This window comes from Lepidochelys kempii, chromosome 13 (genome assembly GCF_965140285.1).
Source record: "Lepidochelys kempii isolate rLepKem1 chromosome 13, rLepKem1.hap1, whole genome shotgun sequence".
Taxonomy (NCBI): domain Eukaryota; kingdom Metazoa; phylum Chordata; order Testudines; family Cheloniidae; genus Lepidochelys; species Lepidochelys kempii.
Window position 1 is genome coordinate 5665080 of NC_136392.1, and position 235822 is coordinate 5900901.

Genomic DNA, 235822 nt, shown 5'->3' on the forward strand with positions numbered 1-235822 from the left:
GCTTTCAAAAGTACTCACCCCACAACTCCTCTTGTGACACCTTATGGCCAAGATTGTCAAGAGATCAGCACCCAACATGCAGAGAGCCCTTTTAAGGATCTTGCCCTAAATCTCTGGCAGAAAGACTCTGAAGCCAGGGTCTACTCTAGAACAAACACCAACAGGGGCACACGAACCAGTGCTGAGCAAGGGTCAGCTGCCACGGCAAGCATAAAGCAGACAAACTTTAGGTAACCTTGATCAGAACCTTACTGAAAGAATGCTGAGCACTGAACACAGTTTGTCCTTGGCTACACATGGGCCTAAACCACATTCAGTGCGAGTTTAGCTGCACCTGGTGTCAGCAAGGAGTCCGACTTTGTAGTGTGGGACAAAGCTTCAGTGAAGACAGGACATTTCTTAGGCAGCTTGTTCTTCACCTGAACGTTATTTTCTTGTGTGTGTTAACTCATTACAGCTAATTTTTTTAGCTTTTGCAGAAGATTCTTGAAGAGTTAGTTATTGCTTCCAAATCACTTTGTTTCACCTCATTTCAATATTTTGTTAGTTTCAAAATTCAGCAATGGAAAAAAGTTTAATAGCAGAAAAGTGAGGGGCATATCTTATCCACCAGTTTTATGACAGAGTAACTCCATAGACTTTACTCCTAATTTACTCTGGTTTAAGTGAAAATAGAATCAGATCCTCATGTTAAGAAAGTCTCTCTTATTTTAGTTTAGGTGGCTGCTATCATTTTGTTGTCCACCAGAGACTGCTGTTGTAGGACAAACCCAAACACACACACACACTTATAGTTGTGGTATTCTGTTGGTGAAATCTTGGCCCTCTTCAGTGGCAAAACCCTCATTAAATTGATCACTATGGAATCGGGATTTCCTTCTGCACAATCTTTATACAAAACACAGAACAGGCTTATTACAATGAAAAAGAAAAACAGCCTTTAATAAACATGGAAAACCACCAAAATATTGTGACACACAAGACATGCTCCTAAACTCTTTTGCCTTTATACCACTGATACAATAAGTATACTTTCAGTTTTGAATGATGACTGGTCAAGTTACCATTATTAGTTTCATCAGCCAAAATAACTGTTTTCAAAGCAAGCTGTAACTTTAATATTACAGCCGGTCAAAATGTTTAGAACTTCAAATTTTCAGCAAACTTTTTGGCAAAATTTCAAATTTTGATGAAAAAATAGGACAATGCTTCAATAACAACAACAAAAGCACAAAAATCTCATCCCTTTTTTGACCAACATAGAACCAGCTAAAAAGGTTTCAAAATTCAATTTTTTTTTACATGTTTTGCATTCAAAATTTGAATATCAACAAAGGACATTTTTTGTGAAACTCTATGAAAGTTACTTCCTATTTCTGCTCACCTGTGTGTGTGTGTGTGTATGTGTGTGTGTATTATATCCTGTTTCTGTTGTGTGGGTGGGAGATCTTTATATGTTAAATAAACATGGTGGGGGAGTTCGATAGAATTTCACTTTATACACTATTATACAATATAAAAATACCCTAATCAGAGAGAGCCTTTGTCCCCAAACATATTTTATAAAGTGTATAAGCTTGTGTTAACAGAATTGAACACACAATCACATACACACTGGCTTATCTGTAATGGCCAAAGTCAACAGGAAGAACATTACTCCAGTGTTCCTGTTTGAAAAAAGAAAAACAGGTCTTGAGCCAAGGGAGGAGGAGGAGCAGGTACAGAGTGCTGCCAACAAAGAATAACTGTGTCTGAAACTCCATTGGCCTCAACTGGCTCATATCCAGATTGAGGTAAATGGGCCTTTTTGGAGGGAACTTCCAATGTCATAATTTAGTATGCTGGCTGATCTTTACCATGGTGTGAAATCCCCACTGCATACTAAGTCCTACCAACCTGTAACTCTGTGGCAGGATGCTTAGTTGCACTCAAAGATGCAGTTTGTTAGCTCCTGGACAGATCATTTTTAAAATTTAATGTCATATTTAGCTGTTTTTAGCAGGCAGCTGATGCTTGTTCTAATCGCAACCCCATCAAACTCACTTTGACTGTGTTACAGCAAACGATACCTACCTTTCCGTGTGTTCCTGCATTCTGCTTCACAGTCCTTTGGTTTAGGAGGAGGTGTTCAGTCCAATCTGTGTCTTTGGATCATGATTGAAAGTGTGTGGAGAAAGGTGTGTTTTGAAAGGTACCAGGCCATGGAGGATGGTACAAATGGTCTGGGCTCTGAGCAGTCAGGACAGAATGTATATCCAGTTGATGCTGATTCTGTGAAACTCAAGTTCTCTATTTGTGAATCTGAAGAAGCAGGTAGAATCCTGAACTGTGTGCAGGGGTTGACCCTGGGACCTGGTCCTTTAACAGCACCCATAGAGCCTTATGATTTTAGATCCAGAGCATCCCAATCCTTGCAGACAAAGCCTCCAGGGATGTCACAACAGAAGCAGAACATTTCTGAAAAGAATGTTCTTAAAAATTTCCTTGATAAATCTGCAGCTATTCTTAGAGTACCATCTCTTGTGTTCCAAACATTGGCGAGGTGTGGCTGGCTCACTTTGGTGAATTCAGCTGTGTTTATGAAAGCTCATCAAAAAACAAGAGGCCTTCTCTTCACTTGATTCATCATCATTTCTATTGAACTGGTTCATCCACTGTAAATTGTAATAAATATATGAGGGTTTGTATGCTACTCTCTGATCAAGCACAGCCAACTTCTCAGAAACCTCTTTATGCATTATTAAGAGTGCTTTCTTCCTTCCGGAGGTGGGAAAGCCTTCCTACCGTGACGTCTGGGTGCTGAAGATCTTGGGATGCTGTGAAGAAATTAACAAATCTGAGTACAGGAATCACCAGACCGAAGAAAATCATTTCTGTGATTGAAATGACAACAGCGGAACAGGGCTGGGGGGTGCGGAGATAGAGAAAGAAGGAGGAGAGCTTTGGTCAACCTCACATCTGGAGGAAGATGCTGTATAGCCTCTTTGTGTCCTTCAACAGAGCGGAACTTGTTGTAGCCCTGGGCTTGAGATGAAGGAATGGAAAAGGAAGTAACACTGAACATGTTCAAAGCTGGAGTTCTGACAAAGAGTCCATTGTGCAAGCAAGGTGGCTGAATTAATATAACCTTGTCTGTGTTTCAAGGCCTTTTCATAGCATTTATGAACTCTTTTGAGTTAACGAGAGAATAAGAGTCGGGACTCATTCAAAGAGAAGTGACCTCATATCCCCCATACCACACACACACGTATACCCTCACTGCTGTATTAATGTAAAAATGTTAGAACTCACATGTTTGTTTTAACAAATGCCCCACAGCTGAATTTCCTGAGTGAACAAGAGTAGCTGAATCTTTGCTCACGTAGTCTGAAAATCAAGACAGACTCGGTGATAAACCATTTCAAATAACCTGAGATTTATATTATAGTTTTTATCCTCCCACCAATACTGGTGTTTTCGTGGCAATGAACATTGAAACATCCCTCTGAAGGGATCTGCTTGTGGTATCATGTGATACTACCACCCCAGTCATCGTATAGTTCTCTTGTGTTATAAATATGCCATCTCTGCCAAGGAAGAGAAAAACAAGTAGAAGATACGCTCATATCTTCTTAGTTTGTGTTACCTGTATTCCTACATCACTTTTTTGTGGGCGGGAGCGGGGAGGAATAGGATTAAAGTGTGTATCATAATGTAGTTACATAAAGGGGCAGAGTTAAGGTTGCACAGGCATCCTTAATTTAGGTATTTCCTAACTTTGAAATGCTTGGCTTTGCAACCCTAAGTGTTCATTATACATTTTTATCTGTAATTTTTATATGTGCTGCTCCAAACCCAGAAACCCATTACCGTATATTCTCTTCTGACATGCACTGTCAGCTCCATTTTATTGTTAAAGTTCTAGGTACTTATGGATAAAATTCACCATTGCGCAGAAAGCTGACTCAACATCTAAGCCTTAAAATCGGATTTACGTGAGACTTAAGTGGTGCCTCACTATACCCAAGCTGCACAGAACAGAGTTCCACTGAGACCAGATCACAAGGTCTTTCCACCTTCATCCTTTTCCTTTCCTCTCCTCCTGAGAAAGTTCTATACAATGACAAAGAAGGTTCAGAACAGAAGGGTTCTTTCAGCTTTAATGTTGCCAGCAAACACTGTAATATAGCCGCATTAGGCTGAAATCTTCATAGCTAATGTCACTGTCATCTACAATTGGAAGAGGGTTAAAAGTGCAATGAAGAGCCCATCTGGGTTATGTACAATGACTTTCAGAATTCCATTACAGAACCACTGACAGGAGCTTCACTAAAAGTAATCAGATCTGATCAGGGAAATTTCAGCCACTTGGCTGTTGGAAGCTTACTGGCCTTAACTGGCAGTGTGGCAGAATGAGCCTTCCATTGTCCCCGCTCTGAGAGAATTTGGGTGAGGAGAGGGGAAGGTGATATTCCTTGCAAACTGTGGGCTGGAATCCAGAACACAGAAATAATTCCACACACACACATGCAAAGAGTCGGCCTTCTATACCCAGGCACACTCAAACACATGCACAAAGAATTAGCATTCTTGGATAGAGCTCGGTGAAACGTTTCAATGAAACTTTTTTTGGTGTAAAATTCAGACTTGATGATTTTGAAAACCGTTGAGGAATTGGTGTTTTCACTGAATTATTTCAGGCAATAAAAAACCTAAAAAAATGTTAACAAAATTAGTCTGTCTTAAACAGGAGGCATTTATTAAAGAAAACAGTTGTAACTACAGGTACAGGTTGCCACATGACATAAAGTCCCAACTTTGTCTCCCTTATTTACTAGGGAGCACACATTACTTGGAACTCTGTACAGCACAAAGAGACATCTAGTCGCTAAATAATATATTGCAAGTAAAAATAATAAGATCAATCATCAGTGTGTTTTAACCAGGACCTAGGTAATCACAGCCATAAGGAAAGAAGAAGGAGCTGATACTTTTCCCCACACTGACTGACAGTCAAGAAAGTTTGGGTTCATTTCAGGAGATGGATGAAGGTTCAGGCTGACTCTGATTTTTCCAAACTGTTTCACTGAGACAATTTCACAAGCAATAATGCAAAATGATGGTGGCAGTGAAAAAGGAGAAAACCGGACTTTACCAGCAACTTCAGTTATTCCATATTCTCCACTTGAAGATGGGCATGTGGATTTATGTATATAATTCTGCTGGCACATCTGTAAGGAAACCCTTTATGCCTCCAGGGCATTGTCATGGTCTTGTGAAAGAGAATTCTGCTGGTGACATGAAGTATCAGCTTGAAGCTTCTTGTGGCTTTTATGAATGAGTGGTTTGGTTTCATTACAGTTTTGCTTCAATGGCCGAACACCCATGTGGCAGTTCAATACAAGACAGGACACGGCTTTAGGCAAGCAAGCAGGCTGGTCTGCTGATGGGATTACCCCTGTCAGCTTTTCCACCTCTTTTATTTCTCTCCCCCCTGCGCATCACATACCCCAACCGACCGCAAAAGGCATCAACAAAGGAAATAATATAACTTTGATTAATATTCCTATTTACTAGCCTCTATCTACTACAATCTTTATTCTCAGGCCTTGAGTTTCGGCCGAGGAAGCTTCCCACGGCTGATGTCCTTATTTTGACTTCCCAGATGGTCCATGTTTTCATGGTCCATGTCCTTGGATAGAACAGAGCAATGTGTGCATTGCTCCTACACAACAGTCAGGGTGTGCCCTGACTGTTTCCAGGTGCATGAACGCTACATGAACCCTTCACACCCATGATATTCTGCCTCATGCTTCCAGCTACCCAACCTGCCAAGAAGAAATGTAAGACTCAAAGTTCCAAGTGGTGGTGTAGATATTACTATTTTTATCCTGGGGGTTTCCTGGCACAAGGTGTCCCATGACTGAGGAACATGCTTCTGAATGAGATTAGATGGACCATGTTCTTCAGTATCTTAGACTCGTTATAAAGCTCCCTTCTTGTGTCTAGCTTGCTTTTCCACAGTAAGGATGGTACAATCCTAACCAGTAGGAGATGGAGGGAGAAAAACAAAGCAGTCATTGGAATTTTTAATATTTTAATATTCAGTCTTATCATTTAAGGCACTCAGATACCATGGTGATGGTTGTGGTATATTGACATATATCTAAGGTGAGGAGAGAGATTTCTCATTCTGGAAAATAGACAACTAAATTGCGAGAGGGAGGACAGAAACGTGCTATCTTAAGGACAGAGCTGATTAAAGGGGGCAATTAGTGATAAAACATCACTTCAGACGTAGTTGGAAATAACTATTTTAAAATCAGTTTCTAATACAGGACATGGTCCTGCTATCTGCAGTTCAATGGACTATTGGAGGAGGAGGGTAAAGGTGAAGACTAGGCTCACTCAGGGGTCACAGAACCCACAGAACCAGAGAAGTTCTGGTTTTGAGTAAGCTTCCTCCAATAGCTGGTGGAACAAAGGAGTTATGTGTAGCTATGAGTTGATCTCCAGAGATTTAATTCACATGAATGCTGAAAAATTTGGCTGCTTCTCTGAAAATCATGGTGCTGCAAACGCCAGCTGCAGAGCTCACAAGAACTGTATTCCTGGCAAGGTTCTGCATAGCTGCTACGTCTGGCAAGGAGGAAATACTCTAGAATCTGCCTCTCTGGTGTTATTTTGGTCCTGCCGCATCCAGAAGCAGAGAAATAGGAAAATGGAAAATTATTCTTAAAGGTTAATGCCTTCAAACTGCAAAAAAAAGATTTGCTTCATATTTGGGGTCCAAGGTTTGGAGGCAGGGACCAGTTTGCGTATCCCTACTTCTGAGTAGTTTACCAGATTCTATGTAGACTAGAGTTGCTTTAACTCTTTCTCTCAGGTTGTCCTTAAAATGACTGCTCTTACAGGGAGCCCTGTATAACTGGAATCAATAGATGGCAGCACCTTCAAAGAGAGATCACAACTGCCGAAATGCTCTGCTCCGAAGAGCTGGAATCTAGCCTGTGTCTTCGCCTTTTCTAAGGTGTCACTGCCCCACTGGAACTTTAGGTGGCAGCAGAGAAGTGGTTTCTCATGTTTCTTTGTGAATCCTATTCTGATAGGATTTTTTTTTTATGTTTGGCTGGTAATGGCTGCTCTCTGATTAAGGCCCTCAGCAATGGTGAAAAACAGCTGTTTGTTATGGGTGGACAACACCATGTCATCCTTAAAAACCATTCACATGTGAAAGCCCTAACCACGTGGTCTACCTAAAGACAGGATTCAGTAAAAGCCCCAGGATATGTTCCACATCTGAAAAATCCTATGTGTGGGTGCATGCATGCACAGCTGTGTAGGTCTGATTGTGCGTACGGGGTTCACAGCTTCACACTGATTTCTGTGTCAGAGTAACCCAAAAGTTCGTGTAGAGTGCAGCACATTGTGAGGGAACTATGAACTTTGCTCCCAAATATGTGACACAAAAAGGAGAATTATGAGTAGTAATGTCCTGCTACATCAGTGCAGAAGCTCCCTTGAGTGTTGACAAGGTTGGTTTACTTGTTATGGACTTCAGCTGCTGGATAATGAAAGAAAGGTCCTGCATGACAGCCTACTGGATGTGATAGGCTGAGATGATATTTTTTGGAACTGCTTAATGGTTTTGCATACCCAGCTGCCAATAAAATGAACAGGAAATTAGTGGCCAAATGCCCTAGGTAACATAGCAAATCCCAGCCATATACAGCACGGATGGAGAAGAATGATGTAGTGTGACACAGGTAAGGTATAACTAGGAGTAACCGAATTCTGAAAATCAAAATTTAAGCTGAATGGTAGGAAACTTTTCTTGAAAATGAAAGCTATTCCGTGGTGAAATCATCTCCCAAGTATGTGGTAGAATCCCCATTGCTTTGAATATTTAATGCAAAACTATGCAAAGCTCTGTAAGTTATACAGGGAACTACATAGCACTGGCAGGAGAATAGACTAGCTGAAATTGGTTCCCCCCGCCCCCCCAACCCTAGCTGCCATAAACCTATAATTCTGTCAGCAATCAAGTGACAAGACGATGGTCCAAATCCGCCTGCAATTCCCACGGAAGTCAATGGAAGACGCAGATGATCAGCACCTCTTAGCACTTGGCCCCACGTGCATGTGTAATCACTTGGATGCCTTACCATCGTGAGGCCAAACACTTCTCCCACACAGGCAGTGACATGCTAATAACTGCAGCTCTTGAAATGTACTGCTGCTTTTCATAATATGTTTTTGTAGGGTTGGGAAGGCATCCAGAGCAGGTGTGTGTTGGAATCTGTCAGTCTCAAATTGCAAAATCATAAGCAGAGGAAATAACAAAGGGGGGTGGGGGCAGAATGGCATCAACTTTTCTGAATCTCAGACAAAAAAAGTTGGGTTGAAAGTTTGTCAATTATAATTTTATCCAAGCTGCTTTCCCCTACGCCCTTAATATTAACAACATGCCCACAAAGTCTCCTCTGATATTCAGCTGTGTTTACAAAGCTCATCAAAAAACAAGAGGCCTTCTCTTCACTTGATTCATCATCATTTAGAATCAGCTGCCAGGAGCCACTAGGGAATTAGAGTTTGATTTCTGTTGTTTGGCTCTTACTGGTGATTCTAAATGGTGATCTATGAAGCAGTTTGATTTTTATTAGCAGCATGGTGAGCCATTCCACCTGGGGATGCTGTGCATCAGAACCCAGGTTTCTTTAGAGTAAGGAAAAGAAACAGTCTCAAATCTGAAGCCTTATTTGCCCTCCAACTATGGGATCCCCCTCTCCAGGTCTGATTTCTCAGAGGTGATGATAGAGCAAATTAGAAAAATTCCAAAGAATCATTCTTTTGTCGGAATGTGCCTGTTTGTCGAAATTGAAATGTTTTGTTCAGGAGGTTTGATTTCAATGAAGTTCTGACAGAATCCTGCCTACCAGGCTGGTTTTGAAACTTCCCTAGTTTCCTGACAGCTCACCCACCTGGTAGGCTGACAGGGAGCCAAGAGCCAGGCAGCTCCACCCCAGTCTGGGCTCCAAGGTCTTCCAGGGTCCATGGCTTGGTTGGGGGGAAGGAAGCTCTCCAGGCAGGCTGCCCCAGAACTGGGGCTGTGTACCCTTTCATGGAAAATTTCAGAATTTTTGGTTTTCATTCCAAAGCAGAATGAAACCAAATTTTGAAATATCTTAATTCTCCATGAACCAGACTGAATGACCTTTCTCCACTCTGTTCTAGGGCTGGCTGCTAATAGCTCTCATTGACTTCAGGTGGAAATGTGAGTACTCTGCGCTTCTGCAAACCCGCTCCTCCGTGATTCTGCTCTTCCAGCCAACAGCATCTACTTGGGCACGATCTGGCCTTGGATGTTTCCACACCATGAGCCCTATTTACTGCAGAATATTACTCTGAACCACAGGGATAATATTCCATCATTTCCATCAGTCGCCACATACTTCCTGTCTCCTCTCTTCTCCTGTCTTCTTTCCTTCCAGGCTCTCTCCTTGCTCACCCAATTCCCCATCACACTCAGCATGCTGTAAAGCAGTGGGCACCCACCTGTCTGGTAACCAGCACAGAGGGGAACTGAGTTTTGAAATACAAATTCAGGTCCTGCCCTTTTATCCTTCTCTTTCAGGTGAACTGATGGATTAAGGAGACTTCCCTGGAGTGAGGCTAGCATAGACTGTTCTTCCCAGATTGAGGAACTCGACTTCCTGTCTGGTACTTACCAAGACTCCATTTTTCCCAGACTAGAAGAAGACCTCCCCGACTTTAACACACAACCTCTCTTATTCTCCAACTGAGCAAGTACCTTCTTTGTCTGAGAGCATCAACAATAATAATTAGCAAATATATTTCCCCTTTAGACTGACACAGGGCTCCCAGAATTCCCCTCCCCACTGCAATGGACTCTACGTGCTTGTGCATAACCAACTACCCATGAATTTTACATGGCCTCTGATATTGAACAAGTTTGTCAGAGGGGATTCACAGCCCAGAAAACATCCTCTTCCCTCTAGCTCCCTTGCCTTCCAGCAAGAGTCCACTCCTCTACCTCTGCAGGTAATAGAAGCGCTAGTGGCCAAAGGCCCTGCGACAAAGGGGAGTGTTACCTTTCTGACCGCTTTGGTAAAGTCAAAGGCATTAACCACACTTACGATATCAAAGTAACTTGAATTCATTTCGGTGACATGGCATTTTATTGCAAGAAGAGTCTAGATCCTGGTCTAGGCACAATGCTGCTCCTCTGGGGCAGAGCACATTCTGAATCTGTAAATGAGCCAAAACCATGGGGAGGAAATGGCAATTTTTGTTGATCCCTGCAGCTAAACGGATGTTAAACATAGTCCTGTGGGAAAAGTCAGATATTTGCATAGACTGCTCTCTCCACCTCTCCTCACCTGTTGCTCCCCAGATCTCGGGAGTACTGACATTTAGTAGTACACAATGTTGGCTTTGAGTGCTGGTATTTTCACCTTATTGCCTGGACTAAACTGGCACATTTCACAGTAATATGCAAAACCAAGTTCCTATGCAACTAGGCCCCATTTGCCCATACATGAGCTCTACCGCCCCCACGACACAATGTTCCATCTTAACAGTACCCTGCAGGTAGAGCAGGAGGTTCTGTACTAATATTGGCCCTGATCCTGCAAAGATTTCTGCTGGTGCTTAACTTTATGCACTGAATGATCCCCCCCGTTACGATCGTTTCCCAATAGGGGACACTATAGTATGGTTATGTCTAGGAACTTAGATAACTCTACTTCAGGAAGGCTTGATGAGCAATAGCCCTACATTGGAGGAAGGAATGAAGCCTGAATGTTGTCCTGTCTTGGCTCTCTCTTTATTCTCACACACACACGCCACTGACTTTACCACATGAACTCTGGGTATCCCGTTCACAGCATGAGTTCTGTCCTAACACAGTGAAGCTCTATGCCAGTGGCGGCCCTGCCTTCCAAGCAAGTGGGGCTCCCACATCCCAAGCAGAACCACCCTAAAGTGAGGTCTGCATGGACCTTCCAACTTCTGATCAAGAAGTCCCATAGCAGTGCCTCCTCCTAAGCCTCATGCTCAGGGGTAACTGTGCTTTTAAGGGCCAACATTTCAGCATTTCTCATAAAAACTCAGATGTGTCTGATCAACAGAAACTCCCCTGACGTTTCTTTCCCTTGTTTCCTTCCCAAAAAAACCCACAACTGTCTGCTGAACTGCATAGCACGTTAACAGAAATAAAAAGGATAAGAGAAGCAAGGAAGGAGGGGGAAAGACAAGCCCATCTTGATGCCTTTGAGTCACTCAGACGAAGTTCATTTCTCCTTGTCTGTACAAGGCTGGACTTTTTGCATTTTCATGGTAAATTTGTTTACCGAACCGCTGTTGAAATTCTGGAAGCAGAGAAAATGCATTTGCTCCATAACCTTTCGGGATCTGACAAGTCCTATAAAATCTATTAAAGCCTTTAATGAAATCCCCGCTCAGAGCCAGCTCCCGTGAATGAACGAGGAATCAGAATTTAAATTAAAATGTTGTTTTTGTAATGTGTGTGCTTTAGCCTGGGCAGGAATTAAAGGCACAGCTCATGGGTTTGGTTTTCCTTTGGGTTGGTGCTTGCTACAGAATGTCTGTCACAACCCAGAGTGGGGAGATCTGGGTTCCTCTTCCCTTGCTGCCCACAGTTAGAATATGGCTGGGTTTCCTGGCCTATGGGTAGTGTTGAACCACAAGCACAAAATCCTGTAGGTCAAATCCTTTCAATTAGGAAAATAAAAATCTGTTAATTGTCAACACGGACCATGAAATTGGATGCAGTGCTCTTGTTAGCAAATAGAGGACGTATTGTGTCCAATTTCCTATTTCTTCACACTGCAAATGCATCAGGTTTACGAGGTGTCATTTGCACTGGCTCCCAGAAGTAGCTGGCTGGGTTAGGCAGGAAATAAACTGCCCTCTGTGAAGTAGCCTGTGCACCCTGGGGTCTCAGGAAAGCATCCTGCATGCTTCTCAAGGCTTCCCCTGGGACAGAGGGCCATTGCACTACAGCCAGCACAGGGCAGTGGTTTCCGATGTGACTGGGCCCAGAGTTATTAGAACTACAGAAGCACAGTGAAGTAAATCCAGCATAAAGAGCCTGATTCAAATCCCATCAGCGTCAACAGCAGCCTTTGCACTGGTTTCCAATGGACTTGGATTAGGCTCAAAGATAACAAAGAAAACAACTTCCATTGTCCCTCACAACATGAAAATATTACAACACAGCGCACGCTAAAGCAGGAAAACAAGCCAAACACCTTTGAACACCATCACCCTTGTTGATGCTCCAGGGGTAATTCAGCCTAGACTGAAGGAGAGCATTTTCCAAAATCGCAGGCAGATAAAAGAAAAGCCCCTGCTTTTCTCCACCATTGTATCTTGCCCTCTCAGGGTTCTCTCTTGGAGCGATCGTCGCTCCCAGCATCTGTCACACTGGGGCACAAGGCCAGAGAGGTGATGCTTTAAGTTAAGATCTCTATATAATAGGCACTAACCTCCATCTCTATAAGAGTATAATAGTAAGAGTATAATAACCTCCATCTCTATAACCTGCTCACATGCAGTCCAAAGGAAATGTGCAGCTAAGCCCCTGCTCGTGGCTTCATACCTTAATTAAGACTGTTATTTGGAGCTGGAGAAATTCAGTTGATTATTAAAAGTTAGAGCTGGTAGGAAAGTTGTTGTCACTTGTTTTTTAACATAATTGCCTCTTTGACTAAATAGAAAACCCTTCTTTTGCATCAATATTGTCCGTGTTTTTATTGAAAATTGGGGGGGGGATCAGTTTGGGCTTTTTTAATATGAAAACATGAAAAATTAACTTCACAGAAAATAAAGTGGATTTTCCTGCCAGCTCTATTAAAAATATAAACACTCGTGTCAATAAATTTATTTTCCACCTTAATCTGTGTTCAGATGAGTGCATCTTTTCAAAGCACTTCACACCTTTTAAACAGTGTTCATAATCTTCCCATTTTAAAGAGTAGGAAACAGAGAAAGAGAGGTTAAGTGACTCACCCAAGGTTATAAAGAAGTCACTGTCAAAACCGAGATTATACAGCACTGTCTGCATACAGACTTGAGGGGTACTTTAGGAATACAAATATTTTTTTATTGGAATTAAAGTGTTGCTACCTGTGATCTGCTCACTGGACTATGCCTATCTCTAACGTACAGTAGCTAACCTATTAAAGTGACCCTGATTTGTTAATTACTGTTATTATCAATTTGTATTATGGTAGCATCTAGAAGCCGTGACTGAAATTGAGTCCCCATTGTGCTAGGCACTGTATAAACACGGAGTAAGAGACAGTTCCTTCCCTGATGACCTTACTATCTAAATAGATTGAATTGGTTCTAAAACTTGACCCCACCGAAACATTTATTTTTGAGCCTACATTGGAAGTGTGGGCTCATAAATTCTGCCTGCAGCATTTGCATGTGCACCTATTGTACAAACACATTGTGTTTCGGAGTGCAATTTGGGCGATTACTGCACATGAGAATGCATGCTTATGGCCCTGGAGCTGCAACGCGCTTTCAGCACAGGAGTCGTCCCACTGACTTCAATAGGATGACTTGTGCTTGAAGGTCTGCACGTGCTTGAGGGACTTGTTGGCTTTAGATCTATGTGGGGAAAAAACTTGATTTGCATATGCAAATGCAGGGTTTATGGGTGCGGTGAGCCTGCCAACACCTGAATGTTTGGTCTTTTCTGTTTAAAAAAACAAAAGACCCCAAGATGAAACACAAATCTCGGAAGAAAAGAAAAAAAAGGCCAACCCAGTCTTTGATTGCTGTCTCTTAAACTGGGCAATCCCTCATCTCTGCATATGTGTGGTTGCAAACAGGAATGTAATACCTCACACCCTCCCTTCATCTCCCCTGCTGGTTCCATTCTTATCTGCATTCTTATCCTCTTCTTTGAAGGAATCTTGCCTATTTCTGCCCCCTGTTGGCACAGGAGGAAAGAGGAGGCAGGAAAATCAGTGGCAGGGCATTATATGATAACTGCTATTGTTTTCCACTTAGTTTGGTAGCTGGGGTTTCAGCACTGGTACAGCCTAATTGGGGTACCATCTGAATAAGAGGGCTAAGGTTACAAATGCAGCTTTGGTATCCCCACAAACTGAACTTGCAATTTGTACAAACAGACATTTGCACGAGCAAAAGGTACGTGGACCCATTTTGCACGCTCAGCAGTGGGGTTTTGAGCATAAGTTTCTTGATGACATGAACTCTCCAGGAGACCATTTTTCACTTAGCTCATGAGCTCTTTGGGGGCAGGGGTTGGCATGTTGTTCTGTGTTGGTACAGCACCTCGCTTTTGCTGGTCCTGGGCCAGGACTAGGACTTCTAGGTGCTACGGTAATACAGATAATAATAGCAGAAGAAGAAGAAAAGAGGAGCCTCCGACTTGTGAGCACAAGTTGCACCCACATTTTTGTGCAATTCAGCCGTGTGCACAAATCTGAGCAATACTATCTCCTCACGGTTTCCAGCAAAAATTTTCAAAGGCCATGACGTCTGCGTTTGGTTTTCTACAGGGCTCTCCTGTCTCCAGTACATTTTGCTTTTTTTCTACCAAATTACCCAGAGTGCCTGCCCGCTCCCGGTATCTCCTCCCAGGGAGCTCATGTTTATCTGGAACGAGGAAAACGTCTATTCCCTTTTTCCTCTGAGGTATCAAGGCTGCCAGAGCCCAAGCTAACTGCAATCTCTTCCTTGCTTGCGTGTCAGGAGCTACATTGCTGTGTCTGAGGGCTCGTCTTCACCAACAACGCTACAGCAGTGCGGCTTTAGTGAAGACATGGCTTCTCCTGTCAGCGTAGTTATCCCACCTCCCTGAGAAGCAGGAGCTGGGTCGACGGGAGAAGCCCTCCTGTTGTGGCCAGAGAGGCTGTGAAAGGCACCTGTGTCTGTCCTGCTCTGCCTCATTTGTGGGGTTTCCGCAGGAGGTGACTTCTTTTACAGATTGTAACATTTTCCCCCTTTTCAGGGGTTATTTTTACACAGGGGCCACCCTTGGCACCTCCACTGCTGCTTTGATTCCCAGCGGACTTGAGTACTCTAAGGCCGTTTGTCCTTAGCCATCTCTATTTCCCACGGTAGCATTTAAACTAAGAGACCCACTCCCATCGCTCTTGCAACTGAGACATAGTGAAGGATTTTTGTTGCACAGAAAGGTTTTCGGGTGGCCTGGTGTCTCAGGATCCTGAGCTTGAGTTGGAGGGTGATTTAGCTTCTTGTCTCTTTCCTTTTCATCCGCTCCCTTCCGTTCCCCCTGGGGTTTTCATACTGAACAGTTGGGCTTATGTTGCAAATCAAAGCTTCTGCTGTTTGATAGCTGTAGCTTTAGTTCCAGGACAAGAGAGTGATTTAGGAATCCTGTGCCTTCCTTTTAGGGAAAAAGGCATCCACGTTCTCCCTTTCTCTCCCTGTCTGTCTCGCTTTTTCTCAGACACACACACAAATTCTTACTCTCTCTCATCCTTTGAAATCCTCCCATGGCTAGTGCTACATAAGCGCCGATCACAAAGCACCCAGTTGTCTCCAGTTAGGAGGCAGTGTGATCTAGTGCATGGGTTCTCAGCCAGGAGTCTGGGTCCCCCCTGGGGGAGCACAAACAGGTTTCAGGGGGTCCGCCAAAATAAACAGGGCTTCAGCCCCAGGCAGGGCTCGGAGAGGGAGAGCCACCTCCACCCTCTGACTCACCTCAGCGAGCCACCCAGCCTGTGTCACCTCTGGTTGGGGGGCCGCAGTTTAGAGATCACTGGGCAAAAAAAGATTGAGAGCCACTGATCTGCTGGCACAGGGCATAGGGTCGGGTGCCTGGATACCTGTGTTCTGTTCCCCGCTGTGACACTGAACAGCTGTGTGGCCTTGGTCAAGGCTGTTCACCTCTATGCCTCTCCTTCGCCTTCCTCTTCTTAGTCCCTCTTGCCTACTTCAACTGCAAAGACTTGTCCACATGCCTGTTTAGGGCGCAGCAAGCTGGGGTGGGGATTTATCCCGCAGGAGCCTGCCGCGGACGCTCTGTGTGGACCCTGCTGGTGTGCCCTAACAGTTCAGTTATTAGCTGGTTCAACGTGGGATGCAGTGCACAGGCACGTCGGCTCCGGCACGGTGCTATTCCTCAGCAGAATGTGGTGCCCTGGAGTGTGGATTGGGTTGGGAGCAAGGGCAGAATGGGCCCCTCACCCATCCTAGCACCCTTAGCACCAGCCTACAGAGCTGGCTGGGTCAGAGGGGGAATATACAGCGACACCGCCCTTTCCAACTGTGATGAAGCTGCCCCTTGAGAAATTCTGGCCAAGTCTCCCAAAGTTCCTTGTAGGGTCCCTGCTGCAAGGCAGCCCCCCCGCTCCCCCTCCCCCCGCTTGCCTCCCACAATGAAGGCCTGCACTTTAAAGGCACAATCTAGCTCTCTATTACATGTACGGTAGCTTCCCATCTCCGAGAGTAAAACACAAGCTCTGGCCCAGGGCACTTGAAGTGCTAATTTGCTTGCAAAGCTCGCTGTGTCAACTTGCCCTGAGTTGTTGGCGCTGCTCAGGGAAGCTTCTTATGCAAGGAAGTCTGAATGGGAAGCTAACTTCCCTTCATCTGTTGCTTTGCCTTCACGAATACTAAGTGCCACCCCAGTCGGAGGCGCTGAAAGGGAAGAATGGCTGAATGCAAACAGTCTCTGAGCTAGCCTAGGGATGCAGCTGGATGTTTGACACATTTGGTCTCAGTCGGCTTGGGCCGGAGGAAGGAGGGAGGAAAACCTGCACTGAGCAACAGCTGCTTAGTCAGGGAAGACCCCCCTCCCCACCTCCTATCCAGCCTGGCAGCGGAGCATAGTTAGGGCAGTTGCAGAGGGAGCCAGACAAGAATGTTTCAACTTCCTGAACAGAAGGAAGGTGCAGAGCCTTGAGTCTGAAAGGAGAGGGTGAAAAAAACCCATCAGGGGATGAAAAAAATGGCTAAAAAATAAGCCATTTAGGGCCCGATCGGCTGGTGTACAAGGATGCAGCTTTGTGGAGATCAGGAGAGATGCGCTGATTCACACAGTCTGAGGATTGCACCTTTATCTCTGTAATACTCACAAATCCCCTACCGTAGCAGAAGAGGGACATCCACAGGCAGAAAATAAGTAACAATGCAGGTGACGGTTCAGAAAACAAGCTGAAAATACACTCAAATGTGCATTATTTAGTAGACGTTTCTGGGGATCGAGAGCAGACATTACTTTTTTGGAACCGAGTGATACAAGCATATTTGCAGAGCGCCAACAACTGTGTCAGAAACACATGGCAACACCAACTCATTTCATTGCTGATAAATTTCCCTATGGTTATTTATTAGTGTTGTTATATTGAGAGGAAGGATTGCCCAGTGGTTAGAATGCTCACCCGAGACTCAGGAGAACTGAGGTTGAGTCCCTGCTCTGCTACAGACTTCCTATGTGAGCTTGGGCAAGTCACTTAATCTCTTTGTGCCTAAAGTCCCTATCTGTAAAATAGGAATCAGAGCATTTCCCTACCTCCCAGGGGAGGCACTCAGGTGCTATGTAAATGGGAGCCATAACAGTACCTTAGCTAAAGTCCAGTGGTACCTAGGAAACCTGATCAGTGGCCAGTTATGCGAATTGCTGCAAAGGCAAGCAACAAAGAAGACAGCACCTGTCCCAGGTTGTTTTTCACAGGCAGTTGTTTGTGTTCAGAAGGCCTGTGTATAGTTTGCAAGCTGAAAACCTCGGCAGTTCAGTGGAACTCACCAATGGCGGAACGGATTTTTCTCAGACCTCCACTTTGGGCTGAGACCAGACAGGGAAAGTATCCTTACAGAAGGAGAGTGTCTTCAAAAGCGAGGGGAAACCTTGGCGGTTACAAAAGCTGTTTTACAACCTTAACTGCTGTTGCCATGGTGCAGAATTAATCTGCAGTAGTGTGATAGGTACAAAGGGCCAAACGCTCTTTTTAGACACTTAGATCTGTATTTCCAAGAAGCCTCCTTAATTCCACCACATGTGCAGCTTTCTACAAACCCTCACATGCAGAAATATTCAATGTTTGCAGGGGTGCTCTTCGGAGGGTCAACAACTGGACATGCCAACCAATATTGGGCTGGGCTCACTCCTTCTCTCATTGAATTCAGTGATAGAACTCCCATGCACGCAGGCTAGAGCCCTTTGTGACCGCAGCTAGGAAGCCCATGGGAAACGGGACCCTCACCTGCCTTCTGATAAGAGTGGGGCAAGATTTAGCCACACACATACTATTAAAGTTAATGGGAGATTAACGCAACTCTTACAATGGATGGGTTAAACGGCACTTGTGCAATAATGACTGCAACTCAGCTGCGAAGAGTTTAGGTCAAGCAACTACAGCAGCCATGTCCTCAGAGGGCAGCTCAGCGGCTCTAGCCTTTCCCTGCAGAGGACCTGGCCTTTGAATCCTGACTCCACCGGTACTGAGTGATGATGCGCGTGTGCGGTCTCGTCTCCTGCAGGCCATTCGTGCACAGCACAAAGGCCCACCATACAATTCAGTAGCTTCAAATGGGGTTGCCAGTCTCCAATCAAGAGAGGCCAGTGGCTGGGAAAGCAGGGGATGGCACAGGTCAGGACTAAGGTGCACTGGGAGAGCTTGGGGGAAGTTTCCTTGATACTTGACCATTGAAGTCCTAGCTCTAGTCGAGGTTGTGGCCCCTCCATTCACCCACAAAGGATGAGTTTATTGCCATTGTGCATCTCTGACTCTCTCCTACGTTTTCTTCCTCTCTGTTCCATTCGAAATATGCCGTCTGGGTTAAAATGTTAATGAAATTAAACCGTTGTCTGCCTTAAGCCACTGCACACATTCACAGTCCGGGCTAAGGACCTGCTGCAGATGGCGGGGGCTCTCCCAGGAGCTGGGAGCTGTTCTGCTCTGCAAGTGTTGGAAGCACCATCACAGCCCTTGGGTTTTCACTGGGAGGGGGCGGGGGGAAAGGAGGGCTTGCACTGGGCTACTGAAAAAGTTATTCACTGCCTTTCACATCTTGCAGAGTGCAACAAGATTATCTGCCTCCTTCAGTAAGCCAAGGCAAGACAGAAGTTTTGCAGCCCCCTGTCCTGCTCTCTGGGCCATATGGTGTGATACTAATCTGCCGAGCTACTGTTCAAGCAGGGTTACTCCTTTAATTAGATCAGCTTAGAGAGAACCAGGCCTGTTCTTCAGCCAGAGCCCTCTGCATGTTAATGCCAGACTCAGGCAGTTTAACAGCACTCCCCAGGAGGGGACGGTATCAATGTACTGGCCAACGGGAGGAGGTTAGTGCTAGAGAGTGTCTGAGAGGGTAATGAGAAGTGATTTTAATGAGGCAGAGGGACTGTTCCAAATTTCCTTTTAAAATAGATACCAGGATCTTTCTTTGGGCTTTGAGGCAGAGTATTTAACTTGACTGGACCTTGGCTACATTAGAAAAGAGGACCATAAAAGGGATGATTTTGGTTTGCTTTCCCAGTCACTTGAACTTCACACTATGGGAGATGTTTCCTGGCTGCCTTAGCAGCTAAGTCCTCATAGAGAGATTTTATTCCGAAACCCTTTGCAGACTGTTAGCAATCTCTCCTTCGCCACTTGCAGAGCCACACTTGGGAGATTTCCTGTGTTATCTCCCATTGTAGGTGGGATCCTGGCTATGTATCCAGCTCTGTGTGCACAAAAGAAATGGCTGCAGGCCTCAGATCTGCTTATTCTGTTCACTGACATTCAAAAGCCTTCTTTAAAGTACCACTTTTTCTGCAGCCGACAGGCTGGCTTATAGAGCATGTGGCTTACGCAATGGTGTGATATTCTCTTATGAAGTCTGTAGGTCTATTTCAAAGAGGACAGGGAACACCTAAGAAGCTGAGGGACTCTTAAAAGAGGAGACCAAGTGTACGTTCTATACTACAGCAACAGCCCCAGTGCAGGAATCTATGGTTGAATCAAAATATCACTGGGACATGAAACGGTACAAGTATCCCATGATACCTACTTCTGCAGCATGGCCAACCTCACACATTCAGAAATCATGGGTCAGGCCTCAGGAAATCACGAGCTTGGCTTTGAAATCATGCACTTCTTCCAATAGCAAATATTGGGTTCTTTTCCTTTGCTTTCTGGCTTCTCACAAAATCACTTGGCTCCAGGAGCACAGGGATTGAAGAATACACTAAATATCCCAAGACTCATGATAAAATCATAAGCGTTGGCAACACCGCTTGGGCTCCCTAATAACCAACCCACCTGGGAGTGAGTACCCCAGCCTGGGAGAGGCCACTGAGTTGTTAGACTTCATTCCTGGAAGGACCAGCTCTGTATCTAAGTAGTAGTGGGAATGGTGGGAAAAGGCATGGCAGTGCCCACGGCGTTGTAGCCTAAGTTGAGAGCTGTCTGTATTGAGCTGCACACAAGGAGATGTTTGCAGTGCACATCAAGAAGTTTTACTGGTCTCACAACACCCAGGAACTATGGTGTATATTTCTGAGCACCACCTACTGGCTCTTTATCTCTTTACTATTTACATATGCAGTATACACTCACATCTCTTTTATGGAGTGCTTTTGTAACAGGTTGCTTGGCCAACCTGCATGTGCCTTTAAATAAATCCAGGTTCAAAAGTACCAGCAATTACTGAACCTCTTTGCCCAGTCTCTCCAGATAAAGAGGCCCTTACTCATCAACATAAGTACAGCTCCTGATACATCACCTCTCAATTTATTTTTCTGAGTCTGCCTGAAATTAAACTGGTATACCTTAAACATTGCCTGGCTGGAAAAGTGGAGTGCAGCAGGAAAAGCAACTGTCAGGAGAAAGTAAGAAGGAGTAGGGCAAAGCAGGAGGTGATGTGCTATTGAAAAATGGCAAAATGTAACACGCAATAGACATTGCAAGACTAAAGTGTTATCTCCACCCAATATCTGCTGGTTGCAGCTAGGGGCATGTTTTTGTTTCCTGATTGTAGGGTTGGTTCTATGCCAGCTCCAGCATAGTTTAGTACAGTCTTAGGACACATCTAAAAACTCTGGCTTTGGCCTGGTATATACAGCTCAACACATTAAACCTGTGAGTACCTACCTGCTGGAAAAATGTCCAGTAACTTTAAAACTACTCAATATTGGAGGCCTTCTTAGGACTTTGAGAGGGACCAAAAGCTGCCCCAGTGTGATAAAATATTCCCCGATCACCCTAGGAAATCCTGATCTGCTAACGAAAGATCCAGTCACTTTAACTTTGTCCTCGGATACGATTGGAAGTCTTCAAAGGACATCATGGGACGCTGGATGTTCATATGAAAGATGAATGCTGATCTCACTAAATAATTGCTTACTTTTCTAATAGGAGATGCTAGGAAGTAGGGGCAACATGCAGTCATTATTAGACTTCCCAGCACCAGCGCTGCATGCCAAGCCGCCAGTCCATAAAGTTCTGCAGCTGTATGCAAATACCTCTAATCAATACAATCTGACTGATAACTCTGCTGCACCAGCTGAACCCTGGCTTAAGAAGAGGTATATTGGTCCTCCTTCAGGACTACACTACTTCTGTTACTGGGCAGTCCCATGACAATACCTCATGACCCGATTGACCCACACAATAGATTACCAGGCTGAATTGTGACCTCTGTAATTCCAGCGTGGAAAAAGGAAGTGTCACACCCACAACTGAGCACAGTCAGAGAAGGTGCTGCACAAATAACTATCTTATTGGCACCAGTTGATGCAGACGAGCTCATTTTCATTTGTGTGAGGTGCATTTATTGCAGTCCCATTTAAATTAGGGGCATATTTAATGTCCTCATTACCACTCCTCTTGGAGCCTGAAATTCCTTGGGTTTCTGTGAAGTGGAAAGTGACGTCAGAATCTTGTCTATGATCTTCTTTTTGGTACTTATTTTACATGGCATGTTTTATTCAAAGATCTCAAAGCACTTTACAAAAACGAAGTAATTAGACCTCACAATTCTTAGGTATTAACCCCATTTTGCAGATGGGTAAACTGAGGCACAGAGCAGCTACCAAACATGCTCAATAGCATCCAGTGAACTTTTATGCTGCAGTCCACATAGTCACACAGTGAAGCAGAATCAGTCACAGTAACCAGGAGTCCTGCTGGCTGGTCAATGATCTAAAAACTAGACCCACATTCCGCAGATACTCTATCTACAGATTATTATTTATTATCGTATTGTGGCAGCACATAGGAACCTCAGTCGTGGACCAGGGTCCCATTGTGCTGGGTGCTGTACAAAAATAGAACAAAAATACAGTCCCTGCCTGAAAGATTTTACAGTCTAAGTACAGATATTAGATAGATATTAGTAGATCCAGAAGATTTCATGTCCTTAAGCTGCCAGAAGCACATAGCTTTGTTTTCCAGCTCTCCCCCCTGACAGCACAGTAAGTGACAACTTTGTTCTGTGGAGGGCAGTCAAAATGCATCAGCCGATATGTGCATTGTCTAAGAATCGTATAATTCCAAAGGTTTTTGACAGATCAGGATTTGAATATGGTTTTTGTGTGAAGGTTATTACTAGAACTGGTCAGAAAACAATAAAAAATAGTGATTTTTTTTAAATATACTTTTTGGGGTTTTAAAAGTACTGATGAAAATTTTCAAAAAAAACAAACTAACTACAAGAGCTATGGTTTGTCCAAAAAATGAAAAAGAAATGGACTGTATTTTGCTCAAAATATTTTGGTGGGGTTTTTTTCTATGTAAAATTCAAATTTTTGACAAAAAATTCATAGAAACATTTGAAATTTGAAAAATGTCAACCACTTCTGGCGATTAGCAAATATACAGCAAGCAAATGTCATTGACCCACAGCAGCATCTGAAAAGAAACCAGTGGAGTTATTTAAAAGAGTCAATGGACTAAAAAATGGGGGCAAAGTTTCTGCAATATAACAATATATGTGCCAATTTACCTGGCTAATCTAGCTTCATTTAGTTCAGTGGTTCTCAGGCAGCAGTTCTGATTTCAGCACACTGTCCATTAGTGTTTTAGGAAGAGCAGTGATTGAGGAATTCATTTAAATGTTGGTTCCTTACAACTAGATTTAAGCTAATGAGCAAATCTCTTCAGAGCATTGAGTCAGTGGCATATATTTAAACCAACAGCTGCTCAAAGAATACATTTGTTTTCTACAGCTTCCCTTTTAATTTACTATTGGTAGCGGTGCCCATGTGGAAAAGATCTAGACCCTAATTCAGCATTATTTTCTAAAAGTGGCACCCTTACATTTATAGATAGGAGAAACACTAGCCATGATGCAATGCTTCCCTGAAAAGAGAGGTGTTTTTACATCGAAACGGCTAACTCATGTTAGCAATTTCTAAACTTTTTTCAAAGCATTTTCTTTTTTCCAAAACATTTTTGAGTCAAAAAATTCATGGAAACTAACCCTTTCTGGCAAAATGGTTTGGTTTAGACAAACCAACATTTTCTCATGGAAAAATGTTTCGTTGAAAAATTCCCCACCAGTTCTGAGACCACCCTGGAGAGCTGTATAGTGTAACCAGTGAGCAGGGCAGTGGGGAAAACTGTCTCTGAAATATTCTATTGTTGTTTGTGGTGGCGTTGTCTCCCTGTGGGTCCCAGGATATGAAAGAGACAAGGTGGGTGAGGTAATACCTTTTAGTGGACCAAGTTTGTTGGTGAAAGAGACAAGCTTTTGAACTCTCCAGACCCGAAGAGAAGCTCTGTGGAGCTCGAAAGCTTCTCTTGTTCACCAATAGATGTTGGTCCAATAAAAAACCCACCTTGTCTCTCTGAAATCTTTGTTCTTCAGGCGATTGAACATCCTTAATAAAAGCCCATCAGGGACTCTAAAGCCCATCTCCTGGAGTCATGAACATCCTTTGATCAAGATGGTTGTATAACTATGCACCCTGGGCCAGACTCCCCTCCTCCCTCACGTTGCACCCTCTGCCCCGTGCAACTTCAATCAAAGGCAGTCAAATCATTCTCCCTACTCTGAATCCTGCTCTCCATCTTGCTAACTTCCAGAGGATCTCTCCTTAGGACCCTCCTCCTCAGATGATTTCTAAGCAAATATTAAGAAAAGGAGATGGGGCGGGGTATGAGGAAGGAGGTAAGTTCCACATTGAAAATTATCCTCATTTGTCAAAAGTCACCGGGTTACAAAGCTAGTACTGTTGGTTGCTGTTTCTGTCTCTGATCATGCAGTAAGGAAAGCATCAAAAACTATCACAGCTTCCCTCCTCAACTGGAAATTTGTCCTTCAGCCAGTGGTTTAATGCTAAGGAGAAAATGGTCATTTGGAAGAGAGAGAGAAAAAATGTAGTGAATATATTTTTTAACGTCACGGCCTTTTATTTGCCTTCCCCTTGTATAGTCCAGCAATTTAAAGACAGATTCACATATTTCTTATGTGTTAACAATAAAACCTTCCATGGGGAGAGCAGAGTTTTTTTTAATGGGGGGAAGTTTGGAATACCTTTCCAATTTTACCCCAAAGTATAAACAAAGACCAGAGATATACAGACAAAGCTCCATAAGATATACACATATACATGCTATTTACCTGGGAGAAAGAAAATAAGTGAATAGATCTAAAAGATACATATAAGTAAAGCTGCAACATGGACTGCTACTGTACATTATACAAAGTGCATTAGTGATTAAATAAATTTTGATTGTTTCCTTCCAGGGAATATTTTGCTAAGGTCTGGGTGGGGGGGGAACGTGATCGTGAATTATGGGTGAGATTTCCAAAAACATAGGTTTTAAACAAGAACAAATGGATATAAACTGGCCACTAGGAAATTTAGACTAGAAATTAGACGAAGGTTTTTAACCATCAGAGGAGTGAAGTTTTGGAATAGCCTTCCAAGAGAAGCAGTGGGGGCAAAAGATCTATCTGGCTTTAAGATTTATGGAGGAGATGGTATGATGGGATAACATGGTTTTGGTAATTATTCATGGTAAATAGGCCCAATGGCCTGTGATGGGCTATTAGATGGGGTGAGATCCGAGTTACCCAGGAAAGAATTTTCTGTAGTATCTGGCTGATGAATCTTGCCCATATGCTCAGGGTTTAGCTGATCGCCATATTTGGGGTCGGGAAGGAATTTTCCTCCAGGGCAGATTGGAAGAGGCCCTGGAGGTTTTTCGCCTTCCTCTGTAGCATGGGGCACGGGTCACTTGCTGGAGGATTCTCTGCTCCTTGAAGTCTTTAAACTACGATTTGAGGACTTCAATAGCACAGATATAGGTGTGAGGTTTTTTTTGTAGGAGTGGTGGGTGAAATTCTGAGGTCTGCGTTGTGCAGGAGGTCAGACTAGATGATCATAATGGTCCCTTCTGACCTAAATATCTATGAATCTATGAACATGGAAAATGTGCATACATTTCCATGGAATACTTGTATGCATCACTATAGTTGCACATACAAATTATCTAAAGGCTTGCAAATAACTCAGATAATTTGTGTGTGCAATTGCCCTACATGGGTGCACAATTGTGGCACATACATGCAAAATTAGGCACACAATTGTGTTCATATTTTTAGGGCATAATTTCATGTTTGGTAACAAAAAGCTCAATTTCAGCAAACGCCAGGCTCAGTGAGATCATGTTGTCATCCTCAGATATGTTAGGCACACTGCAAGCTGCATATTTTGGGAATGTACATCAGCAATCAGTTCTGCAACATATGGACTGTGTGAGCTTTTGCATTGTCTATCATGGTTGTTGCATTTGCCTCCACAACAATTGCATTTCCCGAGCAAAAGTTTCAGCAGGCTTCCAGACAATGTGCTCATGCTCATGAACACCCATTCACGGAGTGCAAAACCTACATTTGTGCACAGAAAACAGGTAATTGCAAATCCAACTGTCCAATCTGTTTGCAAAAATCTAAGTCCTGATTAAATTTGTCCCCACTATCTAATACTTCCCTTTGCAAAGCAATGGGGGTACTCTGAGGAGGAAAGGCGTTCTGTAAAATCAGTTTTTCCTGATCATGAAAGGATGTTATATTTTTGTTTTGTTGGCGCTTACATAAAGAAGCAGAGAGCGGCAGTTCCATGAATGAGGAGTTCCCATTTATGAGGATGGCAAAATCTAGAGAGGTACTTTTCCAAAGGCAATAAACTTCCGGTACAGATAGCACTCAGGGTAATGTCTGGATTGAGTGCCTCGTGTCCAAATGGGTAGATCACAAGCTTAGTGTTGTTTGACTAAGTAAGATAATCAAGGCAGATATTTTTCCTATGCTCAGGATAAAAAAAGGAACCAATAGCACTGGCATAAGCCAAGCCTACAGCAGTCTTTTTCCTAACCACTAATGTGCCAGTCTGCAGTGCCCCTCCTAGTCTAGTGTTGGGCACACACAACTCTACCATTGCTGCCGGTCCTGAACTTGTGGCACCCCTGTTCTTCTAGTCTTGCATCCACCAGAGCATCTGAACCTTGGCCTGCCACACCAGCGGCAACTCCTGACATGAGCTTGTCCAGAGACTGGCTCTTACTGCTAGTCATCTTGGTAGTTATTAGTCACATGGACGACTCCCAGGTCATTTAGAACAATAAATTAGTGGAGAATTTCCACCTGCCATATTACTAAGGTAAACACCAAATTGAATTTTGTGTGTCTCCCACCAATGCACTTGTGACAGCCACCATCTAGGAATCACCAGTGCAGGGACCTCAAGCCCTAAAAGCATGAGCTGGTACAGCTTGAGTTAAAGGCTCCTTAACTGGGTCTGTAGCAGACTCATCTCCTCTGTGGATCATCACAGAGAGGATTCTATAAACACACTCACCGATGGGTTACACATACACTAGAGCTGGGTGAATACCAAATTTTTTGGTTCGCTGGCAGCTCCAAAAAACTGGGGAAACCCAAAAACATTTTTTTTTCCAAAATTTTCAATGACTCGAAACTTTTTTGAACAAATTAATCTCAGGTCAAATAAAACATTTTGCCTGATACAAATTGAAATGTTTTGGTTTGATTTCAAGCATTTTAAACAGTTTTGAATTTTTAGTAAAACAAGAGGAAAATTTGAAATGAAAAGTCATTTTGAACCAGAAAATCAAAATATTTCATTTAAAAATGTTGAAATGGCATGTTTGGATTTTTTCTGATTTTTTTTCCACCAAAACAAATGGGCAAGGCCAGCACAAATGCACAAAATGTGTCAGAGCTGCCGAATCTGCATTTTTCATTGAAGAAAAAAAGTTTTGGCCAAAATATTTTGCCCAGTTTGAGTGAGCACACTTGATTTTTCTCACTGTGAGCTCAGCCAATACTACGCAGCATAAAAAAGTAACACCAGCAAAAGCCAAGGCTGTCAACTCTTATGTTCGTATCCTAAGTCACGTGATATATGTTGTCTTCCTTATCACCTCAGCTCCTGGAGTCAAGTGATTTTGAGAGAATCTCCACTTTCATTTAAAAAAAGGAAGTTTCTCGCCCTTGTGGTTGAAAAGAAAAGCTCTAAAATGTCACCTGAATTTACCCAAAGGCTCAGAAAATGGGAGGTGAATCTAAAGACCCAAAAATGATTTTTTAAAACTTCTTGATTGCTGAGTCAGTCTTGTGATTTTTGACCACGTGGAACTGGCAATACTGATGCCATGCAAGTCCTCTGAATGCAGAAGTGAGAGCCTGGCTGACAGGGGGTCAGACCAGATAAAGTAACTCTCTTCTACGTTACACCTGTGCTTGAAAACTTTTTTTTTTTACTCAAATCTGTTTGTAGTTTCTTCCCCCCCCCCCCCCATTGTGCCACCCCACAAGGCCTTCTGAGAAAGAATGAAGGAAAGAAAGAAAGCCTTTCTGTTTTTAATCAACCTAATTAGTGGATCTTTAATGCAATTAGAGAGAAATTTTACTGCCCCCTTCCCTCCCCATATCAATTAAAGGCCCACTGTTGCAGGGTAAATTTCTAATCCATTTAGAGCTGACCCTTCCTCCATTCCCTCCCTTCTCCTTCTCCTCTCTGGCAGAGGGTTGCTTCCTTCTCCATTTTCTTTAGGAGTCTGTTCAAACAGCACATTGTGAAGAGTAAATAAATTACTCTCTGCCCTCTTGCCCTCTTTTCTATAGCAGCCGGCCCTGTTCCAAGCAGCTGCCTTTATTGTACATTCAGACATGGAGGGGGAGGGAAGGGAGACAAAGGCCCATGCTGCAGACCTGCACGCTCCCAGGTCAGGAGGGATCATGCTGAACATTCTTCCTTTCTTCGTTCCTTCTTTTCCTGCTATCGTTGTGTTGCTTCGCTTACGTTTGGGCCGCCCTGCATTTATTTATGTTTTTAACTCACGGCTGGAGTCCGTGGGCCTGGTTCTTCATTGCACCGCAGCCCCAGCTCAGAGTGATAGCATGTTTCGCTCCTTTCGTGTATGACTGGACATGGCTCAGAGAATCCATCCCCAACTCTAGTTCCTTGCCAACTGCCTTTCCCCTGTGGTCCCTCTACAGTTTGTGGCTCTAGACTTCTCTCCGTGTATCCAAATCTACTGTACACAGAGCGGTGGCCAGCCTGCGGAATATGTGGAGCTGGAGGCCAAGGCCATGACTTACATTATTCACTAGTTTTCATCCCGAAGGACAAAGTGATTTTTGCTTCAGAAAGGTCAAAGGCTGGAGAAATTGTGCAACTCCATGAAACTGAGCAAAGTCATAGACTATGTTTTTTCTTAATTCCATCCACTTTGTCAGGGGTTGTCACGCCAGCTGGATATTTTACCCAGGTTTCATAGATTTTATAGCCAAAAAGGACCATTGTGATCGTCTAGTTTGACCTCCTGCAGAACACAGGCTAGAGAATTTCACCCAGGGATTACTTCCTTGAGCCCAATAACTTGTGGCTGAATTAAAGCATGTTTACTTGTAGCCTCCTGAGATGCGTATAGTGCTCTAGCCTGGAGAATATATGGTACACTTATCTTTTCCTCCCTGCTGATGCACTATTGGCAAGACAGCGTGGGTGCAGAATGGGACCCGTAGTTCAGGGATCCAGCATACTCCTTCCAGCTCAGGTGATGTGACATGGAAAGAGAGAATCTGTAACAAGCTCTAGGCTGGGTGGTCCAGGCTTCCCAAGCTTAGTGCTAGCGGTGACAGAGAGATATCAGAACTGTCATTTGAAACAGATCGGAACGGAAAAACCAGATCAGAACCCGCCGCCCCAAACTTTCCTGAGCTAAAGTTCCTGTTTCAGATCCATCTCTTGCTTTGATAAAAGGAAGAGCATGACATTTACTTGATAGTTCCCGAGCATGGGAAAGAAACTAATCAGCAAATAGCCAGGGTCCCCAAATTTTTAAAACATATGAAAATAGGCTGACGTAGCAAACAATGTGACTGTTAATTTCATTTCTTCATCTGCTGCTTATATGCAGAAAGCCAAGCAAATAGCAGCAAGATGCAGCATCTGGGACCATTCCGTAAAATGGAACACCTGAGCTAACACAGAAAGAAGTGGCAGCAGAGGCTGGAGGCAAGCTAACCTGTTTGTTGACAAGCTCATTGGAAGGAAGGGAAAGAGACAGGAAACAGAGAATTGGTTGGTGGCTTTTCTATTATCCTTTTTCAGGTCAGTGCAAAAGGGCTTGTTTGTACAGGCAAAGGCAAACAAAGGGGAACTCAGGACTAAAGTGTCAGTGACAGGTGCTGGAAACATGTACTAGCAGCCTGGCTGCTTCAGGCTATAGAATCACCTGTAGAATAGCTCTGCTGGAGAAACAAGAGTAACCAAGGACAGCAGGTGAGTTAAGCCTTGCAAAGTTATCCTGCAACTGCTTATACCTCTGGTGCAAACACAGTTAGATTCATTGCTGCTTTTTCTAGGTTGGCAGGAGGATTTTCACATCTCTGATCTTCTCCCAGCCTGGCACAGAATTACAAGGTCCTTCTCTCATGGATCACTGAGCTCCTGCACTTTCATAATGAACCTGTGTTTAATGCTTGACTTCTCTGTGTCATGTTTAATTATGGCAGCTGTAACTTTCTCGTTGCTTGGCTTGAAATAATATCTAAGTGCTTCTGTGCTTCAGAGCCTCACTGTTCTTTTTTTCTCTAATTAGAGTTTCCTTAAAGCTGGTGTGAGTGCTTCTATAAACAATGATGTAGCTAGTTCCTGTGTATTTGTCCCAGTGCCTCAAATTTCAAGCAGACTGTAAATGAAAAAATATATCTCCAATCTACTCAGCATCTGAAATAACATGAATCAAAAATATATAAGGAATAGTATGCTAAAACTTTACCTGATATAAATCGGTGTTGGTGGAGCTATGCTGATTTACACCAGCTATGGATCTGGCCCCTAACTTTTATATGAAAAATTAAAATACCAGTGAGAATATTTTCTTCTGGGACTCCACCCAAACGTGGCAGCCCTGGTCAGGACAAAAACAACAAAACAAAACATCTCCATAGGAAAAGATGATATAAAGGTTACTCGGGAGACTATAGGGAGATGCTATTAAGTAATTGAAGTTACACACATCCAGTGACAATGCATATCATGTAGTGATGCAATCGTCCAACACAGTCCAGGACACTTGATGCATTTGTCAAGGACACTCTCAGTAGCATGGATTCCGTAGCTGGAGTACATCCTTGTAGCGAGAGGCATCTTCACAAATTCATTGATGCAGTTCAAAGCTGTCCCCTTCAAAAACAACGTGCTCCAGAACCCACTGGGACTGTCCATGTGCATGTCTGTGTTTGTGTGACATTCCCATGCATACAATTCAGGAGTAACAAGAAGACAAAAGAGTTTTCTAATATTCTGAAATAACTACAAAGGCCAAATGCAACCAGAAATGTTCTTTAGGGAATGATGGTAAAGATGCTGGAAAGCTGCTTTTTTTTTCTATTACTCAAATTTGGGTACATAAAAATGAGGGTTTATTTCATTAATCCTGGATTCTCAGAATTGTGTGCTCATATTTGCATATGCAAAAATGTCCATGCATCTCTGGGCATGCCAAGGCATGCGTGTATTTACTCTAATTCCACACACCACCATAATTAGTGCACACGCCGGTGATCAACGGAATGTGTAAATGGTCATTTGTCCATATGCTTACAGTGACTTCTTCACGCATAACTGAGAATGAATCCCCTTGCTTTGTTATCAGTAGGAAGGGACAACTTCTTCTCTTAGTTCCATGGGCCTTGCTGTCATTAAAGTCAATCAGAACTGAGTTCTGAATGGTTCAGTGTCTCTAAGGTTTAAGTGTTGATTATTCAAAGTCACAAACTTCAGATCCAGAACAAGGTGTAGGAAATGTGGGAATTGCCAGACTGGCTCAGACCTGAGGTGCATCGAATTCAGCATCCTGACCCCGAGTAGCAAGTCCCAGATGCTTTGGAGGAAGGTGCAAGAAACCCTGCAATAGATAGTTATGGGCTATTTTGCCCCTGTGAAAGTCTCACCTCAGTTAATTAGGGATCCGTTTAATCCCTGAAGCATGAGGGTTTATATCCCTTTAACACCCTTTTTATATGTAAGCATTAGCTATTACAACTAGGTAGTCTTGCCATCCACATAAATATGAAATCCTTTTTTTTTTTTTTTAAATCTTGCTCAGTTCTTGGTCTCCACAACATCCTGTGGCAGCAAGTCCCAGAATCTGGCTGCATGCTGTGTGAAAAAGTATTGCCTTTCCGCAATTCTGAATTTGTCTCCTTTCAGTTTCATTGAATGTGGATCCAAACTTTCCCATGCCAAATTCGGGGGTTGGGAGAAGCTGGGATCTCTTGGACCCTCCCTGAGGAGAAGGAAGTGTGCCAGTCTTATGGTACCAGGTGTAACCATCACAGGGCAGTCAGAGGGTTTGACCCACTGGAGTACTGGACTGACTGACTGGCTGGAAGCAAACAAGGGCTTATAAGGGCAGCAAGAGTAATTTTTAAAACCTGTTTTGACACTATTGTCCCCACCCTTGAGAAGAGGCACAACCCACAAGCCAATTTTTAAAACAAACGGGCTTTTATGGTTTTGCCAACTTGTGAGAGAAAGGGGCTTTGAGATAGCGGAGACCAAGCCACTTGTAAAAGCAAACACTCCCAGTCTCCGCGCATCTGCACTCCCAAAGGAAGAGAAGCAAATGTTCCCCTTTTTTCAGTTCATCTCCCTCTATTTTTTTTTCCTTTTAAATAGAGATTTTGTTCTGGTGAAAGTGGAGAGTCTGGTATCTCTTTCTTAACTGAAGTTTAGCTACCTATATAACCAAGGAAACTGCAGTGTGAACACATACCGCACTACTAACGACGGTAGCTACAACCTGCCAGGCTTCCTGTCTAGGAGTAAAAATTAATTCATCCAATGTAACTCCGAAACACAGCCCTTGGTCTCTAGGAACAATGGCTGTTGTTCTAAGCTTTAAAATTCTAGGTGGTGCTATTAATATGGGGCTTTTTTTCTCTACCTCTGAAAATATTTTAACCTGAACGGTGCATGAATACAGGAGAGACAGCAGAGGGGCGGCGTGTGTACTGTGCAAAGGTAATTCCCAGCTATTATTTTGCAAGGGGAGATCTAGGGTGATTTTAGCAAACACATTCTCCCTCTTGAACATCTTTTGTTTTTCCATGATGAGTCTTCCCAGTCTGACAAAGCAGTTCTCTGTATAATAACCTCAGATCATAGGAGGAACCATCAGAAACATCCAATACAGGGTAAAAAGAGGGGAAATCCCTTTATTATTTATTTATCTCACACACTTCCAAGGTGCCTGCCGCTGTAGGGTCTGAGCATCACCTAACACCAGCATAAATCAGATGGAAGTTGTATGTTACACTAGACAACAAACCAGTGATGGTTTTTAGTTATAAACTCAATCAACTATGAACAAATCTAAGTTTCGCTGGACTAGCGGGCTTTACTGCATTTTGTTATTTGAGAGACCTGAATTGTGGTCTAGCCATGAGCCGCTACGCCTTATGCTAACCTTCTCTTCTCGTCCCCAGTTCTAATAGAGTAGGGATCTATGTCATTTTACCCCAAAATTCAGCCCCTTGAGAATAAAAAGCTAGCAGGCACTAGGGGCCACATTCTGTCAAGAGCCCAGCACGTTGGGTGCACACTGGCTGCTGAGCAGTTTTGAAAACCTAGTCTCATTTGTGGATGCTGAAAGCTTAAAAATTTGGCCTCACACACAACTATGTATGGCCCTCCACGCCCCCTCTTCCCAAGAAGACAGGGGTGCGCTTTGTCTTGTAACTTACCTCAGTCTCCTCCACTCTTCCCTCCTTTTAGAAATGAACAATGGCAGGACATTATAATGCTGTGGGACTTTGGTCCCAACCACCAGACTGAAGAGGAAAAAACAGGGGAGGGCATTCTCTTGAAGGAAAGGGCCCATCGCTCCTTAAAAATTCAGTGGAATCAAATACCCTGTAAAACCAGTCAATGAGACCATAGCACATAATTATAAATACATGGTGGGGAGAGGATGTCAAGCGTGGGTGAAATAAACAAGAGTCTACAGCACCACCATAGTAGCCCCACCTTCCATGGGGCTACAGAAGAGAGCTTGTCTCTTTAAAAGGGCCTGGTTATAAAACTTCTGTATAGTGTTAAGAGGCTTTTCTCCTGAGAGGAGGGGATGGCAGGCACTGGGAGTCGCTGAATTGCAGTTTGAAGCATTTACAGCCCAGTCAATCCTAATTCATTATTAGCCATAATTGTTTCAAAGAAAGTGTCCACTGTTATGTAAAACACAGTCCCAGATGCTCCTAATGGTTCAGACTCTCTGATTGCTATAATTTGCAAAGCTTTTCCCTTTTCTTTCCCTCTGTAGTTATGTTCTGCCTTTTACAAGAGGGAGCAAGAGAAAAGCACGTCATTAGAGGAAAATAATAACGTTGTACCTGAAAGTCCATTAGTGAGGCACATATAAAAGTATGCATCTGGTCCTCACTGAATCCAGTGGGCTAGTCCTGATTCACACACGAACACACACTGGGTGCGGGGAGGGGAGAGGAGGTTCAGAGCGGGGGGAAGCGCATACACACACGCATGGCCAACACCACCAAGAAAGAAGAATGGTGCAGATTTGCTGAGGTTAAAAAAAAAAAAAAAAAACCTCAAAACCTGAGCTGTACAACATGAAATGGCAATAAACCCGTCTGGCCATTGGGAAATATAAATAACCAATGCCTCTAATAAATATACGCGGTCTCCCTGGCAATAGGAAATTGACCGTCAGCTGGTGTATAACAATTCTTAACTTGCAAATTTGACAGGGCACTGATTTTGTTGGGGTAGAGGTTTGGGGGTATTTGGTTTCTCTCTCTTTCTTTTGACCCACACAAATCCAACTCACCTCCTTCATGGGAGTATTTTCCTTGTTAGTGTACAGACACAACTGTACTGAGTGCACATAACACTCATCCTAACTCCATTTGCAATGCCCAGCATACAGAAAACAGGGCTTGAAGGTGATGATCCTTGCAAATAGTTTACCTTGCAAATAGTCTTTGACCTCCATTGCCATTTTTTAATGTAATGGGGTCAAGGTTGGAGCAGCTGTGGTGGGGACAGGCATTCATGACTCTCAGGGGCTAAGCTGACCACATCCACAGGGCTGCTTTAACTTACACTAGCTGGAATGATTCCCAAATGATTGGTCTACCAGTCAAGGAACGCCCCTTCCTGTCCCCCAACCTGCCACTTCCCTACCACAGAATACCCTTGTGCGGAGAGACAAGGAAGAATGGGAGCAGGTAACTTTGCCTGATCAAACAGATGGCATTGCTAGCATGGCACAAAGAAGACAAGCCAAGCCGAGGATCTGGTCCAGTATTTCTATTACATTAGTGTCCAGAGGCCCCAGTCATCACTGGGATGCCATTGTGCTAGGAGCTAATACTTATGTAGACATGGCCCCTGCCCCACAGAGCATACAGGACAGATTGTTTGGTTTGGCTGAGCCATGCTGGACATAGGGCCAGGAAGGGGAGGAGGTGGGGAAGTTGGCTTTACCTCGCCTTCCTTCCTTCCGGCTCCTGGGGAGAGGACAGACCTCAGCACCTCTAAAAATCAGGGACAAGGGGGTGGGTGATTCAGTTCTGTGTCTCCAAGAGGTTTCGCAGAGCCTGATCCAGGGCTTTTAGTGCCCCTCCATCCCTTTTACTCTGAGTAAAGAGGGTGGGGGAATGGCTGCCAGAATTATTTCCAGCTGTGATTTAAGGAAGCAAAGATGAGTCCAGTGACCTTTCAGCATATTTCTCCAGGCTGTCTTTGTACTAGGATGCTAGTGACTGAAGTTGTTGCTTTCTGACACCTATCTAATGGTCTATGTGAAATAGCCACAGAGCAGTTCCTAATGGATAAGTGCACACATTGCAAAAACTGCCATCACAGCTGGCATCTTTAGTCCAAGCAGGGAGATCAGGGATTGCATGGAAATTGGGACTGAACTGTCCTTTTCCCCAAAAGAGGTGATGCTCCTTTCTCTAGGTCATTGTTGGTAGAGTCAGACAGGACTGTAGGAAGTCAGACAGAGTCACATAGGAAAACGTGCCCTGCTACTTTCTATGCCAGGCCTGGCTTATGGATGAACTGAAGACTATGGTGTCCAGGGCTGTTTAGCCTGGCACCTTCCACTCTTCCCTTTGAAAAGATCTAATCTTTGGCAATTCTCTTCCTCAAAATATCTTAAAACACTTTTTAATTTAGAAAAAAAATGTCTGGAAAGTGTTGGATTCTCTAAACTCTGAGGATAAATGCACCATCCCCTGTGTCTGGCAGCTGTTACAAGTTCATAAGTTATCCTCGTGTGAACTATTCTCCTATTCATTGGTCTGGGATTTTTTTTTTAAAGGAGGCCAGATCAAGGAGGACCAAAACTGAAACACAAAGGCCAATGTCGAGAGTGAGACAGAACTAGGGAAGGGGCTCCATGAATTAAAGGTTTGCCCTTTCACCTCTGCTCTCCCGGTTCAAGTACAAAGTTAGCTCTGGAATAATACACAGGAAAGAGGGCAGTGATTTCAGCTCAGAGACCGCACTTCCCACCAAACTCCCCCTATCAACCCACCCCAGAGTCAGACTCTTCAGGGCTGTGGAAGGTTCTTTGTGCTGGAAACATTGAGAGGAATGATTTAGCAGGATGGCTGACTTATCTTTCACCTCCAGGGAGGGTGGTCCTAACAGGTCATGGTTGAGGTCATCAGACAAGCAGAATGTGACATTACTGTGTGTTTGGAAATCTCAGGAGTGGCATTTCAATGGATAGAAAGGCAAACCAAAGGTGGTTTGAAAGGTCCCATCTCCCTGGGTTTCCCTCCCTGAGGTAGTGGTTGGAAATCTGCTAACTTCCCTGAAAGTGGGACAAGGGAACTTCCACATCTTAGGAAGCGTTGTCCAATCATGATTAGAGCAGGTGGCAGGGAGTCGGGTATCCTGGGTTCTAATGCTAGCTGTACAGACATCTCATTTATATGGCCTTGGGAACATCCCTTAAATCCTCTGTACATTGTACGTATGCATTGATAAAATGGGTCTGACATTACTCACCCTACTTCATGGGGTGTTGTATATGAACGAATGGGTATAAAGCACTTTGAAATCTTAAGACAAAATACACTGTAGAGTGAAAATACTACGTACATGACTATAACAATGTCTCTTTAGGACTTAGAGGAACAGAACATTCTCCATTCAAGAGCAACCCAGCAGGATCATGGGGACAAGACAAGTAACTATGGAAATCAGGTGTGGCTGTGTTGTCGGGACTACTTCTTGTGTGTGATACTGGGATGTATCTCAGTACAGTGCATTTACTCCTTGCATTGTGGCATTGCAAAGTGGATGTCCTGCAAAGGGTGACCTCAGACTTCAGATGCAGATGACAGAAGGGATATGTGATGGGATGACCTTCATGGATGAAGATTTTTGTTAACATGCAAGGAGATGCACTTACAAATTAGAACAAATTAGAACAAGAAATTGTACAGAGCTGGCAGCTAGGAAGCTCAAAACCTGACCCGACCCCGCAGTGATCACATGCAAACCAAGACCTGTTTCTTGTTTGTTTGTTTTTTTTTTCCATCCCAATTAGCTCTTTTCATTCTTTCACCACAGAAATTGTTTGTGCCTTTAACAAACGGGCCACATTTGCAATGGCTTTTTGCACAATGCCACTTGGTTTATAGAACTGCATCCATGCATCCACTTCTTTCCTTTCCCCTGTTTCTGCAGAATAACTTAAAAGTCAGTGATTCCGACTGCAATTATAACCTAAAAGCACAAATAAAAGATAAGCTGGCATCTTACTGTTTCCCATTTACATCCATGTCACATGGGAGAAGGGTGGGGGGGCTGCTTTTAAAAAACATTGAATCTGAGAATCTCATACAACAAAAACAGAAAAATTATTACATCAGTTGAGGCAGTTCTGAGTTGCTGTCTGAGTTGCCAAAAAGAGCTCAGTGAGAAAACAGGTAACTGCTCTGGTTCAGAAAGAGGTGCTAAGAATTGACACCCAGGGTAATCAACCCTACCTATGATACAGAACAGTGCAATCACTGAATTCTGTGCAGTGACAAGATGCATGAGTGGTGTCTTATCATGCAACAGCATGTATGCATTAATCTGTATTAGTGTGAACTTTGCCATTGCATTATAAACACCGGTTACAAATTTCCAACCAAAATAGCGGGAGATCTTACGTCTAGTGCACAGCTGACGTCGTTACCCCTGAACGCAGGGCAAGCCTTCAAGCTACTAGTTCCTGCATACAGTTATCCAAGTTTGTCCTTGACTATGAGTGCTCCCTCTACCTGGAAGCCACATGTGGTCTTTAAGTGCCCTAACATTACCTTTCTTGTGAAGAACAAAGAGCCACACTGCTCTGTCATCTAAGATTTCCAGGAAAAGTTCCTTAGCTCCTGCTTTAGTAGGGTGAAATCACATCTCCCAGGCAGATTTGGGTTTCTCTGTCTTTAGTGCCAGTCAGGAAATGATTTATGTTCCCATGAAAATTTCTGACGAAAACAAACAAGTTTTGGTGTTCAGTGACTTTTCCCCCCTCAAATGTTTTTGCCTTTTCATCAACCCCTCTCCCCCTCCCAAATCTGGGGAGCTTAGCTGAAATATCATGGTTTCAGATGACCAAATAGTGAAAAATATGCAGTTTTCAGCCAAAATGTTATGGGGTTTGATTGTTGAAAACTAAACGTTTTTTAGTTTGGGTGCTTGGGAGCTTTTCTTGAAAAAACAAAAAAGTTGTCAAAGATGGATATTTTCCATGGAAATTTCCATATTGATGAAAAAGCCATTTTTAAAAAACAAGAACAAAAAATAAAACAGAAAAAACTCTGAAAGTAAAATTTTGATCAGCTCTATTGGTCCACTTTCTGTACTGTCCCTGCTCTGAGTTTTATGGATGGATTGATTTTAAAATGCAGGAATTCAAACTGCTCTCAGGAGTATCAATAGAAAAAAAATTGAGCTGGAGAGAAGTGGGGATGGTTACTGTCTGGGAAGAAAGTTGGTAGTTTGGGACGACATGAATTTAGCCTGCTGGGTGCACTCCTCTTTCAGCAGTGTAATGTGGCTCAAATTCATTCCCATTGTAACGTCACTGAAGCTACTGGAATTAGATTAGGGATGAATAGGGCCCACTAAGTTTTGACTGGGACAGATGACCATTCCTGGACTCAGGCTGCTGGCTTGGCGGTCCAGTGGTTTGATCTGGTCTGACAAACCTGATGTTCCTGTGTGTCTCTTGAAACTTGAAAGAGGAAGTACATAAGGCAGAGAGAAACCACTGGCTGGTTAAATGTTCCCAATGCAGGACAAAATCTATATAAAACTTCATATACATGATCAAATCTACTGCATATTTATGGAATGTGGACTCAAAACCCTCCATTTCATACTTGGTATGAAACTAGCTCTGTAACTGTCTCAAAACTGTTATGTTATTATTTCTGTCTGAATTCACAATGTTTTAAATGTATGACCCAGAAGCTGGAGGTGTTATGTTATGGTCATTGTCATGACCCAAGTGCAGGAAGAAACTCTGAGTGACATCTTTGAAAGACATTTATGATCTAAGAGCAAGATGGACTCCTTAACGAGTGCAACTAGACCTGAGCCAAAACCCAGGATCCAAACCAACCTGAAACATTCTGGGAGCCTGGAGACTAGTCTGGATTCAGATCAGAATTTCACAGTCAGCCCTTACAACGAACGCCCCACGGTTTGTCTTTTTCTCTTCTCTAGCATTTTGCATCTCAGAATCTCTCAAAGCACTTAACAGTTAATGTTTTAAGCCTCACAACTCCCCTCTGGGGTAGGCATTATTGTCCCTGTTTTGCAGATGAAGAAACTGACTCGGCAAGTGGTTACATGAATTGCCCAAGGTCAGTCTGCATGGCTGTTACGGAGCAGGTGTACAACCTGGGTCTGCCAAGTCCCAGCTCCATCCTTTAACCATAAGACCTCTTTCTTCTCCCCAGAGGCCTTCACTCTGCCATTGACTGAGACGATCGGAAACAGAACCTGGTGGCAGGAGATGTCACTTTGCTCTTCCGCTAACTTAAGGACAACTCTCAGCATGTCTCAAATTCGCAGCACTTGCCAGTACTGAATGGGATGGAGAAAGCCAGGTTTCAGCCTTCCCATCCCTGCTCAGGCTGGGGAAACAAAGCAGCTGCATGGCAGGTTCTCTGGCAATCTGTGAACAAAGTCCTTTCCCCTAGCACGTCTCCCCCCAACTCCCAGCCCAGGCAGCATGTGATTTGCATACAGATGCTTAGGAAATCCTCACCCCTGCTGAAGTTGATTGGAGGGGCTTGGGTGTGGGAGTGGGGCACGAGGGGATAGAAAGGAGGGGAGGCTGGCCAATGTGTGACCACCTAAAATCTCTGTCTAGTAGTCGCAAGCCAGTCTGTTGACTCCCAGAGCCCAGGTGGCGGGACAATGGCCATTCAGAAAGGGCTATTATTGTCCTTGGAGTTTTAGTCTCTTCCCCCTCCCCCAAGCTCCTTGCTTCAAGAGCAGAGTGGTGGCTGAGCCCTACAGGAACACATGGCGAAGCATTCACTGCTAGCTGCCCTTGAGCACTTGTCTTGTTCTTTTTTGGCAGGGCTGGGGAGGGGAAGTTGGAGCTTTTGTCTGACTGTTTGCACTCAAATATCCCCCTCCTCTCAGTTAAATGTGGGGGCTTCTAATTTCTACGGGTGTGGGGACTAAGGATTTGATTTGATCCCGTACAAAGACATGCACAGTCTGTCTACTTTTTTCCACAGCTTTCATCCTCCTCTTTGTGCTCTTATCTCTCTTCTTCCCTCATGCTTGTGTGCTTTCTCTTCTTCACTCTCCCGCTTTTCCACCCCACCGCTTTCTTCCCTCATCTTGTCATCTTTCCATCCTTTTCTCTTTCTCCATTCCACTTGGTTTTTCTCAAAGGGTTGGATTTTACGTTAAGGCAACTATTTGATCATCTTCACAAATGATCCCAAAGCACTGATTAGTGCCCTACTGATGCCTATGTGGCTGTGTAAATGTATCTGGGTGGTATCTGTCTGTATCCAAATGACACAAGCTCTGTTCTTTCCCACCCTTGCCCTTGATCTGTACTCTGCCCTACAAAACCCATCCCCATATTGTGCCCTAAGATGAGCTTGGCAAAAATGCCAAGACAATATGTCCATGAACTTTGTCTGAATTTTTAAATGAACTCCATTGTTCTATCCCTCTTTTGCATTTGCCTCCAATGAGTATTCCAGCAACTGAGTTCATGCTCAAAAACATAGGGGGGAAGTGCAATCCGAGACCAAATTATAAAATTCACGTTCACAAATACTCATATCAGAGTGGCTGAACGCTCATCCAATCAGCAAACAGAAAAGATATCATGTGACACAACTTAACAAGAAAGCTCACATTTTGATTCTTAGCAATCAACGTATATATAAAAAATATTGAAAGGATATCCATCAGATACACTTGAATAATGAATAAATGAAGGGAAATGGTGACTGGCTCATGGGTATTCCTTGAGCAGGAGAAAAGGATACATTTGTCAAATACATTATTTGCACAGCTGTACCCCCTAGCATTTTGCAACATTAAGGAAACTGATCTCGTATATGCATTAAACAGGAGAAATGCTAAATTCATCACATTCTATGAATCCCAGTTGTATTCTCTTGTCTTTGCTGCTGGAATTCAAATCCCAGTTGGCATACAGGAAAAGCACAAGCACCGGAATTGACTCTGCTGGTTTTGAATGGCGTTCAGTGAGGTAAGACAAAGGAACCACAAACATTCTGTGTTAACGAAGAGCTCAGCAAAAACAAACCATGTGCATTTAAAAAAAACCACAACAACGTCAGTGGAAATGACTTTGCTCAGGCAGTGTCCTTGTAGTTGCTGCTGTTATTATTGTTATCAAATATCATGCATGACATCCCAAATGTGTAGCCTTGGCAAACAGTAAATTGAATTCCCTCATCACGTGTACTCTTAAGAGGTGCTTGTCATGCATATAGCCTTGGCATAAATTAACTGAATATGTCATGCAATTGTTACACTGTTCCATAGGCTCTTCTGAGTTGACCCATTCAACAGCTGTTTATTTGCATCAATTCCCCTTTGCAAGTGTAACATGGTGCACTCTAGATCTGAGCAGATGTGTTTGGAGTAGGTTGTTTCTCTCCTCTTTCAATCAAGGTGTATTGCTTCCTCCTCCAAAAATTCAGTCTGTTACAAGAAGGGTTGATCCAGACAGAATGATAGTTATTTTCAGGGAACCCTTAAATGTTTCCAGTCACTATTTAGGTAATCAGTGGCCATATTTTAAGCCTTGGAGTAACCAGTAACTTTCCTCTAATGTGTCTTTTAATGTTATATGCGAGAAGATCTGCACTCAACAAAAAACACTGAATGAGATGGAATATCTAAAAGAGACTTTCCTGAATTAATACCTGCTTCGAGTCCAATAGCTGTGGGTGAGCTAGAAAGTCCTATGGCCTCTATTATGTAGGAAATCAGACTACATGATCACAGGAGTCCCTTATGGCCTTAAAAATCTATGGATCTATGAATAAACTTAGCAACATCATTGCTTTGAGTTCCTCCATTGGGTGAAAGGCATTTTTGGTATCCTTATCAGTAACGTACTATAGTATATTTTGCCTCCTTCTCATAATGCTACACCAGAGATGAAGCGGGGCCATCTTTCCTTCTTTGGCAGGATGGACAGGATGACAAGGAGCCACAGATTAAGTACTTAGAAATCTGAATGACCAAAACGGTATCCACAAATTATTGTGAAACAAAACTGCACCCACAATTATCTGCCCTTATAATTTGTGGGAGCAAAAATAAAGGTCTGTGACTAAAAACCTGGCCGAAGGCAAAGCAAGTAACTCCTTTGTTTCAAAAATTCAGTATTTCAAATTTTTGCTTTGAAATAGTTTACAGTGATGGAGAGTTCCACCTCCAAAGTCAGCAATTATTTGGACTGTAAATTGTCTGATACACCATGCAAGGCTGTACTCATCTATCAGATCTCCTATCCAATGGCACTGACGCATTTTACAAACATGAGTGAATTACAAAAGATGACGGATTGGACCCCCCTTTTGGAATGCCACTGGATGTGCGGGGGTCTCACTGAGTCGGCCTGTCCCATCAACTCTGCGCTGCTGTGACCGGCTCTCAAGCCCCTTTCCAGCACAGACACAGGTAGGGATACGGCCAGCTGCAGAATCCCACAGAGTCTGCAATCTACTCCGTGTGGAAGGACTCAGCTAGGGGATTGCCCAGCGCTCCTGTGAACATGCTCTTTTAGACCATGCGTGTACGTACGCATCTGTGATCATGTGCATGCATATGAAAGAGAGGGTCACTGTATGATTACGTATGAGGCGCATGTTAGTAATGCGTGTACCATACCTCTCAACCTGGCAAGATCCAAACACAGGACACAATGTGTGACCAAAATGAGGGATGCACAAAAATCATTAATGCTGGATGCTCAAAAATGTTGTGGGATTTGCTCTGTTAGCATAACCAATTCTTTCCGTAACCTCATTTTCACGATTCTTGATTTCTGATATAAAAATTTTCAGAGATGAAAGTGAGGAGAGCCCCCACAAAAAGTGCTAACTTTTAGAACAAAATGAATGGCATATCTCAAAATGAAGGGACCGGTTGGAAGGGCTGGTATGTACAAATGTGGCTATGCCAGATCAGAAGAAGACTTGAGGCTAGATGAAAACAGAGCAGGGCAAGTTCTACAGGACCTTCAATTCTAGAACCCCTGAAGTTCTAAAGAGTTCTAGAACCTGTCTTCCCTATTGACTTTCTACACGAATAAACAAATGAAACAAATGCTTTGTGTATCTTCCCCCAGACACCTGATAGAGACACAGGAAAAAGCATTTTACAAATATTATTGAAGCCAAGAAGTCCTATGGTGCTGAGGGACAGATTTATATGTGGGATGGGGGGGGAGTTAAAAAAAACCTCAAACAACTGAGCATAGGTTTCAGAGTAGCAGCCGTGTTAGTCTGTATTCGCAAAAAGAAAAGGAGGACTTGTGGCACCTTAGCGACTAACCAATTTATTTGAGCATGAGCTTTCGTGAGCTACAGCTCACTTCATCGGATGCATTCAGTGGAAAATACAGTGAGGAGATTTATATACCTGAGCACAATTATTCTGGCTAGATCTGACTTTTTTTTTTTTTTTTGCTTTAAATTTCACTTCCTCTGTGGCTGGGAGGCAGAGAGAGACTACAACTTCAGAGAAGATTGCTCTGATCCCTGATTCAAATTATTAAAGGGAAAATGTGCTTCCCCGTGCCCCCGTCCTGCTTCTCCATTTGTGCACGAAACCTCCAGGAGTGAAGAATGCCTGGAGGTGGGGGTAGCTGCTTCAGTCTGACCAAAGTCCAAAGAATGCCGTGGTTGGGGTCCTAGATTCCTGACCTCCCACTTCTCCGGGCCTTTTTCTATAAGGAATTTGTGTATTCATTACAGCAATTGATTTTTTTGTCTCCCCCCCCCCCCACACACACACCCCTTCATCCTCCCCTTTTGCGCTTCTTGGGATTTATACCCCACACAATCAGCACTTTGGGTTCATTTGCTTTTGTTTCCTATTAATTGCTCACTACTTTGCACCACCTGGCTCCTCCCCCTTTTGAAAATAAATTTTAAAAAGAGAAAGAGGGAGAGAATGCTTGGGCCCGCTGTCATTTCTGACATTCACCCCAGTGACAGCTGGACCCTGCAAGACTGGGGCCTGTAGCACACAAAGCCTATTAGCTGTGGCCACTCACTTAATGAAGCCTGAAGCCTGGAAGGAAAATCTCCTCCCAGAAGTGTGGCAGGGTCTTTTGTTATTCTAAGCAGGCTGCTGTTTGTGGAGTCCTGCCATTGCCTTTTTCCTCCTGCCAGCTAGGCCTCTCTATTTACTCAGGAAACAAAAGCCAAGCCATGTCATCATGCAGTGAAGAAAATACACACAGATACTTGCATTCACATGCATGCACTCAGGGACATCTCTCTCTCTCTCTCTCTCGCACACACCTACAAACAGAGCCCTCTTCCATGCACACACACATGGCCCTGCATAGTTTTTAGTGCATACATACACATACACACTCGTGGAAGCATTGTCTAGTGGTTAAAGCACAGGACTTGCATTCAGGGGATCTCGGTTCTGTTCTTAGCTTTGCTTTTCTTGCTGTGTGGCTTCCTAGCTACTGTAGGCTACAGCTGGGCAAAATTTTTGGGATGGAACTATTTTTCGGCAAAAAATGCAGATTCAGTAACAGCAAAATGCGTTGCAAAGTTTTGTTGGCTTTGCTGAATGATTTTGGCTGAAAAAGCAAACCTATTCTAGAAGGTTGAAATGTTTCAACTTTTCAGGTCGAAACAACTTTGTATTTCAAAATTTCCCCTTCAATTCAATTTTTAACGATGCAAAAACATAAAAAAACCTGCTCAAAATTGAAAATTTTCATTTCAGGTTGAACAAAACCAACCCAAAACATTTTTTTTTTTTTGCTAACTTTTCGATTTTCCAAAAATTCCGACAAATTTCATTTTCGGGGTGACCTGAAATAATTTTTTTTTAATGTTTTTTGAACTACCAGTGAACCAAAATAAATAAAATCCATTATTTGAACATCTCTGTGCGCTCAGATTATGGACCTCTAATAATGGGGATTATAGCAGTTCCAAAAAAGTCAGATTCACTAGCCTTCATAAAACTCAACACACATGCATAGATGAGGGAGATGAGAAATAGCTTCTGTTTGTTTTGTGAGTAGTTGCAGGCAAAAATTGATATTTTCACTAAGGAAGAACAAACTGATTATGATAAAAGGAGACAGAACCAGAACTGGTGGAAAATTTTTCTGCCATTTTCCCACCAGAATCGAAACTTTCCACAGAATGTGTCAGTTTCAGTGAAATTTTGTTTTAAAAAAATCAAAATGAAACATGTTGATGACATCAAAAAGTTCTGTTTCAACATTATCAGAATGGAACATTTAGCGTGTTTTTTTTTGTTTTGAAGTAATTTTTCATGTTGAATTTTATTTCCTATTATATTAAAATTATAGTATAAAGAAGCCAAAATCTAAATGAAACGTTTCTAAGTGATTTTCTTAATTGTATTTCATGGGAAATTTTGAAATTCTTTGGGTTTGTTCCAATTTTCCAAATTTCAAAATCATAGAATTTCCCACGAAATGGACATTCTGGTCTGACACCGCTCTAATCCAAAGCCAGACTTTCACCCCCAACCCAATCCATATTGATAGACGTGGCAGGGTCCAAGCCTTAACGTTCAGATCTGGCTCTTCAGCTGAATTTCTTCAAGGTTTGAGGACATCTGAATTTGGGCCTGTCTTTATCTTTTGAGGGGAAAATAAATTTGAGTTCATTCTCCTTTTAGAATCTTGGTTGTTTAATTAAACTGTCTTCCTGAATGTCTCTGTTCCAGCCAGACCCAGAAACAGAAAGACTTAGACAGCAACAGGGAGAAGATTCTCATAGAATTTTTGACTAGGGCCTAAATCAGAAAGAACTGAAAATCTTGGGAGATAGCTTTGTGGTCCTGAGTCTGGTGAGAAAGTTCTAGACCCAACAGTGTTAGACTTGAATACAAAGATGGATTGAACTGGGCCAGTTTGTAACACGCTGCTCCATCTTTTGAAGGATGCTCCAGAATCTAACTTTTGATTTTTAAAAAAGGAATTGTCGAGCCCTTAGGGTTGTGAAGATAACCTGCCAACTTTAACCAATGCAGGAAAGTCTGCCGGCAGCCTAAAACAATAGGCATGAATTTACCCATCACGAGGATGTTAACACTGAAGCCTAATGACAATTTAAATGCCAATACCATTAACTGTTTCACTGCTGATTGAATCACACAAGAAAGAAGAAGAATGAGCTTATTGTGTAGATTTTCACAATTTGCCATGAGCGGCATGTTTGGTTTGATGATTCAAGTGGGCAGAGCTTGATTTGTGGGTGGGATTTAGGAGAATACCTTAACATGTTTGTTTTCCCTATTTGACCCTTGATTACAAACTCCAACGTGCTTCAGATAAGCAGCTGAAATTTTGGATGCTTCCCCTAAATCAGTGCTTCCCCTCCATGCTTTTTTAAATTCTCCCATTGCCAGTTTTTATGAGAATTCATGCATTTCAAATAGGGCAATCTTTTCTTCTTTCTGCTGGTGAACAAAGCTTCTTGCGAGAGAGAGAGAGAGAAAAGAAGCTGTTGTGTGTTTTGCAATAATCACAACAAAATAATTCCTCCCACCCCTCCTAGACTGCAAATCAGTTGTTTCAGAAATGTGACAAACTTCACGTCTTCATGAGCCCAAGATTAATTCTGTTCCCATTTTCCCCATGCATTAAAGCCAACTTCCTGGCTGAAATGCCTCTCTCTCTGACCTTTAATTCCACCATGTTATAAAACTGTTTGCAGGTGGGTCCTACTCTTGGATGATCCCAAAAATATCCAGAAGGTAGGAAAGCTGGGGTTTCAAATGGGCTGTTTCATAACAAAGGGAGGGAAAAGTTCTAACTCTAGTCTGTATTTTAGAGGGTTTTTTTTTCCAGTCCTGTATTTCTAAAGGGCCTTTTCTCTGTATGCTCTGTGAATGAGAAGACATAACCCTGTCTTTCTTGGGAAATATACAAAGATATTTAATCATGAAGGCGCACTATAAGCAAATCCTGTCCACCCCTCCAGCTTCTGCTGCTGACTCTATAACACAAGAGGCAGAGTATCAGGAATCCTGCACCTGCCCAAATTCTTCTTATGTCTTTGTTTCTCTTAGCCTTCTGCCCTGGCTTCTGGTGAGGGTAGGCGACAAGGGGGAGTCAGACAGAAGAGAACGTGATGTTGATATGATGTTGCCAAGTGCTTGCCTTCATGTAAATGATGATGCTCCTTTTGGCCCGTTTGACTTTCAGGCCATTCTAAGGGAGGACGGAGGAGGAGGTTGACCTTTCTAGCTCCCGCTGGCTTTGTTTCAACTACTTCGAGTGTTAAGACTTTGTTCAAGCTCCCTTATTCACTGTCAAAACTTTTGTTAGACAGAGTGAAGACCACCTGTCTTGCAATAGTCTAGATGAGCTTGCGGGGGATGGTGATCGTGTCTGTTTTGGAACTCAACATTCCCCCTGTTTACGGGCAGCTCCAGCTTTAGAAAATGTGTTGGCAAGATAGATTGGTGGTCAGCCTGTCGGTGCCTGGGCAATGGTTGGGGTTGTTATTTGCATAATGCCAACCTTAGGTGCTTTGCAGACCACCCCAAAGAGCTTACCACCTAAACTGAGAGCTTCCTCCCTAAAACATAATACCCATGAAAACCAGTCAGCCACATTCATATACCATTCACTAACATTCTCTTGAAAGCCACCCATGGGGCCCACTGAAGCCAATGGAGAACCTTCCCACTGAATTTCATGGCCTTTGGATAAGGCCCATTTTGGAAATAAGAGCCTAGCCTCTTCACCTTGGTCCATGGGAGTTCTGTGGAGATTTTGGACTAGACTTTGATATGGAGAAATCCATAGAACTGAGTCTTCCCTTTGGTATAAATGTCTCTCTTTATAAGTGGATAAATTGTGGTTTTCTTCAATAAGAAACGCAGGGGCTAGAAGGCAGGGCACAAGGATTTCTCAGTTGCTGTGGCCTCTTCATCTCAGTGTCCTTCTAATATCTGCTCATCAGATTTCCATTTATAGGCTCTTTTAATGCTCTAATGTTCATATCTCTGATATTCAGCTGGGGAGCCCATCCCCGTGTAAAAGCCATAAGTAAGGGCTGGGCAAACAGTTCAGTGAACTAGTGCAAACTAGTGGCTCACCTGGCAAGCTACCAAAGAGGCAGGAGCCTAAAAGCCGGTGGAGCACTGGGAGCGCAGGCTCTGCAGCAGCCTTCCTGGAACAGCTAGATTCCCGTGGAATCTTTCCGTTTCGATGAATCTGCATTTTCCATTGGAAAATTGCCAACAGCTCTCGTTCATAGTGCAACCAGGCCAAGATTTTCTAAAATGGCTTCAGAAAGTTAGCCCTCTAAATTCATAGGTAGACACCTATATAAGAAGCCAGATATTTTTTTTAAGTGCTGAGCAACTAACTACTCCTGCTGAAGTTGATGGGAGCTGCTCAGCCCATCTGGAAATTACTTACTTACTTAGGTGCCTGACGGTGATTTAGGCATCTATATTTCATCTGCCCTTTAAGGAATGGGAATGCTTAGATTGATGCAGATGGCTGCTGCCTCCATCTTGTTTCCAGGAAGATTATTCAGTGATGACAATCTCCTGAGTGATTATTTCCTAGATGCAGGGTACATGGACACTGCGAGTACTGTATCCAACATCATGACTGAAAATCTATATCTTGCAGCAATGCCAGGTGGGCTTTTTGGATGCATGAGCAATGCAGGATTTTTCCCTTGTGGGGGAGGAACATATTTGTGTAGCATACGAAACGAGACGTGCAAAATTTACAAAAGTAAAAAAACCCTGCTGTGAAACTAAATATAGTACAGTGCTATGTAACCTACCTCTGGTTAATCAAAGTTAAATTCATTGTAATGCAACATGTATTGTCTAACTGCATGTCAGATTTCCATGCTTCTGAATCTTTTGCATGGTTCTAAATCTGCTAGACATGGGACTGATGTGTCTCTCTTGAAAACAGAATTTCAGCCACACTGATTTAACAGTAGGATTATTTTTCCCTTAAACAATTGGATGAAATTAAATGTTTTTTTGTTTTCGGTAACATTTTTTGTTGGACAGTTGGTGGGATGGAAGAGGAGGGGTTTGGCACCCACAAACATGTTGATTTTCAGTTTTCTAATCAACCCACCCCCCCCCAATTTTTTTTATTTTACAAAACTGGACTTCTGTTGAGGAAAACAATGTTGAATAAAAAAAAAAAAGTTTTGATGAAAAAATTCCAGCGAGCATTACTTAGCACGTTGTGCTTTAGGGTTCATATGTGAATGTTCAGTCAATACACAGTATGCGGGACGGTTCTGATGTGCAGTGAAATCTTAAAAGAAAGGACACTGATCTTTCCACATTATGTCTGCCAACCATTAGGGCCCCAAAGTTTCCTATTTCCCAGTTTCTCTTCCTGCTGCAGTCTCTACCATGCCATGATTTTAGTAACATTTTGAGGCATCACTTATGTTTCTAATATAACTAGAGTTGTACAATATATGTATATATAATTTTGATCTATGAAATTGATCTAATAATGCATCTGGACACAGGGGGATGTTACACTGGTACAACTCCCATTGGAATCAATGAGTCTGAAATTCTTATTAATATTCATTATTTAAATAATGGTACTGTTCAAGGGCACCAATCAGGATCGGACCTCCGCAGCGCGAGGTCCCATACAAACATATAGGAAGCCACAGTCCCTGTCTTGGCATCAATGAGAACAGAATTTGTCCCTGAGATAGTTTATAGACACGTGTTCTATATTTGATCACATATTAGGGGAAAATGCTTTATCCTTTATGAGCCAATAAATACTAGTTTATTAAGTGCTCTCGTTATGGTTTATATGCCATAAGGAACACTAGCATTTGGCTTATTCCTGGAAACACCTAACACTCTGCGTTAAAAGCCCCTGCAGTTTGAACTCCTCGGAGGCTGCTGTTAATAGGTTAATGAGACCCTCATCTGACTGAGTTAGAGTGCCTGGCTTTCTAAGATAAAACTATCCAGTGACATTGGGAGGCTGGGCCTCTTTATGACTGAGCGCCATTCATCTGAGTACACAAGAGCTCGCAAATTTAATAAGCAGAATCCATTTCAGTCCTCTGGCCTGCCATGGCAACAGAAGAGAGGGGGCTTCAGCCTCCATTGCTCAGGCATCATTATCTCCCAGGGCCATCTGCTCTACAGAAGCACAATCCCAAACTCATTTAAATAGAGCCAGCCTGAAATATGACGCCTTTTCCCAATCTCTCCCCCGTTTGCATGCACACACACCCCACACAAACACATACACAGAATAAGATGTGAAATTTAAAGGAGGGTGAAAAAAGAGAGCTGAGATTACAAAAATAATGAATTGGGAGGGAGAAGAAAAGGGGGAGGGAATCCCTCCTTTAGCTGCCATTTCCAGAGAGCAAGGGGTTGTAATAAATGTCTTTTTCAAATCATCTTCCTGGAAGAAATATCTCATAAACAATGATTCATCATCTCCTCAGAACTCAGCCTCCCTGGAACAATTAGGTGGTGAAGAAAAACTAGCCCAGTTAATTCTGTTCTTTCCCTGTTTTATGACTGATAGCCCACCTTCATCGTAAGAGGAGACATTTAATAAATTACCGTGAGTCTCCAGGTGTATCAACTATTTATCCACATACAGGCTGGCTGAGGCGTATTGCAGAAAGCCCTGACCTCCATGAGGATTTGGGGGAAGGTCCTCCACTGTTGTGAATTGTCAGAGCTCCAGTTAAGTCTATGGCAATATAACAATGTACACCAGCAGAAGACCTGCCCTTTGGAGCCCAATTATCATTGCTTATTGTTGGGGCTAAAGTTGCCTTGGGCGCCTCCCAGAGCAGAGTTAGGCAAGGCCTTTGCCCTGAAGAGTTTACAATTTAGAATTAGATGCGACATATCAAGGGAGGATGAGAAGGAAATAAAACAGGGTTAGGGTGGGACTGGACAAGGGGACCTCAGTAAGATCATGGGGAGTTGCAGTTCATGCACACTTCTAAGCAGACTCGTTTGTAAACCATAAGTTTTTATTTAAAATGTAGTACACTCTTTGAAGGCTTTGTGGAGGCTGTTTTCAGCAGAGATTGGATTCAGGGGTGAGGACAATACAGAATTGGGAAGTATTTGTGTGAATAGTAGCCCGATGTGTATAAAGTCCATGAAACAATGTAGGCTATAAATGTGAGATAATAATAAGTGATGACGTAGCATCAGGAAGACAGCTCTCCTGATACTGAGCCACTGAATTGCTTCTATCTACCTACATATCTATTAACCCAAGAGAGACAAGGTGGGTGAGGTAATATTGTTTACCTCTTGTTTCTTTCACTAACGGAAGTTGGTCCAGTAAAAGATAAAAGATATTACCTTGTTCCTCTCATATATGAAGACCAACACACTTACAACTCTATCTATCTATCTATCTATTAAAAAGTAAAAAATCTCAAACATTTTCATGAACAAAAAATAAAAAATTGTTTCAGGTCAATCAGAATGTTTCGTTTCAATTTTGACCATTTAAAAACATTTTTTTTTTACTATAACTAGCTTAAATTTCAAAACAAAAAAAAAATCATTTTGAACCAGAAAACCACATTTTGTGTTTAAAAAATGTCAGAATGTTTTGTTTTAACAGTTTTCCTGCAAAAAGTTTTGGGTTTGACAAATTGGTGTTTTCTGACCCCAAAAAGGTGATGTTGAACAATTCCAGTCCAGTTCTAGTAGGCTGGTTGGAAAAGGGGAAAATATTGCAAGACTTTTTGAAAATAATCATTTCTCATTTGTTTCCTGTTGAAATTTTCTGAGCATCTCTAGTCATGTCACATGAGTAAATATTGATACGTAGCAAACTATTTGTCCTACCTGCATGGGTGGAGCCAGCATCTTTATAAATGAACAGTATCAGAGTCTTTCTAAAGGACATCAAGTGAAGGTGATAAGTAAGTTTAGAAATGTTTGTCTTTGTCTTACATAGCTGCAGTTCTTCATGTTCCCAGGACCATATCCCGTTCCCATATGTATGCAGTAGTGTCCAATACATGTCTATAACAGAAAGATCAGCTATTTTAGCTTCCAGGGCATGCTGCAATATGACATATGACTTTCCCAGTTCCCAGTTCATGCATATTCAAAGAGCACATTGGTCCCTTTAGCCTGCAGCTCATACCTGCCAAGATTCATGGTTTCCCTGTGCGACATGTGGAGTTCATGTGGATTACACACAGTTAGTCTGCAATGAGTTGATGAGATCAAACTAAAGACGAGCAGTGTGGCTGGGGAGAAATAGAATAATATACACTCATTACATTTATCTAGTGACTCTAAGGCTCCCAGCACCCTTAATGAACTGTACATGCAGGGATCATTCACCTACAACTGATAGGCAGCCAGCTCTGGGATAGAACATGCTTGGCAAGTGGCCAGGAAATCTGTGTAACTGTGTTTTAGGAGGGGAAGTGGAGAATAGCTGTGAATTGATACATGTCTTTGCTTGTAACCCCAGGGGGATTTTAAGCCAGCAGAATGTAATTACTCATCTTGGAATTTGGACCCTGGGGTTACCCACTCCTACCGTGTCTTGGAATCTTTTAGAGGCAGATTGTGTAACCCTTACTCATACTGAATAATACTCTCATATGCAAACAGTCTCTTTGAATTCAATGGGACCATTTAGTATTCTTATTTATTATTTGTATTGTGTTAGCACCTATTGGAGATCAGGGCTCCATTGTGCCAAGCACTATACACCCATTGCAGAAAAGATACTTCCTGTCCCAAAGCGCTGACAATCTTAGTATTAGGTGACACAAGCCCTTGTGAATGTTTTACAGGATCAGGTCTTCAGTGACCATGAGTGGTCATTGCTTCAGCTGTTCATTCCTGGTACATTGCTAGCAGTCCTTTGTTCATGCCACACTTGTCTCTTTTCCTGCCTCTTCACACAGTGTGAACGCTCCTGGGGTGAGAAACTTCTCTGCAACTCTCGCCCTTTAGAGTCACCTTCAGATAACTCTACATCAGATCACTTTTGATATGAAACAAAATGCAAAATTTCACCCCCACAGAATCAGAAAAAATCACAATTTTACAAGTGGTAAAATTTTGCTACTTTTGCATGCTTTTACTGTATTTTGAATTTGCCGATTTGGTGGTTTTCCATTAGTTTTCCTCTTGTAATCGTTTGTCTGCAGTGATAGTGAACTTTTCTGCAAAGGACTCACAGCCTGGACTGTGCCTCCTGTATCCATGCTCATTATTTTGGCTTCAGCTGTAGCTGACTCAATCAGAGTAGCAATGGTTATTGCTTTTTCTAGTGTAAGTTGTGGTTCTAGAAGTAAGCATTCTCTTACACGAAGCATGGAGGTTTTCTCAATGAGCTGGTTCTAATCATCTCATCTGCCATATTCCCAAAGTCACAAGTTACAATCAGACTCCTCAGGGAAGCAATATACTGCATTATAGGCTCCCCTGGTTTCTGCTCACGCTGGCGAAATCTGTAGCAATTAGCTACTACATTCACTTTTGGCACAAAAAAGTTCTTTAATGCAGTGAGTGCAGGCTCATATTTATCATCTGCAAGGGGAAAAGTGTAAAATATACGCTGCCCTTCTGCTTCAAGGCAGTGGATTAGCAGAGCGCACTTTCTTACTTCAGAAATCTCTGTAGCAGTGATTGCAAGCAGGTAAGTCTCAAACATATGGATCCAGGCAGTAAAAGCAATTGGAGGCTCACCTGGGCTTTGCAGAAAGGGTGCAGGTGGGTTCAGAGGCAGAAGATCCCATCCTCATTGCCAAAATGTTGTAGCAACCAGGCAAGATACTAACAAACTTCAACAGGACTTTATTTTTAAAGTGGAAACCTCTTTACCAAGTTGCTGCTGCACCCTCGGTAGCTCTCACTCCGCCTCCTCAACTTCCCCCTTCCTTCCTGTTTCCTGTCCTTTCAGACACCCAACAGCCCGTGCTCCCAGTTCTAATAATTACAAGCAGCATCTAAACACCACAGCCAACTATAGGAACATTTATACACAACTATCTGCACAAATGCATGTGTGTATATTTCTCTACGTTGTGAAGAATATCAGTAATATCTCTGATATCTATCAATATAGGTGTCTAGCTTTAGATTTATTAAAAGTATCTTACATAGCTTCTGGGATATTTTTAGATTTCACATCTCTTTTCTTTAGTTTTAGACAGAATAATACAAATTAAAAAGGCTTCAGAGTCAATATTTTTAAAGAATGTTTTTTCTTAAATTTCTTTTGTGTAGGGGTTGTCCTTGCCATGCCGTCATCCTTATTCTATGGTTTGTATAGCTGTGTTTGTGCTAGAACTTTGTTGGTCGGCATAGCACATTCAATGCTATTGGGTGGTGAGTTTCCAGACATACTCATTTAGAGATACAGTCTCACCTAGAATGAGGCTGAATTTCTACTTGTGGATGCAGTTTGAGTTCACATATTTCTGCACCTGTCCAATGAATTGTGCACTCAAGTCTGAGTATTTACTCACGTAGCTACCAGAGCTGTGTCCCACAATCAGAGAGAGAAGCTAGTATTCGGATTTACGCTGTGACTTGGTTGCAGGGGCAAATTCATGCCAATCAAAAAGAGAGCCAACAGTCTGAAAATTTGCCCCCTAACTTAATTAGAGTGGTGGATTTCAGGATTGAGTATCTTCAGATCCAGGGGACTTGAGATAACCAGTTTTTAACTCACCCAAGGTGATGAATTCCTTTGAGTGGCGATACTTAGGGATTTAAAACAAATCAGTTTCTTGAGAAGACAGTTAATTATTTTTATTAGAAAGGAACAACAGGGTTATTTGATGCCAGAGCATCTGTCTTTAAACCGTTTCTCTATTAGGAATAGATAATAAGAATTAAAGCTAAGGAGCCATGTAGTATACAGATCTAATTCTATTCAGGGGTTCTGGTGACTTCCTGTCTACTATGATGTCACCAGAACCCCCAAGGTGGAATTCCCTGGTACAGAATGAGATTGCTGCATATTTGTTATCTTCTTTTAAAGCATTCTCAGTCTGTTTCTATTTGAATTGCTTTCCGTTCGCATTCCGTATTCCCTAAATGGTCATGTTAGCAGTGATAGCATGTTATGTTGATGGGGCTATGACTGTATGATGCCAACCCAGTAGTAACAAAACATCTCTTATTAAATCTCATCTGAAAACATGTTTTTCTCCCTTGCTGGTACCTCTCCATCTCAATCTCCCCTTAGTATTACTTTTTATTTAACTCTGTCATTCTAAAAAGTTTGATATGCAATAAGTGTGAAGATACTATCGGCGATAAGAGCTCATTCCTGCAATGTCCTGAGTGCCCTCAACTCCCATTGAGATACTCTCTACAGTCACCGCCTACAGAACAGTCGCTATTAACAAGTCAGTATTTACCAACACTCACAACACAGTGGTAGCTGAGAAACTGCAATTGTTCCCCATACTTGAAAACAGGCCATAACTATGGTGTCTGTGATACCACAGCCTGGCTTGTGTTGGTAAACGGTGACTTGTTAATGGCAACCACTGCATGAAAAACAGAGCATACCTAACTAGTGGCCAAACACATTTTACTCAATAGCAGAGCTGAGTTATATTTGTAGGATTTTTTGTTTTCCTGAAAAAGGCAGGGTTGAGCAAAACATTTTGTGAATTTGTGTCAAATTCACCACATTGTTTTGGTCAAAAGAAAAAAACACTTTGGATATAACCAAAACACTTTGTTTTGACATTTTCTAAACCAAAAAAGAAAAATGTTTTTCTTATAAAATGTTAAGACAATGTGCTTTGAATGCTGTGTAAAATTCCACAGAAGTGAGATGTCAAATGACCAAAGAGGAGTCATTGGAATGATGGGGAGAGATGGGAAACACTGAAACACAAATGTCCAAGACTCGGACATTATGAGTCAAGGCAAAACCTTGCCTGGCGGACATCAACTAATCAGGACCCCAACTGAAGGAAGTTTCCATTGCTGATATAAAAGATTATGTAGAGGGTTTCCTCATCCCTCTGAGAGCACATCTGAGCTCTCAGAGAAGTGCATTTCAGCTCAACGGCTGGCTGGTTTCTTTTGAAATACTGGCTGCAGATCATTCCTAAGTCATAGCCCATGAGTTCCCAGGTAAGGGGTATCCTTGACAGTAGAGTGCTCAATAAAACACCTTCCTTCCACCTCAACAGCATCCAAACTGCAGAGGGGTACTTTTCCTAGGGATATAGTCTAGAGAACCACTCCTATGCACTAGCTAAGAGAGAGGGCAGTCTGCTTAGACTACCATCTAGATCAGAGAGATACCTCTTCTCTTCCCATACTCCCCACATCTCCAGTTTAAAGCAATTCTTTTTCAGGCTTTTTTTTTTTTTTACCCTTCCTATGCTTGTATTTCATTCCCTGACTTCCCAAGCCCTCCTCTTATCAGTGTATTAATTATCTCCTGGCTGCTGGGACTAGTAATTATCCCTCCCTAGTGCTTTATGGGCTTCCCAGCGCAGACTACAATGAGGATGGGGTGAAATGACTCAGCTGATAGATTGGGCAAAAATAATACACTTTTTTTGTTGGCTCTATGATAATTGTCCTGCTCTAGAGAGTATGGAATTGGGGGAAAGGAAAGAAAAATGTTTCCTTTGAGTGATGGTTGCGTGGATGTATGAAGCCTGGGTCATCTTAAGGCACATGGCAGGAAATATTTTAAAAGTGAATAAAACGCTTATTTACTTGTGAAGACTTGTGGTTCTCCATTTCTCGTGCAGTGATGGAGGAGAGCCGTACCATCTAAAAGCTTATGGGGAGCTGTTTGCCCTGTATTGTTTTAAATAGCTGCAAAGTGCTCAGTTCTTGCGTGGGAAATGCAAACGTTTGTAGGCTCAAGGGTAGACAGGCCTGGGAAAGAAGAAAGTGTTTTCTGAGGCTTTCTTTCAAAGTGCATTTGCGTGAACCACAAGGACCCATGTTTCAAATGAGCCTCTAAAAATGGCTCCTACAGATGTGCCCCCACGTCAGTGCACAAACCCTGTAGTTGAATAAATAAGTAGACATTTGCAGATGCAAACTGAGTAACTGCACACACTTTTACCTGCCAATATACACTTTTGCACATGTAGATCAAGATTTGCATATTCAACTGGGTGTGTGCAGTTTTGGAGGCCACTTTAGAAAATCCTAGGGCTGGATTCACCACTGCACTACTCCAGCTTTATGCCAACACAATGCCATTGTTTCCATTGTGAAACTGAAGTAACTCAGTCAAGGTAGCCGTTAAGCCAATGCTCATTTCCTTCTGGTGACTCAGGGCTCAATCTTGCAAAGCCTTAGGTGAGTAACCCTTACTTACGCGAGTTTGCAGAATCAGGCCCGTGGGATCTTAAATTGTGTTGTTTGTCCAAAAACATGGTGAAGAGGCAACCTAGGGGCTTAATTGCAGCGGTCTGCAGAGCCACCTCGGAGAGGTCCATTTGACCCCTGGTCACCGTCTCTTATTGCACAAGGCCACTGAGGATTGAATGCGCTGCAGCAGCAGCATAATGAACCCCCAAGGTTGGGAAAAATTCACATTGCTCAACATTTCCCCCCCCTCTGACCAATTAAGGGTGGGCTGGATCCTCAGTGAGTCCCATCCAGGACTCAGCTGGGGCTCTGAGACCAGCACTCAGGGGTAGGGGTTGTAAGGAAGATGGAAAATGGAGGTAACCTTTTGCCTTTCCCCAGGGATGCAGATAAGCCCCTGTGGGCTGGGAGCAAATGATGATGCTGTTTTTCAACATTAAGAAATCCCCAGGTAGCAAGATGCACAAGAAACTCCCACTGGGGATCCACAATGGGGATGTAGCATTCACTGGCCACAGAAATCTCAGTTTGGTCATGACAGGACAGGAAGATATTTTTTGCCAGGTGCAGTTTGGGTTTCTTTAAACGAAGATGCTGCGTGTGTTCATGTTTGTATGCACATGTGGGTGTTTGAGGGGCAATTGTGTAAGAACATTCTATGTGTAACAGGAATATCTAAAGGTTGATGCTGAATCACAACTTGGACCGGATCTGCATTAAACTGTCTAAATAATATTAGTCAGACAATTTAGTCAACTATTTCCAATATTTTAATAAACTATTTTACAGTTTAACCCCCATTGTGTGCCCTGTCTAAGGAGCAACGTGAATGCTTCAGGAAGAACTTGATAGTCATTTATTTGACCAATTTCACTAAAAATTTTAAATAAAATGTCAAATTAATATTTATTTTCTGTTAAACAACTAGCTGTATGCACACGCTTAGCGGCATGTACCCCTCATCTATAGTTATATTAAAACGTTGTTCCACTTCTGTGCAAAAGATGTGCAACGGCAAATCAGCCCGGTATTTGCCTTCTTGACAAGGCTTGTCATGCTAATACTCATGCATGTCACTTTGTCTGTGGACAGGGTTGGAGAGCTGGAATGAAGATGAAGCAGCTGGGAATGGTGTGCTGTGCAAATCATCTTAACAAACCAATTCTAATTTGTAGCTGTTGTATTCCAAGTTTTTCTATAAGCTGAACCATGAAATGAATCTTCATAAAGTTTTTCACAAGCTGAAAATTTAAAGAATTTATACTAGTTAGACAAGGGGCGACTACATTTCTTATCACCTTTTAAAACAAGTTAGGAGTCATTAAGTGAATGTTTGTGTTCATAAAGATGAAGGATTATAGCTCCTGGCAAAATCAGCTATAGAATAGTCAAGCAGTTCACAAAATTTCCCCATGGAGATCTGCTAATGTACCTCAGTCCTGATCTGACACTCCTCTGCTGTACATGCCATGGACTGCTCCCACACAGTGGCTCCATCCAGACCTAATGTGTCACCTATGACTCTGGTTCTGAGCTTCTGATCAGAGATCAAATCATGCCCAATTGTCCCTCACTGGGTGCTGCTTTTAGGAGATGGATAAATGCTCATCAGGGACCAGGTTGGAGCCACCAAACACATTTTACCTGTGACCTACAATTACCTATTCTGTGTTTATACAGCATCTAACACAGTGGGGTCTTGGTCAATCTTCCCTCTAATTTTTGACAGGCCGGGTGCGCAAAAAATTTCTTCTGTGCAAATTTTTGTGCACGCGGTGTTTCACCATGTGCACACGTGCACAGCTTAGAGGGAACAGGGGTCCTGGTCCCTGACTGGAGCTTCTCGGTGCTATGGTAATATAAATGATAATAAGTCACACTGGAATCCAGACCACCAGAGGTTAAAGATCAATACAGGGGTTGTCAAATGTTTTCATGGGGTCAATCAGCTCTGGAGAGAGCGACCGTCTCGTAGCCCACCTCCCCTCTCAAGTTTGAGATCACATGCGTCACTTCTCCCATTCTCAGCTGCAGAACGTTCTGTGGCAAGTGGGCAGCATTTGCAGACTCCCACTGGTTCACAGAACGCACTTCAGCAGCCCCTGGACTAAGAACCTCTGGCTTATTGTGGTGCCTACCTCCCCCTTCTCTAGCTAGGTGCCCTACCGTTCACCCAGTGTACCATCTTTCCTTGTACTGTTGGTGTAGTGAGCTTGAAGCAAAAGAGCGTTGTCTGATTCAAAGTCCCTTTCAGCATCCGACTGTTAAATGAGTATGAAGTTGACATGCCACTGCCCACTTAGCAATCAGCTGAACAAGGTCAGTTTTCAGGCCTGACTCCCTGCTGGACGGATTGCTTCCGCAGTCATTGGTCCCTGTGACATCACCCACCCACTGCTGCAGTCTGAGAGCATGTCACTGTTTAGAGTAAGCTGCACTTTGGTAAATGTCATCCTGACATTAACTAAATCACAAGCTGTCTCCCTCTGGCCACCGTTTGATCAGCGACACTTCCTCCTGCACCCTCACTCTTGGTTGCCCTTCTTGCTGTTTTCCCTCCCTCGTCATTTCCCTGATCTCGTAATCCTACCGCAAACAGAGAGGTGTGGTCCTTGCTTAAGTACACGTGCAAAATGTGATCTTTTTGTGAGTCTTTGTGGATTTGTTCCAAGGTGGATTTTTATCACTGCTCCCAGCAATGTGCAGCATTTTGTGCTGAAATCCACCCACTGGACAAAGTTGTGAATTTCTTTTAGGCACAATGACAAACTTCTGCCAGTAAAAGCTGCCTTTCATTTCACTTGGAAGAGAATGGAGATAAAAATTAAAGAAAACTTTGCTTTTATCCTTGAACTTGGTGGAGAAAGTTTTCCTTGCTAGTTTACCCGCAGTGATGAGTGTTGTTGTTGTTTATTTGTATTGGGCTAGTCCCTAGAGATCCTAACCAAGTTCAGGGCCCCATTGTGTTAGGCGCTGTACATAAAATTAGAAAGAGATAGCCCCCGCCCCAAACACCTAAATACTCTAAATAGGCAAGACAGACAGAGGATGGAAGGGACACACAGACAGACAGAGAGACATTCCGAGAACTTTCTACAGTGTTGACTGGACTTTCTCTGCCTTCTGGCTGTTTGCTCCAGTCCTCTCCCTCCAAGTCTCATCACCTCTGCTTCGTTTTACACCCTCTCTCTTACCCTGTCCCCCTTGCTCCCTTTCCTTCAATGTACCCTCCCTTCTCTTTTCTTTCCATTTAGCTGACCCCCTCCTAATTCCACCCACCCCAAAATAAGTTGAAGTACCATGATGTTTGCCTGCCTCCATCACACTGTTCACTCTGCCTGTGTGTTCAATCCCTTCCCCCATTGTCTGTCTCATCTGATTACCTTGTGAGTTCTCTAGGGCAGGGATTGTCTGCTACTCTATTTGTACAGCACCGAGCACAACAGGGCCCCATTCTTGGTTGGTCCTGAGGCACTATCATATAAATGCAGTGAACAATAAAATGAAGTGAAGTGATTTGCCAAAGGTCACATGCCCAGTCAGTGGCAGAGTGAGGAATAGAATCTGAGTCTCCTGGCTCTCAGATACCTGCCTTCTCACTGGACTATGCTGCCTTTAAGTATGCAATTTCTGTCACATTTCTCTAGAAGGAGAAGCAAGTGCTCAGGTTTGAAAACCTGAGTTTTAAGACTTTGAACAGGGCAACGATTTTTAAATGTTGTGATGCATTTAAAGTTTTCTTGAAATATCAAACAGAAATAAATGGACTGGAGGCAAAAAAGTCCAGTTTTTTAGACCAGCATAACTAGTCAGCATGTATCTTTTCTGTGATTATTAATATAGTTGCCATGATTATAATGCAATAGCACATGCAAATGACTAAGTTGATACCTAACTGGCTATTTGCAAACACGGTCCTGATAAATCTGGGTGAAAATTGTTTTTGCAATTACATTCACACAATTAAGGAACTCCAGATGTAAAGTCCAAATTTCCCAGGCGTGCGTGCGTGTGTGTGTGAGAGAGAGAGAGAGAGAAAGAGAGAGAGAAAGAGAAGTCGTACATACAAATCCTTGGACTGATATAGCAAGCCCTTAATGTGTGGAACTCCAGAGGAGTTATTCACAGATGCTAGCAATAGGGCATACAGAAATGTTGTTACCAGTTTAGAGGCTATTTTTGAACATTTAACCTAAAATATATCTTTTCAAAGTAATCTTTTGCACCTCCCACCATATGAATTTCAACATTGCCTTTGTCACAAATTGATTCTCGCCCTCATTTCTTAGTTTGAACCAGAAAGAAAAGATGGTCTTTTGTACTGGGACTCAGGAGATCAGCATTCAGTTCCCAGTTCTGCCATAGACTCCCCGGGTGACCTTAGACAATATACTTAATTGTTGTGTGCCTCAGTTTTCCCACCTGTAAAATGGAGTAAAATACTTCTTTTCTTCTACCCATTGTCTGTGTTCCCTATTTAGACCATAAGCTCTTCCACAAAGGGACTGTGTATGTACAGTGCCAGCAGAATGGGGCCTCTTGATAAGAATTACAGCTAACCTAGAGGTGAATGGCGCTGAAGCCTATTACCATGCCTCTGAGTCAAATAGTGCCCCCTCATCCTCAGTCCTTCCATTTATTTGGGGCATGTATGATTCCCACACAAGCCGTCACCGTTCGATGATGAAACTTTGTTCATCCTCTGAGCTCCTAGCATCCCGGTTTGAGAGCAGATTGTTTCTGGGTGTATAAAATCCCTTGGAAACTGAACCTTGTCAGCTAAAATGCAAATATTTGGCGACAAAGTGTTCATTACAGCAGAACTTGATTTCAGGGTCAAACCTTTTTGCAGCAAATTGTTCGCCAGCTAAAATGTTTATTGTCACCACACTCTGGCAGTTTTGACAGGGCCTATCAAGCTGAGCTTGACAATCTATGCATGCCGCGTCTCCAGCTTTTTGTTGGGAAAGTGAGGAGAGATGTGGTCGGGGAAGTGATTTAATACAGAGGCAAACAGTCCACAGATAACTGGAGAGATCCCCTTCTTAGTGGAGGGGCCATGCCTGTTGGGGACTGGGGAACTATTTATGGTGAGGATAGTGCCACACTAACTCTAATGCAGTCAGATGGTTATATGATAAAAAGATACATATATTTGAGGTGGGGGAAACAGGTCCTTTATAAACACAATGGATAGGTTTCATCTCTGGAGCAGACCTTTTACTATTATTATTATTATTTACTACTATTATATATTATTGATTTATTAATTGTATTATCATAGCACCTATGAGTCCTAGTCATGGACTAAGACTCCATTGTGCAAGGTGCTGTACAAACATGGAACAGACGACGATCCCTGCCCTCAAAGAGCTTACAATCTAAGCACAAGACAAGAGACAACGGAGGGACATAGACAGCAGCAAGCCCGCCGACAGGGGGAGGCAAAGGGGACAATTGCCCAGGGGTCCGGGTGATTTAAAAGGGCCCGGGGGGCGGCCGCCATAGCAGTGGTGGTGGCCAGAAGCCCCGAGCCCTTTTAAATCACCCAGGCTGGCCACAGGCTTGTGCGGGGTGCTACTGGCAGCGGCCAAGGCAGCCGGGCAGGCATGTGGAAGCCCTGGCCATCCTGGACGAGTGCGCCCAGAAGTGCAGCCGGCAGCTCGCTGGGTACCAGCCAGCACAGGCACAGCAGCACCCAAATATCAGGCAGACCTTTCTAGGGGGGCCCACTGACTGTTCCGCCCTGGGCAGAGCCGTCCCTAGGGTACGGCGAATTGGGGCGACCGCGCCGGGGAACGTGCTTTGGGAGGCCCCGCGGGCCGGTGCGATTGGCCAGCGCGGTTGGTTCTGGAAGTGAAGGATCGGTCCCAGAAGTGACCAATTCGTCACTTCCACCCCAGGCCCCGCACCCTCCTAGGGACGGTCCTGGACCTGGGGCCTGGAATTGCTGACGGTGGGCCTGGACAGCAGGAGTAGCACAGTGAGGAAATATTGTCCAGCACACTAAGCCATGGTCTCCGCACGCCAGTAGCATGACCGTGACCAAGCTTTTTGTAGGCATCATAGCAAAGGAGAGTTTTAAAGAGAGATTTGAAAGGAACAATGAAGTGGCTTTGCAGATATTTACCGGGCGCTCCTCCCTTGTGTGAGGGACACAGCATGGGAGAAAGCACAAAGGTGCTTGTTTGAAAATTTAACAAGGGAGCAATAGAGTCTGGTAACGTCAGCGGATAGGAGGTGGGAGTCGACCTCTTGCTACTGAATGAGAGATGGCAGGAAGGGCGGGGATAGGTGATGAAGGGCCTTGGAAGTGAAGACAAGTAGCTCATGTCTGATGTGATAGAGAAGGGGAAGTCAGTGGAGGAATGCAAAGAGAGGCGTGACAATACTTCCTATGAGTCAGATTCCATGTCTTGAATATTGACAATGCCCAACTAGAGTTGAGACCAAACCTTGCACTCCTTCTTGTCTTACTTGTGTTCCTCTAGCACTGATGCAGGTCTTTTAGGTTATTTTAGTTACTGATAAAATAATATTTAACTCTGGTGTAAAATTGAGCCCTGGGGTAACAGTGACACCCATAATTTATTGAAATGTATTTTCAGAAGTTCTGGTATTTCCCTTGATCGGTCTTGTATAATTTTCAGGTGCATCTCATCTGGGCCCACTGCTGTATGTGTGTATATACATGGATACACACACGTTAGGCATGAATTCAATAAATTCATGATTAAAGTGAAAAAGAATGAAAATCTGGGATTGTTTCACTGCACTAATGTTGTTACAATGCACTGGCTGGAATTCCATTTATAGTGAGCATCTGCTTACTCTGATGATGTGCTGTGAAACAAACCAAAACCAGATTCCACTCCCTCCAAAATGTGAAGGTTGAATGAAATTTGTCATTGAAATTTCATCCAAATCTTGCATTTCAACAAAAAGCAGCAATATAAAAATGAATTTTTCAGAGTCTTTCCCTGACTAGTTCCATTCATTAGCAATGTGGCCTCCCCATACATGTCACAGAAATGTTTACATCACAGTTCATCAGTTTCTGTAATATGGATGTGTGAGATTCTTCTTTTCTATTGCTTTGTTCATCCGCCATTTGCAGAGCCAAATTCTGCTGTCCGTGACTTACTGTCAAAAGTAAAGTGCAGAGACAGTAGGAACTGGTCCATAGATTCTCCAGATGTGCTTGAGTAAATATGGCAATGTTTGGTCCAAGGACTTTCCAATTTTCTTCTGCTTTAATCTTATTATGATCTGTGCAAGACAAGCCATTTGGAGCACTCCTGTATTTGTTTATGCTCTTCAGATAGCAAATATTTTAAAAAACACTGTTTCATCTCGTGTGTTTCTCCCGACATACATCAATTTGAAATCTCCTCCATGCATGAAATACAGGCACTAAGTGGAGGTAAGTGACCTTGTTGAATCTCCGGCCACTGCAGCTGCCCGGGAGTGAGAGTGGAGAAGGAGGGGGAAGGCACTTTGCTGTCTGCCATTAAAGCCCCAGGAGGCTGAAGATGAGAGAAGGACAAAAGTTTCAAATTGCCAGGACGTAATTGTGAAAGTCATTTTGCAAGTGCAGAGCCTTTCACGATGCCACCTCTCATCTGCCAAAGTGGGGTTGGAAAGACAATAAAAGGAAGGAATATTCAGGAACGAAGAAGCCACCAATGTAAAGAAAAGAGTTTTCAGTAGATTAACAGCAGGTTTGTAGATAAACTAATAGCATTTGTCCAACTGGAATTTATTTTGGTCCAGTTCTCCTACCCTCACTCGTCCCCTGCCACATCAGTTTTGCAGGGAGTCCCATTGCAATGAATACAGCCCCATCCACAGTTAGGTGCTACTCAGACTGAATAAGGGTGGCAGAATTGGGCCAGCTGTTTACGGATCTGGACTTTGACTGTACATGTAATCTCTGTTTCCTGATTCAAGCCACTCATGGCTTTATTTCCTAAGCCCCTGAGACTAATGGAGGGTCATAGAAGCAATAGTGCACTTAAAGACTAAAAAAAAAATAATAAAAATCAGCAAAGCTGTTTCGCACACACACACACCCCCAGTCCTCCCCCGCCAAAGAAATCTGGATTAAGAAATCGAGCTTCTTTAAACAAAGGGTTCAGCTCAAGATCTTGGACCAAAGAGTGCATTACAGTCTTTTGTTCTTCATTCTTTGCTAACCTTTATTCCATCCCCATTCCCCACAATCATAAAAATAAAAATAAAATAATAATTAAAAAAAACCCTGACAGTTGTGTCCTGCTGGGATAAATTGCTTTAAACTCCCCGTCAGTTAATATCAGCTTTGTCCCTGTTCCTTATTACTGTTGCCACCTGTCTTTCAAACAGCAGGCTTCCCCCTTCCAGTTCCCAAATTACCCAGGATGTGAAGAGAGGGGCTTGGGTGGGCCTGCCCTCTCCCTCTCCCCAGCTCCCTGCTCCCACCCCTGCAAATTCACTACCTTCCTCCCAAGGGTCAGTGGGTAGGGTTTGGCTCCTCCTGACAATCGGGCTTTGTGTAACACAATAGCCCCTCCTCACTTTTGGAGAGAGCTCTCTCTGTTCAGCAGGCCAGCCAAGCGGCCCACCAGAAAAAACACTAAAGACCAAGAAGAAAAGGTCACCTGTTTTCCATGTCAGAGTGATGGTGAGTGCTGTGCTATGGGGCACCTGGGCTATGGAAAATCCTGGCCCTCCAAGCCCACCGGGCCATAAAAGTTCACCGCTGCCAAACGTACTAAACGCACGCCTGGTTTATCTTTAGGATTCAGTGGTAACTCGGTTCCCTCCACTTCCATCTGGGAGGCCTGTGAAAGCACTCCTCCCTGGCCTTTAGCCAGTTTTCCCCAGCTGGGAATCAGTTCAGTACCATGTTGCCATATGTCCCTTCAGATGCAGGGCTGCCCATTACAGTTTGGACGCAGCCAGGAGGCAGTTCCCCCTCCTCATCCACCCACCCACATACTCTGCACTTTAACAAAGCATAACCTGAGCTACCCAGTTGCAGAGAGGCCAGGCCTGACTCATTTGGGCCAGCAAGGAGAAAGGATTCAACACCCCACCACTTCCATTCGGAGACCACATTTCTGTGACAAAGACTCCAGGCGGCCGGATGATTCTGTTTCAACCATGGGACGCTGGCAGCATCAGAGCAGGGGGCCAACACATCTCCAGCACCCACCTCCATGTCCTCACATTGGTGTCCCTTTGGGAGGGGGGGGGGAACCCTTTTTCCTGCTTCCAGTGGCAAAGCAGAGGCGGGTGGAGACTTTCCCCATATGCATGGGAAACATTTCGGCAGAAGCACTGAAATTGCACCGCCTCGCTGCAGCTGGGTGGCTTTTTTAATCTACAGAGCCCCGCCGCTTACATTTAGCAGCCGCGGGTGTCCCTCCCTGCTGACGGCCCCGGTTATGCCCGGCACGCTCCAGCCGAAATACTCGGTCGGACGGAGGGGAGTTTGCACCCCAGTAGCGGCCCCAGGCTGGGCTCCCGGGGCGCATGCTCAGTCTGAGGCGGCAGCTTCCCATTGTCTGCAGCCCGGGGAACAATTGAGCCGCGGCTCCAGATCTGCAGACCTGCGATTGGCCGCATTGATTTGTAATGAGCAGCTCGGCGAGCTCCCATTGGCCGGGCGGCCTCGCTCTATGGGCCTCTCGAGCACATAAGTTTTTGCTCTGGAGTGTAACTTTTTGCAGGGATGAAGTAACTTCTGACTTGAGCTGTTGTGTTTTGGTTTGTTTTTTGGTTTTGGTTTTTTTTTTGAGGGGAGGCGGTGGCTAAATCGCTAGCAAGGATGAAGCTGTGTGGAACTTTCCTTGGTTCGTAAAAGCCTCTCTAAACTTTTCTTGACTTCTGTGTCTTTGGGTTTTGTTTTCCTTCCTTGCAGCTTCTTAGCCGGTCTCTTCCGCGTCTGTTACATGTCATTTTTCAATGCACCAAGCAAAGGTGGCGAAAGTGACTAACTTCCAGGCGTGCCTCGATGTTAATCGCTTTGTGTATGTGGCTCAGAAAAGGAAATGTGTCAGGGAGGCTAGGAACAAACAAACAAACACACACAAAAAACCATGTATCTGTATTCTCCTCTGTTGAGTGCATGGCAGCAATACCTTTCAATACATTCAATACATTTCACAGGCTTAAAAGCCAAGCTTCACCTCTAGTGTGTGCACTTAGCAAGTGAGATTCTGATTTATTCTTTTTTAAATATCTCGTTTTCAAAATGATTGACATTGACTAAACTCAATTTCAGATGCAAAAGTTTGTAGATCTAAACACTCTTACAAACGTAGGCGAAAGTGTGTGTGTGTGTGTGACTCTCACCTGCTCGTGCTGAAATTAGACTCCAAATAATGCTTTGTTGTTGTTAATCATTCGGGGTTTTTTTGGGGGGGGGGCGGGAAATGATGCAGGTAAGAGATCTTTTTCTTTGTTTGTTTCTCATCAAAGCTTTGTCCAGAGTTCTCCGCTTTTGCATATTAGTGGATAAATAGGGGGTAGCTCAAATATAAAGCTGCCTAAAGCCTGTTAAGCCGTTGATGGAGTGTCCTAAAGATTGCACTTCACTGCCGGGACACAATGCTGACAAGTTTTGGTTTTGTTTTTAAATGCCATGTAGAAAATGCAGGGTTGAGATTGCAAAGATTTGCATGGGACTGATAAGGAGGCGGACGCCTTTAAAGAAATTAATAGTAGTTTAAAAAATAAGCTTCCAACTGTAAATTCCTTTTAGACAAAGAAGTTTTCTCCTGGGGGAAACTGTGTAAATCAAGAGAGAGAAACGGAGGGATATTGAAGAGTTTTTGTGCGTGTGCGGTGGTGTCCCATCTGCCAGGGGCCTGTAGTGGGCAGGTCTTTCTTTCCCAACCCTTCAGCTGTTCCATATACAATATTAATGCTGGCCATTTCTATTCGGCATACAACAGCACTAATTGTAGTCTGAGGCATTAAGGCAGCCAGCCCATCTGCATCGAAGCTTTCAGAAAGAAACAAGAAAAATCTTTCACCCCCCAGCTGGTACCGTAGAAATTGGTGCCAATTGCAAATGTATAAAGTTTGAGACCTAAAGTACTTGCAAAGAGTCTCTAGGAAGCAAGTAGACTGCAGCTTAGCATTATGTCTGGATATACACAAAGTAACTGCACTTGTATTTTAAACAACCTTCAAACATAGACCTTTAATTCGAGTTTTTTAAATGGACTCATCCAGGTTTTTTTTTAAACCAGAGGATGAATATAATCCATTTTTGTGTTTTTTTTTAAAAAAAAATCTTTCCATATTCATTTTGTAGGGTACGGATGAAGTGAGCTGTAGCTCACGAAAGCTTCTGCTCAAATAAATTGGTTAGTCTCGAAGGTGCCACAAGTACTCCTTTTCTTGTTATCAATGACTGGTAAACGTGTCAGTTTCAATTTGCAGCCGCTAAGATTTTCCAATGTTTGCGAGTAATTTTGTACCTCAAAGGGGAAAAAGCCATGTGTAAAATGTGGAACACAGAGAAAGAGTCAGCGTATTAAAAAGTGGCTACTTAGAAATCAGAAATAATATAATTTTAAAACACAAATTGTAACTATTAACATTCTGTGCTTCAAGTAATTTCTTGGTCTGACACATGTATCACTTAAAAGAGAGCCGAAAACTGTAGCCAGTTGTTTGAAGGTTTTGCTCAGCTGTGATCTTAACTTTAGCAGCAAGCTCAGGGGCGGGTATTCCTAAATCGTTTCTGAACAGTGGCTGCTACAAGCTATGGCAGGAGCTGTCCACTTCACCAGTGCTGATTGTCCTGTGTTTGCCTGGTTTCTCTTTAATTTTCTCAGCTTTCTGGAGGCTTTTAAAAGTTGAAACCTCTGTATGCTAATGTCTTAAATCGCCCCTCCAATTTTCTCAATGAGTTTGCCATGTAAGCCATTTATCTTCGTTTAGCAAAACAAACAGGTTAGGTTTAAAAGACAAAATAATAAAACCCTTAATATTTTGTTTCTCTTCAGCAACATCTTAGTGATAACGATAAACTCTAGCCTTACACTGTCCCATTTTGCGTCTAAATCTAGGTTGGTGTATTTGGATATACCCGTTTGCAAACTAACTTTTATTTTTCTGCTGAGGTTTTGCATAAACAACGGAATGCTATCGGCAGTCAATTGTACAGACTTTGGAGTTCCAGGGTAAATAAGTGTAGAAGGGGTGGGTGGGTGTGAGAGAGAGAGGCTGTGTGTGTGTGTGTAAACCCACATACGCATGCATACACACAAACACCTTTTCCTCTTGTTTTCCATGCTATCTCTTTTGCTTTTGTTTCCCAAGTTTTAGTGTTACGTGGCCGAATTCAATAGCACTCAGGAGTACCATCCAGTATTGTTAACAGAATGGAGCTGATGGCGCCTGATTCCTCCCTTTTGATTCTATCTGGAATGCAGAACAATGAAGATGCGGTGTAGCACCGGGCCTGCTGCCGGGAGATAAGAGTTTAATAGAATTTCTGAATGCCAAAGGTTTAGGATGTAAAATATCCCTGTCCTCGCAGCATGTCCAAAGGAGATAGAAAATGGCTTTTCAGGAGTACTCTCAGTTGAATTCCTCCTTTTATGTTAATGGCTTAGCAGCTCAGGCAAGAGCCAGTAGCTGGGCCTGCAGTCATGGAAATGGGCATTGTAAGATGTTTCTTTCCAAGACACGCTGAATGTTCTGGGATTACAATGCTGTTACAGCCCCTCCCCCTAAATCTTAAAACAATGCATTCAGAATAAAATAGTCCAAAATAACTAACTAAAGGACATGGGCTTTGGCCCAATAGTAGGGTGGTGGGTGAGGAGCTGGTTGGCAAAATGGGATTTTATCTAAAGATTATTCCTTGGGGCCCTTTGTGGTGGTACCCAGGACGCTCAATGCCATTGGCTTGGATGAGAATAGGATCAGGGCCCACGATGACACGACCAATCTTTCTTTCTTTCTTTCTTTCTTTCTTTCTTTCTTTCTTTCTTTCTTTCTTTCTTTCTTTCTTTCTTTCTTTCTATGACCGTGAAATATCAGGGCAGGAATCGATCTCAGAATAATTGTCATTTACTTCTTTTCTCTCTCTCGCACACACACCACTGCGCCGTAAAGATGTACAGGGGCGAGATGTTCCGCTCTTCAGCGTGCTCTGGGAGGAAGAATAAATGACTTGAGTGGAGTGTTTGAAATGCTGAGGTTGCAACTTTTGCCTTCTCTTGGCTTTTCTGTCCCTGCGGGCCTGGGCAAGCTCCAGCAGAGAGACGGTCATCAGTTTGGCTCGGCAGGGTCTCCTCCAGACCAGCCATGGGGGACCACAGGCCCAGACCTCAACTTGGGTTGCTTAGCTCTGCAACCGCTCTCTGGCTCTAGCATCTCTGAAGGCTCTTGGGGTTTTTTAGTCCATTTGTGAGCTGCAGCCTGTTCCTCTCAAACCTCCATTAAGAGGACAGTCGAGTCACCTTCTCAGTGAGAGGAAGAGGAGAGGCTGGGAAGTGCAGAATATCCCTCCCCAGTGGGAAGAGCTTGGTTCAGTCAGATCATATGTCCGCCACGATTTTCCAAAGTTACAATCAGCACCGATTAAAAGTGCTAATGCCCCAGTCCAGCACAGGGGAAGGGTGATAACTTTTGTCCTTGCTTGACCATGTGGGGAGTGGGGGGTCTCTGACAAGAGCCGGGATACACATAGCACGTGTCGGCTTCGTGGCACACCTCATGGGTGGTGATGGGGCCTGCGGGGAGGGGTGTGTGTGTGTGAGAGAGAGAGAGAGAGTCAGATGATAGCTCCGGGGTGGGGGGGAGGCTCTTTCCGGGGGGAAACAGGCTTCCAGGAAGAACCGATTCTCTCTCTCTCACACACACACACTTAAGTAGAGATTGTGGGGCTGTTTTTAGAAGGATCCTTCTTCTGCTTTCAGTGGAAACAAACAAATGGAACTATCTGAAACTTTATCCGTCACCCCGCTCCTTCCTGTTTTTTGAAGGGGGGGGGTGTTTTCTGGGACTGTTGTGTGGGGTGCTTTTTTTAAAAGAATTATAGATACATTATAACAACTGGTCCTCGAATATGTACATGGGCTAATATGCCATACTTCCTGTTTCATATAGGCGATAAATTTCCCGGTCTCTTCTTTATGATGATAGGTCATCTTCCTAACCACCAATAAATATTGTAAAGTACTTTCGCTGTAGCTATGCTAACCTAGGGCATCTGTCATTCCCTGGTTGTTGCTATTAGAAATTATTGGACTGTACCATACGAGGGGAATGCACGGGGGGGGGGGATCAGGATGGCAGTCGTAACATTCGCAGCCCTTCTGTGTGCTGGGCTTCAAAGAAGCCCCAACTCTTCTGCATATTAATTATGAATCATCTTGGGCAAAATCGGGCCCTTTCGGTTGGCTCTGGCGGCGGAAGTGGGGAGGTGGGAGCAGGAGGGGGGGAGGGCGGGTCGAGCAGCGCCCCAGCTCTCTCTCCACTCCAAAAAGTCAGCAGTCCCATCTTTTTGATGCTACACTGTAAATGTATTTCACCTCGGAGAGTAAACAGATATATTGCAACCCCAAGGGTTCATGGGTAGTGTATTTACAAAGGGAAGGCGCATCAAGCCCCCTCTGTGCCATTTCCATTAATGAGAGCGGTCATTAAGTAAATGAGACATTGCCTGTAGCAGGCTTAAGAGTTCACACACTAAGGCGCATCAGCTATTGAATTGAAACCAACAAACCATCTTACACGCATGTTACTGGTGTAGGGAAGTGGGCAAGCCTCCAACAACTCTTCCCCCCCCCCACCCCACCTCCAACCTCTCCCCCCTCCCCATGTAAATTTCATGATTGCTTTCCGTGATGTCATTTTGAAAAGGGGCAGACAATAGCTGTGGGGAAAAGGTAAGTCAATATTATGTTCTTTCGCTGACAAAGGCAGATAATGCTGGGGGGAGGGGGGGTTCACCTTGGATTGGTACAGAGCAGAGGAAGGGGGTCTCGGAGAACCCAATTAATGTAAACAGATACAGGCTTGGCTCTTGGAGGCAGGGTTTGTTGTTTTAAAATTGCATTGGAGAACCGAGGCGGTTTTATTAAGATAATGATTATTCCTAGGTCCATCTTTCTCTCTCTCTTTCTCTGAGACTCGAGTGGACATGTTATGCTTCTGACTGAAGAAGAGAGCTTTAGCGGGGGCGGGGGAGGGGACACAGCATCGGATTCAGCTGGGAAACTTTCTGAATATTTCTGGAAGAAGAAGAGCAGATATGTTTGTGGACATAGAGATCTGTGGACGTTTATCAGGATAAATCACTGTGGTTTTAACAGAAGAAGCTTCGTAAAGGGAGAGGAAGAAAAGGCAAGCTTCGTAGTTTATTTCACTGGGATATCTTGCGTGGTAACTTCCAGTCCAAGGTACTGGAACAGGAGCCGATGCTGTGACTGACTCTGTCTGAGGCTGTGATCTCTCTGGTTGTTGTCTTTCTTTCTTTCTTTCTTTCTTTCTTTCTTTCTTTCTTTCTTTCTTTCTTTCTTTCTTTCTTTCTTTCTTTCTTTCTTTCTTTTCAAACTACTGAAGGGGAAGGGGGGGGGGGGGGACCTTTACATATTTTGTTCTTGTTTGCCTTGTACAAAAGATGCAGGCCAGTGTCTTCGGTCTGCTGTTTCTTACTCTTAAATCATTGATGAGCTTTGCATTTTCCTTCAACTAAGTGAAGATAATTAGTTTAAACAAAACAGGGCAGAGCCTCTAAAAATGGCATGCCTTTAAAAGCAAGTTGATGTGAGGTGTTAAAAGACCATGTGTTGGCTGTTTCAGCTAGTAGACTTTTTTTCTGACTACTTTCCACTTCTCTCGTTATAGTAAGGAGAAAGGAGGAAAATATGCGATATTTGTTTCCGTGCTCTCTGTTTACCGTGACAAAAAGACATCTGAAGCCTTGTTTGTAGTTAGCTTTGATCAGAGGTTTTACTTGAATGATCCCTTTAACAATTTCTCCGAAGAGGAAAAGTTAAAAATCCCGCAAAACGTTCGCACAGCAAGTGAAAACAGTTCCTTAGTCCTGGGGGTTGGAGTGAAAGGACCAGTTTGCTGGATGGCAGAGGTTGTTCTGTATTAGGAAGGACACTACGGAAACCATCTCTTGTAGCAGCTGGAAAGCAAAAACCCAGACACGTTCAAGGTTCTTTCGTGCGAGTGACCTGTGCAAACAAAAGAGCAAGTCACAGTAAGATGAACATAAACCACTGAACAAAACAGATACCTAGTGGCAGGAGGCCTTTGTGTTATGAGTCATCAGGATGTTTGCCTTGAAATCCTCCCTTTCCCCCATTCTGAAGTGAATCGTTCGCTTACAGCTTGGCTTGGATCCAGGACCTGGCTGTCTGGGGGGCTCTCCCCTACTTTTGTCTTTGACTTACTAAGCACGACTGTGTAGTTTTGCAGGACAGCCATTTCCAAATCATCAAGGGCGGGGGTGGGAGGGAGGCAGGAGTGCAATCTAACCGTGCCAATGTGCAGCCACAAACAGCCCCCATCGCTGTGTTTATCCTCCATCTATTGTGGGCCCCTCTGCTTGTATTCTAACCCTTTCCCCAGGAAAGGCAGTTTCAGGCAAAGTCCTCCCCATCTCTCTGCCGGTTCTTTTATCCCCTCCTCCCCCCTCCCAGTTGGCTCTTCTGCTGTTATTATCAGCTTTTTCCATATGGTCACTTTAATTAATGGCAGACAAAAGGGGGGGGAGGAAGAGAGGAATCCAGGAATTAGAGTTTATAGCGGGTTCGTGGCTGAGGCCGTCATAGGAACCCGAAGCAAAGATGCCGCCTGTGCCCTTCTTTGTATGATGCTGTTTATTGTTCCAGCGGCCGCACACGCCGTAGCCGGGTCTCTGCTGCGGGGGAAGGAAGCACAAACCCATCTGACGGCGGCGGTCCTTCTTAGCTCTAGGATTCAAGGCGCCCAGCCAAGTTGTTGGTTTGTTGTTTCTGGAGCTGTGACTGACACACACACGCCCCGTTTGCCTGTGCCTTGTGGAGGCCGAGATCACTTTCGCTGGCGGGGGGGGGGGGGGGGAAGGGAGTGAATTGTGATCTGAAGGAAACCCAGTGGTGAGAGGGGCGCTCGGATGAGCTGTTGCACCCTTAGGAGAACTCAGGAAAGTTTGTTTTGTGATTAGCTGCACATTCGGACAGAATTGCCAACTGGCTACGGAGCGGAGTGTCTTTGTAACTAAAGGTACAACTAGACCACAGCGGGTTATTTTTATTGGGGGGCCAGGCATGCTACTCCACAAGTAACAGCTACTGCACTTGCCGAATTAGCTTTGGGAGGGTCAGCCATGGGGGAATGCGCTGTTAGAAGGAACATGGAGATGCACGCTCAACTCTTTCCAGTCTATAGTGAGGACAAAGTGCATGCAGGGATGTTCTAACAACCAAGAGGGTGAAAACAGCACAATCTCCTCCGTGTCCCTGTCATCCCTGCCTCCTAGAGTCTCCCAGGGGTATTTGATGGGATTCCTTTGAAGGAGGGTTATTAATAAATATTAGTCACGCTGGGGATAAATGTGGGAAGACAACACGGGTGTTTATCAGAGTAGCCCCGCAGACACCCACTCTTCTGGCTCTCCCAAATGTCTGCCCTGCAGAATTGAAGTCTCCATTGGTTTGTGGGTGGTGGTTGTTTTTAAATCTCTGAGAATGGGATGTTTCTAGAGGCGCACGCGTAAAACCGATCCGCGTTGCCTAGCCCGTTGCAGCCAGGTTTGTTGTCAGAGGAGGCGATCTCGTGGAAGGCATCAGCTGATCGCCCTTCACGGCTCTTCGCTAACCTTTTAACTGCACGACAGTCCTGGGGGGAGCTGGGCTGAGGCACTGGGTGCAGGCATCAGAAATGCAGCCTCGCCAGAGCTCGCACGTGGGCTCCTGCCAGCGGGGCCAGTCCGGTCTCGCTCCCCTGCTTCACTTCCCCACGGGACCCCTGCTGCCCGTGGCTGCGGGCCGGTACGTCCTGTTCCCCGGGGTGTGTGTGTGAGACTTACCCGGTGCAGAGGCCCAAATGCATCACTAAAGTCAGGGGGTCTCCTGCTGCTTCTCTAAACAGGGGTGATTTTCACCTTTTGACAACAAGGTCCCCAATTCAATAAGACAGTGACCTCAAACGACCCTCCCCCCCCCGCAACTTTCTCCCACCCGCACTCTCCCCTTTATAAAATCCCCTTTAAAAAAATACAGGGTGGTGGGAATTTCTGAGCCTCGCACAATAATGCCTTGCTCTCATTCCTGAGAAATATCTTCTACCTTTATCTCTTAAGCCAACATTACAGCCTCCTGCCACCCTACGCATCTCCCCCACCCCTTTACTCCAGTGTCTGCGACTATCTGTACAGGCCTTAGGTGTATACACCCGAAGTGTGTGGGGGGGGGCGGGGCGGGTAGAGACCTAAAATGCGTGACACTAATAAACTCCAGCTCCCAGTTGGACTCTCGGGGGCTCTGCAGTGGGTGGCTTGAATGACAGGCTGTCAGTCCCGAGGCGGTGTGTCCGGCTGGCCTCTGGGTACCTGTTTGCCTGCGTGCGCTCTTCTGCCTTCCTGGGTTGTTTGATGCTGCGCTGGGGGTTGTTTGCGTTCTTGGCGCTGGCCAAATGCGGATTTCGTGCGGCTCATCCCACGAGGCTTGGGGAATGGGGGGGGGGGGGGAGGGACAGCAGGACCAGGTGATTTCAAACCGGGGAGCTGACGACAGTAATTATCCTTGCAACTAAACCAGCTGGGTAGAGCTGCTCTCTCGTTGGGGCTTAATCAAAGCAGTGAACTGCAGGTCAGGGAGGGAAGGGTCAGGAGGGACATAGGGGAGAGCTTGTGAGTGGCCAGTGTCAGGCTGACTCGGAAGGGGAATAGCAGCCAAAGCAAAAAGCCCAGTGCTCGCAGCTCCAGCCTCAGGCCGGTGGGGCTGGCTGGCCAAGCGTCTGCCGCAGTTTTTTGGAGGAGAGGGGAGCCTCTAATAACAGGTGGCTGAGTCCAGTCGCCGGGAGAGCAGCTCCTGTGCGTAGTTGGGACACTAACGCAGGCATCGAGCGTGGCTCTTACAACAGCTCTAGACGCTGGGCTTGCTCTTCCTCCCCTGACGTTGGAGTTACTCCTGATCTGAAAGTGGGAACAGAACCCGGCCCATGTACTTTTAACCTCCCCCGCCCCCTTAATGTGTTGGCATTTGGCAGTGGCATCGCGCTGCACTGTTCGGAAGCTCCCTTCCATGTGCATGCAAGACGTCAAGTTACACCGCTGCCTACCTCGCCAGTGTGCCCGACTGGAGCTATGATTCCCCGGTCGGGGGAGGGGGGCGGGCGTTGCATTGCTCCCTAGCTGGGGGGATGCCAGTGTTGACGCTGTCTTGGCTCAATTGCCAAAAAATAAAACAAAAACCCCTTCAGCCCTGTTACGTTTTGTTTTTTTGTTTAAGTTATTTATTTATTGCTGATTGCAGCCTTAAAGCGCGGAGAGGCTGCCTGGCCGGGACTGCTGGTTAACATCATTGTAACCAGATCACACAGACTTGCCGGAAGAAGCCGGAGAAAGCTTTTGAATTATTACTGGAAGTCATATGATCCCCAGCCGGGCTGAGCTGCGTGTGCAGCGCGTCAGACCAGCTGCCATTTTACTCAGACATTTTGAAAACACTTTAACCCTCTGATCTCCCGAGCCCGGTCCTCTGACCTCCCGAGCCCGGTGTGTGCGCCTTTGCGCGTTCGGTTCCCTTGCATTTGCACTGGGGGGCGGGGGAAACATTTTCAAAGCTTTTGCTTCACCTGGGGGGGAGCAGTTTTCTCCACCCCCTCCCCAATCCCACCGTATGAACAATAGGTTGTGATCCGGAGTCGGGAAGACCACCTGGCTTGATCGGTTCTGCTCCCTGCACGTGTCAGCCGGTGCTGCGCTCTGCTCCCTGCAAAGGGGGACCGATCTACCTCCCCAAGCGGGGAGATTCGGCCTCTAAGGCAGTGGACTAACGTGGCGGGGGAGGGGGGTCTGGCTTTGCAATGCGAGCTTCCAGTAAATGCCAGAAGTGGCCTCAGCTCGGGTGAACTCATCCAGACAGACCCACTGCATTTCCCAGAAAGCATCAAGGCAGCCGGCGCAAAGGAGCAGCGCTGTCCAGGCTGCTGTGAAGTCAGATGTTTGCGTGGAATTGCCAAAGGGATGGGAATGGGCCTGCCCCGTCCCTCTCCAAGGAGGCGAGAGGCAGACCCGCCCTGGAGACGTTCAGTGCTGCTCCAAAGAGCACGAACTAACTCCCGAAAGTCGGGAACTTTTCGATGAAAGCAGCCCGTGGCTGTCTCGGTCTGGCTCTGGGATAGCGCATCAGTTAATGAGTGTTTCAAGGACAGATGGACAGGGATCAGAGGGAGGAAATTGGCCTTCTCCTGGTGATGAGCTCCGTGTATTAACCTAGACAGACAGACGCCACTTAGATCCGTTAGTGGTAACTAGCTCCTTCTCATTGGACGTTTCTGTAGGTAGGATGTGAAACCATTGTAAACTTTATGAAGGATAATAATACAACTGAATAATATGTTGTTCTTGTCCAAGGATTTCAAAGGCCAATAAAGTGATATTTATGCCCCTGATCTGCAGCTAGGGTAATCGAAGCACAGAAAGGTTAACAGGACCTAAGTGCTATACATCACTTCACCCACCACTGAGAGGCAGCCACCTCTGGGATGGATTGGGGCAGCTTTTGAAGCAAGGCACCACTAAATATCAGTTTATAAAGAACATTGTACCAAATTGAACGTTATTTGACTCTACATGGGGACTTGATCTTTCAAGGAGTTTTAGTAGCTTGGAAGGGTGGGGAGTGGGGATATCATGCTATGAATAAAGAAGCCAGGCTGTATATGCAGACTAATTCACTTGTAAAGAACTACTGCTAGAGTAATAATGCATGCATTGGTACATCACCCTTCCCCAAGGACTCTTGCCACCTACCAAAAATGTAACTAAAGGATAAGGACCAATTTTTTTTCCAATGGCAAAAAGAAAACCCACTCATTTGTCATTACTTTTGCTGGGGGTGAGGAAGAGAGGCAGGCAGGTGTGCGTGTGTGACAGAGTGAGGAGGATGCAAATGTATCATCTTGATGGGGTGATTTCATGAAGACTAGTTGCAACTGGTCTCCACAGCATCAGCCTCTCCCCAGACTCACTGGGATTTCCAATTCCCTGCATAAGATATTTTCAGCCTTATCTTCTGATGCTACTTGCTTCTCAAACCAGCTGTAGGCTTGAGGGGAGTGGAGGGCTTCTGACAAGCCCAGACAGAACCAGGAGGCTGCACCAGGGGCTATTATTAGGGTGGGAAGAGAGATGCCCTCTAGGGAATATTGTGGGAGAAATAGGGTTCTGCCCCCAGGTATCAGCCCTCTGTGAATAGTCAGAGATTAGTAGGATATGCATGGGTTATGAGGTTTGTGGCCCTTGCCTACTCTGACAGGTTGGCATTTCCTTCACACTTGTGTGCACATCACATTGGCTGGATGAGTCCATGGAAACTCCACACAGTGTGACACTCATGGTATTGTCCAAACTTTCCAGTTTTGCCACTGACTTCAGTGAGGCAAGGATTTCATCCTGGGGACCCGAGGGTTGCATTCAGATTCCTTCAAAATCTCTAACTCTCTCGTGCGGCTTGATAAGAGCAAAGTATCAATGGTTTAATTGCTCTACTAAGCCTATGTTTTTTGCTTACCTGCCCCATTGTCCCTGATGGGCTTAACAAGAAACCAGAGCTCCGGATGGACTCTGGGAGAATGCATGTAACCGACTGGTGGCTTGGAAGGGATGAGGTACAGGTTCTGGGACCTAAGGCAGCTGGACAGCAAGGTCCCACTGCCTTAGAGTGTTCGGCATGGGGGCCTGCACTTGGGAGCATGCCTGAGAGACCCAGAGTTAGGAACCAGTCACTACTCAGACCAGGGGAGTTAGACGCACATGGACCCAGTTTACAACAAACTAGTGCCTGTCCAGAAGAAGACAGGTCCAGGGTTTCACATTTGGTTCCTAATACTGTGCTCATCCCAGTAGGTCACCCCCGGAATACTGATTTCTGATACCCCCTGTACCGCCTGGCTCAGAGTTGCCCCTGTGCATTGCCTGTGTGTGGTGGTAAACTTCGGAGGAAAAACTGAAGCAAGGGGAAATTGTGACTTTGAAAGCTTCTACAGTGAAGGTCCTGGCAAAGGTCCAGTGTAGTGTGGAAAGGAGGGCAGAAAGGCAAACTGGGGTTCTGTGAACTCTCTTTTTATTGATAAATGGCAAGTTGGAAGAGAATGAGATCAGTGTCTCCGTGGTTAGACGATTTCAAGCAATTGTCAGGTCTTTAAAATAAAAGAAGTGACACATTGCTTTAATACTGCCCTTTATCTTTTTTAAAAACAAAACGAAAATGGAAAATATAATAATTTTCACCTGAATTAAAATGCCTTTGATCTTTGTCTTTCATTGAACTTTTTGCTTCAGAGAGAATAGATTAATAAACACTTTCAAATGGAAAAGTATAGTTTGAAAAGGTCCCCTTTTTATCTTTAACAGAAAGCTTTAGTGCTGACCTGTATATGGGCCCCACCTTTTTTTTTTCCCCCTTTCCCCTTTTATGTTCACAGAAATAAGTTTGCTTTTACTGTGATCACACTGGCCTTTCCTGGGCATCTTTTATTCTTTCCTTTTTTAAAATTTTGAAGTCAGCACATTTAAAAGAAATTGCAATGTTTTTTGAATCAGACTGAATGAAAGAGCAAAAAGGAGAATTTTAATCTGCTCCAAGCAAAACTGCCTTGTACATCTGTCATGTTTGGGATTAGTGGAACTCTTTAAAGAACCTGAAGACTTTTTAAACAAAGTATTAAACATTTGTGACCTGGTTTCCACTCTGACAATATTCTCATTAATAAGAGTGTAGGCTGAAAGACATCTGTTAAGCCCTGGTTGTTTTATGAATATTACAGAATTAAAAAAAAAGAAATCTAAACGTAGCAGTTAGGGGCACAATCTTTTAGTCAGTTTCAAAATAGTGATTTTTTTTTTTGAATAGCCAAATGAAGATGTTTTAAAAGGATTCCACGTCCTGTGAAAATTGGGCCTCTTTAAGGTGTTTAAAGATGAGCACCTAAAATCATTCATTACTTTTTGACAATTTAGGCCTTCAGTCCTTACTTAGGATAAACATCCCCCAAAGTCAATGAGAGTTTTACCTAAGTCAAGAATGCATGTTTTTGCCCTTGAATTTGCCTTGCTGGAGGGGAGAATTTACCTCTGTCCCCAAATGGAAAGTTTGTAAGACATCTATTTCTTCTGTTTGAAAGCAGCAGTTTACAACTCCACTAAAAGCCTTTTCAAGTGGATAAATGCCTGACACCATGCAGCGAGTAGCAGGCAGCAGAAAGCAGGGCCCTAAGGAGCTGTCAGCGGAGCAGACTGAAGCTGGGAGGTGCTTAGCGTTCTCAACTGACATTGGTTTCAGTAGTGGATAGTGGCTCACGGTATCTTGCAGCGCTAAGTCCTATCAAAATAAAAACCAAAGCAGGAGGCATCCTTAGACACATAGACAGCACATTTGAATGTATCCGATGTTGCTCTTGGTCGCAATAAAAAAGAAAGTTCTTTTGGGGTTTGCTCCCTGTGTTTTGTCTGATAACACTGATGAAGTAAACAACTCAGTTCAGACCCCCGAGGAAAAACCATGTGCGCTCAGTAAACCACTTGCTGAAAGAATCTTTCAGTGTTCACACAGGTACCTCGTTTGAAAAGGAGGTTGCTGGCGACGGCAATCTCTGCATCCTGTTTATGCTTGCTGGGTAAAATATTAACGAAAGCGTCTGAACATAAAGTTCTGGTGTGAAAGGGTATCAGCAGGGGAGAGCCATATGGTGCCAGCGTGCTCACAAAATACCAAACGTTGGAAATTCCTTTTTGCAGAAGACTGAAAACTCTACTTCCCATACATAATATATGAGTTCACGCCTTTGATGACTAATGTTTAGGAGTACAAATGGTACAGGCAACTCCTTGGAACAGACACAACTTAGGGCATGCTATTTTCCCTTCTTCCTCTGTAGAAAAGAAATCAATCTTGAGCTGCTAAGATACATTTATCCAATATGCTGTAAGACAATATTTTTCCAGAACGGCTGCACAAGCTGCCTTTGGTCCAATTAAATATAACTGCAGGGGGACTTAGGCAAAAGAAGAAACCTACCAGCTTGAAACCGTTTGGAACTGGAATAGATGCGTCTAGGGCAAGCTTCCTGCCCCACCCCCAGCCTTTTCAACTGAGGGCGGGCTACTCCAGTGGGTTTGAGATCAGAGCCCGTTTGAGTGCAAAAAATTAGAAATAAAATTGTCTCTTGCAACGGCACCTCAGACTTGTTTACTCAAGTGCTCTCTGCCAGCTTAGGAGTCAGGTGTATTCAGCAGAAATGAATTCAAAACCCACATTATGGATTCCCCATAGCGAGTGTTGTTATAAGGTACATGAGATGTCTCTGGGGGAGGTTTCATATATACACTACTTAAAACCCAAGGCATCTCTGGCTTAATCTGCAGGTGATCCTTACTGTGTGCTTGATTTTATTTTATTTTTTTTAATCTCTCAAAAGCAACCATTTGACATTGAATAGATATACTGTAGCCAAAATACTTATGTATAAATGCCTGTATGTTGCACATAAGATAATTAAATAGAATTTCACCAACTGCTTTGGATGGTTTGAATGGCCTTAAATGTCCTAGAATCTGAATGTGCTGTCTTTCCAGCACCTGTGACTCTTCATTTTTCTTGAGCCTGAAGAGGGGAAGTTCTGCTAGGAGAAAAGGAATGGTTTATCTAGCAGGAAGGCATTTGGGACCCAATTTCAGAAATCCAGATCTTGCATGTGAGCATTCAGATCAGCATTTGGGCACCCAGCATCCCTTGGAAGAACTCTAAGTATCAACTGGAGCATCTAAATGCAGAATTTTGCCCTCCCATTTAGGCACTCGCATTTCAAATTTGGGCTTCCCCGTGTAACCTAAAGAGAGGCCGCCCCAAGGACTTGCAGACTCGTGGTAACCAAACACTCAAGATGGACTACTGCCACAAAGATGTGGATCCTGATCCAAAATTTCTCCATGCTCAGGGGTGTTTAGAACACAGGTTTTGGTTCAACCTATTTGACATATAGGCACCAGCTGTGAAGTTGCCTATAATGACATATGGCCCATCCATGACTCCTATTAGCAAATATCTCTAACAGAGAGAGATAAGACACTAGAGGGGAGGGTTCTGATTACTGCAGATAATTCTTTCCCAGGTGTCTGGCTGGTGGGTCTTGCTCACATGCTCAGAGTGTAACAGGACTGCCATATTTGGGGTCAGGAAGGAATTTTCTCCCAGGTCAGATTGGCGGAGTCCCTGGGGGCTTTTCACCTTCCTCTGCAGCCTGGGGCCTGGGTCACTCGCTGGTTTGAACTAGAGTAAATGGTGGCTTCTCTGGAATTTGACGTCTTTAAATCAAGATTTGAGGGCTTCAGTAACTCAGCCAGAGATTAGGGGCCCATTGCAGGAGTGGGTGGATGAGGTTCTGTGGCCTGCGGTGTGCAGGAGGTCAGACTAGATTATCACGATGGTCCCTTCTAGCCTCAATGTCTGAGTCTAAATTGGTGGGGCAGAGTCTCTGCTTTGCATAGGTTCTGCTGCTTGACGCAGCACAGTTGGGATGGGGGACTGTCAGGCTACGTGGAGGAAGGCATAGGAGCTTGTTTTGTCAGCTCTGCACTTACTGGAGACTCCCCTAGGCTGAGGGTTTTCCCAGAAAGGGCGCTATGGGAGCTTTCAGCTCACCTTTGCTCTGCCTTAATGATGCAAAGGGAGATGATTGAGAGAAAAAAAAAAATCTCCCTCTGCACCTGGAACTAAATCCGAGCATTTCCTAATTTGTGCCTGTGCTGATTGGGTGTCTTGGTTCTGACCTATCTCTGTAACACTGTGGTGCTGGTATCTCTCTGATTGACTCCGGTAGGAACTGGCCCAAACACTAGAAACGCAAGTCTACTAAGCCCTGGCCATGCGCTCAATTAAGAATTCTGATGATGTTGCTATTATCAATCTGCATTCTCCATATTACAGGAAACCTATTGACTCGTTGGTTGGAGCCCAGAAAAGAGCAAGGAAAATGACCGGGGGACGGGAGGGATTAATTTACGAGGCAAGTCCAAAGGAAAATGTGTGTGTCAGTTGGCTAAGCAATCTAAACTACAGACCGGTGGGGCACACTTATATTGGTCAAGGTTGTGAAGAGGTGTGATTTGTGACAGACATAGCCATGCCCTCTGAAGCTCCTAATGTCAACCGTGCTTTTACCGGAATAGCTCGCCTCGCTCAGGGTGTGTGTGTGATTCGGGCAACATTGGTAACAGCGCGTGAGCTCTTCTGGTATAAACTGCATTGCTTTCCGGGTGTAGGAACACTGTACATTATACTAACAAAGCACTTCTGGTCTAGACATGGCCTCAGATGGGGTGTGAGAATGGTCCATAAGTGGTGTAAACACCATGGAGGGAGTGGAATTATCTAGGGTACACAAGTAGTGTAACTGGGAGTAATGGGATGAAATTAAGAGAGGAACAATGTAGGCTGAAATATTAGCCTTTCTTGACAGGGAAATGGTCTAAAATGTGAACTAGCCTCCCAAGGGAAGAACATTTTGATTATGACTGTAACAAATGAGGATCTCTTGTGGTCTTCTCCAAATATAGGAAACACAATGGAGGACAACTCTGCAAAAGGCTATGCTAATCCCTCAGGGGTCTAGAGTGACATTTCACACTACTCCACTTTGGTTTACCATGGTTACCACCGTCCTCAATCTTCTGTCTGCCTTTATTTATGTGTGAAGTAACTCTCCAACTCCATCCTTGCTTTCCACTCTCCAGTATCTGTTTAATCACCATTATGCATGAATGCTTATGCATCAAAGTAGAACATATCCCTCCCAGTGCAATGAATAATGCCTCTGAGGTGTGGTGCACATTTTGGGTGCGGTACTGAAAGGCAGGCAGCATTGGTTTTCCTCTACTTTGCTAGCTGTCAGCAAAACTCCCAACTGGTTTCAGTGGGTCCAATTTACCCTGGTTTTACATTGGCTGATTACAGGAGAATAGCACTAGCATAAAACTGGAGTCACCCAGTGGTAACTCAGGTCCAGCCCCTGTTCTAGTCACAATGGAAAAAACCACAAGTACAGGAGTGAGAGAAGGTCATCTACCTGGCAAAGACATAAGTATGACTGTTTTGGTGAGAGTGGAGTCTCTTAGGGTGTGTGTGTGTGTGTTTTTCAGATGTTAGCGTCTCCTAAGGTGTTAATATATAAACCTGGCTGGAATGAAAGCTCATGCTGATGTCTAGAGAGAGAGATGCTGTAGTTATATTGTCTGCTGGATAGTAGCAATTCTACAGCCTTAATTTCTACAGTTAATACAACATCTATTTTCCATAATTTTGAAGCTTTGTGTCTCGCTAGCTTCTGGCAAGTGGAGTTAAAGTTTGTTTGTGGGCCCAACGTTTTGTTTTAATTAGTCAGTGAGCAACTAACTGCTTTGCTCAGAGAAATGCTTTCTCCAATAACATCAGTGACAGGCAAGGATTAGTCGCCCTATAGAGAGAGCTGCTTTGTTTAAAAAGTGGCTGGAAGTTGTGTAGTTGCTTTAAAGAAAAAATGACAGCCTGAGCAGTTAACTTTGCCCCAGGGGTCTCAAAGGAGCCCACAATGAGTTGTCATCTCCTCTTGCACTTCCCTTAGAAACTTTCAGCTACACGGTGTTGAGAATGGAGCTTTCTGACTGGCAGAAAAACAGATTGCTGCTGGAGTGGCAGAGGACCCTTGGCATGTTCACTCCATCCATCACTTACTTTGCAGGATTCTAAACAGGACTGGGTGGCTGGTTTTTGTTTGTTTGTTTGTTTGTTTGTTTTGAAGGATAACAAGCATATCCAGTGACAGTAAAGGTGTTGTTGGTTTTTTTGGGGGGGTTTGGAAGAAATATAAACTTTTATGCTCCAGGGCAAGAGACAACTTTTCATTAGCAAAGGTCAGGAGGAAACTTTAACTAGGGCGAGGATATCACATTACTGCCTCCTGCAGGGTTTCGTGCACCTTCTTGTCCAGCAGCTAGCACTGGCCACTCTCAGAGGACAGTGAATTAGATGGACCCTGGTCTGATCCTGTACAGTAAGCCCTATGTAGCAATGTAGCCCTTTCAGCGTTCGCTGGGAATGTAACAACTGCAGAGTGATGAACAACATAGGCTTGATTGTGGCCAGACTTCAGAACCCCACACAGGGAGAGGTGCAGCACTGTACGGCTCTGGGAGGAGCTATGAGAGGCTTCCTACCTCAGGAAGGAAAATGGCTCTAGGAGCCAATGTGCCATCTTGAAGAATGCTGTATGCTCTCCCCAGGGACCAGGATGGGACCGCTCAAGGGACACAATGGCCCTGCTTTCTTTGACCCTTTAAGAAGGCTAATGTCGTGGCTTCTGGCCTGGTGCACTCAGGGAAGCACAAGGGCTAGGATTGTACCTTATTATACCTGAGCCATTTCAGGGGTGAAGGAAATGTCCTTGTGCCCTTTTTTCATCTGCCTCAGCTCCTCACAGGCAACTTACATACCCATGCCAACCTGGGCCTGATCTGGCCTCTGATTCTTGCCCAGTGATCAACTCTTCAGTCAATGGCTACTTGATCAGACAGGTAGAATGTTGGGTTTTGTGAGGCCAAGGCAACTGGGGATGGACTGGCCTGGCTGGAGGTCCTGCACATCCCAAAAGGAGCCTAGTTAGGCAGGATGGGGACTTTTCCCATACAGCACAGAAGCTGGGGTGGGGACCAGTACTAGAGAAAGTTCATGCTGAACCTTTAAAAGGGTTCAGTTCTGCAACCCCTCAGAACCAGAACTCTCATTGCTCTCAGCAGAGCTGTCATTGACTTCCATGCAGCCCCCGAAAGAAGGTATAAAAGCCACTTCTAAGCATGTTCCCCACAGCACCCTGGAGGCATTCTGTCTGTTTTGGCGCTCTGCAGAGAGAAGGCTTCTGGCTACTGCTCCTAATGCCGTACATGTTCCCTCTTCCCGGCTGTGAATGCTTAATCGTTAGCCTATTAACTCTACTTCACACTTAAAGAGCGATCGCAGAGTCTCCATATAGCCTAACACGATAGATATAAAGGTATCACACTTTCCTATTTCATTTCAATTAAGGGGGTCTCCAGGAGCACTGAAAATGGCACCACAAGGATGATGAAAGAAAAGGAGTACTTGTGGCACCTTAGAGACTAACCAATTTATTTGAGCATGAGCTTTCGTGAGCTACAGCTCACTTCATCAGATGCATACTGTGGAAAATACAGAAGATGTTCCTATACATACAAACCATGAAAAAATGGGTGTTTACCACTACAAAAGGTTTTCTCTCCCCCCACCCCACTCTCCTGCTGGTAATAGCTTATCTAAAGTGATCACTCTCCTTACAATGTGTATGATAATCAAGTTGGGCCATTTCCAGCACAAATCAAGGTTTTCTTCCGCCCCCCCCCCCCCGACTCTTCTGTTGGTAATAGCTTATCTAAAGTGATCACTCTCCTTACAATGTGTATGATAATCAAGGTGGGCCATTTCCAGCACAAATCCAGGGTTTAACAAGAATGTCGGGGGGGGGGGGGGAATAGGAAAAAACAAGGGGAAATAGGTTACCTTGCATAATGACTTAGCCACTCCCAGTCTCTATTCAAGCCTAAGTTAATTGTATCCAATTTGCAAATGAATTCCAATTCAACAGTCTCTCGCTGGAGTCTGGTTTTGAAGTTTTTTTGTTGTAATATCACAACTTTCATGCCTGTAATCGCGTGACCAGAGAGATTGAAGTGTTCTCCGACTGGTTTATGAATGTTATAATTCTTGACATCTGATTTGTGTCCATTTATTCTTTTATGTAGAGACTGTCCAGTTTGACCAATGTACATGGCAGAGGGGCATTGCTGGCACATGATGGCATATATCACATTGGTGGATGTGCAGGTGAACGAGCCTCTGATAGTGTGGCTGATGTTATTAGGCCCTGTGATGGTGTCCCCTGAATAGATATGTGGACACAGTTGGCAACGGGCTTTGTTGCAAGGATAGGTTCCTGGGTTAGTGGTTCTGTTGTGTGGTGTGTGGTTGCTGGTGAGTATTTGCTTCAGGTTGGGGGGGCTGTCTGTAGGCAAGGACTGGCCTGTCTCCCAAGATTTGTGAGAGATGATGAAGTTAACATAGTTGACGAGTCTTCTTGCTTTTAAATAAACTGGGCACAGCAGAACCCCTGCTCAGTGTGTGATGATAGTGGCAAACTGGTACTTTTGTTTGAGGCTACCTTTTTAATGTCTAATGGGGTCATTGATTGACTGCGCGTGAATAGAACTGAAACACGCGTCAGCGGCCGTACCAAGTGTGGAAACGGGGGGCACTGTCGAGAGATGATTGACCCTCTCGAAGGCTGAGAGTCGTAGGGTGCTGAGTAATGCTAAGTTACCCCAAGAGAGTGATTATTTCATGATGATCTCACCTTCTATTATGCCTTATTGCTTCTGTCTGTTTGACTCTACGACACACACTGATGTGTCAAATTTTCACTTCTTATGTGACAGGAGAGAGAAAAGGCTTAATATCACAACGACAAGCTGGCATTCTGGAAGGAGCCCACTTAGTCATCTAACTCTATGTCAGTGACACGAACAGCCAGTCTGTTCACTGGCTGCTTAGCAGCCTGCCTTAAAGACAGCCTCTCTGCTCCTTTATCCTTCCAACAACTGATGTGGCATCCAACATATACACACACAACACAAAATCTATTGGCTGCAGATTTTATTTATGGAACCTTGCCAACTTGACTCATTGTGAAATTTTCCCCAGTTTCTTGGGCATGGGTATTTGGTGGAGCAAAAATGCAGAAATCTGTCTGAAATCTTGATTTTTGGCTAATGAGGAATGGATCTGATTTAAGAAGCAATGAAGTGTCCCTCTGAAGTTACTGTATGTTTGCATGATGGGTCAACGTCTCTGTTGGTATAATCGGTTCAGGCCCACTGACTTTGGTGAAGTCACACTGATTTACATGAGCTGAAGATCTGACCTGTGATGTATATTTTTAAATCAATCACCCTGTTTTTTTAAAAACTAAACTAAAACAACGCAAAGTGTTTTATCTGTGTTTGTAAAACTGGATTTTTTTTTGGCTGTCCGTAAGAATGTTCTCCAGTTCCCTATAGTTTGTCTAGGTCTGTCTTTGCTAGTAAACCATGGGTTGCTGGGGACGTTTGCACAGTCTTGCTACAGTCAGCAGTGACATGGGGTGAGATTTTCATCCCCTACTGCAGCTCCTGTTCATAGGGTAGAAGGTCCAGAATGGCGTACAGAAGCCCTGGTCCAGCTGGGGAGGACTTCCCCATTCAAGCGTTGCAGAGCTCAGCCGTAAGTTGGCCTTCTGAGGACCCCCTTGCAAGCCTTGGCATAGGGGATGTGCCAGACATGGGGCTGGAGGGGCTGGGGTAGGGGTGTGTGGGGCATGCAAATATAGCACACCATGCGGCAGAGATAGTGGACAGTACTGGATGGAGCCCATAAAGATCTAAGGTTAGGCTGTCCTAACTGAGACAGGCACCAAAACTGCCATGGGCCACAGAATCAAGAAAGTGGAAGGGTGGCTTAAAGTCACCTTAACCTCCCAGTCCACGATGCTGGGAGTTCTGTGCTGGGCCACTTAGAGAATCTCACCCTTGAAGTTCGAGGTTTTGCTCTGTGTGGTTGGCAATGCCCTTTTTGCCTGTCAAAGGCCTTTCAAGCAGAAGGAGACCTGAGCAACACACTAGACAGGACTGAAATTTGAAAGGTTTGGCTAAAGACCATCCGGACCTATTTAAGGTTTTGAAGACCCCAATGCAACATGCAGTAGTTTTGCTTACAAGCCATCGACTTTCTTCACACTCACGAGTGTGTTAGGGATTTCATTGATTACGCTAAACTCCTTAGGTGCAGCCTTTCCCTCCACACAGACCCACACTCACTTACAACCACCGCTGCAGCTCTCTTCCTTTTCCTTTGGCTCTTATATTGACAGCTCAGATACGCTGTGCCAGATTCTCAGCCGAGTCAATGGGCCTCATTCTGAACTATCGGACAGCAGCCTAAATGGGGAGCAACTCCAGTCAAACCAATGGAGCTCCGCCCATGTAAAACCAGCATTAGAGAGAAGAATCAGGCTTCGCTCAAAGCTGGTGTAACTTACACCTTCTCCTTGGCAGATTAGTTGCACCAGTTTAGAGACTCCCTGAGGCTGAGTGGGCTAAAATTACAGGTGGTGTGGAAGGAATGTAATTTATACGTGTGTGAGTGGAAAGGATCTAACACAACTGGAGAGACCCTAGCTGGATCTAAAGTGGTGTCTCTGACAGGCTGGAAGAAGGCATAAGCTCCCTCCCTCTCAACTTAGCCCATTCTTCCAAGGGAAGGGAAAGAGCTGAATTCGCTGGAGGTTTTGAATCTGAAATATGCCTGAGGTTTTTTGGTGGGGAGGGGAGGCAGGGGTGAGGTGGATCCTTCCTATGAAAAATCTTTTGAAAAAAAGACCCCCTCTGGAAGTGTTTTAATGCCCAAAACAATACAACTGTCATCTCCTTTCTATTTTCATTCCTCCTCAACCCCAGTTTTCTGACTTTGGCTCCCATGACTCTGCCTCCCTCTATTAATGCCACATTTCCTGACTTTGCCAAAATGGAAGCAGCATCCTCTCTGCTTGGCTCTATTTGATTAGGATGTAATCTGTCCAGCTCCCATCTCTTTTCATCCTGCACTTCTTTTGTTTTTCTTTCCCTTCTGTCCCTCCCCAATTCTCTTTGCCCTCTTGCCCGCTTATTTAAGAACATAAGAATGGCCCCGTTGGGTCAGACCAAAAGTCCGTCTCTCCCAGTATCAGTCTCCCACTGTGGCTAGTGCCAAAAGCTTCAAAGGCAATGAACAGAACAGAGCAAGTATCCAGGGATCTATCCTCTGTCCTCCAGTCCCAACCTCTCCACCCCGGGTGTTAGTCCATCTCACAAGCTTCTTTCTTCATGGTTCCTCTCCTCTCCGCCCCCTCACACACATTATAATTTGTTGTTTGTATTACCACAGCACCTCAGAGTCCTAGTCACGGACCAGGACCTCATTGTGCTTGGGGCTGTAGACACACAGCAGACATATGGAGGTGTCTTTCCACACCTTCTGATTCCCCAGCTAAGGTGTGAATCACCCCTTCATATGATGCCCGCACCTGTGGGGTCAGCTCCAGTAGTCCTTCTCATGGTGGCCCCTGTCTCTGTGCTGTGTGACGCATGTCTCTAAGCAGAAATTCCACAGGAGTCAGGAGGGCCCCGAGAGTCCTGCAGCTGTGTGACGGAGGGCAGCTCCCATGCCACAGATCAGCAGGAAGCCAGAGCAACTCTCCATTCAAGAAAGAGAGGATCATCTATCCCAATAGCCCTGGCCAGATATTCGCTGCCATAAAACGCATGATATAAACAGCATTTTGTTGAAACAGCGTGGACCACATCCTGAAAGAATAAGCTCGTACCCTTGCAAACCATGTATCTTATGCATGCAAATTGGCGGCTGTAGGCAGTTGCCTGTCTTGCACATTTCCCACACGCATTTTCCATCCGCGTGCAAGCTTTTCCTATTCAGTCTGTGCATCCTTGAACTCAGTCATGCAAAGTCATCCGGTTGGACTGGACTCTAGATATGTGCTGAAACAGAGGTGCATAAACACATCACTTATTTTAAATACACTGCTGAAGCGCAAAAGCCTATATAGAAGACGGAGCACTGGACTGGAACTTGGGCGACCCGGCTTCTATTCCCGCCTCTGCTACTGGCCTGCTGGGTGACCATAGTCAAGCCACTTCCCCTCGCTGTGCCTCAGTTTCTCATCTGTAAAAGAGATAATGAACAATGCAAAGCACTTTGAGATCTACTGATGAAAATACTGTGTAAGAGCTAGGTGTTACTATTATACTTTCTGTATTGTCAGGTGTATGTCAAACTCACACATGATATGTCTTATATAACAGAGGAACTATCTGATGCTTTTCACTGAGCCATTGGCTACTTCCTTCAAGAAGCACAATCCCCTGGTGCTGGCCACATCCCCAGGAGTCCAAGACTTGCTGGTCTTCCTGAATTGTCCCTTAAAATCTATTGGCAGGGAATTCTCCTGCTGTGTCGACATATTGGCTCCACAGAGGCTTTTGATTTGGTATGAAAAGTAATTATTATGGTGGTGCCGTTTAGCAGTTGTTTTTTACTCTGCTGGTCAGGTTAAAAGAAATAATAATAATATAAGAGAGACTCAGCCAGAGTAACTGCCTGCAACATGCTATTTGCATTTTTAAGGAAATACGTCTTTGAGACAGCTTGGGTGAAAGGTCAGTATTTGCATATAAATGGAAAAGAAAGTGTATGAGGCTGGAAGTTACAGCTGTATTATTTTCTCAGCAGTGAGCCGCTGTTTGGGAGATTCAGGGACAGGGATTGTATTTGTCTTTTATTGAATAGAAAAGTTACCAGGAAAGCCAAATTAGAACAAAATAATGAGGTAAATGTGCAAGAAGAAAGAAGCAACATCCCCTTACTCCCTTCCCAAACACACTCATGTGCAAACAAGCGTGTAACACATCATGCATACACAGGCAATGTACAAATGCCCAGTCAGACACCAAGAGGAACCACACATGCAAAAGGGCATTTGGAGGACAAAGCAGGTTACAAGTAGGGACTGTTATGGTTTTCCTGTCCCTGGCAGTAGAAGGTATGCTGCGAGTAATTGTCTGAAAATGATAAGCCAGTAGTTTAAATTTTGTTCATGCTCAGATCTGTTCAGCTGGTAATTATTAATGTGCTTATAGAAGGTTCCCGCGTTTGTGGTCAAAAGAAACAGATGGGCGATCTAAGCAGCTTTTTGTTGCTCCCAGGTTACTAGACTGATGCACGAGGTAGAGACTAGGCAGCAGGACTAGTCGTTACCTAGAAAGCAGTCAAAGGTTAAAACCAACTGTCACTATTGTTGATCTCTTGTTGTCCCAAAGAACATAAAGAAGTTCTCTAGGGATGTGGGGAAAAGTTAACTGGTAGGTTTAATATTCCTTCTTTGTAGTCTTCATTTTGGCAGTCCTCTCCTAGGCACCAGCAATGGTATCTGGGCCACATTTGCTTATAAACATGTTTAAATGGAGGTGCTAGTGGAGAAATCATACCAGTTAATTTATCTCTCGGGTTGCGTTAGATTTTGACTTTAAGTCCCCAATTCAGCAAGCACTTTAGTATGTTCATAACTCTTACCCTATAGCGTTCGATGTGGCTACTCTCCTGAGTAAAATTAAGCATGAGTTTAACTGTTTGCAGGTTTGGAAGCTAACTTAGCCAAGCACAGTAGCATCCACTGTAGAATAGTAGATTTGCTTTTCCTGAGCCCCCCCACCTGAAACTTCTGTAACTTATATTTTCCTGTTCTTTGGCTTTCTGCCCCCCTTCTCAGAAGGCAGAAGAGCAGCGTCACAGTTTGAGAACCACAGAACCAGGAGCAGGGGAAAAAACGCTGAAATACCATAATTCTATTCACTGGGCAAAATGGTCTCTGGTTTTGTTTTTTTTTAATCAACATATTTTAGAGAATGACACATAAATAGAACTGCTGCCATGTGCATGAAACATTTGTTCCCCCCCTTGAAGAATGTGTGAGTGACATGAACATCAGGAAGGGAAGGAGAAAGATGTTACTTTTGAACCTTATATAGCCTTCTTTAATGTATTTCTCTCACACTCAGAAAAAGGCATTGTCTATTTAACGGTTCAAGAACACTGGACCCTAAATATCCTTGTTAAGGAGCGGGGTCTTTAGCCTTATTTCTTGTTTTTATATTGTGGGAGCACTTAGGACTCCATTCTGCTAGGGGCTGTGTAAACACAGGACAAAAAAATGGCCCCTGCCCCCAAAAGCTTACACTTGAAGTGTAAGACAAGATATAATAGATCTATACAGACAGCCAAGAAGAGTACAAGGACAAAATGAGACAATATTGGTTAGCATTACAGGCAGTGACCTTAGCACACCCATGGCCTATTCGTTGTCAATTTTTTTGTAGGCATCATGGTAGAAGCAATGGATTTTTCCTAAAAGTGGGAGTGAACATGGGGGCCCTGCTCCCCAGCCAAGCTGGAAGCCACAGCCAGGCTGGGGAGCACAGTCCCCTCCATCTGCCCAGGGTAGGGGGGCCCAAGAGCAGCCCCTGGCTTGTGTCTCTGCCCCCAGACCCACCGAGCAGCGCAGGAGGGTCTGCGGCTACCCATAGCTGCCAATGTGGCTTTTACTGTGACCCAGCTTCAGTTTCCAGTCTGGATTCGGGCCTTGGGGGCCGAAGAGCTGCTGCCAGGCCATGGTAAGAGATGCCCAGGCAGCTATGGGGAGCCGCAGACCCTCCATCTGCCCTGAGCAGGAGACCCAGGGGGGCAGAGTCATGGGCCAGGGGCTGCTCTTGGGCCCCTCCCCCTCGGGCAGGTGGAGGGTCCATGGTTCCCCTGGCTCCCTGGGCCGCTGTTACCTGGGCCGGGCTCCAGCTTCTGGCATGGCTGGGACGTGGGACCTTGAGGGGGAAGAGGAGGGGCAGGGGGCTGGGCCTATGGTGAAAAGTGGACAGGCCAGTCCCATCCACTTTGGCCCTCTTCTCCCCCCCGCACCATTCCGGCATCCATGCATCGTGGCAAAGGAGGATCTGAAGGAGGACAATGATGTAGCATTGGGATGTTTATGGGGAGCTCCTCCTAAGTGTCAGGAGCAGAACAGGAGAATATACAAAGATGTTTGTTTGAAAATTTAACCAGTGGGCTGTGAAGGCATATTCCATTGTCTGATCAGAGGCAGGAGTTAACATCTCAGAAGTGAATGAGAGATAAGTAGAGTGACGATAGGCCATGAAGGGCTTTGAAAGAAGACAAGTAGCTTATGTTTGATGTGATAGAGAAGGGGGAACCCAGGGAGGGATGCAAAGAAAGGGGTGATGTGGTCAAAGTGATGAGCTAGGTAAACAATCTTTGCAGCCGCCTTCTGAATGGATACCAGTGGAGAGAGATGGCATTTGTCAAGGCCGAAGAGAAGGATGGTGCGGTCATTGAGATGAGTCTGTGTGGATGGCTCGGAAAGGCTGTGTCTTAGGGATGTCATACAGAAAGACTCAGCCTAGAAATCAGGATCTGAGAGAGGGCTGAGTAGAAGATGATGCCCAGGTACAGGCCCGAGTGACGGGGGGATGACAGTGTTGTTCACTGTGATTAGGGCAGGACTTGGGGGCGGGAGAATTAGAAGTTGGTTTAGGCTATGTTGAATTTAAGGTGATGGCTACGCATTCATGAGATGTCAGAGTAACTGAATGGAGGACGGCAGGGTGATGCTTCTGGTGCTAACAGAACAGCTGCATTCTGGTAGCAACAAACTCGTCTCTTTCCCTTGACACGGCCAGCTAGAAGCCCTAGTGTTCCTCTCTCTATCCTCTCACCCTGGTGCCTGCAGAGCTGAACCAGATTATACCCAGCTGTCAGCAGTAAACACCTCTGAGCCATACTTCTGCTGATCTGATTGCTTAGCTGTTAGCAATGCAAGCTACGCTGGGAGCGTACGTTCAACGCAGAGATAGTATAAAGATCTGACCCTACTGAAATTGCAAACTTTTCTTTCCCATGGGGAAGAAGAAAGGAAAATATTCACAGCTTTCACCAGCTTTGAATCCCCGGGAAAGTCTGAGCGTGGGGTTAGGTGGTGGGTTAACATAACACTATTTCACCTTTGGAGGAACACCCTCCAAACTTAACGCCAGGAGTGAAATGATTTTGTTTGTCTCACCTTGGTCCTTAATGGGCATTTGACTATGACACAGTTTTGCATAATTCACCAAGGGCATAGGAGATGCTGGGTGAGAAGTAGTAGGGAGTGTAAGGATAGTGCTCAGATGCATTGGCAGGCTACATAAGGGCCCAGGACTATGGTGGCAAGATGTGTCAGATCAGGTATAATGTACCCTGACCGAGCCATGGGAGAATCAGTGCCCAGGATGGAGGTGCTTTGGTGTAGAAGTTGGGGGCGAGTTTGTCCCGTGGCCTCTGAACTGCGTTTCTCGTAAGTGGTGTCTGTATTTCTTGTCAACGTGAAAATCATTTACCTTATTGCTTTCAATGAGATTTACTGGTAAAAAGTAAAAAATAAAAGCCTTTGGGATGGGGCACAAATATTGTATGCAAAAGAGATGAGCTTGAATCTAAATGTCGGCTGTGCATCGTGGGGAAGTGCCCATACATATGGCTCTCCACTGGTAATGTCTACTGGAGAGCCACAGTGCGAGGGCATTCCCGGAAGCACAGGTGAGCCCCAACAAACCCGAAACGTCTGAGTTTTACACACATGGTGCTCCACAATACAAACACCAGCATGGGCCGGGAACCTATATTCTGGGAGAGTGGGGAACTGCCTGGGAGGGGAGGAGTGCAGGCCCAAACTGGGGCTTGCATTTATATAGTGTGAGCTTTTAGAACTAAAACTTTTTCTGATTTGTCCCCACCTGGCCACTGGGTAGCCAAATGCTCATCCGTGGCCTCATGGGTCTCCAAACATAAGGACCTGAATTAATCCAACCTTTTCCCCCCATCTCTGGATTTGGAGATGTTGGTTCAGTTTAGTTGGGAGAAAGGGGCAGTACCTCACTCACACAAAGTGAGACAATCCTTCAGCACAGTTAAGGCTCTGATCTGGGTCCATTGCCCAGCTCTACTACAGACTCTTTGTGTGATCTTAGGCAAATCACTTAACCTCTCTGTGCCTCATTCTGCCAATCTGTAAAATGGGATGATAATCCCTTCCTTTCTCCCCCCCATTTTCTGTCTTGTCTATTTAGACTGTTGGCTCCTTCGGGCTTTTCTTGGCCTTGGAGTGTACAAAGAGCTACCAAGACTCAGCTTCTCTTAAACCATTCACTAGGCTCCTCTCCAGACATGTCAAAGATGATGAACACATGGAAAAATCACCAGAAATCTAGACCCACTAGCACTTCCATCTATACATCTCACTCTAATCTATTTCTTAAATCATATTTACTGATAAAGTAAGAGATCTGTATCTATTACACGGCTGTTTAACTTCAATTAGTGTTTTAATGATTGGTCATTAACCATGCAATATATAGTTAGCATCCTGTATAAAATCTTAAATTAAATGCATGTTTGGGAAGCGAAATTCCAAGCACTGGGCACTGCTCTTCTGCAGTACGCAGGATGATCGTCACATTGGATGGGAAACATTGTGGACCCTTGAAAGGGGGTTAAACTTCCATTCGCTGAGCCATGAATGGGAAGAATGGCTAACCTGGAACAGCCATCGCTGTTTACTTTGATACCAACAGAGGTTTTAATTCAGCTCCCTTGAAAAAGCACCCAGATGCAGAGCTTGTATGCTGCCATATTCTTGAAGGCTAAACGGATACATGCACTCACAATGTATCACTTCAAGCACATCTGTGTTTCCTGCGTGTGGGGATAGAGGAGGAGCCTGGAGAAATTTAGTCCCGTTTCAGGCTGGGTTTCATTGTGCTATGTCCTGTCTACTGTATAAGAGGGGTTCAGTTAGGATCCAAAAGACAGCAGCCTTAAATCGGTGATGAAAGGATCATTAGTGATGCCTGCAGGAACAAAAGCCCTCTCTCCGCCATGGCTTTGACCACACAGGAAAACAAATTCTGGTTAATAATGTTCTCCAGGTAGCTGGATCTTATGCTACTGAGAACCAGCCTCCCTCTGGGTGTAAAGGGCAGTGAGGAGAAGCCCTGTTGCTTTCCTTTGTGGCAACCTTTTTCACAACATTTAACACGTCTCTATAAAATATTAGGAAGTTGAATTAGTAACTTGAGTGTTTTCAGAAGAAATTTGCATTGGTTAATTGCAAAGAAAACAACCAGAACTGCTCTTAGTAATCCCTTAAATTCGTGCAGTGTGTGTATGCAGTTTATTACACAAATAAAGGAATCACCCACCACTGTAATGCAGCTGCCTCTAGTGTGAAGTACAATAGCGGGTGGTGGTTTTTGATAGTTTTTTTGTATGTTTTTTTTTTTTTTAACAGTGCACAGCAACCATGTCTGCATGACATTGCTGGGGGCATTTGAATTGTCATTAAATGCAAAATGACTCCCTCTCCTTTGTGCCCATTACCAAAGAACGGTGTCCAGAGCACATCTATGGTAGACTCTGGGAAACCTTTATGCACGCTTCCTTTCCATAAAGGGCGCTCAGGCTGCAAGTACAAAGGGCCTACTCCAGAGCCCATTGACAGGAAAGGGAAGGCTATTGTTGAGTTCAGTGGACTCTGGATCAGGCTCCAAGTTCAGCAAACACAAGTAATATGCTGCTTAGAGAGTTTTTTACACACAAAATGAGGTTCAATTTCTCTTGAGACCTAGCCCACCCCCATTTTATGAGTTCCCCAACATAGCCTTCATAGTGCTTCTAGGTCAGCTTTGGGAAGGAGGCCTTAATTCACCTCACTCCAGCTTCCCATCCTTGGCCATGCCCTGATGCGTGAAGTATAAGAATACAGCCTGAATTTTTTCCAGGCTGAGGTGTGACTGGCTTGGCTGAAGCATTAAATACCCCCTCAGCACATTCCAAGTCATGCAACCATAGGGCTTCCCTTTGCCACAACAACATCCTTGAGTAGCAATGTGGAAAAATCTCATCCTCTTCCTTCATTTTATTTTTTTTCTTGTGTCTGTGGGAATAAAAGATGCTTGATGCATACTTAAAACTAAAAAGGTAACCTGGTGCCAAAGCTGCGGTGCTATGAAGTGCTGGTTGTCCCTGTGCTGAATGGAGTTGGGCTGAGTGTCATCCGTTGCACATGGAATTGCAGGCTTGCTGATCTTACCCCTGGATTCAGGAAATGAGGAAGAGCTCTCATTTTGAAAATGTTTTCCTTCCACTACTGTTTCTTTTCTGGATGATCGTTGAGGGTTTGTATGGTACGAATGACAATATATCAGCAAGGAAAGACATGGTAACAGGGAGTCAGGAAATTGCTAAACCGGTGACTCTTTCTCTATGGTCTTGGTCAAGTCACTTAAACTTCCTGCCACCCTTTCCACAACTGTAAATAATGAGATGGAGCAGAGAATTGTCAAATGCTATGGTGATGGGGGGCAGTATAAAATCCTAGGATAGATGGATGATACTTACCGACCTCATAGGACATTGCACTTGACATAAAATGTTCTGTAGAAGTAGCAGTAACCCTTTGCCTTAAAGGAGTTGTCTTAAACACTCCGTCATGTATTAAACCACCAGACATATTTAGCCCATGGATACAGTGACTTAAAATCATGCCTTGAAGAAGGGCTATAATGTAATTTGCTTTATAACGGTGCCTTAAAACATTTTCCCCTTAATGTATTACTAATGCCTTTTATAACATCCTTAAAAGGAAGCTCCATTTCCAGAGGGGCTGCTACACATATCTGGAAGTAAAGCCTTTCATTGTGATTGGTATTTCCAAGCCTGTATGTGGTGGCCACCTTGTTTTTAAAAACAAAGCAAACCCACCCCCACTCCAAAAAGTGTGATATAATTTGTGACCCAGGCAACCTGGAAAGTTGATGTCCTCCGAGGGATCGCACATGAGATCCCATCCTGCTTGGTTAGTCTAACAAGCTTAAAATATTGTTGTGGAATAATCAAACCTTTTTCATTTTTAAACATGAAAACTTTTTAATGCTTGCTGTATCTATGGCAGTTTCCCTGGTGCAGATATGTACAGACGGGGCAAATGGGACTAGGACTTTGCCATATGCTTCCAGGCAAGGAGCAGAGGGGATTCGGGAGCTTTCACCCGATTTTACAGTGGCAGATTTTACATTTATACTGTAAATGCGGAGCAATTCCGTTGAAGCTGGTGGAGTTAGACTGGCGTAGAACCAGTGTGCAGTCTTGCCAACGCTTGTGACTTTTATTGGGGACTCATATTGGCTTTTCTCAAAGCTTCAGCTCCTGGAGTCATGTGAACAAAGAGAATCTTGACTTTCATTTAAAAAATAATAAATTTCTCGACCTTGTGGTTGTAGAGAAAAGGTTGAAAATGTAACCTGAGTCTGTTGCAAAGCTTCAAAAACCAGAAGACGAATTAGAAGCAGCTCACATTTTATTCTTTGGCTTAAAAATCCCAATCTTATGAGTCTGGGGGGGTATCTGACTATCATTTTGTGAATGCTTAGGGCTACACTGAGTATTGGTGAGCAGAGCAACAGGTCTTTGTAATGCAAGGGATGAATAGTTCACCCAGGTGCACTCCACACTGGACTGGGGGTGTCGTGTAGCTGTCTGGATGGAGTCCAGAGCCACCTCATCCCTCTCTGCACTGGTTGGCAGCCCTTGAGGGGAGCTGAGGGAATGCATCCTACATCTCCAAAGAGAAGGTGAAAGGGAGGACGCTTCACCTAGTGACCAGAGAGGCATTTTCCGATTGCCACACTGTATATAGCTCTGCAACGCACAAACACTTTGTTCAATATCTTCATAAATGATCTGGAGGATGGTGTGGATTGCACCCTCAGCAAGTTTGCAGATGACACTAAACTGGGAGAAGAGGTAGATACACTGGAGGGTAGGGATAGGATACAGAGGGACCTAGACAAATTAGAGGATTGGGCCAAAAGAAATCTGATGAGATTCAACAAGGACAAGTGCAGAGTCCTGCACTTAGGACGGAAGAATCCCATGCACCGCTACAGACTAGGGACCGAAAGGCTAGGCAGCAGTTCTGCAGAAAAGGACCAAGGGGTGACAGTGGATGAGAAGCTGGATATGAGTCAACAGTGTGCCCTTCTTGCCAAGAAAGCTAATGGCATTTTGGGCTGTATAAGTAGGGGCATTGCTAGCAGATCGAGGGACGTGATCGTTCCCCTCTATTCGACATTGGTGAGGCCTCATCTGGAGTACTGTGTCCAGTTTTGGGCCCCACACTACAAGAAGGATGTGGAAAAACTGGAAAACGTTTTTTCAGAGGGCAACAAAAATGATTAGGGGACTGGAACACATGACTTTTGAGGAGAGGCTGAGGGAACTGGGATTGTTTATTCTGCGGAAGAGAAGAATGAGGGGGGATTTGATAGCTGCTTTCAACTACCTGAAAGGGGGTTCCAAAGAGGATGGCTCTAGACTGTTCTCAGTGGTAGCAGATGACAGAACAAGGAATAATGGTCTCAAGTTGCAGTGGGGGAGATTTACGTTGGATATTAGGAAAACTTTTTCACTAGGAGGGTGGTGAAACACTGGAATGTGTTACCTAGGGAAGTGGTGGAATCTCCTTCCTTCGAAGTTTATAAGGTCAGGCTTGACAAAGCCCTGGCTGGTATGATTTAGTTGGGGATTGGTCCTGCTTTGAGCAGGGGGTTGGACTAGATGACCTCCTGAGGTCCCTTCCAATCCTGATATTCTATGATTCTGTGAAACACATCACAGCACCTCTGCTTCTGAAAACCTGAGTGGAGCCCTACAGCAAGTTGTATACTGCCTTTGGTAGTACATTCTGATATACCATTGATGGGTGGGGCATAGAGAGAGAGGAATGCATTGCCAATGCCTACATCTTCTCCATGTTAATGACGTGCTAGAACAGGCTGATGAACCTACCGAGATGCAGCTGGTTTCCAACTGGGCACCCGAATTTTGCAGGGTTTGGCCAAGATCCCATATATCTACCCAGATTCCTTCCAAAGGTTCCCAGCTGTTTCCATGAATCTGGGACCAGTTTTGACTCTCTAAGAAAGCCCCAAACCAGGCAAAGTTTATTTAATTTGGTTTCCATCGCAAGCGTGTTGTACTGCTCAAAACTGAGCTGACTATGTGCCATAAATTAGGGAGCTACAAATCCTTGCTGTCTCATTTGTTCTCTCCACTTGTTTCCGCTGCAAGGCTTCGGGGCTTATGTAGATCCAGACAGAGATTAGAAAAGCTAGAGAGATTGGGAGGAAAAGTGGAGCCATGATGCCATAGCAATACAGAAGTGGTTTTTTGGCACGATGCAGTATTTTGTGTGATCACAGGGTACGTATTTTTGTACACTAGAGAGGAGCCCAAGCTCTGAAGTTGGGGTCAAGATCTGAACTCCTTCAAAGTCTTTTGGAGGTGCCAAGATCCAGGGTTTGAAAATGAGCCCATGCTGGGAGGAAAACACAGATTGTGGGGATGCATACTGCTCATTAGGAAACACAAGGAGAACCCCACCCTACACAATAGATGATCTAAGGGGGCACAAAGTAGGGATGGGGAAAATAGTTCTATGAGTTGCAGGTAAGAATCTGGATATTATGTAGTTCCCCCATCCCCGATCTGGCAGTGATGCTGAGCACCCACAAGAGCCACTGATTTCATTTGGAATTGTGTGAGCTCAGCACCTCTCCAGATCAGTTCTTAAATGATTTGGGTAATGTGTCAGATAATTCCTCAGTGGGCAATTCTGTACAGCACAGAATCTCTATGCCACTTGGCAATTAACTTCTTCAGCTCAGCACTTCCTGTCTCCCCAGGGAGACGTGTACTATAAAAATCAACCCTGCCTTTGTCCATTTGAAACTAGAAACTCAGTGCAGGGTTGCATGGAGTTATCTGCACAGCTTTTCAGCAAGCTTGGTTCATTGCAGCCTAGACTATTTGCTTATTCTATTTTATTTTCTAAAATACTGAATGAAATAAAATATCTTCTTGTATCTTTTAGAGGGGAAGTTTTACTGTTTAACTTTTGGGGACATCTCAGGGAATTGGATTAACTGATGAATTCCTGGAAACTTATTCTGTATTTTATTTAACAAAAAAAACCCCAAAACATTTCTATGCCATGATTCAAAATACTGTAGGCCAAATTCTGCCCTTGGCTATGCTTGCACAACACTCCAAGTAGGGTCACAGCTGTGGGTTGGACCATGATGGAATGATGCTGGGTTTTTTAAAAAATAAGGTGGATTCCATCTGATTCAAAAGCAACTTGATAGAGTTCAGAGCTGCTGCAAAGTGGGAGAAAGGTCACAAGGCACAGACATTGAATCTGATTCCAACCCACACTAGTCTGTCAGACAGTCTCTGGAGCTCACAGTCCTCCAGAGTCCTCTCCTCTGGGGTGGTCAGGGAAATTTGCTAGGGTAGGAGGAACCTCCTTCCACACCTTGCAACTGTAGCCACGTGAGCTGCGATTCTGCTGAAACCAGGGTTTGGGGGTGAGGGAGGGTGCAAACTGTTGCCCTCTGGGGAGTATACATGTCAGCAGTAGGGATACAGGAAATACAATTAATGTGTTAACAAGGTTATCCCAGCTAACTAAATTCAGGACGGGGAGACAAGGGCTGGAGTGTGGTGAGCTCATTGTGACAAGCTGCTCTCCGACAAAACCTTTCTGGCTGTCAGGGTGTCTGTGTTTTCCTAACACACATTGCCTGTTCTCTTCCCTGCTATGGCTCGATCACATGGCATGACCAAGAGTATAAGGAGGTGGGGATAGGGTCACCTGTAAGCATCAGTAACTGGCCAACGGATGGGGAATTGTGACATCAGGTGGTCAGATTTACCCAGGCAGTTGCCTAGGGTGACAGCTGTGTCGATCCTACCCTACAACTTGGACACACGTGAACAAAGCAGGTCCGATGGGGGGTGGGAACTATGCTTTTTCCTCCTTAAGGGTGTCTGATTCTCATAAAGTCTGAGGCTTTTGCAAACCCCTCAAACCACGAACAGGGGTTGCAAAGACATCTTGAGTTCATGAACCTTTTTTCTGTAATGTATGCCCATTTTCCCCAAGAGTGATTGTTAGTTTAAAACATGTATTTGTGGTTTAAAGGGAAATCTGTATCAGGTGGAGAAGGACACACAGCTGCTCTGAGATAGGCTGGGACATTTGGGTGCCCTGTACATGGCGTATGACCTGCACTGAGTTTTCATTTAACTTTTGCCTTTGTTTTTATATATCCATCCCTCTCCCTCCACTGTCCCACTGTCTTTTCCAATTTCTGCTCCATTTTCTCCCTGCTTGTGTCATCTCTCTTTCTCTGTTCCTCTTTTCATAGAATCATAGGACTGGAAGGGACCTCGAGAGGTCATCTCGTCCAGTCCCCTGCACTCATGGCAGGACTAAGTATTATCTAGACCATCCCTGACAGGTGTTTGTCCAACCTACTCTTAAAAATCTCCAATGATGGAGATTCTAAAACCTCCCTAAGCAATTTATTCCAGTGCTTAACCACCCTGACAGTTAGGAAGTTTTTCCTAATATCCAAACTAAACCACCCTTGCTGCAATTTAAGCCCATTGCTTCTTGTCCTATCCTCAGAGGTTAAGAAGAACAATTTTTCTCCCCTCTCCTTGTAACAACCTTTTACGTACTTGAAAAAGGTTCTCATGTCCCCCCTCAGTCTTCTCTTTTCCAAACTAAACAAACCCAATTTTCTCAATTTTCCCTCATAGATCATGTTTTCTAGACCTTTAATCATTTTTGTCACTCTTCTCTGAACTCTCTCCAATTTGTCCATATCCTTCCTGAACTGTGGCACCCAGAACTGGACACAATACTCCAGTTGAGGCCTAATCAGAGCGGAGTGGAGCAGAAGAATTACGTCTTGTGTCTTGCTTACAACATTCCTGCTAATACATCCCAGAATGATGTTCGCTTTTATTGGAACAGTGTTATACTGTTGACTCATATTTAGCTTTTAGTCTGCTATGACCCCCAGATCCCTTTCCACAGTACTCCTTCCGAGGCAGCCATTTCCCGTTTTGTATGTGTGCTACTGATTGTTCCTTCCTAAGTGGAGTACTTTGCATTTGTCCTGATTGAATTTCATCCTATTTACTTCAGACCATTTTGAATTTTAATCCAATCCTCCAAAGCACTTGCAACTCCTCCCAGCTTGGTATCATCCGCAAATTTTAAAAGTTTACTCTCTATGCCATTATCTAAATCATTGATGAAGATATTGACCAGAACCAGACCCAGAACCAATCCCTGCGGGACCCCACTCGTTATGCCCTTCCAGCGTGACTGTGAATCACTGATAACTGCTCTCTGGGAATGGTTTTCCAACCAGTTTTGCATCCACCCTCTAGTAGCTCCATCTAGGTTGCATTTCCCTAGTTTATTTATGAGGTCATGTGAGACAGTATCAAAGCTTTACTAAAGTCAAGATATACCATGTCTGCGGCTTCCCCCTGATCCACAAAGCTTGTTACCCTGTCAAAGAAAGCTATCAGGTTGGTTTGATATGATTTGTTTTTGATAAATCCATGCTGACTGTCACTTATCACCTTATTATCGTCTAGATGTTTGCAAATGGATTGCTTAATTATTTGCTCCATTATCTTTCCGGGTACAGAAGTTAAGCTGAATGGTCTGTAATTCCCCTGGTTGTCCTTATTTCCCTTTTTATAGATTGGCACTATATTTGCCCTTTTCTAGTCTTCTGGAATCTCTCCCGTCTTCCATGACTTTTCAAAGATAATCGCTAATGGCTCAGATATCTCCTCAGTCAGCTCCTTGAGTATTCTAGGATGCATTTCATCATGCCCTGGTGACTTGAAGACATGTAATTAGTCTAAGTAATTTTTAACTTGTTCTTTCCCTATTTTAGCCTCTTCTGATCCTACCTCATTTTCACTGGTATTCACTATGTTAGATGTCCAATTACCACCAACCTTCTTGGTGAAAACCAGAACAAAGTCATTAAGCACCTCTGCCATTTCCACATTTTCTGTTGTTATTTTTCCCCGCCTCATTGAGTAACGGGCCTATCTTGTCCTTGATCTTCCTCTTGCTTCTAATGTATTTGTAGAATGTTTTCTTATTACCCTTTATGTCTCTAGCTCTTTTGATCATGGTTGATTTCATGGTTTCTGCAAAACAGACTGTGGTCTTAATAACTCCTGTTTAACTTTTGACCCCCATGCTATTCTGAGGGGTTCTAATTGAAACAAAGCAGCTTCTCTCATCGCTTCCTAATCTTCTAAATCCAAATTTTGGAATGAAATCTCTAACTTGGGGATTTCTGGGGAGTCATTGATGCAAAGCCAGAAAAATAATCTAATCAGATGACCTAACAAAAGTCATATTTAGGACAAACAGAGGAAAGCTGGCCTTATGATTACTCATCTTAGTCCCTGTTACCATAGTATCTGAGCACCTCACAACCCTCAATGTCACAACACCCCTGGGAGGCAGGGCAGTGCTGTTATCCCCATTGCACAGGTGGGGAACTAAGGCTCAGAGTCACTAAGTGACTTGCTCAAGGTCATACAGGAAGCCTGTGGAAGAGCAGAGAACTGAACACAGGATTCTGGAGTCCCTACCTAGTGCCCAAACCACTGGTCTACCTTTCATCTCGCAATGGCTAAGGGACCAAACTGAGACTCGAAAGCTCTGGTTTCAAATCCTACTCTGCTACAAAATCCTGCGTGACTTTGGGCAAACAGTTTAATCTCGCTGTGCCTTAATTCCCCTGTGTGTAAAATAGGGAGCATGATCCTTTTGCTCTCATGCTTTTTTGTTTTGTCTATCCAGACTATAAGCTCTTCCAGCAGGGAGTAAATTTTACCTTGTGTATGTGCAGCACCTGGCACAATGCGGCCCAATCTCAGTTGGGACTTCAAGGGGCTACTATAATAATCAGGGTGACTTTCAGAGACACAAATGGGAATTAGATGACAAACTCCCATTAACTTTCAGTAGAGGTTATTGGCACCAACTGCCCCTAGTGTCACTTAAACTCTCCTCCAATAATAGAAATGACCAAGCCTAAAGAACGTGGAAACACACTGTGGCAATAGCAAATGTGACATATCCCATTAGCTCTTCCCCAGGCAGAGACGATTGAACTCAATGGAGTGGAGGGCTTCCCCGCATGGCACATTTCCTCCTTTTATTCTGCAGGTTTCTCCTTTTGTAATTTTTCTTATGTTGGTGGTAGATAAATGGAGCAAGGCTTGGAGAACGGGCAGTAAATTATTCAGCATGAAATACCATAGGGAACCACAATTAAAGATTCAAGGGGAAGGATCGTAGCAGAATCGCCCAAAGCAACCACAGTTTGCCAAGGTGAGCTGTGACATTCAGGGCCCTGAGGCCAAAATCTGGGGGCATCCCTTCTGATTTGACTGTGACAAGGTATAACTTAATACAGGGAAAGGAAGGCAGCCTAATATACTGATGCTGCAGCTCACACATAGGAGCAGATTCTCAGTTGGTGTGAATGGACTGTGATCAGGTTAATGTGCTAAAAACAGAGTGGTGGAGGGGCTAGCTGCCCTGCATACATACCTAGTGTCTTGGGTGGTACATACTGCGGACAGTTAGCCCCTCCCACCACTCATCCTGCTGCAGCTACGCTCTGGTTTTAGCGCTCTAGCATGATCGGAGCTAGCGCAGGTATGTCTCCAGGAGATGTAAATTTCCAGCTCAACATGTAGACATACTCTATATTCAGAGTTAGAATAGATGAAGGAAAAACCTCCAAGAAATTGCCCCTCTTACTCAGGTTACAGGTACCCCCTGGTATTTTTCCAAGTTAAAATGCATACAATAGTAATAACGAGTTCTTACATAGCACTTTTCATCCACAGATCTTAAAGGAAAAGAAGTAATGATCCCCATTTAACAGATAAGGGAAGGGAGGTGCCCACAGTCATATAGCAGAGCCAGGCATAGAACTGAGATCAAGTGCAGCCCAGTCCCATCCACGGGGCTACCTGCTTTTCTTTAGAAAGTTCACAGACCTTCAAGTTCAGAAACCCATGGGTGTGCAAAGCCCAAATGTAATGGAACATGGTAAAATGCCTTTTATTTTTTCTTTGTATTGAGGAAGGGCAGACGAAGGATTGTTTCACTGGGTGTATAACAACATGACAAAACCCGTTGCTGCTGTCAACCTATGGAAAAGGCAGTTGAATCCTGCAGCTTGTGGTATAGTGCCCTTTGTGCATTTGATCTTTGCTTATATCAGGATCTTTGATACTGGGTGTTATGGAATAATTACCTACGCCCTTTTCCCAATGGACGTGATGCTTCTAATAACACGTTTCCATCACTGCCGTCCTGTCCCATCCCATCGTGGCTATGAGATCACTCTGGATGGCATTACAAGGGCAGGTTATGACTCCAATTGTAGCCGTTCTTGCTGCTCAGGACGGAGAAGAACTGGTAATGGCTGTTCCAGGACTGGACTAGCAAAGCAATAGCAGGTCCAGACTGAGGTTTAGTGGCAGGGTTGTGAAATGGGCCTGAGCCAAGAATGGAATATTATGGGCACTGCAGGCCCGAACCAGGAGATGTTGCCATGGCACAGCCATGTGTGGGGAAGGTGTACACGGAGCTGTGCTGTCCCCGTCTCTAGCCAACGTTGTGAGCCCCCCATAAGAACCAAATGCACTCTAAAATGGGGGTGAAACAAGGAGAAAGCAAAGGGACTAAGCTAAATGAAAATGGTGGGCTGAATGGTGGCCGTGCTCCAGCACAGACTGGACTGGGTCTCGAGTGCTAACATGCAGGGGATGTCAATGCGCCAGCCTGAGTAAAACCGGGGCGGGCGGGGAAGAACACCAGCTTGGGTGGGGCCAGTGGGCCCTCTGGGGAAGTGGTGGAGCAGGGGGCAGGACCATGGTTCAGGTGCGGGTGGCCCCCTCAATTCTAGGGAGTGTGGTGCTCCTGGGTGAGGGGGTATGTCTGCAGGGGCTGGGCCATGGGTTCCCCCAGGAGGCTGATGCTAGGTGGGTGTGTGAAGATATCTTTCTTCCAAAGGCGATGCAAGAGTCAGTAGTGAGCCTGGTCCTCCCCTATTCAAGCAGGAGGCTGCCCGCCATCCTCCCATCAGACGGTGGGCTCGGTCCTCCCTCGCTCCAAAGTGGCTGTGTCGGCAGGAGCCTTCCCTTTGAAAGCCCTGGTTTTGTATTATTTGTGGGTTGGTTTAATGACCTGCTCCTGAAGTGCTAGTCTTGTAAAAGACAGTTGTCATGGAAACCTGGGGTGAGAATAGGGACGCCACATGGCTCTTCGCAGTGTCCAGCGGACGAGCGCTTCCTCTGCTCAGATGTGTGAATGTTTGTGAAGGATTAAAATTCAACAGGATCTGTGTCAGTGGGGAAAGGGATTGGCAGAAGGAGCTCAAAGACCATAGAGAAGAATTCAGAGGTTCATCCATACCACAGACCCTTTGGTGTGTGTTGTCAGCCGACCCACCCATTACGTTTCCCAGGCTGATGTGGGAAGTACCATCTCCCCATCCTTAAGGCTGGTCTGCCCAAGTGGAAGTCACCACGGAAGAGATGAGTAGGAGCAGAGTGCTCTTTACCTAATTTACCTAGGCTATAAACTCTTTGAGGCAGGGACCATCTTTTTGTTCTGTGTTTGTCCCTGACTGGGGTCTCCAGGTGTGACTGCAATAGAAATAACAGTATATATAATTCCACAGCTCGTCTTCTCTGATTGGTACTACGGGTGAACCTCAAATGCTCGGTTTTGCATTTGAGTTTAAATAAGCCAAATTTTCCCTCAAGAGACTGTTCATCTCTGGCCTGCGAGACCGGGCTGACCTGTCATGAGACAGGTTTATCTCCTGTGCTTTCTAGCGGAGTTGGTTGAAAACTTCTGAATTTGAATCCCCCCTTTGCTCCCCCCCCCCGACACACACACACACACACATGCAAATCAGGGTCTTTTTTTTTTTTTTTGCAAAACCTTTGGCGTAAAATATGCTTATTTTCAGACCTGCCCTGCTTTTGATCACTTGAAATGCTGTGAGACTATTCCCCTGGAATTGTGTGGATTGGTCCCAGCTTGGAAGCTACAGCAGAACGGTACCAAAAATCCCCCCCATCCTAGAAACATAAGGGCTGAATTTCAGAGTAGTCAAAGTTCAGTCCAAGTTTGGCTCCAGGCTCAGGGCTGGGAGTTCTTATATTTCTGGACCTGATGGACCATCCTTAGAACCACATCTTGATGTCCTTACTCAGCCTTCATTCATGACAAACTCCCTTTGACTCCAATGAGCATTTTACTGAATTAAGAAGTTAGGGTTGATCTCCCATGGGTTTCACTCTGGAAAGCGATGGTGGACTCTGCGCCATCAAATCTCCATGAGGACTCCCTTGCAGAACATCCCCCTCCACTGCCCCACTGGGGGAGGGGTTGCCCCATGCTGTAAAAGAAGGCCCCAGGGCCTACCGACAAACCCAACAGATCTTCCTGTTTCCTTAGAAACCCAGGCCATCTGCCTGGAGGCTCTGTGCCTCCATACTAGCCCTGGCATACATCAAGGCTGCTGCTCCAGCACTGCCAGTGACCGCCTCCTGGTGCTGGCTCCCAGTTGTGATGGGCTCGATGGCAAGGATCAGACATTCCCAGGTGGTATTATCTCTTCTGAACAAGCTCCACAGGGCCATATGTATCCACCCGATCTCCGCCCTCTCTCCCGGCACAGACACCAGGCCCACCGAGGCCTCTTAGATTCAGAGGGTGGATGGACTGAGCCATGTTGGGCCACTCCCCTCCCTCCATGCAGGTTGGTGATGATCCCTGTGTACTGGGGCCCCTCCATGACTGGACTGATCTCGCCTTGAGAGGAGCGCTCAGGGGCTGATTCTTAGCAATTCTCCTCCTCCAAAGCATTATGGTTAAATGCTCTATCCAAACTTTTTATGAACGCTGGACTATTGACAGCAACAAACGCGACAAGAAACCTTCAGGTTATTAAGAGGTGGGCCTGATGTGTATAATGAAACGTGTCACCAGTATGTAAAACACCATTTCCAACATCCTCTTTGCACAATTCGTTTTTTTTCCAGTGATCATCCTGTCTTTGTGCTTGGGCAGCAAAATGCTGAGGCAATTTTGGTAGGCTCGTTTATAGTTCTCTAGCTATTTGTTGGTTCTCTCCCTCTACCATGTGTCAAGTTGTAGTCACAGTGAAGGAAATCCAGCTTTGCCAGTTCTGTGATGTCGTTCCCACTGTTGAGTGCCACAAGGATGCACATAGTGTCTTGGTGCTAGAAGCCAGTAGCATGTAAGCCCTTAGGGGGAGGAGCCATCTTTATGTTCTGTGTATGTACAGCACCTAGCACAATGAGGGTCCCAGTCCAGTGACTGGGCTCCTAGGTGCTACCACCGTACAAATAATAACTAGGGTTCCTCTTTCTCAGTCCTGATGGCTCTGCTGAAGTGGTGTGGCCAGTGGCCACAGGACTGGTTTTGTTTCCTGACACTGTATTTCTCTTAACCCTTCAGAAAATGAGTTCCGGGGCGAGCTGCTGAATCAAAGGTGGACACGTGGAGAAAAGCTCAGCAGTTGTGAGACAGCAAAAAGCCTACACAGCAGACACATCAAGGTGAGCAGGCAGGGCAACCTTGCCAGAGCCTAGCAGTAAAGCAGCCCAGAAGTCCTATTCCCCCTGCTTTGTAGGACTGTAGACTGCACCATTAAAGAATCATATGACCTGACCTTTCTTGCAGCATAAAAAGCTGAAATACACACACCCTACACAAAGGCCCAGGCACTCTTTTAGCCTGTACGGAGGCTGTGGGTTCTACTGATGCAGACAAAACCCAAAGTGAATTGTCTCCAAAGCAGGAATTAGCAGAAGTGTCTACCTGTCATGAATCCTAGACACCACCAGGTATAAAAGGAGAAAGGGCCTCCAGCTGTACAATTTGGATCCGGATCCATGTCTGGATTTTTTTTTTCAATCCTTTCCTTACCCACAACCCGTCATCGGGTATGCTTGGGTCTGGAGAGCTGGGTAAGGCCCATCTCTGATTAAAAAGGCTCTTTCTCTAAGACACAGGCTCATTGGAAGAAGCCCCTTGCACACCAGGTGAAACCTCAAAGCTTTAGAAGGAGATAAATGGGTCATTCATTCATGAACCCGGCCTATTAGACATCTGAGGGAGAGAAAAGCAACTCTGATGTTCTCAACACAGCAGTTCTTTTAGGGAAAAGTGTCGCAGCTGTGACCCTGTGAAAGGGGTAAAGCCAACACTGTCAAAACTCATGGCCGATTCGGAAGCTTTAATTCAGCGTAAACCTAGGCTGCTCGCTATACAAGTGACACTTCCTGCTTTCTCTTTGGCCCTATCAAGAATTGTCTTGATAACAAAATGTCATCATGTGATGGACTATCAGTCCATTCAAATAGCCGAGAAATCACCCTGTAGCTGATGTTAATTTACTTCTCCCAAATTGAAAATTAAACCTATCTGCAGAAACACCTTCTCTGCTTGGCAAATTGTGAGCTAATGGCAAGTGCTGTCCGGAATGCTCATGCCCTGAGCCAGATAAGCACTTTCTTTGGATTTAATAAGACTGTTGTGTGGGACTAAAAGAAGGATTGAAAAAAAATGATTCCTAATAATACTTATCATTCAGCATTTGCAAAGCAAATAGTCACTGACTGTCACAACGCCCCAGTTGGGGTGTGTTGTTTATCCCCATTTTGCCAATGGGGAAAGTGAGGCAGAAAGGTGAAGGGATTTGCTCATGGCTGCAGGATAAATCTTAGAACTGGGATTAGGACTCAGGAATTTGACTGATGGCTGACAACTGGTAGATATCTAAAAATACAACCCTACAACTTCAAAAGTTCACATGCAAGTCCGGAAGTGGTCATGATAGGGTTAATGGGTTTACCCAGAGTATTATGGAATGGAGTCATTTTCCACTCCTAGCTTACTTCCTGCTTAGTCAGTGGGGGGGTTGAGCACCCCTCTTTCCCCACCCTTACTGTGATGCAGTAAAGTAAAGCAGCAAGTCTGCAGCCTGCAATCCTGAGAGTGGACTTATTTTTTATTGCACAGAGCAGTCCCTCTAAGGACTGCATGTGCTCACCTGCCCATGCCCATGAACAGTCACATTGTGCGTGTGCAGAGGTTGGGCCTGGACACACATATGCACACGCTTGTGCAAATTTGGACCTGATCCTGCAAGCCCCTACTCATTGGACCAATCCTTGCATTGGTAAGGACTTCTCCCCTAAGTAACAGTTTGCAGGTTCTGGTCTTATATTATTAAATCTAAGATAACCTTTACTAAAAGGATTGCCAGCTTTTCAAACAGCTTTCCCTATGTATCACACATCTGAAGTCAGGTTAGGAACACTTTTAAAGATGTACCTATGCACATCAATGCAATGAAGTATTCACATACTGTTACACTGCTACGTAAACTTTATGGAAGCCCAGCAGGAGATCATAGTTCGGACACGGATAAAGTGTTGGATTTCATGTATGTGTTTATGCATATATATAAAATATAAACATCTCCTTTTTATGAGGTCCGGTTGTGATTTATAGTCCGTAGAATGGTGCAGCGGAGAAGGACAATGTGTTGTGTGGTGGGTTTTTGTGCATACAAAGAAATAAAGGCTCAGGGTGAAATTTCTCTTTACAGGTTTGAAATGAGATATCAGAAGCGTGATGGGTAGGGTCACTCTTTAAACAGATCCAGCTGAGCCCATCAGTCTGGAAACCTCTATTCATAATTGTCCTGGGCCCTGACACTGCATGGGGAAAAGAATCTCTCCCCCCTCTCCTCCCCCCCACCCCTTACTTCTTTTACACTCTTGAATGCCAGGTGAACGGACTATTGAATAGCAGGAAGTTTGTGTTGATGAACGCTGGTAGGGATTACATGAATTGGCCCATTGGATCCCATGCTTTGGCATAACCTCCTGGCACTAAACCTGGTGGCAATTTAGGGGAGGGACATGCAGCAGCACTGTGACAATTTCCTGAGATTGTACTACCTGAGGAGAAAAAAACCTCATGAAAATGCTGGCTTATTACAGAGCTTGAAAACAATGGTGTTGAGGAACTGCAGTTTTAAGGATGAGAGAATTGTCTGTACATCCTAAACCACTCAGAGCCCTCTGAGGATGAAGTGTTTGGATTGCATGTTGTCGCACTTTCAGTAGGAAACTATATGTAAACCTAAGCTACCGCATAAGAAATTACCTTGGCCTAGTGCCTAAATGTCAGCTCTGTGAATACAGATGATACAGCTCTGGCTATGTCAGATGTGATGCTGTGTAGCAGCTTTTCTGGTCTGTTTCCCCCATGCTCTGCACTTGCTACAAAGCATTAGCACTTGGTAAATGTTTCATTTGTGCCGTAAGTTTTAGCAAATGAAAACTGACAGTACAGCTTCATTAGGATGTTTATTATCCAGCTGTAATTTTTAATTTGGGGGCTGGTATGAGCTGCAATCTTACATATAAAGATGTCAAGGAGAAATCCTCCCAAGACTTGAAGCCAGAGAAAACCATGCGGGGTGTCCTTTCTCTAAAGCAGCGAGGGAGCAAAAAGCAACCGCTAGTTTATTCAGCTGCGAAGGGGACTCACAATGGGTGGAATGTCAGGAGGATTTAAATCAAGCAGCAGGGAGAACCCTAAAGGGGAAGAAGAGGGAGGGAGAAAACCAACCTCTGAGTGTGGTAACAAAATAACAGCTGGGAGCTACAGGGCTGATATGCAGGCTTCAGGATACATTCTGCTTTTTAAAAGTAGAGGGGGCTTTAAGCTAATCCCCCCCCCTTTTTTTTTTCTTTTAATTAACAGCTACAGCGGGCCCATGGTGCCAAAGTCATTATCATTTCATGGAATGTTTGCTGGAAAAATACTTTTGGGGGAGTGGGAAGGGATGTTCTTAGAGTCTGATCTTTAAACTTTTGGTTGATGTAACGCCATTGGGCCACGTTCTGATCTCACGCGGACCAGGTGTAACTGCACTGAATTGAAAGGAGTGATGATCCCTGATGAGAGGAGGTGGTGGTTGTTCCAAGGTACATTGTTGATTTCCGGATGGAAAGCTAATTCCCCAGCAGTCAGAAAGCCATAGGGCAGATAACTGAAATTCTAGCTTTGCCTCTTCTAGTTGACTCACACGGATAACGACAGGAGGAGGAAACTAAGGGCTTGATGGTGCCTGATGCTGAGCTGCCCCGAGAGCTCTTCCTGCCAGGTGCTGCGGGTGTAAGTTACCTGCACGACCAAGCTCGCTCTCCTCCATTCAACCTACTTCTGGGGACAGGCGCAGACCTTCAAATGAGCACGTGCCTGCTCTTGGAGGGGGTGTGCGCTAGCCTGGGGCCCCAGGATAGCGCCACCTCTTGGGGGCGGGGAGGGTGGACACGTACACACGACTGGTGTACTGGTGTACTGGTGTACCGGCTGCTTTTGAAGGAGCAGGCGATACGTGAATAAAGCCTAATGAAGCTGCCAGTTAAACCACGCCCCTTGTCTAGCAATGTTTTGCAACTAATAAATGATCTTAGCCCAATTGTAATGACATACGTCATTTAAAAGTGTCAAACTATTCATCACTTGTCGATCAGTGCTTTAATCTTCTAAGGGCTCTCCTGGAAGATATGGCACTTATGTGGGAAAGCAGCCTGGCTCTCTCCTTCCTCAATAGGATCTGTGCTCGCTTAACAAGGGCTGTATTGTGGCCTGGGGATGGAGTGGCAGGCAAGCTGCATCACCCTGGCAGGCGTTGCACCTGGGACACAGAGCACCCTGTCCAGGTGGAAACGTGGGGAATACCGCATTGCTTACTGCGGAGATGCAGCTCTCTCAGCTCCAGGCTGTTCCATTGCTCAGCCTGTGGGAGTGACGGGACTTGCCCACCCCACCCACACGCTTAGGGAGGCACAGTGGGGAACAGCAGCTCCACAGGGGTTCGCTGCACTGAAGACCTGAGATATGTAACACCCGATTGGGTGGGGCTACTTACTCCCCCTTGCTCCCTTCCATGGCTGGGTTAAAGTTGGGTGTAATTATTACTGCCTCTTCTTTGAGGGAACAGGCCTTTTGGAGTAGGGATGGGGGAAGAATGGAAAACATCGGACCAAGAATTATTATTCAGTCCCTTTTGCTGGAGAAACATGATGTTTCTTGTATCATTTTCCTTATCAGCTTTTACTAGGCTGGTTTCAGTTATTTTTTTAAAAACTAAAGTGAAAACTTCCTTTTCTGGCTATAGATGAGACCTAGGTTCTTGTCAATGGAATTTGTATCTACCTACAAATGAACAGTCCTGGAAACTTTGTTTTGTTTTTTTTTGCTTTTTCTTTCCATTTAAAATCAATATTCCATTCAGAATCCCCACCCCTCTTTGTCAAAACGAATGCTTTGTAAGTAGGTCTATTTCTTCCGAGCTCTGCAGTGCTCTTGAATATACATAAAGTATTAACTCTGACCTTGGGGAATTTCAGCATGGCCCTTAATGATATATTTGCATAGAGCTGTCAAAACGACAACTTGGGCTCCACCCCATGAGCGGCTGAGAGGTGTACAAAGGCAGTCACACGTGGGTGTCTTAAAGAACAAGAGATAGAGCACGAGCTTAAACAAGTTCAATCCATGATTAATACTTCCGTTAGCACCAACAAACGTTTGGTGGCTGTTTCATTGGAAGAGAAATGTGGGGGGTTTTTTAGAAAAAAAACCACCCATAAATATTTCTTCAAATTAAGTTTCAGATCTATATTGTATCATTATTATTATAGCACTAGAGTAGTGTTTTAATTATTATACTTATATAGTACTAATGTGTGTGTTTGTTTACGATCAGTTTTGATTTGTACCTTACTCAAACAAAACTGCCACAGAAGTTTATCTGAGTAAGGGCCTTGTGATTTGGCCCTATAGTATTAAGATGTTGTTCACATTATCCAGATTAGGGAAGTGCCAAGGGGCCCCAACCCACATCAAGGGTTCATTGTGCTAGGCTCTGTATAAACACATAGTAAGGGACAGTTCCTGTTCCTAAAAGTTTGCAGACTAAATAGACACAGGATGGAAGGGGAAACAGAGGTGAAGTGACTTACTCAAGGTTACCCAGCCAGTCAGTCATTCAGTAGCAGAGTTTGGGAGGGAGCCCAGCTTTCTTTGACATCCAGTCCCAGTACGCTATCCACAAGGCTGTATTGTCACATAAAATTGGGATAGTAAATCCACTAGGGCCTTTGCTATTAGTGTTGATTTTACATGGAAGTTGCTGGTATATTATGGTAATAGGTGGCCCTATAAAATTCTAAGGTAGGTAGCTTGTTCTATAGTGTCCTTGTAGTATTATTAATACGCTATTGAGCTAATGTACTATAGGGTTAGCATTCTGTAGTTCTTTAGTGTAGTGCAGTATTCAGATCATCAGAGCAGTGTTACATCGTTACAGAGATCCAGGATAAAAGATTGTTGCAGTGCAGGAAAATGCCCAGAGGTTTTCATAGAGGGGCAAGGTTCTGTTTTTTTCAATCTAAGTTAAAATAATAATGATACAAATCTGGGTAGCTTTCCAACCGGGTTATTATGAACACTAGTGAGAAACCAAATGGAAATACCCTGTCAGTCTCCAAGACTGCCAACATGCTCTATGTGACCTGAAATTTCACGTTAAAATGATCTGTCGAGAAGACTTCTCATTGATGAGGCAAAAACTAAAGGACAGTGGTTTCGTATAAATAAGCCTCATAGATGTGAGCCTGACAACACTGAGATCTCAGGATGTTCACTGCTGGCACTGTCAGCTTAAGCCACCAGAGAAAGGTATAATGGGGCTCAGAGGAGAACACTTCCTTGTATTTTTGCACCTTGCTGGGAAATGTCACCCAAGAAAAAAAGGTTTATTTTCTATTCTAATGATCTTTAAAAACCTGACAGCTGTTTGTGTTTGCATGACTCTCATTCCATGTTGCTTTATGGACTCTGGGTATGGGAAGAACTTTATTTCAGATAGGCCCACAGTTTCAAAAGTGCGTGCTTGTGTGTACATGTCTTCCAGAACTATTAGCCTCCATCTGAGCGTGCTATTGGAAATCCATCAAATTAGGAGGGCAGTGTGCCATATAGAGGCCCTCTCCTTTCAGCACTCCACCAAGAGGCCCCCGGCTAATTCAGTAACCATTTAAAGGGGCTTTCGTGGGCTCAGGGGAAAGACACATGCCATGCGGCTATATCTCCTTCCCCCCCACATACATTAAATCTCACGTGTGTTGCATCCCCAGTGTAAAGTAGAGGAATACATCAAGCTCATGCTTGTAAGCCAGAATCGGAAGACAGACGGTGATGTTTTTATCTGACTCAAGCAGGGAGAAACCAATGATATGAAAATACTGACGAGAGCTAAGTGAAATTTGTAAGACATCTTTTTTTTTCACCAAAAAATGCAAATTCAGATTGACCAAAACATTTCACCAAGTTGCCAAATTGTTTTGGGGGAGAAAAGGGTGCCGGGAGGGGGGAATTAAAAATTTCAAAAAAGAATTGAAATGTTTCATTTTGACCGTTTCTAAATTAAATGTTTTGCTATTTCAATTCCAAATGCCCTTTTCGTTTTGAATTTTGCATCATTTGAAAGTAAAACCCCTCAAACTGAACGTTTCATTTTGAATGGACTGTTTGGTTGGACTTTTTGATTGTAGTTTTGCAAATAAAATAAAATAAAATAGGGCTAGCAAAACTAATGCTGGTCCTCGATTTACCTATTGATTTTAAAAAATATATAAATTAATGTTTTATAAGCCCTGCGGAAAAGAATTTTCAGCACAGTACAGAAATGTAAAGCATTCCTTTCTGGAGGAGTTGACCCACAGTTACGTTTTGTTCGGTTATTTGTGGTGCAGCTACTGCACCGAAAAATCTGTTACTTGCACAATTCCAGTGCTCCCCTAGGATTTGAAACCATCTTACTCCACAATAGTATGTGTCTACTGTAACATATTAGGCTAGAATATACAGAATTTAGAAAGTTTTAACTCTGCTTGACAAAACATGTTAAATAGGTAGGTAGTGGAAAGATGGGATTGTTAATGCAAGCCACGCCCTAACTCATTACCGCCCCCAAAGCCCACAGCAAATCTTATTAAAGAACTCAAAACATCTGTTGATTCCATTTTGATGAGTTCCCCAGTGCTGTAGCCATGTGAAGCTCATATCAAGAAATAGAGGGTCTTATCCATGGGAAAATGTGAAAAGGATACATTGCAAAGCCAGCCAGTCCATTTAACACTTCCACATTCCAGTATTTGCAACACCAACAAGTCAAACTGTCAATATCCCTCTGCCTTTTCCACTTGGGGTCATGTGATGGTCTGTCCAAGCTCTGCACAGTTGTTTCTTGTAGTGGCTGCAAAAAGCAGTGATGTGGTGCCAATGATGCTTACCTGTATGTGGGCAGGAAAGCTGGGTGGCTTGCCAAACCTCTCTTCCAAGTCCCAGTGGGAAGTGTTTGCACCCAGACACTTTGTGCACGTTCCAGCCCTGGCCATTCAGAGTTCCGGCCTACTTTTCATCCTGTGTAAGCGTCTGTATGCGTTCTTCTTTGAGGATCGACGCCACTGTGTGTCTGCAAAAGAGCAAAGACTCAGAAGTCCCTCCTGCACTTTATGCAAAAGGTTGTTTGAAAATATGAGACTCAGTGCATACTCCTTCCGTTTCAAAGAGAGGGTTGGTAGTTCAGTCTCCATGGTGACTTAATCCACGGCCTATCTTCTGAGTTTGCTAACAAGAATGGGTTCATTGGTGACTGGCTTTCTGAGTGATTAGGAGCATAAATATGTTGCGTATACTGTGTATGAGGGTACCAATTTCTGGGCATTGGCAGTACTTAACTGGCACAGTTAATGAACAAGCTAGCTATGTTATGAACAAGCTATGAACAAGCTAGCTAGGCTCCAGGCTCGCTTTCCAGTCTACCTTCCCCAAAAGGGCAGGATTAAGACCTGAATATTTTGCCCTTCTGTATTTTATTCCCTTTAAATTGAAGCTCTTCACACCAAAGCGAAGAAGTGCTTCCTGTTGTCCTCTAAAAAAAAAAAAAAAAAAGTCAATACATTGCAAATGGCAAGATGCTCTGGAAAAAGGAATACCACAGCTGTTAGTTCCATCAGTAGGAGTTAGCAGTTTGCAAGCAGCGCCCATTACGCTCTCTGCAGCCCTCTCTATTCTCTGCTTTTTGAATAATTTATCTGCTGGAAATCCAAATTGCCAAGGCCCCAGCAGAATGCTTGCCAATTTCTCTGGGAAAACTGACAAAAAAAAAAAAGAAAAGAAAAAGAAAGAAAGAAAGCTCTAGATTTTATTTCAGCTGAACATAGCCACCTAGCAATCAAACATATTAGTTCTATTGTACAGCATGCATCGGAAGGCATTAGCGAGCTAGCTCAGAGCATGGCACATTTGAAAGGCTCGTAAATGTAATGAAGTCCCGTTGACACCTGCTCCTCTCCACACTTTAAATGTGAGCCATTGGTCCATGGGGAGCCAGGGCTTTAAAAATAGAAATTATAGTAATTGTCTTCTGGGTTATTGGGAAGGTTGTAATAAACGTAGAGAATAACGCTCCGGCACCACAAGACTATAGCTGACAGGATGCATAAATTACTCCAGGTTTTGATTTTTTCCAGCCCCCCTAACAAATGACATAAATCACTGGCTGCTACTGGTGCATTACCAGGGGGTGGAAGGGAGGGCTACGTGGGGAAATTTCATCTTGCTCATTTGAGGCATTTTCTTCAGCAGTGGCACCTCAGGGGGCTTTGTTATCTCCTGGCTTTTAGAAACTAAAATAAACACCTTAGTATGAAAAAATACAGGTGCAAATCGCACTTTCTGCCCGTTCAGTTCTTACCGTAAAGAACCACACACACACACACACATGTTTTGAAAGAGAACATTCAAGAGCTTAAGCGGAATTAGAGTAGGCATTTTGAGTCACACATTTAAATAGAGGCTCTCCTGCTCCTCATTGAAGAACAGATCACGTGGCCAATCGCTGGCTCTTGTGCTGGGCTTTATTCCAATGAGGAGCCAGCATGCTTTGTTTTCATTATACACAATGCCAGCAGAGCAACAGAAAAGGGAAGCAGCACCGTACTGCTCATTACAGTGCATGCTCCAGCTGCACTTTCCAGTTCTTTTCCCTTCCTTCTCCTTTTGAATTTATTTAACCAGTGCTAGGATTCCACACACCCGCTCTTTAAACAGTGGTTTTAGGTTTTAGAGCCACTTCATTTTGTTACATTGCAGAACCTCATCACATGATGGCCAGCAGGACTTTGTTAAGATGAGAACACTTAGTCAGGGACATTCTGGGCAGAAGGCAATTCACCCTTATTAGGACAAATCAGCATTGAATTTTCTTGTGCTGTCTCCAAACCAGACATGTATGATGAAATACCCCCACGAAAATGTATTATCTTCTCCCTCCTCCCCCATGCAACCGTTTTAAATGGACACTAGAATCCCAATTCTCTGCACCACTCTGATAACGCTAAATACATTTGGCTAGGCAGGAGTTCAGGTAATCAAGAGTCAAGGCATTGCAAGAGAAGCAGAGTAATTCCACACTAATGCCTATGGCAGGAGACAGACTGACAGCTCAGCAGAAAAAATTTACTGGGTTCCTGCTCTGCTTGATTCCATGAGAACAGACCTCTGCCTCTACATGGAGTTAATAGGAGATCAGGATCCAAACTGATGTGTGTGTGTGGGGTGGGGGGGAGGGATCTTGCTCCTTTATATATCTGGATTGGAGCCGGGCACAATTCTGCCGATATAAAGAAGTTGCTAACTTCATTCATTTCTTTGACCATCTTTAGGCTGAGAAGTAAACCTGATGCCCTGCCTGCTTTTGAAAGTTTTTAAAGATCCATTGGTGTGTTTCATAAGAGCCTATTCCTATTGTTCTTCTAGCTTCTAACTCCTGTTATACTCTGCCTATTGAGATAGCTTGTGAGGGGGCGCTGGTTTTTATTGGGGAACTGCAGGTGCTGCTGTAATATAAATAATTATTTCTCCTCCTCCTGCCTAAGCTGTTGTGTGGTGCTGACTGTTCAACAGATGCCCTGTTGCACCCCAGAGGTAGCTGCATGGCAGCTTTCACTACTTCACGGTGTGTTGTGATGCTTAATTAATTAATGTCGAGCACTTTGAAGTCCCAAGTATTATTTATTCATGTTGTCATTCCCTACAGAGCATAATGTTTGATGTCCACAATCTAGAGGTCGTCTGGATGCCTCCTTCCATCTGTGTAAAATTTCTCTGAGTGAGGGTAGAGGGGTGCTGTCAAGCGTGCCAAGGGAAAAGCTACACAGAAGATGCTATTCATAGTGCACGACAACAACTTTATTGAACATAAAGACACATGAACAATACAACATGCCCTATACTCACATGCCAATAGATGGCAATTTTTATCTACTAATGCTCTACAAAAGTGCAGATGCCACTTTTATTGCCTAGAAATTTCATAATAGAGGGAATTCATTCAAGGCTGCACAGAGCGATCTCCAGAGCTTGTGGTTTGAGACAAATAAGCTATCCGTCCTATATCTTATTGCTCACTCGAGCCCCTGCTTGCCGCCTGCCAACAATACCAGCCTTGATCATCTGCGTCTCCCCCAAGCATCTCTGTGCTGTCTCCCACAAGGACCCTTGTGGGTGAGAAAAAGCTCCTAGTCCAAATACAGCCACTGTCTTATCTGCCTTCAAAACTCATTTCTGTTGCAATGCACACAGAAAGCTGCCATCTGCTGGAAGCCGGGCAGATGGCGAGTTGCTATTATGGGCGATTTCAGAGGAACAGCCGTGTTAGTCTGTATTCGCAAAAAGAAAAGGAGGACTTGTGGCACCTTAGAGACTAACCAATTTATTTGAGCATGAGCCTAGTGGACGGTGAACTGGATTGGGCATCGGAAGACCTAAGTTTTATTTCTGGCTCTGCCGTTGGCCTGGTGGATGACCTGAGGCAAGTCACTTCACCCCTCAGTGCCTCAGTTTCCCCATTGGGGGTAATGGGATAATGGCTTACCTCCTTTGAGATCTACTGATGGAAAGTATTATAAGAGATAGGAGTTATTATTATAACCACTACTGATTGTCTGAGAACTGCACCCCCAGCCGGGCTGGGCTAAAACATCCCATTGTATTTGTTACCTGTCTTCCTCTATACTTTTTAGTCTTATCCACCTGGTATGTCTCATCTTGTAGCATGTAAGCTATTAGTGGTACAGACTGTCATTTTACTGTATGTTTGTACAGCACCTAACACAATAGGGCACTGACCTGGTAGAGGCTTCTCGGAGCTACACCAATATAAATGTTTGATAATAATAATAAATGGCTGTGCAGATCCCAGTGACCTATTACAATTTTGACACATATATGTTAAATAACACTAATAAAAAGCACATGGAAAGAGTTGCACGGCACCTTGCTGAATTTTTTTTTTCAGCTATGCCTGATACAGTGTTGGAATGGCCCCATGACTCAGAAATGGAGTGAAATGCCAGAAATGTGGAGGTTGCATTCAGATAAAGTTCTAAAAGTTTAGATGCTAATCAGAACCTCATCCAAACCTTGCTGAGGCTCAGTCTTCACCGCCAAACAATGGGTACTGCTTTGCATCAAGCCAGATAATTCCATGTAAAATCCTTGTGGAAACAAGGCACAAATAGTTATTACATCAATGTAGTTAGGTGAGATCAACCCTACACCTAGGGTGACCAGATATCCCGATATTATCAGGACCATCCTAATATTAGGGGCTTTGTCTTCTATAGGCAACTATCCCTTTGCCCTCCCCACAAAAAATAGTGTCCCAATTTTTCACACTTGCTATCTGGTCACCCTATCTACACCCTACCCAACTCGGGATTTACCGCAGCTGGCTACATACAGGTAAAAACTACAGTGCCTTGTCTCCACTAGGGTTTCACACCGACTTAGCTGTCTCTATGGAAAAGCACACCTTTTTCAGCCAAGGCATAGCCTTGTCTGCAAACCTGGGCCTACTGAAGTCAATGGGACTGCTCCATGTGGGTAAAGGTAAGCATGTATGCTTGCAGGATTGAGACCCTAGTCTGTAAATCTCACCGGAATGGGTTGCAATATTCCCAGTAGAGTCCGGTTCAAGTTGGGCTTGGGGTAGTGCAGTATAGCCCTCTTTGCAGGTGTGCCAACAATTCTGGTGGATATGAAAGCAGGAAGCACAAAGGTGCATGTGTGTGTAAATATTTTTCCAAAAGGTCTGCTCTGGTACAGAGAGGAATTAATTCAGGGAAGTCCTATGGCCTGCAGGATACATAGGCTTGGTAGAATTTGATTTTTATATTTTTATCATTTTGATGGATAATATCGATGTTTGTTTACTTTTAAGGCTCTTTTTAATGTTTATACATTTAAATTTTCAGAGTTGGGCAAAATTATGGGGCGTCAGGATTTTTTTCTTCTTCTATTTTTATTGATTTAAATTTTCACTGTCGTGGGAAGTTATGGGAGGTCAGACATTGGGGGGGGGGGTCAGACCCTAATTATTCCATGACAGTAGACAGTGAGATTCCAAAAGTTAAAGCTTTATAACTATTAAAACATGAGTTGTCAATGTCACGTGTGAAAATATACAAAGTAAATATCTTGAAACAAACTCCAGGTTCTCAAGCAGCATTTTTCTTACCTTGCCTATCGGTGAATTTCAATTATCATCAGTAGGAAATATTTTGTCATTGGTTTGTGTGTGTACGATGAAATCAACATTTACCAATAAAAATCCAACCCTTCCAACCCAAGGTATCCAGGAGGTCAGAAAAGATGGTCGCCCTAGTCCCTTCTGACCTTAGAACATATTACATTTTTCTAAAGTTAACTGAATTTCTTGTCATTCATAAAAGGGTTGATTTGAGTTTGGGGGAAAGGTGTGGGCTAGTTCTGGTATCCCCTAGTTACCATGTCTGTTAATAAAGCATGATTGTTGTTTGTGTGGGGAAAATGTCTTTGTACCTTAGTCCAGCTATTACACCACTAGGTGGGGTTTTGAAGACCTCTGGATAACATTTCCCGTGTGCAGAGGGGAGAATTTCACCCACTATGATTTTATTCCGTTCTAAAGTTCATCTGGTCATGCTGAAGTTCATCTGGTCCCTCAAGGCTGTAGCTATTTTCCTTCATGCATACAGCTGGGAAAAGAAGTTGATAGGTTTTTGGATACAGATTTAGGGCCTCATCCGATGATATGGTGTCACCCTCTACTCTCGCTGCCTTCAGCAGGGTCTGCCTTTGCAGGGTCTGGCTCCAAAATTGTGTCCTTTCCCCCACCTCTTCCTGGGATGAAAACATGCAAGTTTTTTTATACTTGAAGGGACAAACCCTCAACTGGTTCAAGGAAGTCAGTGGAACAATGCCATTTTGCAACAGTGGGTGCTCAGCCCCTAAAAAGCAATGTCTGCAAAACAAAGCCAGCTATTTACTTGGTGGGCCAGAATAGCATGTCCATTCTCCCACTGCGTAGCACCTATCTCAGAAGTCCTATTGACTTCAGTGGGATCACTAGTGGTTTAAAATACCCTGATTATCATCAAATAGTGTCACAAGCTGAGCATGCAGAAATACTTTGGGTGAAATTCTGGACCCATCAAAATCAATGGCAAAATTCCCACTGACTTCAATAAGGCCATGTTTTCAGCCATTTGGTCCATAGAGCAAGAGAAATGCTACGTTCCTATTGGGTGAAGTCTTCATATTATAGGGAAAAGACAAATCAGGGCTCCTCCCCTTAGAGTCAACCCAGCAAAGTTAGTCTGGCCTTAATTTAAAAGGTAATATAATCAGTATCTTTCTCAAAAAAGACAATCCAGCCTCCCCAGCTCCAAGCACTTATATTGGGGAACGGTTTCCCATACATTCTATGTGACTGAGACTTTTTTTTTAAATGCTAATTTTGTCGCTGTTTGATTCCAGATGAGTTTAGAAACTGATGATAAGAGAGCACGCACACGATCAAAGTCTATCAGAGGTGAGCCATTTATTCTCCTCCTGTGTGGAATTACATCTGAGGTTAATGTGCTCCGTTTTTTCCAAGCAGGCTCTCCTTTCAGACCCAGAAACACTGCTTCCCCGCCTCCCCCAAACCCAGGAGATCTGTTCACAAAAACAGCTCGAGCAATAAACACTTACACCCCACATAGTATTTAACCTTCCCTCCTCCACCCTGCAAAAAAAAAAAAATCCCTTCCATGCTTAGTTCTATAGGCATCGTGATCGCTTCAGATCAGTTCCAGAGGCTTTCATCATGCATGCTCCGCTGGAGGCTTTGAAGTTGAACATCTGAGAGTGCCTGGCAGAGGCTGTACATGCTGCAGAAGCAAACAGGCCGTCTCATGGCGGGGACTGGAGGACAAATGACTCGTTAATTCAAAGCTTGATTGCTATTTATTTTCCAGCTTTACAAAAAATAATAATGTATATTTCATCCTCTAGATGCCTTTTCCCTACAAAGGGGAAGATGCTGTAATCTATTCTGCAGTGTGTAAAGTCATATCCAGATCATTGGTACCCTGTGTAATGATTACAGATCAACCTCGGAATTTATTTTGTCTCTTTTCTGTGTGTATGGATCTGATGCATTTCAAAGGTCATTGAAAGTGAGGAACTAATAGCACTGGTGAAAATAGAGGGTGATGCGTGAAGGAATTATGCAACTTCATCCACACAGCTGGGCCATTGCGCCTCACTCCACGCTGACCTACATCATTCTCCTTCTAGGCATTTGCTTCCCTCAGAAATCAGATACAGCCAATTGTGCTGAATCGTGCCACATTATGTGGTAGTTTTTGTAATATATATAATGCTCATTAGGGATTATAATGAGACCAGCCTGATTCTGTTTATTTTCCCACCTTAAACCTGCCTGAAACTCATTTAAACCCAGGTCTCCTGATGTGAAAAGGTAATTTCTTGGATAGACCATGCTACTTACTGTTGCCTCCAGTTTGTTGAAGTTTGTGAGTCACTCCATTGAGATTTGGATCCCCCAGAAACCCAATTAGCTCAAACAAACTGAGCAGCTGTGTTATGCCTTTTAGCCTGTGCCACATGGCATGTTTCCTTTTTTTTTTCTTTTTTCTTTTTCTTTTTCCTGGCTGTTTGGATTCCTGGCTGGACATCAGGTTTTCAGTAAAGATCCAGTAATGTCATCTGTATTACTCAGAAATGAAGAATCATCCCTAAAAATCTAGAGCCTGGGCTATCGTTACAAAAGGGATTAAAATGAGAAACTAGAAAAATGCAAATGTAGAAAACTATTTCAAATGCATATGAACTGCCAAAAAACTGAAGAGACATGAGAGAACTCAGTCAGTTCCTTTACCAGTAGAGGTCCAGATCCTGAGCTGGTTTAAATCAAGGTAGCTCAATTGATTTCAATATTGCCATGCTAGTTTACACCAGCTAAGAATCTGGCTCAGTGTGCGTGTGTGTTTGTGTCTACATAGAGATGTAGGCCCTTTCCCTGAAAACACTACATGCTTAATTGTAACACGCTTAAAGTTAAGCATGTGTGTAAGTGTTAGCAGGTTGAGGGCTGCAGACAGTTTATGCTTTTCTATTTACTATGTAGCCTTGCATAGTTTACGATCGAGCATGACTTAGCTCAGCAGTGGCAGAGGAATCTGTGTTTTTACTCACGGCCTTGTTTCTTTCCACTCTTGTTTCCTGTCCCTCTGCTCAGTGCCCACGGAACTCATAGGACAGGAGGTGAGGTAAGAAAATTTTCTTCTCAGCCTCATAGCTTGGGGAGGGAGAGGGATTCTGGCCCATTCCTTAAGGAAATAAAAGCTGTGGAAAGCATTAGATGGGGCAAATCTATTACCAAGCCCAGGCCCAACCCTAACTCCTCCCGCAGCCCCTTCTTCTGCCCCTCCCACTTGGCGAGTCCCATTCTATGGCTATAGGGAAGGGGAAGAAAAATGAACAGGATTTTAGCTGTGTTACAGTTTCCTGTACATCATGTAGCCAGACACTCAGGGCTTGGCCCTAGGTAAGTCCCCTTTGCACCAGCCCAGAGTGAAAAGGGACCCTAGGAGGGTAAGGGAATCCCCGGAGTTATAGCAGATTGAAACAGGAGGGGAGAGCTCTCATTGAACCAGTGTAGGGGAAAGCTGTAAGGGAACACTGCTTACGCACGCCAGGCAGAAGAGAGGGAGCTGCCCTCTGCACTTCCCCATTCCCACTTACTTTAATGGCGGGGAATCTGGCTTTTACCATCCACTACCCCCTCCATGCAAGGTGCATTCTGTGGTGAGCTGAGGGCAGGAGGCGGCCGGATAAGGATGAGAAGGAGCAATCTTTGGCTGGCAGGGAAGCCCCGGGGGGACTGTTCCAGCTGGTGTTAATTAGAGCAGCCCTGTGACTGCCCTATTGCTAGGCCCCACTCCAGCCCATAACCAGTCCCAGGAGCAAAGGAGGTAAAATGATGCACCAAGGACTAACTCAGCCAAGGATCCAGCCCCCAGAGGGAATTGCATCCTTAAATAATGGCACTTGGAAAAGTATCGTTATGTACAATGGTTAAAAGCAAACCTCCCCTTCCGTCTCTTGTGTCCTCCCCCTGCTCCCATTCCTGGATCATTCTCTGGTTCCCTTCCCCTCTTGTCACTTCTGTCCTCCTCCCCTATCGATGTTCCTGGTCTCTGTCTCTCCTTCCATCCCCTCCCCTGCCTTACAGGATGGATTTTAAAATTATTTAGCCCCACAGGTACAGGATAAGATTTTCCATCGGTAAAGATCTGATGCCCACTCCCCACGTCAGCCTGGTCATCCCTTAGCCCGATGACTGAGATGTTCAGGAGGTCCTGTTGTTCATTTGATGTAGCTTGCATGCTAGCAACAGCAAGAGAAAAAACTGGAGCAAACCGTTGCAGTCTTACGAAGCTTTTTATTATAAATCACTGGCTTCTGGATCTCTCAGATCTCTGTAAAACTGACATAAGTGCTTATGCAAGAGGAGGATTCACTAACCTGGGCATGTGCTAATGGCAGGGGCTGCATTTTCTAGTGACCTCTATTAGAAAGCTTTCCATGTCAAAGAGTAATTGGAGCTTAACTGTCCTAATTTCTTCGAGTTTCTGCTCCTACGCTCTGCTATGACTCCTAAGAGACTAGCATGGGGGATGCTGGGCATTACACTTCCCTAACTTTTATTGCTGAATACTCGAGTGGAGGTGGTAATTGAAGCAGGTGACATATTTCAGGGGCAGCACAGAGTGCTCCACACAGCCATCTCTGCAGCTGTCACCTAATTGCCTGATTAACTGGACGATTAATCGACTAATTGGAAGCTAGGCATCGTCTGCATGACAATAAGAAGGCTTTTGTAAAAGTATTAAAGCTCTTGAGAGAGAGAGAGAAATTGGTGAATGTTGTAAAGAAGGGAGAACCATTAACAAACCATGGAGCCCTTTGCCACTCATGACCCCTGCCAAGATGTAAGAAATTTCCATCTCCAAGGATTTCACAAATCAAAGTCCTAGGCCAAGATTGAATGACCTGGCATTCCAGAAAGCACTGAGCGCCCACCCTCTGAATATTGGACACCTTTGAAGTTGTCTAAAGCTAGGCACCAAAAATTGAGCCATCTAAAATCACGAGTCACTTTAGATACATTTGGCTCAGATCCTCTGGGCTATTATCTTTTTTTTTTTTTAACCACAGGCTGTAATTTACTGCCTTAAAAAGGGGAATCAGCCTTAACTGATTCAGCAAAGTTTAGAAATGCTCATAACATCTTCATCAGAGCTGTTCTTGTTCCACACTAAATAAGCCTTTTTATTTTTTCAGGCAAGTCATTGCTAGCTTAACCACTGCGCTGCGTGCAGTCACTTAGAGTGTGTCTGGGGCTGTTCAGAACAGAGCAATCTCAGTCATGACTGAAGGCAATTCAAATTAAATAGACTTTAAGATCATCAGTAAAGGGGAGGGGGACCTTCTTCCAATTATGCACATTAGCCTGGAGAGATCTTCTTATGTATGATCTCGAGCATGTCACTTGGAAGAATCCTCTGAGCTGCCACTTCCACTCATACGAGGAACCCCGTGAAAGGTGCAGTTTGGTTTGAGCATATGCACCGGACAAAGGCTAGGAGGCCAAAGAGAACACTGTGCATCCTCCCAGTTGATCGTGTGAGTTAAAGGAGGATCATCACCTCAGATATAAAGCAGGTCACAAGTCAGTTTATTGCAAAAGGCAGCCCTGGGGTTTCAATGTTACAAGGACATGTAGCAGGACCAGGAGGGTTTTGAGACAAGATAGGTCTAAGACCTTGCTGGGAGTTCAGATTTTTGAGTCTCTGGCTTCAGCTTTCCTGCCGGTCAGCAAGCTCCCAAACACAAAATGAACAGGGCAGTGCTTCTGTTCTCCTAGGGCTCCCTGCCCTGAATTCTGGTCAGCAAAGTGCGGCACTGCATCAGCTTCCATCTGGACCTTGGCCAGGAGTTAACCCTCAGAACTGCCTGGCTCAGCTGGGCTAGTTCATAGGGACACCCGTGGGGGGAGGAGGGGAGGGAAGATCCTGAAGAGTTGCTGCCGTTTCAGCAGCCAGCAGGTGGCAAGGGCCTGGCACAGGGCACACTGCACATGCAGAGCAGGACCTGGGTGCCGGCCGCAGCACCACTCCCCGCCACATCGTGCACGGATGCTAGTTACGAGATCACTATGCGTGCGGCGGCATGTGCACTCAGCAAACCCCCCTGGCAAGTTGCATCTCGTGACCAGCAACTGGCAAGAGAGTTGAGAAACCAGCCAGGCCAGTCAAAAAGTGGTCAAGCCGTGTCCCAGGTGGTCCCCCTTGCTTTGCAGCCTCTGGCAGTAGCCAAAGCCTAATGTACATCCGCCAGGGAAACTGGCTGAAGCTGCTTTTCAGCCTTTGGAGCCCCTATAATTCCTGAAGACTGGGCTATCTGTAGGGGTGACATTTACCAGTGCAGAGGAACTATGCAAAGCAGCATCTTCCACTTCAGTCCGTCTAAGGGCTGAGTAGTGCCTAAGGTTTCTGGAGCCCTCTGCACTGAGATTGCCGCTTCAGCTGAGCAGAAGCCAGGGCAGGGGAGCTTGTGAATTTTGTCCAACATGCTCTGACTCCTATCACCAAAGGCCTGGCTTCCCATGTCCATTCCTCAACCTGGCCTCCTCAATAGGTCCCCCATTCCTAGCATCCTCAAACAATGCTTGTCTGACAAGCCATAAAACGAAATTTTAAAAAATGATTTATTTTATGCACTAGTGAAAAAAAAAATAAAACAACAACAAAACTAAACAGTGACCGTGGGAGGCAGGGTACGGTAGTTGTCTTGGGTTTAAAGGCTTGCTTTTACACATGCAAATCTTTAATTAAACATACTCATAAAACTATAATGAACCGTTCATTTAATTAAATGGGGTGACTCATTTCATTAATTTTTAGCAAACTGCAAAGCCGCCATCCTGCCCTCCTTGCTTGGAATTCAAAGGGATGAAATGAACTATTTAAAGGAAATTATCTTCCCGTTTGCAGTTTTTGTTCCTTCTGCACAGATTCTTTTTAACTCTCCATAGTTTATATATTTTAATTAAAACGCATTCTCCAAGTCATCGCCATTCTTGTTGCTTGATTGTTTCCCTCTCAAGCTGCCCTACCCCAGGATGTAATGGCTCAGGACACATCCGTGGAAAGTATGCAAGACACAGAAGGTAAGATTTGGTCTGGAGGATTTCCAGTCTAAGGAACCTCAATGCCAGTGGTAGAGAGAGATGTAAGAATCAAGACAGACTGACCCTGATCCAGCTCCATTGACTACAATGGGAGTTGGATCAGGGTCCTAAATGAGCTTTACCAAACTCACAGCTGATGCGGAAAGGAATACACTGTGTTGCTATACAATGGGTTTATTAATTCTGCTGAGATGTCTTCAGGCTGAAGACTTGGTCTGCTTGCTACTTGCATGCATGGTAGAGGGGAATGGGGTGGGAAATAATAGTTTTTTTGGCTGCCTTGGAGTCCATTCTTCTGCTAACAGATTTTTCATCAGTGCATTATACTGTGCACATCTGGACTCCTGGTGCCCATGAGTTAAATATGCCACTATGGCTGGATCTGAATACCAGTTCTAGTTTTATAGCTAGAAGCAACCAACAGCCTTTAGTATCCAACAGTGTCCAAGGTAGAAACAACTGGGCCTAGCGTAAATTGTGATGGCAGATATAAGATGCAGGGGTGTCCAACCTGAGCCTGAGAAGGAGACAGAATTTACCAATGTACATTGCCAAAGAGCCACAGTAATACGTCAGCAGCCCCCCAGCAGCTCTCCCACCCTGCTCCCAGCACCTCCCACCCACCGGCAGCCCCGCCAATCAGCACCTCCCCCTCCCTCCTTCCCTGCACCTCCCGATCCGCTGTTTTGTGGCGTGCAGGAGGCTTGGGGGAGGGGAGGGGGAAGGAAACGAGGGCATGGCAGGATCAGGGGAGGGGACGGGAAGGGGTGGAGAGGAGGAAGGCCTGTGGCAGAGCCAGAGGTTGAGCAGTGAGCAACCCCTGGCACATTGGAAAGTTGGCGCCAGCCCAGGAGTCGGTGCCTGTACAAGGAGCCGCAGGTTAACTTCTGAAGAGCCGCATGTGGCTCCGGAGCCCCAGGTTGGCCACCCCTGATAAGATGCCATAGGACTAAATGTTTTTACTGGGTTATACGAACTCCCAGTGATCTCTGAGCGAAAACTGAGTAAAGGCATCAGGAGCTGGCCCATTCATAGGTGAGTTTCTTTAGAGAAGAGTGAAAAAGAATGAAGGCCAGATCTGCAGCTTGGTCAACAGAGCTAGGACATATAAACCAGCTGAAGACCTGGCCCTCCCTATGCATTGCCCATTTCTCTTTAGTCCTTAAAGGACTTTTTTACCTCTTGCTTCATTGATAAAGCCTCCATTTCTGAGGTCTTGCTCAGACATGCCTCCCTCATGCAATGAGTCCTCTTTCCCTCTAGTTTACAAAGCTGCCCTCTAGCAAAGAAGAGGAAACTTCAGGATGCTGAGGCCGAGCATCTGGTGTCAAAGAGAAAATCCCATCCCCTGAAGCTGGCCCTTGATGAAGGTTACAACGTGGACAGCGATGGGAGCGAGGAGACAGAGGTGAAGGAGGAGTCTGTCACTGACGAATCAGAGGGGACTTTGGAGGAGGAAGAGGCAGAGACGATAGAACAGGAGGAGACCCCCAGCCCTGAGCCAGCGGAAGGTGCTTTATCATTATTGATTGCAGAGCTTATTTTACAGATGGACACAGGGAAGTGAGTGTTAATAGTGAAGAGTTATAGCACCTCTGAATTATGTATAGGATGGGTTCTTCCATTATTATATTTAGTGGAAGAACAACAGAAAAGACCTGTTTAATCTGAGAAGGGATGTTCCTGGCTATGCTGGTCACAGACTGTCTCCAACATCTTAAAAATAAGAGTTTTTCCATCAGTGACGATTCCTGGGGAAGGAACTATGTAGAGTATAAAAGCATTTCTCTGTGTGGCTCAATAGGTAAAGCAATGGGAAAGGCAACTTGGAGTCTTGGATCCTGATCCAGAGACAGGTTATGAGCTTCTCTATTGTCTTCAGCCTGTGGAACTCATTGCCGGAGGATGTTGTGAAGACCAAAACTATAACAGGGTTCAAAAAAGAACTAGAAAAGTTCATGGAGGATAGGTCCATCAATGGCTATTAGCCAGGATGGGCAGGGATGCAACACCATTCTCTGCCAGAAGCTGGGTATGGACGACAGGGGATGGATCACTTGATGATTACCTGTTCTGTTCATTCCCTCTGGGGCACCTGACATTGGCCACTGTTGGAAGAAAGGATATTGGGCTAGATGGACCATTTGTCTGACCCAGGATGACTGTTCTTATGCTCAGTGGTCACAGAGTAAGACTCCTAGGTCCAAATTCATGCCACCTTCATGGGCTTTGGGAGGAGGTGTATGTGCGTAACCAGGGAAGAGTTTTGGCCCTCGGATCTTAGCCTTCTCCCATATCTCTTTCCTTGTAAATGTATTCATGCATTATGGACCTCTGTTTATTAAGGCAATTTGCATCAGCCTCCAATGGAGTGCTCTTTAGCATGAAAACATCACCTTGGGCTAGTGCAGGCAACATGCAAAAATGTGTAGCTGATGGTTTCTGATGGCTCAGTGGAGAAAATAGATATCTGAAGGTGTTGCTCATCTTATCAGTGGGAATCATTTTAAAATGGAAATCCCTTTTTTTACCTGCTATTACTAAATGCATTAAATCAGGTTCACCCAGGGCATAACAGCAAGACTTGGGGTTCAATTAAGCTGAAAGGAGACAAAAAGTTCTTTATGAGCTTATAATGTTTTTTCTTCTTCCTTTTTGCAGTAAGAAGCCCAGCAAAATCATCACGCTATGGACAAAATGCAGCTACCAGTACACCCGGCCCTAGCAAGGCCAATTACAGCAGCTATCAAGAAATCATTGCCAACTCTCTCCTAAATCTAGGCCAAATAGCAGAAGAAACCCTTGCAATAGAGGGGCAGCTGCCTGAAAATGAACTGCAGGTCTCCAAGCCTCCTGTTAATGTTGTGCACCTGGTTCACGAAGGGGCGGAAGAAGAGGTGGTCGAGGAGGAATGTGACAAGGAAATTATCATCCAAACTGAGGATGCAGAGGAAGTTATTGAGGTCACTAGCGAACGTAGCAGTGAATTGTGTCCAGAGCATCGGGACGACATGAACTGTGAGGAGTCCTGCAAGTTGCAAAAGGCCATGCAAGCAGAAGCAGAAGAGGAAGAAGAGGAGGAGGAGGAAGAGGAGGAGGAGGAGGAAGAAGAAGAAGAAGAAGAGGAGGAGGAGGAAGAAGAGGAGGAGGAGGAGGAGGAAGAGGAAGAAGAGGAGGAGATAGCACCTGAAGTGATCTGTGAAGAAACTCCTCAGACATCTCGGGACTCCCAGAAAACCCACTGTGAAGGGCGGTTCAGCCCAAAACCTGAGTACTCGGTCATCGTGGAGGTCAGATCAGATGACGACAAAGATGACGATGCTCGGTCCCAGAAATCTGCCGTGACCGATGAGTCTGAAATGTACGACATGATGACCAGAGGGAACCTGGGGCTGCTGGAGCAGGCCATTGCACTCAAAGCCGAGCAGGTTAAGATCATGAGGGAGCCCAGCCGCCTGCCAGGGGAGCATGTAAAGCATTTCCAGGTGGACGAAAAACAAAACAAACCTTTGGACACTATCAGAAAAAACTACTACAGCAAAGGTGGAGTATCTGAACAACCTTCCATGCACCATCTTTCTCCCCAGCAGCCTTGGACTGTGAAAGAATCTGAGCTTCACTGCTAAGTGTCCCATGAAAACTACCTGGTTGTGGATTTTCAAGCTCGGTTTGGTGATTGAGCCACATAGTTCCTGTTACTCTCAGTGGGAATTGCGTGGCAAGTCCCCTAGTTGGCTTTGAAAATCTCAACCTGTACCTCTAAGACAGAAATGGCAAAAGCGATGCAGAGTGGATAATCTGGGAGACTATTTATATTCATTTTATTTCTTTCCATTTATTAAAATGTTCCCACCCAGTCTTCTGGCTATGAAGTCTTCCCAGTGTCAATTAAAACCAAAATCCAAACGAGAGGACCCTCCAAAATAAACTCAGAACAAAAACTCTCCCACCAGTGCCATCCTTCTGCTCATTTTTCCCATTCCAGAAAAAGCCCATGAGACCAGATACTATGGACCTTGTGGCCTGATTTTAAGGTCATTTGGACTTTGGTGCCATAATTTACTTGAGCAATAGATAAGTAGAAGCCTTCTCCATGGGGGCCATGATGTACATATTGAATAGACAGGTGGAGAAAGTTCCACCAATATCCTCAATCCATCAGTTTCATCAGAATCTTTAATCAGCACCAGTTTACTTTTAAATAGATTTTTGAACTAAAACTATAAAGAAAAGCAGGAGACAGGAACCACCTGATTCCATGCACACCTCTCCTACTGAGAGTTTGTTGTCCTCTTTCCTAGCACAAGACAGGTTTCTTTTTAAAAAAAAAAAGTGTGGGGGGGAATATTTGCCAATGTTTCCCCCTTTTCATTTTTGAAATTAAAAATTTTAACAATTTTTGAAATTGAAACACAAACAAAATCAATCAGCTCTATCGATTTCCATTTGAAAATTGACTGAAAACTTTCATGAAGAATTTCATGTAAAATGTTCCTAATTTATGAATGAATGAATTAATTAATGTTCAAATTTCAAAACTATTAAAATGTGAAACATTTCAACTACTTCTGCATAGGACTCATATGAAAATATCAACCTGAAAACTAATGCAGTTCACATATTTTTGAAGCAGGGTATCACCTGCTAAGCCTTTCTGAATTCTGCAGGAAGTACTAGACCGTAAGTGGGCAGGCCTATAGAAACTGAAGCCTGGCCTAAGATCAATAACTTCTTTTGGCTTGGCTCGGTCCATGATTGAATATGAGCCAGTGGGATTATCCTGTCATAATTCTTAGATGGCCTCACTGACCTTATATAGCACATTACAGGATACATTTTCAGCCACACTGAGCATGGCCTCCCTTTCGTATCCACATGCAAAACTTGCACCTGTATTTTTACACCTACAAAAATGTAATTGTGTGTGCAAATCAGAGTCTTTGCACCAGTAACTACCTGATTTGCACCAACAATCAGGCAGCTAGTGGTGTGAATATTCAACCTTGGAGTCTCACTTGAACTACACGTGCAAACGTACTCCGAAATCTTGGCAATAAACTCTTTTGCAGCAGTGCTGTACAAAAGATCCTTTTCTTGTATTCAGTCACTCATGATTTGTATCCAGTTGCTGCCCTTGCCTGGGGTAATATTTTTTCCCACATCCCCCTCCCCATATTTCCTAGATCCCTCAAGACCTGAGAAGCGAGAGATCAAATGTCCTACTCCAGGTTGTGATGGCACCGGTCACGTCACAGGGCTCTACCCTCACCATCGCAGTCTGTCCGGTTGCCCACACAAAGACAGGATCCCTCCAGAGAGTGAGTATACTGTAGGGATTTCCACACCGCAGAAAAAGGGCTGCCTAACCTGGGGAGCTGAGGCACTTAGCTGACTTGTGCCTCAAAGCACATCTGCATTGCAATCTTAAGTGTGAATGGTAACTTGTCCAGATGTATCCACACTGCCTGAACTCTAGAAGAAGTGAGGGCACAGTGGCAAGGGCTTCAATGCCGGTTGCACAAGTATGAACCCGTGGCGACGGTCAGGCAAATTTGTGCAGTTCACCCTGCCACATCCTCATGTCTGTTTTTAGTGAGCTCTCTAGAGTACAGCTAATGCGGGTCCGTCGACACAGGTTGCCATTTACACCCCTAGCGGCAATGTAGAAGCACCCTTAGAGTGAAATTCACCCCTGCACGGAAGAGCCCCATCACAAGGTCAGTACACCACTGAAGTCGCACTTTAGCCCTCCAAATTCAACTTTAGTGGTGCATAGTTCATGTGCTGGCCTTCTGCCCAGGGGTAATTTTTGCCTTAAGAGCGTTGTTTAATTTCTCATGTTGTGTGATGCAGTTACAGTGTCTTACCCTTATGATGACAAAAGTTATAGCTACCCTTACAGGAAAGTTCTGGAGAATTTAATAGAAAATAATAATCTTTATATAGGTTTTTAGATCCATCTCATACAGATCTCCTTGCTATAGAATTCTATAGGGTGGTTTAAAAAAATGCAACTTTTAGAAAGGATTTCATTCTCTGTTAACTTCTCTAGATGTTGTCAGTAATTTCTATGGAACCCTACTGAGCTTCTGTTGAACCATGTCGGCTTGGTCCCTATATTGAATCCCACAGATTCTTTTCCCCCTATGGAGTAGCTTGTCGGGAAGAGGGAAGAAGGGTAAAAAAAGGAAATCTCGACAGCAGAATTTAATTATGTTTTATTGTATAGCAAAAAAAGTAACCATTTGATATGTACACTAGAGTCAAATCTCTTTTTATTCACTCATCACCTTGACAGTTACAACATAGCACATAAAGATTCATATATTCTGCAGGAAATGTTTATCACTATGCCACTGGCTTTTTTTTTTTCAAATATAGATTTTATTTCTATTTGTACCAACCTCCTAAATAGAATTCTCTGTACATGTAAATAAAGTTCAGTATTGTGTGCTCATGATAATGGAATAATGGCCAAAAAAAACCCCACAACTGCTGCCTTATCTGTAATTTCAGAGGTTGCAGACCTGCCATAAACACAGAACTGCAGGAGACAAGGCGAAAGTAACAGTTATCTTCATACAAGTGTGCATACAAAAAAAATTAAAAAGCAATCTGCGTGCTTTCCAAAGGCTTGCAAAGCAAATTATTTTCTTTACTTTTAAGGTCAGCGCTGCAGGGAGCAATAATCCTGAAGATTAAAATTTTTAAAAATCAAACAAAGACTAGTCCTAAGGATAAAAGCATAGATTCAACTCCAATCACTTAAATCCACCTGAAATGGGCAGGCATGGCTCCAGAACGAAGGGGGAGGAGGAAAAATGGATTGCAATCAGCTAACCAGGAAAAAAGACCAAGCTGGCCTGTGCAGAAATGCTAATCTAGTGCTGACCTGAGCAGAGTTGGCTTGTAACTCTTTTCTATACGCAGACAACTTTTAATTGCAGTTTCATATTTGCTGATTTCTAGGAAGCCAGCATGAAAACTTGACTATTTGTCTTTTTTGCTCTGTTTTTATAAAGTTGTTTTTACTTCCCTCCCCTCTTCCCTTCCTCTCCTCGCTACAAAGTCTTGGCTATGCACGAGAATGTGTTGAAATGCCCAACACCAGGCTGCACAGGACAGGGTCATGTGAACAGCAATCGCAACACACACAGAAGGTACTTACTTCAAGTTCTAATCTGCAGGGGCTGAAACATCATCAAGGCAAACAGCAAAAATTACATTGGTTTTATCCCTGCATAATGAACTTCACACTGAGATATGGTGTAACTAAAACAGATTAATTATAGACGGCTATTAAAAATAACTGGAAATCAGACAGAATATCAGGTATCAAATGGAAATGGGCAATAAGGCAGAGCAGAGTTTCTTGGTTTGGGTGCAGGTATTTAGTTAGAATGGAGTCAAGGAGACGGTATTCCGCTCTAGAGGAAGTTTAAGATGAGGTTCTAGTCCAAATGATGGTTAGTGTTTGATGGCACAGAACACTTGTGAGGTTTCTTGGTTGGTAAAAATGTCATGCAATCAGCTATTTTCACCTGAATTTCTGCCATCTCAGCATGAATTTCATCTGTAGCTCCAACCAGAAGTGAAAAATAGCCCCCTTCTAGTTTTGTATCTCAGACGGAACCTAATCAGTAGAGATTGGTTCAGATCTGGAGATCCGAAATTGTACCTCAAGTTCTGGTTTTGCCCTTGCTCTAGTGTAAAGAAGGTTATTGGTGGCTGAGAATTCTGCGGTGGTCCTCAGAAAATGTTTCGCTAGTCAGGAGGGCTTCTATGAAGCTTATCATGCAAAGAAATGCCAATGGTGTTGCCTTGGACAATATAGGCTGTATAACAGAGTGCTGGGGTTATCTAGCTCAGACTTAGGACTGTCTTGGTCAAATCATTTGACTTTAATGGACATACAGATTGACTGACAGAATCATAAATGTTAAATTCATTTGCAGGCACTAGGTGAGTTTGCCTAATTATTTATTCATACATTGTGGGGAAATCATGAAATAAATTGATGTGATGAATGCCTCCTCACAGCCTGAGAGGCCAGGGGAAAATGAGTGAAATGTTCTCACTCACTTGATAAGACCCATTTGTCTTGCACACTAACTAGCAGGTAGCAGTGAGCATCTGCAACACAAGTGGAAGCATCCACAGTTACTGACTGATGCACGTGGGTAGCAGTTGGCCCAGAAAAGAGCAGCAAGAGTTGGGAGAAAAGTTCATTTTCAGTTCACCTGCAGGTCAGCCCAGCGATAATACAAGAGACTGTCAACTGTTTTCAGTCTGATAATCAATGTTCAACGCAAGGGGGGGGGCAGTGGTTGAGAGTTGGGTTCATGAGCCAGATTCGAGTCAAGTGTCCCGAATTCAAATCCTGGCTTGGGTCGCTGGTGATAATAAGTGCGAGGGCCTTAGTCAACATCCCAAAACTGCCATTTAAGCTCTGCTCAAAAGGTGTCTGTGACTGGAATAGCAGGGATGACCCCAGCCAGGATTGAGGTTCAGATGCAGAGCTCTGTAGGGGAAGATCATGGAGCGCCTCCTGTACTCTGCTTGTTCAAGCCAGCCCTAGCAGCATCTCTCCTAAAGGAACACTGAATTCACAGAAGTCAATAGGAGTTTTGCCTGACTCAGGACTGAGTAAACATGGAGGGCCTGGAGCCTGTCTCCAGGGCAACAAAGCCACTCCACCCATAATTCCAATCAGATCCTTGCACAAGGAGGGGAGCAGGAGTACTTCCTTCGATAAACTGAGGTTCCATGCCCCTCAAAGCCATGAATCTCCTGAGACCATGACAAAGAGCTTCTGTACAGAAGCCCTTTGCCACTGCATTAGTGTCAGGGCCCGCTGGCTTCTGCTCACCCCTGGAGAGAATTGCTTCTACAGGGGCCAGGTTTCTAGTGGCTGCCTTGGCATCAGCTACTTCAGAGCCATTCTTGGGGCTTGAAGGGGATGTTTTCCAAGCCACTGAGAAGGGAAGCCATCTAAGTTGCTGCAGGCTCTTTCCACAGGAAATTCCACCAGCTTTCTCTGTGGATGCGAAGGGGAGAACCCAGTGTCAGCCTGCGGGCTGCCTACCCAAGGCCCTACCCCTCACCTGTCCTTGCCCCACCATCTCCATGTGTGTGGAGACTGAACCCTGCAGAGCTCTGACAGAGGAGCTTCCACGGGGGGGACAGAAGAGGGGTGCTTGACACAGAGGTGACCCAAACCTTCCCAGGACCTCCCCCACCTCAACTAGGATAGGAAGGGGCAGGATCCCCACTGCAAACATCTGAAGAGGGGGCGGTCAAGGTCTGGAGGATCCAGCTCTGTTAAAATGGGAGCCGCTACTATAATTCTGAGTTACGGCCAATCATAGCAAGCATTTCAGGATCTGCATGGCCTAGGCTGTGAGTGGCCCCTCTTCAGCCTTGCTAGGGCAGAGTGGGGAGTAGGTAGCTTAGGGTGGCCAAGACAGCAAATGTGAAAAATCAGGACTGGGGGTGGGGGGGTAATAGGAGCCTATATAAGAAAAAGACCCAAAAATCGGGACTGTCCCTATAAAATCGGGACATTTGGTCGCCCTAAAGTAGCTTCTCCTCCCAATCCCTTTCATGGCTGCCCAAAACAGCAGCCCCTTCACTCTCTGCACAGCAGAAAGCACAGGGTGGGCGTGTTCTCTTCCCCTGCAGAGAACAGGACTCCACAAAGGCCGCCCTGGCTCTATCACCCACCCTTTTAGCAACGGCCCATGGATCGGAGCTCATGCACCCCGGGGTGCAATCTGTCCCGTGTCCAAGGAGCTGTGCTGAGGGGGACTGTGCCTCTCTCAAGGCAGACTCTTTTTGGGACTCCTTTGGGGCAGGGCAGCACCACACCATGGCCTATGAACAGCTGTGGCTTAAAAGCCACACTCAGGCCCCATCCATGGAGGTCGTGGCAAATGTGTGTAAAAGTCACACTCAAGCCCCCCGGTACAAGTAGATGTTGACACAACTGCACATCTACAAAGCACATTTTCCGCTTAAATCACCCCGGAAATGTTTGCTTAAGCAAGGAACCAGAACAAGTAAGGAGAAGAAATTCCATTTATTCATTAAAATTTCTCCAAATGAACCATACCTCCCTCATTCTCTCTTTGAGGAACTCAACCCAGTTTATTGATATTATTATTACATTATCTATATCCTGGTTCTTTGAATGCTTCTGAACTTTTGTTTCTGAGCAATATCACAGTGGATGCCTGAATGCTTTACAGCTTGCCAAAATAATAACAATAATAATAATAAAAAGATTTTTCTCATGGGCTCAGTGCAGATCCTGGTCTGTAAAGCATATGGAGATCTTCATCCCAGTTCCTCATGCTTAGCTTTCCTTTCTTTCTCTTTTAATTCCATACAGTTTATCTGGGTGCCCCATAGCCGCTGCTGAAAAATTAGCCAAATCTCATGAAAAGCAACAACCGCAGGCGGGTGACCCCTCTAAGAGTAGTTCCAATTCTGACCGGATACTCAGGTATGTTAGATTTATAACAAGGAAATTTGTAACAACATTTCTTCCAACCCCAGCTCCCACCCAAAATCAAATCAAATCAAATCTGTTGCCAAAAGAACCCCGTCACAATCCATTCATGTACTGCTGCATCTTGGTACTACCGATGCCTGTTATTGTGATCATAGGTCTCTCCAAGGTGCGGGGATATTTAATTGATGATCCCATGGAGGGCATCCAGGACAATGAATTGCTTCTGTAGCATCAATTAATGCTGAGGCTACAGGCCAAAGGGTTTTAACAGTACAGCAGAAGGCACTTGTGCTGATTACACTACAATGCAAACTGCCTGAGAATTATGGCTATTATATTAGCATTATAAGTAGCGGGTTTTTTTATACAAATTATTCAGTCCCAGCTTTTTTTAAATAAACCCCAACATTTGTCTTCCTTTGACGACATGGCTTGCAGGAGTGGGACCCTGTTGGCTCGACGGGAGTATCGTCATTTTTGAATGATTTGATTTATTTGTTCTGGTTTTATCTGATCTGCCGGGGATGAGGACTGGCCAGTACTAAGAATGTCCCTGATGATCCCTTGCCTGCACAGTTTTGTGATTCACGATGCTACACATGGAGTGTAATATGGTTAGTTAGTTTACAATGAGAGCACTAAGGCAAGACTGCTGCGCAAACCCTTCTAAATGTTGATGTGCTACAGCCCAGCGAAGCATCAAGCTCTGATGGGTTTTTGTTTTTTTTTCAGAACAGCTGAAAACCTAGGTCAGCTGGAGTTTTGAGTGCTTCAGCATCTTTTTTTTTGGTTGAGGGGGGAAGACCATTAGCATTATTTATTGATTTATTTGTGGTAGTTCTTCCCCCACCCCCACCCCCCCATGTGTCAAGGTCAAGATGCTCACAGTCTAAGGAAAAACCAGTGGAAAGAGGTTAGGAGGAAGGGAATAACAATAGGCATTTTATATACAATGTATATGCAAGTCAAATTGATTCACTATGGGCTGCACAGCAGAAGTGGGTCATTAAAAGGGACTCTGCAGATAGGGTAGCGGCCTTTCCTTATTGTGTGTTCACATTCACTGTGGAGTCAAACCTACAGTGTTGACTTGAGCTTAACTCTGCTCTCTTGATAATATTTAATGCCATTTCTTTTCAGCTCTCCCAAAGGAAAGCACTACCCCAAGATTTTATTTCTGTTGGCAAAGAGCAAACATAGACACAGCGTCCCACAATAAAAGGTTGCACTGTGATCTATGCAGTGAACACCACTGGATCCCGTGCAAGAATTAGGAACGTGAAATTTCCAGCCCTACTCTTTAGAAGCTCAGGGTCAGATTCTGATCTCTGTCACTCTGGTGTAGGTCTGGAGGAAATGAAATCAGAATGTGGCCCACATAGTATTTTGTAAGGAAAACCTGATAAACCCATGAACGGAGTTATGAAGAAATGATCCTGCTTTGTTTTGGGTATAATATTTGTCAACCATCCTCTGGAGAAAAGAAATGGCTTGGCACTTATGAATCACTTATGTGAATCACTTACAAAGCAGGGAACGGAAAGAGAAGTATTGTTGATTGTTGGGTTTTGGTTCTTTTTTTATCTGCAGGCCTATGTGCTTTGTGAAGCAGCTGGAGATTCCTCAGTATGGGAGCTACAGGCCCAACATGGTTCCAGCAACCCCTAGGGCCAACCTGGCCAAGGAGCTGGAGAAGTACTCCAAGGTCACCTTCGATTATGCAAGTTTTGATGCTCAGGTTTTTGGCAAACGCATGCTTGCCCCAAAGATTCAGACTAGCGAAACCTCACCGAAAGCCTTTAAATGTAAGTTGGGACAAGTGAGGGGTTTGGTGCTGAGTGCTCTGTGCTTTATCATCAAATATCACTTGCCAGAGAATACTGTGGCTCTTGGGAGGGTGTGTTTGAGTGAAAGGGCTGGGACAAGTAAGAACAGTTGTCTATGGAGTGCTTAGCCCAAAGGACAATTTCTTTGGCTTCAGCTTTGGGGAGAATTGCATCCAGTCTTGGGTACGTTCATCTGAGCAATATCTCTAGGTGGGATAAGTTACACAGTAGCCTCCAGTTTGTCCCCAGTATCTTACAGCTCATGTATATTCCTCCATTCATCCATCTGTTTCTATTCTAGCTAGTTGGCTTATATTTTTTCTCTTCTCTATCTGATATCTAACTAAGATATTCTACCTGTTTGTTTCACATATTATATTGTATTAACCACACACCTTCTAGCCATCAGTTGTCTGACATCTTATCTATCTTATCTACCTACCACTCTTATCTACCAAGGATTCTGCATGACTTGGCAGAGCCATTGACCAAAGGAAGCCTCCAAATAGATGCATGTGTAAAATGAAATGATCAAACAACCCCCCTGAGGATGGACCTTTAGGTGCAGAAATTGAGATGGACATGGTGGGCTAAAATTAGAATTGTATGCTACACCTCTGTAGTGGATGGCCAGCGCAGACTCATGCAGTTTCACTGTTTAATGTTCCTACTCCATTAGTCTCCACACATGCATGCTGAATCCATCTTTTAAAGCATAAAAAAAAAAAGATTTAGGAAACCAGTTTGCAGAAGTCAGCAGCCTCAAGAGGGCTTTCTCTTTGTAGCTAATCCCACTTTCAGAGTCCTGTTTAATCCTGACGCAGCTGCTCTCTAAAAAGTGCTCATGCTTGAAAGCATCCCGGTTGTTGCACTACAATGGAAGCTCCCTTTTATTACAGTACTAAATCTGTAAAGGATCAGACAATGAAATTGGATGGAGGCCAGAGAGCACAACTGCCACTGTCATCCTGGGTTAGGGCTGATGGAAAAGTAATTTGTTTCCCAGCACAAGTGATTCTGCTGCTGAATAGATTGTGTTATTTGCAATATTCGCAAAGAATTTTCAGGGTAATTGTACTGACAAAAATAATTCCAGCAGCCCCACTAGGATAATCCTTTTTATTTTTTCTCGTCACTCATTTTTACTAATTTGCTGATTGCAAGTCCATTAGTGCCGGCAATACTTATGAAATGGAAACGCATCGCTGAGTGTACAGTGTGAAATTGAAATTGGCATCTCACCATTCTGGATATTGTCAGGTCATGCTTGCAAATACCCCGACCCCACCAAAAGACATGGATTAAACTGGACCAAAATTTAAAAAAAAAAAAAAAGTAATGCGCAAGAATAACCATTTGGGCAAGACTCCCATGGGTTAATCAGAGCAACAAGATTAATATGATTGCCAATCATAGCAGGCAAATCTGTTCCTTTCATTAAGGACTTACTTTAAAGAGCTCTTCATCCAGAGGGATGTGTGCACATAACTCCTATTAATGTCAATAGGCATTATGCACGCACACAATGAGGGGGGAAGCAGTCCTCGAAAAGATTAGCAGTTTATACTGTCTTATTTTTAGAGTTCATAATGGGAATAATAAAATCATTTTGCTTTGCTATGGCACCTTCATCTGAGCTTGTCAAGCTGCTTTGCAAACATAGGCCAAATCTTACAGGCCTTTCGCAGGCAAAACTCCCACTGAAGTTAATGGGAATTTTGGTTGGATAAGGGCAAAGGAAAAATTGACCAAGAACTTCAGGATCTGGCATGTAAATTTGGAAAGACAGAGCCCATCCTGCAGCTGGATCTGTGTGAGAAGACCCCTCCGCCTACACGGAGACACTGATTTCCAAGGGAGTCTATATGGTTGTCAGAGTCCTTACAAATGGATTGGTTTGCAAGATTGGGGCCATGATTTATATTGACTTAATCCTGAGAGATAGCGAGTCTCCTCACATCCCACTAGTGTTTCAATGGGAGTCGAGGGTGCTCAGCATCTGGCAAGGTCAGACCCAGGTCCGGCACAGTGTATAATAATGTACAGGGCAATGTAGTTCTAGACAGTATAACTATATTGTAGGAGATTTAATACAGCTAGATCAGCTATCAGAAGAGCCCTATTTCACTGGTGTCATCATCAGAAAGTCACATTTTATAGCTGTCATTGGTGTGGTTTTGCTGTTAAAATGTGATTTTTAAAAAATTACATATGTTTGTATAATTATATGAGTTTTGAGAAGGCAAAGTTAAAAAACAGGTGAAGACTCACTATTGTTTCCCCTTTGAAGCCCTCAGGATAGTGCAGGGGCATGGTTTTAATGAAGAGGGCTACAGTATTCTGGGAATTTGATGGTGCAGTCAGCTAATGCAGGAACCTTTCACCTTAGCACACCTGAGCATGAGTTCCCAGCTATTAGCACCTTCAGTTCCAGGAGCAGTATATTTGCTGACAGGTTTATAATAAGTAAAGGGCTGCCATTTCAGTATGCATATACACTGAAATCAGTGGCATGGGATTGATTTGCCTATAATGCTCATGTGCAAGTTAATATATCAGCCCTGTATTGTTCCCTTTTTGCAGCTAAACCTTTTCCAAAGGCCTCTTCCCCCAGCCACAGCCCTTCCAGCAGTTATGTGAAGAGCACTTCATCTTCCTCTACAGGCTTCGACTATTCTCACGATGCCGAGGCCGCACATATGGCTGCCACCGCCATTTTAAATCTCTCCACCCGCTGCTGGGAAATGCCAGAAAATCTCAGTACCAAGCAGCAGGATCTTCCCAGCAAGGTGAGCTTGACGGCAAGGAAATGCAGGGGGCTGAGGGTAAAATCCACAACAGCAAAGACAATGCAAACGGGACACTGTTCAAAAAAGATCTTCAGGTAATTAACTTCAATGTACTTAAAACCAGAGCGGGCTGAAAATCAGAATTTCTGGCCTGAGGGAAATGTTGATATTTTGACATCAGTTTTCATCCTGAATCAGGACAAAATGCCAAAACTTTACACAGAATAAAAGGCTCTCAAAAGTTTTGACTTCCGAAATGGCAGAGGGGAGACCCTGATGCACGATGGGAGATGTAGTTCTAGTCAGGAAGGCTAGCCAATGGGGGAGAACAGGGACAGGAGGCATCTTAACTACAGCTCCCATTAGGCACCACATCATAAGAACATAAGAATGGCCCTACTGGGTCAGACCAAAGGTCCGTCTGCCCAGTATCTTCCGACAGCGGCCGTGCCAGGTGCCCCAGAGGGAAAGAACAGAACAGGTCATCATCAAGTGATCCATCCCCTGTCACCCATTTCCAGCTTCTGACAAACAGAGGCTAGGGACACCATTCCTGCCCATCCGGGCTAATAGCCATTGATGGACCTATCCTCCAGGAACTTAAATCTAGTTCTTTTTTGAACCCTGTTATGGTCTCGGCCTTCAAGTGAATGCAGGTTATTGTCAAACTGACCCTCAATTAAATGTTTCATTTAGATTTTTCCTAATGGAAAATCAGTGGGGTTTTTTTGCAAAAAGGAAAATGTCTTTTCTGTGGAAAAAACATTTAGAGCTAAAATTCCTGACCCGCTCTACTTGAAGCCTAGATGGGACTGGTGCTATTGGAGCTTGACTTCACAAGCACCAGGTACTGTGGGGAGCTGAGCACTTCCGTAGTAGTGCAACAGAAGGCACTTGGCACCATCAAAAGGCACTCAGCCCCAGGCAGGATGAGGCCTAAACTGAAAAATTGGGAGTAAGACTCTTGACATGCTAAAATAAGAAGTGTCTGTGCTGGCTCGGGTCCCACTGTACATCTTTTGCATAGTCAGCATGTCCTGTTTTGAAGAAAGAGTGCTTGATTGTTCATTTGGAAAATAGGTCAGTATCCACAACGGTGTCTGTAGAACATGGTATGGAGGCATGTGACTATACAAAGTAGCTGTCCAAGACAAGCATCCCTTCCAAACAGAGGTTGCATTCGCTGCTGGGACATATTCACATGGGACATTTCTGAGAGGAAATCCCATTCTGCTCCATTCCATCCCATTGCCTGTCAGAGCTTGAGGAAAGGGTGTTGCATGCTAGTACCCACTACTCCATATTGCTTTAAGCCCCTGACTGCCCTGTAAAGCAAGAAATACTCTCCGAAAACTGATTGCAGGGACTCATTTAGAATGTTGTCCCCCATCTTTCAGTCTATGGACATTGAGGTGGATGAAAATGGGACGCTGGACTTAAGCATGAACAAGCATCGCAAACGGGAGAGCACCTTCCCCAGCAGCAGCAGCTGCAGCAGCAGCCCCAGTGTGAAGTCCCCAGATGTGTCCCAACGCCAAAATAGCACGAGTGCCACTAGCAGCACCATGACCTCACCCCAGTCCAGCCAGACCTCCCGTCAGGATGAATGGGATGGCCCCATTGACTACACCAAACCAAATCGTCAGCGGGAAGAGGAGCCAGAAGAGGTGAGCGGTGATGAGACCTTGTAATTAGGTCCCTTTTCCACTGAGATGCAGAGTGATCTACAGTAATATGTTTTCACTCTAGAGACCAGTGACTCTTGGCTTCCTTGGGCACTTTATTCCCATTGACTTCAATGGGGTCAGAGTTAGGCCAGTGCTGAGTACTTTGGAAAATCCCACCCATACTGTGTTTAGGGTTTTTTCTCTCTCTCTCTCTTTCTCTTTCTCTCTCCCCGCTTCTCTGATCCCTTTTCAGCCTCTCTGTGTTCACTTTTCACTCTGCCCACTCCGTTCTCCAGTTCTCATTCTGCTTTTGTCAGTTGTTTTCTTCCTCTTTCTTTCTCCTTTTCTCACCATATCCCCTGAGTAGAAATCAGATGTGATAAGGTTGAAGTTGAATGCAAATTTAAAACCCTCTGGCCCAGATTGCTGCACCCAGCACAGGACACAGCTCTAAGCCGCCTTTCTGCCACCCTCGTCCTGGGGCTGAATCAGCCACTTAGCATAATTTAGAGCAACCTAACAGCTGCTCTAAGTTATGCAGATTGGAGTGATCCCTTAGGGACTGCTCCCCCAGCCAGGGATCACCACAGTACAGCATGCTCAGACCATGCCCCCTCCTACCCCAGCCTACTCAGGAATGCCCCTTTGCAGTAGATGGCATAAAGCTGGCTATGCCTGCTTTGCATCACCTAGGAACTCCTTAACATCATGTTAGGGCAGTTCTCCTTCTCCTTTGTGTCACTGGAGTGGGGCAGAGAGGCTGGAGCTGGGGACCGGGATCTGACCCAAAACGTGCAAGCAGCTGCAAGGTCAGGCAAAATGAGTTTCCCCACTCATGACTGAGAGGATTGCAGCGTGAATTAATGAGCCAAGTGGAGGGGAGAAATAATCAATAACTATAAACCCAGTGGCCTCATTCTGATCTCAGCGACATCAGGGTAAATCAGCAGCGACTCCAGTGAAATTACACTGGTGAACATCTAGTGGGAGCAAGACCAGAACCAGACACTGGACGTTTAGAATTCCTGACAGGAAGGATGATCCAGTGAGTAGGGTGCTAGCCTGCAACTTAGGACACCTAGGGTCAATTCCCTGCTCTACCACAGACTTCCTGTGCGAACTTAGGTTAGCTGCTTAACCTCTCTGTGCTTCCGTTTCCCATTTAAAAGGGAATAATAGCACTGCCCTGCCTCCCAGGGTTGTTGGAAGGATAAAAATACTAAAGATTGCAAGGAGCTCAGATGATGGGAGCTATAGAAAGGCTACGATGGATAGATGGACTCTTTTGATTCCTCAGCACTGCCATGTTCACAGCATGTGGATCAGTAAAGATGTTATTCCCGCTGGTTTCTTACAGTCAGAGCCTGCAGCCCATTCTTTTGCCTCCTCTGAAGCAGATGAACAGGAAGTATCAGAGGAGAACTTTGAAGAACGGAAATACCCCGGGGAAGTTACCTTAACCAACTTCAAACTTAAATTCCTTCCCAAGGACATCAAGAAGGAGCTACTCACGTAAGTCCTGCCTCTTTGACGGCAGAGCCCAAGTGAAATGTATAAAATGCGCAGGACAGCCAGGAAGGATGGGGAGGTGGGAATCAGTTAAAAAAAAAAAAACCACAACTAAAATGTTCAGCATTGTTTCATACTGTGATGGTCTTATTTAATCCAAACACTTCAAACCAGAAGCTTCAAGAGAAATTTCAGCCTCTGACTACTTCTGATTATCAAGATGAAGGGTTATCCCAGACGGTCTTCCTGGACCTGTGTAATGATTAAAAGAACCTAGTTGAAAGCTCTTTAGTCCCAGGATTCATGAAAATGGCTGTGAACGCGTAATTTCCGAGATCATTTTCCCAATATAGTTCCCCTTAAAATTAATACTTGTGCAGTGATCGAGGGAAAGAGTTTGCCCAGTCCCCTGCCTCCTCGGGTACGAGATGCTAAACTATTCTTTGACATCCATGTGGCCAAGGGATCTCGGTACCTCCCAGCTGGTGCTCAGAACCCAGTGCCATCGTGCCCAGAGTTGAAAAGGCAGGTAAGTAGGCAGTCTAGGAGCCATCTCAGGTAGTGGAACAGTGGTTTCTGGTACCACAGAGCAGTGAGTACAGTCCCCATGAAGAAAGCTATAAAGACTCTGCAATGTATACAATTGAAACAACCCAAGTGTATATTATTGCACTGTGTGCTACATTTGAGAGGGCCCTGAACCAAACTCCAGACCTGAATGCTGTAGAAACTTGGAAAGTTTGGATCCAGAACTTTTCAGCTGGATCCCTCTCCTTAGGAGACGATGAAGAATCCTGGATCCGTATTGCTCATGTGAACAAAAGGGGAGAATTCAGATTCTGATCCAAACTTTGCAGCTTGGACCCAGCTCTAATCTAAAGGAATGCTGGAATAAACTGTCAGATGCAAGGTGTGGCAGGCTGATCCCTGAAGTAAACTTGTCAATGGAGCTATTATTCCTAGGCTTATTTCCAGAGTAAGTCTGACCTTTTAAAAAAATATAAGGTAGGAAGGGCCCAACAAGCCTTCATTTCACTGACCTCTTTCAGTCTAGTTCATTATTTGGCAATGCAAGTGGGAGTTTTGAAGGGGAGTATGTGATGCTGGAAGGAAACGGGGAATATGTGGAAGTCCCAGGTGAGCAGAGGAAGAGGGGAATGAATCCTCCCTACATGAGCAAGACACTTCAAACAATCCCCATAAGCAAAATTTTAAAGGTTTTTTTTTTCAGAAATGGCGTGAGCATCAATTTCTGGGGTGGGTAAGCCAAGTTCTCCCTGATCCCTGGCAGTATTCAAAGGGAGACTGTTTCATGGCAATGAACAGCTCTGGAAAGGAATCTTCCTGGCGTTCTAGGCAGCTCCGAGCTTCCTTTCCATACCAGGGACACAAGTCCTCTTTGATCCTTCTGCCATCATCTTGAACTACGGTGCACTGCATGCAGGCCATCCATGAACAAACTCATTTGTCATGTAGATTTGAGTTTTTATGTCCATATGGTCCCTGCATCATCTCAAGATGCTGGTGGCAAGTGTCTGGGAAAGTGTTGCCCATTTCTGTCTCGTTTATGGCCACCCTCATTTATGGCCACCCTACCCCACAAGTCACTAGTGCCACACAGCAATGTATATTGTTGGTTGAACATCTGCAAGTTAATCGTAGTTCCAGTGATTATATATATATTTTTTGTTCCTGTGAGAGGGACTTGAGGTTGATTTTCCTTTCTGTATCTTGGTGTGAGTAACCTTTGCATGTGCCCCTTGTCCCATAATGCAGAGGGAGTGGAGGCAGCAACAGCAGAGGGTATAAAACAAGTTGTTTTGTGGGGCATCAGAAACGGGAGTCCCAGGACCATCATCATGGACAAACTATGAGGTAGTTGTCCTGCCCTAGTACCAAGATTCTATCCAGTTCCTGTGCATTGTGTATTGATGTGGGTTGCTTCTTTCTGTGTTCAGAGTACAGCCATCTCCTCCCCGCCCCAACCCATTCTTGGTATTTCTACTTTCCACCACCCTCAAAGGTGCCATGTTTTGCAACCCTCTGACCAGATCCTGTCATTATTGCTTTGTGCATCTACCGCGGTTGCTCCAAGCGGATGCAAGACACTCCCTCCCCATAAGGGTTGAGGATATTGTCTTTGCAGGACTCCCTCAATCCCTTCAGCTTGGGCAGTTAGGGACAGGACCAGGCCCCAAATTTGGAACCATGAATAATAGTATCTAACACTGCCATTAAGTCACTGGGCTTGTTTCTATGCAGAGAGCTGTACCATGGCTGGGCAAGCTGTGCTATGGAAAGGCAAGGAGGGATGCCATATTGCAGACATGCCGAGGCAGACACAATGCCTGTGGCCTGCTGTGGGAATTCACTGAGAAGCAGATCTTGCACCTGTCTTTGGAGGTGTAGCTTGTGCTCCCCCAGCACTGGCCTGGTGGGCTTTTCCAGCATCCAGGGAAGGGAAGCAAACTCCAAGCCCAAGTCCTTCAGAAGGCCCTTTCCGCGGGGTGCTTTTTATTGTTTACCACGATAGTCAGACAACAGAATAAAACAGCTGCTGAAATCACTGACCATAATACCCAAAGGCCTCAAGAGGTCACGATCTTCCCCTGTGATATCCCTGGACCCAGCTTCTTCTTCCTTATATGCTCCATCCAAACCTGTGACAGGTAGGGATCACTTAATCCTTTCCAAGTTGCTGCTTTTACTTGGTCACATGGCCTCATTCCACTAGCCATGGAAAATGGAGATGGAGTCATGGCCATGTCCCGACCCATTTGGCATATCGACCACTGCTGGTGGCACTCTGGCTCTCCCAGCGTTTGTCCTTATGGAGCACAAGGGATGGAGGAAGATGGCTCCCTAGAACCCCCACCATACCTTGCAAACCCATGCAGGGGGAGCCAGAATTCATCCCAAAGTATTTCATTAGCACTAATTCCCAGATATGGTCCTGAACCCAAAAATCCATATTTGAAGACTGTGTTTGGCTACACTGTATCATAAGCCCCACCGTATGCAACTGTAGCTGTGCAATCACGTACAGCATTATGGATTTTATTTCCTGAATATCACAAACCCGCCACACCTGTCCTATTGCCTATAAGATTCACTGGGAAGCGGTGGGGAGGTAGAGAGATATAAAACAAAGCCAAGATAAACCATCTCTCTGCAGCATGCCCAGCTCCAGCTGTTAAAGAATTATGAGTGAAACCCCAGATATCATGAGATTTATTTTTTAAATTGAGGTCTTTTCATTTGCCTTCAGGTGATGGAACATTTAGGATTCAGGCTTTTCTCTGCAGCCTTAAGTGCTAGAAACTGAAAGAAAGTAAGCTGTAATAACTAGACCTTCACCTGTCAGGAATGGTCTAGTTATTTTCTTTAGTCCTGCCTTGAGTGCAGGAGACTGGACTAGATGACCTATTGAGGTCCCTTCCAGTCCTACACTTTTATCATTCTATGAAAGCTGAGATTCACAGATAATCACCTGATTCCAGCAGCTGGGGGTTCTAATAAAATGTCACAAGACTGTGATAAAAACCACGAGAACTGGCAATACTGAGTCTGTAAAGCTGGTTTTCCATTTACAATGCCATTAAGGCTGGTTTAGTTCTTCCTTTTAAAAACACAGACAAAAACAAAATACCCCAAGCAAACAATCTTTTTACTCATTCTTCATATTTTGCCACAAATTCCTTCAAAGAAGGAAAGGTCGCCATGGCCTTTTGGGAACAAAGGGAAAGAGAGCAGGCCAAAAAGGAAGCAGTTGGTTTATTTGTACAGATTTCTACCGGCTGCTAACACTAATAAGTAAATATCAAGGCCAAGGCTAAGTTGTGCTAACAAAATCCAGAACACACCCCGGTATTTCACCTACCCAAAGAGCCCTGGCCCACACACCAACCAAATTTATTTTATTTTTCACCCAAGAAAGGTTTCTTCCCTGTTTTTACCCATGCATGAATCTTTCAATGAGTTTATTTCTTTTTGGCACTTACACTTTTTATTATTTTTGTTCAGTTGCCCTACCCCAGGCTGTGATGGCAGTGGACACATCACGGGAAACTATGCCTCTCACCGCAGGTTTGTTGACCTACCATTTCAGGTTCTGACTCTTTAGACTACATATTTTTTTAATCGTGTGGATGGTTTTGTTCTGTTTCCTTCTCCCCTTCCTTCTCCCTTCCCCTCTTTTTCTTAATTTTTTTGGGCTTATCCAGATATTCCATCTCTTCTCTTTCAGCCTTTCTGGTTGTCCTCTTGCTGACAAGAGCCTCAGAAACCTCATGGCTGCCCACTCTGCTGACCTCAAGTATGTTTGCTCTAAACTCAAATCTCCCTTTTTTTCCCCCTGTGCTATGCTCTTGCTTTCCCCATACCCCTCATCTTTAGAAAAAGCAATCAAAATCTGTCTGAATGGATCTCCAGTGTGTGAGCCAAACATCCTCCCTGGGCTTGGGGAGGAGGGAGAAAGGTTAAGATGGGATCTTGGTCCATGACTTGGGCTCCTAGGCACTGTGGTAATACAAATAATAAATTATAATAATATTAGTAATAAGACAAGAGCATCAATGCTCAGAAAGTCTCATTGTGAAAGATGAAGTTCCATGAAGATGGTCAGATGTATGATTTTAACCCCACAGATTTTTGTTGGCTGCAGTGGAAATGTGCTGTTTTCTTTTCACTTGGTGTCTCCTTCTGAGTTCCTGTAGCCTATGCAACACTAATATCTTTGTCCAAAAACACTTTATATAGTGCCACAGATGTCCTATACAGAATTGCTGTTGGTAAAATACTTATTACCCATCAGTATCAGAAAGAAGCTAGCTCTTTGCAAGCAACCTGACAATCTAATTACATGCGAAAATTTGGGGGATGTTCATTACCAAAAGGGAGATATTTCCATACTTTCAATGGGAATTTGATTTGAGAGAGAGAGGGAGCAGAAGCACCATTATTCATAGGGCCCAATTCTCAACTGCTGCAAACAGGTACAATCCCAACAAGGTCAATTAACTGGCCCAAAGCATTACATTGGAGTTAAGATTTGCTCTGTTTTCGTATAAGATCCTGAATCAAGGAATCCATATTTGAAATCTGCATGCAACTCTACTCTATCAATGGCTTCACCCCTCCCAAATCCTTATTAACCTTGATGGAGCTACACTGAGTTACACAAGCTGAGGTTCTGGCTCAGAATCTTTAATAAGAGTCCTAAGGCTTACAAGAGAGTTTGTCAGGTTTTGTCTTAACTTCCCTCCCCTAAGGAAAATTCAGGCCAAACCTCTAGATTTTTTTTTTCAAAGGTGTGGCAGGGTACTTAATATCCCTCCAAAAAATATGGAAAATAAAGTGTTGTGAATCATTATTCTAGATATATTAGATGGAGCCAGTTTGTGCCGTTTGTTTTCTTGTTAGCTGATTTTCACTTCGGATTCAGCAAAGCTTTGTGTGGATATTGCAAGGGTTATTATTAATTGAATTTGTAGTACAGCGTCAGGCAGGTGTCTCGGCTAAGAGTGGGGTCTCGTGGTGCTAGGCTTTACACAGGCACATAGCAAAAGGCTGTCTCTGCCCAGCAGAGCTTACCATCTAAATAGGCAAGACAGAGAGGGTAGGAGGGGAAACAGGAGAATGGGCAATTTACTTAAATTTTCAAAGGTCCCATAGACGGTGAGCAGCAGAGCAGAGAATCAAACCCAGATCTCCTATCTATACACTACCTCCCAATAGATAATTCAGTAGGGCTGATTGAAATTTTTGCATTTAAACTATTTTTCTATGGAAAATTGGGTTTTCAACTCACTGAAATTTTAGAAAAAAAACTATTTTCCAACCAAATCTGCAATTCAGCCTTATCCTAGGACATGTCTAAGTTGTGAGCCTCGCTTGGATGAGACTTCAAATCCAGACTCCAGCGAGAAACTGCTGAATTGGAATTCATTTGCAAATTGGATACTATTAATTTAGGCTTAAATAGAGACTGGGAGTGGCTAAGTCATTATGCAAGGTAGCCTGTTCCCTCTTGTTTTTTCCTACCCCCCCCCCCAGATGTTCTGGTTTAACTTGGATTTAAACGTGAAGAGTGGTCAGTTTGGATGAGCTATTACCAGCAGGAGAGTGAGTTTGTGTGTGTATGGGGGTGGGGGGGATGTGAGAAAACCTGGATTTGTGCAGGAAATAGCCCAACTTGATTGTCATGCACATTGTGTAAAGAGTTGTCACTTTGGATGGGCTATCACCAGCAGGAGAGTGAATTTGTGTGGGGGGGTGGAGGGTGAGAAAACCTGGATTTGTGCTGGAAATGGCCCACCTGATGATCACTTTAGATAAGCTATTACCAGCAGGACAGTGGGGTGGGAGGAGGTATTGGTTCATATTCTCTGTGTATATATAAAGCCTGCTGCAGTTTCCACGATATGCATCTGAGGAACTGAGCTGTAGCTCACGAAAGCTTATGCTCTAATAAATTGGTTAGTCTCTAAGGTGCCACAAGTACTCCTTTTCTTTTTGCGAATACAGACTAACACGGCTGTTACTCTGAAACTTGGATGAGACTGAAGCCTAATTTATATAATTCCTGGAAAGCTCCTTACTCCTGCTGAGGCATAACCTACTTCTCTCCCTCCCCATCCTAATGCATGTTGTGCCTTTCTTTAACATCTGGTCAGCTATGCAGTCACGCTTACCTGTTTAAATACCTCTCAATGTGCTAGTTAAGAAATATTGAGCGGCTTAACCGATACTCAGGTGTGTCTTTGGGTGAATGTATTATTGACTCAGAATTATCAGGCTCTTCACAATCACTTTTTCCCTCACTTCTGATCCTACAGTACCGAATTTCCAAAACATGGCTGCCCAACATGTGACTGCACAAACAACAACAACAAAACTGAGTTTATGGGAACATGTGCAACAAGTGAGCCAGATGAGCAAATGTAAATTGGTCAATTGCCCATAGGCAGCCATTGTATCCACAAATACTATAACCACTTGCACTTGCCAATACAGTTTTATAGGTGGTCCTTGAGGCCTATGTGTTAAAAATGTGGCCCTGTGTCAGGTTAAAAATAAAAGTTATTACAACACGGGGGATTCTTCCATAGTCAGACTGGTGTAATTCCTTTCTCTTTGCATTTTTCCTCATGTCTGTACAGCTTTTGGGGCCTCTTCCAGAAGTGCCAAGTTAAAAATAGGGACATGGCTTTTAACTGCACTGAAATACTTTGGGCCAGGAATGCTTAATGGAGGGACAGGAGGGGAAAATGGTAAATATTTTATTCAAAACCCTAGAGACTATCCTACTTAATTAGGGATGTTAGGTATGCACAGCTGTAGTTGCTTTACTACCATGGTATTAAAGCCTATTCCACCCCCTTAACAACAACAACAAAACCCCCCTGCCATATCCTAATACTACCCTTTATAGCAATACCGCCTTGGAATCCTGAATCCGAAATGTGTTTCCTCATGGAATTGTTTTTTTTCCATCACAAGGTAGGGACGGGTAAAAGTAGTTTGGATAAAATAAGAACTGAGCTGAAACATCGAACTAAATCAAATTAAAACCTTTTCTGAGATTTGGAAAGGTGGTATTTGTGGTGTTTTTTCATTTTGTTTTGTTTACATGTGTTTTTGTGTCTTGACATTTGCCTCTGACATTTCCCTTTAGTCTTGGGTAGTTCTGGAAATGGAAATACCCATATAAAATGGAGGGGGAAATGACTATCTACCTCACAGAACTATTGGGAGGTTCAATTAGTTAATGTTAATACCCTGTTATGGAGGTGGAAAGCACAGTATCTATATGGTCAGTGCTAAGTACAATACAGATAATATTTTTCAAAGAACACTTTAAGATATCTTTATTTAAGCAATATTCCTCCATGCTTTGTATAGTAGCCCAAAGAATGACCACTGGATTATTTCACCACTGCTAAGAAACATTAAATTTTATTAGGAACATTGACCATATTCGCTGTGGACCAGCAAAAAGGTATTGGTTGCAGGTGTATCTGAAACTGTAATTTATTCAGAAAATTTGTTGGTCAATGGACACCCCGAATTGACATTTTTCACCTGAACACATTAATGGTCTGGTGCTAACACCAACCTGTGATACAAACCAGAGGAATCCTGGCTAGCACTAAATCTCCAAACCTTATACTACAGTATTATTATTTGTCTGTGCTTTGATGCTGGTTTAGCACATTTATAAAAGGGGAAAATAGATTCCACAGGTATTACTCATATTATAGTGTCACTTTTTCCACAGTTCTAGATAAGGCTATGTCAGCAGCATTATAAATTCTATTTCAGGGGTTAATCTCTCAGATATAAAAAATTAGCTGCAGGCCAAAACATCCAGTACAAGGTATCTGTCAGGGATGATTTCTTTGAAGATAATTAAAAATAAAAACCAGATAATTCTCTTCACCTCTTAAAAGGCACTGAGAGGCAAAAAGGAATTAGATGTCAGTGATACGTATCTAAAACAATCCTAGAACTACAAAGAAATAGCTCTACTTTCAGATTTTAAAATGCTTAAGATCCTGGTGCCCTGTCGTCTCCCAGGCCTGTAGTTTGAAAGTTGTCCAAAGGATCTGGACATTCCGATCCCAAATCACAGCTGGTTGGATAAGGTGAAATTTTGAATTTTTCTGACAAAACAGGGATACAATTTTCACACAAAATTTTTCTATTTTCCAACCAGCTCTAGTCCAAATGCTGAGGCAGCTTTCAAAATCTCAGCTTTAGTTGGTCTGGACACCTATAGAAAAGGTAGGAAAAAAAGGCATTCCCAGTATTTATCTTAGGATCATGCAGCTTTAATCATGGTAGATTCCATGCTGCCATCCAAATGTATTGCCAATAAGACAGAGATGTACATGACAGTAGTAGGCAAAAACTAAATTGTTGACTGTGTGGGATGCGACTATGTAGCTGTGTTCACAATAGATTGGGCTCAGGGGCCACATTCACATGAAAAGTTTGAGCATTATTTTATTGGTACATTTTGGAGATATTTAAATAGCTGGGCATTTAGGGATGAATTCTACTCCCGGTAAAGCGAGTGGCAAAACTCCCATGGGGTTCAGTCACACAGGATCAGGCCCTTATACCTTAAAAAGAAGGGACTAAGAAAATGTCCAATCAGTGTAGCAAGGTTCACTCAACATGAGTAAATGGTTAGATGAAGGGTTCACAGTTTAAGGGTTTGTCTACCCTGGGGATGTGACCCAGCCACAGCCACCTGGATAACCTGAGCTGGTGCATCCTTAGTGTAGACAGGAAAAGCCACTATAAGTGTAGTTTTTAGTGGCGCAACCTACCCTGGCTGCTAGCCAGGGAGAGCTGCATTAGTGTAAATTGTGGCTTATAGCTCTCTGCCTGTCTATACTAGGAGTAGGGTCTACACCTGTAATTAGCCCCCAATGACTGTGTTCTCTAGTGTAGACAAGCCTAAGTGTAGGAGACTCGATCTTCAGAAAGGAGTTCTCTCTTTCTCTGGTATTCAAACTCCCATTGAAATGAATGGCAAACCTCCAATTCATTTCACATATCCCCAGTGAGTTCTCATTCAGATACTAAAACTTGACTCAAAACTTTTGTTAGCTAATTTGCAGGTAAATTATTTCCTTTGCTAGAGCTACTCACATCTTTTGTGTGTCCCCATGACAACTTTTATTTCTGCCGCATTGCCTACAACATCCGCAGCCAAGCGTTCTGCTCATCACAGTTCATATTCCAACACTTTTTTCACTGCTTCCATGGCCCTAATTACTCACTGTTTGACTTGCTCAATTATCTCTTGCTTGGTAACAGTTTAAGCCAAAGCCAGCTTTCATGCCATTTTAAGTGATCATAGAAAGGTTGGGAAATGAGCTGCATTGATGTGCTCTTATTTTTTTCCTTTCATGCTTTAATTTCATTTATATTTTTGACTGTTGGATGCTGTACCTTCAGATGAGGCATAGCTGGCAAAAGCTGAGCATAAATGTACAGCCAATCATTTCTTTATAGCTGGTATAGGAAGGATTTTCAGTATTGCAATGTTAAAAAAAAGTATAAAAAACTCATGATGCCCCATGTGAAGTGACTTGGGCCACAGCTTTGGTCAATATAACTAATGTCGCTCAGGGGTGTGAATAAGCCACACCCCCCCCCCCCGAGCAACGTAAGTTACACCGATCTAAGCACCAGCGTGGACAGCGCTGTGTTCCACCAGCATTCCCACAACGAGCAGTGGTAGCTGGATTAATTAAGTTGACTAGAGACTTAATTAATCCAGCAGTGCTACAACGGTGATGCTGTAAGCTCTCCAGTGTAGCCATAGCCTCGGTGGTCTTGGTGCCAGCTCGTGGTGAGAATGGTTCCACAGACAAAAGCAACCAGGACCCTGATTGGTTGTATTACCAGAAAGGAAAAGGACTGAATGAGCATGGAGACTGAACTAGCCTTTCACCGCTAGAGAAGGTACCGTCAGACTAGCGGTAAGGCACAGTCACAATCAGATGGTCTTGTGGTTAATTTACGGGCCTGGGATTTAGGAGATCTGGGTTCCTGGCTCTTCCACAGAGTAACCATGAGCAAATCGCTTGACTTCTCTGTGTCTCGGTTCCCCATTTGTAGAATGGGGATAATAATATTTCCCTGCTTCATGGTGGCACTGTGAAGCTAAATTCACTGGCATTTGTGAAGTGCTCGGTTACTATGGTGATGAGTGCATACAAATGATAATACATAAATAAAAATGACAATTAGATTACCATAGTGGGAACTTGCACTCTTGCAGCCCTCACTTTACCTGTTCTGGGTGTAAACTTCAGTCTCCAGAGTTGTCAATCCTGAGCTGAGACCTATTCATCAACCTCCTCCTGGCACTGGCCAAGATGATCATCTACCAACCCACGAGAAGGGAACTTGGCAGGGAGGTTTTCTGTGACTATGGGGCCTTCTTCCATTCCCTCATCTTTTTGTGTCCTCTGGGTGGCATCCACTGGCTCCTTGGACCCCTTCACCGAGCAGTGGGGACTGTTTGGGGTTCTCTGCTTAGAGTCCCCATCCAATACCCTCGTTTTGAACCTTGTATCATTTGTTGTCCATTGGAATCAGTTGTTTTCTGGGCTGAAGGAGCGGGCCTTTTCTCCTGGTGTATTTAAGGTCACCCTCCATAAATTCATATAGGCCTGATCTGAGACCTTCTCATCAGCCTTGCCACCCATCAATCCAGGAGGCGGGAAGCTTGATGGGGAGATTCTGTGTGGCTATGAGACTTTTTTCTAGTCCCTTGTACATGCACAGTCCTGGGTAGAGTTACTCTGGGTGGTATCCCCTGACTCCTCAGGTTCTTTCTTGGAGCAGTAGGCATTGTCAAAGGTTCTCTGCTCACCTTCTGATTCCCTTATTTTCACCCTATGATCTGCATCCACAGCCCTGTTCATTTTTGTGTGTGTGTCTGCCTGCCCCTCACTCAGCTGATACCTGGATTCTGTTCCCACACCTAAAGAGACAGGCCTTCTGTTGTTTTGGGCTCCACCCACCAATCCCAATCATCAAATAGGCCTGAACTTTTCACTTCATTTTTGTTTAAATTGTACCGCGCTATCTACCAGTTCTCAAATGGTTTCCATTTGGATTTGTGGTGTGAACAGTATGGGTTGTGTATTATTACGAACTATTTGTGGGGGGTGGGGGGCGGGAGGGAAGGTTAAAAGAGAGATGCATCCAGTTTGATGCTCTCCAGCTCTTCCTTTAAAGTGAGCTATCCTACTGTTTCATTCAAGCCCTTGCTAATCATTGTTTCCCATTCTTCCTCAGGTGCCCAACTCCTGGATGTGATGGTTCTGGTCACATAACAGGAAATTATGCATCACATAGGAGGTAAGGTCTTCACTAACATTATTTTGTTCTATGGCCTCTTTTTATTTTTTTCCTCTGCAGTGGGCAGAGTTGGAAAGTTCTGAATAAAACATGAATGTTACTGACAACTGAAGCCTATTTTCGTCTCTTTAATCTGACTCTCTCTTTTTTTTTTTTTTTTGGATGTTTCCAGCATTTGATTAGAAGCTCTCTTCAGCAGAATAAAAGACAAAGGGTCAGATTTTAGCTGATGCAATGTTCCTATTAATAATGCTGCCTATTTATGACTTCTGTTATGACTTTAGAACATTAATAGAAGCGATCTAAGCCTTCTGTTTCAACAATTCCGTTAAACATTGCAGTCTGTTAGCAGATATCTTTTTATCTAGACACCATTAATTACTATCCATCTCCCTCAAAATGTGCTCTTTTTTTCCTTCCTCACTTCTCCTTGTGATGTGAGGCTCCAAAATGAGCGAGATCAAAACACTACAGTAAATTCAAGGGAAAGATGAGTGAGGCAGGGGAATATTAGAAGCGGTAATTCTGCCAATGAGACGGGCCTTTCTTCTCTTTTTAAACATAGTCTGTCAGGCTGCCCCCGTGCCAAGAAAAGTGGCATCAAGATAACCCCCACGAAAGATGACAAAGAAGACCCGGAGCTGATGAAGTAAGTCCAGAGGAAGTTCCTGAGTAGATCCTTTCAGAATTGGAAACTGATCAATTTCAATAACTCATGCAGCATTACACCGATTTACACACATGTGTAACTTTACACCATCCATTGATGTCAATGTGAATACTCGCTGTGCCTAATGTCAAGCATATGCGTACGTCTTTGCAGGCTCAGGACCTTAATTTGAAGAGGTGATTGGGGAGGGAGGTAGAAATTATAAAATATTTTCCATTTTTTCCCGTTTATTCTTCCCCACAATCCAAAATACTCTTGAAATTTGAAGAATTTTGACTAGTCCTAGAGCTGGCAAAAAATAAAAATAAAAATGGGGGACGGGGGGAAAATGTGGTCAATATTTCCCACTTATTTTCCAAATTTGAAATGTAGAACATTTTTCACCAGCTCAATTTATTAATTTCCTGACACCTTTTCTCTTCATACTTCGTGAAGAAATTGCTGTTCTTATAACTGACCAGACAGAGTTTCTGTCCAAGTGTTCTAGGCTTCCGTCTTGGCAAAGAGCAGTCCACGGGTGCTGCTGAGTTCCTTCAACTCCCATTAACAACAGTGGGAATTGAGGGCATGCAGCACCTCACAGGATCGGGCCCATGACAACACTGAACAAGACTTTATTAGTTTGGCTATTTCATGCTGTTAATGTACGCTCAAAGAAGCTCTCTGCTCCTCCCCTCAATGGCCCCCGCACTTACAATAGGCCCTAGAGCAGTGGTTCTCAACCTATTTACCATTGTGGGCCTCATATGCAGCTCTCTGTGTTATGTGGGCTGCATCCACACAATATATATACTACCTGTATGGCCCTGAGGATGTCACATGGGCCACAGCTGTGTGCTGATTGGGTCGCAAGTGGCCCGCAGACTGCGAATTGAGAACTACTGCCCTAGAGTCTCCGGCTGAGATTTTCAAAGCATGTAGGGGATTGAGGAATGGAGATTCTAAATCCCTTAGGCCACTTTGGAAAATCTCATCGACTGTAAAGTACCTTGTACTAGTTTATAATAAATGTGTGACACACAGGAGCAGTGGTAAGTAACTGAAATGTATTTCCTAGCCTCAGTCACCTAATATGGGTTACAGAAGGTTAGGCCTCTGTCACATGACAAGAGTCCGATACCTTAAGAGACAAATCTTACAGCTTTGTACCAAAATGACCACAAAAAACAGTTGTTTCAGAATCCCACAACCCTTTTGTGGGAACCAGGAAGTGCAGAGGCATGTGAGAATAATAATGATCAAAAACGTTTCAAACCTCCGAACACGTGTTTGGAAAAGTCTGTGTTGCCAACTCTCTTGATTTTAACACAATGCTCCTGACATTGGGAGGGTGTTTTCTTACAACTCGAATCCTGGATTTATTTGATTGTGAGGCAGTCTCAGGTTTCAGGTTTTTCGAAGTAAGTTTCTAGCCATCGTGGCTGAGGAAAAGTTAGAAAACATAATCCAAGCGTACCCTAAAGTCTCAAACACTGGAAGGCAAATTAAAAGCACCCCATTTTTAAATTATTTTTTAAAAAATCTCATGATTTTGAAGGCAATCTAATGGTTTGGAGGGGCCTGACTCATGATTTTTGACTATATGGGGTTGGTAATACTGTATTTTAGCCAAAATAATTTGCTCAACTCTAAATGGAAGCACCCAAAATAGGCATATTTTGTCTTGGCCTGAGTTCTGGCTTGTGTTTTTGTGGGTGTAAAGTTTGTCCTTGCAACATGTATTGCAGGTGAGTAAATCTGAGTTTTTGTGCTTCTATATTGCCAATTTCTGCCCTCCAGCAGGTTGATACATTAGCGATTTGTGCTCCCTTTTCAGCTGCAAGTGCAAAAATGTGGCTGTGTAATGCACCTAAAGTGCTGTGCAACTTTCTGTCATGAGCAGGGAAAATGGCATATTGCTACTCACCAATGGGTGTCCACGGTAAATAGAAATGCAATAACTGATAGAAAAGATGTTTAAAAACTAGATGATATTTGAGCCATCTGCTCTGCTTTTAGTCTTCAATCCACAGGAAGAGAAGTATTTGGTTAAATGAGCTGTGTGATAATTAGCAGGAGTTTATTAAAAATTAAGCAACCTATTCTACAATCTTCAGAAAAATCCTTTTTGACGTAAATGTTCCAAATTGCTAAGGGGAAAAAAATCCATAATCTGATTCCATTAACCAATGGCACAGAGAGGGGAGTGAAATCGAAAGACAGCGCTGGCAAAGTGCTGACTGTCTCAATTTTGGCCCTGTAAGTACAACAGGCAATCAGCTACGCCGTGTGTGCCATTTTGTTTAAATGTTTACTTCTCTGAGTTAGTCCCATGAGATCTAAAATTGGGCTGATGCTGCATGAGTGAAGACACAGGAAATTCAAATGAAGGCAGAATTGTGGGCAAAGTATGCAAAGGAAGCACAGTATAAAGGATCCATGGGAAGCTCCAGTCTATACATATGAAACTTACATACACGCACAAATATATATACAGAATAGATCACACATCAGTAAAAAGGAGAAAGAGGTCCTTGGTTGGACCATTGCATCATTTGGCAGTTGCTGTGCATGTGTGCACACACACTCACACGCACAAACAAATACATACACACTTTATGAGGTCAGCTGAAATAACATATAGTAGAGCAGCTTGGAAACCAGAATTTTGACATTTTGGGGAAAAAATGGTTCCAAATCTGAACAAAAAGCTGAAATTTTAATCTTTCCCACAAAATGAAAATTCCCCCAAAATTCTGTTCAGAACCATTGAAGCATTTTGATTTGATATGTTTGAATCATTCTGTTTAGATAAAGTCAAAACTTTTCATAAGTTAAAAACAGGTCATTTCAATAATGTGGAAACTTTTTGTGAAGATTTTATCATGTTGGTTCATTTTGCTTAGACTTTTATTTTATAAGAAAATATTAAATATAATATGTTCTGTCTCTTTATAAAACATACTACATACAATATTAAAATGAATATTTTAATATACTATAAAAGGCTAAACAAATCAAAACGATAAAGTTGAAACAAAATGTTGTGCCACTCCCAAGAGGAACTATTTTGATGTTAACAACTCGAGCAGGTTGAAATGATTCAGTTTGGCTTTTCTCCTTCACAAGTTTTGTTGAAATAGAAACGTTTCAGTTTTGACAAAGCTGCGCTTTTTGATGGAAAGCTCTTCCATAAACATTGTTCGACCAGGTCTGTCATCTAGCAATTTACAGGTTAGATCCTCAGCTGTAAGTGAGAGATGCTCAGTGCAGCCATGGGGAAAAAAGGGGTTTTGTGTTATCCAAAATCATGGGGCCAGCAGCCAAATTTATTCCAGCTTTCAGTAGCCCGCAGGGGCCATTTCAGCAGCTCAGTGAAGCAAAAGGGCACCATGGTCACACTCCCTGCTTTGCAGCAGTTCCCAGTAGAGGGTGTGGCATAGGAGTTATTATGCTGGCCCTATGCTACCTGCATATTCCCCCGCCCCCATGTAGGGGGAGCCACAGGGAGCCAGATCTGCCTGTTTTAAGGTGCATTGCCGTGCTGGAAACAGCACAAAATAGCCCCCACCTGGCCAAGAAGCTGGCCCTTTATATTCAAAGTGCTTTACAAAGTTTTTCTAATGACCCTCCCAAAAGCCCCATGGTGTAGGAGAGTAAGAATATTACCCCACTTTTACAGATAAAGAAACTGAGGCGCGGGAGTTAAGGGACTTAACTGAAAGAGCCTGGATTTTCTGACTCCCAGCCATATGGGCTGGATAAAACATTGCACCCAAATGAGATCATGAGGGAAGACTCAGGACCCTCCTCCCCAGACTGGCATAACCCTTCAGCCCACAATCTGAGCGGCTCATCTGCATTTGCAAATATGCCCTCCTGTGTAGGGTAGCACATTTGTGCACTGCCCCATGAGCACCCCAAGACTTCTTCCTCCTCCCCCACTGCTCCAGGAGGAGAATAGCTCAGATCACTGCACCAAGCTTCCTCTGCTAGCAGCATGCTGTTGGAGGACAAATCTAAGCACCACTCACTCCATGCCCCTCCCCTACTTGGCAAGGGGAGTATCAGACTTGCAGACCCAGGGCCCAGGAAGGCCATGCAGGGCTGTAAAGGGAAGTGAGATTTCCCCTTATGCCACTGTATGGGCTTCAATATCTGTCTGTCCCGCAGTTATTAACAAGTGGAAATGGCAATCAGAATAGAGGGAGCCCATTGGAGATGACTTGGGGGCAAAACAGCAAGAAGAGGAAATGATCCCTTTGTTGCTGAGTTACCTAGTCCTTGGGAAGTTAGCATTTTGTCTTCTCTAACAAGGTACGCTCTGGTGAAGGTCCCAGCAGGTTTGCATTAAAGAGGCTTAACTGTAATTCCATTACTCCATCTGTGTACCAAAAGGCACTTGGAACTGATCCGAGTTTTGCACATTGCCACAGAGGAGAAAGTAATTTAGTCCCTGTTGTTTTGTTGCTCATCCTTCAAGTAATTTACTACAGATGTGATTGAACAGATCACCTCAACCTTCAGCCTACCCCTGGCATAAAAAGAAAATAACAGAAACTGGCTCTCTAATTGATCAGCCATTACTAACACTTCAGTTAAATAAAAAAAAATAAAGTCCAAGCCAGCTGTTTTGCACAATAAAGGCTCTGGTTTATTTTTTACAATAAAAGTGTAATGAAAGTTAAATTAACAGTGTAAAATATGTAACAGTTGGGCCATAGAGGCTGCATTCTAAATGGTGGGGGGGCAGTTCTTTCTTTCTTCTCTCCGCCCTCACCCCTTTTACTCCTGGGGATTCAGTAATTTGCTTGTGATCATATAAAAGCAACGCGGTTATGAATTTAGCAAGGCTCCTGCTGGCAGGGATATTATAAGTGAATTGTGCTGCATTTGCAGATGATTAAAATGGAGATCAGCGTTTTTCAAATTATCTTGGAAAAATGGGTGTATAGCTCCCTCCTCTGCCGTCAATTTCTTTTTATACAATATAAAAATAATAAAGGTAATCATTTCATTGGTGAAACGTAGGTTGTGATTTCCAGGAACAGCTCAGTGAATGTTTTGATAGGAATGCTTGAAATCCCTAATTACTTTCCCGAAGAGGATGAGGGGGTTAGCTCTGCCATTTCATACCTACTTTATATATATATAAAGCTATATATATGGCATTCTCCCTTGAGTAATAAACTTTTAACTGTATTTATAATTGACTAGCATCTTTAAACAAATGCAGACCACAGCAGAAACCTTAACAGATGCACCAGGTTTCCTTGAATGACTGAATTTACTTAGCATGCCATTAGCAAGTGAGTTTGGAGGCAGGGATGGGTAAGAGATTCCTTTGTAGGGGGGCACTTTTCCACATGGCTACTACTGTAAGTTGTGGCTGCACTTCCATTATAAATCCCCACCTCCAGAACTTTATAGTCAGCCTTAAACATTTGCTGAAACATGGCCTATAGAATTGCCACAAGGTCACAATCCAGAAACAATAGCTATTATTACTTTTATACATCTTTTTAATGTATCTCCTTATCTGTTCAATTCTAAGTGTCAGAATGAAACAATGAGGCCCCAATCCTAAAGTCACACCTTTGTACCTGACAGGTTTCAGAGTAGCAGCGTTGTTAGTCTGTCCTCCTTTTCTTTGTACCTGAATGGGTCTGGCTGCGTGATGAAGGTCTAAATGAGTGACTGATTCCATGGAAATATTTGTGTTTCCACAACACAAAAGTAGCTTTTAACAAATTTATGATGATGCTAGTACATTCAAACCCCCTTGCCTTAATCTTTAGCAGAATTGTCAGCAATTATTGTCTTAACTGTGCTTGTTTGGGGGAAAGGGATTTAAAAGTCTGGATTTCCTGGCAAGAATGTCAGATATGATTTGCTATGTAAAAATGGGTGCCCGTTGGTTTAGTGTTACCGTGGTGTCCATACAATCATTCCATCACCTAGGGGTAAAAAAGTCCAGTTTGATGACTGAGTGTCAATCTTTGGAGTCATTGATGTAATCAAGATGTGTGGTTTGAGAACAGTATTGTGACCTGGGTTTTAGTTCTTCTGTTGGAAGTTGAAAAGGATTAATGCTAATGTTCTCGACTGAAGGGATTTTTTGGTTACCCAGTTAACAGATGTAAACCAAATCTTTTTTACTTCCTTTTCTTACCCTCCAAGGTAACTCTCTTCCCAGACCACAGCCCAGTGCTGCCTCCCAATGTATCTTACTCCTTCCACTCCTCAAGATGGGCCAGGCTTGTCCCAAATGTGAGGCGTGGCACAGGAGAAAGAGGGTCAAATTTCAGGAGGAAGCTAGTCTGGTGTCATGAATGCAAGGCATGGCCAGGCTGCTATCATACAAACCCTAGAGCCTCCACGTGTAACACGAGCCTCTCAGCATCTTTAATCAAATTCTGTGCCCTGCAACTCTGTCTGCCTGATCTGTCAACTTATTATGAATGAAACATGTAACTCTTTTTCTCCTGCTCCCCACCTATGGGGAGACAGAGAGGAGAAGGAAAGGAGTGAACTGAATTTGAGAGATGTGCTTTCCATCATCCATCCATGTACCCTCCATCTGCTCTCCAGCCTATCCACCCTGCAATTTCCCATGCCACTCCTCAGTTGTGATCCGCTCTTTGGTCAACTCCCCAAACAACAAAAACTTGCTCACCCAGCAAATAACCTCACACTTCCACCTCTAGGCTGACAGCAAATATAAGTGCTCTTGGTTAGTCTGTAATTTTCCCAAAAGTCTACAATCAATGTATTAGATTTTTTAAAAAGGGGGGTGGGGACAAAATTCAGCTGGCTTCCACAGTTGCACCCCCCCCCGCCCAAAAAAATTTGCTCAACATCTATTTTGTGTTTGTAAAACTGACACATTGACCAATGTTGCCATTGTAGTTAAGGGGATACCCCATCATTGTGGCCCTTTCTATGATGCCTTTACATTTAAACACTGATTTATTTTAAAAAACAAACAAACTAGAACAGCCAGTCAAAGTAAACCCTGAAATTGGTTTAAACATAAGATAGGGTCAAGAGTAGGAGAAGTCGCCAGAACCTTCAAAGATGAGTCTTTCTCTCTGTCCCAGTCTCCTGTTGTTCCCCACGTCCCCCATTTCTGAGCTTCCCTGTGAATGTCTCAGTGAGTGCCAAACGCCTCACTGAAAGCAGTGGCTGATGTTAAATGCTCACTAGTACGTGATGTGACGTTCATTCTGAGCTCCGCATTGCTGTCCCGCTATATACAGGGGAGCCAAACACTCGAGGCATTATGGCCACCCAGTCATTACAAATTGATGCCATGGGCCCACAGGTGTCTGGGGGCTGCTGCTCTGCTCTTATCTACACATTGCACTGCCTCAGGTTACTGTTTCTTTGCCTGCCTATCCATTGTAGTTCTTATCATATGTTCCCTCTGCTCACAAAGCTCTCTGTTATTTATGCTTTGTGCTGGACCCATCTCCTGCTCCTGTTACTCTTTACCCTTGGCAACAAAAGGAGCCAGTGTAAGGAGATGACTTATTGTTGGCCGCTGTCCTGTGGAGTAGCTGCTATGCAGAGGGCCACACATGCCAAAATCTCTACAGCGCGGTTGAGTTATGCACTAGAGCTGCATTAGGAAAGCTGGAGGCCATGTCACAAGAAATCCCTTGGCTACATCAAAATCCATGGTGAGAAGACTGTAAAGCCTCAAGACCACAGCATTTAGGCCCCAGCTCAGCAAAGAATTTAAGCAGGGTAAGATTAAGGGTATAGGCCGTATAGGCCCATAGCTGGGGGGCCTATACTTGCTCCTGCAGGCAAGTGTTCGTGACAGAATCTCAGCTTTCATTTAAAAATAGTAGAATACCTCTCTAGCCCTCGTGGTTGCAAAGAAAAGTCTGAAGCATGAAAGGAGCGTAATCGAGGCAGTGGTGTCTGCACAGCAGAGCGTAGCCGCTGGGGAGCCATGCCCCACCCAGGCCCACCCAAATCTGAGCAGGGGCATAGTGCTGCCGGAGCGGTCGGGAGCATCGCTCCAGCACCTGAAATCCAGGACAGAGCGAGGCTCCGTCACTTCAGAAAGCTACGCTCTGGCAGCTCTGCCTGGTCATTTTCTAAACCACACCCCCCTCATGCCCGGCGGGGCAGGCCTAGCCCCGGTCTAGCGGTATCAGGGCCAGGGAGGGGATGGGGCACTGCGGCACGAGGGCCCTACCTGCACATGGACCTGCAGGTCACTTGATGCTGTGGCAGGCTCCTTTGAGAGCCCACAGGCTGGACTGGGGAGCTGTTGTGGGGAGCGCTTGGTCTCCAACCTCCCAACCCACCCTTCAGGCTTCCCCTCCATTCCAGGCCTGGATGGAAATTGCACAGTGACACCCCCCCACCCCCATCCCCCACACAAATACCACGGAGCTCATCTTCTGTGCACAAAGAGACCTTCCCCACAGCGCTGGGAGCCCGGTCTCTCCCTCCACCCCAATAAACAGCTACCTTCACAGCAAGCGGAGCCCTCCCCGCACACATCCCTTCTCCTTGTGCAGGTGTCGGGCAGCTCCTTGGCCTTTAGGGGCCCAGGCTGCATCTCATCCCTGTGTTTGTCTCCAAGAGGCCATAGCAGTGTGTACCAGGGGCAGTGTGTACCTGCTTTAGCCAGTTTAGTTTCTCCTGCTTCTTCTCCACCTCACACCCAAGGGGTTGGGTGAGCATAGCCCATCCACCATAAATTGAGGCCCAACCAGATTTCTACTCCTAGCTATGCCAACTGTTGCCTGAAACAGTATCTCTGAGAGGTGTGAACTGCCCCATGCATTGCAGGGACTTGTTAACTCCAAGCCCCACAGCTATTGGGAGTGGGGAGCAACATCGCCCTTTGCAACACCCTAATCAATTCCTCACCCTCCTTTGGTGTTTAGACTGGTGTACATGGTGACGGAGATGTGACTGTTTACTGCAGCTGAAGATCTGCCCTCTCCAGTTGAGATAAAGTTCAGATCCAGTGGTGTGCCATCTCTGTATGCAAGACATGCATTGCTTGCCCCAGAATTCAAAAAACATGGGCCAGCTTTTAGTCCGTGAGGTGATTTTGCCTGGCCCCGATCGTGCACTGAAGAACAAAATGGTATCCTCCGCACAACGTGACCTCTCACGCACCTTATGTGAGAGGTCACACTGCATGGAGGACACCATTTTGGACCTCTAGAGACATGCAAGTATAGAATTGCATGCCCTCCTGAAAATGTCTCGGCAAACCACAATTTAGATGAGAATCTTGGCTTTGAAGTACTCACCTCAGAACCTTATTTGGCTTTCCCCATCACTAATTTTATCTTAAAGTGTGTTTGCACCTTTAAAATCCTGTTTGTTCCCATTTTCATCTTATAACTATTTGTAATTCCCTGTGGTTAGGTGTCCGGTTCCTGGCTGTGTTGGGCTTGGGCACATCAGTGGCAAATATGCCTCTCATCGCAGTGCATCAGGGTGTCCTCTTGCCGCCCGACGGCAGAAAGAAGGATCACTCAATGGCTCATCATTTTCCTGGAAGTCACTGAAGAATGAGGGGCCTACCTGTCCGACCCCTGGCTGTGATGGCTCGGGTCATGCTAACGGAAGCTTCCTCACGCACAGAAGGTGATAACTGGGTCCACAGCAATCCTGTGCACAACCACACTCAACAAGGAAGTAAATGTCAGGTTGCCTTGGTATTTTTGATTTCTTCCATCCTTTCTGGAGATGGTGGGCTAAAAATATTCAACCTTCAGCCACAAAATAGGCTGGAAAAGTTCACACTTTGGGTCTTAGTTTTTGCCCGGTTTTTCATGAACTTGAAAGGGGTTTTCTCCAGCAGAACAAGAATAGCCAGTGTGCTGTGAAAAATTATGAAATCTGACGTCAGGCAAATTGTGAAAACTGATAATTTAATTGAATTAAATTAGCATGTTATGGCATCTTTTTGACACTTTTGAATGTCATTGTTAGTTAGAGATGTCCCATAATCCGTCATGTCCACTCCTTTAGGGGATTTGCATTTCCTAATCTTTGCACAACAAAAATCGCTCTTGTTTTATAGATGAGGATGATTGTGGCATTCTTCATAATGCAATTTCCTCTCTAACATTTAGTGTAGGATAGTTTTAGAAGAATCGCCTCATGGCACAAACTCAGCCAAATGGTGGGAACCCTTGTTGGGCACATAAACATCCATAGATGCTAAGAGTTTATGAAACCCATTTTTACTTGCCTTTAGTTTATCAGGGTGTCCAAGAGCTACTTTTGCTGGAAAGAAAGGAAAACTCTCAGGGGATGAAATTCTCAACACTAAATTCAAGACCAGTGATGGTAAGGATATTGCACTTGGTTGCTTTACCTTGCATATGTGTTGATAAGCTGATTATTTGTGTATTGTATCCATCCTGTATCATTATTAGAATCAGATGACTCATGCAAAAAAATTGCTATTTTGCCAACTGTCATTGTTATCAATTAAGTATTGAAATAACTGTGTTCCGTTCTATTCTATATAGGGTCTCACACTGCGCTCATGAGTCTAGTATCTGAGCACCTGCCAGAAGTGCTTAAGCAACATGACTCCACAGTTGTCACTTGTTTGTTCTGTCATCTTCTCCCCGAGGGGAGAAGTACGTGCAGGGCCGTGTCTTGTTTTCGTAGGGTTTGTTTATTTGTTTTTGTTTGACCAGCCATTGATCAGCAGAGAAATGCAAAACAATTATTTGGGAGTCACTTCTGCCACCTTTTCTCACTTTCAGCAGTACTTACGTACACAGTTAGTCCTGGTTTGCTCAGTGGAACTGCCGGCATGAATAAGGGTGTCACAGTCAGGCTTTTGATGAACAATTTGTTTAACAAATAACAGCAAAATTGGTGAATACATTTGACTATCTCTAATAATGATCAGCCTTTGATCATCAACATACGAACTTGTTGTCTTAGTATAGCGATAGCCCTACCATTCGCTCAGCTTCTCCCTCCCACAAATTGATCAGTTACATCATTTCTTTGCAAAAGGAAAAGGAGGACTTGTGGCACCTTAGAGACTAACCAATTTATTTGAGCATAAGCTTTCGTGAGCTGTAGCTCACGAAAGCTTATGCTCAAATAAATTGGTTAGTCTCTAAGGTGCCACAAGTCCTCCTTTTCTTTTTGCAAATACAGACTAACACGGCTGTCATTCTGAAACCTATCATTTCTTTGCATGCTCACCTAATTTAGGGCTTGATCGTGCTCACCACCGTGAATAGGGTCACTCTGTCTTCCCTTATCCTGCTATTTCTTCCTTCACCTATGCTCTTATATTGTTGAAACTGGAGATTACCCCACTTTTGTCTTTATGTTGTCATAAAGATCAGTGTCAGCGGTCACTGTCATATACGGGGTGAAAGTAATATTACATTCTTACTGGTACGGGGGCTGGCTCCTGCCCCGAGAAGGGGTGGGGCCACAGGCAGAAGGGGCAGGGCCATGGGCAGAAGGGGCCGGGCAGTGCTTTAACATGAGCTGCGTACGGGCTGGTACCGGCTTCCTACACGTACACCGTACTGGCCCGTATCGGCCCACTTTCACCCCTGCTCATTTAATATTTATTTAAAAAATAGATATTCAAGTCTAATGTGCTGTACAAATTTCTGAATGCTAAATAGAGCTGATCAGAGTATTCACGATGAGTAAGGTCCTTCTTTATTTGCGGTACTGTGGAAACTGTAATTCCTGCAATATTAGGCTTCTGCTGCAATTTTGATTTTAATTAGCTTACAGTCCACAATTTTGCCTACCTTCTGAGGTTTGCAACATACACTTTTTTCTCCATTAGTATCCTAGAACCCCATTTATCCGAGCTGATAGCAGCAGGGGCTTGGGCTGCAAGTCCCAGCTGGCTGGGGCTCCTGCTGTCAGCCCTGCACACTAATGAACATAATGACATGCATCAGACGAAGTGGGTATTCACCCACAAAAGCTTATGCTCCCAGACGTCTGGTAGTCTATAAGGTGCCACCGGACTCTTTGCCGACCATAATGTAATGGCAGCAAAATGTCTTTTTATCAAAACAAAAAAAAAAATAGCAGGCATAACAATGATACTCGAGTGTTTACATTGTTCCAGCAAGTTTTTCTTAAACAAATAGGTCTTCTCAGGTTTTTCCAAATTACCCCAATAAGTAAAGGTCCATTATTACTTTTCCACTATTTTCCATGTCTTGTCCACAACTCAGCTGCAACTACTCCGCAATCATCCCGCAATTCAACTAGGATCTTAACTATGACTGATATTTGTTATGAATTTAGCTCCATTTTTAGCAAATCATAGGCAAACCCATCCTGATTCCTGAGAGTTTATTCGTTAGTCATCGTGTACAGCACAGAGCTTCAGCAAATAATTTTCAGCCTGCTGACTGCTAGCAAACTGTTTGCTGTGAAAATTCATTACTCCTGTTGTGAAACTGATTGTCTAAGACACATGGTGGTGTTGCTGCCGCCGGACTGGATGACTGAAAGTTAAAAAAAGGAGTATGATAAACAATGAGCTGCCATTGTGAATTTTCAGATGAAAAATTGCCAGTGTCAAAAGTTATAAACCTTTCAAGAATTCACAGACATTTTCAGGAATTCCTTCTAATCTTTCAAATACTCTCACGTACTCAGGGCTTTTACTCACAAAAATATTTACAAATCAGGATTTTTGTGGTTGGTTTGTTGGTTTACTATTTGATCAAGCCCTACTGTTATACTAGAACACTTCCTTCTTTCTGATCCAAGGAAATTCTACACAGTTCTAGAAATATTGCTCTAGTTTATACGCCACCTAGTTTATTACTAAACCACATTATCACTTGAAACGAGATCCTCCCAAATTCAGACTACACACGGTTCAAACTCGCAGCGTGCCAAGCAGAACATACATCAGTTCTGAAGAGCTTGTGAGTAGGAGAGGCTCTAGATGGAAGAGTCCATTATCTAGTTCTGGTTTTACACATTATTATATTATTTATTATTATTATTATTACTGTAGCGCCTAGGAACCATTGATCTATGAAATAATTAACTGTGATGCTATGGAACATATAAAACGATGTGAAATGTGAGTTCGCTTTAGATGTGGTGTTAGGAAGAATGTAAGCATTGCCAGCACTCTGATGCATATATAAAAGAAAGAAAGTTCCAGAGCACGAGCCTTGCATTCATCAGAAAACCCTGCCTTCCTGTTGCTTTTTTCCTCATCTGTGAGTCAGAGCAGCAGATGACTGACTGCAATTTTCCCACCTGCAGTTCTAGAGAACGATGAAGAAATTAAGCAGTTAAACAAGGAGATTACTGAGCTGAATGAGTCCAACTCGGAGATGGAGGCTGCCATGGTGAAGCTGCAGTCACAGGTATGTGAGTATGGACTCTTACCAAGCTCTTGTAATCATAGAGCTTGAGCCAAAATTCACTGGAGTCAATGGAAAGTGGAGGGGGGACTCCTCAGCTGACCAGCCAGGGCAGACTTGAAAAGCAATGCAAAGTGACCTCATCAGAGGGCAGGACCTGCCTCATTGTCTTCCATTGATTTCCTAGGTATGTAAATGATTTGCAGTAACTTATCTTAGCAAAGTAATTACAGAAGGGAAGGAAGTGTCATTAACATCAACCCCCTGATTAATTTCTTCTAATCACAATACCAACTTTCAAATATTCAGAGTGCCTATATATTAGAGCCCTTTGGGAAGTAGCTTTTTTCCCCCAGAGGAAAACTGGCAAAAATGGGAGAAAAATTGTCCAAATAAAAATTTTGATTTTTCATCAAAAAAAAATCAGCCAAAAACTGAAAAAAACAGAATTGTTTTCGGCTTTCCGATGAAAAATCATACGTGCTGCAGGAACACAAAGACTCCTTTCATGAAACCATTCATTTCGCTGAAAACCCAGCTTCCCATCGGAAAAAAGTTTCAACAGAAAATCTTTGACCAACCCCAGGGCATATTATATGGAGGGACAGGTTGAAGGAGAGGGCGAGGGCAAATAACTTTGCTGCACTCTTTGCTGTGCAGATATCAACCATGGAGAAGAACCTAAAGAACATTGAGGAGGAAAACAAAATCATTGAGGAGCAGAATGAAGCCCTGTTCTTGGAGCTCTCAGGTCTGAGCCAGGCTCTTATCCAAAGTCTTGCCAATATCCGCCTTCCACATATGGTGAGGAACTTTTAAAATGTTTCATCATAATCACTGTGATCAAATGAGCAACACTAAAGCCATTTTCATGATAAGGTGTATATACAATTAAAGACTAGGAAAAATATCTAGAGATCGTCATCTCTTTATTCACACATCTGCCTTTTGTAACATCAGTACCTATACTGTATCTCTGAAGCACATATTGTTATCTTCCTTTTGTTGTCACTTTCTGCTGATCTCCCTTTGTATCTATTGTTCTGTCTCATTCCATCTAGTAGCTAAATCAGAAAATAGGAACTTTATCAAGGGTGCATAGCGCCTTTCAGACTAAGACAGCACAAGCAGAGATCAGGAGGGATTTGATTTCAACGTCAGAAAGATCTTACGGCTCCTATTATAATGCAGGTAGTTTCAATTCAGTTTTGAATAGCTAGCAGCCAAAGAATAGCATCCTTAAAGAGCGTGTGTTTTGTTTAATTTAACAAGGTCTAACAGGACACAGCATGTTGTCATAATGTTACTGCAAAATGAAAAGACTACATTAAAATAGAAAAATCAAAAAGAGCTATTAATTACCTTCTCTCTAGTCTCAGAAATTTAATTATTATTGTCTAAAATACGTGTGCCGTATGTATGTGAGCTGGGGGGCAGATTGGTGGAAAGCATCTGATTGCAGATACTAGAGACTTGCGAGATGATCATAGAAATGAGCTTTTGATTTATGGAATGAGCTTTCCCATCACCTTTTTCAGTATTCCTTTCACGAAGGTTTGGATTTAATTTTGGGCTGGTTGGATACTATCTCTTCTTCAGCAGAGAATTTCCTTTACAAATACTTTTGGGCAGTATTCACACAGCTCTCCACCTGACGAAAAACTATTAATTGAATTGGCTATTTGATAGGTGAAGGTCAAATAAACCAGCCAGCAAATATGTTTTTAATGTGTTCAACCATCTCCAAATCAAATAGTGTCCACAAAATGTACACACTCATATTACTAATATTTCTTCATCTTTCTGCTCTTCCTCCTCCCTCTCTCTCCTCCTCCCCTTTCTCTCTCCCTCTGTTGATTAATCTGATGTGTCTATCTGGGGTGTTCACGTGGTAGCCAATCAGTGTGGTATCTGGACTGGTGTGGCAACATGCAGTGCTTAATTTGCAATGAAAGAGGTGCTGGGGCTCAAGCAATCAGGTGCCAGGGCTGAAGCAATTTTTTTTACTTTAATAAGTGACGTGGCAAGCCCAGAGGTTCCAGGGCTATGAACTGCCAAGCCTAGAGGTGCCAAGGCTCAGCCCTGGTGCAAATTAAGCACTGGCAACATGCTGGAGTTGATAAAGCATGATACAAGGACTCAGGAGACTTGGGTTCTAATCCTGACTCTGCTGTGTGCCCTTAGGCACATCTCCACTTTTAGTCTGCCTTCTCTATTTAGACCTCAATCCTGTAAATATTTATGCATGTTCCTAAATGTACACACTTTTACTAGTCCCATTGTGGGCAGTGCATAAAGTTAACCATGTGCTTAAGTCTTTTCAGGATCACGCCTAGATTCTAAACTCTTCTCTGCATGGAGTGTCTCTCAATATATGCAGTGCCTGGCACAATGGGGCCCTGATCTTGTCTGGGACCCTGTAGCTGCTGCTGTAATACAAATAATGATTAATACCAAATATTGATAATCCCAGCACCACCCCAGCAGAATTAAACACAATGATTAGGCTCTGTTTTCTTCCTCCCCCTCTTCCTCTTCTTTTTAACCATTTATATTTATGTTTTGTTTTATTGGATTCAGGAGCCAATCAGTGAACAGAACTTTGACGCTTATGTTAATACCCTTACCGACATGTACACCAATCAGGAGTGTTATCAGAACCCTGAGAACAGGGACCTGCTAGAAAGCATTAAACAGGCTGTCAAGGGAATTCAAGTCTAGTGCTGTGGGATAACACAAATAAACAAACTGTAAGAAGATGGAACCTTCACTCCGAGTATTCAGGTTTACAAGTTATAAAACTTGTCTAATGAATGAAAAAAGGACCAAAATTTAACCAAGAGGCCATTTACAAGAAGCAGAACTGAACTGAACTCCATGTTGTCGTTTACTTAACTTGGACCTTCTTGCAAAGAGTGGGATTTTCTACCCATACCAAGTGGTAGAAGAGAATGGACAATGAGACACTACAATAGGCTGCAGGGCTTGGTTGCTGGTAGAGAAAAGGCATCTTCATGAGTTGCCACATTTTACTGATGAGAAAAGAAGGCATTGTAGCAGAATTAATCCAAGGGTTAGTACATTAGAAGAACAGGGTTTTGTCTGATTTAAGAACAGAGTATGACTGGCTTAAACCCTCATGTTGTCTATGGTCATATGTCCAGATCACCTACTCACACATGAATTATGTTATAAGTTACTGTAAATGAGAAGCTGGAGCTGCAGGCTACCTGTAAATCTGAACCTCTGCTGGGCCTCCCACCCCCAAGGTATTCAGATATCCACTGGGTGTGGGAACTCTTAAGTATTATAAAGTAGCTTATTTTTATTTTCTGAAGAGCAGTTCTGGATCTCCAGTGGAAAGCGCAATGGAAAAAAGGTTCTCAGGGAAGCTTTTGGAGTTTGCAACTACAGTATTCCTTTGTCTGTCTTAAATATGAGAATAGCTATTATGAATAGACCAATACCAGATGTGTCATGGTCCAGTGTATATGATTTTTTGGAAGTCTATTGGTGGACTGTTCTGGTTCTTTTCAATATTATGGTCATCATTACAGCAGTGCAGTACGGCCAGTGCAGAGATCATACATCAATGCCAGAGAAATGTTTAAAGAGATTATCAACAAAAATGAAAGATGCTAATTGATGGCCAGCAAAGTGCTTATCTACCATGGACTGTGGCTGATTCCTTACAGATGTACTTATGGCAATGGGTTTTTCTTTTGTTTTGCTTTGGTTGGCTGGTTTTGATTTCTGTATTTTGTGCAAGGTTACAGAGCAAGCGTGATTCCACAAAAAGAGCATTTGGGTATTGATCTTTGTAAGCCGTTTGGTACATGCAGCCCACCATGCACTTAAAAGAAGTACAACTATGTGAATGTCTTTTCAAAACCAATCTCTAGCACCTCATTCATCTAACCATCCAGCATTGCAGAGCACAGTGATTAAGGTATTTTTCAATCTGTAAGAAAGGAGTCAGCAGAGAGGGAGAGAAGTATCGGTCTGTCCCAGCAAATTGCAAATCCTGAAAGCTTGTTTAATAAACAAATCTCACACAAGCATTAACTATCATTCAGAATTCTTTATCAGCCTGGTGATAACACTTTGGAGAAGAAGGAGGTAGAAGCCTCTAGCACCCCAGTATTTGTCACATAAGCCCCCCACTTTCAATATCATTTCCAGTGAGGTGAGGGGTGGAGAGGATTTTGCTCACCAATAATAAAATGAAGAATATTGTGTCATTATGAGCCCAATCCTGCAGATATTTAGGGGATAATGCAAAGCTCAAGGGAGATAATGGAAAGACTCCCATTGATTCCGGTGGACATTGGATCAGATTCTTAGCACATGAGTAGGTAGGTAGCCCTACTGAAGTCAATTGGGCAGCTCATGTGAATAAATTTAATCACATACTTAAGAGTTTGCAGGATTGGATCCCATGAATTCACTTATTTTAGAACCCATTCCAAGTGCAAAAATAAAACGGAAAAAAATGTAATTTGATGTGTTAAAAACACAGTTCTTAACATGTAAATAGAGTCCAACTTGCTTGTGACTACAATTCAGTTAGTATTTAAAAGTAGAGAAATTGCACTTCCTGGAAGAGAGAGAGAGGGGGGGAAAGTAGCTAGTTTAATTATCCTGTAAATTATTTAATTTTGGCAAGATGTATGTAATTTATATTCACAACACCTTATGTTAACTTTTTCCTATTTATTTAACCTTTCTTATTTATTAATTTTATACTTATTTTAAACTGGACACCACACCATGGAAAAGAAAATAAAAGCAAAAAATAAAAAGTAAAACTTTTTTTTGACCATAAAAAAAAAAAAAATCCAAAAAAGAAAGAAAGAAAGAAAGAAAGGAAGGAAGAAAAAGAAAAGGGAAAAAACCCATGTATCTACAACTCCTACTTGTAATTTTGATGCAACCGAGTTATTTTTTATATATTTTGTTATTTATTCTTTTAACAATGGGAATTTTTTAAAGATATTTTATAACTGAGGCATTTTGATAATTTTTTGGTTTGTTTTTCTGAAGGGGCGGGGGACAATGGGAGGGGAAGAGAGACCTTTAGGGATTTTGTTTTCATTCATATTGTTTCAGGCACTGATTAACGGTAAATGAAAATTCTGTATTTATTATTTATTTAATATTTAAGTCAAAATGAACTGTGCTCTTGCTGTATATTTATTTTGTCACGTTTGTGTGTTGGTTCTGTGATGACTGAGTAATTGTTTATGTGAAGGAATACTGTTCATATTTAAATAATAAAGAGTCACATTGAAAGTTATAGCAGGCTACATGTTATTCTGTGAAAATTGAATACTGTGATCCACTTTCCTCAGGAAATGTATGCTGCAGACAGCATTTCATTATGTATTTTCAGGGTTCTTTCATAATAAAAACCCAGTTCTGTTTGTGACTTTAGTTCCCATGGTCTTTCTTGAAGATATTGTTAAAGTCCCCAGTATTTTCTAAGAGCTTTGTTCCAATGCATGGGTAACCCACTGTTCAGCGGTATTACGAATTTCTTTTTGAGCACAATCTGCAAAAGATGGGAGTCTGTTATGATCTCAGCTAGAGGAATTAGACCCAGTTTTTCAAAGATGGTTAGGCAACTGAAGATGCAGATAGGTGCCTTATGGGATTTTCAAAGTAGGTCAGGGCCCGATTTTTGAAGGTATTTAGGTGTTGTTGGGCTCAATGTTGCAATGTTGCAATGCCTAACTTATTTAGGAGCCTGTTTTCATTTTAGGTTCCTAATTACCTACATTCCTTTTGAAAATGAGACATAGGCTCCTAAATCAGTTAGGCATTGCAATGCTGTGTGCAGCAACACCTAAATGCCTTCAAAAATCTGGGCCTAGGCTCCTAGCCCAGACTGAAATCAATCGTTGCTTTGTGCAATGGTTATTAAAGGTTCTGCGCATTGCAAAGGAGACACTTCCGCTCTGTGGTTTAGGGTTAATGGCTGCAGTGCAGTGGGCTGAAATAAAGCCCTCACAGCTGTGTGCCTCAGCACAGTGTTAACTAGGAGGCAGGTGTGCATAAGAGAGGGGCACTCAAGGAGTCTCAAGTACAGAAGTGCGCAACCCAAGCAAAGATGCATTCTTTTTCCCATTGTTCCAGAGGCCTTTTACAACAGAAAGGGCACTGCAATTTTGACTTTAGATTTGTCATATTTTTTTTGGTTTCCCAGAAGTTCATTATGAGTACATACCCTTTGGCATTCAAACTTGAGCTGTTTTTTGATTGGACAAGAAGGTCATAAGGTAAGTTTCTGTTCCCCAGGATGAGTGTAACTTTAGATCCAGGCTATTGGCGGGAATATTCGGAGCTGCACATTTGAAATTCGTTTTCCTCAAATATTCTCCAGTGTTTGATCACAACTTGTTTCTAGCCATCATCATTCCCACAAGGGCATGATCCAGTGTTCACTAAAGTCAATGGCCTCTCAGTGGAATCAGTGGGCACTGGATAATGTCCTCAAGAACGTTCACACCAAGAGAACGCATTCCAGGTGTCCAGCTCAGCAGGATGCAAACAACTGACACTCGGCCAAATTTTGTCAGTTTACACATGTGAGTAACTTTGAAGTCAATGAGCTACTCGCATGAGTAATGTTACTTATATGCATGGGAGTTTGCACGATTGGTCCCTAGCCTATACTTGTATTTTAATTTTATAGGTAGAAGGAAAATGCACAAATTACTCTGCAGACCCTTGTTTTACTAAGGCAAAAGTCATCCCAGAATGTTGCATAAATGTTCCTGTGTGTCACAGGGGGAGCTGTTCCAACAGGTTCCAACTCTGACCTGTTATCTCCCCTGATGGTGCAACAAAAATAAGGCCTTGTCTACACTTGCGGCACCATGTAGGCTGCGTGTAGCTACACACTGTGGTGAGAGGCACGTGGCATCTACGCTGTGACGCGCAGCTCCGCATGGCAGTGAAAGGCTCTGGCGGGAGGGGCAGCAGCAGGGACCCTACACTGCTAAACATAGCCGTGCAGGCCTGGAAGGCATTGCTGGAGCATATAGAGAGCCATGCAGGGTATATAGGGCTCTGACATGGCTCTACGGTAGTCGCTTAAGCAGTGCCTCACTGTCTATACCTGGTGCTAGCTGTGAATTCTGTATGTTGACACAAGTGTCGACCTACCCTAAGAGGACATGACTGAGAGCCAAGCCTGCTGGGAGATACAAAAGGCAGCCTTTTCTGAATGGAGGGCAATCTGGGGGAAGAGTGTTTCCTTATTAGGAAAACCTGTCGGGAGAGACTGGATCTTGTGTGGGGTGCTCCACCGAAAGGGGTAGGGAAGGCCTCCGAAGAGGTAGGTCACACCAGGACCCTGGAGGAGGGTTGAAGGAAGAAAAGGAAACTCTAGGATACTGTACAGTACTGAACTGTGTGGGGTAGAGGCCCAATTACTACTGGTCCGTGCTTAGGCAAGCCAAGCCAGCTGTTCTGGAAAGAGTGGGAGGAAGCCACTTTTAACTCCTGTGCCAACAGGGGCTTGATCGCAATGGACCTTTGGTGGGAAAACTACAGTTATTACTATCACTTTTGTTTGAAGTTACTATTGCTTGAACTGAGGGAGGGCTCAGGAAGAGGCTACTACATCTGGGGAGAACTGGAAAGCCTTCAGCAATGCTTGAGCCTGGAGAAGGGCTGACAGTTTTGTTTGGACTCCGAGAAGACTTTCGTTAGGTTTGGCTGGAAGACTAAACCCCAAATCACTCTGCTGGCCTGGGAAGATCATTGTTAAGGGAGGTGACATGTCCTCACACTGGGCAGAGGTAAGTTGTTCCTACAAAGTTCAAAAGAAAAGGAGTACTTGTGGCACCTTAGAGACTAACCAATTTATTTGAGCATGAGCTGTAGCTCACGAAAGCTCATGCTCAAATAAATTGGTTAGTCTCTAAGGTGCCACAAGTACTCCTTTTCTTTTTGCGAATACAGACTAACACGGCTGTTCCTCTGAAAGTTCAAAAGCTGTTTCTTTTGTGTGGTTATCCAGAATGAGCCCCAAAGGCTACTATCTATAAAACAAAACAGTCCCTGTGAACAAAGATAAATGTCTCATTGGATTTCTCAACAAATCTTGCAAGAAGTCTGCAGTTTCTTTTCTGAGGTTCATTTTGAAACATTGGAAGATGTTTATTTTTGTTTTTAAAAGCTTCCTTATTTGCAGCTAGTTGGCGGTCATAGTCCTAGACAAAATTCATGGAATAACAGAGTTTTGCCCTGGTAAAACGTATCTAACACTTTAACATGGTTATTGCCATAATGAAAGAGAAGCTATTGTAAGTCTTGGTATCAGAGACTTCCACAGAAGAATTTTACACATATATCTCTTTTAAAAGTAACTGGAAAAATATATTTGTGCACATTTGGGAGGGTTTAGATCCTTATAATCTATAAAGAAGATTGAAAATGCTTTTATATTTTTTAAAAAAAATATGGGTATTACCTTTGGAATATTGTTTTCTTCTCCTGTTACTGAAGGACTCCTAAAAGGACTAGAGAACTGGAGTGGGAGCCTTCTCATCCCCCATTTGAAGAGATGGGGCTATCCGAACCTTTAACAGAAAGATTATTCCCACGAGTGTCTGCTAGAAGTTTGAATGAAATCGGTGTTAACTAAAACAAAAACCAAAATGATATCAGTTTGAATAATAATGTATTTTCCTGTCAGCTGCACAGTGTTCTGCCTTTTACCATAATCCCTAGATGACCAGAGTGCTTTAGCCAAAACAGGGTAGACAACACCTAATATTTCTAATGCAGAAACAAGCAGGAAAAAATTCAGGCCCGCTTTATACATGATGAAATATAAACAGGGACAAACACGCTCTTTTCTGTCTGCGGGTCACACTTCAAAAAGGAAAGGAAAAAATCATATACTTAAAAAAAAACCACTTTCAAAGAGCCTCAAATCAGCCTCTACATTTGGGGGGGGGGGGCGTTTTTCTGCCCATATTTTTAGACAAAGAAAAATTAACATAAAAGGTTTGACTTCAATGGCAGTAGGATCAATAGAAAAGCTCCCGTTGACTTCAGTAGGACAGGATTCCCAAAAAAGTATTTCTCTGTGAAAAGTAATTAGACGCTCAGCATTGGTCTAGCTCTGCATCCATTGAAATCAATGGTAAACACTCTCACTAACTTCAAAGGGAGGAGAGTTAGACCAGGGCTGAGTCTTTTTAAAATCCCACTCTTGGACTCCATTCTTTTGTGCTTGCAAATTTTGCAAGAAAACTTGCTGGTGCCATTTTACAGGCTGCTACTAAAAACGTGTCCCTAAAAGAGGAAGTCAACGGACACATCCCATGGTGGTTCAGTGAACACTGTATGCTGAGAGCATGCTTTTTTTGTTGCTTTGGCTGAAGCACATAGACCCTAATGACACTAGACATATCTGTATCTTCAGTCTTCTGAGAGATCAGGTGGATGAAGGAATATCTTTCATTGGACCAACTTCTGTTGGTGAGAGAGACCAGCTTTCGAGCTACATTGCGCTCTTCTTCAGGTTACTGTGTCGCTCAAAAGCTTGTTTCTCTCACCAACAGAAGTTATTCTAATAAAATATATTATCTCCACCACCCTGTCTGTCTAATACTCTGGGGCTGACATGGCTAAAATAATACTGCCTACTTCACACTTCTCCAGGGCACTTTGAATTCGATGGACAAAAAAGGACCAGTTGCGTTGCTAATTTTTCATTTTCCATGCAACACAGCAGTCATGAACCATAAGGCAGATCCATATTGCACTTTACTGTCGTTGGGAGTCAGCTTAAAGTCTTGGCAGTTTGGCTCAGCCATCCACCCAGACGTGGCTAACAAAGAATTGACGTGGTTGGGCTCCCTAAAAGAGCACATCAGTCATCCTTGACTAGATGGTGGCTGAGACATAGAGAATTAAGTGTCGCAGGTGGACGTATGCGGGTCAAAATGATGGGAACTTTCAAAGCAGGGAGGGGAAAAGATATAGTGAAACTTTGATGAGTTCCACAGGCAGGGTTTTCTACTGCATTGTCTAAAGCATGTCATTCCAGTGTGAGAGATCGTGCAGCTTTATCTGAGAGTCATGAGTGTGGATGAGAGAAGCAAAAATAACCAAATCAACATCACTGACTTCTGCAAAAAGGTCAGCAACAAGGATTTTTCTCCAGGCCCCGCTGGCATTAAAGAAAGCCGCATCCGTATCAGATGCTCATATCTCAATCAGCTGCATGCTACATTAAACTATCTTCATGGTGCAGGATTAACTGCATCTGGCAAAGGCTTAGAACCTACCTGAGAACAGGAAGATCCTTCCTGGGAGGGTCAGCTGGCCTGTCACAGGCACATCAAACTATTCCTTTAGCTCTTGTTACCTCCCTTGTTTGTTTTCAGGCATGGCTGCTTTGCTACTATAAACTTCCCAAAGGCTTGTGTCCCTGATTTGTATGTTGTCAGGCTGAGGTGTCTGCTGTGTAACTGACTCGCTTTCCTCTCTACTCCCCTGCCCCTCAGTGGACATGTTACAGAGATGTCAGCAGCATTCGAAAGTGAAAGGCATGGGCTGATAAGGACAATTGAACTCAGGGCCTGCAGTCTCCTACAATCAGTGAATGACAGCGAAATCGGGAGAGTTACTAGGAGCCATTAAACAATACAGCAGCAACTGTCAGAGATACTAGAGACAGTTTGATTCAGAGCCTTCCCGCTGAGCCCATGCTTGTGTGCCGGGGTAACAAATCTTCCCTTCAGCTTCAACCAGCATTTAGGCCTTAACACGCTAGACATCTTGGGATGCACAGTGTTATGTCTTGTGCTTTGCTTGTCAGCTGCACAGCGTTTGCCCATCATTTACAATCAGTCAGGAAGCAAAACAGTTCTTCAGGTATTTGTTAGAAGCTCTAATGGATGTGCAGTAGGGATGTGAGTTTGCATCCCAAGTTCCTAGTTCCAGCAGGAAATAGGTATGCTGCAAAGCCAAGATGCACAGCCCCTATCAGGCCTCATATATGCTCTACAGGAAGTGCGCTGACAGGATGCAAAGCAAGCAGACTGCAGGAAAGCTTGCTGCAGAAAGGAACCTGGGAGCCTGCTTTTGGAATCCATAAAATCCATGATTTAGGAGGGGCCTCCAGTTTGCACCACAATCCTAAACTGAATGTCTGTTGCTGGCTGACCATAGTGATCTCAGTGGGAAGGGGCAAGAAGGGGGGAAAGGGCCTCCCTGTCCCCTGAAGATCCTGAACTCAGCCTTGCTTAATGGGGACGGGACGGGGACTAGGGGCTCCAATACCCCTCCCAGTGGAGAAATAAACTGTTCTCAAGGTAATGTCTCCTGTAGTGAAAAACTCATGCAACAAAGGATTATGGGGTTTGTTTTTTTTCAAATTTGAAGTAATAAACAACATTCCTATTTGTTTTTGAGTTTTAATATCTGGTTTTCTCCAGAGCCCAGTCCCTGACTACATCGCTGCTCCAGTGCCGTCTGCTCCTGGCCACTCTCCCAAGAGCAAAGTCTCATTCCGTTGTTACTGTAGCTACTCTCCCCTTCTTAGCCCATCCCACCAGGGTCTTTGTCATTACTCTATGTGATCTTTCAAATTTAGGGCCCTATCCTGCGTCCCTTAGTTACATGGCCCCTTAGACATCAGCAGAACTATGCACAGGAGTGAGGGATGCAGGATTAAGAGCCCAGGATTTAAGTTCCTCAGGGCAGGGGCTACTGTGATGCTGGCCACCTTAGCTGACGCTGGAGACTGAATTGGGACCCTCCAGAGCTCATAGCAGCAACTAAAAGCCAGGCTCCCATGCTGTAATGTTCACCCCTTCTGTGGACCAGGCACAGAGGGGGAAGTGTATCTACGCTGACCGGGGGTTGTACCAGCACCATTGTTCACCTGCTTTGTGCCCAGAGTTATTGTGCCTTGCAATGCAACTGCAGTCATATTGTGTGTGGGGTGGCGGGGAGGGGGTAGGCACGCACGTCTGAAAACTGAGGCCATAAAGTCGGGGATCCTTTGTGTGGAAACCTCTCTGTCAACATAAAACAAATGCATCACTATTCCACAAACACTGCCCCATTCCGTGGTTTGGATTTTAAAATGGCCTTATCCCTGTGATGAACCCACCCGTGTCTATGAAGCACCTTCTTGAATGATGGTGGCTCCTGAGGGAAGACCTCTCTGGAGCACTGCAGTGGGACGTTTGGATGATATAAGGACTGGGCTTAGAGGGTCTTATGCACTTCACTAAAGGGGCAGCACATTTGTAAAGAAGGGTGTGTAATGGTGCAGCTAAACTGACTCTTTTTTTTTTTTTTTTGAAGGGCGTATAATTGTTTTAGGCTTGTTTTACACAGACGTTGCATTGCCAAGCAGTTTATTGTGCCAATATTTGATTATGGTGATAGACATGCTAACTTGTCCTTTCTTAACAAATTGGCTTGTGCTGCATAATAGAACGGGTAGATCTGTGTTAAATTGCAGCTTTGGGAGCCATCGTTGTGAGATGTTATCTTCTCTGAACTGGCTTCCTTTATCGCAGGGAAGGGAATTGAATGGGTTTGCGATGGCACACAGTACCGTTATAGGTGTGCTTAGGAGATGCTCAGGGTCTGAAAGCTGAAAGGCAGTGATGAGTGGCTCTCTTGCTTCAAGGATGTGAGGGAAAAGAGGCTTGTCAGTGTACGTGTGCTCCTAAACACATCAATAAACCATTAACCTACTACATCATTAGTTGGCATGGCAAATGGAGACAGTTAATTGTTCAAAGCTGATCGCTAAATACTCCCTCCACCCTTCTGCCAAAATGGTATGCTCCACTTGTCAACATTTACTCAGCCTCCCCAGCAGGAGCATTTTTCACAGGTTTACATGGTGCCTTTCATGTACTATCAAACAAGGTTTTCTTTAGCCTCAGGTTTTCGGTTTCTTGGCTGAGGGCATCAGAACATCCAGGAGGAAGCTGCCAGCAGCAAATGCTGCAGACTTTAAATAACACTCCCAGGTGTGCTCTGCCCCGTTCCCATCAGACTCGCTTCCTCCTCACTGAGTTCACCACCCCAGCTGACACCAATTTTGCCCTTTTGTCATCAGTCTTAATAGGGAAGCCTTAGGAGCCATAAAGACTGGACTCCCCTTTAGCTCCTAGAGGTGGTTCCCCTCAGGTCAGGGTCAAGAGAAACTCGTGGAGCAATGTGTTAGAACATCAGAACATAAGAACTACCACACTGGGTCAGACCAAAGGTCCATCTAGCCCAGTATACTGTCCTCTGACAGTGGTGAAGGTTATCATCAAGTGACCCATGCCCTGCTACCCAATCCCAGCTTCTGGCAAACAGAGGCTAGGGACACCCATCCTGCCTAACAGCCATTGGTGGACCTATCTTCCATGAATCTATCTAGCTCCCTTTTTAACCCCATTATAGTATTGGCCTCCATAACACCCTCTGGCAAGGAGTTCCACAGGTTGACAGTGCGTTGCGTGAAAAAGTACTTTCTTGTGTTTGTTTTAAACTTGCTACCTATTAATTTCATTTGGTGGCCCCTTGTTCTTGTATTCTGAGAAGGAGTAAATAACACTTCCTTATTTACTTTCTCTATACCACTCATGATTTTATAGACCTCTATCATATCCCCCCTTAGTAATCTCTTTTCCAAGCTGAAAAGTCCCAGTCTTATTAGTCTCTCCCCATACAGAAGCTGTTCTATACCCCTAATCATTTTTGTTGCCCTTTTATGAACCTTTTCCAACCCCAATATATCTTTTTTGAGATGGGGCGACCACATCTGCATGCAGTATTCAAGATGTGGGCATACCATGGATTTATAGAGAGGCAATATGATATTTTCTGTCTTATTATCTATCCCTTTCTTGAAGATTCCCAACATTCTGTATGCTTTTTTAAGGGCCGCTGCACACTGAGTGGATGATTTCAGAGAACTATCCACAATGACTCCAAGTTCTCTTTCTTGAGGGGTAACAGCTAATTTAGACCCCATCATTTTATATGCATAGTTAGGATTATGTTTTCCAATGTGCATTACTTTGCATTTATCAACATTAAATTTCATCTGCCATTTTGTTGCCCAGTCACCCAGTTTTGTGAGATCCTTTTGTAGCTCTCCACAGTCTGCCTGGAACTTAACTAGCATGTGTTGGGGTTTTTGCGTCCGCTGCCCATGTTCTGTGGTGAAAGAAGAGAACTTCATTCTCTAGGCTAGGCCCCTCCACATTAAACTCACACACAAAAATTAAAAGAATGTATACATTCATAGAAATGTAGGGCTAGAAGGGACTTTGAGAAGTCATCATAGTCCAGCCCCTGTGCTGAGGCAGGACCAAGTAAACCTAGACCTTCCCTGACAGGTGTTTGTCTAACCTGTTTTTAAAAACCTCCAGTAATGGGGCTCCCACAACTTCCCTTGGATGTCCATTCTAGAGCTTAGCTACCCTTATAGTTAGAAAGATTTTCCTAACATCTAACCTAAATCTCCCTTGGTGCAGATTAAGCCCATTGCTTCTTGTCCTACTTTCAGTGGACACAGAGAACAATAGATCCGCACCCTCTTTATAATAGCCCTTAACTTATTAGAAGATTGTTATCAGCTCCCTCTCCCCCAGTCTTGTTTTCTCAAGACTAAACATGCCCAGGTTTTTTAACCTTCCCTCATAGATCAGGTTTTCCAAAACTTTTATCATTTTTGTTGCTCTCCTCTGGACTCTTTCCAATTTGTCCATATCTTTCCTAAAGTGCGGTACTCAGAACTGGACACTGCTCCTGGTGAGGCCTCACCAGTGCTGAGTAGAGTGGGACACTTCTCTCCTGTGTCTTATTGTGACAGAGAGTAGGGAGTTAACAGAACCTGCACTCTGATCACTCTGACACCCATTAGTACCTCCAGAGAAAACTGAATGGGGTAATTAAGGTAGTTAGCTACTTAGGTCAGGAGGCTGGGTGAGCTGCCAAGCCAATTAGCCCATCAGTTCAAGACGGAGAAAGAGGCACGTGAAGGAAGTGTGTGTGTGGGGGGGGGGGGGGCATGGATGAAGAAAGGGCTAGCCGAGCCCAGTCTCACAGAGGTCTCAGGGAAGGGAGATCAGTTTGTCCTAGATTTGGTCCAGCAGCAGCATGCCTTCTCCACATTCTGGTCAGCATCTCCTCTTTAGGGGAGCCTGAATGGCCCATCTATGGGGCAAGTCATATGAAGCCCCCTGAGAACACTGAAACAGGGATTGTGCTCTCCAGATTGTCAGTAAAACTAAACCCACCTTAAATTTTCCTTCTGCTATGGGGTTGGTGTGATGGGATCACTGAGGTCTGGAACTGTGGGACTGCTGTGCCCCCTTAACTCTCCAGCCTCTGATGTTTCTCACAAGGCTATGCCAGTGAAAAACAGCAAATCCCTCCAGGCACTGTGATCACTCAACCATTCGCATCTGGAGCCCCACACCTATCGAATCAGGGAGAGGCATCAGCCAGGCACCCCAGCCTTGCACCCCTAGAAAGATACCATCTTACACTGCTCAAGACTCACTTTGACAGTACAAGTTCACTACTTCTTCAAAGGAAAGTGGACATGCACCATCCTTCGTAATCCGAGCTGAGATTCTCTGAGCACTTCAACCAAAAATACACTGGGCTGTTAACACCTGTCTGGCCAGTGATAGCTGCTCTTCTGTCCCTACTGAAAGGCCAGCTGTGGGTGTTTCCCAACCTCACAGCATCTTTCAGCAACACATCTAACAATACTTCATAACTTCCCATACAGTGAGAGTACACACAATTCAACTGGATGTCAACGTTCAGAAGACGGAGACTTTTAAAATGATACCTCACAAGAGCTGCATTGTGCAGAACAGATCATAATCATATGACAGTGGTGAATCTGGGGTTCCAGGGTGCTACTTTGAGGTACAGAGAGTGACAGCTGGATATTACAGCATTCTCTGCAGCCACATCTGCAAACCCTTAGGGTTGACTCCAACCAACAGCTCCTTAGCTAGGGAAGAAGACAGGTGGTGCCACTCTACCAGCTGATGTGGTCGCATGGCCCAGTGTTCATTCTCATCTTGACTGCGCTGTTGCTTCCTGGAAAACTACAAGCCACTTGGGGTTCCCTTTTTTGTTTTGCTTCAGCATGTGCTGTGTGACTAGGGTCCCCGGATTCATTCTGATTTCACGCTCTCTGCAGGTTCTGAGCTACAAGGTACGCTCTGAGGAAGGATTAAAGAAAGAAGCTTGCTAGTCCCCTGAAACCTGTCCCTGCAGACAAGCTGCCAAATTATCTGCTTCCCTCCACCCTCACTGTGTCTCCTTTAGCACAATGCCTTTAAGTAGGAGAGAGAACCTCTTTCCATTTTCTGCTCTCCTCGTGCTGTTTCTCCTACATTCACTCAGACACAGAGAAACATGTAAGTGCCCCTGAAGTTTGTCCAGGCTGCAAAGCAGAATCAATAGCAGAAGGTTCCAAATAACTCAACAACTCCCAAATGACCAGAGGAAGCAGAAGATACAGTGGAACAGCCTCCTGGATGTGGGAAACATTCCGCATGCTTTTTTGGACCTCCTCAGAGGTTTGATTCTTGTGCTGGTAGTGTGCAATATATATATATACATGTTTTTAACAGGACAGGCTAGAGTTTTGCTTAAATTACATACATGTGCTTGCACCTTTATCAGATGAAACCTTTGTGTTGCCCCATGATGTGAAATGTGCACAGTCTCATACATAGTAGCATAGCAGCAAGTTGCAGTGGTCAGCAGGGAGGAATGCTAATCAGAGGACTCCCTCCATAATCAGCCTCCAGAAGATGCATGGTTTTAAGTCGTGACTGGGGCCTTGGAAGCTTCCCAATGACCAATCGCAGCAGGGATTGAAATAATATCCATGCTCCTATTCTGCAAATGTTACACCCCACTGAGAAATCACTGAAAAGGAGATTCTGACAAATCTCAAAACTTTGCAGAACTGCAGCCACCCAAAGAGAAAGATGCTTGAACTTCTATTGATCTCCTGGTTCTGTGTTTATTGTGGAATGGATGTTCAGAGAATTCAGATAGCAGTAACAAAGAGTTTTGCATTCATCTCTACAGCTGTTTGAAATGGTACTACACACAAAGGACTGCGCCCTCATTAAATTTCTCAGAATGTCACCGTTTGGACAGCAGAAATTTTGTTTTGTTTTGATACACAACATGTTAATATATTCAGTATCAAAGAAGAGGATAATGGGGTGACAGATGGGAGCTGGACTCCAGCTTTCCTGGGAAAGACTCTTCCCAGCAGGAAAGCGGTAAGTTTCCCACCCAATCTTCTGCAACCTTCTGACTGCTAACAACTGTAAGACCCCATGTAGTGGTAGTTATTAAATGAATGACTTCATTCCCAGCCAATAATAAACATTTTACAAACATACTCTTTACCCCATAGACTTTTCCAGGCTAACTAGACTCTGTTTGTTAATCCAGCTACTGATTTTATGCTATTTAATTGCTAAATGTGATCACTGTGGACTGTCCATCTTATTAAATGTCTAGCTGTGAGGATTCCACTAGCAAATGACAAGGGGGGGAGGAAGGGGTTGATTCCCCACTCCCAGGAACTTTAATGGGTTTTGGATCAGGCACATCAGGAATGACTCCACTGAGACCTGTGGAATTACGCTGGTATAAAACTAGTATGAATGAGTGGAGAATGAGGCCAAGATATCTCTGACAGTTCAACAAAATGAAATCATGAGAGCTTAATTTGTGCCAGGGGTGAGCCCTGGCACCTCTAAGCTTGGCAGTTGATAGGCCCGGCACTTGTAGGCTTGCTGCATCAGTTATGAAAGTAAAAAACTTGTGGGAGCCCTGGCACCTAATTACTTGAGCCCTGGCACCTCTTTCATTAATTAAGCATGAGATATCACCATTACATAAACAGAAGGAAGCTCTAATGGCTGTTCCTATGTTTTATAATAACCCACTTCCTGCTGATGGCTCTGAAAATCTGCCTCTGAACATGACACTATGGCTTGTACACAGTGAGCATTTGCGAGTATCATATCACAAAGAAAGGAGCAAGGGCATTTGGAATGATAAGAAATCCCAGACTGCAGAGCAGAGCTCTGTTTTTCTGTGGAGCCTCCGTCCCGCAAGCCCTTCGGCATAGCACAACGGATGGTGGAAGGTTATAGTGCTCCTGCACAACTGTGAGAGATGGATGCAAGCAAATGAACTACTATGGGAGAGAGCCTTGGATCCAGCCAAGCTGTGCTTGGCACTGGACCTGGAAGAATAGATGTCTTAATGCCACTTTTACTCTGGGGCTGTTTTATGTTACACCGGTTGGAAAAGCCCTTCGTGGCTGATATGCTGACCCAGGATCATGAGAGTACAGTGCACTAGAATTATAGAATCATAGAAATGTAGGCCTGGAAGGACCTCAAGAAGTCATCAAGTCCACCCCCTGCACTGGCAGAACCAAGTAAGCCTAGACCTTCCCTGACAGATGTTTGTCCAACCTGCTTTGGAAAACCTCCAATGACGGGGATTCCAAAACCTCCCTTAGAAGCCTATTCCAGAACTTACTTGCCATTATAGTTAGAGAGTGTTTCCTAATAACGCCTTTGCTGCAATTTAACTCATTACTTCTTGTCCTACCTTCAATGGACATGGAGAACAACTGATCACCATCCTCTTTATAACAGCCCTTAATATATCTGAAGACTGTGATCAGGTCTCTTCTCAGTCTTCTTTTCTCAAGGCTAAACATGCCCAGGTTTTTTAACCTTTCCTCACAGGTCAGGTTTTCCTAAAACGTTTATTCTTTTTAGTTGCTCTCCTCTGGATTCTCTCCAATTTGTCCACTTCATTCCTAAAGTGTGGTGTCCAGAATTGGACACAGTACTCCAGCTGAGGCCTCACCAGTGCCAAGCAGAGCAGGACAATTGTGTCTTACATATGATACTCCTTTTAATATACCCCAGAATTATATTAGCCTTTTTCCAACTGCATCATATTGTTGACTTATTCAATTTGTGATCCACGAAAACCCCCAGATCCTTTTCAGCAGTTCTACCACCATTTTGTAGTTACACGTTTGATTTTTCCTTCCTAAGTGAAGTACTTTGCATTTGTCTTTATTGACTTTTATCTTGTCAATTCAAGTCTAGATCATTTTGAATTCTAATTTTATCCTATAAAGTTCTTGCAACCCTTTCCATCTTGGTGTCATTGGCAAATTTTATAAGCATATTCTTCACTCCATTATCCAAGTTATTAATGAAAATATTGACTAGTATGGGACCAGAACTGACCCTTGCAGGACCCCATAGATATGGCCTCCCAGTTTGACCACAAACCACTGATAACTTCTCTTCGCATATGGTCTTTCAACCACTTGTACACCCACCTTAAATGAATTTCATCTGGACCACATTTCCCTAGTTTGCTTATGAGAATGTCACATTGGACCGTGCCAAAAGCTTTACTAAAATCAAGCTCGGTCACGTCTGCTGCTTTTCCTCATCCACTAGGCCAGTAACTCTGTCAATTAGGTTGGTTTGGCATAATTTATTCTTGACAAATCCATGCTGGCTATTCCATATAACCCAATTATCCTCCAGGTGCTTACAAACTGATTGCTTAATAATTTGTTTCAGTATCTTTTCAGGTATTGAAATTAGGTGGACTGGTATATAATTCCCTAGGTCCTCTTTAGTTCCCTTTTTAAAGATGGACACACTGTTCACCTTTCTCCAGTCTTTTGGGCCCTCACCCATCCTCCAGGAGTTCTCAGAGGTAATTGCTAATAGTTCTGAGATTGCTTCAGCTAGTTTCTTAAGTATCATAGGATGAATTTCATCAGACCCTGACAACTTGAACACATCTAATTTATCTAAATGTTCTTTAAACTGTTCGTTCCCTGTTTTGGCTTGCATCCCTTCCCCCTTGTTGTTAATATTAATTATGTTGTGTATCTGGTCATCATTAACCTTTTTAGTGAAGACTGAAGCAAAACAGTCATTACACCTCAGCTTTCTTGATGTCATCAGTTATTAGCTCTCCTTCCCATCTAAGTAGAGGGCCTATACTTGCCTTCATCTTTTGCTTGCTCCTATTGTATTTAAAGAAACTCTTCTTATAGCCTTGCCAGGTGTAACTCATTTTCCTGCCTTAGTCTTTCTGATTTTGTTCCCACATGCTTGTTCTATTCTTTTATACTCCTCCTTAGCAATTTGTCTATGTTTCTACTTAACAGATTCCTTTTTGATCTTCAGGCCATCAGAGTGCTCCTGATGGAGCCATATTGGCCTCTTGCTATTCTTCCTATCTTTCCTGCGCGTTAGGATAGTTTGCAGTTGTGGCTTTAATATTATCTCCTTGAGAAACTGCTAGCTCTCCTAGACTCCTTTTTCCCTTCAATTGTTGTCCCATGGGACCTTACCTACCAGTTCTCTGAGTTTGTCAAGGTCTGGGTTTGTTTAAGTCTGCTGCTCTCACTCCTTCCTTTTCTTAGAATTATAAAATCTATCATTCACGATCACTTTCACCTAAATTGCCTTCCACCTTCAGATTTACTACCAATTCCTCCCTGTTGGTCAGAATCAAGTAAAAAATGGCTGTCACCCTGGTTACTTACTCCAATTTCAGGCACAAAAAGTTGTCCCCAATACATTCCAAGAACTTACTGGAAAATTTGTGTTTTGCCATATTACTTTTCCAACAGATGTCTGGGTAGTTAGTCTCCCATTGCTACCAGGTCTTGCTGTTATTTGTACTAGAAATGCCTCAACCACCTCCTCTTCCTGATTTGATGGTCTATAGCAGACCTTTACCATGATGTCACCCCTATCTTTTTAGCCCTTTTATCTTTACCCAGAGATGCTCAACTGGTTTGCCTCCCTCCTCCTTCTGGACCTCAGAACAAGTGTATATATTCTTGATGAATAATACAACATCTCCTCCCTTTTTAGCCTACCTGTCCTTCTTGAACACGCTATACCCCTCTATACCAGTATTCCAATCATGAGAGTTATCCCACCAAGTCTTTGTGATGCCAATTAAGTAATCATTTAGCCTATGTACTATACTTCCAGTTCTTCCTGTTTATTCTCCATACTCCTTACATTTGTGTACAGACATCTAAAATGTTGATCAGATTCCCCCACTGATTTCCATCTGGTCACTGCTATGACCCTTCTGTCATTTTTCATGTCCTCTCTAACATCTAACTCTCTGTTGAGGTAACCTATTTCACCTTTTTTATATATTTACCTCAGGGCTTCTGTTACCTGCCCCCTTTGAACCTAGTTTATAGCCCTCCTCACTAAGTTGGCGAGTCAATGTGTGAAGATGCTCTTCCCCTTCTTGGTCAGTTGGACCCCATCTCTTTCCTGCAGACCTTCTTCCCAGAACAGCACCCCATGGTCGAGGAAGCCAGAATCCTGCAATCGAAACCATCTGAGCAGTCACACATTCATCTCCCAGACGCGTGTGACCCTGCATGGGCCCTCACCCTGAGCTGGACGATGGATGAAAACACAGCCTGTGCCTCCAACCTCTTCACCCTTCCTCCCACAGCCCTGTAGTCACAGCTGATCTGATGAGGGTCAGACCTGGCTGTATCATTAATGCCCACATGAATGAACAGCATGGGGTAGTGATCGGAGGGACAGATGAGCTTCGGCAACTTTTCTGTAACATCTTGGTCCCAGGCTCCAGGAAGGCAGCACACCTCCTGGGACATCAGGTCAGGTCAGCAGACCTGGGCCTACAGAAGGGGAATATATATATTATATTAAACTGAGCTTGCAAAGCGGCTTGGGTTCTTTAGTAATGGATAGCACTGCAGACCTGAAAGATATTTTTATTGCCACAAAGAAATAGTGGAGAAACGTTTCTGTAGGGGCTTACACCCAGCTTTCCCCCTGTGAACCATCCTTCCAGCGCAGACTGTCTCCGGATAGGTCTATACTACAGTCCAGTGGTATGGACGCAGTGTGAGTAAACATAGCTTTCCGAACTCGCTCAGTGAAACCACAGCAGAGAAACCACAGAAACACAGGCTTAAGTGCAGGCTAGCCCTGCAAGGAGTTACCCAGGGTTCTGGGTGGGTGTGTACAGCCGAAGTGCTTGCTGCTGAAGCTTCATTGCTCTGACCTGCAAACAAGCTACGTTATCGCTAGCTCTGGTATGTCTACTCAAGCTCCAATCATACCACATGATTGCAGTATAGACATACCCTCAGATTCCTCCTCTCCAACATCAGGTGCTTATTTGTCTTTGTCTTAATAAACTAGCACTCCTGTGTACATCTAACAAGAGTAGGGCAAGCTACAGAGGAACTACACCAGGATCATGCCATCAGATAATCTTTAATTTTACTTAATACCACCACTCAGCTCAACTCTTATTTCTAGAAGTTATCACACTCAGCCTAGAATAAGTAGACGTTTCAGCCAGAAAAAGAACAGGTTAAATTCTGATTTTGTCAGCTATAATAGCGTCTGGAAGATTCTTGCTAAGAAGCTGAATACCACTGACTTTAGCTGCCAAGTTCTGTATTCCCCCCGCCCCCCCCCCCCCAGCTTTTAATTCAAAGTAGAATCCTGACAATGAGACGTGCTAATAGAATTAGTCTTCAGCTACACACTGTGCAGCTGGGCTTGTTAGCTCAGTAGCTGTTGCTACATTCTTATCAGAACCACCTAAAAGACTATTAATCAAGAATGGCTGCCCTCCCTGTATGGATCTCAGAAATGTAATTAGACTCCAGTAAAAATGGGAATTCATGTTGAAAAGAGGCAAGAATAATGCGAGGTGATTCTGAACTCATAGATATTGAGCTGAATCATCAAATCCGTGCCCACTGATATCAGAAAGAGTTTTGCCTGAGCAAGGCCTGAGTAAAAACGGAGACAATCCTTCAAGACTTTCCGCAGTGCCTCCTTTAACATGGTAGTTAATATTAAGTGTCAGGTGCTCAGCTAGTGTAAACTGAGGTAGTTCTGTTGACTTCAATAGAGCTATGCTGATCTATACAAGCTAAGGATCTGGCCCTAAATATTTAAAGGAACAGGACTGTTCACCAGATAAAATAATACTGCCGTTGAAAAGACATTGTGATGCATGATTTATGGCTTTAGATTTGTTTGTTCAGCACAACACTACTGTGTTGCCATGCCTTAGATCTGTGTTTAAGTGTAATTTCATTCTTTGGGGATCTACATTCAAACACTTGCTACGCTGTGATTGCTGCTTATCATGTTGTCTCGTAGTTTCTTTGTTTGTTGCATTTGCCTATTGCCTCCTAGCTTATACTTAGACTGTAAGCTCTTTGGGACAAGGATTATCTCTCTGTTTGAATATTGCTGAGCACAGTGGGGTTCTGGTCGATATCTACGGCCTCAAGGCACTATTGCAGGAATCGGCAACCTTTGGCACGCGGCCCACCAAGGAAATCCGCTGGCCGGCCGGGACAGTTTGTTTACCTGCCGCGTCCACAGGTTCGGCGGATCGCAGCTCTCATTGGCCGCAGTTCGCCGTGCCAGGCCAATCGGGGCTGCGGGAAGCAGTGTGGACCGAGGGATGTGACCCTTATGTACTTGAATAGTCCTTACTCAGAGGTGCTCAAACTAGGGTGCTGAAGGTGCTGTCACACCCCCTGGCTTGAACTGGTTTCCATCATATCCAGGGTTTACAGTTTGGTTCAATAGCTCTCAGCACCCCCACTATACAGATTGTTCCAACATCCCTGTCTTTACTCCCAGGAGTCGTCCTAGTGACTTCAGCAGGACTCTTTGTAGCGGTAGGGACAGGATGCAGACCAGCTTGGCTGACTACAACGGAACCACTTGTGTAAGGATTACTTGCACGAGTAAAGGAAAGGGATTGGGTCCTGGTTTGTGCTTATTCACTCCCTTAATATCAATGTCTGCACTAAGAAAAGGAGGACTTGTGGCACCTTAGAGACTAACCCATTTATCTGAGCATGAGCTTTCGTGAGCTACAGCTCACTTCATCCGATGTAGCTCACGAAAGCTTATGCTCAAATAAATGGGTTAGTCTCTAAGGTGCCACAAGTCCTCCTTTTCTTTTTGCGAATACAGACTAACACGGCTGTTACTCTGAAAAATGTCTGCACTGATGGTGACACCTTGTGGTAAATTTCCAACAAAATAAATACTCTGATTTAAGAGTATCACTCGGCCATCTTTATTTAGCTCTGGACTGGTGCTCTGGAAAGACCTGTTTTTTCCAGTGTCAGAAGCTGACAGGACTATTTAAAAGCTGGGAAGAGAGGGAAGGCTTCCTGGATGCACATGCAAACAACACAGACAAAGGATTTCATTAACACTGTACTGCGACCATAACTCACGAATAACAAAGCCCCAAGTGAGCTATAAGGATGCAGGCAAGGTCTTTTTAAAGTGCGTGGAAGGATGTATCTGAAAGAATCATCAGTTTTAGAAGCATGAAGTCAGAAACGTATATAAAATTCAACATTCTGGCCTCTTAAATGGTGTTTTTAAAGTGATAGTAGCAGTCTTTGCTTGTGATTATCTTTTTTCAATAACTGCATAATAAACATACTAAAGTACATGTGCTGTAGCCTGTGAGGAATATTTGGGAACGGGTCAAAAAGAGCCACAATTCCAAAGGAAGGTGTAATGAGTGGACCCCAAAAATGCAGCTTTTTCACTGGGGAAAAGAACAATACATGAATATGCAAAGCAAATAATTGACATAGATGATGCTTAAAATTCAATGTCGTAAAGGCCTATAACAGGATCTATAACAATGCACAGACATGCAGGGCTCTTTTGTTAGCCCTGTCTGTTAGCCCCTGAGTGTGTTCTCTGAGCCAGGTTCACAGCATGGACCTTGGGAGTTAATATTGCTTCATGCCTGAAGTGCAGTAAATAACATGTTTCCTTTGGAAATAAACTTGCTGTTCAGTCTGGCTCCTCCCCATGGCCATGCTGCCCACTCTTGCCTGCACAGTCTAACGACCTTACAGCTCATTTGTAGAGGGGAAATTAGGCGATGACCTGAAGGCGGTGAGTATCCTACTTAGTTGTCTTCACACTACATGTTGCCCTGGCTGAATTTCAGTGGTTTTGCTCCCCTCCACATTGTGCAGCAACTTACCTGGCATGCTGATGAAAGGCTGAGAGAAATAGGTAAATAAACCCAGGAGTGTTCCCAGATGGGGTCTCCAAACTCTTTCTGATTCTCCCTGTGCTGCCATAAGAAGAAGCAAACCATCTTATCAGGATAAACCTCTTTCTCTAGCTCAGTGAGTCATGGACTCCGCTGGGGGGCACAGTGGTAGGTAAATATCAATCTTTGCATGTCCACATTGTGACATGTCATTCCATATTCTTTATGAATATATGCTTATATGAATATGACATAACTGAGATATACTTTATGCAAGATAACTCATGTGAGATATCATTGGAAAGGTTATGATTTACTGAATGTGATTATCCTATTTGTACGCCTGTATCATTTCTGTATCTGAAATTAGGAATAATTGATGATGTATCTGTATTTCAACTATGCTTCTTTGGGTGACGCCCACTGCCAATACTTCAGGTACAACAATGGAAAAGCCAGACAGGGTGGATGGCCCATCAACAAGGACAATGGACTCCTAAAGAGCTTAGTCTTCCTATGAACCCTGTGGGTCAGCCTGTGAAGAATGGCTACAGGGGCCCTACAGAGGCAGGTGGTCTTGTCACCTGATACTAAAACATTACCTGGGACTTCTTGTAACTTTCCACTATAAGGGAAGGGGAGTCAAACTAGGAAACAAAGGACTCCCACCTTATGCAAATCCTATTTAAGAGTGGGGAGTGAGGAAATCCAGGTCGTCAGTTCTCCCGTGTTACCCCATGCAAGATGACTGCTAGAAACAACTAAGACTGAACAGGGGGAAAGAACTGGACCCAGGCTGGAAGGGCGTCTGGCCTGTGAAGATTATTAGAACCACATTTAGGGTGAGAACTCACATGTAACCAGTTTCTTTAGTGTATTAAGCCTAGTTTGGGTGCTCTGTTTTATTTTCTTAGTAATCAGCCCTGTTCTGTCTGCTACCTCCCTAACTACTTAAAATACACCTGTTATCGTTAATACATTTATTTCTGGTTTATAATACAACCCCGTTTAGGTGCTTTCTAACTGGGAGGGCGAGAAATTGTGCATACCCTCTTCCACATTGAGAGAAGAGGTGAATATAACATATCTTTGGGTCTGTACTCCAAGGGAGTGGACATCTGAGTGCTGGAGCAAGTCCCTTAAACTGAGTTGTCCAAGAGCTGATCTGCAGCTGGGTGTGGCTCTGCCTGTGTGTGTGTTAGAGGAGATTTTAAGAGCCTGGCTCAGCAAGACAGGTTAAAGGGGGCCCATGCTGGCAGAACAGCTACACTGGGGTCCAACCCGTCACACACATGAGTTCCACTCTGTCTACATCTCAAGTTCTCAAAACACCAAAAATGTTTTTATGAGACATTTCTACCCAAATGAAAAAAAAAGTGAAATTTTCTGTGAAAAATAATTGGCATTTTTCACCCAGCTCTAGTGGGGAGGGAAACAAAGGTTCAGAAAGGTGAAATCATTAGATCATTCATTAGCTGGTCACTAATCGTAAATGAAAGAAGCTTGGTATCTGATTAATGTTTACAGGTTTCGACTGCATTGCCCCTCTTCTTGAAAGCAGCCACTAGTAAACACAAAGAGGCAGCGCACAACCCCTGTGTGCTATTTTGGTTGAATCAGCAACCAGGAGTTTCACTGTTCGCAGTACACAAATAGTCCCATTCTCTCAGGCAGCTGTCTTCTGTGAAATGAAAGTGCAGACATCTACAGTATTACCCTGTGCATATTCACACAGGATCTGCTGTTATAATGATAATGAAGGCAGCTAGGATAATCATCTTAAAGCATAAATACATCCCAGATGCTGACTCACTTTCTCTTGTTCAAATCTCACTTTTGGGAGGTATTTCTTTTTGCATGCCGCTTCCAGTGCGGGTTTGTTGTGTCTGGAAGTAGCAATATTATTCTTTTTTGGTACAGGTCTCCAAGCTGCTTAAATCAATGTGTGTCTTTTCCAGACGCTGTAGTCCCTCCAAGTACAGATTGTAATTAGTTGCAGTAGCAAATATGATCAAGGCCAGTTTAGACAATGCTGCCACAGCTGCAGCCTCAGAGGTCGCTCAGGTCAGTTTATGCTAGTGTGATGTCAACTGCTCGTGTTCCAGTATGGGTCACTTTGTGTTGACGGAGAAATGAAGGGGGATAGAGTCCCCAGGGGAATCAGGATATTTCCTACGCAGATCACCATCCCTCACTTTTAACAGGAAACCTCTATATTCTATTCCCTATTTAGCTCCACAAACCTGGTCTACTTATTCCCTCCTCCGTTGGCTCAAAAAACCATACTTACCCAGCCTAACCAATCTTCATTACATTGTTCATGGCAAGTGGAAAGGAAAAGGCACACATGCATTGACTCTTGCCCTGTGAAGGCAAACAGACAACTGACAAAGTCCTATTTGCTGGAGGTTCCAGAGTAGTTTCAACTGGTCCTAAATAAGGCCTTTAGCTCCAGCAGGGATGAATTTGGCCCATAACATCCAGTAATGCTATGGTTTAGTCCCACTCCTATTCAATAAGCCTCAAAAATCTCTTTAGAAATTCTAGACCTTCCACTATCTTTATTATTCTTATTTATAAAGCGGGGTTTATGGCCAAGAAACTTGAGTAGCTGCTGGTAAATTTGGTAAATTGAAACCTGCCTGCCAGTGGTACTACACTGCACAAGTATCCAGAAAGGCTATGCAGGAAACACACAAAACCAACTGAAAGCCCCTATTCAGTGGCAGAATAGTGTGGGCAGAGATTAACTCCACGGACATGAATCACAAACAAACCATAGGGCTCCTGTTAGCACCGGCTATGCGAGCCATTCCAGAAACGCCTGGGGATGAACTTTCAGCATAGCAGGCTTGGCTCAGTTTAGCCACACAATCGTTTTTTATCACCATGTTTGCTAATTTTATTACCCCAAATTGCCATAGATGGGCCCCAGCCAACGTGCACATGGGGCAGCCCCTCAGACTGAAACTCAGCTGCAGCCGAGACCTGAGCAACTAGCCCTCATGCTGGCTGGATGGCTGCCTCCAGCTTCAAGGGGGCAATGCAGTTCAGCAGCCAATGCCCAGCAAGCACCACGCTAAACGGAGCTGGGCAGGGCAGTGTTGCCAACTCTGGTAATTTTATCATGATTTTATGATTTTATCATACCTAAACTTAATTTCCCCAATACTAATTTCTCCCTACTGTTACTCACACCTTCTTGTCAACCGTCTTCTAATGGGCCACTCTCTTACCACTTCGAAAGTTATTTTTCCTCCCTTGGTATCCTGCTGTTAATAGATTTATCTCATTAGACTGACCTCACACTTGGTCAAGCAACCCCCATCCTTTCATGTATTTATACCTGCTCCTGTATTTTCACTCCATGCATCTGATGAAGTGGGTTCTAACCCACGAAAGCTTATGCCCAAATAAATTGGTTAGTCTGCAAGGTGCCACAAGGACTCCTCATTATTTTCATCATGAGTCTGGTGATCTTCGATGTTTGCCTTGCAGCCTCAGTTCCTGCAGTCACGTGTCTCAAGGCTTCGTTTTGTTTTTTTTAATGTAAGATTCTTTCCAGGCCTGGTCATTGCAGAGAAAAAACTTGAACCCGTGACCCAGGTGCAGCCTAAAATCTCTAAAACCAGAGCGCAAACAAAATGAACCCCAAAAGTTCTAATTTTTTTTATTATTATTTTTTTAAAAAAATCTCTTGATTTTTTAAGCCACGCTTGTGCCTTTTGAGGTGTGTTGTGGTGGCGGAGTGCTGTGCTGGGGGCAGCCGTGCCCAAATCACTGTTAAGAGGGCCCAGCAGAGTTGGGATCTGTGTTCCCTATATTTTGGGTGGCGCAGGGACAGGTGATGGATGAATCTCTGTGTGTGTGTGCAGCTCCCACTAAGGCCCTGCTAGGGCCCTTTCTACTAATGCAGTAACCCCAGAGCTATTGGTCCGTCTGTCACAGACCCTTGGCCTCCCCCCCCCCAACTCCTCAGTGAGACACTCCCACACGGGGCTCCCCCTTTCTGGAGTGGTACATTCCCACACCTGTCACCCCACGCTGGCACCTCCGCGCTCCGTTCCCCATCACGGTGCTACAATGGTATATGCCATTTCCCCAATCCGTCGTCCCCGCGGTGGGCGCGCCGTTGGTCTGCTCCGCGACTGCGCAGTGGCGCTGCCCGGGGGCTCTCAGCTGGGTGAGTGTTTACAGCTGCCCGCCGGAGCCCGAGGGCTGAGGAGAGCCGGGCCGGTGGGGGAGGGGGCTGAGGAACCGCTGCCCCGGCGCCCAGGTAGAGCCCCTCCCCCACCCCGCCTGCTCCGCCGGCCTGAAGCGGCCGCTCTCGTTGGACCGAGCGCTGCAGGCCCCCAACCGCCCTGGCCTCACGGGGGCCCCTCCCCCCCTCAGGCCCCGGGTGGGGGAGGGGAGGCCGGAGCCCCCAGCCCCTTGCTGGGGGAGGGAGCGGGATGGAGACCCCCCCCCGATACTCGGCGGTTCCCTCTCAGTGGGGCAGGCCCCCAGAGGCCTCAGTAATGGTGGAGCCACCCCTCCCCCCCCCAGCGCCCTCTAATGACACGGCCCTGCGCACCTCGCCAACGACCCTATAATGGTACGGGGGGGAGGGCTGCTGGGGTTCCCTGCACAATGTGGGAGGCCCCCCCAGGATAACCTGGCAACCCCCCCTGCTCCCCCCCCCCACCATATAGTGTCTCTTCAGTGCTGAGTCTGGCTGCTGAGTTGATCTCTGCTTATTTAAATTGCAATCCTGAGCTGTGGAGTAGTGGAGCAGGGGCACAGGGCTGTGGGTACGAGGGAGGGCGATGCAGAGCAGTATTTATTACACACACGCACCAGTGACCCGCATGGGGTCTTGTAGTGGAAGTAACAATGGGGGGGCAGAGTGAGTGTTTTGGGGAGGGTTGTGGGAGGATCAGTGAGAGGGGCGTAACTCAGTCTGACTTTAGCTACCTTTTAAAAAAGCGTGCTGTGGAGTCTGTGGCAGTTGTCAAAAAAGCTGAGTTTACCTCTCTTGTGTTTCTTTGTGAGCTTACTAACAGTGCATTTAACTCTATTTGCTTTGTAATAAATCATTAAAATATCATTGTTTGTTCCTGGAATATGAACGTAGCTTCTCACATTGTAAGCTCTTCTTTTTCTCAGAAGAGGTGAGCATGGCACCATATAAATAGCGGGTGGCGTAACCATTCCTGGAGTGTACACAACTCAGTAACTACGCTGTTCTGATAGTGATCATAATTGTGGCATGCACACTCCAGAGTAACGGCCAGACCTGTAACACTGTGATCTGTAGAGAAGTCTGTACTCTGCACAAGAACTGCAAACGAGTGCAACTAAATTATTAAAAGATGCGGGGGAGTACCTTTGATTATAGCTATCAGTTTAGGAAAACAAATGTGTAATTATTGGAAAAGAGAAGTTTCAATGGGGTATGTTTTAAAATTCTGCATATAAAGCAGATGTTTTCCATAAAATGAAGACCAGTCTGTGCTACAGAAATAACCGTTTCAAAGTCTCATTGACACTACCAGTATAACTTAGAGGACCCTGTTACAACTTGGTTGTCCGCTGTCTGGGTTACAAAATGACTGTTGCTTGTAGTGTGGATGAGAACCGTTGATGTCCCTACAACTAGGCTAAAGCCTGGTCAGAGGACAACAATGTCTTATGTCAAGTTTCAGAGTAGCAGCCGTGTTAGTCTGTATTCGCAAAAAGAAAAGGAGTACTTGTGGCACCTTAGAGACTAACAAATTTATTTGAGCATAAGCTTTCGTGAGCTACAGCTCAGAATTGAGCTGTAGCTCACGAAAGCTTATGCTCAAATAAATTTGTTAGTCTCTAAGGTGCCACAAGTACTCCTTTTCTTTATGTCTTATGTGAGACTTGTGATTTCATGATGGTTTTTAGTGTATACTGGACCGTAAAGCCACGGTTGTGGTGCTTGTGTGCACAGGAAGGAAAAACGAAGTTTGTTTAACCTTGTCAGGGAGCCACAGCAGAGCCCTGGTAGGGCCAAAACCATACTTCACAATTGTATTTAAACATGGAGATTTTAATAGTGTGAAGAGGATCTGAATGGAGGGAAGGAGATAAACATACTCAAGAAAATAGTGTGCACAAACAAACATCAAGAAAAACAAGGTCTTAAGGGATGGAAGGAATTTTCTACATTTAGTAATTAATCTGTGAAGAATACTACCCAAAGGCACCAACCAAACTATAATCAAGCAATCACAAGAAATTGATAGGTATTTAAGAAAAAAACAAAATTGCAGGATAAGACCGGCTGATGTACATATTCTAGATTCTGGGCACTCTCACTAGCAATATAGTGTAATGGTGTTTGTTTTTTTTAAACTGATGAAAAAGGGATGGTGGACAATTCTTATTACCTGCCAATGGGGGAAAATATCCAAGACACTATTAATGGATTACTATACTTGGAGGCATACATTTATTAAACAGACTAAAGGTCCTTCCTAAGAACTTGATGGAGGTTCATCATGCCTCGTCTGTTCGCAGACAGACAGGACGGTACGCTCTGAGAATACATATGTTGAGATTTTCTTGCTGCAATTTCTTCTTTATTTCTTTTGAAACTGGTAAAGTATATAAATTTTCTCTTGCTGAATGTATAGAACAATTTAGCTGTGGGCAGATCTACTGAATCTAGAAAACAACACTAAAGCTACTGCTTCTGCAGTTATTGTTAGCACAGCATAGCAAAGCACTGCAAATAAAAATTTGCATTGTACTTTCTGGAATGGAACTTTTTAGTGGGTGGGAAACAACTAGATTAATTTGGAATTATAAATGAAGTGCTTTCCCTCTGTAACTCATTCTTTAAAAGATGAAGATGTACTTTATGAACTGTCTCTCCTAAATAGAGAGTAAGTGGTTTGCTTTCTTTTCCCAGAATGAACTGTGAGTCTGTAAAAGTGACATCAGCAGTGTCATTATTTTGTAAGGGCTGGATGGGGTTGAAATAGTTTCTGAGGGGGATGATCTTTCTAAACTCTTAGAAGAGACCATGAGAAATTGCACTCACTTCTGAGGAAATTTCTTTCCAACAGTTGCTCTCTATTCTATTGCATTTTCCACTGAAGGTGATGCTTGGAGCTGCAGAAGCTTGAGCCACAGGAAAGTATGTATTCTACTGAGGAGGTGGTGGATACATTTAAAAAAAAAAAAAAAAAGATAATCAAGGGGCACAGGCAGAAGTGGAGGAAAAAAAAATGTATGTCCTTGGATTTAGAATCCTGTTATGTTTTCTTTCACCCTTCACTGCAGGCAATTTGGGAGGCTCCCTGTTTCTTTTTTCTGCCTGTTTTGAAGTCTATTAATCCCCTTCTGGTGTTCTTGCAAACAGTGTCTGGATGTTCCTTGAATTTTGGCAAACACAGGCCATGTTTTTATGACTTATTTTTTATTATTATTGCTTGGACTCCATAGTGGAAAAGGGACAATGAATGGAGTGGAGTGCCCCAAGGGTCGGTCCTGGGGCCGGTTTTGTTCAATATCTTCATTAATGATCTGGAGGATGGTGTGGATCGCACCCTCAGCAAGTTAGCAGATGACACTAACCTGGGAGGAGAGGTAGATATGCTGGAGGGTAGGGATAGGATACAGAGGGACCTAGACAAATTAGAGGATTGAGCCAAAAGAAATCTGATGAGGTTCAACAAGGACAAGTGCAGAGTCCTGCACTTAGGACGGAAGAATCCCATGCACCGCTACAAACTAGGGACCGAATGGCTAGGCAGCAGTTCTGCAGAAAAGGACCTAGGGGTTACAGTGGACGAGAAGCTGGATATGGGTCAACAGTGTGCCCTTGTTGCCAAGAAGGCCAATGGCACTTTGGGCTGTATACGTTGGGGCATTGCCAGCAGATCGAGGGAGGTGATCGTTCCCCTCTATTCAACATTGGTGAGGCCTCATCTGGAGTACTGTGTCCAGTTTTGGGCCCCACACTGCAAGAAGGATGTGAAAAAATTGGAAAACGTCCAGCAGAGGGCAACAAAAATGATTAGGGGACTGGAACACATGACTTATGAGGAGAGGCTGAGGGAAGTGGGATTGTTTAGTCTGCGGAAGAGAAGAATGAGGGGGGATTTGATAGCTGCTTTCAACTACCTGAAAGGGGGTTCCAAAGAGGATGGCTCTAGACTGTTCTCAGTGGTAGCAGATGACAGAACAAGGAGTAATGGTCTCAAGTTGCAGTGGGGAAGGTTTAGGTTGGATATTAGGAAAAACTTTTTCACTAGGAGGGTGGTGAAACACTGGAATGCGTTACCTAGGGACGTGGTGGAATCTCCTTCCTTCGAAGTTTTTAAGGTCAGGTTTGACAAAGCCCTGGCTGGGATGATTTAGTTGGGGATTGGTCCTACTTTGAGCAGGGGGTTGGACTAGATGACCTCCTGCGGTCCCTTTCAACCCTGATATTCTATGAATGGGAACCAGAATCTATAATCTTATTTAGCAGTTCAAGGGTGGTGCACTGGAGGAGAATATTATACAACTAAAAATGTGAATATTATGACCTTCCTACCCCCCTCCCCAAAACATGTATGTAATTCTGAAACTCCAGGTACATGATTTTGTTTTTAATATTTTAAGTCAGCTTTTGAGTATATGTTCTGTTCTAGTGTTTTTACATTGATATCTTTGCAAAGAAGTTGTCTTATTGTTATGACTTTAAGTTGTTTTATGTTTAACAGCCTTAGCGCTTATAATGATGTTACATGTCTTCTGTTGCTCATCTTCCCCCACCCCAATTGAGTTTTAGAACTTGCTAAAAATTGTTGAAGAAGATGGGAGGTGCAGTGAGTGCAGGAGAAGATAATGATGAATTAATTGATAACCTGAAAGAAGCGCAGTATATCCGGACAGAGCTGGTGGAGCAGGCATTCCGTGCCATTGATCGAGCAGACTACTATCTTGATGATTTTAAGGACAATGCTTACAAAGACCTGGCGTGGAAACATGGAAATTTTCATCTCTCTGCACCGTGCATTTACTCAGAGGTGATGGAAGCTTTGGATCTACAGCCGGGACTGTCGTTCTTGAATCTGGGCAGTGGCACCGGTTACCTGAGTTCTATGGTCGGACTCATCTTGGGTAAATAACTTTGTCATGTTAATTACTGATTAAATTATCATCTGTTTTCATGATCGTAGGAAATATTCCTCAGTTTAATTTCAAGATTTTAAATTCGGTCTAAGTGCAGATAAAGAATATGTTAATCAGATTTGGCCAATTAAGCAGGATTCAGGGGAACCTAGTGATGACTCAGAACAGACACTGATGCAGTGCACAGCTGATTGTCATGGCCTCCTACTGGCATGAGTCTAGGCTTGCTGGGCCCTCACTTGAGGGGAAGATCAAGATGTCAGGAGTGGAGAGAGACGAGTTTGTGTGGGATGGTGATTGAGTTTGACCAGGGAGAGCCCTGAATCTTTAGATCTATGACCCATTTATTCTTAATCCCCTGCAACCAGCCTGAAATACATTTAAAAGATCTAATTGTGATTTATTCCAGTGTAAGATCAGTACCTGGTATCTAGTTCTAGTTACTTCCCGAGTGCAAGCAAGGAGATGCTTCAAAATACAATTTAGCAAATAGTCTTATGTCTTAATATAAGAACAGTGGCGGTGGTTGCCCACAGTTAGCAACTTTCTTTTTCCCTTACCTTCCTCCAGACAAACACACAGGAGTAAATTTGTAAGTAGAATAGCTCTTCCAGGATGTAAAAGTGTGGCTGATCATACAGAGTTAAATATATGAAAATGCAGGAAATCACCCCTCAATCTCATGGTGGTAATAATCACTCTGTGTGGAGAAGTGTCAAAATAAATTTCAAACTGCATTGATCCTAGTGAAATGCAAAGTCAGTGTTTACACACTGCTTCTGACTTCCAGTACAGCTTCTAATAGCAGGAGGGTCCCCATTACCCTCCTGCCTGTGGGTCAGAAATTTTAATTGTTTAAATGTTTGTGTCATCAGAGCTGAGACTTAGTCCCACTTCTAGTGAGCGGGCATGAAGCTGGAACTTGTTTATTGGTTTGCAACAAGCTTTGACAAAACTAATTAGAATATGAACACTTATAACTTTAGGTGCCTTTGAACTATTTCTCCCTTAAAATGAGCAAGCCTGTCTCATATCAAAATAATAGAGGGGTTTGTGTAGCCCTAGTTATAATGTAAATATGGCTATTGTCTTCAGTGCTTAATAACAGGACTCCTAAACTGTGCATAACTGTAATTCTGCAACAATTTCCTTTCAGATATTTGAAGGCAAATTGCCATATTATGTATTTTTCTTTGTTATACTTGATCATGTTATGTAAAGTCACATGATATAACTGCATTGAACTTGTTATGACATTAAACAAGGATTCGGTTTATCAAAATATGTAGGGACTGTTCTGTTTCTAATTCAGAGGAGTCAGTCTTCAAAACAAAAGTAATCAAACAAAGATTAATTCCCTAAACTGTTAGAATCTTCTGAAAGCTGTGGTACTTCCTCTCTTGTCCTCTGGTAGAATTTAGACTCTCAGCACTTCAGAAGAACCAGAATATTGCTAATCAATATTGCCTCTGTAGTAACTTCTGGAATGCAAATGTGTTATAAGCCCTGTTCAGATTCCTGTAATGTTCAAGTTCTTTCAGGTGTAACAGAGAATAATAAATCTTACTCGTGGCATACTAAGTAAGTGTCTTTCCCTTGTTTTTATGGAACTCAGCTGCACTCTTAGTATTACTCTAATATATTAAAGTTACAGTTCAAAGGGATGTTTCCAACTTATTAACCATGTTTAGTCTGAAATTTTTTACCTATTTGTTACTAGTAACATCTAAGATTATTATAACTGAAAAGTAAAACATAAACATCTTTTTAATTTTGTGGGAATTGTTGCATTTGGCAACACATCTTGTGGTGTTTTTAAGCCAACCCGCTTTCCCTTGTTGAAAAGACCCTTATAAATATGCTAATACGAGCAGAAAAATCCTTCTAAAACATTTTAAAAGACTTTATTTAAAAAAAAAAAAGTTCAGGATGTATCTTTTAAGGGTTGTTCTGTCAGAAGCTTGAACTTTTATATATTGCTCAATTAAAAATAATTCAAGCACTGTTCCTGTAATAGTAGTGAGTCTGATTTCTAGAGCTAGCTAAAATTGCCATGTGAACTGTAACTCTTGCCAATTTTTGATTTTTGGTCACTTCCCATAGCAATAATCTTTAGTGATTTACAGTGGATTCTTTGTGTTCTATAGCAGTGGTACATCTGAAACATCAGCATTCCTGCTTCACCATTTTCTGTGTAAGTAGGAGCACCCTGGTCACAAAAGGTTGCTGTACATCAAGGCATTAGCCATCGCTAGTAGTAAATGGTCCTGCACTTCTAAGTGCAGACCTCAAAACAAACATTTTAAATTGTAGAAACATTCTTAAGAAGTAGTTTATCTGAAACACATTGAGAAAGTAACAGGGATCAGTTGTGCTTAGCTTTATCCAGTTGCCCTTAAAACCATTTTCTTTGCACTCTTTAAACTTGCAGGTCCTTTTGGTGTTAACCATGGTGTGGAGCTTCATTCTGATGTTATAGAGTATGCAAAGCAGAAATTGGACTTCTTCATCAGAACAAGTGACAGCTTTGACAAGTAAGAATAGAGAACACCTGTAGCATCCTACTTCATGATTTTGAATTTAATAATTACTACTACAAAACTACTAGCTGTTTGGGTAGCTCTCCCTATTCCCACACAAGAACTGCAGATTTAAGGGTGATTTTAGGACACTAGCTCCTTAGGCTTGCTGAGCTGCAGTGTGTGACGACGTTCTAAGCTGATGGGTATGTGGGAGGAGAGATGTTAAGAAATTTTTGCTATGTTGTTGTACTCTTAGCTGTTCTAATGCCACACCAGTTGAAAGAAGCCAAAATTGGGTATTAGCAATAAGATTTAATTACAGCCAATATATTTGAGGCTGCAAATGGTGATGGTCATCTATCTAAAAAATTATATTTGTAACCTCTCAGCCTGAATCCCACCAAAGAGTGTAAAGTAATTTCCATGCTGCTTTAATAGAGTTTTATTGGAAGAAAAACTTTATTGGTTAAAATGTGAAACTATTTTTACGATGACTAAAGCAAGATGACTATAACCAGAAGTTACCTTAGCAATACGAGTTGTAGCTGTCATATTTTTGGATTTATTTTGCAATTTATTTGTGGGAAGTGCTTCTGATCACCTGGCACTGTCACAATGCTAGAATGAATAAAATGGGTACAGCAGTCTTTAAACAAGAAGAGCTGAACTGCAGCCACTTCACCAGTCACTATACTGAGACGCTGATGGTTAAGTAGGGAAGAGGTAACCCCCCCCTTAGCATGCAGTCTTTTGTTGTAAGCAGAGAGGTAAGAGTACCTGTGAATAGGCAACCAGTCCCCTTCATTACTAAAATAAATAAGCCTATCGTTATTGTTCTCGTGCCATCTCACTTTACAGAAATGCAATAACTGTAGCTAAATGGCAAAGACCAACGTAAGTAGAAAGTTTCATATCTAGAGACCTGTTTGAAAAAAATCAGTGACACTGCAGTGCAAGTACAAAAGGAGTGGTGGGGGCTACAGTATTAAAGATGAGATCCTTGCCCATCTGTGGTAGATAGAAACTGGTATATCTCATTTAAACTATATCAAAAAGAATAGGTGGTCTAGTGTCTCATCAAAATCTTTTTAATAAAACTCTCCTAATAGCCAAGTCTCTGTACAAACTACTGATGAGTTGATAACAGTGCAGCAATTATGTTGGCAAACAAATTGGCCAATAATTCATTGTTTGTAAAATGCTTTGGGATACCTGGAGTAAGAAAAATAGTATAGAAAACTACATTGCTCTACAGCTGACCAATTTGTACTTCAGAGATTAATACGGTCATAGATAAGAAGAAAGTCTTCGTTTTTTAAATGTTTTTGAGTATAAATACAGGTATGTGAAAAGGGGAAAATAGCTGCTAGGATATATGGCATAAACACAGGTAAGGACTATTAGCCAGTTGTTACAAACATATCATGTTGCTGCACTTCTTGAAGTCTTTTGCTTTTGTAATACTAATACCATATTTTAGTAGGCTGCCTCTTTCCAAGGGCCTCAGGTGGTATGTGGATATCTTGGTACAACTGTATATTTTAATCGCAGTTAACTCACGCAAATAACTCAAAAAAATTAATAGCGATTAAAAAAAATTAACCATGATTAATCGCCGTTTTAATTGCACTGTTAAACAATAGAATACCATTGAAATGTATTAAATATTTTTGGATGTTTTTCTACATTTTCAAATATATTGATTTCAATTACAACACAGTATCCAAAATAGACAATGCTCACTTTATATTGGTTTAGATTACAAATATTTGCACTATAAAAGTGGCAAACAAAAGAAATAGTATTTTTTCAGTTCCTCATACAAGTACTCTAGTGCAATCTCTTTATCGTGAAAGTGCAATTTACAAATGTAGATTTTTTTTTGTTACGTAACTGCACTCCATAACAAAACAATGTAAACTTTAGAGCCTATAAGTCCACTCAGTCCTACTTCTTGTTCAGCCAATCGCTAAGACAGACAAGTTTGTTTACATTTACGGGAGATGATGCTGCCTGCTTCTTGGTTACAGTGTCACCTGAAAGTGACAACAGGCGTTCTCATGGCACTTTTGTAGCCAGCATTGCAAGGTCTTTACATGCCAGATATGCTAAACATTCATATGACCCTTCATGCTTCAGCCACTGATTCCAGAGGACATGCTTCCGTGCTGATTATGCTCGTTAAAAAAAAATGCATTAATTAAATTTGTGACTGAACTCCTTGGGGGAGAATTGTATGTCCTCTACTCTGTTTTACCCGCATTCTGCCATATATTTCATGTTGTAGCAGTCTCGGATGATGACCCAGCACATGTTCATTTTAAGAACACTTTCACTGCACATTTGACAAAACGCAAAGAGGGTACCAGTGTGAGATTTCTAAAGATAGCTATACCATGTGACCCACGGTTTAAGAATCTGAAGTGCCTTCCAAAATCTGAGAAGGACGCAGTGTACAGCATGCTTTCAGAAGTCTTAAAAGAGCAACAGTCTGATGCGGAAACTACAGAACCCGAACCACCAAAAAGGAAAATCCGTCTTCTGCTGTTGGCACTGACTGACTCGGATGATAAAAATAAACATGCGTCGGTCCACACTACTTTGGATGGTTATCGAGCGGAACCATCATCAGCATGGGCGCATGTCCTCTGGAATGGTGGTTGAAGCATGAAGGGACGTCTGAATCTTTAGTGCATCTGGCACATAAATATCTTGCGACGCTGACTACAACAGTGCCATGTGAACGCCTGTTCTCACTTTCAGGTGATATTGTAAACAAGAAGTGGGCAGCATTGACTCCTGCAAATATAAACAAACTTGTTTGAGCGATTGGCTGAACAAGAAATAGGACTGGGTGGACTTGTAGGCTCTAAAGTTTTATGTTTTGTTTTTGAATGCAGTTATTTTTTTGTACATAATTCTACATTTGTAAGTTAAACTTTCATGATAAAGAGATTGCACTACTGTACTTAGGTGAATTGAAAAATACTGTTTCTTTTGTTTTTTACAGTGCAAATATTTGTAATCAAAAGTAAATATAAATGAGCACTGTACCCTTTGTGTTCTGTGTTGTAAGTGAAATCAATATATTTGAAAACTATTTAAATAAATGGTATCCTATTATTGTTTAACAGTGCGATTAATCGTGATTAATTTTTTAAATCATTTGACAGTTCTAATATTTTACCATTATTGCTGCATCAAATTTAGGGATTATTATAGTCTTCATGAATTCTGGCTATTCTGCAAAAACAGAAATTAGCATAAAATTATTTCTTTTCTCTTTAAATTATATCAGAAGTACTGTATTGCATGAATTTTTGTCTAAACTATGAATTCGTGGTGTAATCCTGGCTCAATTGAAATTGACGATAAAATTCCCATTGACTTCAATGGAGGCAGCATCTCACTCTTAGTGTTGAAAACCATTTAGCAGTTTATGGGAAAGATTATGGAAAACTAAGCCAAAGACATTCTGGTTCAGTCTTAAAAGGGCTTAGAGTTCAAATTGTACTTGTAATATTTATGCAAAGATATTGTAACTGGGCCCACAAATTGGGTAATTGTATGACAAATCCCCAATCCTGATAATTTGTGTAAGCAGTTATTCAGTGTGTGTGTTCAGATTATGTACCTAAGATCTTTGGAAAATCTCATGTATGAGTAATTTCAGAATCACTCTAGTCTGGAGGGCCTCAAATTGTGGCCCTTTGTGGTAGTCTGTAGAATGAAACTTTTTGAGATCCAGGAAATTGGGGGTTGGGAGGGGAAATGGCCAATGAAATTTCTTTTCTTATCAAGTATGTAGTGTTATAATTGGACTTCTTCTTTTTCAGATTTGAATTCTGTGAGCCCTCCTTTGTTACTGGCAATTGTTTAGAGATCTCTCCAGATTCTACTCAGTATGACCGTGTTTACTGTGGTGCTGGGGTACAGAAAGAACATGAGGACTACATGAAGAGTCTGCTGAAAGTTGGGGGAATTCTCGTCATGCCACTCGAGGAAAAGGTTGAGTGCCTCTTAAACTAGGATTTGATTTCTTTATTCTTATTTAGCCTATAGGTGCAGTTCACTACCTTCCTTATAGGTAACTATTCGGCATATCAGCTCTTACACTAAGTGTTTACTAGGAATAAAGAGAGCAATTTCCAGAAACTGAACTATACGTGTCTTAATTATGTTACAAAGTATGCATACTTCTACCAGACCCTCTTCAGGTGTTTTGTATTTAACTTTTTAGTGAATTGTGAGAGGTACTCCCAAGTTAGTTTAACGCTTCATTTTTGTACTTCTTCAAGAATGCTTCTGTCAAAATTTGTTGAAGTGAGGTACCATACCACACTTTGCTTTCCAGTGGTAAATTAGACAGTCCATAAAAAGTTTTTCATAGTAAGTACGTGGAAAAGGAAGATAGTGGTGCAGGGTTCGGTTGAGTTGTAGCTATGTGAATCTTACATCTCTTGATATCTTTCATTTGAGGCTAGGAGAGGGAGAAAATACTGAATTAATAATTTGATTTCAAATTAGCTTGAATTTCTGATTGTAAACTACTTCATAAATAGACTTGCAAGTATATAGTGCAGTGTCTTGTTATATTTATTGCAACCAGAAAATAATTTTTAAATTATAAGTCAAGAATACTTACTGCTTGATCATTTCTTTAAGTGTTTAAGAGTCAACTTCACAAACTGTCCTCTAAAGAGGCATCCAAAATACCGACATTCATGAGTGCCAGTGAGCACTTTGTCCCCACAAATTGGGTAATTTCTGTGTATATGAAAATACAAATACACCTAACTTGTATATATAAATATTACAGATATTAGGAAAGTCCTTTTGAAAATTTGAACCAAGGAGGTAAAGATTAGCTAAAACTTTCCTTCACTATTAAAGAAACAAAAAGATTTTCTGCAAGAACAAATCTGGGTTTAGTTGGGTTTTTTGGAATTTCTTTTTCTACTTATCCCATACATTGTTGAAGTGTTCTCCAGCAGGAAATTTTGTTCAGGGTTCCAGATACAGCCAGTGAGAATTGGGCAAGAAAAAGTGGCAGCTTACTTTGCCAAACAGGAAGCATTCAAAATAGTTGCAAGTCATAGGTTAAATAAACAGCAGAGTCCAACAGCCTTTAGCAAAAACTGCAACTGATATAAAAAGAGCTTTCTAGGCCTACCCTCTTTATATTGTGGAAAACTAGCAAGACAGTTATTAGACTACTGTTTCCTTATCAGTGTGCTTCAGCCTTCTTTGTGGCAGCAACACTCTATGGACTCTACTTTTCCTAGGATTGTGGTGCTGTTATTTACTGGCCCAACAGGCCGGATACCAATTTTTCTAATGGTCTGCCATTTTTAATGGTATGCCACAGGTCACGGTTGATTTCAAAATCTGAATAACCATGCCCGAGCTTTCTAAACAAATATATCTTCATAATTCTGGCGTCTCTTGCAAGTAAAGATTTATTGTTTCAAGGAACTGCTTGGTTTAGGATTGGAAGTGACATATGGAGCCTTTCATCTCAAAGTACAGTAGTTAGTTTCGGTCAGCAGCTCACAGAAATTATTACCATTCAGAGGCTCTTAGGTCACCTACAATATGTAAAATTAATTGGTGATCCCATTCACACAGCAAAACCCACCAATATTATTTGCAATAACTTTCTCTCAGCCAAGGAATGAATGTCTATTGAAGATTGAATTACCCTCGGAACTCTGAGGCAGCCCCTATAGTTCAGAATGGGGAGAAACTGGGAGGGCAGTGTGATGAAATCTGGTATTGCCACTGCACATGTTCTGTGTTTAGACAACTTTGTCCATTAGGGCTGTAAATCTGGTTCTCTTCATGAATTCTATATTCACTCTTTAAAGAGAGAATTATGATGAACCTGTGTATTACTTGGCTTTTCACCTTGTCGCCACTAATTCTCTGTATTTCAAACACTTTGCCTGAAATCCAAAAGGCAAACAGTAGATTGTTCATTCTCGGCATAAAAAATTAACTATAGATAACTGATTTCTACTGTTTACATAGTAGACAGCACTTTCTCTCTTTGATACAGCTGACGAAGATAACACGCACTGGTCCTGCTGCCTGGGAAACCAAGAAGATCCTTGCTGTTTCTTTTGCTCCTCTGATTCAACCTATTCATGCAGATTCAGGGAAATCGAGACTTGTTCACTTGCGTAAGTATAAATGTTTATAGATATGCTTGCTCTTCTTTCTGCGGTCCCTTTGGCTGTTAGTTTCACCTTGATCCAAGCATGATACTCATACACAGCGGAAGTACAGCTTCCTTCTTTTGGAGAAAACTACTCAAGACGTTTCATTCTTTTGACAGTTGTCCAGTTTTGTCCATCCTATGCTGCATACAGGTTTCCAGTATTTGAAGAGGTGTGGTATTAGGAAAGCAAGTTGAAAAAACAAATCCAGAAATGTTAGTGTCTGCTCTGTGAAATTGAAAGTGCGTATCTTTGTATTTTAAAATAATCTGCCTGCATTTTCAGTTTCCTGTTTGTCAGACTGTACTGGCTTGCCCATGTGGATCCATACATGGATTCTTATAGTATTAAGGGAATATATTACAAAGTGAAAAATGCACACAGCATTTGTTTCAGTTGTGACATTTATCAATTTATATCAATAGCATGGCTATGCAGAGTTTCCTTCAAACATGATACCCTTCCGGAGGGGAGTTGCATTATTTTTATTTGTATTGCAGGTAGTGCCCAGTGATCCCAATCTAGATTGAGGCTCCATTGTGCAAGGTCCTGTACAAACACATAAGAACACAGGGTCCCTGCCCTCAAGAAATTACTACTTAATCTGTTTCTATTCTTCTTTGGTATCTGTTTATCACACTGTACAGAGCATATTAACTGTCCATCTGAGTATACCTTGCATATTGTGTCCACTATGAGGAAGCCTGCAAGTATTTTGTACTTTATTTTTCCCCTTCTTTGCTTAGAAGAATGTCTGTAAGTGTTTGTAATCCAAACAGAGTTTTCAATTTAATTTGATGCTTCTCAGTGCAGGGATAGATGTATGCAAATACAGGTTTTATTTATATTACGCGAGAGACATGGAATTGTGCAGTAGTGACTGTTGCGCACCTTGGATTGGCTGAATAGTGCTGCACAAAAGCATGTAGACTCCTCTAAACCAGTGGTTCTCAACATTTCCAGACTACTATACCCCTTTCAGGAGTCTGATTTGTCTTGCGTACCCCCAAGCTTCACCTCACTTAAAAATTACTTGCTTACAAGAGCAGACCTAAAAATACATTTTTAACCATATCATTATAAAATCAATTGGAATATAAACATTGTACTTACATTGCAGTGTGTAGGCTATAGATCAGTATAAACAAGTTATTGTCTGTATGAAATTTTAGTTTGTACTGACTTCGCTAGTGCTTTTTATGTAGGCTGTTGTAAAACTAGGCAAATATCTAGATGAGTTGATGTAGTCCTGGAAGACCTCTGTATACCACCAGGGCTACACATACTCCTGGTTTGAGAACTGCTGCTCTAAACCACTGAAGAGGGTTGGTATGTACCCTATATAATACACAGTCACATGCTTCTAACTCCTTCTATCCACAGATCTTGAAACAGGTTTCATATGCTAATGATGTTAGCCTACACCTTTTGAAGTAGATAAGTATTGATGAGGAAACTGACAAAAGTTAAGTGATTTGCCCAAAGTCTCAAAATTAATCAGCAGCAGAGCTGGGAGTGGAATCCAGATCTACTCATTCTGTTTTGCGCATTGAGGACTGTTTCCACACTACTGAGAAGTCCGGAAACAAACTCCTCCACTTTATTGTACAGTTTGAATTGCAAAGTCTTAAGATTTAAAACTTAAAACACGGTTGCATAAAATAGTTCATTTGAGTATAAAATACCAAAATTCTATTTTAAATATTATATTTAATGTCTGCTGATTTGTGTTTTGTGCACAGTGGGTTTGTGCGTTTGAACTTTTTCTCTCAACTCCTTCTCTCAGTGATCAGATTACAGGAGAAGTGCATAATACAACATGTTTTTTAGGGAAAAACATTAACTTTATCCGAGCTGACAGAGTTTGAAATAAAGTTGGGTTTTTTTTATAAACATAACAGGGAATTAAAATAGTTATCCTCACTCCATTTCAGACAACTTTTCAGCCTGTGCTGCCAGTTTTTTTGCTTCCATACCTGTTCATATTTTTGTTCTGTGTTATAGCACCAATAAGTGTCCGCAGCCTACAGGATCTGGCTCGCATTGCCATCCGAGGAACTATTAAAAGGATAATACATCAAGAAACAATGAGCAAAAATGGAAATGGTCTGAAAAACCCTCCAAGGTTTAAACGAAGACGTGTTCGCCGTCGTCGCATGGAAACCATTGTCTTCTTGGATAAAGAAGTCTTTGCCAGTCGTATCTCAAACCCCTCAGATGATAACAACAACTGTGAGGAGATTGAGGAGGAGAGGAGAGAAGAGGAGGAAAAGTGTATCTCTGAACTGAAGCCAGATCCCCCTGTAAACTTTCTGAGAGAGAAGGTCTTGAGTCTGCCTTTGCCTGATCCCCTGAAATATTACCTGCTTTATTACAGAGAAAAATAAGTATCTTGTTCATAGAAAGCAGAAAGGTAGACATAAAAATAAAATACTTCTTAGGGCTTGACAAATGTGTACCACTTGCTTGCCTGTTAACATGACCACACATGGCAGTAGGCTGGCTAGCTGGGGAATGTGGCTGCTGTATTCTTAAACATCATAGCTTTTTTTAAGTTTCCTCTCCTTCTTGGTTGTATGCTATAGTTTTATCCTGCAGCAGTGTTCCCTTTTAAAAAGCAAGCTGATGAAGTGCTCAGTTGCTTAGAGAGAGAAGGATACCATTCCCTGAAAACTAACTACATAGAGATGTCTATTGAAATCTCTTGGCTGCACTTTCACCAAATTGCAGTTTTAAATATTCTTAGGCAGTGCTCTAAAGACTTCATTGTCCATGCTGTCCTACTAACTTTGACACAAATGGAGTACACATTTAGTTTCATTTTTAAACAGAGATACTGGTAAAAATCTGACCTGGTAAACCTTGTTTGTTCCAGTAATCTGCAAAAACACACAAACGTACGAAATCAGACTTTGATAGTACTTTGAGGTATCCAGGTTTTGAACACTGAAGCAAAGCACTGGCCACCTTTCAATTGGTGGGTCTCAGGTTAGCTATAAACCTTACATTTTTTTAAATTTTGGGGGGAGAGGAATGTTTGGCAGGGAGTTGGTGTTTCCTTCACAGAAAACAGCTTGTTTTGTAAAATCCAGTCTGAGGTGAGATGCAAGCTACGTAAGGTTTTAAAAAAAATAAATAAGGAGAGCAAATTTAACTTAGAGTTGCTAAACTGATCAGCTGACTTTCAAAGATTGCTAGGGCGATCAGGTTTGTGGCTGTTTCCTCTGGCACCACTTATAAAGTAATTCAGAAAAAATGGGTGGGAAAAGGACAAACCTAGCAAGGGGTTAATCTAAGACTGGCGCTGATAGTGCAATCAACAGACCTGATATGAGTTAATGTGTGACTGCTGTGCTGGACATAGTGTAAGGCAGGTAGTCTCAGGCATTCCTAGCCTGAACTAAAGGAAGTAGCCAGTGTCCTGGGAAATGAACCAAACTTTGTTTCTCAGAGGTTACACAGGGAAGTGGAAACAGTCTAGGAAGCCAAAGTGAGTGGTTATGCTACTGACACATAATGCTTAAGTGCCCTGTTTGGGGCTATGCTGTAGCAAGGAGACTGCAATGCTGTTCACGTATACCTTGTCCTTGTAGATGAGCAGGAACTAGATTTACAGCCTTACTAGTTCATTTAATTTTTGTTAGTTTCTTTAAGTAGCTTGTGTAGAAAGACTTCATAACCTGCAATTTCATGGAATATAAATTCTAATCTTTATTCTCAAGTCTTCCTGTAATGATGGTAGGAGGAGATTTATATTCATGTGTTGAGGGGAAGATTGCTTGATTATTTTGGCCTGTTTGAAAAATCTGTGTACAATATTGGGGGCTAGAAGGAAACAATTGAGGCTGCATTGATTTGGATCACTCAAAGGCTAACTAAATAATAACCCTATCAGTAGATAATCCAGCGATGTTAGAAGGGTATTTCCTCATCAGTTGCAGTTGGTGGGCTTGATCTTGATCTCATTTGTATGGTCTCCTTAACTTGCTAAGAGGAGTGAATGAAGTTTGTCTTGCCAAAATACATTAACCTGGACTTTGTTACATGGTACTGAATCACACAATTTGCATTGACCGAGTTGTGTGTTTTAAATCTTGTGCAACATTTTGAAAATGTAGGAATTAGTCTAAAATGTCTAAGCAATGCTTTTATGCTCGCTCCCTTTTTAAAAGTCTCCAAATACCCACTCTGTACTTGTGACAACTAACGTCTTTTTCTATAAAATACGATGTATGGATGACCAATAAAATCCCTATGAACTGCATTTTTTGTGACCTCCGAGGATATTATTTTTAACTGTTAAACATTCGTGTTCCATGTTTGTAATTGATATATGCCTTTCTCTCCAGCGGCATGACAATTCCTCACCCTTCGAGCAGCCTCTTTATTTGGGCTACTAAGTCCCCCTCCTATTTATTAATTGCAGGCCTTTCCACAGATACCGTTTAGAAGTCTCTTATTTTTAAAATGGTCAATAACAACTTGAAGTGGATATTTATATGAATAATCCTATTTGTTGCTTCTGTTACTTTATCTTTGCATTTGGCACTGTTTGATGTTTTTTCCTGTAACTATAAAAGATATTTTGTCAGATTTTCACCAGATTTGCCTTTTTTATTACATTTGCTAGATTTTGTAGGGCTCTTTAAGATGCATAAAAAATATTTTTCCTGTGTATGCCTGAATACAGTAAGTAAATACACAAGCAGTTTGGGTTCTAAGTTGTCGGTGTCCCATTGTCACAATGAAAAACATGGTAGAAAGTCTATGTGTAATATAACTGTGAAATAGTGTAGTTTATAGCCTGTAAATAAAGGGGACTTGTAAATATGATTTTCCCTGTGCACAAGCACTTGCACTGTAGTTTAGTACAGTAGATTTGTGTGTTTACTAGATTAACTGTAGCATACTGTTTTTTTGTATAGTCTATAAATTTTATGGAAATATTACCTGCTTTTCTGATGACTATTTTTGTTTTCCAGATAGTCAGCATTTTAAATGTCATGTGACTTCTTTGTAGATTTTGATAGAATAGTAAGTACATAAGGAAACAAGCTTCAAACTGTTGAAATCTTAAGTATGCAAGTTGAAAAATAAGTGTGTAAAGCAATTTTTATTGTCATTTCTAATCTCATGAGGCATGCAAAAATGTCAAGCAATTGAAAACAAATTTTATTAAAATGAGTGTTTCTATATCAATAAATGCAGTAATGACTTTTTAGCCTTGCTTCTGCATCATGTTGTGTTAAGAATACTTTTCAAAAATAGGTATTATCAAACCTGCAGGAAGAAATTTCTGTTCTTAGAAAAGACAATTCTTAATGCGAAGCAATTGTGTAGTTTACATTGATTTCATCTTAACTTGGAACATCATCTTCCAAAAGCAGCCCAATTGGTGATGCGCAAACCAGTAGCTAATGGAATAGTGGAAGATATGGTTGGCAGATAGGAGGGACATGGAATTGGTATTGGTTTAATAGTACAGCAATATATACTGGCAAGCCAGTTCCCTTAGCGAGATCTTTAAAATGTGAACTTAATGGTTACCATTCAGGGCTTCTGTCTCATTCATACTGTGAAAACTCCTTTTCAGCTTCAGCTGAAATTGAAAACTAATCTTAATGCAGCAAGAAGAGTCAACTGCAAGTATTCTTCATTAGCAATAGCTATATCTATTGACCCTTATCCTGCAATATGGTGTTGTATAGATTTTCATCTTCATATCTTCTGGGTTAGTCCAGACGTGTGTGTGTGTGTGGGTAACATATCCTTCTCCGAATCAAAACAGTAGGGTAATATGTAAATATACAACTAATCCCTTCCATTTCCATCCACTGCTTTCTAGAAAAACTCTTGATACTTTGAGAAGGGATGAATGTGCCACGTTCCACCTAAGGAGACCAATGTAATTATTATTTGTGTCACTGAATTAATTAAAAAAGAAAGGGTCCTGTTTTAAAAGACTGTCATTAACAGGTAGGAAGAGTTTCTGATAAGCACCTGTTGGTTACAAGTAACTGATATTTGCCATTTAGCCTACTGTATGTATATTAACTTTAAAACTTGCTATCAATAGGAGTGTTTTTATGGTAGTTGCATTTACAATATATCCCAAATCTACATTTGACTAGAGCCCATGAGAAATATTTCAAAAGGCATTGGAGGGAATCTTTTAACAACTTGCATGTGCTTTAACTCTGCTTCTTCACTATGAAACATTGTCATCCAGGTAAAAAATGCATGCTATCACAGCTCCCTGGAAAGTGTCAGACTCCACCAAGATGTTCTTAGTAAGGTGGAATTTTTGTTCCCTTCTGTTGAGTGAAAGTGTCTCTGGCTTAAAAACGCTCTTCTTTTTCTTTTTCAAAATTGTAGCGCTATGTCATTGGATGACAATTGAATATCTATTTGTGGATATTTATCTATACACACTGTCTCAAAGCTGTTCCTTTTTGTGGTGTCTCATGTTACAAAACAACAAGTACAGTATTTCATAATGTCCCGTGGAGTAAGTGTATATTGTCTGAATTCAGAGTAGAGCTTCATGAACAATGTTTTATGTTCTAGTTTGTTGCTCTGCCATTGTATCTGTTCTGGTCTCTGTGAGGCATTTAGGTGTGTGTAACCATATACTGATTAGACTGAAGTTTTGTAAGTAACTTCCATAATTAAACCAGAAAAGCTATGTTCAAATATCTATAGAATCTATTTAACTTTCCAAGCTTCAAAGTTCATTGGTAATACCTGAAACTCCACTCAACCCAGAAAGATGCTCAGGATTTTGCCCTGGCCATGGTGCTTGACCCAGAATTCTCAAACTATTCCTTAATGTGGACTATATCTTAATCGAGATTGTCTCATGTAAATCTTTGATTCCATTCATGATCCAGAGGACACGTCCTCTCTCATTGGCAATTGAATAACATCCAATCGCCATATTTGGGGTCGGGAAGGAATTTTCCTCCAGGGCAGATTGAAAGAGGCCCTGGAGGTTTTTCGCCTTTCTTTGTAGCATGGGGCGCGGGTCACTTTCTGGAGAATTCTCTTCTCCTTGAAGTCTTTAAACCATAATTTGAGGACTTCAATAGCTCAGACATAGGTGAGATGTTTATCGCAGGAGTGGGTGGGTGAGACTCTGTGGCCTGCATTGCGCAGGAGGTCAGACTAGATGATCATAATGGTCCCTTCTGACCTTAATATCTATGAATCCCCATGGAATGGAACGTATAGAGCTATACCATTCTCTTGTTATGTACCTGCAACTGCTGTTGATATTCATTTGAGTTGTGTTTGCTGCTCGAGGTAACCAATAGTATATAAAATCAACCAATGTCTTGGGAATCTGATAATACTCAGGCTCAGCTGGGCTAAGGTCAGAATGTTTCAGGCTTACCCATTGATTTTTGATTTCCTTTGAGACCTTGAGGCAGACCCTTAATATCATTTGAACATACTTCTTGTGGTTTAATTTCTTGTCTTATGGTACAGTACTATTAAACACGTATAGGAAAAATATGGGCCTTTTTCCGAGGTCTTGGTATGACTTAGTGGTTTGTGTGTAATATGAATTACAGTGTACCCTTTAAATGCACGTTAATAATAGTATGTGTCTGCATGCCATGGATTTATAAGAGCCAATGTTGCAGTAATTATGGTTATGAAAAACAAATGCAAACATGCACAGTAGCTACTCCCTTACCAGGCTTTTATAACTGTATGTAGACGATTGTATGTAGTGGGCCTAGTTCACACTTTCTGACTGATAGGACTGTAAAATTTGTAATTAACAAAAATAAGTGTTAACTGGGGGGGGGGGGGGTTAAATCTCTCAAAACACGACCTTCTCTGTGAAAACCTGATCTGAGTGATATTATTGGGTGCTAATATAATAAATAATAGTTGACAAACAAAAAGTAATGTTGTTATTCTTATACTGTTGGTAAACTTGTTTTCCTCTTCAGATTTTGATTTTAATTTGTTAAAATATAACTCTCATATATTAACAAGAGAGCTGGGCTCATCTCACTTATTTAAAGATGCTGCATCCCTGCCTATTTATTGATGTCAAAACCTATTGATGGATTCCTTTAGAATTCTCAAAGTTTTGGTTTTTCATTCCTCATTGTTTTTTGAGATGGCATAGGATTATATAGTGATTTATAGTCACAATAGCTGATTTCTTCTCTTGATATCCCCAAAATAATTTTCATTGTTTACAAGAAATAATGTAAAATATTAATTTGAAATCAGATCTTTACTGCAGAACGTACTTAACACAGACTAGTAGGTGCGAAAATTATTTTTTCCCTTATAACCTCTCCTGCTTTGGTCTTTGTAGATGAAATCAATTTATAAATAAAGTGCCTATAGATTTTTGATAATTACATAATTCTTTCTTTGTTTTTTCCCCCCCTCTAATTTTATTTTAAAAAAGAGCAATATATTACATGACTGATTTGTAGGTATAGTAATTATTTTTGCAATAAATATTGTTTATGAAACTAACTAATTTCACAGTTGGTTACATACAATAACAATCATGTATTGTGTCAAGACAATATGAATGGGAGCTCAGAGACATAAAAGGCCACATTTTTTTGTGCTTGTAAATTATTGTTGCATAAATTGGTTGTACATTTAGGACCTGATCCTGCAAACGCATCCAATGAGACAACTTGGGCATGAATGGAATAATGCCAGTACTTTAGGCATTTGGAGACTCAAGCCTTCGTTTTACATGTTCAAAAACTCCCCAGCTCTGGTAGCTGGATGTCTAACTGCTGCTTAACATGTGCAACCTATTCTGCTAGCAAATGTGGTGATTCAAAATCTGTGCTCTTGGGACTGAATTTTCAAAGGGTGACTGAAAATGTGCCTGCACTGTTTCTGGATAGTTGTCTTTGTGGAGTATGCAGAAGCCAGTATTTGTGTGCCTGTTTTTGGCAGACCCTTGCAATTGTTATCCATTCAAATTGTTCAAATGCAAAGGTTAATGTCTTGTGGGAGGAGAAGAGAGAGAAGTCCTCAATCTAAGCACAGTAAATTATATATACCACTGATTTCAAAATCTCTTTATATGGAAGATGGGTTTGGGCCATTATTGGGCGTGGAGTACAAATATGTGCATTAACTCTCTTCTGTCACTCCCAGCAGCTGTTAAGTTTCAAACCTTGTTTCCAGGACTGCACAGTTATTTTGAATATCATTTGATGCTGAGGGACAAACAGGTAAATTTAAATACATAAACAAAAGGGAGCTATGCTGGCTAGTGTTCCATACTAGAGACCTCAACAGCAACCTGTTTTCCAAACAGAAAAGACAAAATGAGTAGGAGAAGATACCAGTTTCAAACGTCAACTTCATTTTCAAATGAAGGTTGACTTTTTTTTTTAAAGTAACTGTATGAATAGAATCTTCCTATTCAGAACTGTTCCCTGTGTGTATAGTTGTCATATCTGCTGACTTTATTAATGGTCAGTTCTGCAGATGATAGCAACTGGGTGGACTGGTATGTTTGCATATTATCTATTATAGGATCAAGGCCCAAAATACGTTGTTACCCAAGCCAAGGCAGCTATAGGGAAATTGCACTGAATTCTAGTCTGGCTTTCACATTAGCAATGGAATTCATTAAACTTTGATTGCAATGTCTTTGGGAGATATGTGAGCCAGGAAAATTTATTCATAAATGATCTGGAAAAAGGGATAAACAGGTGGCAAAGTTTGCAGACAATCCAAAATTACTCAAGATAGTTAAGTCCAAAGTTGACTGTGAAGAGTTACAGAGAGATCTCATAAAACTGGGTGACTGGGCAACAAAATGACAGATGAACTTCAGTGTTGATAAATTTAGGGTTGCCAATTTTGATTGGACATATTCCTGGAAGTTTCATCACATGACATCTTTAAAGTCTAATTGAGACTTCAGGGCAATCCTGGAGGGTTGGCAACGCTATGATAAATGCAAATACATGTTGGAATACATAATGCCAACATTGTATACAAAATGACTGGGTCTAAATTAGCTGTTACCACTCAAGAAATATCTTGGAGCCATCGTGGATAGTTGTCCGAAAACATCCGCTCAATGTGCAGTGGTAGACAGAAAAGCTAACAATGTTAGGAACCATGAGGAAAAAGATGATAATAGAAAATGGCATAATGCCACTCTATAAATCCATGGTATGCCCACACTTTGAATTCTGCATGCAGTTCTGGTCACCCCATCTAAAAAAAGAGGTATTAGAGTCAGAAAACTTACAGAGAAGGGTAACAGAAATTATTAGGGATATGGAACAGCTGCCATGTGAGGAGAGTTTAAAAGACTAGGACTATTCATCTTAGAAAAGAGATGACTAACGGGGGGGAGGGATTATGATAGAGATCTATAGAATTATTAATGGTGTGGAGAAAGCAGAGGAAGAACTGTCATTTACCCCTTCATGTAACACAAGAACCTGGGGTCACCCAATGAAATTAATAATCAGTTGATTTAAAACAAGCATAAGGAAGTACTTCATACAATGCGCAGTCAACTTGTGGAACTCACTAATAGGGGATGCGTGAAGGCCAAAAGTATAACTGAATTAAAAAAGAATTGGATAAGTTCATGGAGGATAGGTCCATCAATGGCTATTATTTGCATCCTGGGAACTACAGGCCAGTCAGCCTCACTTCAGTCCCTGGAAAAATCATGGAGCAGGTCCTCAAAGAATCAATCCTGAAGCACTTGCATGAGAGGAAAGTGATCAGGAACAGCCAGCATGGATTCACCAAGGGAAGGTCATGCCTGACTAATCTAATTGCCTTTTATGATGAGATTACTGGTTCTGTGGATGAAGGGAAAGCAGTGGATGTATTGTTTCTTGACTTTAGCAGAGCTTTTGACACGGTCTCCCACAGTATTCTTGTCAGCAAGTTAAGGAAGTATGGGCTGGATGAATGCACTACAAGGTGGGTAGAAAGCTGGCTAGATTGTCGGGCTCAATGGGTAGTGATCAATGGCTCCATATCTAGTTGGCAGCCGGTATCAAGTGGAGTACCCCAAGGGTCGGTCCTGGGGCCAGTTTTGTTCAATATCTTCATAAATGATCTGGAGGATGGTGTGCATTGCACTCTCAGCAAATTTGCGGATGATACTAAACTGGGAGGAGTGGTAGATACGCTGGAGGGGAGGGATAGGATACAGAAGGACCTAGACAAATTAGAGGATTGGGCCAAAAGAAATCTGATGAGGTTCAATAAGGATAAGTGCAGGGTCCTGCACTTAGGACGGAAGAACCCAATGCACGGCTACAGACTAGGGACCGAATGGCTAGGCAGCAGTTCTGCGGAAAAGGACCTAGGGGTGACAGTGGACGAGAAGCTGGATATGAGTCAGCAGTGTGCCCTTGCTGCCAAGAAGGCCAATGGCATTTTGGGATGTATAAGTAGGGGCATAGAGAGCAGATCGAGGGACGTGATCGTTCCCCTCTATTCGACATTGGTGAGGCCTCATCTGGAGTACTGTGTCCAGTTTTGGGCCCCACACTTCAAGAAGGATGTGGATAAATTGGAGAGAGTCCAGCGAAGGGCAACAAAAATGATTAGGGGACTGGAACACATGACTTATGAGGAGAGGCTGAGGGAGCTGGGATTGTTTAGCCTGCAAAAGAGAAGAATGAGGGGGGATTTGATAGCTGCTTTCAACTACCTGAAAGGGGGTTCCAAAGAGGATGGCTCTAGACTGTTCTCAATGGTAGCAGATGACAGAACGAGGAGTAATGGTCTCAAGTTGCAGTGGGGGAGGTTTAGATTGGATATTAGGAAAAACTTTTTCACTAAGAGGGTGGTGAAACACTGGAATGCGTTACCTAGGGAGGTGGTAGAATCTCCTTCCTTAGAGGTTTTTAAGGTCAGGCTTGACAAAGCCCTGGCTGGGATGATTTAACTGGGAATTGGTCCTGCTTCGAGCAGGGGGTTGGACTAGATGACCTTCTGGGGTCCCTTCCAACCCTGATATTCTATGATTCTATTAGCTATGATGGTCAGGGATGCAAACCCAGAGATGCTCTGCATATCCCTAAACTCCATCCCAGCTTCTGGCAGTCAGAACAACAAGGAATGGATCATTCAATAATTACCCTGTCCTATTCATTCCCTCCTGAAGCATCTGGCACCGGTCACTGTCAGAAGACAGGAGGGCTAGATGGACCATCGGTTTGACCCAGTATGGCCATTCTTACTTTCTTTTTAAAAAAATACAGTTTGACTTTAAGGTTCCGAGCTCATAGCTGATAGAAAAACCATATTGCATCTTCAAACTGAAGAAATTTGATCTGGAAGATACAGACAAATGTGGGACATTTCATGGCCTTTTTACAGTAATTTTTCAGAGTAGAACTGCACCTAAGTTCTTGTTATAATGCTATACTGCTCCAACAGATTTCAGTCTGATTGGAAAGAGGAGCTGTGGAGTCCCCACAGAAAGTGTCAGAAGAATACATGCCATTCATGGCTGCAAGACTTCAATCAAAATCTTGTTGCCTTATTTTGTAAATACCCAGACAGGAAGGAACTGAATTTAACTCGTTTCAATTAGAACTTCAAGTTGTCATTAAGCTGAGGCTCTCTGCTCTTTGGATGCTAGCAGTTTGAATTACATGAAGACTGAAGTGGGTATTTTTTAGCCTTTCACAGTATGTAATCACGAGGGATTTTTGTTGGCCACTAGAGGTCACTCTGTTCATAACCAAGAATCAAGTCTACGGAGTAAAGGTGGGAAGACTTCCAACAAATTTGCCTAGTTTTCAGACTGGTGCCAATGTAAACAGACAGAAAACTGCTTGAAGGTTAGACCAGAAACCTGGTGTACAATGTCTCTCTTTTCTGGCTGGGAAGTGAATGACTTTTAACATCAACTATAAGATTACCACCTAAAAGATTTGGTCATATGTAATGCAGCAGCCGCAAACTATTACAGTACGGTTGGTTCATTGTACCTCCCCGAAAAGAATTACAAATAGTGTGTATGTGTCTGGGGGGAATTATTTTGGTAACGTATTCTGGAATATAGTATCTAAACTCTGGTTTGGGAGGTCATTAAGGGAAAATGGCTTTAAAAAAAAAAAAAGGCAAGTCGGCAAAAAACCACAAATTTAAAATGCTCAAATAATATAAAAGGCTTGAGGGCCAAAGAGAACCACAAAAAGCAAGGAAATACAGGATGAAGGCTAAAATTCCATTAACTCATTCTGGAATGCTTACACTGTACAATATATGTTTGTAGCCTAATGTTGAGAGAATCTGTTCTGGCTGGTTTCAGAGTAACAGCCGTGTTAGTCTGTATTCGCAAAAAGAAAAGGAGTACTTGTGGCACCTTAGAGACTAACCAATTTATTAGAGCATAAGCTTTCGTGAGCTACAGCTCACTTCATCAGATGCATATCGTGGAAACTGCAGCAGACTTTATATATACACAGAGAATATGAACCAATACCTCCTCCCACCCCACTGTCCTGCTGGTAATAGCTTATCTAAAGTGATCATCAGGTGGGCCATTTCCAGCACAAATCCAGGTTTTCTCACCCTCCACCCCCCCACACAAATTCACTCTCCTGCTGGTGATAGCCCATCCAAAGTGACAACTCTTTACACAATGTGCATGACAATCAAGTTGGGCTATTTCCTGCACAAATCCAGGTTTTCTCACATCCCCCCCACCCCCATACACACACAAACTCACTCTCCTGCTGGTAATAGCTCATCCAAACTGACCACTCTTCAAGTTAAAATCCAAGTTAAACCAGAACATCGGGGGGGGGGGGGGTAGGAAAAAACAAGAGGAAACAGGCTACCTTGCATAATGACTTACCCACTCCAAGTCTCTATTTAAGCCTAAATTAATAGTATCCAATTTGCAAATGAATTCCAATTCAGCAGTTTCTCGCTGGAGTCTGGATTTGAAGTTTTTTTGTTTTAAGATAGCGACCTTCATGTCTGTGATTGCGTGACCAGAGAGATTGAAGTGTTCTCCGACTGGTTTATGAATGTTATAATTCTTGACATCTGATTTGTGTCCATTTATTCTTTTACGTAGAGACTGTCCAGTACAATGTACATGGCAGAGGGGCATTGCTGGCACATGATGGCATATATCACATTGGTGGATGTGCAGGTGAACGAGCCTCTGATAGTGTGGCTGATGTGATTAGGCCCTGTGATGGTGTCCCCTGAATAGATATGTGGGCCACCTGGATTTGTGCTGGAAATGGCCCACCTGATGATCACTTTAGATAAGCTATTACCAGCAGGACAGTGGGGTGGGAGGAGGTATTGGTTCATATTCTCTGTGTATATATAAAGTCTGCTGCAGTTTCCACGATATGCATCTGATGAAGTGAGCTGTAGCTCACGAAAGCTTATGCTCTAATAAATTGGTTAGTCTCTAAGGTGCCACAAGTACTCCTTTTCTTTTTGTTCTGGCTGGAACGCCATCCTCCGTTCCTAGTTTCCTGGGTTTTGAAGATTTAAATCAGACTCTTGTTAATTATGTTGTTGTCATTTTAATTGTATTTTACTGTTTACAAGGTGGAAACAATTACTGACTTAAAAAGAACTTTCAGTTGATCCCACAGACAGAGAAGCCTGGAAATTTGCCATGTTCAGTGTTCCTGAAATAGCCCTATCCACTAATGAACTTTCATGCTCAATACACAAATTTAAAACTGCACATCACTTTTAAAAATTATGAAACTTCCAGACTCAAAGTTTAAGCTTTTTATAAAAGGCTGGATGTCCAGTATGGAGAACCATTAAGTCTTCCCTTCACTTCTGAATTTTCTCATACAATGCAAAGCATGGGCGCAGGGGGTTGAATTTCCATAATTTAGATAGTATCACTATTTCCAACTCTGGGTTCCTTGTTTGTTTTACTATATACAATAAATAAAAGGAAATTTTAAAAAATGCCTTTATCCACAATTCATATTTTTCTACATGTAGGGCATGGCATCCCATCAACAAAGCATTCTGTTAGTTGATCAAATTAGTCCATATTGCAACAATCCGAGAATCCTAGAAATGAGAGATGAGAATTACTAGTTAGGTCATTTAGTCCATTTCATTCTTGCCTTTCTAGTCTGTGCTGGATTGCTCCTGATAGTACTCTTTATCTGCAGGTTATTTATCTTATTTAGCCACTAACTGTACAGAACAAACCCACCCCTATCTTTAGCTGAATATTGCTGACTTATTTGTAGCACCATATGAAATTGGGGACCCGTTGCACTGTATTCATGATGCTGTGGCTACGCTTTATTTTTAGCGTGCCAACTCAGAGGTCAGAACTAGCGCAGTCTCCTCGAGCTGGAATTTACATCTCCAGCTTGAAGTGTAGACCTACCCTAAGAGACAGAGGGCTTGGCTACACTTGCGAGTTAGAGTGCATTAAAGGAGCCCCGGGTGCACTAGTTCACTGCCCATCCACGCTGGCAAGGCACGTAGAGTGCTCTGACTATGTGGCTAGAGTGCTCCTGGTACTCCACCTCGGCGAGCGCCGCGGCATCAGCGTGGACGCCCTGGTCTGTTAGTGCGCTCTGATCGGCCTCCAGAAATGTCCCACAATGCCTGTTCTAGCCACTCTGGTCATCACTTTGAACTCTACTGCCCTGCTCTCAGGTGACCAACCATCAGACCTGCCATTTAAATTCCCTGGGAATTTTGAAAATCCCCTTTCTGTTTGCTCAGCCAGGGGTGGAGTGCTGTCAGCAAATCTTTCCAGGTGACCATGCCTCCCTGTGCCAGGAGATCCCCAGTATGGAGCAATGACGAGCTGCTGGACTTCATCAGTGTTTGAGGGGAGGAAGCTGTCCTGTGCCAGCTGCACTCCAGCCACAGGAATTATGATATCTTTGGGCAGATATCAAGGGCCATGCTGGAAAGAGGCCATGACCGGGACGCACTGCAGTACAGGGTTAAAGTGAAGGAGCTGCAGAATGCTTACTGCAAAGCCCGTGAGGCAAACAGCCACTCCGGTGCTGCCCCTGCGACCTGCCGTTTCTACAAAGAGCTGGATGCAGTACTTGGGGGTGACCCCACCTCCACTCAAAGTACCACCAGGGTCACTTCAGAGCGCAGTTCAACAAGGCAGGAGGAGGAGCAAAGCGGGAGTGAGGGTACTGAGGCAGAGGAAGACACCCTGGCATCCCTAGATACATACAGTCAGGAGCTGTTCTCAAGCCAGAATGAAGGTAGCCACTCACGGCAGCTGGTGCTTGGGAAAGGACAAACACCAGAGGAGGTTCCCGGTAAGCAGCTTTTATTTTGGGAAGGAAGTTATTCGGTGCGGGCTCTTGGGGTGAGGAGGGTTAGGGCCACATGCATGCCTAGATGCGGAATAGGGCGTTGATGTGCTCTCTCACATCGCAGTAATCGGCCTCAGTGATCTCTTCAAAGGTCTCATCCAGAACTTGGGCAATGCGCTTGCGCAGGTTTCTCGGGAGAGCCACTGTGTTCCTTGTCGCAGTAAGGCTAACTTGTCTGCACCATTGTGCCGTGAGGGGCAGGGAGACCATTGCTGCACACAGGCTAGCTGCAGATGGGCCAGGGCGGAAGCCGCACTGCAGTAGAAGACCCTCCCCTGTTTCCCAGGCCACCCTCAGCAATGAGATATCTTCCAGGGTGAACTCCTGTGGAAAATGTGGGGACTGTGTTCAGTATAGGGGGCCCCTGCTGCTGTTCGCTCTCCCCAAGGCACAGAAACCCAGAGGACAGCCGTGAAACAATCAGTCACGCTTGACCCTGTGCTTACTCACCATTTTGGGGCTCCCATGGGTTATGTGCACTCGGTTTGGGACGGGCAAATTATGTTGTTGTGTAGACTGTGCTTACCCTTAAATACAGGGGAATCATTGCTCTGTCTGGTGTGAACAATGCTGCCTCTGTTAAGTGTTGCATTTTGCCTTTACAGATGCAACCTTGAGATCTCAGCAGTCTGTGTTATCACCGGCCGAAAGACTCCAATGAATCAGAAAGCGGCCACATAGAAGCAAGGAAGATGTTGCATGAAGTAATGCAGCATTCCAGTAATGAAAATCAAAAAGTGCAGGAGTGGCGGGACAGTGAAAGGAGGATCCGCCAGCAAAATGAGGAGCGCCAACACAAAAGCGCAGTGCTCTGGCAGCAAAGCACGGATCGACTGATAAGCATCATGGAGCACCAAGTGGACTTGACGCAGGTGCTCATAGCCATGCAGGCGGAGCACTACCGTGC

The 235822-nt window shown here is 43.5% G+C and overlaps 2 protein-coding genes across 12 annotated transcripts; both read left to right on the forward strand.

The window, feature by feature from the left end:
* The first annotated feature begins 72223 nt into the window (after positions 1 to 72223).
* On the forward strand, positions 72224 to 180947 carry MYT1 (myelin transcription factor 1). Of its 5 annotated transcripts, none has more exons than XM_073309011.2 (24): positions 72224 to 72510; positions 111041 to 111141; positions 125540 to 125594; positions 127308 to 127338; positions 131241 to 131303; positions 132588 to 132835; positions 133986 to 134867; positions 136508 to 136642; positions 138394 to 138484; positions 141715 to 141828; positions 143428 to 143642; positions 146247 to 146452; positions 147850 to 148119; positions 149477 to 149631; positions 151405 to 151503; positions 153652 to 153714; positions 153875 to 153943; positions 161452 to 161514; positions 162080 to 162163; positions 171566 to 171787; positions 172404 to 172495; positions 175439 to 175542; positions 176200 to 176343; positions 178120 to 180947. In XM_073309011.2, exons 3-24 carry the CDS (start codon positions 125540 to 125542, stop codon positions 178258 to 178260), a joined length of 3546 nt encoding a protein of 1181 aa, XP_073165112.1. In that variant the 5' UTR covers positions 72224 to 72510; positions 111041 to 111141; the 3' UTR covers positions 178261 to 180947. The 5 variants fall into 5 exon arrangements, with proteins under 5 accessions (XP_073165112.1, XP_078704455.1, XP_078704456.1 ...); XM_073309010.2 differs by lacking the exon at positions 72224 to 72510 and adding an exon at positions 72585 to 73023; XM_078848328.1 differs by lacking the exons at positions 72224 to 72510; positions 162080 to 162163 and adding an exon at positions 72585 to 73023.
* A 23844-nt stretch (positions 180948 to 204791) lies between these two features.
* PCMTD2 (protein-L-isoaspartate (D-aspartate) O-methyltransferase domain containing 2) lies at positions 204792 to 222836 on the forward strand. 7 transcript variants are annotated; one of them, XM_073309022.2, is made up of 7 exons: positions 204890 to 204976; positions 207073 to 207237; positions 209489 to 209820; positions 212264 to 212366; positions 216191 to 216362; positions 218413 to 218536; positions 220577 to 222836. In XM_073309022.2, the coding sequence occupies exons 3-7, from the start codon at positions 209514 to 209516 to the stop codon at positions 220957 to 220959; spliced, it is 1089 nt and encodes a 362-aa protein (XP_073165123.1). In that variant the 5' UTR covers positions 204890 to 204976; positions 207073 to 207237; positions 209489 to 209513; the 3' UTR covers positions 220960 to 222836. The 7 variants fall into 7 exon arrangements, with proteins under 7 accessions (XP_073165120.1, XP_073165122.1, XP_073165123.1 ...); XM_073309019.2 differs by lacking the exons at positions 204890 to 204976; positions 207073 to 207237 and adding an exon at positions 204792 to 204883; XM_073309021.2 differs by lacking the exons at positions 204890 to 204976; positions 207073 to 207237 and adding an exon at positions 204821 to 204883 and having other exon boundaries at positions 209483 to 209820.
* Positions 222837 to 235822: the final 12986 nt, after the last annotated feature.

Bases quoted from the DNA above. Each gene is read 5' to 3' on its own strand.
- MYT1 (XM_073309011.2), top strand. From the start codon at position 125,540: ATGAGTTTAGAAACTGATGATAAGAGAGCACGCACACGATCAAAGTCT. The intron at 125,595-127,307 runs GTGAGCCATTTA...CCCTCTGCTCAG, and splicing joins ACGATCAAAGTCTATCAGAG to TGCCCACGGAACTCATAGGA. The intron at 143,643-146,246 runs GTAAGTTGGGAC...CCCTTTTTGCAG, and splicing joins CTCACCGAAAGCCTTTAAAT to CTAAACCTTTTCCAAAGGCC.
- PCMTD2 (XM_073309019.2), top strand. From the start codon at position 209,514: ATGGGAGGTGCAGTGAGTGCAGGAGAAGATAATGATGAATTAATTGAT. The intron at 209,821-212,263 runs GTAAATAACTTT...TTAAACTTGCAG, and splicing joins TATGGTCGGACTCATCTTGG to GTCCTTTTGGTGTTAACCAT. The intron at 212,367-216,190 runs GTAAGAATAGAG...CTTCTTTTTCAG, and splicing joins ACAAGTGACAGCTTTGACAA to ATTTGAATTCTGTGAGCCCT.